Source organism: Leptosomus discolor, chromosome Z (assembly GCF_034619465.1).
Source record: "Leptosomus discolor isolate bLepDis1 chromosome Z, bLepDis1.hap2, whole genome shotgun sequence".
Lineage (NCBI taxonomy): Eukaryota > Metazoa > Chordata > Aves > Leptosomiformes > Leptosomidae > Leptosomus > Leptosomus discolor.
Genome location: NC_141419.1, coordinates 39,186,148 through 39,474,505, shown reverse-complemented (window position 1 = coordinate 39,474,505; position 288,358 = coordinate 39,186,148). Strand labels below are relative to the sequence as shown.

The following is a 288,358-nucleotide window of genomic DNA, read 5'->3' as shown; positions in this document are numbered from 1 at the left end:
CTACCTGCATCTTGGTCACCTACAGATGATTCTCTTTATAACACCACAGAATTGAATCCTTCTTCCTTTCTCCCAGTGCATCTGACTGATACACCCACATTTTAAGTCTGATATTTCTGGCAGGTTTTGAAAGAAGGGCTGGCTTCTGTCCACCTCAAGAGCTAACCTCTCTCCCTGTTCACCTGTCCTCTCAGGCAAGGAAAGGGTTCAGCCCTCCATTTAGGAGTGAAAGATCTGTGTCCCCATAACTCTGAGAACTGGACTTCATAAAACATAGCTTTTTGAAAATATTGGCATGCATGGCACTGACCTTAGCAAGAAATATCTCAAACCTCCCCCTTTTTGAAATAGATTTTCCCCCTTCTTTTATCATAAAAATCACAGCATAGAGATGCCATGCTGCAAAATATTTTAGTTACAGGTTTATGCTAGCATGACTGTGAAATGCACAGCATTTATATATACACATTCAGCTGTGCCTGGGACTACCAATATAGAGGGTGCACAGCACACCACCAGTGGACCTTAGCTATAATGTTTTCCCACATGGATTCAGGCAGTGTTTCTAAACCTAAGTGCACGACTTTTTTTTGGTGCATGTACGCAAGTTTATGCATAGCAGTTGTGGTTACAGTAGCACAGACTACAAATTCTGCTCCTGAAGTAGCAAAATGAAGTCTGCCCAAAGTCTTCTTTACTAGTCTGTCACAGAAGTAGCAATCTGGTCTTTACAGGGTTCAGTTAAGAGTCTGCCCATTTATTTCAACTCTGATCAAATGGTTTTCTCGGTGTCCTGTCTATCAAGACGTTTTCATTGCTTTGATTAACCAGTATATACATTACTTTTGTTCTGCTGCTGCTTACATGTGACTGTGGTGCGCACCTGCTAAAATGACAGAATAATGTTCTTACTGTAAAACATATAAATTGGGACTTATTTTTAATCTGCTACACACTGACCTGGGGACTGTTTGTAGAACCTGTTTACGGGATTTTGAAGGGTTTAGGTCTTACCTAAGAAAATTACTGGAAGTTGGAAACTTCTGAAAAGGCAGCCTGAGGATAAATGTGTATTTTTTCATTTATAAATTAGATATTTCCAAAACTCAAAATCTGAAGATACCTTGTACACCCAGGCTCGGCTGTGTGTACATCTCTCTACAGACCAGAAGCAAAGGAACAGCAAGAACTCAAAAAAAAATTAGGATAAAAGTGGAGGAACAGAGTTTTGGGTTTGAGTGTATTCTGTAAAGCACAAGAATGAAATTGGCTGGTCTCAGCTGTTTCAACATACCTATTTCCATATGTTAAAAAAAATACATTGCAGAAACCTTATGACTTCTTCAACTGACTCATCTCTGCATTTACCCAAAAAGCAATTTCCTACTTTAATGGAAGAATTGTACCGCAGCTTTTGCTGGTTAGGAACAGTAACAAATGTTGTCCCTTAGTTTCCTGGGGGGGGGGGGGGGGGGGGGGGCCAGAGGGGAAGAGAGGATTTTATTTTTTTGAGAGCTTTATCTACTTCACCGTGAGGAAATTACAGTTCTGTAATTTTCACACTAATGCAGCAGAAGCCCCGATCCCAACTCTGCCTAGCTGAGGTTTAGAGGCTACTGGTACAAATTTTAAAGAAAGACACAGAGGAGCCCTTACCTGGGAGCAGTCATTTAATGTACAGACAGTTATAAAGACAAGATTTACTCTAGGTATTAGTTCTTCCTTCACCTATAAGAAAAAAAGCTTTTATTTTCCAATTTCCAGATCTCAAGAGCTAGAAGAGGAGAGTCAGGAGACACTAGGAACAAACAATTCATTCTCTTCTCATTCACACTGGGGTAATGCAGCTTTATTGACTGGCAGGCCCTCCTCACTTGCAACCTAACTCTCCTACTTGTTACAGAATTGCATAGATTAGACCCCCAGATAGTGCAAATCACAGTGATCTGATGGCTTTGTTGGAGATACATCAATTTGCACTCTTTAAAAGTCAAACTATTCTATTTTCTAAATGGTAAAATTGCAAGCCAGTGAAATCCCTGTTTACCATTGACCGTACTAGGGCCACACTGTTCCCATGCTTGAGAAACTGAGAGTTGGAGCTAAACCCTATCCAATAGACAAACAATTTTAGAGCATGTGAGATTACATTCAAAAATAACCTCCATGTATTAGATGTTATTCTGCTTTTATGGCAAAATAATGACTCTGCAAGAGATACTAATGTCTCTTTTCAGTATTATTCAGAGTTTTTCTTCACCGGTAGATAATTTCTTCTCAATGATTATGTGCTGAATACATGTAGATTACTTTACAAATTAAGACTGTGCCAAAATAATTCTTCACTCAAAATAATAACTTTCCATGTTTTCTTTAAAATGTTTCACTATCCTACCATTATTCTTATTGATTCAAAGGTAGTAAAAATTAAATATAGCATTACTTTTACTGGTGTATGAAGTTCAGTTTCTAACATTGTTATTAAGGAAATGCTTTGTTAAAGAGCTTGCATTATTTGTCTGAAAGAATAATGAAATCATAATTAATGTACACTTGCAGTCCCAGATGAATTTCAAACTGAGAAATCCTCTTATTCCTCCCTGAGATACAGGGGCATTTCAGGATCAGTGAACTAAGTGACCAGAAATATTGCATTAGTAAATTACCCTCTAGTTAATGAAACTGGGTACAGATAAAATTTCAGCAAATTATCACTGCGTTGCACAAAATATATCTGCAAAGTTTATTGCCTTTCACTCACGCCTAGAATTTCAGCCATTCCAGTCTGAGCATAAGTGAGTTCACATGTTGCATGTTCCCACTCAGTGCAACTCCTGAAGATCCTAATGTCTGAAGCTCACCTGCCTGAAGCCAATCAGAGGCAATACAATACAACATTAAGACTACTATCTTAAAAGCTTCTGAAATCTAGGTATGAAATCTTTGCCAGAGGAGAGGGAAGTAGATTATTTAGCAAGAGCATTATCCTCAGAGAACATTAAGGACATTAATGAGTTTAATTTCTCATTTGATCAACATGCACTTAGCTCACTACTTGACCTGAAGCTCAGTTCTGTTTGAAATTAATCTTGCTGCTGATGGTGATTCTAGCTAAATGTTCTCTGAATGGATATACAAAGATGCCATAGATTAAAGTTGCCTTTTCAGGAGATATTCTGATGCTGACAAAAGGTGAAGAGATCAGAATCACTTCTTATTTAATTACTTTTCAGATTAAATCTCCTGCCTTCCACTCCTTTCTTGTGATTTACAGTGCTACAGTAGGGAAAGACAGCTCAAGACTTGGCACTGCAAGTCCAAGAAACAGCAAAACAGCATATCATTGCAAAGCCTAAGGAGCTTTTACAGCTCAGTTTCAGGGGCTGGAAAAGCCCATGTTGTGACATCTCAGAAGCTTCCTACATTCCACCCTTACTGTAGGGATGATCGCAGCTTCTTATTGAGTAGCAACTAACTCACTGAAAATTTCAGTCTGCATAACAAAAAAATGAAGCAGCAGTAGTTTCCTTTATGGTACTGGACTCCAAACTGTAAAGGTTCAGCGTTAGCAACCACTGCAATTGTCTTAACCCACCCTACTCAAACACTGGACCCTTTACCTAGTACAATTTTGAAGTATTGTTTTTCTTTGGTTTATTGCAGTAGATTAAAATCAGGCAAGGTGCATTACTTTATTCTGAGTGCTTATGTACGAGTCTCTATGTACTCTTTGTTTAGTGAAGGTGTAACAGGGATCTCCCTTTCTAAATCAGGATATTTTGGTCCTGATTCAGCCAAGCCCTCATTAAAAATACATCAATTTCAATGTCATAATTGTTGAAAATACTTTACAGAATTAAGGCTTGGGTGAGATCTACATGCCAAATCTAGAAACTTGTTCTTTCTAAAAAGGACAAGGAGATTTTTACACAGATGTTCAATACAAAATAAGTTTATAACGAAGGAAAATGATGACTGCTGGAACATCTTGTGTAAACATAAGCTATAATTTTTGAGCCCTTCCTGTCTTCTTTCAATTAATTTCATTCTCATGATTCATAATGCAAGGTGTAACAAAATTTTCAACTCCTTTAACATATGAAATTCTACAGTTTCACACATTCTACTCCAGGCATTTCTAAGAAGACAGCTACTCCTATCCATATTTTGTATTAAACTCCTAAAGAAAGAGTGTTTTATTATACATGATTTCTAAAGCATTCTGTTAAGCTCTTGCTTTACAGGTTACAGGCTATTCACATACTGTTAGCTTTCTTAGATCAAGTTAAACTGATATTTTGGAATGTAATGTGATATCTGCAAAGATACAAGTATAATTTATCTCCACCTTGTGACAGCAGACTGTTGGGATTTCTATGCAAACAGAGGCTTGATACTCCTCTCATATAAGTTCTACTTTGCTAAAATTCCTCCAGTTTCAATTGTTTCTCCTAGTGTTCATTCACTGAAGTAACGTGACAGTGAGGAATATTTTCCCTCTTCGATGCGTAAGAAACTGGTCCCTAGCATACAGTTTCCAAGAGGGTGTCATTATGACTGCCAAAATTAGAAATGCCTGAAATTTCTTTTAAAGATTAAATGATTGCTCATACCTCTTTCACTTTTGAACCCGCACAGTTGGAGCTGAACGGGGAAAAAAATCCGCAGAAAATATGATAATCTGATAACATTTTCCTTCTTTCTAAAATTTTGCGTCCTCCTAAAACTAACATTATTGCCATCCATGGCTATATTAGTGGTGTTCAGCATCAAGAAACCTTCACTATGCCCCATGTCCCATTATAATATCTCTCCCACTTTAGCCAGCACAGGCTGGTTCTGCTTTCTTACGAAACAAGCAATTCTTCACACATCATGTTCCACACGGTGAGTATTTGGTCCCCTGTGCTATGCAAGTGATATACAGTACTTGATCTGGATTAGTTTGCTTCTAATATTTTCTGAGGTCCAAAGTAAGCCAAATGGACCTAACAGCGGTTGGTTGGTTTGTTTGTTTGTTTCAGCACTTAGCTAACTAAGCACTACTAATAACTACTAATGTTAATAAACTCAGGATTATATTTGCTTCTGCATGACTTCAGTAAATACCAACATTCCCATTAACTTCCATGGTATGCTATCACTTTGATTGAATGTAGAAATCAGAATTGTAAGCTTTTATTAAGATTATTTTGGAGAAATTCTTTAGTCTCAAATAGGCACTCAATTTGTGAACACAGTTTAGTGCTGAAAGTATACGTTGGGATCAATAAGCAGTGAGATACCTTAAAAAACATTCAGAACAGTAGTCCTACATGGCATTAACACATTCCATGGATTTATCTGAGACAGATAAAAGCCACTGTAAGTTCCTGAAGGAATCCAGCATCAACAAACTTTTACCACAGCTGAGATATGATTCAGAGGTTAAATGGTCAATTATGTGTCTGCAACAGTCCACTGGGCAATTTTCCAGTCACATACATCTACAGTCACCACTGCCCAAGCTCAGTAGTATCTGAAATTTACACCATGTTCACAGAATATAAAATGACTGCAAGAAATCTCATAGCTCAAGGAAACAAAAACAGACTGCCTGACCAGGATTGCCCATAGCTTTTTTTTTTTTTTTTGCAGAGACATATGCCATTTACGTTTTCCAAACTTGCAGCTGAATTATATCATTTGCTCAATATAAACCTGACATAAACAGTTGTTTAAGAAATTAGTGAATGGGACCCCCTAGGAAACTGCCCTCAGGGACATAGGAGCTGAACAGAGCTGGCAGCACTTTAAGGACTTTTTTCTTAGAGCACAAGAGCTCTTGTTTCCCACATGTAAGAAATCAGGCAAGGGGGGTAGGAGACCAGCATGGGTCAGTAAGGACCTCCTGCTCAAACTAAAGTGTAAGACGGAAATGCAAAGGCAGCGGAAGCAGAGACAGGTATTCTGGGAAGAGTATAGGGATGCTGCCTGGGTGTGTAGCAATGGGATCAGAAATGCACAGCTGGAGCTTGATTTGGCAGGGGATGCGAAGAATATTAAGAGCTTCTACAGGTACATTAGCCAGAAAAGGAAGATAAAGAAAATGTACCCTCCCTGACAAATAAAACAGGAGAGCTGGTGACAGCTGATGTGAAGAAGGCTGAGGTACTCAACAATGTTTTTTCATCAGTTTTCAATGGTAATTTCTCTTCGCACATCTCTCAAGCCCCTGAACCTCAAGGCAGAGACTGAGAAAATGAAGTTCCTCCCATTGCAGGAGAAGATCAGGTTTGAGACTACCTGAGGAACCTGAACACACATAAGTCCATGGGACCCAATGAGATGCAACCCAGGCTCCTGAGGTAATTGCCTGTTGTAGTTGCTAAGCCACCCTTCACCATAATTGAAAAGTCATGGCAGTCAGGCGAAGTCCACAGTGACTGGAAAAAGGGAGACGTTGCATTCATTTTTAAAAACGGTAGAAAGGAGGACCCTGGGAACTACCAACTGGTCAGCCTCATCTCTGTGCCTGTTAAGACCATGAAACAGGTCCTCCTGGAAGACGTGTTGAAACATATGGAATACAGGAAGGTGATTAGAGATAGCCAACATAGCTTCCCCAAGGGCAAATCATGCCTGGCTAATCTCATGGCCTTCTACGATGGAGTAACTTCACCGGTGGACAAGGAAAGAGCTACAGTTGTCATCTACCCAGACTTCTGTAAGGCCTTTAGTATGTTCCCCCACAACATTCTTGTGTCTAAATTGGAGACGTATGGGTTTGGTGGATGAACTGTTAGATAGACAAGGAACTGGCTGGACAGCTATGTCCAAAGTGTTACAGTCAGCAGCTTGATGTCCCTATGGAAACCAGTAATGAGTAGTGTCCCTCAAGGGTCCCTACTGGGACCAATACTGTTTAATAACTTCATCAATGACATAGTGGGATTGAGTGCACCATCAGCAAGTTTGCAGATGACACCAAACTGACCGGTGCAGTGGATTTGCTATAGGAAACAGATGCCATCCAGAGGGATCTTGACACGCTTGAAAACAGGGCTCATGTGACCCTCATGAAGTTCAACAAGGACAAATGCAAGGTCCTGCACCTGGGTTGGGGCAATCCATGGTATCAAGACAGATTGTAGAATGGACAGATTGAGAACAGCTCTGCAGAAAACGGCTTGGAGATACTGGTGGATGAAAAATTGGACGTTAGCTGGCAATGTGCTCTTGCAGCCCAGAAATCCAACTGTATTCTGGGCTGCAAAAAGGCAGCATGGCCAGCAGCTTGACTGAGGAGATCCTCCCTCTCAACTCTGCTCTCATGAGAACCTATCTGGAGTACTGCATCCAGCTCTGGGGTCCCCAGCACAAGAAAGGCACGGACCTGTTATTGCAGGTCCAGAGGAGGCCCACAAAAATGGTCAGAGGTCTGGAACGGCACTCCTCTTTCCTATGAAGAAAGGCTGAAAGAGTTGGGGTTGTTTGGCCTGGAGAAAACTCCAGGGAGACCTTATTGTGGCCTTTCAATAAGAGGGCTTATAGGAAAGATGGAAAGACGTTTTACCAAGGCCTGTAGTGACAGAAGAAGGGACAATGCTTTTAATCTGAAGAGAGTAGTTTTGGATTGGATTTAAAGAAGAAATTCTTTACTGTGAGGGTGGGGACTCACTGCAACGTGTTGCCCAGAGAAGTTGTGGATGCCATCATTGAAAGTGCTCAAGGTCAAGTCGGATAGGACTTTGAGCAACCTGATCTAGTGAAAGATGTTGTGGCTAGCCTAGATGATCTTTAAAGGTCTTTTTCAACCCAAACCATTCTATGATTCTATGACACTGCGAATTTTGAATTTTATTCCTTATGACAGCATTGTATTTTGTGTATGGTTAACATGACACAAAGGGCCTAGCAATATCCCATTTAGGGTCATTACAAAATTATCAGAGGAGCAAATGGGGTATTAGCTCCCTCCCTCATAGCTCTGCCTGGCATTGTGACAACAACACAGGCAGTTAGTTGTGTTCTTATGTACTCTCCCAGCTTTTAGATCAGGATTATATATTCAGCTGAAGTGGGTAAACTAGCTTAGCTGGTTGCTTTCCTCCGTTTTCCCTACTCCAGACAGCTGTCTTCTCAGTTTTGTCCCAACACTACCTCATGTGCATTTCCAGCGCAAGCAACTGTGCAGAAAAACAGATTAGGCAGTGAACCTGGTAGAATAATAACCTTATTTTTACAGTTATTTTTTGGTTCTTCACACAGCCAAGCACAACACAGAAACGGAAAAAATGGCCAGGGAAACATGTAGCTACATAGGCTGTCAGAAAGTTCCCAAGAAACTGCTGCAGGCCTTTCAGTGGGATTCTTACATTAGACCATCTCCTAGCTGGAAATTCTGATGTTACTGCCTTGGGAAGCAAAATACTTCATTTAATATTCACATACTAGTAAGGAAGTACATCATTAGTATGTATTTCTTATCTATTACATGTGAAAACAATCAAAGAAAGACTGTATTTTATAGACATATAATGAAGGGGCCTCTTTAGAAAATCCACTGTGTTTTGCGTAAGTACCCAAGTTCTGCACAACTTCCCAGCTCCCATCTTTGTGTCATGGGTAACATACATCTTTCGGTTATGTTTACACCAGCAGTTGCATAATCTCTACTATTATCACGCTACACACACCAAGCATTTACAGTGGTAATACAGCCTCATGCCAACTCGGCTGTCAATTTATGGTCTGGTCATAAGGTGAAATCTATGTCATCTTCATTTGGCCCTTCTATGTCAGCTATCAGTATAAAGCAAAATAACACCACAGGAAAAGGGAAACTTAATTTGAGGTGATTTGGGATTTAGGTCACATTTCTACATCTTCCCCTTTTTTTGGGGTAAAGCTTCTGAGATAGTCAGGATTCTCTCAGAGACCACTGAGCCACGTGAATCCAGAAACTCAGTCAGTTTCTCAATTCAGTTAGAAGAATATGGTGCTGTGATCTCTGAGCTTGCAAGCATTTTCACTTTCATGTTTTATGTTTTGCTCTCCTGAGCCTTCATAAATAAGATTCTAGAAGCCCATTTGCTTCATTTGAGACATTTTAACAGAATATTGAACAAAGCATTAGCTCCTCAAAGAGAAATACTACATAATATATTTATGTATTTAAAAACTGGTATATGCTCAGATTGTATGGATTTATGTGCTTGAGGAAAGAAAGACCTAATGGATGTAATTTATAGTAGGTATGTGAGATTGATACCCTTGTTTATTGATGGCAATAATCTATTAATAATTGAAATACAGTTCCATCCCTATTATTTATACATACTCTACAACATTATTCATATTTATTCTGTGATGGTTTATCAGTATCATCTGCACATTTCTACTAATCATGTTTTTACAATGATATATTTTTAGGGCTATATTGAATTTGCCTCCAACTTTGAAATCCATGGGCAACCATAAATTCAGAAGTTTAATGCAGTGTTTTAGTTCTTGAGAGAGCAGAGCGGGTGTAGGTATTGAAAAACTCCCATTTCTAAAAAGCAAGTAAATGTGAATTGAGAAATCAAAGCACTACAAATCACAACAGACAGTCCACGCTCCCGTGGAAAGGGTGCCCCTCCCGGGGGCAGGAAAAAGAGGAAAATACATATATTCTAGCAGCAAATATGTCTTTGGGACAAGATACCTACACTACTTTGCTTGTGTTGCTCAGCTCAGACTGCATAAAACTAGTATAAAATCACATCAAAAGCCTTGCTGGGGTATCTGTCTTAAGAATATTCTTAAGCAGGATTTATACCCAGGATCTGGAGTGAATGTATTCACATCTGAATTTCCATTCAGATGGAAAAATGAGGCAGGGAAAGGTTTATTAACCATCACACCCTGTTTGACATGAGAGTTTGCAAGACATCAGCAGTTCTGTTTCAAAACTTGACCAGAACTACTTTAGACTGAATAGCTAGATGTCTAACTGCCATAAAAGCATACAAGAAAAAGTGAAGGAATTTTTGAGTTGTTTGATAAGCCCCATCCAGCTGGAAGCTGTGAGTACATTTTTTACACACAGACTCTGACCAAAGTTAGCGGCAACCAAAAGCAGCTCCCTCATTTTATGTAACAACCCAGAAAACAAAGCAGCCACACAGTTGATACAGAACGAGTTTCTGGCCCTCCTCTGACAAGGTTCAAGCCATTAAGGTAAACTAACCACCAGGTTATATGTCAACAGAAAACCTATGGAAGAAAGCAAGGAACATGGACTGGCATCCCTTTCTCCTACCAACTTAAGCAGTAAACTACCTCTTTCTGGCCCAAGAAATTTTATACTCTTCTACTTAACTATAAAATGTGCACAGGAGACAAGAGCTCATTTTAGACAAGCATAAAGTTGAGGAGCACATGTTGAGGACCTGTACAATCCAAACTTTCTATGTTGAAGGGTCCTTTAACAGCACTGAGGAAACTCAAACATATTAAGATGGCCCCTACCCCCTCAACCCCCCCACAAAGCGATAAGATTTCACTGCACCCCTGCTTTCAGGTATTTGCTATTGACTTGTTCAGGACACAAGCTTTCTGGAGCACTGCTCTGAAATACACACTGTACTTACAGACTATAGAAGGAGAAAAGAGGCCTTCAGCTCTGGTGTTTATATTCTGGTTCTGCACCACAACTCTGACTTACAGGTGTTCATGTTTATTGGTTTGAATTCTCAATCTTAGTGTCATCAGGTCAGCTCTTCAACATTCTCCCATAGAATATGCCAGAAGAACACTAAAAAACTTACCCTTCAACAACAATCTGATATGAACACTGCAGTAACTACTTTGCTACCTCATTTCATACTGATTCGGTTTTTAGCTCACTTACAACTTGCCTTTAATGAGGTGCAAAGTCTTTCAATTAAAGATAAAAGCTGTGGAGAGACCTTTGCTCTTCACAGCTGTGCTACTTAAAAGATTTCCCCTTCTCCACTCCCCAGCTGTTAGTGACTGCTTGCCTACTAGAGGCTGCCACCCTTGCAGAACAGTGTATGTGAATGGTGCCTAATCCACTGCGGGCAAACCAGCTACATTAATTCAAACAGTTCATATAATGGTTTGAATTAACTTGGTTTATTTTGCCTGATCTGGATTCAGGAGTATTCCAGGATCACTTTAATGAGGCACATCTGCGGGTGGTCGAAATTTCAAATGAGCCAAGAAAGACATCCAGAGGGAGTGGGCAATAAAGTCTTCAGCTGATGCTGATGCACTCAAAAGAGAACATCTGTCCATAAAATAAAATTCAGTTTCAGAGTCAGTAATACTGGAGCTTTTCACTACTGAATTACCAGATATTATGAATTTGATCCAAATCAGGTGTGAACACATAATTGCATTTTTATCAAATTAGCCATAGTGCGTAATCTCTGATCGAATAGAAAGTTAGAGAAGTATGACAAATCATGTTTGATCCAAAATAAAATTGGCCTGAAAAACCTCAGACAAAATACATTAAAAATACTTTGGGCAGGGAAAGTTAATTTATATTGCTTTGGTGGTGTGTATCATAGCAATGCAGCTTTTTTGATCCGTATACAGGTACCCCAAATTAAATTTACCATTTTAAGGAACTACAGCTTGACAGAATCTTATTCTGAGGCAGTTTGTGTGGGTTTTTTCCATTTGTTTTTTAAGGTTTATTGTAAAAGAATTCATGTTTCCTATGTTTTTGAAGGGTTCAGGGATCCCCTTCTATATGAACAAGGGCAACTCCATAGAACAAACGGGAGAGGTGGCCCCCATTTGTTGATGAAGCTATGAAGTCTATTGGTCAGATTAGGATCCTATTTGTAGGAAAATCTACAGCCTTGTTCATATGCACGTTGTCTTCATAAGTAAACCGTTGATAATTAAAGACATCGAGATCACTGGGACCACCATGAGTAAGGATCATCTCATAACAGGCAAAAGGACTACAACCTGACACAACATTTGTACCTCAATGCAGCTATTGACTTACTCTGTATGGAAATCTTTGCACACTGCTTTTACTGTTATATTCTTTTGAAATATATTGACTTAATATCCTCAGAGCCCCCCGTCTAAAGTCCAGGCCAAGAGCAAACACTTCCATTGTTGATGCCTTTGTGAGCTTCGTTGTTGACCATATGTGTAAGCCAGCCAGTGGATTGAGCACTGATTCAAGAACCTGTTTTTGAAATTTCATCCTGAAGATTAAACATTTCAAAACTTCTGCTATCAAAAACAATAATGCTGCTTGGGGCAGATGATTGCGGGAAAGACTTAAATTTCCCTTAAGTATTGCTTGCCTTAAATATTTTGCCTTAACCGTTATGATTAGACTAAAGTATACAATGGAAGGATGAGACAAAACCAAAGTGGCTGAGTGAATCATTCTTTCTGTAGAATGGAAATTATTAGAATCCATATTAAAATCCATATTAGAATTTGGTTATCTGCTCAAGGGTAGGAAGGCTCTGCAGAGGGATCTGGACAGGCTGGATCGATGGGACAAGGTCAATTGTACAAGGTTCAACAAGGCCAAGTGCCGGGCTCTGCACTTGGGTCACAACAACCCCATGCAGCGCTACAGGCTTGGGGGTGAGTGGCTGGAAAGCTGCCCAGCAGAAAAGGCCCTGGGGGTGCTGGTCGACAGCCGCCTGAACATGAGCCAGCAGTGTGCCCAGGTGGCCAAGAAGGCCAACAGCATCCTGGCCTGTATCAGAAATGGTGTGGTCAGCAGGAGTAGGGAAGTGATCTTGCCCCTGTACTTGGCACTGGTGAGGCTGCAACTCGAATACTGTGTGCGATTTTGGGCCCCTCACTGCAAGAAAGACATTGAGGTGCTGGAGTGTGTCCAGAGAAGGGCAGTGAAGCTGGTGAAGGGTCTGGAGAACAGGCCTTGTGAGGAGCAGCTGAGGGAACTGGGGTTGTTTAGTCTGGAGAAGAGGAGGCTGAGGGGAGACCTTATTTTATAGGAAATCTATAAAATTCAATTAACCAGAGTTCTAAGGATGCCTTTAGACAAGGAAAGCCTGTGTATGGAGAAAAGCCCTGCCTTGCAAGTTGTATAAATGTGCTGAGGAATAGTTGGGGGTTGTTGCAAGAATACAACTCCTCTCTGGTGATTCAAAACAGTTTTCAAGAGACAGACAGAACTTTCTACTTCCTGGATGCTGGTTTATTGTCCTCTCTGTGCAAATTCTAAAGATGGGGGGGGGGGGGGGGGGGGGAAGTCAGAATTTTAAACCATAAATCTGTAGATTACTTTCTGTTTGTGAAAAGCAGAAAACCAAAGAAAAGTTCAGGACTGACATTTGCGTTGCAAATACTCTAGCCTCCGCTCTCTCAGCTGTTTGGTTTTGTCTGTTTTTTGTTGTTGTTGTTCTTGGGGTTTTTTGTGTTCTTTAAATTTATTTCTACTATTATTTCTATATTTCCTAGGGGCACTAAAGAGAACCTGGGCTTGAGTAAATCAAGTTATCCAAATACACAAGAAAACACTGCCCCATCCCAGAAGATGTTCGAAAACTTGCAGCCACTTTTTATGACTGAGGTTTATGCCTTTAGATTTAATTACTGGGAGCTATGTATCGTAAGCATTTTTGCAAATCAAGTCATAATCATTTTTACACTCAAGGACATACTGTGACACTCCTTCCAAGAATCCTTTCCTATGATAAAAAAGAACAGATTTTTCTGCTCCAGTAAAGCAGAAAATAACTTTACATACTCTGGAGCACCATCTGCTGGTATCCAACCAATTCTTTAGCAACTAGAGTATTGGATTAATTTTTTGCTTCGTGAGCACCTTTGTATTTCTGTGATTTAAAGCCGGGGGGGGGGGGAGGCAGGGGGGAGCAGAGTTGGGGAGGTGTTGATGTTTTAACAGAAAGCGGAGAAGTTGACTAAATCAAGAAAAAGTGCTGCAATTCATAAAAAGATTCCTAGAATTTCCAGCCACCCTCAGCATACGCATTACACATATTATCTCTTTTTTTACAGCTCACCCTTACAATGCACCTGTATCTCAGAATGCCAGGAACAGCTCAGAAGGTGTAATAACTAAGTTTTAAAGGCAGTCCAGGACAACGTGAACTTGGCTATGTAGACTCACTTGGGAGGACAGCAAGAAAAGATTAAATGAGATACCAGAGAATAAATGTGGAATGGAGTCTTAATAAACTATTTGTCTCACAATGGCCATTGTCATTATAGCTCCAATATGGAGCAGCAGAAGTGGTGCCTCAGGAAACAATGGGGGCCACTGTGACTATGCTATTCTTCCAGTGTCAGCAGTATTTGACCTGGCTATTGAAAACAGTTGCTTAGAAGTTTCTGTTTGAAAGGTTTTCATAAAATATTTTAAAATGTAGCCTGTGAAAACTGAAATATTGCATGATCATAATCCAACAAAACAGACACAGTTGTGTTCTCTCTGGGCTCTTCCAGCTAGCTGAGGGGTCTGCATAAGGCACTGGAGCCACCATGGGTGTCAGATCTGTGGTGGTACCATTATAACTCTAGGTAGCTGGGGCTGGAAAGATCCTTAACTGCAGGTTTCTCCCTGTGAGAGACATAGCCAAGTCAAGAAGCTCAGAACGTGGATTCCCGAAGGAAATAATAAATTAAAAAACCCAGAACTATACACTAAATAAATTACTTTAATGACTACTAAATAAAAGTCCTCAAATTCTTCATCCCACTGGAAATGCTGGAAAATCTGTTTAACTTTTCCAATCACAGACCACATTTTTAGAAATTTCCATGGAGGGGAATTTCGGTTTCTGAAGTGTTCTGGTGCTGAGCAAGATTGCTCAGTGCATTGCTGTCTTCCTAAATCCTGCCATTGTTAGTCATTCCTTTGGGAAAGTAAAAGGGGCCAGAGCTCTTCTCTCTCTCTCCCCGAACATACACGCATGCATCTTAATATCTCCTGGAGCCATAGAGATTTCAGCAAATGTTTTCAATGGGCCTGCAACTTCTGAATTCTGATTAGTTCAACTCCCAACTCCCAGCAGTATTGCTTTACTTAACATAAATTATTAATTTATTACAGAGCATTTCAAGGGGACAGAGGAATAATTCAACTGGATAAAGACATCAACTGCAACCAGGAGAGTGAACCTCCTGTGTAGTAAGAGGGGAAAATTTCTGTTTGCAGCTTTTCAAATTAAAGCGGGTGGAAAGGTGGCTCAACTGGACATGAAAACTCCCCAACTTCATCCCTAAATTAATTACTCGGTGGATCAGATCCACAGCTGGTAAAAACAAGCAACATTAAATTTATACTACTTTACACGAGCTGAGGACCTCTCAGGATTTCAGGGGACTGAGTTGTTTTCTAGTGTGATTTTCTTTTACTTCCTGACATTATTTTTTAGAACACAAATCTGGAGTTGTGAGCCTCATGAGGAAAGCCATACTACAGCATGATTTTATTCCACGCCCAAAGCCGTGAACAACATGAGAGCAACAGATGCTTTTCTCTGAAACAAGCAGGAAAAGGAGAAGCAAAATTTGGGGGGTGGGGAGGACACCCTAAAACATTTTTCTTCTTCTAATCCGCTGCAAAATTTTGATTGCATTAAGGAAACAAAATATCTACCCAGAATAAATGCCTGGCATTCCACAGTTTTACCAGAGCACCAGAATGTAGCTTTTACTATTTGCACCACAAACGCTTGCATCTGCTGTTCACATAAGCAAATCTTATCTGATAATAGGGTAGGATTGAAAATATGCCACAGCTTACAAGTTTCAGAATGTAGAATGGATTAAATTTAGATATTGGAATACACATGCCAAAGTTCTTTATGCATTCTTCTTGGCCACAGTCCTTGTATTGAGCCAGAGTGCCCTTGCCAACCCCCCAAAAATGGCTTGTTGCCACCTTTATGCCTCTGCTATTTGTGTGCAGCATTAGGGGAGGGATTGCTTCAGTCATCTGTACAGGCTAGGCAGTCTCAGATAACCATTTCCAAAGGCATCACCAGTAAGCAGTAAGCTGTGAGGGAGGCTACCCCTCCCCTCATTGCTTTTGAGGACTGCTACTATCACCTACTCGCCTGTTTAGAGATATTTTGCAACATCAGCAAGGTGCCAAGTGCTTCAGCTGCTGCTGAAGCATTGTCCCCCCTTGAAGGTAATAATTATTGGAGGCTAATGCTGTCACAACAATCCTACCTTTGTGCTTAATCAATACAACCCAGATCAATGTTATCAGCTGCACTGTGATAGATTTCAAATAACTGTTCACTTTACTTTTGTCTTGGTTGAGCAGATAGGGTCAGTGAGAGCTCCTGAAGGAGAAAGTCAACAATAACCAGGAAAATGAAATATTTAAAACAAAATTGTGTCTGACAACTGTGGCAGTAGGACAGAAAAGAATAAATCATATTTACTGTCCTTCTACTCCTCCTCCTCTGTGATTTTTTTCTTTCCCTTCTCTCCCTGCTCCCCAGTCCTGAGGCAGCCAAAAATGCCCATAGCTCTCAGGAGGCTGCACTGGAAACTACAGAGCTCATGGAGTTACCGGTGCAAGAACCCAGTGCAGATACTGCCATCAAGTGCCTGACAGACCTGTTCGCAGTGCAGAGTATTCCGTCTACAGCTACATACGGAGATGTGGATGTTAATATACAACATACGTCAGTCATGGATGCTTGTATACAAGTCTCTCCGGTACACTGTCAAACAGTTAACAAATCTGAACATACAGGCAAATGTAACCATCCTTCTGGAGACAGCAGAGCTGCATTAGAGTTTTAAAAGTGTAGCCAGGATGGGAAATCACTCTCTCCATGGCCTGACTTCTGTGACTGTAAGGCCTGTTCCACAGTCTTTCTGTGACTGTAAGCATTGGACTAGATGATCTTTCGAGGTCCCTTCCAACCCCTAACATTCTGTGATTCTGTGATTTTCTGGCATGCCCGAAAATTAAATTTAAACCCCATCTCTTGATTCAGCACTGAGGTGTGCAGGCAAGAGCTTCAAGAGAAAGTGCACTTAAACATGTGGCATCGTTGCCAGCGCCCACACAGGCTGGAATTAATGTGGGCATCTCAGTCAATGCCCTGACCACAGCACAACACGGCCCTATAATGCCACATGGAGGAGCATCCAGCCCGCTGGTGACCCCCAGGGTACAGCCGACCAGAAGGCAGGGACCAGCTCCTGGGCCTTATCACTTCTTCGCACAGTGTTTGCCATGGGATGTGAGACCCTGTTGCCTGCCTGGCCCTCTGGCACCGAACACCTTTCCCCTCCTTAAGAGTTTACAGGTCAATTTCAACTAAATCTAACTGAATGTACATGCTTTTTGAAAATTAGTGATTTCCAGTGAAAAAGAGAAGCCCTAGCTGAGCTTTTTTTCTTATTATTCTTGTGAGCTAGCTGATCCATAATGAGGATTAGGATCAGATATCTTCTCATTATCAGTAATTATGCTTGCATTTTTCACTCTGATTTATTTTAAGCAGTTAATGTACAAATAGTGCTTTGCAATTATCAAAAAAATGTGTCCTCTGGCCATGTTAATTGTAACACTGTAAATGACTGTATCAGCAATGAGAATCAAAGTGTTGAGGGAACTGAGTGCAAACAACAATCATCAGTAAGAAAAGCGTGAGCAGGAAATATTTCTGGCTAAACAGTCTTTACAGAGACTTCGAGGGAACTGCATGTGGACAGAAATTTTAGAAGCTTAGGAAGTTCCAGGCCAGCAGATAGGAAGCCGAGAGGCAGAGAAAGCAATTAAAGAAAGGGTGAAATTAAAAGATTAGGAAAACTAAAGGAATTTAGGAGGAAATTACAATAAGTAAAGATGGAGATTAAAGTAGAAGCATGCCTGTATGGGATACTTGAGGTAAAAAACTAGGAGAGATGAGACAGAACAAATAGCTTCAATATTCCAAAAGACTTAAAGGTGAAGACTAAAAATCTGAATAGGATGTAGGAAGATAATCAGGTAATCAATGTGGTGTTTCTAAATGTCATCCAAGACACTGAACAAGAAGATAATTTTATAGACAGGAGTGGATGATATTATTCTCTGTGTGTAAAATATTAATATTACTAATTAATTAGTATTACTGGCCATAGTTGAACTTAGGAATCCTTACACTGACAAAGAGAGAAAATGCTTACTCAGAAAGACTAGACATATAAACAAGCTAAGGACCGATTTAATGTAAGTGCTAGAAAAGGAAGATTACCATTAACCCAAGTAGGAGATGCCAAGGCAAAACAGAAGAGGGGATTTCGACGCCAGCAGAGGAGAAGGTGGACAGGAAGTTGGCTGCTGCTGTGCCTTGGCATAGGATCTAGGACCAGGGATGACCTCTCCACCTGGGTGTCTTCATAGGCAGCAGGGGAAGCCAGCACCATCTTTCAAGTCAAACTTCGACTCTTGGCAGGAAGACGGATACAATGTACACTAAATGATGCATCCATCCATATGCATAGACCAGATATTTTTGTTCAGTTATTTTGTCAGGGAATGAGGGGATATGTATGAATAATCACATACAAGTAGTAGGAAGAATGGTGCTTATACTCACTTTTCAGAGCTCAAAGACAGCTTAAAAGACCAGTGCTTACTAATAGTGTCACTTTAGGATAAATACAGGCTTCCTGCTCTCTGGTGCATGGTCTATCTGGAGAACACCACACGTGTACTGAATTTCTGCTGACAACAACTGTTACTCCTCTGCTTAGAATGAGATAATTTATTGGAGCTTGTTCCCCCTCCCAAGAAAGAAAGGGGGCAGGGAGTGCACCTGACCTTTCATAGTTCTCCACATCAATCACTGCTAGGACTGTAATAGGATTCCCACACCCTGTGGTGTGGTGCTGCCTAACAATCAATCTGATGTACATCTGGTGCAGGGCAGCTCTGCAAGGTAATTTGCTTCCAGTGGAATTTTCAAATATGCTTTAAAGTACCTAAGTATAAAGCTTTGTAAAATGAATAATCCACCACAAACAATTAAAGCTGCTCCTAGAGGAGTTGGATAGTCAGTCAGAAACAGATGTGTCATGCATTTAACGTACAGGTTATGCATGGCCTGAAGAGTCGGCCTTTCTGATATAGGCTTCACTTAGATGGCAATTAGGAACTCCAGAGGGTGTAAATGGGCAATTTGGCCATGTGAGAAAGGATAATAAGAAGGGAAAAGGAATTAACAAGTACTTTTACAGTGGTTATAGGGAGATGTGCCATTCTGTTCACTTAGGTTGTTGCGTTTTTTTCATGTGGCATTCACTATTCAGCTGGCATTTGCTAGTTTTCTGGTACACGAGATATTTATCTCCTTATGTTCTGCACCCGATTCCGTAATTAACTAGAACATCTTGCTCAGCTGTATGGTTACAATTCCCTTCCTGCTTTTAAATTAGCCCTTTACTTTTTAGTCCAATGGTAAATAATTCCGTTTCTCCCCCCCACCCCCCCCCCACCCCCACACCCCCCCACACCCCCCCCACACCCCCCCACATCCCCCGCTTCTTTTAAGCAACGTGCTAATTCTCATACTTACCTAATATGCCCCTGTCCAACCCCACTGTGATGTGTTTGGATACAGGGGTCAGGTTTGGAAACGGAGCCTGAAAGGATTTGACTTTTGTCTTTCTTTTCTGAACTCTCCTTCCTCTCCTAATTCTTCAAAAGGTCTTATTTATTCATCAGTAACCCTCAAGGATCTCATAGACCTAAACCATACGAAATTTAAAGACATGCAAAGAAATTGCAACTTGTAATTGATACTGCAAGTCCGTAAATCGAAGAACTCTCTAAGACTCAGTTTGGAGTTTTAGAAAGCAGGCATTCTTTACTGCGGCACTGGATGCACAGGAGAGATTTCCACCTAGTGTGCATGCCACATGTATCAACTAGTGGAATTCGTATTATTCAATAATATACCTATGTATAGTTTTTCCCTGAATTTTCATACATATTCATATTGTTTCCAAGAAATTATTTACATACAGTCCACATTTCTCCAGATTCTGCAGTGAGGAGTATTCCAGGTGGTGTACCTCCTTGTCTTGGTTGGCTGGTCTTATCCAGCACCAAGGATATTTCTCAGTTTCTTATCTGTTCACACACATTAAAGTATCGAAACTACTACTACAACAAATATGCATCAAGGATGGGAATTTTGTGCTAAAAAGTTTTGAGGCTACATGTACCAAGGACAAAGTGGTTACCAAAAAGATAGTGATTATGCATCAAACACAAAATAATTATTTTCTTGGCTAGCACATTCTATCAGCACATCCTATTCTATGTCTAAACTAAATGTTATTGATATCTTTTCTTTAATCAAAACAAGACATTCTTTACAGTAAATTCCCATTCCCGTATCATAAAGAGATATGCCAAAATTGAAAAGAAATACTTGAGTCTAAGGGATCAGAAGACTAAAGCAAACGGAAGACTTCCCTACCTAGAACTTCTGTGTAACATCTATTGGCATACTACAAAAGCACTCCCAGTGTAAGCTAGCTCAACACAGAGTAGCTAATTCTTCTCCAGTAACATTGCTCTGTATCACCAATCCTTGGATCTAGGTGGCATAAATCAGCTAGAGGGAGCTCTGTTGTTAAAAAAGCTGGGAGAAAAATTACACTTGTAATATGGGGGAGCAGAATAGACGAGGGTTGTGTCTGTTAGAAAAGTGAAGGAAGAATTTTCTTCAGGTTATGTTGTGTCAGTTTTATGATTAGGTTGCTTTGTCTAGAAGTACATTTAAGAAATCCAAAAACGCCACTATGTCAGCAAATATTTAGCTGAAACTGTACTAACATACCATCAGTACATACACCCTGCAGTGTGGAAACAAAATAAACATGGAAGGCAGCAGCTCTGGATCTTTTTGAAGTGTAATAAAACAAGATCTGCAAAAAAGACCGCAAACACAAACTTCCCACTATATGATCAGTTGTGTGAACATGGAATCTGCTGGCCAAAGGAGGAATCCTTTGGGTGATTACGGTACTTGTTGTCCAAATCCACTTACATCCTGTTAAATCCTTTGCCTTGACAGACAAGCTGTAGTTTTGTGTCTCTTGGTCCCTAAAGATGTATATCCTGAATTCCTTAGTAGAGAGGTGGGGTTGCAACCCATTATACTAAACCTTGGAACACATATTTTTAAGTCTTAGGCATAATTCCAGGCTTGGTGTCTTGCAAGATGGGTTTAACTGTTTCTCAGACAAAGAAAATTTAGTTCAGGGAATGGGTAAAATGGTCCTGCAGAGATGACACAGGGCACAAACATCTCCAGGCTCCAACATAGGGTTCATTTCAGATGGGAAAACTGGTCTGGGCAACACTGCTGTGATGCTGAGGCAACTTAGAGCTGTCCCAAACTGTGGTCTAGGCCAAGCCCTCCCTGAAACGCTATCAGGATAACAGCTTTAGCTGTTAACAGCGGTATGTTAAGTGGTGTTTAGCCACTGTTGACCTCTTTGTCTCCTCAGCTACAGCAAAGCTCTGAACTTCTAAATACCCATTAAAAATTCAAAAGAGCATTTTAAATGGTGCCTCTCCCTCACCAGGTGGCAGCACTTTAAAAATAAGCCCTAGAGTTCAAACTCAGTGAACCTGTTGTCCTTGGCTGGTATAGTATTTCACAACCCAAGGAGTTATTTTCTCTTCTGAAGCATATTTTACTTCAACTTCTGCATCTGGTCAATAAATGTAAAATACATAGATATGGAAAACACTAATGCTTAATCATGTTTTATTTTAATGATTTGACTTCCCAATATTCAAAGGGGATGGTTCGCTCTGTCTTTTAAAAGGTTTTGTTGTTCTTATTTAAGTTGCATTCAGCACTCTAGAGATGACCTTTAATAGAATCACACTGAGTGATCCTATTGCATCAAGCAGAGACATGCTATATCATCTCTAGTACACCTAGGGAACCAGCATGAGGGAGAGATTTAGCACAGTCATTTCAAGTCAATGGGTTATATTCAACCTCATTTGTCTTCAAGACTTTATCTTCCATACTGGGCACATTTTGAAGTTTTGTTCTTGCTGTAGACCTATTGAATATTTATTCAAAACCACAGTATGTGCTTACCCTCCTTCAAAGTCACGCATTCCACCAAACTTGATATATGTAATTGAAGTAGGATTCTTTTATGAAGGCATATGAGTAGTGTATTTTCCATCCCCTCATAGGAAGTTTCAGACTCTAAAAAATCAGCCAAGCAAAAAAAAAAAAACCCAGAAAACAACAAACCGAGGACAAGACCCCAAGACAAAGTTAACAGGTAGGAAACACTCTTTAGCTCTGTCATTTTGAAAATATAAGCCTGATGAATTGACAGGAAGCAAAAATACATGGACCCATAGATGGATAAAAAAAGGAATGATAGGACCTTTTGTTGGCAGTTAAGACAGTCTTACAAAGAGGTCAGGGTTAAATGTCTCACCGATGCTGTTGGTTTTCAAATCCAGGTAACCTGGACTACAGGTAAATTTACAGTTCTGCATGGAAATTTTTTTAACTTCACTGTGATGGTGCCAGCACAGGGACTACATTCAGCAGAGCACTATAAGTAGCATAAGCAGGTTGTGATTTTTACAGCTCTGAAGCTTTGTTGCCTGTGTAATGAGTGTCTCCACAGGGAAACACACTGAGCACTGTATATTCACACTGTTTCTAAATTACCTTGGATCCAAATAATATCAAAGAGTGATTTACCATTAAATGTGAGGAGTGTAACTTGTGATGTCTTCTTCATTCCCCGGTAAGTGAGGATTCCCACTGGCTGGTTTAAGTTCCTGCTTTTCAATGTCCTCCTGCAGTTCCAAGCTTCAGAAACACTGTTAAGTAGACCAAGGAAGCAATAATAATCACAGAAGTGTTGTGTTATGTGTATGGCTTTTCCTTGTAGACAGACATCTAAATACTTTCAAGACTTTTGGTCAGGTTCTTCAGATTTCTGACTGCCCTCTTTTTGGTCCTTTTGAGAAACATTTATTTGTGCTGCTAGAGCTTAAAAATCAGTACCATACCCAAGCTTATATTGCACTGGTAATTCAGAGCAGGACAATTCTATTTACTTACGTAAAAAGCACTTCAGGAAGTAGGTAAGTATTATTGTTTGGGTTGTAACTGGAACAAGCAATCATATAATAAACACTGAAATATTCAAAACTTCTCAGATTCTGACCTCACTTTTAAACAAGTAGAAATAATTGACACTGTTTCATAGCAGAAGATTTTGTTTGAGAAGAAAGACTCCCTGAGCTGTACAGACATTCACAGAAGGAGTGCTAGTCGCAAAAATAATTTATTGTGATCTTTTTGCATAGGTAGGGTACTGCTTACATGGAGAACTGAATCTCTCAACCAGGGCTGTCAGTTACTACACAAATGGTGCGGGACTCCCCTTTGCAAGTGTTGCAATGGCGTCTTTGCTGGATCAGATGAGATTCCCTGAACTGTAGTTGAGGTGGAGTCTTATGACCATAGTGATCCTACTATGATTATAAGTGTCCTGCTTAGTCCTAATAGCAAGACAACTACTCCACCAAGTGTATGATCCATTGCTATGGGCTATTTTTAAGTACCTGCAAAATGTATTCTATCTGAGCTGTGCACAAAGGGCTATCCTACCTTACCACTCCTACGTATGCAGGAACTGTTTCTACTGACTATTCAAATTCTCTTGCCTATGCGCATTTTGGTCAGCACCTTTCTCTGCAGTAGGAATTGCCCTGGGAAGCCCCCAGGATTAGTCAGTTTCTCCATTCAGGATGTTAATTGACACATCTCATCATGCTCATACCCACTGTTCTCAGCCCAGGTGCCACTGGGAATCCAGCACATGGACATGTCCAGTACCAATACCAATCATGCAGTTGCTTTGAGACAAAGCAACCTAGGAATTCAGTCAAGTAATTTGTCACAAATGAATCCACTCTCTCCCCTATATAGAGACAAGCTGGGGAGTTCCCTGACTAAGCACTCTGGGTACCCATAGGGGCACCACCTTTTTATACACAGCTCTTGCACACGCCAGCCACACCACAACTATAACTACATAAGAACTTGAATTTCCTCCTTATATAACAATTACAAATTAATCTGTATGGGTTTTGCTATACCCGCCTTCATAGAAAGTGCAACATGCACGCATTACTTACCTCTAATTTACTTTCCTCTAATTTACTTTCTAACTCAGAGGTCTAATTTTCACAACAACGATTAGCTATCTTGTCAACTCTCTGTAGCTTTTCATCCCACTGAACAGAAAGACAAAATTATTACAAAGTAAAAATCAATTAGTGAGTCTGCACACACGCCCAAAGCTAAACTGCACCCTGCATGAAGCATTTTGTCACAATTGTCCCATCAAAATTGTATTTACACCATCTATAGGCTCTATTCATGACCAGAAGTGCTACTGGAAAAATTTCAAGCATACAAAAGGTACAATTTACCTAGGTAAGATTTCTACTTTAATAAAGTAATTTCTCTATTAACATTCTTTGAATTAATCCTTCCTATCACTTTTAAGTGTGTATCTTCTTTTATTTGGGTTTTGTTTGTTTGTTTTCCTTCTGTATTCACACGAATGTGCTATGGAAGCATCTATGTAGTGTTATTTTCTTGTACTTAGCCTGTGTCTCATGATTAAGATATCACATAAAATCCTTTTCATTTGTTTCTTGGAAAGTTTGTTCCCTTTGGGGTGGTATCTTTGAACTCTCCTAAAGTTGCTGCTGGTGTCTGAGAACCAAGAGCTGTAGGATTCCTGCTGTTTAGCCTTACAGGGGTATTTGTCACAAGGTAAAACACAATAGCCCTCAAAGGCCCTTGACTTTCCTCCAAGAAGTCTTTCTTCCCTAATTCGTCATTTGTTAAACATGAAGTTCTTTTACATTAATATTTCCCTCCTGTCAAGGAGTAACTTTAGGACAACTGGGAAGCATGAAAAAATTTCATTTCTACTGCCACAGAAAACCGAGGAAGTGAATAATCTTCTCAGCAGTTATTCTGCTCAAATATTCACAAAGATTTCAAGAGTATCTCAGAGGGACAGCTGGGAGCCAGAGCAGAAGCTGGAGATTTACTGGGCAAGAGGCTGTGACTAGTGCAGACCAAAGACTTGAACTCACAGCAGAACTCACAGCAGAACCTGGGAGAGAAGAAGGCAGCACCTGACCACTCAGCCACCTCATAATTGTGGGAGTAGTACATTTTCATAACGTACACCTTGCAAAACATTAAAATTATTCTGAAAATGCTGGTGGTTTTCCCTCACCATTTATCTATGTAGAAAACAAATACTTCATGCTTTATGAAAGAATTCAAAGTTTTCTAGACAGACTAGATGTCATGTCTCAAAGGTTAGATGCTCTGGGCTGTCCACCCTTTATTCTTACACACCTCCCCTTAGTTTTCTTAATTTTCCAGAAACTTTAATAATTTATTTTCTTTCTTTGCAAAAGGCTTCAGATGAAGGAACAAAATGGTTTGATCAGTAACAATGCTCTATAAGGTGTGCAAAATACATGTTCGGAAAAAAATGGCTGCAAAAACATATGTTTGTTTAATAGCATTTGCTTACGTTACTTTATACAGATGTAAAAGATTTTAAAAAATGGAGATTCAGGGGGTTTTGTTCACATTTCATCAAACTTGATACTATTCTGATGTTTTGAAATCATTTTTATCTTGGTAAGATCTTTCTACTTCCCGCTTTTCCCTGAAGAATGCAGGACCAGTAGCTGGGAATTGAGGAAAACAAAACAAAAACAAAACAAAGCTCTCCTTTGGTAAAAATGAGTACCAAAGTCAAATTTACCAAGAAAAGTGTGCATTGAGGGATGACTTTACACATGTAAAATTGTGTTTCTTTCCCAGAGGACAGTAATTTCTTCACTTTATTCTTTCTTCTCATGATACTGTCTAGTTTTAGAGTTTTTCTTTTACATTGGCAACTTAATGAAAACGTTTCTAAAAACTGAATAGGCTATAGTGCAAAGACCTGCAAGCTTGGAGGTTATAGATACTAACAAAGAATGACTTTTTAGTCCAAGTTTTTTCAAATATGGGAAGGACCTTTCTCACTCAGAGAAGTCAGTAGAGGGATAAGAAGGACTAGCTAAATAAACGTTAGGCTATATAGCAAAAAATAAAACAACTAATCTTCTACTTACCATCCAGTTGTGAATGATAACCATGCTTTTCTTTCACTCACCTTTCTTTGAGGAGCAAAATCTAAGAAGTAATATGGAACAATCACAAAAATACTTGTCCGTAATACAGTTTCACTCTGACTCTTCCCACAACTCTCTTGTTGGCTTTTTTTTTTTTTGGCTTTCATCATGGAGATCTCAGCAGCTTTGGCAAAAATTTGCATAGAAAAACACTGTCACTGATTGCCACAATAACAGCATATCTGGAAAATCCACCTGTGTTTTGTCATTAGGTCGGGATTGGAGCTGCTCTGTCCACCTCATGGACTAGCCCTTTTTTTTTGTTTGAAGTCATAGTTTACTAAGGGCATGTAAGAGAGACTGTTTGAGATTTTATTATCTCAAAGCTTTTGAAATTTTTACCAAAATGTTCTAGAAACCACAGCTGTGTAAAATTAGCACAACTGTAAATACTGAATATGATCGATTAAGCATGTAAAAAATTTGAATTTTTGAGCAACTGTACAAGTCCTAACTATGAAGTTGCTTCCCGCAGTTCAGCAGTGAAAACACAGAATGACCTTGCTCAGTTTAGATACCTCAGCTGTTTCTTTATACTCCTGCTCATCTCTATATACCTAGCAAATTATTAAGAGCCGTATTGCTATGGATTTGCCTTCTGTGCATACAGTAAGCAGGGCTGTTGGTTAACATTTTTTTAGTGCCCAAAAACCTTTCTGGCCTAGCTAGGCTACATCATAATTTCAGAGCAGATTGAGAATTGCTGTGTTACTTTAAGCACAAAAAGGCTCTGAATGCTATTCCTTGTGACTAGGATTTCATGGTAAAGTTACTCAGCACTGGTGTGGGAAGGTTTTCTTTTGTTAACAAAAATTTTTATTTATTTGCCATCTTTTTACTACAGAAGCCTCTATGTATATTCCATGGGAAATACTGATGTCTGCTGTCAGCACAAAACTACCACTGCCTGGAAGACACTCATACCAACTTGTACTACTTTTTGCTACAGGTAGGAACATTTTTCTATATCGCAGCACATAAAGCTCAGCTGAAAGTCTCTCCTAGCAACACCTCTGGTTTACTTTACTTGCATTAGAATCCAAGGGAAACACTTTGAGGGGGCGATGTTCAAGCTTTCTGCTTCCTTAATACATTTCTGCGGAATGACTGAAAACATCTCATGTGTTTTGAGGAAAGGATCCAAGAAAATAACTGTTATATACAAAACTTTAAAAAAAAAAATGTTAATTTCTCAAGTTTATTCATTTTCTATGTTTCTTATATGTGTGATAAAATAACAGTGGTCTATTGTGTCAGATGCCTGCGAAGTTGTAAAGATACACAATACATTGAAATTAAATTTTCCTTTGTCCATGTCAAAATAGTTGTTTCACGTACTTATTGTGCTACTGAGCTCCTTTTCCAGATTGCTGTTTTAATACAATAAAAAGCTTTCCTTTCCTAGTTTCTCAGGCCTGCTATCCAAATCAGCAGCATTCTTTCTATAAATTTGTAATCTTCTACCATTAAAAAAGGAAGTAAGAAGCACCTAGGAAAATTATATTTATGTCTTCAAATGAGAATTAACTTCCTCCGTGTATTGTTCACAGTAGAAAAACTATAAATCTCATTTACATGTGAAACTCAGTAAAAGAAATAGGCTTTTTGATGGGTTTTCCTCTAGAGAAGGAGTCCAGAATTCATGTAGAAATACTGGAATGGAACATAAAGTTTCTTAGTGCTATTCTTAGGAAGCAATTCTGCAGTCATTGTAAATTTTTCTCTGTTATTAGTAGAATTTTGGCAACATATTTGGTTGAGGCTAGCACTGAAAGTCTAATGTAAAAACACTGTAAAATTTAAAGGTGTGAGTCTTTAATGCCTTCTTGTAGCTGGAGGAATCACTTAAGTGGAAAACAGATGTCCAGGATTGTTAAGTGACAGGATGTGATATCCTTCAGGCACATAATGTTTTGTGAAAGTCCATGTCTTCATTAACCAGAAAGGAGAAGAGTTTTGCTGTAAATCAAACATTAAGTAGATTGCTAGCTGATCAGTGAGTTCCCACCTTTTGTTTAGCTACACGGTCCTTTGTCCACAGCGAAATGGCATATTTAATGTTTTCTATAGTGGGTTCAGGCTTTGCCTTGGACATGTGGGGTTTTTTTTGTTTTCAGTATCCTGTGAGTTTACTAACATAAATTCAGAGGAGGAAACTTTGCACTGAAATGATCAAGTCAGTGTTACTCTGACATTTTTCAACGAGTAAAACATTTTTAAAAAAGATCTAACAAGTTATCAGAAGAAGAGGAACAACAGCAGAAAATACTTGTGTCTTGATGTAGTCACCAGGATAGAGCTTTCTTCTAAACATGCAAGGGCAGACTAGCTTTTAGGATTGCAAGGTCTGGACTTGAAATTATTCACTGCCTTGTTTCCTGTGCCCTCTTCCCTCTCATTGTAAAAGCATGTCCAAAACTGGCAGGAGGAGAGAAGGAAGAAAGGAAGAGAGAAACAGCTGAAGTATGCAGTAATTAGCAGGCAATTTTATCAAACTTGTTAAAAATATTTGCAGATATTTTTGCTGGTAAGTACTGTGCAGAAGAGAAGCAATTAGTCACAGAAATTGCTTTACTCACAGGGTAAATACAAATAGCAACAAACATACTGATTTCAAAACCTGGGGCGTGAGAAAAGATTCTGAACACTGAAAAACAGAAGATATAAGTCATGCACTCCTCGCTGAAAAAAAGGAAAAAACCAACTAGTCCCCCTTTTTAAGCAATAGTTACAAGATTCAGAGAGCATCTATTTCTAATATAATTTATAATTTAATGTATATTTTAGTTAAAACAATTGGAAGATTTGTCAGAAAGATACATCATCTTATTTTTCATATAAGTGTTCTCTGTTTCCAATATATTCCATCATGTTAGTCCACTCTGTCTTTATTGCTAGAACAGGACATAATTTTTTGCTCTTTCACAAGACGCCACAAAACTCATGACATTTTCAATCCCTGTGTAGAAACTTACAAATTTAGGCACCTAATGAGTACACTGTTGCATTTCAAAGAAACGGAACACTCCCTCATTTTTGTCGTCCTTAAAGACAAAAATTACATGTATTCAAATCCTGTCTGACAATAGTGTCTGTAATAGTGCAACTATTTTCACTGAACATAAAACAAGCGGTGAACACAAAGTCCATAGGCAACAAAAAACATGGGTAAGAAACCTGACTGATAGTTCTAATAATACAACTTTGCTATACTGCAAATAGCAAGCCTGAAAAGTATTATAAAAGTCTTCAGTTAGAGGTGAGTAATCTGAGGAGAGATAACCAAATGACCCTGTGCCATAAGATTTGGCATAGCAACTGAAGATGCATAACTGATATTCGTTGGGGGGTTGGAAGTTGTTTGTTTTCCCTTGTTTTCTCTTGCTAGATGAAATCCCTAACCACTATGAAAATAGAGCCATGATAACATGGCAGGAATAGTGACTTGAAGATAGCTGTAAAAAAAAAAAAAAGACAAAACCTGTGTTGACCTCTCAAAGATCTGGGTGGGGAAGATTTTCCCCCAGGCAAGTCAGGAAAGCCAGAAGTCATATAAGTACACATATTTGCCTTCGGGATCACCCAGAGATACGTCAGCCTCTTCGTGCCCGCAGGAATCCTCTCCTCTCTAAAAAACATTGAAGGCCGTTTCCCACGCTGCCCAAAAAGGGCTGTGCCAGAGGAGTGAGAAGGTGGAGCTATGAGTGAGCAAGAGTAACCTGAGAGTGCCTCTAGCTAACGAGGCTTCAAGTGATACTCACCGACCCTGTGGATGGATTAACGAGGTCCTGCTGTTGCCCTGTGCTGCAAGTAGCTCTCAACATTCATCCAAAAATCTCCTGCCCATGTTAGGCACATGGAGCTGAAGGAGACCACCCATGATCACTCAGGAGAGCACAATTTGGCTTTCCAGGTAAGTGTTGTTTCCTTTGCTTTGTGGGGAAGAGGAAGGACTTAAAAACAATCAACAGTGCTTACTTCAGTCCCTAAAGAAGAAAAAGCAATTTCTGCTCTCCTCCTGCAGACATTTTACAACACTCCACATGCTTTGCACTGATACCTGCCAAAGTATAAGGCTTTTGTATAGAAAGCTGGAGCACAATCGAAAGATTCAGGAGCAGGGTCTGGTTATTGACCTCATCTGCTGCCCGGTATACTGGTATCTTTGAAACGTCTCATAACTCACTAATATTTAATGGGCTGACGGATCTTACATCTAGATCATCAACCTCTCCTATCTACTGTATTAGTTGCTGCTTTTTTCCTGAGTATAAGTAACTCACAGTTCTGTTGAAGAGGAGGTCATCATTATGCAAAAGATATATATGTCATCAAAGCAATGTGTATTAATAGTATGAGAAAAATAATCATGTAATCACAGTGGGGCATATCTTCTTTCTTCCACACTATATAAGTGCAATTGTCTTGTTCTGCTCCTAAGAAGAGCACAGAGAGAAGGTAGGGAGCCAACCCAGAATTTTCTGTGTATTATGCACATAAAATAATGTTAACAGCCATTTAAAAAAAAATGCAGATTTCAAAAGCGGAAGCACAAAACCCCCTGTTAACCCGTTAGTTATTGTTTCTCAGTGCCCATCATCCCTGCAGTTTCACAGGAATTAGCGCAGGTACAAACAGAAATTTGCGAACGCGCAGCCAGGCCGGTTACTGTGCTTGTTACTGAAGGTTGAACAGGTCGGGGAGACGGGAGCTCCAAAGAGCGCTGCATTAGCAAACTACCCCTTGGTCTCCTCTGCAGCCTCTGATCCTTACGCTGCCCCTGAGCTCAGCTATCAGGAAGGGTAGCACGTCGTGGGTGTAAATATCAGCTAACGCTATTCAAATAACACAGATAGGTCTTTGTAGATGCTAAGCATGTGGAATGTTATGTAACACCAGTGATATCCAACAGCTTGGTATATTTATTCATCGGGCTATAGACACAGACAGGCAATAGATTGATTTGATAATCTGCCGCTCAGGGAATATTTTTGGAATGTAAGGGAGTTAGGGTCAAGTCCCTACTCCAGTCAACAGTTAATAATTCACGCTAAGTGGGACTGCTTCAAGAGGAGACAGAGAGTTAACTGTCTTAAAACATGATAGCCCAGTGGCTAGGACATTCTCCTGGGTAATCAGAGAACCCTCAACGGCATCCGTGATTCAGAGCAGATAGACAAGCAATTTGAACTTGGGTCTCCCTCAGTTCAAGTGAATGAGATAAAGAGAGGGCTTCATCCTGGCTGCAGTTTCACACAAAATGTGTGCCTAAGATAGTGCGTTCCAAAGTCTGTGTCAACAAACCCATGAAGGAGACAGGGCCAAGCTGCAGAAGCTCGGTGCCAAACACTTGAATGACCTAAGCTGAAAATTGGCTCTTTCCTCAGCAGTCTCTGTGGATCACAGTACAGTGATGCTGGTTAATCCTTTGCCTTACACAGCTAGCTCACCTGGGCAGAGTGCAAGGAACCCAGGTGCTTCCTTTCCTGTCCATTGCAGAGGTTTGCAAGAGCCTGCAAATCTTCTGTGATTTAAATAACTCAAATGCCAAACCACAGAGTCTGTCCAACAGTGAAACCTGCGGCCTAAGTAAGGTTTTCTCGTTACCTTTTTTTTTTATTTCCTGGAACACTGGAAGGTGTTCATATTTGTGATTCTCTGATATTTGCATTTACACTGTCTGTGTCTGACTTAACGTATAAGCCCTGCTCCCTAGAGAAACTAAGACACAGAAGGAAGCAGATAAACTTAAGTGATGAGTGTGCTCCCCAAACTACAAAATATAAAAGTGTTCTGGAAAGGGATTAATTTAAGCCATTTTAAGTATCAGTATGGAATTGCACTCCATCGGTACCATCAGATGTACTTGAGCCATTTAATGGTTAATGCACAAAGGGACAGAAAATAATAAGACAGGGACAAAGTAAATCAAGGTTAGGTAGTTTGTTTCATAAAGTAAATAAGTGCAATACAATGGATGATGGATTGTATCAGAGCTTTATTATGTCAAGAATAGAGGCATTGTGCCTTCTGATGTGGAGGGACTCTTAACGGCATGAAGAGGTTGTAATATAGAGTAATCTGCCTTTCAACTAGTCATACAAATGGTCAGAGGAGGGTAACTAAACACACACATGCTTCTGTGCTATGATAGGATTTTCACTGCATCACAGAAGCATAGAAGTTTTTCAACCATGCTTTGGAAGACCCTCAGAAATTAGTTAACCAATGTTAACTTTCAGGGAGGGCAGGCATCCATGTAGCCTTAAGTTCTATTAACACTCTCAATTACATTTAATAAAAATGCAGGATCCTGCAAAGTATCAGCTACTTCTTTTGTAAATTACACTCGTTTATGGGCAGAGCATCAAAAACTGCAGGTCCTGCTTTATTGCCTTGTGATAATGTCCGTACCTGGGAGAAGCAACTTTTTACCTCGTTAACAGCTCAAAATGGTCTCAAAAGAAAACAGACAAAAAACTCCAAATGTACAGCTCTGCCCTAGCTCTCGTTCTCTCTCTCTTTGGTAGTAGGGACATCTGTTACTAACAGCTGTTTAGGTGTATTATAATGGGTAAACATCTTGTATTGGTTTCAAGATACGTAGTTCTACCCACACTGCTAGTCTTCCCAAGCACATCTCTATCCTTCAGTGCAATGTAACTTTAGTAAAACCCCAACGCAATTCTTAATACTTACATGCTAGTTAACCTGCTTTGGATGCTACCTCGTAGCTAGAATCAACAGATTGCCGCACTGTTTATACCAAGACATTCAGGTTTTTAATCTTTTTTTCCCCTTAAATATGTAATGAAATTTAAGGAATCTAACTCATTATCCTCGTAGTCTCATCGCTATTCAGAAGATTGTCCATGTCAAGTGTCAATATGACAATGTAATATGTTCTGTATCTATATCTCCAGTAATTTCATACATAAAATATAGAAACTGCAGTATCTCTTGCATTAAATGTGGTTCAGTTAACATCTCTCTTGACAGTACTGGCTGGAGAATCACTACGTTTGTCCACAGAATTTCCTGCTCAGAAACCCTGCAACACAAAACAGTAACCCTAAAACTGAGACGGGTTTTACCTAGCTTGTGTTTAGCCCTCATTTAAGAGCCAGAGGTTTTACTTAATCGGTTCTGGTGATTCAGATCTCTGATGATGGTGACATTAAACAACAAGTCACACTTATTCCTCAAGGAGTGATAAGAGCTGGCTCATAAAAAGGAATGGTAGGTGGCATGGAAAAAACTCCCTGACTTTTAAAAGGAATGCGGAGATAAACATAAAACAACTACAATGCAAAGGGAAGATAACAGCTAGTAAATATTTATTGTATTTATTGTTCACTGGCCTCCTATTGTCAGTGTTATGATGCATTAAGCAGTTGGTACCTGTTTCTCTAGCAGACCACGCTGTGCTTTTAAGCTGACATGAGGAAGGATCCCCTTTAAAATTCAGCCTTTTACTTATGTTATATAAGGACATCGGTACTACTATAACGCGTGCAGCTTTCGTACACGTGCAGCATTTCATTCAAACAAGCTTATGATATATCCTAAGAAATGCCATTTATTTCTGTGTTTATTGCCATTCTCCACAGCTTCGTAGATACTCTTGCTTAAATAAGACTGTAGGCCCTATTGAGAATTTACATTTCATGGGTATCATTGTTGTAGTTTCCCTTGGAAATTATGAAGGCATTGCACAGCATAACTCTATCGGATCCAGCCAGGAAATTATCGAGTGTTTTTCCACATTTTCAAAACTTGCTTTTCGAAGCCATGCTTGTTTAAAAATAAAAATTAAAAAAAAAAAAAAAAATATCTCTGACATACTACCCCCATCTCTTACAGGAAATAGTGCAAGTTAGTTATGCCTTTACATTATTATCTTCTCAGGCTAAGTAAATATTTGCGAAAACCATTTTTAGGTTTTTTTGTTCTTGTCATCGTCATTGTGTTCCTGCTTGCCATCGATAGATGTTTTGAATGTGGTAATTGTAGGGGTCATATGCACCTTGTTACGTTCTCAGGAATGTGAAGATCTTTTTTTCCTATTTCGTTTTTTCTGCATTTTGCTTTCTGCCTCTCACATTTGACTTGCTCTGAGAGCAAATGGATTTCCTATTTCTTCTTTTGATGGCCAGCTTGAGCCAGTCTATCATTTAAACTTGTTTATCCTGCATTTCAGGATACTATCGAACTATCCTACTCAAGCTGACAACTTAAGCTTTTAAAGAAAACACTAATGTACTCAAGAGGTGGGTGAACCTAATTTGCAGCCCGTTTCAAAACACCTCATGAAGGTTTAGCCAGCTGACTTTAAATCTGGCAGTACATTTTTCTTAGCTCTGTCTCTACAGCTCATTTACTGTAGTTTTACACATGGATAATGAACATTCAACCCTCCTGTCCTGTACATTGAATTTTATAATTTGACAGGAACTAATTAATGCTATGATTATTGATGTAAAAAAAATGATTCCTTAATATCTAAAATGCATTTTAACTCCTTCAGAATCGTGACACTGCTAGCAAAGTGTAGTACATGGAGGGAAACTTAGATGAATGGTCTTCAGTTATACTAATATTAAAAGAATAGCAAAGTTTTGAACTGTAAATCAGATGGCTTAATTTCAGCTGACTGAATGCAATCTGAGACCAAATGAAATCCAATGTGGTAGCTTAAGACATTTCTTCTGAAGCATCTTTTTTCCACGGAATTCCTGAAGTACCCAGATTCCAATCTCCAAAGCTAATGTAATGACCCACTCTTAAACCATAAACAGTTTAAGCAGCTGCCTGGATGCTCTGATGGCCAATCTGTTTTCATCACTATCTGGCAAGGGTGGAAAACCGTCTACTCTAGACTGTGTGCTGTTGTTAAAAGCACAACCCATAGAAGTTATGCATTCTTTGCAAAACCTATCCTCCCTTGAAAGGCAGGGAGGAGGTAGGAGGGAAGGTCAAAGAACAGATACGCAAAAAGACTTGGCAAATAAACTGCTCATCTAGAGGGAACATTGAAAGAGGACTTACAAGATAGTTCCATGCCATATTTAATAAAATATTTCAGAAGGAAATTCCAGTCAGTAAAGGTACAGCAGAGCATGAAAGCAGAAGCACAACTGTGTAACACTTTTCATATTGTCAGCATTTAAAGTAGATGGAGCAATTCTGTAATCCTTCAGGTGTGGCCTAAAGGGAAGAGAATTTTCCCATCCAAGCCTCTCTTATTTTAACTTCCTACTTCCTTATGTCACTACAGATTGAGTAGGTTCAGAAGTGACTCAGCATATTGCTTATGAGCTGGCCCGTGCTCATAACAGGGCTGTGCTAGCTATGATCCATAAGGCTTGAACTCCTGTGCTAGCTGTGGTCCATAAGGCTTGAACTCCTGTTTTCTGTTGCAATGTTTTGTTCTTCAGACACTTAAAGGGACGTGGAAAAGGATATTGAGCAAATGAAGTAGAAGCTCTTCTGCCCGTGCTGGGTGCTCAGGTAGCAACCTGCAACAGCAGGTGATAAACACAGATTGACATTCTGGTGAGGAGTTCCTTCGGCAAACTCAGAAAGACTCTTAAGCAAGCAGGAAAAAGGAATAGGCAGTTTTATTTGTCACTTCAATGTCGCTATTCTTATGAGAAATTAAAAAGAATTATTTTTCTTCAAGGAGTAGGGTTAAATAACATGCATTTTCACCAAACAAAATATAAAAAATTGTATAAAGGGAAGGATTAAGAGATGGTACTTGAAGAATCAGCTGTGAAATATAAGAAAATTATTCATCTTCATGGCACTCGTTCAGAGTCTGGTTTAGTCAACAGAAACAGTCTCTTACTGAAGCAAACTTTATCAATAGTAATTAAGCAGTTTCTACTGAATTTGGAATATGCCAGAAATGTGATACGATCAGTTGAAATGAGTGCTTTTTATGCTTACAGAAAATAAGACAAATCTATCATTCTGCAGTGCAGGCTATTTTGAGTTCCAGCAATCATGAGATGCTCTTACTAGTTTTCTGTTACACTACTCATACATTCATATATTTTAATTACTCTATAAATGAAACTCTTAGGTAATTATAGCAGTTGAGCAGTGTGTTGGACAAAGTGACTTCTGGAAGTTTCTTCCCATACAGATTATTCTGTACCTCTGCTGCTTGTAGACAGTAACTTGCATGCTTACTTTTTTTCACATGTTCACAGACAGAAGTCCTAAAAAATCCATGCTTTTTCTTGCTCAGCAGTAAGTGGAGAAATTTTCAAAGACGCTACCCCCAGGGGTCTCTGTGTGTGTGTGTCAGCTACAGAACTGTACCACTTCGACTTCACTATGCTGTCCTGTATAGTATTTTCAACATATTGTATGTCAATGCTACAGTTAAGCACTGCTTCTTGTTATAAATTTTTTTTTACTCTGTATGGAGCATTCAATGGAGGCTTTCATTGTCAACTGCAGGGGCAGCTACAGCGAACTCCTGAGACAGCATGGTTAGAAGGCAAACAAGTAACAGGGTGCTTTTTGAAAAAAAAAAATACCTGCCTCGTAAGGGAATGCAAAGATACTCTTCTCTTAGAAGGAAGCTAACTGATATGTCAGCATCTGGTTTATTAGGGCCACAGCAGGTGAATCAACAGCTTCTTGCGACTCCCTCCACTTCCCCAAGACACAAAATTAATAGAAACACTTTTACTGAAACAGATTTTTTGTGAAGTTTAGAGGCTGAGCATCTTTAAGGAAAATATGTTACTGAAAAGTATTCTGGTTACTTCTAACATCATGTTTCTGCTAAAATGCAAAATTCAATTTTTGTCTGATTGTGCTGCTTATTCCTACCTTTATCATAATTTACTGTGATAAGCTTATTTTGTATTGTTCATTTGGAAATTATTGTTTTCTTAGAAGGCTAGATGTAGATACTAATTTACTGGTTTTATTACCATGTAATTAATGGATACTTCATGCAATAAAACACAGCAACATGACCATACTGTAACTGATGCCATAAGAAACCACTGAAATACAAAACATTTGTATCAAGTGGATGTAAGTTATCTGGCATTTTGTTTAAGCAGCTTTCTTACAAAACTGAAATAAGAACCAGCCCTTCAAGGATCATTAAAAAGAAATAATGCACCCTTCAAAACATTAAGGAACAAGAAACTCAGATTCAGAGTAATAATAATAATAATAAAGTAGAAATAGCAGATCTGGTTATGTCTGCCTTCAAATTTCAGTACACTTTGATAAAGATGTACACCACAGAAAATTAATGTAGTGAAGCTAACTGCTCTCTTTAAAGATACTCTGAATATTTTATTCCAAGAGCAATAGAAGTATGTATTTTAAAAAGATATTAATTTACTGCATATGCATAAGGAGCATATATACAAGGTATAAACAATCCAGGGAGGGCCCAAATAGAGGTCTTTTTGGAAGGGAGAAGGCTTGGATCTTTTTAAACTTTTTGAACCACTCCTGAGGCAAAGGGCAGCACAGGAGGACAAATGAGTTTGGGTCAAGTAAACAGCAGATTCACACTAGTCATGCACCATCCATGACTGACGCAGCTTTGTGTAACAGTGCAGGGAGTTGAACACCTGAGCTCTGTACACTGAGTTTTGGCCTCCATATACTAGTGAATTAAAACATGGAAGCACAGGCACCAGAGTATAAAACAGTTCTTACTGCACATGAGAAAGGCTTTCAGCTTTTGGGTTGAACCGATACAATTTCCAGTCTTGTTGTGCCCCAGAAGAATGGAGAAGGTGTGGATGTTACAAATCTGGAAAGTTTTGGAGACAATTCAGAGAATCAAAAATTCACAAAATAAGAATACTAATCAGGTATGTGTTTTTTTTCCTTTTTTTTCTTTTGAATAGCCTTGTGTAAATTCACAAACCTCAAATTGAATGTCAGTAATTGTCTGTGATAGTACATCCAAGACAGATGCTTTAACAAAACCTGAATTTGACTTAAAATGCATAAACTGACAGGGAAGTGAGTTCTGTTCTCAGAAATACGTTAAAGAAAAAAACAGAAAATTGACAGAACAGGTAGGATTCAGAAAAATATTTTATGATGTCATAATGGCTTCATATAAGATACAAAAGAGGCATCAGAAACAGTGAACAGAGGGAATACTATGGACAGGAAGTTGATGTAGAAGCATTTTCTGCCAAGAAGTTGCAAAAAAGAGAACCTGGAAACATTTGGTTTAGTGACACAATCTTTCAGTTAGACAGGGCATACGTATCATTAAACAGTTACTCATCCAAACCAGGTGACATTTCAGACAAACACAAGTTGCAGGCAGCAGCTCTGATGTACAACTGACCAGAGAAAGAACAGGAGCATAAAATACAGATGACTTCACAGTAAACACATCCATTTTGCCTTCTTTTGACTGTACGTTTGTCTAAGCCCACAGAGTGAGCAGCTCATTATGAAGACACGAAAGTCAGGTGAAAGAAAAAACACAGACATTTTATTAGTGTCATGTATTAAATGTTTTCACATCCGCGCTCCAGAAATAATCTGCTAGTCTAACAGTTCCATTTAAAACTTCTAGTACTTTCCTATGTTGTAATCATACCTTGCCAAATTGTGTGGTGGTACTTGAAGTAGCACGGAAGAAATAGAGGTTTCCTGATACTGTGGATATTCTTTTCTGTCTTCCAATGTTTTTTGGATATGATCAGATGCAACAAAGGCATGCTGCCAAAGAAATGCCTCTGCTCTCAAAGTTGAAGTGATATCAGATTTACAGTGATGGAAAGGATCGCTTGGACTGTTCTGATCTGCACTCCTTGGAAGTAGACCATGATCTGAGATTGCAAGAGAGGAAGGTGGTAGACAGTGTCTATACCTTCCTCTTCAAAAAAGCCAGCAAAAAGGAAATGTCAAAACAAAAAGAGTAAAAGGACTTTCAGAACTGATTGAAACTATCGAAAAATGGGGAAAAGAAGTGGCAGTCAATGAAAGCTTGATTTTAATCAGAGAAAACTATTTCCCACTGAAAAGGTTAAGCAGAAAGTATTCAGCCATTACTTTGTGCAAGTGTAGAAGATGCATATCCACACCGACACTTTCTCTGGCACAATGTGACTGAGGCAGAAGAGTTTATTTTGAGGCTCTGCAGAGTATGGACCTTTCTGTGCCCCTGCTGGCAGATGTCCACGCACTCCATGCAACCCTTGGGTTAGCCTCGGCAAGTCCCCAAGAGCCAGATCTGATACCGTGTTTAGCCATGAAAAAAGAAGAAAAGGGGTTTAGATCTGTTCTCCCTTTTCCTTCTGTGTCTGCACGGAGTTAGCTAGAAAGTGATCTTTGATTTCAGATTTTCTTAACACCTTTTAATGTAGATGTAGGAAAGCATTTGGGACAGTAAAGTAATGCCATAATAATATTCCGAGCTTATTTAAATACATTGTGGACACTGTGAAAAGATGTGGATTGGTGATTTTTATATTGAAAAATTCAAAAGAAAATATAGGTTACGTGTGTCCAAGACAAACAGTATATTTCACAAATTTGAAGAGCCAGAGACCAAGCTGTGGGTGATCCAGGGGAGCTGCTGGCCTGGGGAGGATGCTGTGGCATGGGGGAAAGCAATGGGGAGCACAGTCTGGCCTGGGCAGCCTGGGAAGCAGGGGCACGGGAGATGGTAGTGGGTATGGAGGCAGGAGGTGTGGGACATGGGCTTTGAGCTGTGACCAGGAGAGAGAACGTAGTGCCCCAGGGAGCACAGCCTCCTGCAAACATGAAAGCATGGCTCTTTTACACAAAGGGCAGACTCTCCCAGTTTACAAGTTAGGTTCAAAAATCTGTGAGAATCACTGACATGTACTATACCTCAAATTTAACCCCCGAAATAAACGGTATTTCAATACTATCAGCACTCAGTGTCCCTCAGGTGAGAAGTGCACCCCTACAGCTGCTGAGAACAGTGTTCCCAGTTACCAAAAATAAAAGCAACTTAGGAGGTGGCAGCATCTGCCTTTTTCAGGTTTGCTTTATTTCACAGTTAAGACCAAATGGAGAAAGAAATTGAGTTTAGGAAAAACATGTGCTTAAGTTATAGTGCAGCTCCACAGAGCCACACAACACCCACGACACCCCGCCTCCAAAAACTGTAATCAAGAGGAATCAAACTGTAATCAAGAGGAATCTCAAGAGAGATTCCTAACCATGTCATGCTGAGCTTTCTCCTAGGGGAACGAGTAATGGCTTCTACATACATACTCCTTTGCACCATTTTAATTGCTGGCCATGTGTTAATTTTGCCTTGGAGCTGGTTCAGTTCTCTTGCTAGGAATTAACTGAGAGCTTTTGAGGGCTTTTGGTGGTGCATGCAGCAGGAAAGCCAGACAGAAGGCAGGGGCCAAGGCAGGGTCCGTGGTGGGCCTTGCTTCACACAGCAGTTTGGGGAATGCTGTCAGCACAAATAATAGTGACACAAAAAGAAAAGGTAAACTCACCTGCAGCCTGCCACCACTCCAAATGTCTGGGCAGAGCAGGCCAGCTCTCTCAAGAAGACAGGATATGACCATCAGCTCAGGAAAACACTGTCTGCCCTCACCATGGTCCTGGCCGGATACCCAAGGGCAGGTCACGCCGCCCTGGCACGGTGTTAAAATGAGGAGGCACATACACGGCGCAAGGGCATGTGTTATGCTGCTGCTCTTGAACACAACAGCTGCCTGCTCCAGGTCACTGGCCCCTCTGTGGGCCCCGTCATGACCATGGAGGTACGTGCCCAATGGACAGGCGTTTTCTTTCTGCCCCTCCAGACAGGGACAGGGGGAATAATGCGGGGTGGGCATGGCAGGCCCCATGGGTGCGCCAAGCAGCTTCAGTAAGTCAGGAACAGTCCACAAACATGGGAGGTCAGACTGTAGTTATTCAACAGCTTTAATGCAGCCAGGCTAATGTGGATTCAGGTAGCAAAAAGGTGTGTTCCTGATGAAAATGTGCTATCTGGGTAGAAAAATGGCTGGAAGGCCATCCCCAAAGACTTGTGGTGAATGGAGTTAAATCCAGCTGGTGACCAGTCACAAGTGGTGTTCCCCAGGGCTCAGTTTTGGGGTTGATCTTTTTTAACATCTTTATTGATGATCTGGGTGAGGGGACTGAGTGCTCCCTCAGTTGGTTTGCAGATGACAGTAAATTGGGTGGGAGTGTTGATCTGCTCGAGGGCAGGAAGGCTCTGCAGAGGGACCTGCACAGGCTGGATCGATGGGACAAGGCCAATTGTATGAGGTTCAACAAGGCCAAGTGCCAGGTCCTGCACTTGGGTCACAACAACCCCATGCAGCGCTACAGGCTTGGGGGTGAGTGGATGGAAAGCTGCCCGGTGGAAAAGGCCCTGGGGGTGACAGCCGCCTGAACATGAGCCAGCAGTGTGCCCAGGTGGCCAAGAAGGCCAACAGCATCCTGGCCTGTATCAGAAACAGTGTGGCCAGCAGGAGTAGGGAGGTGATCGTGCCCCTGCACTCAGCACTGGTGAGGCTGCACCTCAAATGCTGTGTGCAGTTTTGGGCCCCTCACTACAAGAAAGACACCGAGGTGCTGGAGCGTGTCCAGAGAAAGGCAATGAAGCTGGTGAAGGGTCTGGAGGACAAGTCTTGTGAGGAGCAGCTGAGGGAACTTGGGTTGTTTAGCCTGGAGAAGAGGAGGCTGAGGGGGAGACCTTATTGCTCTTTACAACTACCTGAAAGGAGGCTGTAGTGAGGTGGGAGTTGGTCTCTTCTCCCAAGTAACAAGTGATGGGATAAGAGGAAACAGTCTCAAGTTGTGCCAGGGGAGGTTTAGACTGGATACCAGGAAAAATTTCTCTACTGAAAGGCACAGACTGCCCAGGGAAGCGGTGGACTCACTGTCCCTGGAGATGAAGATGTGGCACTTAGTGATAGGGTTAGTGGTCGACTTGGCAGTGCTGGGTTAACAGCTGGACTCGATGATCTTAAAGGTCTTTTCCAACCTAAACAACTCTGTGACTATGATATTATGATGTGGCCAAATTTCAAGTTTCTGATACAAAGCCCATGCATGCCTGCTGTCTTTAAAGGATTGTTACCCATTGCCTTTTCTTAGCAGCTTTTCTTAACAATAAATTTATTGTCTTAGTTAAATTTTTAAAACAATAACGACCCAGCCATCCCCAATTTAGCCATTCTCCATACATGAAAATTCCACCACATTAAAGTCCTGCAAGGACAGAAGCAACAAAAACGGGGTCATCAACAGGAGGTGCTGGCTAATTAGCAGTTCTATCATCCCTACCTGCAGCTTTCACTTTTCATTGTATATTCAGTGGTACTCTATATGGGGCCTTCTTCAGCTCTGAGTAACACTGGTTCCCCCCCACCCCTGCTCTATTTCCCCTTTCAAAATGGTGTGGATGGCTTGGGAAAGTTCACAGCCACAGTCTAACCACTGGGTTTGCCTAATACTGATCACACTGATCACTGTATTGGTGGCAGACAGAAGAGCTGGAGCCCCGCTTTCAGTGCAGGCAGGAAAGTCTTGAGGCTGCTTCAGCCATCTGCTAGCAGGTATCTGTTTTTTTGCATCTCACTTAACAAGCGTGTACCCCTCTCACAGCCTCGGCACTGATCTTTTTTTCCAGGAGGATGAATACATCAATATTGAGAGTGATCTGCATGAAAACAAACGTGACTCAGTACCTGATGAGCAACCACGCTTGAAAGGGTAATGTCTTTTGAATGAGTAAGTTTTCCACTCCACTTTCCAGACTCCTGGTCTAAGTGATTAGCTGCTAGTCTTTCTGCTTCTGGAGCAACAGCTCTAAATTTCATTGCCATACTCCTATGCTACACAGACCTTTGTATTGCCCAGCAATTTGTGTAATACAAAACCACATCGTATTTAAAATCACTACACCTTTCAACTGACATGTGTGATTGTGTAACTATTCTTCTAATGCCTTGGAAATTAAAGGAGCGATATTTTTTCTTTTTGTATATTAACTACTTTTCCAATATTTCCATAAAAACCTTTTTTAAAGAGAGGTCTTAAAGAGTGAACTCTTTCAGGAAGTTAAAGATTCACTATTGTCCTTGAGTTTGCATTACTATTTACTCCAGTGCAAAATAAGTGTAGAATAGCTGCAAAAAAAGCCATTTTGATGGAGTGGAATTTTTACATTTCATTAGCACTTGTGCCAAGTGATCACATAGTGAAAGCACACATCTACATTTTACTTGAGGATTAGGTTGTTTGTTTGTTTGTTTTTTTTTTGAAAACTGCAAATCCTGTATAAGATACTAAAAAATTAAGATACAATACTTAAAATTATTTTAATGTCTTAGTATTTTTCTGTCATATTAAATCTTCACATAAACCTTCATAGAAATCATACTGTATTTTTCCCCTGATTTCTACGACTGCATTCTTATGCAGCACACCGTTTCAGCTTTGAACCTGTCTTTCTATCAGCAGATACTAGCAACTCACTTAATGGATACCTCAAATAGGAATTTACCTTACTCAAACTGGACTACTTGGAAAGATCTCATGCCTGTACAAATAATACACGTATATAGAGAAGCAGTTGTGAAGATTTTAATTGTGCTTTCAAGTTGTACATACAGAACTTAAAGACTTGTTAATATGATCAGGTTTACTGGTGCCATCATATTAAAAAACTGCTTCAAAAATCTAGCAAAAGTATTTACAGGTTGCTTAAACTTTCTCTCCTTTCTCCTCTCTGTTCTTTGGAGCTCTGTCATTCCTTTAGCAGTACATAACATGAAACACTTTCTTGTTTAAAACATTTAGGATCTTGTCTAGCAAAACCAAAAGCTGAGATCTGATAGGTCAAACATCCAAGTCTGATAAGCCTCTCCAGTGGCAGGTATCCAGTGCCTCCCCAGGAGTAAGCTAATTGCACAGGCAAGTGTTGGCACGCAAATGGCTGTTCAACGTTAGCAGGGTCTCTCCACCTCAAATCTGGACCCACAGTAGTCACTTGACAAGAGGCACCTCTGCACAGAGGTGGGCTGGGTTGTGCCAGAGATGAAGCCTGGATGGTTTTATTCATTCTTGTTTATTTGTACACCCATGGAGAGCTGAGGTATAAATAAGGTTTAATTCACAGGGCTGCTGTTACGAAGGTCCCTGGGTTCTTCCATCAGCAGCAGGTACCATTGCTCACGCAGTGAAAGCTCCTCAGACTCTGGAAGCTGAAGAGCAGTTTGCTCTGTTCTGCTTACATTCAGGCTATGGCTTCTTCTGTGCTCTCTGGTTTTGTGCATGGTTTTGTACTTTGTCTACGTTTATTTTTAAGTTGAGCACCTGACAAGGGCAATGGTATCTCTACCAAGTTATTTTTTGTAAATTAGCTCCTAAAAGCAGGCACTAACGTGATCTAATGCCTTCTTTGTATCTGCTCAAAAGGGGCATTCACAAAGCATGTCTCGATTTTGAACATGTCATCGATTTCTTTCAACAGATAATACTGAACAGGCTGTGTTTGAGACACAAACCCTTTGAAAGATCAGTCTTTTAATAACATGGATTCACTACATGTGCAAGGTGTTAATATTCACTTATAGAGTACATACAAACCAGAAGAATGATTTCTGAGTTGCAAAATGCAAGCAAGAATAGTTTTGGCATATACAAATATTTCACATTAAAGTTCTCCTTTAAATGTGCTTAAGAGGTATCTGTTTTTTCAACATCTTTGGTTAAGTAAAAGCCCTCAACAACGTGCTGCACTTTAAGCCTATAGGATCAGCTTTTAGAAAATAATGTTTCTTTAGTAAATTGAGTTAATAAGGAAGAGGTTTTTTCTGCCACCTTTCAGAATAGAGCTGCATGTTTATCACATATATGCCTAAACATTTAGGATATCCTGGTACCAAAGTGATAATCACCTAAATTAATAAAATAACAAGGGAGAGAGACATGTGAGAGCAAAGAAGAGGTTTCAAGGAATTGTAGTCTTAAAATAGTAGTTTTAAATCTCAAAGGACTCATAAGTAGCAGTAACAGATATTAGATACTATTTTTTCCTTGGTTTTGGTTGATGGATGAACCATAAATTTGATAAAGTAACTCTGGCTTATTCATGCATCTGTCTCTCATTTCTCATTTTCTTTCTTGTCCTATTGTATCTAATCTCTCTGCTGAGATCGGGTAGATTACCTAATGTTCTTACAAGTAAAAGAAAAAGAGCTAGGATTTGTGAGGCAACAGGAATTCCATAACTAAAACCGAAACATCAAAAGCAACCACAATTTCTCAGAGACCCTGTTACTCTTTGTACTGGTGAAAGATTGTGATCCTGCTCTGTTGTTCTGAGTGCTGATATGAATGAAGTTAATATTCCCTGTCTCTCCAATTTCTTTTAAATTAATTGGGTTGTTGGTTTTTTTTTTTTAGTGCAGAAAAGAAGGGTATTCATGCTGAATTTCAGTGTGCATCTGACTCCAGCTGCATCTAGTTTCCAGACAAGTACAGTCTGGGCGATTAGCATTTCTAAATACAATGTTGCTTTTATAGACTGGAGGGTGTGAGGCGCTGCTTTAGAGAGAGACAAAGCTATAGTTGTGATTTCTTTTTCAGCTTGCACAATACAAGGGTGTTAATTTAGCTACAGCTTTTGTAGCTGAAATATGTCTGCATCATCAGCATACTTAACATTGGAAATCTGTGTTGAATTAACTCCCTTAACTGCTATTTCCCTAAATTTCAGTCTCCCTCATGAAATCACTCTGTGTTACGTTTAGTGAAATGAGAAAAGAATGAAAGTGAAGTATGTAGTAATTGGAAGAACAGATGCTAGAATAGGACATTCAAATATAACAAACCATTTTAGCTTCCACGAACCGACGCGTCTTAGATGAAAAGTTAATGTAATTAAGAACCAAATTTTCAAATATCTAGAAACAACTACGCATACTGTAATGAGGTTTTAGACCGATATTTGTTATTTTGCACACTCAAATGCAACCTTAGGCCTTCACAACTATAACAGCACTACTGCTCCACATAGCAATGCTGGGCTGGCTATATTAACAGTCTTTGTTGGTCTGGTAATGGGCACTGAATCTTTAACTACCTACCCAGTTTGCACTAACCCTGTTAACAGACCTTCTCATAGAAGAGTGGTACTTCAGAGGCTAGCAGAACTGGCCTGCTGACTTTGGCATGTTAGATAATTGACTGATTGGCCCACTATATATCTGCAACATTTTCTTTTTTGCTTTTCCAATGACAAACCAAAGAAGTCCCCCCTAAAATCTCTGCAGATGTTGGTATGATTTTCTTTGGTGCTTTCGGATCCCAATTTAGCCCTTGCCAAGTGCAGCGTACCCCAGTAGAGAAATTTCAATCAATTTAACCTGAGCTTCCTGTGCAAATTACTCTTCTTTTTTATCTACAGCTTAAGTTTCTGTTCCATTTGTTTTTGGTTTTTTTTTTTTTGCATTTTCCTAGGTATTTAGAAAAGAAATACGATAAAGCCTGTGAATTTTGCAAGAAACATAAAACAAGAATTCACTATGTGATCTATGGAATTTTAATAACAGGTACAGTATATTACACCCAGGGTTGCTGAAGCCCTGTTTATTTACCTGTATGAGATTATAGACTGTGCTTTTATTCTCTCTGACACAAAAACTCTTGACTGTCTTAAAGAATGAATTTGAAAGGAGGTAAATGTGAATCTAGTCCCAGAGAAAGCTCCAGACCGCAAAGCCTCTACTCATTCCCAAGCTTAACAAAAGCACAGATCTTTCTATGCTGCTCCTCCAGCGTATTTCAACTCGTGACTAGCAATTACATTTGGGATAAAAGGGTAGTTATGTCTTTGTGTCTACTCTGTTACCAGCATCCTCCAAGAGGCCCATTAAATTACAGTTTTAGAAACTTGCCCAAAACAATGAAATCACATTAAAAATCTGGCATCAACTTGGAGTGAACTTGAGTCCGCAGTCTAGAAATGAAAATTTTCTGTTCTGACCCGTATCACTTGATATCCACAGCAAATGTTTGCTAGAGAAATGTGTTTTATGTCAGCATGCACGGCAAAGTCACTCAGATATTCTTTTCTGTCCCTTTCCTAATTAACCAGTAGGTTAGTTTGTTTCCTTCCACCAAGTTTCTTTTTGAGATCTTCAAATGCTGAGAACATGCAGACCTAAAATTTGTGATAGGCATCAGCATACCATAAAGTGGTTATAAAAGGGCTGATTGCATGCTGATTATCCTGCCCTCCTAGCATCAGCTTGTCTTGCTTTGTCGTAGAACAGATATATGCTGGCTCAAGAAAGCAAGTGAGTTCTAAGGACATCTCAGGGTTTCATACATTAATTCCATATAATACAACTTGCCTTACAAAAATCATTAGTTCTTCTTCCTTATTTGCCACAAACAAAATCAATTATAGACAAAATCAGGTTATTTACAAGAACTGAATATTTCATTGACCAGCAAGTATTAGCAATGAACCTGACAAATGGCAAATCATTTCACAGCTACTTTGTGATGTAAACTGTCTGTAAGCTTCAGAAGTACTTGAGAGGGCCATCAAATCAGGTAATTGACAAATGTTTGTGTTTCTTCTAGTTTTATTGGATGAAGTCATCCTCTTGTCAAAAAAGGACAAGACCCATTGTGTTAATTCACAGTTTTTACACAGGAAAAAGCAGTTCTGCAAACATGTTTTATTTTCCCAAGTGATTAACCTGTTTGATTGAACTTGGCTTGGCCAAAGCGTGTAACCTGCTTTGACAGGATGAGAGCCACCTTTCGTATCAGTGAGCACATTGTAAGTAACAACATTACCTATGAAAGCAAAATTTTTCCGTATATAGGATGAGAGTCAGAGAGGCACTTAAGAGATAAACATGGACCTGACTTCAAACACATCCTTTAAATTTAAGATTTGATTTTTTTTTAAAGGAGATCAGCCTAACTGCCACTTACATTTTTGTTTCTGTGACAGCATACTTGGCAGCAGTTATTGCAGCCTGCAACTTGAATTTTCAGAGAGCCCTGCCACTCCTTATCATCACTGTCCTAGCCATCTTCTTCATCTGCTGGGATTTTTTAATAGCTAAGTATGAAGACAGAATTGCTGCATTCTTTGCCCCTGGAGAAAGACATCTGGAGAAACAGTGGCTTTGGCTGAAATGGTAAATACTAATTACTTCCTCTTTACGCAGAAGAACAAGGTATTAATCCATTTACTTCTATAGTTCGATTTCAGCTTACATTCCCATAAGCATAGAGAGGTGGATCAATGGCACAAATTGCGATAAGATCAAAGAATACATACATAATAATTCAATATTTTCCAGTTTAAGGATGTCAGGAACACCTTTAAGATTGCAATACAGTTGCTAGGTATCAAAAATCTTGACAGTGTGAAAAAGGTCCTCAGATTGAGACAGGACGAGTTTGTGGTGGCAAGAGAACATATTTAGAGAAGTTCAGGTGTGTTTTAGCCTTCTGCATTCATTCTGGAAGTCAGAAAGCGCCTCAGCATCACTTGTTGAGAGCTGTGAGATTTGTAAAAACCTTATCTCTAACATATGTGAACTGCTAAATACTGAAGTGTGTTATCTAGACACTAGTTTTTCACCTGTCTTGGTAGCAATTTTTACTTGACCTTCAGGAATCAAAACATGCCAGCCACATTTAGTTTCATAATAAGGTCATAGAACCTTATTTGGGGTGGTAGACATGCATCTGGTAGATAGATGCATCCTGGGAAAATGGGGAGCCGCAGAAGTCTTGTAGACCAAAGAAAAGACCAAATGAAATCTCATTTAAAAGGTAAATGAAATTGGCTGGCTGCCTTCTATCTCAGCTAGGTCATCTTCTCTCTCAGAGAGAAAGAGCTTTCAGGAGTAGTCATTCTGGATGTCCCAATTTATTCTGAATTCTGAATATTTTGAAATGATTTTGCCACAGAGGCAAGAATTTCTATCTAAGAAAGATGCTATAAAGATTGTGCTGCTTCTGCTCAGGAGCCATGTTGGAGAGCAGTAACACACAGGCATCTCCATTAGGTGATCTGGCAGCCTCTTTGGGGAAAGGAGCAAACAGAACAGGAAAGCCCTGATAAGCAGATGGAATAAGCCAGGGGCAGTATGTGCTGTATTACCCGGGCTGCAATCCTTAAATTGTACGTATCACAGATTAAGTGCTTAACTGTAGGTCACAGATTCCTCCAAGAGACAGAAAGTCTCTCAGATATAGAAGGTGGTTTTTTGCATTGCAATGACCAAGCCATCTTGTGGAGTTGGCCTGCAATATTTTTGATCTGGGTCTAAAAATGGAATTTAGGTATCTGTGTATCACCGAAATCAGTGGAAGCTGAACGACTGTTAGACACAAGTAACATTAAAGAACTGGAACTATGTTTAGTTTTCCCCTCTGTAAATGGCATGATGTATTTCCTTGCCTCTCAGGCCGTTGTTGTGATAATTGCCTTCAATATACAAGTGGAATGGGGGCCATGGAAACACTGAACACAGATGTACACACGGCCGTTGTTTGTAACATAGATAAAATTGTTGCAATTAAAAGCTATTTCTCTAAACAGACTGCAGCCAGTTACAAGGAAATAAACAGTTTATGACCTGCTCCTTAAGAGTGTATGTTTCATAGGCCCATCAGTCAAACAGCACAGTGCAATTCATAAAACCACAGCCTGTCTGGCCCAGAGCTGAGAAAAGATTCAATAAAGAGCAAAGGAAAAGAAAAGGAGGGTGGAGTGAGAAAGGAGAATATCTTCTCACACTTCATTTGAGCGAAATAACACCCAGACAAGAGTCACTTGTGCTTTGTTGGGTTTCCCCATGTTCTGACTTTGGGAACAGGGTTGGAGGACATTTCTTCTGGATGCTACCAAGGGTTGTTGTCAGAGTTGCATCAGCAAAGGCAAGTACTTGCTTCTACACGTTTCAGCTTAGTACATTGCTCAGAGAGTTCGTTCACAGACAGAGATGTAAATGTTGTGGGGAGGTGAAGGTGAAGGAATATCTGGTCTTCTTCAGGATGACATGTCTGACACTTTTTTTTTTCCCTAGGTTGTTGTGTGCAGCTTTAATTATAACTATCATCTGCTGGCTCATCTTTGACACAGCAAAACAGGGATCCCGCCAGCTGATTTCCTTTGGTGGTCTTGTGTTGTATGTTCTTTTGATGTTTATCTTTTCCAAATATCCAACCAGAGTGAGTATTTAGTCCATGTTGGATCTTTGGGGGTTTTTTTGTTCAACGTCTTAAAAGCTACTCCCCTACCCTAGCACCGAGTTTAGTAAGACTAGCAGAAAACCGATGAACATCAAAGTTTAGGCTTGCCAAAACCCGGTGATGTATTTCATTTCTGAGGAAGGTCATCTTGCTCTGACATCTTGGGGAGCGTGTGTGGGGCTGTACCAGCATCTGGCTTTCACTATTTTGGGAGGCCGCTGCCCATCCTTTGTTCTAACCGTGATGCAGATTGGAACACATTTGCTCTTGGAGCATCAGTGCAAGCCGAGGCAAGCCTGCTTCATGCTTTCTACCCACAGCAGGCTTGCTACAGTCCTCAGGACATCACAAGCACTTATTTGAGGGCACTGTCATCACATCAACACGAACCGCGTAGAACTGGAGGCATGCTCTGCTCATGCAGCTCTTAATCCATCACAAGTTTGATTCCCACTGCAAATGCAGCAGCTGAGGCCAAGCTGAGGTCCTCACTTTTCACTAACCCACTCCCATAGGTTTGTCAATGCCACTTATTTTAATTTTCCAGCTGAGATGGCCACTCTGTACTGCTGTGGTTTTACAAGAGGGCTACTTCAGCCACCACAGCACCCACCTCAGTTTTTACCCCTGTGTGAATGCCTAGCATACAGCTCATGCTTTCATCAGTCATATAGTAATCCATTGTCCAGGTCAGCAAACTTCACCGACACTTTTTTGACACTCATGCAACAGTGCTGAGACTTTCTCAACAGAAAAAATCCCTTCATCAGGGACTAATGGACCTGCCACTCCCCATCCTTTGCAACTGCTGCTGTCTCCAACTGAGGTGAAAACTTGCACACTCCAAATGCTTTGTGCTTTCCCATGAGTCCTCATTACACCTAATTGGCTTGTGTTATTCAAATATCATTCGAATATATTAGAGAGTGCCATCTCAACTCTTTGCTTTGTAAATAATCAGATTCAATTTTCACATACGAAGATGTTTTCTGAGGCAGCAGAGCAGAAATCTTCAGTGTGGTGAAAAGGGACTGGTCACAGGCCATCACAGTTGTTCCTACAACTGCCTTTATGTCATATGAATTGCAGTATCTAACTGTGAGTAGTTCTCAAGTAAAGAAGTCTGCTACCCTCGTGTATGTCTATTTCATCTATAAAGTGTAGCACCGGAAGAACTATTTCTCCTTCTCCTACTACTTGATTACTTGTGGTCTGTGATGGTGAAATGGGCATGTCCATATTTACCTAGCCACGCTTTCAGCGGGTAGCTCAAATAGAGACATCCACATTGCAGAGCTCTCAAATTAGAAGTGATTCATGCTCCAAGTCCCTTACAACCTGTTTTGGCAGCTCCTCCTATCCTGCAATATAGTCAGAAAATCCCCTTATGTTATTTTAACAAACATCTAAAGTAAAGTATTATATGTTTAAATAAAAAGTATTTTTTTAATTTTTATTTTTCTGTCCGTCTAGGTTGCTTGGAGACCAGTATTTTCAGGAATAGGAATGCAGTTTATTCTTGGGCTTCTTATTCTGAGGACCAAAGTGGGCTTTGATGTATTTACGTGGCTAGGTATTCAGGTCCAGGTAAGCTACCGAACAAAATAATCTTTATATCATTTTCTGTCTTGAGACTCTTACATAATAGTCAGGCAGTTCAAGGGTCCATTTGACCCTGGATGTTTTCCCTTCTTGAGAAGAACTGGGTTCTCAGAAAGGTAATTGACTACCTGAATTCAACCTTCCCATTTCTTTTTTGTCTGGTTTGTACAAGACCATGTGGGACAGGCTGATGAGCAATGGCCAGAGCGACCATGGCTTTACCACCTTTGGGCTGAAATTAGAACTTGCATCCTCCAAACCCAAAACCGCTATTGTGCCAGGACACTCACAGAAATTCTTATACCTGGCCCAACTCCAAAGCATCCTTGCAATAAACCTGATATGCTGAAAAGCCTTGGGATTTAGCAAGGCAGAACCACTGTTGTCTTCAGAGTAGCCACAGTCCTGGCCTCAGGGGCATTTCATAATTCTCACAACATATAAGACAATTAATTCAACTACAGGTGGTAAAATCCACAGCTGCAAGCAGCAAAGGATCTGTAGAGAGCGGACAGGATCTATCTGTAGGTGCCCCTGCAGGCAGTCTGCAGGCACAAAGTTTTTTAAAAAGTCCATTATTGTGAAGTAATAAATAAGAGAAATCCAAACCGTAGGTCAGAAAGTACCCACTGAAGGACATTCATCAGACTTATCACCCCAGGGGTACTATTCATGCAGATGTTCTTCACAATAAAGATAATTAAGAACATTTAAAACAAGACAGTGCAGAATGTACTGTCTCTGTGCGGGAGTGAAGGCACATGTCTGACGTCTCTCTAGCTGCTAATCTGCAACCTGCGGGAGTCATCTGGGTTTTGTCACCAGGTTCTCAGCCTCCCCTTTTGTCTCCGACTGAAGCAGGTCTGTGCCCCCTTTTGTTAGCTCCATGTGGCTTACTGTCACTCCTGTCATAACTCGTTACTTTAGCTATTACATCTCCATTTTAAACTGCATCATCAATTGCATATGTTTGCAACAGGAATATAAAAATGTACCACCATATCAGAATTAAAAAGTAGAAGATTTTTTAGACTAGCTTTTGGCTACTCCTTTAAAACTGATTACTTCAGCTGTTAAATGTCCGTTTTAGCGTATCATTTATTGCACTTATTTACATGAGAGGGAGTGTAGAAATGCACGACAGTATCAGGATTAAAAAATAAATTCTTCTTTCAGTGTATCTTATGGCCTTTAGCATGTTGGGTACTGCAAGAAAATGTGCCCTATGCCTTTGCTGTTTATCTACATACTCTGAAGCAGCCTGCACTCTTAGCAGAGCAGAGCAGAGACCCTTGGTTCAGCCAGTCAGTAATGCCTGGACCCACACAAGCACAAGCTCCTTGGGCCTCACCAGATCTCTGCAAGAAGACTAGCAATATTTGCTCAGTTTTTGGCAGGGACCCAGAGCTTATGGCTAACTTTCTTTGCTTTCTGTTCCTAGACTTTTCTGGAGTACTCTGACACAGGTGCTAAGTTTGTGTTTGGTGAGAAATATACAGATCATTTCTTCGCTTTTAAGGTAAGTCAGGTTTTATTTATACTGTGTGGCAGATAGACAACAGAAGGAAGAGTATGGCTGGGAAATGAATTCATTGTATGTCTTCTGACACCAGTGCAGTCACCAGAGAAATCAGCTAAGAGGTAAACTATTCCCTACTGTGTGACACTCAGAATAGAAAATTTGGGAACACCGCATACAGCCCTTCATTTACTGCCATACACTGAGTTAAGTTCCACTTATTTACTCTAATTGCAACGACTTATATTACAAGTAGACGGAACTTTGGGACATGTTTCTACAATAAATAGTTTAAAAGGCTCCCACCTGGTCACTGAAAGAAATATTACCTCCAGGCCTATCTTCCCTGCCTCTCCACAAGTAAAGGTGCTATACCATGCTATGCTCTTCTATCCTAAACTGCTGCACAGACCACTGCCTCACAGACATTGTCCCTATAGAAGTAGAAAGCCTAGATGTTCACTTACACCAGGCAGAAGAGGTAGAAGCTTCCCATACACGAGCAGGAAGAATTATATTACATTATTATTACATTAATATGATCCCAAGAAGATTTCCTAGCTCTCCCTTGGGAGACCTTGTTGAGAGACTGCTGGAATACAGATTATGTGCTATGTGGTCTCTAATCTGCACCAGCATCCTGACTGATTTTGCTCCCACATGTAACCTATTCTGTATTACCTGCTTAGGTTGGAATCAAGAATGTCTAAAGTAGAGGAAGAAAAAAAAAAGTCATGAGGAATGTATCAGGACTTTCTCAGACACCATTCTTCTGTCTGGTGTTTCAGACACCTGACCATGGGCTTACACACCTTTTATCTTCTTTTTTTCTGGGCAGGATATTCCAAACTCGACATTGTTCACACTTAGCTCTTTCACTATTTAAGAAAGAAGATGCTACCTATAAAATATGCTGCTACTAAGAATAGTGAGGAGATCTTAGAGAGGAAAAAAAATTAAGCACTTCAGAAAGAAATAGAAATTACGTTCTAATTGCAGTATTTTTGTACCTTTCTCTTGACTTTCCAGTCTCCTCTCCTTTACTATACCAAGCACTCAAATGACAATTTGCATTCACAATTACGTATTTTGGGAGGTGAAATGGTTTCATTCCCACCACAATGCTATTTTCCCTGTGTTTTTCCACAATGCTTTACGAATATGATTTTTTCAAGGTGATTTTCTAATGTCTCAGTGGTGACGCAAAATACTTTGCTGACTAAAACCCTAACTAGGGACCAGACAGCCAAAAGTTTTCTTCTGTGTATGTATATATCCCTCAGTCTTATCCCATGGGATAAGCCAGAAAAAGGCATGTGGAATTTCTAGAAGAGGATATCAGAGACAGGTAGGTTATTTTCACACTGAAAACCAAACTGAAAGCAAGACCCCCATGAGCTGATTTTCAGAGCTGCATATATCTTTATATAAGAATATATATATGGTAAACAGAGTGGCAGACAAATGCACAGCAACAACAAAACATGCTTCATTTGCTCCTCCTGTGGAAAGAGACTTCTCTCTTCCAATGTCAGCGAGTGGCAGCCAGCCTGCTGGTCAAAAGTGCTTTTTTGTATCTTTCAGACAGTTTAAGAGGCTTGTGTGTAGCGCTGAGCTGTCCAAAACTTGCCTCAAGATATTTCAAAGTGCCCTCTGAAAGAGGAACATCTCAATTTCATCTTAGCTCTTGAGAGCAGACAAGTGATAAGAGTATGTCTTTGCAGCAAACTGTTAGAGCTCAATTGTATCCATACTGCGTCCACAGCAGTATGTAGGGACACCTCAGTTTTCTCCTGACTTAGATGGACACAGTTATCCAAGCAGGCATATCTCCTGCATGCACCCACTGGGCATTCTGACCAGTCCCACTACAGTTTTTGAGCATATAGTCTTGGAAACACTAATTAGTCATAAATACATGAATTTGCATGCATAAACTGGGTTATTTTAAATGTGTATTTTTATATGCATATCCAGAGTTTCAGTGTACCGGAAAAAAAACATGTGCCCACATAAGCAAGCACACCCAAATACTTAAGTAGTTGGAAAAAAACCCTTAGTACTAAGTCATTTGTCCTGTTGATTACAAAAGGCAATGTTTGCTTCAAGCAAGCAGGAAATTAGACTTTTGTTGTATCAGTAGTTTCCTTTCTCTGTCAGGAGGATTATGGCTCCCTGAGAAAAGCTTTGCTTTGAAGGTCAGGCTTTAGGAGTGCCTGAAACCATGATGTTCCTTAAACGTCAGTAGCAACTTCTCCTTTAAAGAAATATAAGGAAAAAGCTGAACATCAAGACATAAATGGGAGAGGAGTTGTGAGCAGTCAACAAATTCAACTCCCTGCCCTGCATGTAGCATAGGGAATAATCATGATCCAGAAAGTAGCTCTTTACTAAAGTCAAACCATATTGCAGAACTGATAATAAATATGAAATAACCCAGTTTATAAAAAATACTAATTAAAGAATTCATTTTCTTAGAGATTGCATTAAGGGAAGCAACTTAACTGTAACATTTATAGGCCATATAAATTTACTACTACTACCCCATAAATTTATTCAAGAGTTAAAACTTGTTTGTTTAAAGGTGTATCGTGGGTATCAGGAGCTATACATATAGGAGTCTAAACTTCCACACAAGTTTGTCCACAGAGAGAAATATAGTTCTAATAGCTTAATCATGTAGGTACAATTACACTGCAGGAGCCATCTGCTGCTCTTGCATGGAAACATGCTGACCCTTTTTGAGGTACAGGCTCCTGCTACAGCTGAGGTCCATCTGACTTCCTTGTCATATTTCCTTTTGCCATTCTGTCCCTGCTTTTCTTGGAGTTATCAACTGTCTCCACCTACAAGCTGTAATGGTGTGTATATCCAAATTAAACTGGTGATTTTTTTAATGGCAGAAGCAAGCTGGAGACAATCTCTTTGTCACTCCCTGTTCAGAGTACTCACATCTTTGAGGTAGACTCTGGCACTGAGAGAATAAGGGTGCTACTGCAGAAAGAGAGAACTGGGAGTCCATGAGACAGAAGAATGAGTTTTAAGAGCTTTTCTTTCCTTAAAAGCAATTTCATGCAATCAGTGCCTGTTTTTTGAAAACAAACAAACAAAAACACCCCAAAGGGAACTCTTGACCTTTTCTTTCCAAATACGTTTCACATTTAACTAACAAAGGAAATGCTGCCAGTTAAGGCTGATGTTCCACCATGACCTCCCCCTGCTGTGCAAATATTCCTACACACAGGGTGATTGCCACAGCCCCATAGTTACAGAAGGAAGCTGTTCTCAGACTCCTTGGATCATTCCTGTGCCTCGTTTTTACCTGACAGTCCTGCCTCCATGTCCCCCCTGATCCCCTAGCCCTCCAGACCCCTCTTCAAATACAAAGGGTTGCATGGTCTATTCCTCACCTATACAAGCAGCTCCAGAAAGGCTGGGTTCCTTCCCCTCTCGCCATACCCACTCCTAGCCTGGGCTTCCTTTGCCTTCTGGTGGCTTCACCAGATGCCTGATCCTGGAGGACCACCAGAGCTTTCCCCTCCCTCTCCCATGCCCCTGCACAGCTCTTTGCCATCAAGCTATTGCCTGGATACACATACCTTGCTGCCCAAGCCCTAAGACCCTCAGAGAGAGCCCTCTGATATTATTGACTCCCTGCCACCTACTCACCTGGTTTTGACACCACAAGGAGGGGGAAGGAGAGGACAGGGAACAGGAGAAGATGGTCCTGCATCAGTTTTCCCACTCTTGCCCACTTGCAACATACAACCTCACATGGGCTCACTGCGAAGGCGAACCTCCTCTGAGGGCTGACGGAGGAAACGTGGTTGCTCCATATAGACTTGGGACAGAAGGAGCTTTCCTGAGGCTGTTCTCTCCTCTCTCCCAAGTTTCAAAACCACTGACTTAACAGTCAATGTGTTAACATTGTAGGAAGCCTTTCCGTAAGAGTTCTGTTTTTTTCAGTTGAACCAGTTGTTTCGCATTAAGTGTTTTTTGTTGCGTCTATCTCTGCAGACAGTGCAATTGAGAACCCGCTGCAATGTGATGTGTTGCAAGTAGCATGTTCACATCCTGCTTATTTTAGAGTAATAATTTGCTAGTGTTTTCCACGTGATTTTGTTACACCTTAGATAAAAGCTAGCCTGGACATGACAAACCATAACAAATACTTACCCGTTAAATGGTTGCTGCACTTTTCTGGTTAAGACATAACATAATAGGTACCACATTAAGTTACTGGGGATTTAGGCAGGAGGGTTTAGTCATAAAATAGTCCCCAACTTCTTTATGCAGTAGAGGCACAAATGATCACAACTGGAAAACAAATTACCTGTTTTGTAAGGATGAATGTTTCATCCAGAAATGCCTGCAACCGCAAAACCAGAAAAAAGTTATCTAAGATATCTTCAGAGGAGTGGGCATGAGAAACAGGCAGAAGGGTGCCAGCTGTCAGTCACCATAGGCAGAACATTGGTTTCTCACTTGTTCAGCTAAAACCAAGCCATAACTCTCAAACCTGAGAGCTCTTCTCATCCATTTGGAGTGAAAGATGGGAGGGCACTTGTTTACAGTTTTTACTATCCAGTAGAGACAGTCGGCCTTTGCCTGTCTGCCCGCCACCTCTCCAGACCCATTTCTCTACTGGCATTGTGACGGTCCCTACTCGTGCTAAGGTACGGAGACAGCTGGGAGCCAGATGCCTCTTCAGCTAGCACATGTTTAAGAACAGGGAGGGGAAACGGCAGGAGGGAAAAGGCAAGGGAGAAAGTTGTTCCTTTTACTGCACTAAGCTTTCTGCTATCACTGCACGGCAGACCACACCTAGAGGATTGCTGAAAGGGTAAGAGAATCAAACTAGAGAAAGCTGTCTCGTATTAACTTCTTGAAGAGTACAATGATAACTGCAAATTGCACTCTTCTTTCAGCAAAAGGTTCTGATCATCTAAATTGAGTTTTCAAATCTTTATCGAAATTGCTGATAGTATTAACTCTCCTCTAGAAAGGCACAGCTTCTGTTTACTGGAAAGGTCTGAACTAACAAAGTATTTTGTTCTTTTTAATTCTATTCCTTGGTTTTATTTTTAATGCATTATGCCCTCAGTTGAACACACATAAAAGCTTCCTAGTGTTAGTGGTACTGTTTTTACTGTAACACATCTGTCTGCCTAATTTTGGACCTTTTGGGGGATTTTTCTTCTTGTTGTATACTAACACAGAACAACACATTTAATAATCCATCAGACAGTGGGTTAGGCATTCATGCAATTCTTTTAAATTATATGGTTATGGAAAAAACATTTTTCCTTCATTCTCCACTAGAAGGAGATTTATATTCACTTCTTGTGTTTAATAAGTATACACCTGTTAAGTGTGCCTTGTATTTAATAAGTATACACCCCCAACCTCGGCCCCCCATCTCACCACGGGCCACAGGGGCATCTCTGCTCCACCACACCTCCCCTCTCCTTCCTCACTGACCTGGGTGTCTGCATGGTTGTTTCTCTCACATCCCCCTCCTCTCCTCCATTACCAAAGGCAGACTTTCCCAGCAGGTTTTTCCCCTCTTAAATATGTTATTGCAGAGGTGGTCATTGGCTCGACCTTGGCCAGAGGCAGGTCCAACTTGGCACTGGTGGCTCCTTCTGGAAGCTTCTTAAAGGAGCCACCCCTGTAGCCCCTCCCCTGCTACCAAAACCCTGCCAGGCACAAACCCAACACAATGCCATTGCCCAGTAAGTGTTTGAGCTGACTTAAACATGGCTATAAATTAATGCATATCATATTAAACCAGACAGTTTCAAGACTATTCCAGTCCTGTTAGAAAATTATGTAGATACATGAAAAATAGTTCATTCCAGCAGAAAGATAAACAATGAACTCTAGAAAGTTAAAAATTTTACAGTCTAAGTGTAAACTCAATGATGAATTTTCAGTACCTTGAAATGTATTTCCAGAAACATGAGCCTCTTTTTAAAAAAATTAAATGGCTTACAGAATCAAGGACAGGAAAACCACTCCAGAAGAGAGCTAATGATTTTGTGTGTCCAAATCAGGTCCTGCCAATTGTGGTTTTCTTCAGCACAGTAATGTCTATGCTTTACCATGTTGGATTCATGCAGTGGCTCACTGGAAAGGTATGAATTTTTGCCGGTAGGTACTCATTTGCCTAGTATGGGACACTCCTGAACACATGCATCCGAACTGTAGCATTGGCCCTGACCAAGCTGCTCAGGGGTAGACATATGAAAAATAGTTGGTTATTTTTAACCTGGAAATAGTTCCAAATGTTACCACTGCAAAATCTTAATTGGCCTCATATAGCACATTTTCCTACCCCAACCTGTTTTTATTGCTGATGTCATAGTAATTGCTAGATTTGCCTGGCTAGCTTTAGCATTCCCCAGATGCCATACCTGTTTAAATCTTCCTTTCTGCCTGTCCGTCTCCCAGCCCCCAAAGTGCAGGATGGAGGTTATGTAACAGATAGTGGATTTCTGCTTTCTGCAAAGCATTGCAGTAGCAATTGCATATACTTTCCTACCACAGATCACTAGAATAAGATCAGAGGCTGGTTCCTCACCTTGTGCTCCAAGTCTTCATTTCTGTCAGGTCCTATGCCCAGTGTCAGTGTCTGCTGAGATAGGAGAAAGTTCACAGAAAGTCCACTTCCTGCCCCATCTGCCCAATGAACTTACATGAGAGAAAAGAGCTTCCTACATGGTGGTAGTTAAACCTTAGTTGAAGATACTCTTTCAAAGTCCTTTGTCCTTCTCATTCACAGGATTGTTATACAAGCACCACAAACCCCACTTAGCTGAAATAGTGTGCTAAAATATCTACGAGACATTTTTGGTCTTAATCTAAATTTCACATTTTTTTCCCTTCATATGATCCAAGTCCCTTTAGACAGGTACATAAGTAATAAATACACATCAAAATATCTGCTTTGATTAATTTAGTTTAATATTTTAGTGCCCAGGAGGAGCCTAGAGCATTCTCACATCAGTTAAATGAATCCTGCTCTGTCTTATTTCAACATGCTACTACTAATTGAACATGCCATGTCTTGAAGGTAAAATTAATTCAGGAAATATTTAAGGTGTTTCAGAACTTTTACATTGATGTGATTAATTGAAGATGTGCATGGAATAGGCAGACCAATGTGGGGTTTTTTTCTTTTTTAATCATTTTAGGTTGGTTGGGTAATGCAAATTTTCATGGGAACAACTCCTGTTGAATCTCTGGTAGCTGCGGGTAACATATTTGTGGGACAGGTGAGTTGAAGCACAGAAAACATGCTAGCACAGGATAACTGAATATTGTGAATTATTGCTGTTCAGCAGGCTTCTGTGTATAAAAAAAAATGATAATTTCGTACGAGGCTCCAGCAGGACTGGTGATTGATTTCCAGAATTCCAGTATGTTCATATGTCGGCAGTGAATGCACAATGGTGTGGGTTTGGGGAACTATGTTTTCCCAACAGAGTGTCAAGCATAATAGAGGTGATAGATCCCCCTTAAAATGACTACCAGACTACTCCAAGGCTATGAAGAAACAACAATTTCAAGATTTTTTCAACTGAAAAGGCAAATGGGATGAAAAGAGGGCACATGAGGCAGGCGAGGGCAGGAGAGACAGACAATGCTGAAAACTAAGATCCAGCGCTGGCTGTGCCAAGGCCTTAGCCACAAAAGCAGACAGACTCTTAACAGTCCGCTTTAGTGGGAAATCCATTAAACCCACACTAGAGCAGTGTCTGTCCCAGGCTTCAGAGCAATGTGGAAAAATGAACAAGTAACATCTTTGCCTGCGGCTCAGACCTGTGGCTGTCCCTAACTCACTCAGAACTGGGTTAGGATTTCTTGGCAATTTTATTAGGCCTTTGTGTGAGACAGCAAACCAGCAAGAATTGTCTTCAGATAAGATGGATGTTGGTACAATTTTTCTTCTTGGGGTAAAAACCCCCAACCTATTAATATTCAGAACACTCATTAGCACTAAGATTAACTAATCAAAGACACTTAGGAATGTGTGATGCAGACACTCATTTTTCTGCCCTGTTAATAGAATAAACCTCTGAGGGTTTATTAGGAAGTTCTTAATTTGGAGGTTGTTTTTCACTTCCAGACAGAGTCTCCTCTCCTGGTACGGCCCTACTTACCATACATCACCAAAGCCGAACTCCATGCGGTCATGACAGCAGGATTCTCAACTATTGCTGGAAGTGTCTTAGGAGCATATATTTCTTTTGGGGTAAGATGGGGAAAGAGAAATGGAAAATATATTATTTATCTGAAATCACGTAAGTATAGAGGCCTAGCTGAAATGCTTTGGAAGTATACCTGAATCATTCCCGTCTTCTTTTTTTTTTTTTTTTTTTTTTCCTGAAGGAATTAACCACAAAAATCTACTGTCTTCTGGCAGTAAAATCGTGCCAAGGTCTGACCTTGAAGACACTGTCAAGTAGTACAAATATCTGCCTAAGTAATACAGGGAGACTTCCTGCCATAGCTGCAAGGAAATGACTGATTTGTATACTTTCCTACAGATGAACTGACATGTGGAATATCCTAACTAACAGATCAATGTTCCCACTTCCGTGGCAGTGATATAGATAGAGTCATTCAGGAACTGTTGCTAGCCATCTGAGCCTAAGGAGTTGACTTGTGACTGAGATTCTGGTGATGCTGAACAAACATGGGTAGTAAATGTCTCGCCTGCTAAGGGGCTGGCAGCACAAAGACAGAAGGGTTCAAGCAGGGTTGAAGGTGTGATTTATGATCAGAGTCACCGTGGAGTGGTTGATAAATACATTAGTTCCGTATTTGAATAAAACACGTTGGAGAGGCAGAGGCAAGAAGGGAGTATTGGCTAAAAAGACCAAGAGCATAAGAGAAGAAAAGGAGAGATGGAAATACTGCAGAAGTTAGCAAAGAAGTTGTGTAGAAATTTGTGGAACAAGAGGTGAAAGGTGAATGAAAGAATTTATGTTAGGCCATGTAAATTTATTGGTTTTAAACACAACTTCAAGGCACAAACTCAATTTTATGCCACTGCAAGGCCTACAGGGAGTGTTAAGGAAGGCTAGCTCTCACTTACCTGCTCTGCTCTTGCCACACCCAGCCGCACTCAATGGACTTGGCTTTTTTTTGTTTCTTTTGCCTTTTGGCTTGCCACTAGAGAGGAGTGAAGCAGTTTGTCTCTTGGAAAGATTGCTCCATACTTTTCCTGTCTCAAATTAGCTTTCTTCTGTATTGTGCATTATCTTCTTTTCCTCATGAGTAATGTGAACTTTTTAATGACCTCCTGCAGAAAAATCATCCAAGCATCTAATAATTTTAATTGCTTTCCTCCATGTTTGTGCATGGTATGGTTAACACAGCATATTTTCTGTCACCTGGAATTCTAGGTTTCTGCCTCCCACCTGCTGACGGCTTCTGTCATGTCAGCACCAGCATCATTAGCTGCCTCCAAACTGTTCTGGCCTGAAACTGAAAAGCCTACAGTAACTCTGAGGAGTGGCCTACAAATGGCAAAAGGGTAAGCTGATCTAGGCTTATGGAAAAATGAGATTTGGAAAAACAATTCCTCACACGTAAGCTTTAGGGGCAGAATGTGGTAGGTATGCAAGGAACAAATTGCCCCATTACAACATATGGAGGTATCACTGCCCATTGGGAGAGGCACAGAGATGCCAAGGGCCTGGGCCAGACAGTAAACTCTCCAAAGAAAGAGGAACTGCCTACCTGGTATGAGTCACCAAGAGGTTTTCCCATTTCCTCTGTTGCTGTCTTTGCTTTGTAACAAATCTGTAAATACAGACATAGAAAAGCAAAAGTGCAGCAATCCTTTCAACGAGAGCAGCAAACTTGTTGCCCATCTGCAGGGAGACTCACTTCATTTCAGAACAAGCAAAGCAAAAAGGTTTGTATGGAGCTGTGTCCGATCAGCCCAGGCATCTCTGCAGGAAGATGCAGATGCTCTGGAAGAAGAGCCGTGCCCACTCCCTCCTCCAGTGGTGCCACAAGCAGTCACAGTACAGAAACATGGTCCAGATCTTTCCCTACCCCAAATGTGCCAGAATTTATCCTCAAGGCACCAAATGCATACCCTCCCAGTGGCTCCCATGAGGATCGAGAGCTAAAGCTTACTCCACCTCATCATTATTTTTCCTACGAGTGAACAGATAGCTTCAGTAGTAGATTTCTAATCAAGTCCATGTAACTTTTTAGTCCTATGATTTGTTCTTGAATTTAAAAATGTTAACACTTTGGTTTTCTTTTCGTTGATAAAGTGAATCAAAGAACCTACTGGAAGCAGCCAGTCAAGGTGCCTCTACCTCCATCCTGCTGATAGCAAACATCGCTGTGAATCTGATCTCCTTCCTTGCCCTGCTGGCTTTCCTTGACTCAGCTCTTTCTTGGGTGGGCAATCTGTTTGACTATCCACAACTGAACTTTGAGGTATGGTCTCCAGACCCTTCATGCAGCTTATTTACATGCATAATTTGTCTTTCTCAAATTAGGTGCCTGTGTGGTTTTGTTGTGTGGTTTTTTGTTGTTATTTTTAATACAATCTAAACCCATGTATTTTTATGTGCATTGTGCATGTTCTTGAAAAATGTCTTTACAGCTGAAGTAATACTGTTGCCATGTAAATATTTCTGTATCCATTAGTCCATGTATAGCTTCCCTCTGGTTTTGTTGCTAACCAGCAGAGTATGTTTACAGAGTGTTGTGTACCAATACCTGCCTCTTCTGACTTGGCAGCGCAGCATATCTGTCAGTTACACACTTGGCAAGCCATTAACATCTCCTTCAGCTAAACATTAAAATGGCTTTAGCTTCAGAGAGCCCTATCAAGGCCTTAATGGTCACTAGCTTCATTTAGATAAGGACACTGGGGCAAGGCCAGACTAGTCTGAACCCACGCTTACTCAATACCACTTAGTTCTTCACACAATTAAATTGTAAAACTGCACCCAAATCACTCAGTAATGCTCACAGGTTTTAAACAGGACTTCTTTTTTAACCTAGGTCAATACATCATTTTTGACCCAATGCAATAATCAGTGGTTTGGGGCTTTTTGTTTTGCTACCTCCTAATAAAATCCCATGTGAAACACAGATATAATGTTATGATAAAGATGCTGCAGAAGTGAATTGACACTTACAGCAGATGTGGCTTCAGCAATGTTAAGATGTTACCCTGCACAGCTTCCACAGATTATCCCACTGCAGAGACACAAGCAGCAGAGGAAAGGCACAAGTATGCATACCTCAGCCACATTCATGCAAGAGCTGGTATTTTAATAACTGCTGGATGGGGTAAGATTTGAACAAACGGATAACCCACAAGGAGCTGAAACCTACAGACATGTTGCATTCAGCCATACATCCATTTTGGGAGACACTAAACTCTAGCCTTTTGCAGGCAGAGAAACCAACCAGGAATTGTAACTGCTCAGACACCTCAGTTACATTCACTAAGGACAATCTGACCAAACCCTTTTACAGCTGGACCTATTTTCTCTCTTGTATAAAAATAAGCTATACTCTTGTATGGGAAATTTTTTTAAATTTGCATAAAACTTCTAATGCTAGGAAAAAAGGCGCAGCTTTAATTATGTCAGATGCACAGCTTTTATGCAGAGACAAGTCTTTTTGTACTAGGTGGACTCCAATAACCTAGTAATTAATCATGTTCATTAACACACTTGATTTAATCATCGGAAGAACTAGACTTCTCAATTCTTTTATCAGCTCTTTTAATTCAACACTCCTTCTTTGCTTCAAACACTATGCCTAATCTGAAGCCATTGTCAGGGAGAAAAGGCACAGAAAGTTTTGGTTTACTCCAGGTGCAAAATTAGGGACATACCTAATTACTTGGTTATACATAGATTTTGTGTTAGTCTTTTAAAAATTAGTCAAGCATACCTTAGTATTAAAAGCCCTCAAATCTCCCAGATGTGTTGGCAAGTCAGAATTCAACTCTGCTGAAATGAAATCATCCTCATTTTATGTTTAGAGAATTTATCGCACGTTATCGTTCTTTGACCAGCCATATATTTTGACCTGCTTTGTCTTATACATTTTGCAGAACATTTGTGCTTACGTCTTCATGCCATTCTCTTTCATGATGGGGGTAGACTGGGAAGACAGTTTTATTGTCGGTGGACTACTAGGTTACAAAACTTTCTTCAATGAATTTGTGGCTTATGAGCGCCTCTCAAAACTGATTCACAACCGAAAACAGGGTGGGAGCATGTACATTAATGGTGTGAAACAGTACATGACTGTAAGTAACATTTTCTATTCTACAGATTGATTGGATACTTTTGTGCTGATACTCAACTTTTTTTTCAATATGGGCATAAAGGGAAAATGGTTGCATATTACTCTAAAGTGTGTCTTTCAGTGACAGAGTTAAATTACAAAAACTTAGCATTGCTTTGTGAGGCTGCCAGGGCTGTCATCACAGTAGTTGTCTCAAACAACTATAGCAAAAGGAAGGCACAGTTTTGGGGAACATGCAGTGTCCCACAGGTCACTGCGTTTAAGACGAAGGCTGTCTTCAAGGTGAGTTTCTTCTTACCTCATTCTTAGCTAGCACTTCCCTATGACATACACTCCCAATAAAATTCTGGGCAAGAACTGGAGGATCCTCCTGCCTGCAGAGGTTTAGCCAAACATTAAGCTTCAAGAGAGGCATCCAGCAATCTTTAGCTGATGGCATTTAAGGTATTACTGGCACACCTCTGCTGGCCGTTATTGCCCCCTGTGTGGAGGGCAGTAACACAAGACGTGTCTACAGGGCATACACCTCCCTTGCCACACTGAGTCCAACCAGTTTGTTTCAATTGCCAATGAAAGTTAGTTTGCATGAGGACGTCCAGCCAAAGCCTGGGATGACCTCTTATTCACATGTCCACTCAGATTCACCCAACAGGATACATAATTCCTACTACAAGGCACTGAGGAAGAAACCTAGAGGATGGTAATACAAAAGGCATCCTAGATGTGTGCACAGGGACAAAGAGCATGCAGTGATCAAGGCTGAACTTTGCAGCCATGACTGCTCCCCCATCTGGCATCCACATGCACAGTCTGTGCTGAATTTGTCCTCATTCTGAGCTCAGTCAACAAAAACTATAATATCTGGCTTTAAGTCTGCACCAGCCTTTCCTCAAGACAAATCAAGACAAATTGTTACTGTAGAGCACCCTTAATTAGGAAGCATCCTTTTGTACAGATTTTAATCTTCATTTAATCTGGTGTGATGCTGTGCATGCCTGACTTATATACAAAACCAAAAACATGTTCCTGACCACTTGCATTCCGTATTACCAGAACATATTTTTGTAAGTGGAGGTAGAGAGTCTGGTCTGATCAAATGCTCACACATTTCCCTGAGCATCCATTACCAGCATTCCTGGTATTCCTGGAAATAGGATGCTAGGCTAAATGGACCTTTGATCTGCCCTGCTATAGTCATGCTACATTCTACAAGGCGAATATGGCTCTGGACTCCTGAATGAGTAAACGGGTGTTTTTTTAATCCAGAAGTCAGCCTTAAAATGCAGATTCCATCAACTGTGTTTCACCATTTTTTCTTTCCTTTTTTTTTTTTTTTTTTGTCATATAGAACTTCCATGTTCACTTCTAATAACTGTAAAGAGCTGTATTATCTTCCATGGTAAAAACTCTGAGATATAAAAATAATTTAGATTCATAACTCTAGTAAAAATTGCTCAGTAACCATTTAATCATGGCACAACTGTTCAGGTGAGAGTGCGCTTCACTTCCACTCTTGATTTCTCTTTGGCTTCAGAACTCTCTAATACATACAGGCAGAGATACTCAGTCAGAGTGAGCAAAAAAGCAGTCTTCTGAACTCCCTCACCTGAGTCAGTGATAACAAGGCTTCCTGTTTTCAGAGCTAGGAAAGTACAAGTGAAAGCAGGGAAATCACAGTACACTGAGCCTTTTCTAGGAAAAACAGGTAGAGTGGGTACTTGAAAAGCATTTTGCTGCATATGTGCAGAGTGATTGAAAATATCTACAAATTGGTTTTCATAAAAGAGGAATGGAAACAGAGAAACTTCTAATAAACCGGAAACCTACTAGAACACTCACTCAAGTGTCTTCAGCTCAGGTCTAAAACACAGTGAATAGGAGTTCAAAGCTGCCAAGGGAACAAAAATCCATTTGCTGAGATATGTTGCCTTCTTTCCCAAAAATTTTAAACTACATCTGTGTGAAGGTTTGCAAGGTTTGCAGACCTTGCAAAACACCAACCCAACCTTGTCTCTGCTGTGAGGTCCAAACTGAGCTGGTGTTGCCCAAGGGGAGTAACGTGGCTGAAGTCAGGAAGGAAGTAAGATGCTAATGGGGATTCCAAAATCATGATGTCCCTCTGCCTGTTATCACATCAAAGCACCCACTCTCTAGGAGACCCATTTCCCTTTTCTTCTGTGCACAGGGCGGAGCACACACAGAGCAGTTTTGTACATGGAGCCCTCTGTTCAGGGACAAAGAAGTCAGGGACACATACCAAACATTTGAGGTTTCAACAGTGTTGCAGAGGCAGTCCAACTATGAACAACAAGCTGAGTTAAGTCTCTCTGACTCATACCATCAGAAAACAGCAGCTAACTTGACACTAGTAAGATAATTATTTTTTTGTCTTTAATTACTAGTACTCAATTCAACAAGGCACAGCAATACACATGAAAAATAAAACTATGACATGCTTTATGAGTCCTACATAGGCAATGGGCATGAAAGCCTGCACCTTTTAGCAAAACAAAGCCTACCTTGCTGAAAGCTGCACACTGGGACAGCAATCAAGCAAACCGGAGTGATTTCAGTACTCAGAGCCCTGGGCCACAATACTGTGTTTTCAGACCTCTTAAGTCAGCATGAACTGTCTCGAAAAACTCATCAGGATGTGTGTTTGTTTTCCAGGTTCGCTCTGAAGTCATTGCCACCTATGCTCTTTGTGGGTTTGCCAACTTCGGCTCCCTTGGACTAGTAATAGGAGGCCTGAGTAAGAATACCTCTCATGTACAGTTTATTTGTCAAGCAGATCCCAAAGAAAACACCCAAAGGAGCAGACTGTGGGTGAAGCTTAGCAGCATTAGGAGCTAAGCACTTGCTTTGTCAAGACCCAGCACCCAACTGTGCATGGAAGGGCTCCCACAGGGTGCAAGATTTGGCATGGTGGTGCTGGGAGAAGGGCTGAAGGTGAGGGGACAAAGCCCAGTCGATAGGTCTTCCTGTCCAGCCCTCAAACCTCAAGCCTGAACTACTACAGCACTTGGGCAAAGTTGGTTGTTTCCTGTAAAAATGTCACATATATGCAGGAGGCTTGTAGAGAAAGGGGAAAAAAAAAAGGCTTTTCAGATCTTGAGGGAGAAAGAAAAATTGAAAAACCACCTGGGTTCCTCACCATGCAGCTGGAATTGCTGGTGGTCTTTACCCTGGTGCCCAGATGAGCTCTGCAGTGCCAGCAGGGGAGGAGCAGGACCCAGCCACGGGACAGGATCCTGGTGCCGTACTCAGGGTTTGCTCCTGAAAGCCGCCGTTGGCCAGCACGGATGTGCAAACTGCCAAAGCAAACAGAACCTGCCATTTTGTACAGAAGCCACCTTCTTAACAAAAAGAGCCAACATTGGCAGGAGGCCTAAAATGGTGTGCTAGAAACGTCTCTCCCTTGTTTCTCCTTGTTCAAACTGCAGGGTGGGAATTTCCTCTTGTGGTGGGACAGGTGGCAAGATCATCTTCTTTATATTTGTATGAATTTATGTTTGACACACACTTTTCATTTTCTTCCAGCAAGTATTGCTCCCTCAAAAAAAAAGGAAATAGCCGGTGGTGCTTTCAGAGCAATGATTGCAGGAACTGTCGCTTGTTTCATGACAGCCTGCGTTGCAGGTACCGTGTCCAAACTTGCTCTCTCTTATAGTCAGGGACCACCGGGTGGCAGTGCGTCGGTACGAGAGGCACAGCTAGGCGACTCCGGACACTGGAATGCTAGTATTTTCGGATTTGGCAGGATTAAAAGTCAGTATGGAAAATGAAAAATTTATTTTATTTCTCCCATTATGTCTGGAGCAGAAATGGACAAAATAAATAAAAGAAGGGTGTAACAGAGAAGGAGCAAGGGTGAATCTGGATAACTTTTTGACTTAATGTTAGACTGATATTTTGGGCTAATAGTACTCCCACAGAGCATTTGAATTAATGAAATTGTGCTAAGGTGGGACTCAACAGCAGACCCTTATTTTCAAGGTCTCACCTTAAAGCTGAGTAAAAAGTCACAAAGTAACACCCATTTTAGGGAGGAAATTAAAAAGAATATAGTATTAATTATTCAAAAGATTAATTAATTGACCAGATATGATTTAGCTGATAAATTTTATCTCCAATAGTTACCAATCACTTTCCCAGATTTCTTTTCTGAACATGTGATATGCGGACTTGCATGATGAAGGTTAAAGCACCCAAATCCCTCCAGTGAAGAAAGATCTTGGTGCTTTATCACAGCACATCTGTTTCTGCCACAGCTTCCCTATCCCTTTGTGTTCGTTGCAGCAATGAATTTTAAGGATGAGCCCACACTATTTTCTGAAGGTTATAGAATGAGTCATGCTAGACACTTGATATGTCATTAGTCTCACAGCCCTCCATAATGTTTTAATACATGACACTATTCTGTATAACTGAGGAATCAAGAAGTCTCATCAAATATGTCATTTCACAGTCCTGGCTTTAAAAATAAAATTGTGAACTGCCACTGGGAAATCTTTCCAAAACAATAAAATCTGCTTTGGAAAGAAAATTACATTCTACCCACTCCTGCCATGACAAATGCCTTCCTTATGCCCAGAAGAAGGTAAAAGGGCCAAGCAATTTCTACTACCCCAGTTAAGATAAGAACATATTAAAAATGTGTCTGGATTCCACAACACTACTTACTAGAAGGAGCTGTCACTTTCATATTTTTGTTTCTCCATTACTGCAATGACTGCTGACATTCCTATTTATTTATAGAGAACATCTAGCAATGCAAAGCGAAGTGAACCATAACTATCTCCATATAAAATGAAAGAAAAGCTCCTGTATTTACTTGCATTGCTATAAATGCAGCATAGCTCCATTTCAGTTAATGAAAGCACACTTGCCCAGCAGTGAGAAAGCCACTAGCATCACCTTTTTAGTAGCATTAGAAGGGGCAAAACCCCAAAGTAATCTAACTGTAACAGGTTACCACAGTTTAATTTCTACATATAAAAAATTTGTGGTCACTCCTTCATCCAGTTCTGTAAAATGATTTGGATTTTTGAAAAAATCCACAGTTCAAGGTTTTAATCTGGCACCTTTACAGAAGTATCTCAGAGGGTGATTTCATATCAGCCTCATTCAGAATGCTTTGTCTGACCATGCCCCAGTGACTGACGATCCCAAGTCTTACCTTCCTCTACATTACTCATTAAGAAATTCATTACTTAACTTCACAGGAATGCTGGCTGTCCCTCATCCGGAAGCTCCTTGCCACATCTTACTAGGAAATGCCTTCAACTCCACAGATTTCCCTGCCAACCGCACAGAGCTAGTTGAATGTTGCCAGCGACTCTTCACCAGGTATGGAGGAAGTTTTTGTGCTTCTGTCAGCATAATTTAGGGAGATCACATGTTCTCTGAAAGCCTAATTTTATTTTCTGGATTTAGCTTTTCTACTTAGGTACCTGTTTTCCATGAACTTGCATCTTTTAAAGAAATTAATATTTTAAAGCTGCTGAATTATTTTCCTTTTCTTGGGCATTTCTCTATTACGTGCTGAATACAAACAGAACCAACAGAGAACTCAAAACATCTTTGTCCAAACCTGAGCTTCCCAAAAGGTTAAAGATAGATTATCATGTAAAGATTCATTGGTCTAGCACAGGTTCATCTCAAATATTAACAAAAAATAAATAATTGAACTAACATAATGTTAACATGGCATCTGAGGATAACTCTAGCTGAAAAAAGCCAGGAGATTTTCCTTCTGCTGTCTATGAATCTGGATGAAGATAATAGTAATCATGCCTGTTTATACAGAAAACTTTACACATATTTGAAATAGAAAATTTTTCTGAGGTAAATTGTATTTGATAATTTTCTATCCAAGACAGAGAAGAAATAAATTATGGTACTAAATAAGGAATATATTCAGACATATTTAACACTATCTCACAAAGAACTGTCTTGGTCTGAAAAGACAGGTGTCTGCGGAGGAAGGCAGGAGCCTCCCTTGAAATGGAAAGTGCAACCCCCTTCCCTCCAAATTATTATAATTTTGAAATTAACGGGCCTTCAGGCAAAGATATGGGGAATAGGAATAACAGTTCTTTACTAATATATATATACACATATATAACACAAGGCAAGGAAAAAACAAACAACCTACTGGTTTACACTGACAGAGTCAGAAATACAACCTGACACCCTGTTAGGGTGGCAGTAGCAGTCCGATAAGATGGTGGCTGCAGTCCTCCTGAAGCGATGGATGTAGTTCTGTTGAAGCAGCGATCAGGTAAAAGAGTCTGGTCTTCCTCCGAAGGTCCAGTGGTAGGTAGGTAGCTCTTGTCCTCTGGAACTCCAGTGGGGGGAAAAAGCTCCTCTGGGAATCCGGTGGAAGAAGGCTGCTAGGGTGTTTGAGATTTCAGGTTTTATTTAGCATGGACTGCTTGGCTCCTTCCCCCCGGGCGGAGCATCTCACAATGGGATGGGGAGTCGTGAGGCAGTTCCTTGATGGGCCGTTAACAGGAGATAGTCCAGGAGCAAGTTATCTATGGGTCAGGCGATAAGGCATTGATGTGCCCATTAACAGAAGATAGTCCAGAGGGGGGAGGCAGGGAGCACCGCCCCACCTGGTCTCAACAGCTCCTGAAGATGGTAATAGAATTTTTTTTTTTTTTTTTTTTCCTTTTGGCACATTTTGCACTGTAACCTAGGACAAGAACCTAAGGTCTATGTATTCAGACTACAGCAAGAAGCTTTAAAATTTGTCCTAACGTCCTGCCTTTTTTTTCCATTTTCACGACTAATTACTTCAGAAATAAATACTCTAATTCGTCTTTTTCCCGTGCTATTGAAAATAGAGCTTGATCCTTCTTTTAATATCTCTTTTAGCAAAGACAATGCTCTAAGATTGAGCATTTCTCTACAACAAAAACATACAATATAAATGTAATAATGTTGCTGTAACCTAACCTGCAAAAATTCTCCTGACAAAGTCCTCAAATGGGGAAATTTTTCAGAATTGTTTTGACTTCACTGGATCTGCCTTCACAACCCTCACTTTAACTAAAATAGATTTTTTTGTGTGTGTAGTAGAGAGGTATCTTGTTACATCTTCTTGGTATCAAGACTTGTAGCAACTTAAAATTTCTTATGATGTTTAACTCCTCATGTTAGGAATCAAAATTCCAATTCTAACTTCAGGTGATTCTTTTTCTATGTAGTATTCTTTTGACACATCTATTTCTTGCATGTCTTGGCATAAAATGTAGCTTTGAATACAGGTATATACAATATGTAAGATGGCCTTATTTTTATGGTAATATTTTTAGATCTCAACTATTCAGAAAAAAAATTAAAAATCATTTATGTTGGTATCAAGATCACCAGCTTCTGCCTGAACATCAGTGCCTGCATATCGCTGCAAGGAATTTCTGTTCTTGCAACCTCATGTTCCAAATCAGACAGGATTCACCTTTCTCAAAGAGGGAAGAAGGTCTTGGCTCAGAAGTTTGCGGAGGTCATTGACGGAGCATTAAACTAGACTCTAAGGGGGAAGGGGATAACATCAGGCTTGCCTGTGACAAGCTGTGGGATGACACACCATGGTTAGAGGGACAGGGTGCTAGCGAGGACCCTCAGCCTGTTGCCCCGAGGTATGCTGGGTACACTGCAGCACCATTGAAGTCTTATGGGTTTCTGAGGTAATAGGAGACAACAGGGAAACACTGGTGAAAGACCTCAAAGGAATTAAGGTGTGTTCTTCTAAGAAGTTGACAAGGCCGACAGCCCTGCTGAAGTGCGTCTACATCAATGCACGCAGCATGGGTAACAAACAGGAGGAGCTGGAAGAGCAAAGCCAGGACCCTGAATTTTAGGAAAGCAAAATTCCAGCTGTTCAAGGCCTTAGTCAATAGGACCCCCAGGGAAACTTCCCTCAGGGACAAGGGTGCAGAACAGAGCCGGCAGAGCTTTAAGGACACTTTCCATGTGCAAGAGCTCTCAAACCCCAGGTGTAAGAAATCACGAAAGGACAGCAAGACACTGGCATGGCTGAGTCAAGACATGCTGGCCAAAGTAAAGGACAAGAAGGAAATGCACAGGCAGTGGAAGCAGGGATGGGTATCCTGGGAAGAGTATAGGGACACTGCCTGGTTGTGTAGGGATGGGGTCACGAAGGCCAAGGCGCAGCTGGAGCTGAACTTGGCAAGGGACACAAAAAACAGTAAGAAGGGCTTCTACAGGTACATCAACCAGAAAAGGAAGGTTAAAGAAAGCATACACCCCCCAATAAGCAAGGCTGGCAAGCTGGTAACAAAGGGCGAAGAGAAGGCTGCGGTACTTAACAACTTTTTTGCCTCAGGCTTCACAGGCAATCTCTCTTCCCACACCACTTGAGTGTATGGACCACAAAATGGGGACTGGGAGAGCAAAGTCCCTCCCACTATAAGAGAAGATCAGGTTCATGACGACCTGAGGAACCTGAACATGCACAAGTCTATGGGACTTGACGAGATGCATCCCACAGTCCTCAGAAAACTGGCTGATGTAGTTGCCAAGCCACTTTCCATGATATTTGAAAAGTCATGGCAGGCAGGTGAAGTCCCCAGTGACCAGAGAAAAGGAAACATTGCACCCATTTTTAAAAGGGGTAGAAGGAGGACTTGGGGACTGTCAACCTGTCATCCTCACCTCTGTGCCTGGGAAGATCATGGAGCAGATCCTCCTAGAAGCTGTGCTAAGGCACATGGAGGACAGGGAGGTGATTTGGGATGGCCAGCATGGCTTCACCAAGGGCAAGTCCTGCCTGACCAACCTAGTAGCCGTCTATGATGGAGTGACTACATCAGTGGACAGAGGAAGAGCTACAGATGTCGACTATCTGAACTTCCATAAGGTCTTTGACAAGGTCCCCCACAACAACCTTCTCTCTAGGTTGGAGAGATACGGATTTGATGGGTGGACTGTTCGGTGGATGAGGAATTCTTTGGATGGTCACATCCAGAGGGTAGTGGTCAACAGCCTGATGTCCAGATAGAGATCGGTGACAAGTGGTGTCCCTCAGAAGTCCATACTGGGACCAGTGCTGTTTGATATCTTCATCAATGACAAGTGGGATCAAGTGCACCCCCAGCAAGTTTGCAGATGACACCAAGCTGAGTGGTGCAGTTGTCATGCCTGAGGGATGGGAAGCCATCCAGGGGGACCTGGATAAGCTGGAGTGGTGGGCCTGTGTGAACCCCATGAAGTCCAACAAGGTCAAGCACAAGGTCCTGCACCTGGGTTGGGGCAACCCCTGGTATCAATACAGACTGTGGGATGAAGGGATAGAGAGCATCCCTGCCGAGAAGGACTTGGGTGTGCTGGTGGATGAAAAGCTGGACATGACGCAGAAATGTGTGCTCGCAGCCCAGAAAGCCAACCGCATCCTGGGCTGCATCAAGAGAAATGCGGCCAGCAGGTCAAGGGAGGTGAGATCCCACTACTCCACTCTGGTGAGACCCCACCTGGAGCGCTGCATTCAGCTCTGGAGTCCTCAGTACAGGAAAGACACGGACTTGTTGGAGTGGGTCCAGAGGAGGGCTACAAAAATGGTCAGAGGACTGAAACATCTCTCCGATGAGGACAGGCTGAGAGAGTTGGGGTTGTTCAGCCTGGAGAAGAGAAGGCTCTGGGGAGACCATATAGCAGCCTTCCAGTATCTAAAGGGGGCCTATAAGAAAGGCGGAGGCAACCTTCTTATGAGGGCCTGCTGTGATAGGACAAGGACTAATGGTTTTAAACTAAAAGAGGGCAGATTTAAGCTAGATATAAGGAAGAAATTTTTTACAATGAGGGTGGTGAAACACTGGAACATGCTGCCCAGAGAGGCGGTAGAAGCCCCACCCCTGGAAAACAGTCAAGGTCAAGTTGGACACAGTCTGAGCAACCTGATCTAGTTGAATACGTCCCTGTTCAGAGGGGTTGGGCTTTAAATGTCCCTTCCAATCCAAACTATTCTATGATTCTATGAAAAGAGTTTAGCGTAACATTGAACCAGGTTTTTTGCACAGTAAAAATCATCTATGATATTTGGTACATTCCTTCATTCATATTTCTTCATCACTCCAACTTTTCCTCGTTACATAATTTTAACTACTAGATCGCTACAAAGACAAGAACTTGCTCTATTTTCACCAGAAGCAATGTTAAGCAAATGCTTCGAATATGCAAAAACCTTGAACAGTGAACTGACAATCATGTCAGTTATCTTGGAAGATAAACGCAAGGCACAAGGACTTCATACAGAAAACCAGGCATCACCCCAATAAAAAAGGAGAACATCTGATCATCACACATGGCTGGTGTTTGGAAAGCCTCCACTCTGTTTCACTTCTCATGAAAATTTTAACATATTTAAAGTTGCTTTGGAGAAAGTTGTGTGTGTGCATGTGTGTGTGTGTCTATGTGTGTGTGCATATACAGGGTGGAGGAAGAGAGGGGGAGAGATTACCATAAGAGAAAAAGAGTATATCGTGACTTTGCTTTTCTCTCCTTCCCCAGTGTCAATCATTCGCAGGAGTTCCCTACAGAGGATTTTTCCTTCCTTTCCAGAGGAAACTACAGCCTGAGTTCCTGGAAAGGATGTTGCCAAATACTGCATCGACCTGCTTTTTATTGCGCTTGGATTAAGCCCTAATTTTTTTTTAATTTTTTTTTTTTGGGGGGGTGGGGGTGGGGAATAGAACATAAATAAGAGCTGTGTTCCTTGGTAGAAAGGTAATAAAAATCTTCCTTTTCCACAACATCCCCACCCCCCCCCAACCCCACCCCTTTTTTTTCCATCTTCAACTTGCTTGGAATTACTCATAAATTAAACTGAGATAAGTGCAAAATACCTCTTGCTGCAGTTCTCTCCTGCCAGTATTGATCAGAAGAGAAGGAGAACATTTCTGATCCCGATTCTTCAGATTTAATTTCTACCCTGAAACTGATGAATCTGCAGAATTAAACTGCTGTAGGCAAGAAGAAAATCAGATTCAGAGGATCTGACTGATACTTACAGACAGCTGTGAACTAGGAATAGTATTCAGAATTGCCGTCCAGTCCTAATAGTATTTCTTCACATTTTGCTACCAAGGAAGTTTTTTTATTGTATGAAGATAAATGACTACTCTCCGAAGTCTCTGCACATTTCTTCTGGTAACTATAACTGCATGTGACCTGAGCTGCTAACATGTGGTGCACCTCACCATCTTGGTTACTGGAGCAACCAAACCAGGGACTAGTCACTGTGTGCCTCAGTCCCCCTCCTTCTGCCTGCAGAGGTATCCAGGCCACATCATGATCCAGGAGGCTGGTCCCTGTTTAGAGGTAACTTTTATGGATGGAAATGTCCACACTTCAAGGAAAGTTTTCTATATCAATTCTTCTCAATCTTTGTTGTTAACAATTGTGAAAATTAATCCTGGAACCAGGAACTCAGAGTAGTATTCCTACCAGAAACAACAGAGCTGTGCTGCAAACCAAGTGTGGGTAAAATAAGGTTACAATCTGACTACTGCCTGTGAAAGCAACATTAATGGATCTTTAAGACCTCTAGAAGATCATTTTGAAGAGGAAAGTCTGTTATGCTTTTAAGCTTCTGACATTTCATGGACTTCAAAACTGAAAAGTGCTTTGCATATTGTTTTGCAAAAGATTGCAATATATGTATATGTATCCCTATCCTATGACATATTAATGCCAAAGACTTGGAAAAAAAGCAATGAGCTGAACTACAGGAACGTCAGAAAGTCCTGACATACCCTCCAAATAAAACTTGTGCAGATGGAAATGAACCACTTTATTCTGATAAGCAATAACTAACTTTTCAATCTTCCATTAGTTATTTCAGAATTTGTTCTGAGAAATCCAAATTCATAAACTTAGACAGCTGCCAGCACAGCTATTTTCAGGGAGCATTTATTTGGACTTACTGTAAAAGATGCGAGTTTCCTGTAAAACTCAATTTATTAACTTAATCCTCTGAAAAATTATAAATGCCAGTATTACTACTACTTGTGATTTTTATCATGGTTTTAATATTGTTAGGTGTTCTTCTTTGGCCTCATCCACCTAGATTTAGAAGACTGCATCTCATCCTCAGTTTTCAATGCTTTTAAAGAAATGTTGCTAATCCTGATTATGACAGATATATGCTCAAACATTTTATGCAAACCTGTCTTAAAGAAAATGCATGGGTTTTGTCCACTATTTTTAGCCCACATCCTGGTTATAACAGGGTTTAGCTTTCAAATAAGTTTACAGTCTGAAATAGAGAAATATATATTTTCAAGGAAAATTAATCAGAAACACTAACTCACTGTCAGGCAGAACACACACCACACCCCACATTCTTAAGTCAGCACTGGCACTCTCCCTCCTTGTTGCTCCCTAGCATGCTCTATTTAACATTAGCCTTTTGAAATGGCTGCTCTTCCCATCCCTGCAATTGTAAGCTGATTAAAAGGGTTACTCCAGCTATTAAAAATGACCATGCATGAACTTCTAAAAAAGCCTCTCATATAGCTTGAGGCAGCAGCCTTCCTTCCACAGAAGAGATGTGGTGCATTTCTTGCAGCTTGGGCCTTGAACTATCAGTGCCCAGGAACACCTTTCCAACAATATGATTGCCAGTGACAATGAACCTGCCACACAGATCTGAGAAGAAAAATCTGATTTCATCAAATGCTTGTTAGTCCTTGTGGTGAGTTGACCCCGGCTGGATGCCAGGTGGCCACTGAAGCCACTCTGTCACTCCCCGTCCTCAGCTGGACAGGGGAGAGAAAATATAATGACAAGTTCGTGGGTCAAGATAAGGACAGGGAGATCACTCAGCATTTACTGTCATAGGCAAAACAGACTTGACTTCAGGAAAATTAATTTAATTTATTACCAATCATATTAGAGTAGGATAATGAGAAATAAAAACCAAATCTTAAAACACCTTCCCCTCACCCTTCTCTTCTTCCCAGGCTTAACATTATTCTGATTTCCCTACCTCCTCCCCCTCAGGAGCACAGGGGGACGGGGAATGAGGGTTGCCGTCAGTTCATCACTCTGTTGTTTCTGCCCCTCCTTCCTCTTCTGTGGGGAGGACTCCTCACACTCTTCCCCTGCTCCAGAGTGGGGTCCCTCCCATAGCAGACAGTCCTCCATGAACTTCTCCAATGTGAGATCTTCCCATGGGCTGCAGTTCTTCATGAACTGCTCCAGCGTGGGTCCCTTCCAGGAGCTGCAGTCCTTCAGGAAGAGACTGCTTCTTCGTGGTTTCCCCATGAGGTCACAAATCCTACTGGCAAACCTGCTCCAGTGTGGGCTCCTCTTTCCATGGGTCCACAGGTCCTGCCAGGAGCCTGCTGCAGTGTGGGCTTCCCATGGGATCTCTGCCTCCTTTGGGTGCATCCACCTACTCTGGAATGGGGTCCTCCACAGACTGCAGGTGGCTATCTTCTCCACCGCGGATGTCCATGGGCTGCAGGGGGACAGCCTGCCTCACCATGGTCTTCACCACAGGCTGCAGGGGAACAGCTTCTCCAGCGCCTGGAGCATCTCCTCCCCCCCTTTCTTCACTGACCTTGGTGTCTGCAGAGTTGTTTCTCTCACATATTCTCACTCCCTTCTCCAGCTGTGATTGTGCAGGTGTTTTTTGCCCCTTCTTAATTATGTTGTCACAGAGGCGCTACCACCATTGCTGATGGGCTCAGCCTTGGCCAGCAGCGGGTCTGTCTTGGAGCCAGCTGGCATTTGCCCCATTGGGCACGGGGGAAACCTCTAGCAGCTTCTCACAGAAGCCACCCCTGTAGCTCCCCTGCTACCAAAGCCTTGCACGTAAACCCAATACACACTGTATACTTGTGTAGATTCAAAGATCTGCATGAACATTTTGGAAGTAATGATTAAATAACGGATCAAGCCTACATGGAGGTATCCCTGTTTCAAAGATCTTGCAAAAAAGGGAGAGCTTACCTGCTTTCAGGTTACTGGCATGGCAGTGCACAATGGCTTGTAACTAATGCAGATGACGAGTTAAGGAAGCACAGGTGGCATGACTCAATCTGACACCCTCAGAAGCTACCCGCTGGATGTCAGTATGTACCTAATAGCCTTGTGGAGCTTTGTACTGTAGCATTCATAGTGTGTTAGTTAGTCACTAAAAAGCACCAGTAATAATTCCAGGAAATGTTTTACACAGTTCAGTGTACAACAGTTCCAGGAAACATACTGTGTAGCCTTTATCATGCTCAGAGCATATACAATCAAAGAAAACTATCCTTAATGTAAGACAAGTTCTCGCTGGCCCCAATCTAGGAAAGCACTGAAATATGTAAATGAGGCAAGGCTGGTAGGTAACAGGAGTATTTCTATTTTAATTGTCTGAGAGGTGGTTGGAAAAACAAGTGCACTTTTGAAATAAACTCTTTCCAGTTCTACATACCACAGCAGCTCTTGCAACCTATATATCTTTAGGAACATGTAAATAATTAACTATGTCAAAGGAACAAGTCATATACAGTGAGTTATGGAGCCAAGTAAATATTCTGTAAACCAGCTATCACCTCTTTCTCACAAAAGACATGAGTAGAAAGAGGCAAGATGCTAAAGATACAGAATATGAATACAAATTCTGCTTCAGACTGAAATAGTTTTTGCTGCACAGTGGTCAGACTGCCACCCGCTATGCAGTGCCATAAATCCATGGTTCCCAAATTTTGTGAGTCTGTGGATCACTAACAGACCTCAAAATTTCAAGTAAATACAGGTAGCTTTAAAGTCGCATAAGCATGTTGCTCAGCAGTGGTGAATAGGTGGGAAGGTGGCTCTGAACTTCAGTCCCACCAGCAGTGGTAGGAGACAGATCTACGTCTAGGGCACTGGTGCAGGGCAAGGGAATCTGTCTGCTCTTGTGAGGTACATGTCACAGGGAGCACAGAGCCCTGCTTGGCAGCTGGCAGCACAGGTGGACGTGCCCTGGGGCAGCTGGTGTGAGGCCCCAAGTTTGGGGCACAGTTCACCCCTGTGGCATCATCCTGACTGCAGGCAGGCCCACAGAATAAGGAGGCTTGCTGCTATCCCAAGCTGTTATCTGATATCAAACATAATATGTTTTTATCAGAATGTTACAAGATGTTCATGTTCGAGAGGCTGAATCAAATTCCCCTCTTATTTACATCAGAAAAACTTGAGGGATCTTCACTGAAGCTGGAGTTACCATATACTTATACAAGCATAAATCAGATGAGAATTTGTTTCCTTGGATTTGATTCTCATTTCAAGATGGGTTTAATGTCTATCAGTCCATAGGAGCAATGGAAGTGCTTCAATTAATACATTACTGTATAATGATCACTGCAACTGTACACATAGAATCATAGAACAGTTTCTGTTGGAAGAGACCTTCAAGATCGTAGAGTCCAACCTTTGTCTTAGCTCTGTCAACACCATGCTTCTGTTTTGCCTTGTGGAGCTCTGAATTTGAAAACTGAGAGTTTTCAGAAAAACAGACTAGTGGAAACCAGTTTACTCTTTAGCTCAGAACTACTTCATGATGGTTTTACAGAGGAAGAAAAAAAAAAAAAAAACAAAACAAAAACAAAACCCCAAAGCATTTCCTTGTTGTTACGGCATTCTGCAGCATAGGGAGTCACTATAGCAACCAGTGCACTACCTCAAAAGGTATTGGTCAGAATGCACGGGTCGCCATGGCTCCCATAGTGAAAACAGGTATTTTCGTTATATTGATTGGTGCCTTTGGTGTCAGGTGACTAGAAATGTTAGGCAGATGGGACCACACTACGCGAGATGGTGTTCTGTGGCGGCAAGTATAGATGGCAGTTCCAGGTTTGTCTAGAAGAAACAAGAAAAATCTTGAGTTTTTACATGTAAAATCCTGTATATTACCAGGATTAAATATTTGTAAGAAATATTATACTTGGCTCTGGTTGCTTACTTGTTTTCCACATGCTAGGGAAGTGTACCTACCTCAGCAGCAATTGCATCACAACATTTGGAGTCCTCATGTTAGGGAGAATGGCCCTGTACATAGGATAATAAACTTGGATTTGTGCCTAGTTGTGTATTTTGCCACAGTCCCCATGTGTACTTGGGCAAGTTTTTCAGCTCTGTGATGGCTCTGTTCCTAGCCTGTAAAATGAAGCAATAGCCTGGGGGTGATGTTTGTTTTTCTTGAAGCACAGCAAAAATTGTTAGCAAAAATGGGAGAGCAGGACTTTTGCAGTTGTGGTATTATACGCCCAAGAGCTCCCTCCAGCCTGATCCTGTACTGAAAGTAATGAGGAACTATTCATTACACACCTAGTTTTTGTCAGAGGCTTTTCCACATGTGGCAGGTGCTCCCGCCCCTCCCCCCCCCCCACCCCCACACCCCCCCACACCCCCCCACCCCGGACCTGAAAACGACCAGGGGTTCCTAAAGACCCTAAAACGAGCAGGTCTTTCAGGAGATTAGGCAAAACACCTGGCTCCTGCTGGCGCCAACTTAATTAAAAATGACCACAGGCCAGACTCGACTTGGGTATAAATGGGGTCCCAACAGAGAGCTGATTTGAGTCGGTCCTCCTTGGAGCAGCGGGTCTGCAGTTGGGGACTCTCCACGTGAGGAAACTCCCTGGGGTTGAGTGCTTCACCCCCCATCTTGGGTGAGTGATTTCTTCTGGATATATCCTTGAGTGAGCCCTCGCCCCTTTGGGTGAGTAATTATACCCTCTGGGTACTTTACCCCCTTTCGTGGGTGAACAAGTGCACATTTTGGATTGTTTTCCTAACAGGCCAGTTTGAATAATTTAGGAATTCTTAAGACAGCTGTGTAGTAATATATTCCCGACTGACATCCAAACCTTATTTTTATCTGCAGGAGTGCTATCTAAATTTAGTTGGACTAAATCCCCATTTTTGGAGTAGTTGCTGTTTCTTTTTTGTGAGTGCCTCTGCCTGGCATCTACACTTGTGGTTTGCTCAGGTCTGTAGGGGTGTTCGAGTGACTGTTCTGCCTGTTGTGTGGGTGCCTCTGTGACACCACATGGTTCGAAACAGATGTAACTCCACTGATATGTCACTTTGCCTAAACTAACAGCTCCGGTTCAAGTAAAGGAAGATGACCATGAGTAGGTTCATGCCAATGTTATTTCCCCTTCTAAAGAAACCCTATTGCACTGCTGTACCATCTGAGCTCAAATAACAGCAGGGACACACAAAAATTGGTGCCATACCAGATGACTGCTGCTACATTGCACCATCCTAGCTACCTTCCGTAGATGCTTTATAATCTCTATGATCCCAAATATTCCAAATATCCTTAATTGCTAACTGAACTTGTCCTGCAAAACTCTCATTTGACTCTTGTGGGCTATTTGACCATATAACACCAATTATTACACAGGGAAAGACTCCAAAGTCTGTTACATGTTTATCTCAAATAATTTCTCTGTTACAGGTACTTCTCCAAGAAGATACTGAAAAAAGCTTTCATCTATTTTCAGTTCACAAGTACTACGTAAAAGATACCCAGCCCCCACAGTTTTTTGAATAATCGTGTCTAGGCGTTTCAAAAAAAAGGAATTTGTCCTTGCAGTTGCACACTATTCTTGCAAACAGCTCAGCTGAAGCCAATCGATGTACTTTCTGTACTATACATGTACCTTACATAAGAGATCACAGTATCTGGCTTGACCTGAAACCAACTAGGAAAACTTGCAGAACTCTCTCAGAGCTATCAGTTCTCTCTTTGTGCTACCTTGACTGCCGTAATAAAACCACGGCAGAGCTTAGACTGAGATTTCAGGTCAGGCTTCATCTACCAGGTAACTGCTGTATTCCCAAGCCTCTGGCTTCTCTCCTCTGATCCTCTCTTCTTCTGACCAATCCACGGCTTTACAGTAGCACTGTTGACATCTTGCTTTCTGCATCTGCTGCTTTTATTCTTGATCACCTTTGTTTTGATTTCACATACCGCAGATATGCTGGAATTTTTCCTTTCTCGGATCACTAGGTGGCAGAACACAATCAGCTAAAAGCTCTTCCCAAGAAAACACATAGGATTACAAGTATCTAGCCTTTTTATTTGTACATGTGTATGGCCTACTTGGGATTTTTATTGCTCAAAACTTCAGATTAAATACTTCTACTTGAGTAGAAGGCCCAGGCCCGCCCCCCCCCCCCCCCCCCCCCCATTTTCAGGTATTATAAAAATATCATATGCTTTGGCCAAGGTAGTTTGTTTTTAAGGGGCCACTGTGGGCACTTTAAATAGCTCCACTTTTCAGGGTGCCACACAGCCACCCCTGAAAATCATCCTTTCCTAAAATGCGGCCTACTGATCCCCCCAGATTTCTGATTACATTTGTACATTGCGGTGAAGGGTGTTAATGCCTGTCTGTAGTAACCTTACTGAAAATAGTAGAAGTAATTATGGAACAAATAAAGGCTTAGATACTGCAGAAACTTGCAACAGATGGTGGTGTGGGGAAGTTGTGCAGCCTGCTACAATATCCCCATTCTACTTAGCTGCAGACAATATAGGGCTAAAGGTTTCTAAAACCCATGCATGGCCCAGAATACCAACACCAGTAACAGTATTGAAGTCAGTTTTACTGTAATTTCCACCACGAGCCCAGCTCTCAGAATGTCCTCTGCCTTGGGACTTGCTGAACACAATAAAGCCTTTCACACATTGGTATAGTTTTCCTTAGTTGCCTTGTAGAGGTAAGGGGAAGCAGGAGGAATCAGCTCACTGTGGAAAAGAAGTTTAAGAAAAAACATACTAAGGATGATAGACTCCATGAGTAGTAGCCCTAGAAAATGGTACCTTTGGAAAAGAGAGAGAAATGAGGTATTGTAGAGAAAGTAATGACAAGACATCTTTATGTCACATACTATGTGACTCAAGTAAATGGCTTGTTTCTGGAGTATCAATTGTTGCAGCATGTGGCAAACTCTATTTCAGGCAAGAGGGAAGCACAAAGAGCCTCCCTTGGCTTCCAGAGCTACTACAAACACTATTCAAGAGCTTAAATACTTACTGCTAAATGTGGCAAAGTAATCCACTTCATAGAACAGCAACCTGCTCACAGTAAGTTGCGAGATCTTGTACAGAATTTAAAAGGCTCTTTAAAAGACACTGGATGGATGTAGTCTTCTCAAAATCTAAATAAGGAGGGTATTTCCATTACTTTCACTCTGACTGAGAAATGTTTTATCAAATTCTATGAGGCAGCAGAACACTTGCTGCCTACTTTGGGGTATTATTCATCTCTCAGATCTGTGATTGTGTTAATGGGAACATTCAGGAAAGGCATATACAAAATCAAGAGGATGTGAGCCCCCACATCCCTCAGGAACCTGAACTGGAACCATCCACAGAACTCTCTCGAAAAACCCAAAGTGCTCAAAGCCAGAGGCAGTGTGTCGTTGAGACAGATTCAGACAGATTTGGCTTTCTTACATCATGTTTTCTTCATATTTCCTAATGTCATTCTATAAAGGCTGTTGTGTATGCTTGTCACAATAGTCAACTATAGCCCTTGTGGGCATTAGAGGGGTGGATGGTGGTGTTACTCCTAATAGCAATGCCCAGCTTTGAAAAAGCTCTCTCTTCTGGAACATTGCTCATAAAAGTATTTTCACTTCGACATGAAAGGGAGCATATTCTCCAAAGATACTTTCAGCTAGTTCCAAAAGGTACATTTCTGTCCTGCAGACTTTAACTTGACTGCTTCCAGTGAAGAATTTGCCAAATAATGGCCAAAATGAAAAGATTAAAGTGTTGGTCTGATTCACTGTAGTGTTTTCTCTACATCCTTTTTCTTTCCAGGGAAATGCAAGACTTTAAATAATGATAACTTTCCATTCTATGAAGCTTGCTGCCTAAAGTTCCTTCAAATATTAGTGCCAGCTGGAAGGACTTTCTTCTCCATGTGTGTGTATATTGCAATAACAAGAAAAACATAATTCTTGATCTAATCATTGCTATTCTGATCTATAGATACGTTGTCCTTTGCAGTTCTTTGACAATTGTGTAGGATGCTAAAATTGTGCAGAACTTGTTCCTTCGTTAGAAGTCACCCTCACCACCATCTTACTCTTTAAACAGTCCCTAAAATAGCAATGGGAAGGTAATTTCAGTTACATCTAGATTTATTTCTTCTCTGAGGCAAGGTCTTTGGTCTGTGTAAACATCTCCCAAAATCCTTCAACACAAATACCACACAAAAATGGCTTCTGCACTATATATATGTTCATTTACATGTGCTTAGTTACGTTGCAAAAAATATTTTTCAATGTATTTGACTCCCATTAAAACTAAATGAGGCAGTGCCAGATAGTGAACTGGATTCCTTTCATGCTTTACACTAACTACCTTAGATACAGCTGTTATAGTTAACTTCCGTGAAAATCCAGTCAGGTAACTACTTATTAGCCATCAAAGAGAGAAAGTAGCTTGATTTCTAAGAACCATTTGACTTTGCAGCACTAGTAGTCAAGCAAAAACTTTTTATCTGACAAGCTTGGATCTACCAAAGAAAGTTCCAGTTGAACCAAACCTGATAGTGCTGGCGAAAGCAGAGGAGAATGGCAATTCTTCCCCTCTTTATTTTGAGAGGGGACATTGAGAAAAGCAGTTTTCAAAAGACAAAATTCTTCCACTCGCAGATTATCTTTGCCAATACAGACATTTAAGAGAGATATTGCCGATACAGACATCAAGAGATCTTGAGGTCTTGGTACAAATGACCCAGGAACTATTCTGGTGTCATTGTGAACTATTACTGTTGTTTCCTTAAAAATTATTTAAGATTCTTGGAAGAGCCTCTTATATGCCCCAGAACAAACTGCTGCTAGGTGTCTTTCTCCTGATTGTGGCAAAATAAGAGTGTGTTGATGATGGCTGTCTTGTTTAATGGCACTATTTCTAACAAAACATGTTCTAAACCACAGTGAGTGTAATTCTGAGTGTATTACTTTCACAGGGACCATGAACAGACACTAATCTCCATTTTACTTTGCATGGTACAAACAAATACACCAAGCATCAGAGAGCTTTTAATCCAATCTTATGGAATAAACAGAAAAACCATGTATGGAGATCAAGGTGACAACAGAGACAGGTGCATAGAATAGTAATCACAGTAGCGCTAGCAAAGATAAATTAAAGGCAATACAAATTAAGCAGCCATTAATGATACAACATAGATCACTACGCAAATATAATCAGGCCTCTTTTCCTAAGTGACAGTATGAATATGTTACACGTTTATTCTACTTGTGTGGTGTAGTCCTCAACTGCTGATAAAAAAATGCACTGCAATCAGATCTCTTCCTTTCAGTGCTGTGCCTCACATTTAATGGTCAATGGCAAGATCTGTGTTGGTCAGCTGCACTGCTGGCAATGGATAAGAGCCAAAGCTCTCATTTGTTATCAAAGATGGGCCTGTGGGGCTTTGTTTCCACCACAGACAAACAACTGCCTTTCAGTGAGTTGATGCTTGAATTTTATATACATACATCTTCTGAAAAGACACCCTCACAAGGGCCTGGTGCACCAACAACAGAAGTGACTGAGCGTGGTGCTGCCATGCTCCTGCAAATGTGTCAGATGAGCAGGATTTTGGAGACAGTTTTTCAAGCATATCACACTTACAGCTTTCTTGGGCTCAGCATCAAACTCTTTGCATCCTGGCACTTGTGGCCAAAGTATCCAGAGAAGTCAGAGTCCAGAGTCTTATACATCTTAAGAATTTGCTTCTTTTCTGATGCTGAAATGGGATCTGAATCCCTACAAAACTGTCTGTGTACCAACTATGTCCCCTGGGTTAGCTCTTCAGAACAAACTCTCCATAGTATTTAGGCTTGTGAGCTATGGTGGGCTCTGCAGTCAGTCAAGGCCTCTTTCAAATGTACCTTCCTCTCCAGCATTCTTCAGCTTAAAAACGCCTTAAAAGTTGCTTCAGTTTACCAGTGCATTGGAATCCTATGCTTCTTCCACAAAAGTATCTTAGGAAAGAAAATAGTTTTAAAGAACAACAAACAAACCACCAAGGATAGCATGGGCATACAGGATCGAACGAGGCACATTCCCTGGGGTCGAAGGTCCATGTGACTGTTTCCTGCCTTTCATCCATCAGTAATGGAGGATCCCCCCCAAAAATACTGCCTACTCCTTTGGATTTTGGGTCTAGCCAAGGACAAACCAGCAATTCACAGGAGTTCTGAAGGGAATCTAGAGCTTCCCTATATTATACAATTTATTATGATGGGAGACTCTCTGGAGACAACTGCTACAAATGAAAAAAAATGTGTGAAATCTCCAGATTGAAGGATCCTAACAACTAGCACCTCATATGTATGTTTTTAAGCTATTTCTAGTCATTTACTACAAAGATCTGAAAAATCTCCCCCATGCTGTTTGCACTGTGACATCGTAATTATCCATATGGCACTGCTGACATACTGACATATGTTGAGGTATATGTTGTGAAAACCTATGAGCCCCAGTTCTTCTCTAAAGAGTAAGAGAATGGAGAGGCATGGAAGAACACGCATCTCCAGGCACGATAGATGCCTTCTCGTACTTGAGTGTTTGTGTTTCTGGCAGATGTCTCTACAAGGCTGTGGCATCTTTTTTTAGATTTTCCAAACTCTTTTCTGCCCTTCCCCTCTGCTCTGATCCTTTTCTGAAGGAGCTTGCCAAGGAGGTTACTGTGGCTCCCCACGCATGTGCCGGTGGGCTCGCTCCTCTCCCAGGGGATGGGGACTCCCCTCTTCTCTGCGCTGTTCTCCCTCTGATACTTTTCTGTTTCTTTTCTATTCTCTCCACTGTCCTTTCGTGTGGCTCCCTGTCCCTCTTTTCGGCGGCCAGTGTGTTGCTGCCTTCCAGGTATCCGCTTTCCCTTTAGGGGACAGGAAGGGGGGAGAGGGGTGCAGCAAGGAGGGAAGGGGTGACAGCAAAGGAGCCGCAGGACACAAGGCATCAGGCGGGATGGAGTGAGGGCTTTGTCCACACATGGAGCACCAGAATTCGAAGTTGTCTTTGCCAAAGAAGGTCCTAAACTTCACCTGCAAGCTGTGGACTGTCATATCCCAGACAATTTTCGGTACCGTGTCCTCTAGGCGTATGCGGAAGTATCTACAATTTCTCACCAACCCAAAGGTAAAAGATGAAAACATTTAAGAAAGCCTGGAAAGTGGAGCTGAAATACAAAATGCAAAACAGTGGGAAATTAAAACCTTCAAGTACTGCTTATATAATTTCCATGCGACTATTATTTTCTGAAACAGGCTTTTCGGAACATAATTTGTTTTTCTGTATGGGCTGAGACTGTGATTCTTATTTTTGTCGGTGTTCTGTCTTTGGACTTCCTAACATTAAGAAACATATGTATGTCACACATCTGGCATCTAATAGGTTCATTGGTGTTAATTGGCAAATTCAACTTGTTTAAAGCTGTATTTTTTAATGAGGCAAAAGGAAGCAAAGTTTGCATTTTAGAATTACCTTTTGGACAACGTTTTGACAATATGCATGTCCAGAAAATGGACAATAATTCGCATAAAAGTTGAAAACTTGGCTGCGCCACCTCTCATTTGAATCTCTCATAGATGTAGTGATGTAGATGATTTAATAGATGTAGATAGATAGTTGTAGATGATTTAATTTTGTTGCCTGATGTTTTCCCCAGCTCTAGTGTCTGGTTTCCAAAACATCATTTTTTACACGAATACCAGAGAGATGCTCAATTGGGAATATATTTCAGAGGTGGAATTAATTTTTCCTCTGTCAACTTTTTAACTTCACAGGTTTATTTCTTTCTTGGTCTGCCACCAGATCTCTTCCCGCAGCTAGGGTTTACATACTGTGATGAGGAACACCCTAGAAAAGCCTCAGACCGGTTTGTATCCATAGAGCAACCACTCTGTGGGAGTGATCTCGCTCTGCCCTTACTGTTATTTCATTGTCAGTTTTCCAAGCTCAGGTTTTCAAACATCAGAGAATTGATAAACACAACATTTGAGAGAAGTTGATAGAATACTGAGTGTGCTCACTTTTCATTAAGTAGATTTCCTGCAGTAATCATTCTTGAACACAAAGAGGCCTATTACTGAAAACACACATCACTAGAAAACCCTCATCTTCCATATGACAACTAAATACTCTTTCCAACTTTTGTCTAGACTTTCACAGAGGCATGCTTGCTCTATTGTTACCTCATCATTTCTGGCTGATTGAAAACTCACCTCCAGCCTCTTCACTCTCAGAGAATGATGGGAAATTAATCTACTTTAGAAACTCCTGCCACTTTCTCAAACTCCCCCTTCTATTTTACCTATTGCCTCCTCACCCCTCTTCCAGGGTTTTAAGCTATTGTTTTTCCACTCATGTCCTACTGACTCAGCTGTGTGTTGTTTCTCTGGTTCCCTGCTTTTAAAATCATTTCTCTGAGCCCATCAGCTACACTGTCTTCTATTTTCTAGTCCCTTCTCACAAACCCGTTTGACAGTTCAATCTTTCAGAGAACTAAGCACACATTAGGGCAGTCCAGATGCTCTCATCCCTTCTGGGCTTTCCTGGGCTTTCCTCAGCTCACTGCTGAATTTCTTCCTCCTGTTTTTCTGATCTGAAACCTAGAGCTCCTTTAAATAAGGACTACCTGTAATTGTATGATAAAATGTCCATGTAAGTAATACCTACCAATAAAAGGGGGACCGGATCATGCAAGCATTAGGAAGTGTTTCAGTTTACTGCCCTGTCAGAGTCACAGCAATGTAGGGCCTGTTTCAAAAGCAAGCATAGTCAGGAAGTCACATCAATTTCTGAGAGCTTTTGTGTTAGATGGTACCTGAGGTGCATTGTGTCATTGTAGGACAATGAAGTAATAGATCTGTATACGTAAAACATTGATTAATTGTTATTTTATAACTCTGCAAGCACATGAATGGAAAAAGCATAAACTACATGGCTTCTCGAGATGTCACTGTCAGGAAAAATTGGAAGCAAAAGTTTTACCTGTAGCAGGTACAGTGCAGGTTTAGGTGTTTGACACAGTCTTTCCAAAGTGACTCTGAAGTGTAATTTGAAATACCAGCAGTCGATATGATTTTACACAGGAATAAGCAACAAACATTCTGGTAATTGAGCTACATCTAAATTAGTGAATAAAAACTTTGGTTTTCCTCTTTTCCTGAAGAAACTGAGAGAAGGACATCAAGATTTGAATAATTAAACTTTCAGGGCTTAAAGAGCCCTCTCTCTTAGGTTTTTTTAATGTAACTTTTCAGGAGCTGATTATATTTTATTGAAAGAGAAAAATCACTACTGGGAGCTGTAGCAGTACAAAAGCATATTGAGGAGTTGATGACATGGTAACCACAAGAATGACTCTCAAGTGGCTCACCACACTGTGAAATCCTGAGGCTGAATGTCGGTACCTTCATTGGCAGTGCAGTTCATGGATTGGTGGCTTTTGTCATGCTTTAAGAAGAAATACTTGTCCGTCTTCCCTCTAATGTGAGCTGTAGATATAATTCCCACAGGCTAATTAAGTCTTGTTACTGTAGTTTGGTTTTGCCATTTCTGCTTTCATTTTTAATTCTGTTTGCCAAGGAACGTGAGCAACCTGATCTCATTTAGGCAAGGATCAGAAAACTACCATATGTGACATATGTGGTGCTTTTGACTGTAGAAAAAAAATGTCAGCTGAATGTTCCTTCCAGAATTACCAGTAAAAAACAAGCTAATAATATTGATATAAATAGTTTCCTTCAGGCATCAGACTGCCTAAATGCAGTAGCACACATAGTGTCTGTTTCATGATATCTGCTGGTGCAGGTTGACCTCGCTGCACTGGCCACATTCAGTAGCTATTTGCAAGGCTTTCATCATAATCACAAGCATTACACAAGTCTTCTGCAAGCTCTGGGTTAAGTTGCCACCTACCAGACAGTCTCAAATATACAGAAAGGTAGGAAACAGCTATGGGTAATATTAAAAGAAAAACAGTATGAAAAGCATGTGAAACATACAGGTACATGTCACTTGGACAGCTTAATTTTGTTCCTCTTGTGATACACAGATAATTGGAGGGGGGAAGGGTGCAGAAGGGGGGTGGTGGTGGCAACAAATGAGATAACTGCCGTTCAGCTTCACGTCTTGCCATGGATAAGATAAATAGGAGGCTGCAGGGAGAGGGGAAATCCATGTGAGTTGGAGCATAAGGAAAGGAGTACAGTTAGAACCAGCGAACAGGGAAAGAAATACAAACAGAAGAGAGAGGTGGGGAGTCAAGAAAGAGAGAATAATGAGAGGGAGAAACAGAAGGGGATAAAAGAAATGAGGGGAGAGAAAATAAGGAGTGAGTGGGAATGGAGAAAGAAAGAGGTGAGTGAAAGAAACAAAGTGGTTGGTGACAGAAGGTTAAAGAATAAGAGCATTAAATTGGTAGGACAAGGTTGAAGTGGAAACAAAAATCAGAGAAGAAACTATAAGGACAGTAAATAATTCAAAGCCCCAAATGCAAGCTCCAATTACACAAATGGATTTTTTTCCTATGCGTTAATCCTCTTGTTTTGATTATATTTCCTTGTGAGGAAAAAAAAAAAAAAATTACAAAAGGGTAGCAGATGGCCCAGATTAATAAAACCTTGGGCCAATCCTGGCCTACACAAAGTGAGAGGAAAATCTTCGCTCTCTTGCTAATGACAATCCACAGATCTAGTACTGAGTCCCTGTGAGAAGGCCAGAAGGAGCTGCTTGTCTTAGGGTATAAATGGCATCTTTCTAAATGGCTATCTGTGAAATACAGTGAAAGCATTCAGTCTGGATGCCCTGCCCTTCAGCTGGGGGAGAATTTGGTTCAGGTGGGTTAAAGCATATCTTTGGCATACTTCAACAATCTATTAAAACTGCCACTATAACTATCTTCTATTTTGCACATCAGTGACAAAGACTAGATCTCACATTTTTGAACAAGTTATTTCAATAATTTTGAAACTTTTCCAAAGATTTTTCAAGCTCAGGAATTTGCTGAAAGGAATGCTTTCCTAGCAACAATTTTTGTTTTGAGAAATGCATTTCATGGGAGAAAAAGGGTGCTTTAATAAATTCCTGGCTCTCTGTTCTGAAGGAACGGTATTTCTTTTTAAAAAAATCTAATGTTATTTGCTGATATAGATGTAGAAGCCTATTATCACTGTTTAAAAGCTAAGGCATTGCAACCAAATCCTTTCTGCACTTCATGAGCAATGAAGCTTACTCTCGCTAATACAAGAAAGCCATAAAAAAGTTTATTAATAGTCAAATAATCTCTGATAACAAAGTTTAATCAATTGTGATTTTCAGTTATGGGAAATACAGATTTAAGCCCTTCAAAAAATGCATTTGCAGATGGATGAAAGGGTGATGAATATGTGCAGTCTTAACCACGATCGTGCCAAATGTTTTGGCTCATCACCGCGTTCAACGGCCATGCTGAATGTTGCACAGAAAATAGACCTCAGAGCTTCTTTAAAGACTTTATAGAGTTTATATGGGAAAGCATCCAAGTCAGCTGTTTTCCCATTATTTGGTGAATTAATGGTGTCTTCAACTAATGCTTTTTCTAAGACATCCCTTTGTGTATGTAGGCATGTATGGTATTTGGAGGCTGTTAAGGAGTCCACTAATCTTTTTTTATGTGCATCAGAGTAGTCATTTTCTGAGTATATGTCATCACAGACCTGCTTACAGGCTTTATCTTTGTTTGCCAAAAGTTATTTCACTTTATCTTGAATTTAAATGGAACTTAGTTTATTATTGTTGCTTCATTTTCTAAGTGTACATTTCAGATATTTTTCCTTGCCTGTTCTTAATTTTCCAGTGCTGTGCCCTTAAATGGTAATGTACAGCATACTCTGCATTGGGGCTGGAGATAGTTTTTATCTGTGTAAGCTATAAAATGGAAGATTCATCCCTCCACCACAATTATGTGTCCTGAGGTTTGACTTTTCACAAATCACAATTTGAGATGGATCAATAACAGTTGGCATTTCTGTAACAATTTGCATTTCAGGAACAAAAGGCACTTAAAAAAAACATTACCAGAGCCTGAGAATGTCCTGTAAAGATTTAGCAATTCTATGAAGTGTTATTTCTCCCACTTGCTGGGCTACACAAGCATAATACTTTGGAACAGAAAGTACCACTGACAGCTCCTCATACTTTGGCTGTGGTACTTGGACTGAAGAAGAAGACGCTGCCATGGTTGTCCATAGTCCACGCACAGCACCTAAGAAGGGAACTGAAGACGTTTGTTTGTGGGACTTATGGGGAGAAGGGGTTGCTAGGATCAGACACAGGACCTAAGGCATTTGGATCAGGGTTGTTATACAACAGTAGCAGAGTAAGGGAAAGCAGTTGTAGAAAAAAAATCCTCCCATTTATTAGAATGATATTATTTCAGCAAAATCCTTTAATTAAACCTCCCTCGTTATGTCTTTAGTATACAATGCAGTATCTATGTTGTTTACTGATGCCCAGCTCCTTTTGCTTATTTTCTTTAGCTGGAACTTTTTGTTATTTAATACTTCTAATTGGCTACTTGAGCTCCAAAGATTATTTTGACTTATTTTGTTATGTGTCATTGAAGAAGATTTCATTGAGATCTTTCAAATGAGAGCTAATTCACTGATTTAAAAAAAAAAAAAAAAGAGACATGTTTTTTTAAAAAAAAAAGTGTGGAGATAAAACCCCACATTTTTTTCTGCTTTTTAGCCTAACAATTCCTTGATTTGAAAACAGCTGTTGAAAATATGAGTAACAGGGCCCTCAGACCTCCAAAAACAAAGGTGCTTTTTTGAGGGGCTGAAAGGCTTGGGAGATCCAGCTTAAGTAATTTATTTTTTCACAGTCATATTTCTTTACCCTGGATAATTTCATAGATCTGGAATAGAAACCAGTTGAAGAGCAATGTCAGCCCTCTGTATAGGAAATTAAAGGAAAGAAATGGCCTTGAGAATGGGAGTATTACATCTTGAAATAGGTCTACTGGTGACAGTTTACTTCATTTGTGTTGCTTTTGAACACTCGTGTTGGCTGAACTGAACTTGGTGATTAGTTTCAGAAAATCCACACTTTTGCACCCAAACATCTTTTGCTTCACCCTAACACAAACTATCCAAAATCTTCTGTAGCTGAGATTTCTTGGGCATTAATTCCTGCAGCCTTTATGTTGAACCCATTTTTTCCTGGCAAGCTTATTTGCTTTTGGTACTCATGTGCTCCTGCAGCAAGGCTGCAGGATGCCCCTCACACAGATCAAAGAGCAAATCTCCAATTATTTCCTGAGGGTTCAGTGTTTACACACTCACTCGTTTTCTACTCTTTCACATACTACTTTAAACAGCCTCCAGTAGCAACACTGACCTTGTTCACACTGTGTTGTGAGAACTGTAAGACTGACAGCTTGTCCTTTGTGTATGTGTTCATTTGTCAAACAGGGGGAGCATTCTGGCTGCAGTATAAACATTCTGAAGGAATCATGGTGCAGGGGGCAGATCTAAAACTACAGACTGAGAAATAAAGGGGTTATTAAAAAAACAGCATCCCCTCCCGAAACAAAGGGGAAGTTACCTCTAAAATACTCCACTGCCCAGGAAAATTCCAGCTTTTGATCACTCTTTGTCCAGTGAAATCCATTTAATAACAAGCCAGGGAAGCCTCTCTTTGCATGTTGTGGCTGTCTATTCCAAATGGTCAGCTGCCAGCAGTTTTGTTGAGAATGGGGACCATCTAATATTCCATCACAGAGAAAGAGAGCGAAAGCATCAGCAGGACACAGGGGATCAGAGAACTGAATGGCATTCAGAATACAGCCTGTGTTTTCTGTGCTGTTTGAAAGATAGCACAAGCTGTACAAAAACCATGATCTGGTTGGTAACCAGCTTTTGTCCAACAGGGTCTTTAAACTTTTAAAATTCGAGATATGCTTATTATTTACAGCTTGTTAAAAAAGGGCTGCCTGTAGTCATTACTTGAAAATTATTGTAATCTACAGCACTGAAGTCTTTAAAAACAACATGTCACTTTTGTACACTGATATTGTAAATATTTAAGAACAAAACAACGATTTTTTTTTATAATTAACAGTAAAAAGATTTAAATACAAACACTCAAGGTGAGTAATGCCAGACAGTTAAAAGTTTATAGTTCTCATAATTTACACTGTTAGTAGTACACTCAGCTCAGTAATAACAGAGAAATTTCAGCCCTCTAATATCCTATGTTAACATGTTTCACTGAATTATTGTCATGGGGGTTAACCCTGGTAGGCAGCTAAGTATCACACAGCTGCTCACTCTCTTCCCCTCCCCTCCCCCGCAGTGGGATGGGGGAGGAAAAGGGAAGAGTAAAAGCAAAAAAAAAGACTCAGGGGTCCAGATAAAAATTGTTCAATAAGTGAAGAAGTGGAAGAAGAAAGAAAGAAGACAAAACAAGTGATACAAAAGCAATCACTCACCACCTCCCATGGGTAGACTGATGTCCAGCCAGTTCCTAAGCAAAACATGGCTAACCTCCCTAAACACTTTCCTTTTTGTTTCATTGCTAAGCATTACATTACATGATGTGGAATATAACTTTGGTTAGTTCAACTTATCTGCCTGGTTGTGTTCCCTCCCAGCCACCTGCCCACCCCCAGCCTCTGCACTGGAGTGGCAGAGGGAGAAACAGAGGAGGCCTGGATGTTACACAAACACTGTTCAGCAAGACCTAAAACACTGGTGTGTTATCAGCATTGTTTTAGCCACAACTGCAAAACACAGCACCATACAAGCTGCTATAAGAAAATTAACTCCATCCCAGCCAAATCTAGTACTGCTTGTTTTGTCGATAATCTTCAGCCTATATTTCCTTGACTGAGTTTCCATAGCTGGAGCCACAGTCCATATTTGAAAGGCAAACACCATCACCCTTTCCACAACTAAGAGGAATAGAGAGCAGCATAAACCTGCTTTGGTCCCTCCAGAAGTCATGGCCCAAGTCCTACTTCAGTAGCCACAAGACGGAGCCCTTGCACAGTAAAAATCCATACCATGCTTGCTTAGAGCTATTAACAGGACTACATAGGGTGAGGGGTAGGAGTCCACAGAATGAACACTCAGCTGGTCCTGCTCAGCTCAAAAAAAAAGAAAAAAAAAAAAAGAAAAAAAGAAATGTGCTTTCTCCTGATAATGGTTGTTTTCATTTAGCCTGTACCTGAGACTAAACTATAGCAGTTATTCTATTACCTGATGACCCCTTCCCAGATGAGAAGGGAAATTAGGAAAAGGGCAGCAGATCCAAGGTCGAAGCAAAGACACATTTAATGAAACAGCAAAACAAATGAAATATAGAAAGTTATACTCTGCCCAGAATGTCTGGCCATCACAGTCCTCACGAGCAGGAGGAGAAGGAAAGAGAAGGAGCAGCACAAACCCCAGCCAGAACTCCCCCTTCCTCACCAAGCCTTCCCCCATTATAATGACCATGAGATCATGGTATGGGCTACATCTGTAGCTAACTCAGGTCAGCTGCCCTGGCTGACTAAAACCTGCTAACCGCCTGCCTAGCACAGCTGGACTATGATTCTATTCCAGGTAACTAGGACAGCATTCCAAATCTTAGTCCATATCATTTACATCATGCCCAAGCCACTACTATTCTTTCTTGTTTCTCAATACATATATACATACAGGTACTAGTTCCCTGGTTCATGAGTTATTTCTCCAAAAGGTTCGTTGAAGTAATACAATTCAGAACCGTGGATTCCATCTATCGTAGCAGTCCCTCAGGGCAGGAAAGACAATATGAAATTCATCACAGTTCATGCCCATGGGTTGCGAGTCCATGGAAGTTGTGGGGTGTCAGTCAATGAGGCCAGCTGCAGCCATCACCACGATGTTATCCCAAAAGACGCTTACTGAACACTGTTGGTGTTACATAACAACTGTCATCATAGAGCTCAGAACTGAGTATTCTCACCCAGAGTTAAATTCCCTTGAGGTATACATTGGATTTCACCATCTTTCATCGCTGCCCACCAAGTATATCCAGGTCCCTGAGTGAAAGCAACCCCACAAATAGGTTTGCCTTTGCCTGAAGCAGGAAATACCCACACAGTTTTCCCCAACAAATTCCTTTCACACACCAGAGGGACTTTATCCCCTTCTACTGTATGTAAAAGGTCAGACTGGGCAGGACCAAATTGATCAATAGATCCCCTGGTGTTAACTGACCAGCTAGCTTGTGCTAAATGCTTGTCCCAATCTTTAAAACTTCCACCACCCATTGCTTTCAGAGTAGCTTTCAATAGCCCTTTGATTCGTTCAGCTTTTCCAGAGGCTGATGCATGATAGGGAATATGATATACCCACTCAATATCATGTTCCGTAGCCCAGTTGTCTATAAGATTGTTTTTGAAATGAGTCCCATTGTCTGAATCAATTATCTCTGGAGTACCGTGTCACCACAAAATCTGTTTTTCAAGGCCCTGGATAGTGTTCTGGGCAGTGGCATGAGGTACTGGATATGTTTCCAGCCACCTGGTGGGTGGTTGCTTCCACCATTGTGAGCACATAATGCTTACTCAGGCAGGTTCGAGGGAGTGTCATATAATCAATCTGCCAGGCCTCTCCAATTCATACGTCGACCATCATCCTCCGTTCCACAAAGGTTTCAACCATTTAGCTTGGTTGATTACAGCACATGTTCCACAGTCATCAATAACCTGCGCAACAGTGTCCATAGTTAAACTCACCCCTCATTCACAAGCCCACTTGTATGTTGCATCTCTTCCTTGATGACATGAGGTGTCAGGAGCCCACTGAGCAAAAAGTAGTTCCCAGTCTAGGTCTATTTGGAACACGTTTGCAGCCTCATCCACTTGCTGATGTTACGATGTTCCTCAGTGGCCCAGCTTTCAGGTACATGAACATCTATCTGTGATGTGGAGAAATGCCAGGCCTGTAAGGTTTGACATAAGCAAAGTAAAGCAATGTGTTTATCATGCCCTGGATAGAGCAAGGACAAGATCTGAATAGCTCACTCATCTGGCAAAAAACAGCAAAACATTAAGAATGCTGGTATCTGCTTCTCCCTTCTACAAACCTTGCAAGGTGAAAGAACAGCTGAAACAGGGAGCCTTGTGGCAGCAAGATGGCTCTGTTTTGGCTAAAGAGTGAGGAACCAAGCAGAAAAACACTTTCAGCACAAAACTCTGAAGGCTACAATGCCCTGGAGTGAAACTTTTGCTTGTTTATCTAGAAAATTCATATTACAGTTAACACCCCTGCTTACGTTAGTGAGAATTATAGAGATCATGCTATACATATATGACTATATTACTCAACTCTCCACCTAAATCTTGCTATATGTAACCTGTGACAGGGGAAACAGAATAAAAAGAGGATAATAAGGGGTAAAAATTGAGAGAAACAGACTGAAGATCTAGAAGAGACGGTCGATGGGCTGTGCTCCTCCTCCTCCACCCAAGACAGGGATGGCTTCTTAGTAAGAATTGCGCCTTCATCCCTGGTGAAGAATACCCGGGAAAACTCAGCCAGCATTATTATATTAGTGATACTGCAGTAAGTGTATTTATCAATGGCAATTTCGTACTTCTGTTATTTGCCGCCTTAATTAACCACCTATATTTGAAACTTTGCGAAACTATTTCAGTGAGAGCCCCTGGGAGGGCTCTGACAGGCAAACGTCACATCCTTACTCTTAAGAAATTTGAAAATTATTGTAATCTACAGCACTGAAGTCTTTAAAAACAACATGTCACTCTTGTACCCTTATATTGTAAGTATTTAAGAACAAAACGATTTTTTTTTTCTTAAGGTGACATGACGTACCTTTACAACTAGTTTCTCTAGCCAGTCAGCAATGCCTTCCCACAATGCAGCAGTCCAATTAAGTTTACCTCTGTGCTGCCAGTTATTTTGCTTCCACTGTTTTAACCATCCCCACAAGGCATTCACCACAGCGTAGGAGACAGCATAGAGGTAGAGCACTGGCCACTTTTCTCCTTCAGCAATCCCTAGGCTAGTTGGATGGCTTTAACCTCAGCAAATTCACTTGATTCATCTTCTCCCTCGGCTGCTTCTGTGACTTGTCCACACTGCAGCACTCCACATAGCAGCCTTCCACTTCCAATGATTTCCTACAAGGCAGCGCGAACCATCAGTAAATGGGTCATACTGCTTTTCATTATCTGGTAGTTGGTTATATAGTGGGGCTTCTGCAGCACTGTTACCACTTCTTCTGGTGGCATTATAAAGACTTCACCTTCTGGCCAGTCAGTGATGACTTCTAAGATTCCTGGACAATTGGGATTTCCTATTTGGGCCCGCTATGTGATTAATACGGCCCATTTACTCCGTGTAGCATCAGCGGCATGGTGAGCAGAAGGAACCCCTTGAACATCCAGCCCAGAACTGATAATCATGGTGCCAGGAGGAGCTGTGGCTCAGTACCAATCACTTCCGAAGCAGCTCTAACTCCTTCATATGCTGCCAGTATTTCTTTTTCAGTTAGAGTATAGTTGACCTTGGAGCCTTGGCATCCTCAACTCCAAAATCCAACAGGTAGACCTCAGGTCTCCCCTGGTGCTTTCTGCCACAAACTGCAGGTAGGACCACTATCCCCAGCTGCAGTATAGAGTATAGTTTTAATGCCCTGTCCTGTTCGGACTGGCACAGGGGCTACCGCATGTACAATCTCTTGTTTCATTTGTTCAAAAGACTGCTGTTTTTCAGGGCCTCAATTAAAACTGTTCTTCTTTCAGGCCACTTCATATAATGGTTTCACAATCTGGCTGTAAACGGGAATATGATTTGCCAGCAATCCACAACACCTAGGAAAACTCATGTCTTCTTGTTATTTGGTGGGGACATAGCTGTTACTTTGTTAATTATGTCCATCGGCATCTGGCAACACCCATCTTACCATCTAATTCCTAGAAACCGAATTTCTTGTGCAGATCCCTTGACCTTGCCTTTTTTGATGGCAAAACCAGCTTCCAGAATAATGTGAATTACTTTCTCCTCTTTCTCAAAAACCCCTGCTGTATTACCCCATACAATGATGTCATCAATATATTGCAAACATTCAGGAGTTCCACCCTTTTCTAGTGCAGACAGAATCCATCCATGGCAAATGATTGTGACTGTGTTTCCACCACTGGGGCAGTGGATTTCAGGTGCACTGGAAACCTCTCCAGGTGAAAGCAAACTTTGGCCTGTACTCCAGTGCCACAGGAAGAGAGAAAAATGCATTAGCAATATCAGTAGTAGTGTACCACCTGGCTGCCTTTGACTCAGTTCATACTGAAGTCCTAACATGTCTGGCACAGCAGCACTCAGCGGAGACGTCACTTCATTCAGGCCACAGTAGTCCACTGTCAGTCCCCACTCTCCATCGGACTACTACACTGGCCACACGGGACTGCTAAAGGGTGAGTATGCCTTGCTGATCACTCCTTGGTTCTGCAGTTGACAGATGAGCTCATGAATGGGCATCAGTGAGTCTCTATTACTGCGACATTCTTGCCGGAGCACTGTTGTAGTAGCATAGGCACCTTTTGTTCTTCAGCCCTCAGCACTCCCACAACAGAAGGGTCCTCCGTTAAACTGGGCAGGATAGAGAGCAGTTTAATTTCTTTTGTCTCCACCGCCACTACACCAAACATCCATCAGTACCTTCTCGGGTCCTTGAAATACCCTCTTTTGAGATAATCTACATCGAGAATACATGGGGCACCTGCGCCAGTCACAGTAGGGTGCCTCTTCCACTCATGTCCAGGCTCATTTCTGCTTCCACTACTGCCAGTTCCTACAATCCTCCCGTCACTTCAGAAATACAAATGAAGTCTGATCCTTTGTAATTTGATGGCATTAAGGTGCAATTTGCACCAGTGTAAACCAAAGCCTTGTATTTCTGTGGTTCTAACACGTCAGGCCATCAAACCCACACAGTCCAATACACACTGTTGTCCCTTTCTTCCCTCTGGCTGGAGGCAGGGCCCCTCTAATTTTGAACAGAATGTCCGTCATCAACATTCGTGTCCGAGCAGCTCGAGTGGGCTACACCCTCATCACTGTTACTTACATTTCCTGAATCAGGATCTAAAGCCCATCTATGATGTCTGGGGGGCTGGACTCTGGAAACTGGAGCAGCACTTCTCCTGGAAGGGCTCCTTTTTGTGGTTATTCTACCTTGCAATTCATTCCCATGCGCCTGTAAGACTGACGTAGGTTTTTCATCCCATCTTCTCATGTCTTCCCCATGACTCTGCAGGAAAACCCACAGGGTACCTCATGAAGTGTGTGGTTTCTCTTGAGCAGGCCTTACAGGAAAATGCTTCCTCCTGACAGCCGAGACACACATTTATACGTATAGAGATTGGAACCTCTCCTGCAATGGGACAATACTTCCAACGCTTTACCAAGCAATTCTATGGATTTATCAGATGTCTGTTCTGCAGTAGAGACGCCAGCCCATTAGAAGGCAGAGAGATTATCTGCATATTGCTGCAGCCGGTCATCCATTTCACCCACTGTTGGTGCCTCATCATCCTTCCAACTAAATAATGCCAATGTGTTGACATATGAGAGTGGCACGCTTAGCACTCACTTGTGCCACATGGGTCTGGTGAGCCTGTTGCGTGGATGTACCAGTGTCTGTGTGTCATCCAAGTCAGCAAAAATCAACTCCTGCACAGCTGTTTCTCTCAGATAATTCATACCTCTCTTGAAGGTTGTTCACTTGCATGGGTAGTACATGACATCATCTATAAAGGGATACCTGTTCCTTACACTCAACAGGAGTCACCTCCAAAGAGAGAGGATCTGCCTGTTTTCCAAGACCTCTGTCAATACCTGTTTCTCTTGCAATTGGTCACAGCTGTTTGGCTTCTCTACCACTTAAGTCAACAAATTCTATTCAAATTGTAGTATTTGTGTACATGTGTTGTGGTAAAAGAGGCAGAGGTCAACAAAGAAAAAAAAATATGGCCCGGCTTAAATATCACTTCCAGATCCACTCAGATAAATCCTGGGCTTTAATTACTTAATCTGACTGCCAGGTAGCTGCTTACAGGCACTTTCAAGTTTTGGTTTCTCTTCTTAATTAATGAACAAACATGTTAAGGCAGAAGGGAGAGAATAATTTCAATGTTTTTGTTGATTTAAAAAGCTAACAGTGGATTCCAGGGAAAAAAAGGGAGTCTGATTTCTCGAGTACATCTAAATGAACACAAATCTCTTAAACTCAGGCCATCAAATGCCATATAAAACACCTGTACTTTATACTTATGAACATCATTCATTGTTAGTATGATGTAAGGCATGTTTTCTAAAAGCAAGTATTAGGGTAATAAGGGTGTTCAATTTTGCAAAACAAGTTGCTAACATTAACCATGCCAAATGTACAAGTGATTTCAGGTGTTGGAAATTACAAAGGGATTTGGGGCTTCAAAATGGCAGAGGGATTTAGCCACACAACTTCGATTACTCTCAAAGATAGTTGAATGGCTAGGTGCCTTGCTTAACTTTATAAAACTTTTTGTCTTTTAAAATCAAAGCCTAATACTAACTAGTATTTGATCTCAGCTTAGTTTTTCTTCCAGATGTTTCAAATCGGCAAGGAAAGAGATTAGTGCCTAACCTTCTGTTCAGTTACTTTGCTTCTTCCCAGTTGCCTTTTCCTATTTATGCTAATAAAAAAATACTAATAATAGCCTTTAAGCATTATTATGTTCCTAAGAACCAAAGCGAAGCCTGCTTGAGTTTACTTAGCAAGACCCTTTTTATTTGGGAACACATGTACATGCTGCTTAATTGTGAAACAAAAGTACTGAAAGAAAGATCCAGCAACCAAACAAGCGGCTGAAATGGTCCATAAACTCTGCTTATTCCAAATTAGCATTGTGGGTAACAATAGTGTGCTGTGTTTTCATCTTCAATTGCGTATATTAACAACTACACATGCAAAACAAATTCCCCTTTGTGGAGAATGAATTATGTAAATGTAATTTATAGCATTCATTTGGACTTGTAAATTTAATCCACTCAAACATAAAAAGGTTTTCGTGCACTGAATATTCCTGAGGTTGTTTAATATGCTTAAAATAAATATTGAGCAGCTGACAGAAAAACATGCCTTCCATATCACAAAAGCTGTTTTAAAACAATAATTTAAGTGCCTAATTAATATTTACTACCTAGGGATGAAACTCCTAAGTAAATTTTCTTTCTAAAATATAAATTGTGCAATATATACAGGTGGCAGTGAATAGATTGCAAATGCGCAAGGTAAAGGCACATTATAAATGCTGCTATATTCAAAAATACTTGCCATGAAATAAGAGTAGTTGATACAAAAGAGACTTCAAGTTTCAGGTCCTCGGCATACGAAGACCTTCAGCATTTTCCACCAGCTCCCAAGTTTCATGAAAGTAAAGGTAGTATATTTTTCCAAAACAACTTCTCTTTAAAAGGATTTATTTCAGTAATGCACCATCAAATGCTTGTTCACCAAAAAAGAAACACAGTGAGGCTCAGCCCCAAACACAACAGTGAGGTTGCTGCATTGTAGCAGTTGGGCTCCCCTGTACTTGTGTCTTTCTTTCACGAGCAACTGCTTCAGCTTCTGCTCTGATCCGTACTTCAAAACTTGTTAAACTGTACAAGATGGAACTAGCTTGTCTTTCCTTTTGGTTCTAAAATTCAAAAAAGAAATTTGCCTGTGTGAAATAAGGTAAATTTCCCAAATGAAAATAGTACCAATTTGTTTCCTTTGCTTTTCAGAGTGGAGAGAAGAAAGAAAAACATCCTTATAAGTGTGAGTTCTCTATGATTTCTCTTTTTAAAGTGCTTCTCCAAGTATCTGTCTCAGGGGCTATAACATGCTCTTTTACAATCAGTCGTCTTGCCCTGCTTTGGCCAAATCCTCCTTATCCTCAGTAATGGATTAGTTTGCACTTAGACTAGAAACAAAAAACTTGTGTTATTTTTCTGAGCACTATCTTTATTAAAAAAAATGTGTTTTGTAACTTCATCTTCATGCAGAACTAGCGACTGAATAATATTAAACCTTGCTTTGTGTCCAGCCAATTGTAAACAAGTCTGAGGAAATCAAGCCTCCCACCAGAAACATGAGATCCAGGCTTGACGGAATTAAACAAAGCTGCTTGTGGGGAGGACTTTTGTAATCTGATGACGGGTTTTTTTAAGGTTGAAGGGTGATGGGTCTGCTCATAATGGAAATTAATTTATATAAAGCCAGGGTTCTATCATGACCACTGAAAGAACTAAAATATAAAGCATCAGGATGTTGCAGAGGTAGAGGATCTGTCAGGTGCTTGACTGATGGCCATTAGTGTACACCGATGCCAGGGCTTGAAGAGGGTGAAGCGATGCTTTGGAAACCCCACCTGACCTGAAGGAGCAGTGATCATGGACAGTGGTGTAGCAGCATTGGTTTGTCTGAAATCTGATGAAGGCAATATATGAAAATCCAAGTAGTAACCTATATACAATATCCACCTAAATGTGAATCAATTTAAATTCTATATTACACATGCAAATAAAGGCAGTTGCATACAATAAGTTCATCTGAAGGTGCAATCATTCATAGGGTCTCAAATTCTCTTCTTTATAAAGAAAGGCAAAAATTACCTGCAGATGATCATAGTACATTGGAGGCATATTCGTATCATCTGCATGCACTGATGCCAGGAGGCACAGAGTTGCTGCTTTTCTATTATGAAGTTTAGACACATTTCACTTTTTTGTAAGCATTGAAGTTTAAGTAAACTGTCATGACAAATTGCCTTATTGCTGTTTAGTTTCTAATACATACAAATCCAATCCTGGAACTTCCGTAGTCTGTGAAAAAGAAAGACAAGAAAAAAATGTTTTAATTCAAGGCTACTTCTCATGGCTCACTGAAATTAGTTAAGGCTTACTAAATTACTCTTCTGCTAAAATTAAAACAGAACTTTGTGATTTCCCAAATCACGTGAACAGTTTGGACAAGAGCTATAACAGCTTTTGGAAGAGTCTTTAAGTACTCCAGCAGATATTTAATTCAGAAATAATTTTGGAATAGGGATCTGCACCACGCTCCTGAATTTTTTCTGAATCACTGTTGGCCATCTTTTAAGTGGGGTTCATACAAACTTGTTGTATAGCTCACTTAATATTCAGGAAAGCTTTGAGAATTCTAGCAAAGAGCATTTTCAAACAATTCATAGACTTTATAAGTTTAATATCTCTAAACTTTTTTTTCCAACTACTGTTATGTTATGATAGTTGTATACCTCCTCTGCACAATCTGTAGCAGGACTGCAGCATGAGAAAAATGAGGGAAATTAATTCTAGCAAAGTAGTTCTGTTTAGAGTACGCAGCACATCTTATCGCACTGATGCAAAAAGAAATTATAATATTACAGTTGCAACCAAGTGTATTGAAGCACAACACAGCAAAATGTTGGCAGCTGGCTCTTGCAAGAGTTCCTAGAACATACATTTCCCTATGTCTTTCCCTGCTATGACCTCCCAGCCAATTTTTAACAAAAAGGTATATGGTGCAGCTCAGAAACATTTGACAGCTCAGCTCCTTTCCTCTCTAATGAGCTTATAAAAGCTTTTGGCTGGTAATCAAGAGGACATTGATATCTCTTTGTGGATCTTTCAATTGAACATGGGGATAACAGAGAGAGACCTTAAAGATGCCTGGGTCCTATCCTTTTAAGATAATTAATAGATATGAAGAGATGACATCCATGTGACTCTGCTATGAAAATGATCCAGGGGGACTCAACAGCCACCACAGAAGGCATCACATGGAGAGAAACTTGGAGCATTAGCTGTCCTCAGTAACTGACACCTGAACCTGCTGGACCATTTCTTTTGGTGTGAGACACAGGAGGACAGAGATCACGCAAGTCCGTGGCAAGCAGGGATCATCATCATCAGGAGTCCCTGGTGGCAGGAGAACAGGATGCAATGGTGGATACCAAAGAGCAAGAGCTCATCTAGCTGCAACCTGTCATGGGAGAAGGGACAGTCAAGGGTAGGACTGAGGATGAAGACCAGCTCATGTACAGGGACGAACTGCGGATCGGGAGACTTGTCAAGGCTGAGGGCCTGCGCTATGTCTTCAGGAGAGGGGCATACTCACAGAAGGAGAGTATGAAGAGAAAGGAGTTCTTACTACATTTCCTTTAGCTATTACAAAACTTAGAATTTTACTCGTGCAAGAAAGAAAGAGATTCTTCACAGAATGTGACACCTAAGAATTAAAAGGTGTAATCAAGAAAATCTTTGATGCAGCAGTTCTGCCACAGGTCTCATATTTCTTGCCTAAAGCCTGGCAGGAAATCTAGTATTGTCTTGGTAAACTATCCCAATCCACTCTTCTGTGGCATGAGTGACCTAGTAATTTGCTGTGCCCAGCAGTTAGTGGCATAATGGCACTTTAATATGTATGCTCCTGTGAAGCTGCTGAAAAAAAGGCCATGCAGTACCTTGCAAGACCAGCTCTGTGCAACTCACATGCTTCCTCTCCTCCTTACTCTCCACAAGCACCCTTGAGTCTCCTTGTCCGTAGACTGCAGCCAGCCTTCTCCATTCCTGCCTTCATTCACAGGACACGCCTATGATGTCGCTGTAAATCATCCCATGCATAAGTACTGTCAGGCCTGACCATACAATGCAGCAGGGATACAGCTCCACCTCTAAAAAAAAGGAAAAAATATACCACAAAACCTTCACAGACCCAAAGCTGCCATTTTGACATTGACTACCCCCAATTATTTTTTTATATAACAGATTGTTTTGGAAAGTGAATAATACCACCACTTCTTTCCTTAAGTAAGGCCTTTAAATATAGGATTTGTAACTTAATTACAGCATTCTCACTTTATTACCACTAGTGGGCCTGCCAGAATTAAAAAGTCTGCTATGTCTTTTACCTAATATGTAAATTGTTCCTGGAACATAATAAGAATTCCATTTTACTATTACAAATTCAAGCACAAGATACCCAACCAGCTTGGGTTTTATTTCTTTTAGCTAACAAAAATATATGTTACCTCTAAGAGAGGTGGAAATTTGAAAGTCAACACAGTGGTCTTCCAGTATGAACCATAAATAGAAATGAATTAGTTTTATTTGAAATAAAAAAAGCTCATGGTTATTGCTGACAATATTTAACAGCTTCGCCTTTGTTAATTGCAACAGTAACAAAACCCCTTTTTTCTGCTTCAGAACGTGTCTTTGTGTTTCAGAGTGTCTAACAGTGTTGTGGTATAGCTTTGGAATAAAAAATTAAGAATGGTTCTGTCATATCAATAATCATGTACTTGTCAGGGAAGGCTTGATAACAGCAGGAAGGACAGGATCCACAATGTACCTAAGTAATGTTATTCCCAGAACTTCGAAGTTCTAATACTGAAATACAGAGCCACTAACTCTGGCAATTATCAAAACCTGTTTCCAGATAAATTACCTACTAAAATAAGTGTGCATTAAAGGTTGTCTTTAAAAAACAAGTAGAATTGAAGTCAAATCAAATCATAAGCAAAGCCCCCTCCACCCCCAAATTTAAACAGCTATTTTTAGTTTTGTTTCAAGCTCTGAGTTCCTGGGGAGAAGATTTGCCCAGGGAAACAAAAAACACACAGCTTTTCTGTATCATTATCAGAAGAGCTTTCACAGAGTAAACTGTTTTATTTATAGTAGATGTTGTGCTTTGAAACATATCAGACTGTCAGATTTCAGGGCCACAAAGGAAGCAGAAAAGGAGCATGCAATGAAGCCAGTGCATCTTTGCAGGGGAGGGTTCATGCTTGTGCTGCTAGCTCTTTGGGCTCTTGCACTGACCCTGAACAGGACTCTGTTGCACGGGAGCCAGTGACCCACAGCACGTCTAACCCAGGCAAGCACTGCTCAGCCAGCATGTCCTCTCAGCTGGGCTGTGCCGTGCTGTTCCGTGCAGCACGCCTCCCTTGGCCGCAGGACAGACCCAGCCCACGCACAGTGCTGGAGGAGCCTGTGGCAGCTCCTGCTCAACACCACAATGACACCTCCTGTGTGGCCTTGCCCTTATTTGACAGTGAGGCAAGGAGTTCTCATGGGAACATCCTTTAGACACAGAATTGTTTTCTTGTAAGGAAATTATACATGACTTCAAGTGACCGAAAGGGAGAGTCTCTCCCCAGGGACAAGATCAGCTCAGCGCAGTGTGCCATAGGAAAGTCCATCGGGGTTCCATCCAATGCTGCATGAACACGGGGTGCCCAGCACCTGAGGGGACACAAGATACTACTCACTACCTATAGTCCTCTTTTTATTCTGTCCTATTAAAGCAGTTACCTTATTAAAAAAATTTGTTGTTGGGCCTTTCTCACTAAGATTCAGAAAGATCCCTGCACCGGCTTGCTCTCACCTCCTGCCACCTCCCACCTCAATGCAGAACAACTCTTATCTCAGCCAGCAACAGCTCTGGAGATGGTGGCCAATTACTTCTAAAAGGGGAATTTGTTATTAGAAATTGAAAACTCTCTAGGGAGCCTATTCCAATGTTTGACCACTCTCGCAGTAAAGAAACGCTTCCTAATGCCAAGGCTGAACCTCCCCTGGTGCAGGTTTGAATCATCCCCGCACGCCCTGGCACTGGATCCCAGGGAGAAGAGCTCAGCAACTCTCTCTCCCCTTCCCCTCCTCAGGCAGCTGTAGAGAGCAATGAGGTCACCCCTCAGCCTCCTTCTCTCCAAACTAAACAAACCCAGAGTCCTCAGCCCCTCCTCACAGGACATGCCTTCCAGCCCTTCCACCAGCTCTGTTGCCCTCCTCTGGACACGTTCAAGGACCTTCACATCCGTCCTAAATTGTGGGGCCCAGAACTGCACACAGTGCTCGAGGTGAGGCCGCACCAACACTGAACACAGCGGGATTATCACCTCTCTTGACCGGCTGGTTGTGTTGTGTTTGGTGCATCCCAGGATGAGGTTTGCCCTCCTGGCTACCAGGGCACGCTGCTGACTCCTATTGAGCCTGCTGTCCACCGGCACCCCCAGATCCCTTTCTGCAGGGCTGCTCTCCAGCCACTCCTCTCCCATTTATACTTGTGTCCAGCATTACTCCATCATCCCAGGTGCAGAACCAGCATTTGAACTTGTTAAAATTCATGCCATTGATAACTGCCCAATGCTTCAATCTATCTAGATCCCTCTGCATGATATCTTGTCTCTTGAGAGAGTCAACAGCACCTCCCTTTGTATCAATAGCAAACTTGCTAAAAGTACATTCAACTCCTGCATCCGGACCACTGATAGAGACATTGAACAGAACTGATCCTAGAATTGAGCCCTGAGGAACACCACTGGTGACCGCTCAGCAGCCAGATGTAGCCTCATTCTGTACAACCCCTTGAGCTCTGCCACTCAGCCAGTTCTTCATTCAGTGCACCATCAACCTGCTCATCCCACAGCTGGACAACTTGTTCAGAAGGATTCTGTGAGGGACAATATCAAAAGCCTTACTAAAATCCAGGAAAACTACATCTACTGCCTTCCCTTTATCCATTGGGTGGGTGACCTTATCATAGAAGGATATCAAAGTAGTTAAACAGGACTCTCCCTTCGTGAACTCATGTTAACTGTGCCTGATGATTGCATTGTTCTTGAAATACCTTACAATAGTACCCAGTATAATCTTCTCCATAATTTTCCTAGGTACTGAGGTTAGAAAAACAGGTCTGTAGTTCCCTGGGACTTCCCTCATGCCTTTTTTGTAGATTGGAATAATATTGGTTAGCTTCCAGCCAGCAGGGACCTCCTCAGACCCCAAGGACCTCTGGTAGATGATTGAGAGGGGTCCTGCCATAACATCCGTTAGGTCCTTCACAACTCTGGGTTGAATCCCATCAGGCCCCATGGACTTGCGAACATTCAGCTCATACAGCTGGTACCTTACAGTTACAGAGTCCACAAGTGGAAAGTCACTGTTGCCACACTCATGGTTCTCCAAATCAGGGGACCGGGCAGAACAAAGTCTATCAGTATTGTTAAAGACAGAGCCAAAAAAAGCACTGAATGTCTCCATTTTTTCTTCATCCCTATTAGTTAGATGATCATCTTCAACAAGTATCAGTCCAATGTTTTCTTTAGACCTCCTCTTGCTATTAATGTACTTTAAAAAGCCCTTCTTGTTATTTGACCCAATATCGACCAGTTTCAACTCTAACTGAGCTTTGGCCCTTCGTGCCTTCTCCCTGCGTGTATGAACCACATCCCTGTGACCTTCCTGTGATTGTACAATTTTGTTCTCCTCTTGAGCTCCACGAGGCTCTCAATCACATCATCACTGACTGTAAGGTCTGTATAATCAAACCTCTCCCTTACACATAGTGCGACACCTCCACCTCTCCTGCCCTGCCTCTCCCTCCCGAACAGCCTGTAGCCCTCCATCCCAGTACTCCACATGTGGCATCATTCTATCCTGAAGCCAGATATCGATATCCTCAGCTCACCTGTTTCTTCCAAAGTCTTCCCCCATTATCGGGAGAATAGTGAAAAACACTACTTGTGCTCCCAAATTTTTAAGCATTCTTCCCAGCACTCTGAAATCTCTTTTGATTGACCTCAGACTTTTTGTTGCACTACCATTTGCACCCATGTGAAAGAGCAGGAGTGGATAGTAGTCTGAAGGTTGTACTAGGCTCTTCAGTCCTGTGGTGATGTCCCTAATTTGGGGCCCAGAGGGGCAGCAAACTTCCCTGAAAAGAGGCACTGGTCTGCAAATGGGTGCTTCCATTCCACACAGGAAGGACTCACCAATGACCATTACTCACTGTCGTTTCTTCTTGGTTGGTCTTAATGCAGATTTTGTTGCGAGGGGTATGTAGCTTTAATGATCACAGAATCACAGCATAGTTGAGGCTGGCAGGCACCTCTGGAGATTGTCCAGTCCAACTCCCTGCTCAAAGGGTCACCTAGGGCAGGTTGCCCAGTACTTCAGTCCAGGTGGGTTTTGATTTTCCTAACCCTGTTCCTGCACATTCACATAGTGTGTCTATGTCCATTCTGAATTACCCAATGCCGCTTTCACCTCTTGAATGCACCTTTATGTGAGTTTTGTTACGAGCTCTTTATAAATAAAGAAAACAAGAGAAAATGGTCATGGTGTTTGAACACCAGCATCGTTAAAATACGTATTTCTATTAAAATAATAATGGTTTCAGACTGTATTTAGAAAATGTATTACCAAGGGAGCATCCTTCATTTTTTTAAAAGCATTAGGAGAACAACTTTGTAGTGAAGGAAAGGAGTGACTAGGATATTTTGTGCACAAAATTGATTCCACAGGATGAGAAGAAAGGTGGATGTAACCCTAAGACAGTGGAAGGAAAATGACTTGTCTGCGGGCTGAGTTACTTAAGAATCAAGCAAAATTTTCAGAAGTACTAAAGACACCAAGGACCTCTTTCATCTGTCGCTGCCTTTGCATATAGTGAAATTATAATTGTTGCTCTCCCTTTTCCAGATCTTGTATCATCTAGCCCCTAGATTTGTGTTGGCAAGGAATCCTATTTGGTACACAAGGAAAAGTGTCCATAAGTGGTCATTTGCAGAACTGGGGCCCAAGACTATTAGATGCTTATAAAGAGAACCTGTCTCTCTCTGTTTAAAAAGTGCTTAACAAAGTAACTCCATAACTCAATAAATGCTAGTAAAATTCAAACATTAAATTATAATAATGCTATAGTAATTTCAGTGATCTAGTCTGTGTTTCTTTTTTTTTTTTTTTTTTTACATGCTGCAGTCTTGATAGTTCTTAGCTTAACATTTTTATACTTTTTAAAATTTAAAGATTGGGACATTAAAATTTTTAAGTTTGTGCAACATTTTTACCTTTGTAAAGTCACCATTTACCAATAAAATGTATCCATAAATAAATAAGATGTTTTCTTCATGATGCAGTATCAAACAAAAGGACAAGAAATGGAAAGTTAGGTCACATATTATGTGACTCTTAAGAGAACCGATTTTAAATGCTCACTAGGACACTGTGACATTGAAAAATGAGAATCAAGGGAAAATAATATGCAGAGGTTTCAGTTTAAACCAATGTTTACTGATATAACTCCACTTGTGGATACGGCTTTAAGTATCAATCAACATCTTAACATGCAGGCCTTAAGTACAAGCTGTTATGTTGAATGGATATTATTGCCTTTGGAAGTTTTATTCTCTGACTATCTGAAGACCAACAACCTCTTTAAGAGAAGCCTACATTTTACATAAAAACTCATTATTTAGCAGTTAAATAACATCAGACCTCACTAACCTCTACACTTCCATGAGATCAGAAACACCATGGCAAAATCTGCTGTTGCATAAGGTTATTACTCATTCTGACCACCTGCTTTCAAGATCCTTTGCCAAATCTCTTCTTGGTCAGTTTTCATCCCTGAAAAAATCAAGAGCTAGGAAGTACCACGTCTTCAAAGAGTTTTCGTTACAAAGGTGGGGAAAAGAGTGTTTACTGCCCCGTGTCTTGATTTTCTCTGTTTAATAACGTTTAGTACTTGCAGCTCCCTTTCAGTTCACTGATACAACACCTGTGCACACTTGGGACTTCTTAAATCCAGGCCATCTTTATTTAGATTCTTTTTTTTTAAAAAAAAGGATTTAAGCACTGTCCAGACACTCAGGTTTGAAGTTATTGACCACACTAAGTAGATTATTTTAATAGCAGGATTGAAAACCCACCAGTTTAGAAATTTGCAGCATTTATTTTTAAAATGACCTAAAACTGTTTCATTCCGTAATGGCAATACCTAGCCCAAATTATTTATTTGCAGGTATTTACAGATCTAAAAAACTTTGGTAAAGAAAAAAAATGTGTGTTTACTCACTTATAACTCACCCCTATGTATATGAGAGCAAGACAAATTTTCAAGGCTTGCATATTACCTTTAATAAGCTGCTATCTACAGGGTTACTGCTCCTATGACAAGGAGAGAAGTATGACAGAGTTACAATCTACTATGCTGCTCAGCAAAAGAAACATTAGTGCTACAAATGCCTCTTCTCATTGAAGTCAATATTATTTTGTCATGAACTGCAGTGACAGCATTCTTTTGCCCCTAGCAAATAAAAATGCTCAAAGTAAGGAAGAAATCTAATCATGGGAGAGAGACAACGCATAATGATCAAATCTTCAATTACTCAATCAGCTATACAACATAATCATATAAGGCTTTTCCTGCCCTTTCCAGTAAGGTACATTAATAAATAGCCTCCTTTAAACAAATACAGCTAAGATGTACTCTAAGACTAACTGGATCTAGTTAATGAATGTATTATAACATATGCATGAGGAGGTGCTTTTTGCATCTTAACAGTGATTTGAAATTGTCTGGGTCACCTGGACATGTGTATTTTTTAAATGTCATTGGTGAAAGAAAATCGATTAAATTTAATGTTATAGTAAACAGGAGGCTGCTGTGGATGAGTCTATAGTTTAACAACAGATGGTACAAGTTAAATCTATTTATTAGCAGTCACTTGGCAGGGAGACTGAAAAAGAGAAAGAAAAGAGACAAACAGATGCCAGGTGTAACATAGCACTCAATATAATAGTTCCACAGCTTAAAACTAAAATACATTTAATTTTCCTGTCGCTCTCACACAAATTTCCCTTAGACTTCCATTAGAAATTTTAAAAATATACTGTTTCCAATTACAAATTTTAAAAACCTGCACAACACTTACTTCAGGATATTAGTTTTCCACTGCTGAAAACCAGGAAAATTATGATTACTCCAGTGGAAAATCAAGGACCAGAAGTAAGGCAAAGTCATCAAACAGTGATGGACAGCTAGTTTGTCATGGCAAAGATGACTAGCTTAACTGCCCGTCAAGTGCTTTTACACTAAACTCACTCCCCTCTTTGTTTATTGTTCCACTGCACTGTAGTTCTTTAAGAATTAGGACCCCATTTTTCACAGACATTACTCTTGATTTCCCTGTGAAGTTTCTGAAGGGATGAAAAAAAACATTATTTCTTTTTTTAACTTTGTTTGTAGCCTCAAAACCTAGTGGGCAACACAGTGGTCTGTGTGTTCAGAAGATAACTATCCTACTATTGTTCCCTTAGAGCTCGTGAAAATGGCAATGCGTTTCTTTTAAAGGGGACAAGGCTGCTAACTCTAGTGCTAATAATATGGTGACCATCTCTCTGATTTTTTCTGCCTCTTCTTTCACATGGAGTTCATGGGAAAAAGGGTATCTTGGTCATCATTAAATCAATCTCACTCATATCCTTTCATAAGTGAGAAATTAATTCTGATTGACACTGATGATAGGAACTGTATCCTGGCCTTGGTCAAACCTAATTACTATTTCATGTGGTGTCGCACTCCATTATTGTTCCCAGGTAATGTGGCCTCCTTTTTGCTCAGCAACCTTTATAGGCAGCTCCTCGTTAATGAATAGTAAGAGCTGAAAAAACCTACAACGAGTCTCAAATGACCTCTTTTGCATTGTAAAAAGACACGTGGATTGATAAATACACTAGGACGTGTTATTATCCATTATTCAGTTCTACAATTAGTGAACACCTGGCATGGAGAAGGTGAGATGGCTGTTTACTTCCCATCAGTATTAATGTTGATTTCCAACATACAAGAGAGAGCACACTAGTTTCACCCTTTTAGAGACAAAAATGTGAAACAAAAATTATTTTACCTAGTATTAAGAGTTAAATATTTAAATATCGACTTTAAAGGTTATGGCTTACATGTCTTTTCTTAAAGTATCATTTATATGAGGCTCCCTTATGGAGCTGACATAAGACTAACAAGGATTGTGAAAGGTCAGTCTATTGCAAATCTACAAAATAACAAGGAGATAGGTCAAGGAGGTATAACACTGCAGTTGGGTATAGCCAGACAAAGAACATTTTGTTTTGTCTAAATGATATTATCCAGTAAACCTGAAAAAAATGAAGGCTTATTAAAGACTTAAGAGGAAGAAAAAAGAAAGAAGTGTTAAGGATTATGTTATAGATACCAAAAAAGCCTCACTCATTTATAGTGCCACTCCACATAAAGCCCAAACTGGCCGATGTGTTAGTAAACAAGGGATAGTCAACCACAAAACTCTAAGGCACAAAATGTTTTGCATAATAAGCACCTCTTAAAATGACAGTGTGAGAAGATAGGCTGGAGTCTGTCAGTGCAACCTGCAGCCTTTTTCACATCTGAGGATATTTCAGCTGACTTCAGTGGACTGCTGAGGTTCGCTGTTCTCAGTTTGTGGTTAAAAGGCACTGATCATTAGAATTGGGACAGGGTGACAGAGGCATTGATGTTATTCCAGCTCACAAAATGTGGTGTCTAAAGCCCAACAACACAGCACTGCTTTTGTACCACCCTCTCATAAGAGAAAGCATGTTTTGGTTTTCCTTTCCTGTTCTTGCTTCCCATCCTACCTTATCTATAAGATGCACAGAGCCTGGCAGCCAGACACAACAATGCTGTTAGGAAGGGCAGGATCAATGTCAGTGCCTCTGGCTGGCCAGACTGCAGGAGCCCACAACTCAACACAAGCAGGTCTTCCTTTTTTCACCAGGTAAAATGTTTTTCAGACCAGGCTTTGAAAAAATCGATGCTGTCTTTTGAAGAACAAGTAGCGATAGCTGCTGTCTTCAGACACACAGTTGTATTTCACATGTACAGATGATTTTGTCTCTGCTTTAATGCTAGGATAAAATAAGTAATACAAATATGTGAAGTTTTATTAGTCATGAAAGTCACATCTCCCACTGACACCTCAAATGCATATGCATTATCATCTTTATGGCTTTGGTATCAATGCAAGTTCAAAAGACAGTAAGTTTTTAATAAACCCTTTTTATTAATATCTGTACTACCAATCAGCACGTTTATCAATGCTTCAGTATTTAAATGGCACCAAAAGTCTTATAGACTGTTACACCCTGACTGAAACCAGTTCTTTCGCAAGTACTGCCCCAGCTGTTCTTTGTGGACGCTTGTGTCAATGGAAGAAGTGCGTTGCTGCATCTGAAGACAGCATTAGAACTGGGGAAAATGCTGCCACTTTTACAGAGGAAGCGTATCTCTAGAGGTGAAAAATACTACAGGACACACAAATGAACAGAGTGAGAGGCTGTTCAGGTGGCCCAAGGAGGCAAAACAAGACTGGTGAAGATAAGTTCTGTGAAATACCTCTTCAGTGTACAGACATTAAAAATAAATGTAGTCTCCAGGCACTTGAAAACTTAATATAGTAATAAATTTGCTATAGACTGACATGCAATGTTGCAGGCACTGTTCTCCTAACCCTAAACTTGCTTGCTGGGTGCTCAGTCTCAAATTCACCTGAGGAAAGGCGTATGAGTGCATTTTCTTTGGATTGGTCAATTAATAAGCATAATGCTTTAGATTTGGCTAAGTGTACCAAATTATGCCCTTGGATAAATGGATGTGATTGTCCTGAAAGTCCTCACAAGCGAAAATCCTGTGCAAGTCAATAGACACCCATTTACTGTCTGTTCTGACAATCCTACAAGTGCCAGGAGGCAAACAGAGAAACTTCTTTTCCAGCCTCTTCAAAGTTAAATAATGCTGCCTTTTAACTGCTCTTTAAACTCATCAGATCTGTTTGTGGTCATCTGTCATGTGTATTACTTTAGTGTCTGGGCATTTAGGTCAAGACTGGGTATGCATCTGCTAGGGCCATACAAAAGCAAGATGAGAAGCTGCAGGCAGGAAGTGCATCTATTTGCTGAAGTACATTCCACTTTAAAAGAAGGCTGGTATAAGGTCTCCCCAGAGCCTTCTCTTCTCCACTCTGAACAACCTCAACTCTGTCAGCCTGTCTTCATAGGAGAGGTGCTTCAGTCCTCTGATCCTCTTCATGGTGTTCCTCTGGACCTGCTCCAACAGGTCCATATCTTTCTCATATTGGCAGCCCCTGAGCTGGATGCAGTACTGCAGGTGGGGTCTCATGAGACCGGAGTAGAGGGGGAGAATCATCTCCCTCAACCTGCTGGTTATGCTTCATTTGATGCATCCCAGGATATGGCTCGCTTTCTGGGCTGCAAATGCACATTGCTAGGTCATGTTGAGCTTCTACTCAGGGCTAGTCTCAATTCATTCTCTGTCCAGCCTGTATTTGTGTTTGGGCTTGTGCCAACCCAGGTGCAGGACCTTGCACTTGGCCTTGTTGAACCTCAAGAGGTTTGCACGGGCCCACCTCTCCAGCCTGTCCAGGTCCCTCTGGATGGCCTCCCTTCCCTCCAGCATGCTGACGGCACCACACAACTCAACTGTTGCTGAGGGTGCACTCAATCTCACTGTCCATGTTGCCAACAAAGATGTTAAACAGCACCGGTCCCAATACCATCCCCTGAGGAACACCATTCATCATTGGTCTCCACTTGGCCATCAAGCTGTTGACCACAACCCTTTGAGTGCAACCTTCTAGCCAATTCCTTATCCACCAAGTGGTCATTCTGTCAAATCCATATCTCTCCAATTTAGAGACAAGGATGTTGCGCAGGACAGTATCAAATGCTTTGCACAAGTCCAGGTACATGACATCAGTTGTTCTCCCCTACCCACCAACGCTGTAATGCTGTCATAGAAGGCCACCAAATTTGTCAGACAAGATTTGCGCCTGGTGAAGCCATGTTGGCTGTCACCAATCACCTCCTTATTTTCCATGTGCCCTAGCAGAGTTTCCACAATGATCCACTCCATGGTCTTCCTGAGCACAGAGGCAAGAGTGGCTGGCCTATAGTTTCCCAGATCTTCCTTTTTTTCCCATTTTAAAAATCGGGGTTGTATTTCCCGTTTTCCAGTCAGCAGGAACTTCACCAGACTGCCACGACTTCTCAAATATGGTGGATAGTGGCTTAGCAACTTCATTGACCAGTTCCCTCATCAGGTCCCATGGACTTGTGCATCTTCAGTTTCCTTAGATGGTTTCAAACCTGATCCTCTCCTACAGTAGGTGGTTCTTCATTCTGCCACTTCCTGCCTTTGCCTTCTGTGAGTTGGACAGTGTGGCTGGAGCACTTGCTGGTGAAGACTGAGGCAAAAAAGTTGTTGAGTACCTCAGCCTTACCCATATCCCAGCTATTCAGGTCCTCTGTTTCCTTCCAGAGAGAGCCCATGTTTTCTCTCATCTTCCTTTTATCACTAGTGTACCTACAGAAACTTTTCTTGTTGCCCTTGATGTCCCTGGACAGATTTAATTCTATCAGGACTTTAGCCTTCCTAACCTGATCCCTGGCTGCTTGGAGAATTTCTTTATTCTTCTCGGGCTACCTGTTCTTGCTTCCACCCTCTGTAGGCTTCGTTTTTGTGCCTGAGTTTGTCCAGGAGCTCATTGTTCATCCATGCAGGTCTCCTGGCATTTTTGCCTGACTTCCCCTTTGTTGGAAGCTTCTGAGCTTGGAGGAAGTGATCCTTGAATACTGACCATCTCATTAAACCTGCTGTAAAGGTTTACTGTAGCATAGTACTTTGAAGTACAGTCCAAAATAAGTTTTCTCTTTTGGGACAATAAGAAAAATAGTAATCCATCTTTTTAAAGTAGTTACAGAATTCACTTTGACACACTAGTCACTTTTTCAAACTTGTTAATGTTATCTTGCCTTACTTCATTAATATGTATAAGCGTCCATTGCTTGCTAAGCACCATGTCAATATTTTACAAAGAGCTTTTAATCTTCTAGTGTCACTTAGTTGGATAGAAGTTCGATGTTAAGATAACATCACATTCCATAACTTAAAAAAAAAAAAAAAGTGGGGCTAATAAGGTTTAAGATGTTCTCAGGTTAATTATATTTGGCATTAATTCAAGAGCAGGTGTCTCCTTTCCTAATAGTGCTAATATTATAGGGAATCTCAATAATAGGGTCAGAGAAAAATGTGGTAGCTTCTTTTCTCTTTGACTTGGTGAAAAGCCATCAGTATTAGAGGCTAAAAATCAGCATTTAAACCAGTGTAGGTGCATGTAGAATCAGCTAGGAATTTACTGGGGTATACAGATTGCTTAAGCAGAGGAGAAAAGGACTAAAACACACTAGAATAGAACAGACTATCTCAATTGGAAGGGACCTACAATGATCATCTAGTCCAACTGCGTAACAGGGCTGAATTACAGAATCACAGAATGGTTTGGGTTGGAAGTGACCTTGAAGATCACCTAGTTCCAATCCCCCCTGCCATGGGCAGGGACACCTCTCACTAGACCAGGTTGCTCAAGGCTCCTTCCAAGGCTCCATCTAAGAGGGAACAAGAAGGGAACAGTAGGCTACCCAGCACTGTTTTCTAGTAAAAGATGGAGAGAAGGGTCTGAGTCAGACTTGTACCAATAGGTAACTAGAAATCATATATGACTTGACTTCTGTAAAATAAAATTCTCAGAGTTTACTGAATGGGTTTTATGTGGGAGACTTGGGCCTGGCAAATAGGAGTTTCATTCTTACTAGTTCTGCTGATTACAGTCTGGGCACCAGTGAGTTTAAGGAGTCCTAGGAAAAGATGGCTCTTAGAAATAACGTTTGCAGTTTGCCTGGTTATTCTTCTAAGGGGACGGAGAGAGTGACGGAGTGAAGGAGGGAGGAAGGGAGATCCAACTGAGTAACTGGTGCCACATGGTCCCAAAGCTCTCCATCAGCTACTAAAGCAATTTGGTCACCAACTAGGTGGCTTCACAACATTGTGAGAATACTGTGAAGCCAAAGTATTCATCAGGAAAGTAGATTTTGAAGGTGCTGGTGAAGCTGCACATGAAAAAAAATACACCCAGCGGAAAAAAAACAGAGTGGGTTTCTGCTACCTACAAAGGTGAAGAGGAGACCAGCCTCTTCTGCCATGCTGCTAATCACCTACAGTGACTCTTTTACTTTGGCACCCTTATTTTACGCATGTCTTTTCAAAGCAGGTGTTCCCATTTACATAATTCCTCCCCTTGAGAGGTCTTTACTTTTCCACCTGCAATTAGCATTGCTAGTGTTGTTTTGCTAGGCTCTTCCATTCTAATTTTCTTTTGGTCCTTATATTACATTGTGTGACTTTTCTTCTGAGTCTCAATGCTTTCCACCTTTTTATCTTGGATTAAGAACTTCTTTACGATGTTGCCAATATTGTCTTGCTTTTTTTCCATCTGAGGTGTGGCCTCTGGGTGTATCCTGTTCTAAAAGAAATCTTACACACCCAATGTCTTACACAAATGTACTTCCTATTCCATTCTTTTTTTTTCCAATTCTCCTTCTCATGAGGCTTGAAATATTGTCACTCTGTTTATTATCAGGCCTGCTGTGTAGTGAGCATTGCCTACTTCCACTAAAGGAAGTTAAGGATACTCCACTCATTTAAGAAGGTTTTTAGAACTATATGTGCTCCACAAGACCATATTAAGCTGTACTCTAGCAGACAGACTAGATGTGTAAACTGGTATAACTACATGGTAGCACATCTGTCTGTCAGAGTCCAGGGCATTTATAACACAATACAAGTTTAGTTGTACAACTGTTACAGTGCCACAAATAAAGCAATTTGATTTTCAGTGATTTATTTCTAATCTGATACTAACATGCACAGAAGAATAAAATTTTGCAACTGTGTCAGACAAAAAGCTTAGAGGAGGAAACTGAAAGCAGAGCATCAAATTAGTAACAAAACTGGGAACAGAACAGAGGTCTTTCTGTTCCCAGTCTCAAGACTTATGCCCTTACTCAGGATATAAGACAGTGAAATAAAAAGTGTTTGTGGTCTAGAATAGAATCCCTGGCTTGCTTACATTAGTAGGCAAAAAAAGAGATAAATTGAGCTTATCCACCTCTACTTTGAGCAACAAAAATTGTTGAATACTACTTACAACTTAAAGATTAAATTGTGTTTTTACCACTAAGATGGTGACTTGGCATGTTTTGATATGTGACACCTTTAGCAGTGGAAAATCCAGGTTTGGAAAGGCTCTGAGATTTACAAGCCGTTGTCATGAGTCCCACTGGTACCTCTTTGCACTTAAGAAACATTTTAGTCATGGTAAGAAAGTTTAGCCACTGATATAGGAAGAGATGAGACTACATAGACTGACTGCTCTGGAGATAACACAAACTCTTCATTGTAGCAGGAAGGGTGGGTGGGGATGTGTTGGGATGGGGTAGTTTGATGTGATTATCCTTAAAAAGCATTTTGCTGAAACGCTGTTCTTCTACTTACTTCCATTGCCTATCATACAGTATGAAACAATTAAGAAACGTCTCATTAAAATGTTTGCTATAATTTAAAGCTAGTTCAATTTGGAAAAGATTTGACTCTTTGTCTTGTATATGTTATGATTCATCTGTTTGCAATTCCTTCTTGTTTGTTTCAGTGTTGCCAAGCAGTTCTTGCCTTTCAAGTACCAAGTAAATAGCTGAAAAGTACATCTTTTCTTGATTATGTAAACAGCATGCTCCTATAGAAGAAAATATTTTACTATCATGTGCACTAACATTTCATCTATTGTAGCTACAGTCCTTCTTTTCAACAGAAGTATATCCACTAAGGTCTTATCTTTAAATTCTTTTTTTTATCATGACTTTAAAAGACTGTCCCCTCACAATGACATTCAGAAGATTTTCTCCTCAAATGAGCATGGTGATCAAATTATAAATGTTACCATATTTCCTTTTGCATAATGCTTTGTAGTAACCTTGTGCAAGCCAAGCACTTAACAATAAAAATCTGTGACACATATGGCAGAATTCCACTCTAGTATCTCTCTGTAAATGGAATTACTTTCAGGCATCTGAGCAACCCCCAAAACAAAAAGAAATGCATTAGAAGTTACAAAGCGTACATATGATTTGGTATTTTCCTGCATATAAAAGTCACATCTTGTCAGAACTGCAAATAAATGTAAAAGGAAAAGGAGAATGGGTTTTGCACAAAGTGATGTCATTAGTTCTTTGGGAATGGGGGTTGGCAAGTTTTTGGTTTTTCAAGATCATAGGATAATCTAGGTTGGAAGTGACTGAGCCCAAAGTGGAGTCAGCTTTGACATCATACAGGACTATCCAGGAAAAACTTCAAGGCTAGAGACAGCACAGTCTCTTCAGGCCCCTGCTCCACTGCTTGACTATCCTCAAGCGGAAAATATTTCTCCTCATATTCAGTCTGAATCTCTCTTGTTTCAACTTATGCTTGTTGAGTTTGTCCCTCAATTTCCTGCCATTGACCGCTGTGAAGAACCTGGCTGCATTTTCTCAATGAACTCCCCACAGGTATTGGAGAGCTGCTGTTACGTGCTACCCAAGCCATTTTTCTTTCAGGCTGAACTAACGCCAGCCCTGCAGCCTCTCATCACAGGGTCTGCGCTCCAGCCTACAACTGTCTTGGTGGCGCTCAGCTGAACTCCCTTCAGTTTATCAATATCTTTTCTGTATAGGGGACCCCAAACTCACTGCAGCATCTTGATATGGCCTAATAAATGCCGAGTAGTGAGGGATAATCAACCCCCTCAAATTCCTGGCCATGGCCACATCCCAGAAGGCTGCTGGCCTTTGCTGCTGCCCAGGCACACATCCAGTGCCTGCTCAACTCACTACCCATGAGATGCCCCCAGGTCTCCTACACAGTACTTCTCCCCAGCTGGTCCATTCCCAGCCTGTGCCATTGCCAGGGTCTGTCATTTCCATGGTCTCAGTCTTCCCAGGACTCAGAACTTGTCCCTGTTGAATTTCATCAAGTTCCTGTTGATGGGTTCCTGCAGCCTACCTAGATCCCTCTGGATTGCAGCTCTTTTCTTGAATGCATCACCTAGTTCCCCCTAGTTTTATTGTCATACATTAAATGAAGAAAAGTGATGACGGACAAAAGTGTCCATCATCCCCTCCCCCGCATCACTGATAGAGATATAAAACAGGACAGGTCCCAGGACAGACCCCTGTCATATGCAACTTGTTACCAGCCTCTGGGCAAGGTAAGATTCTTTAACTACTACCACCAATCATTCGACCAATTTTTATCCGTCTGATTGTTCACCATAATGTTCTAACTTGGACACAGCAATATTGTAAGAGACAGTGTTAAGGGCCTTGTTACAGATAAGTGACATCCACTGCTCTTCCCCTGCACATAAATGCAATCCTTTTATTACCAAAGGAAGTCAGGTTGATCAGGCATGATATATGCTTGGAAAAATCCATGCTGACTGTTCACAGCTTCGTTCTTCCCCTTCACCTGCTTGGAAATGGGCTGTAAGAAGAATCTGTGACTTTTCCAGGGACCAAACTGAGGATAACCACCTTATAGTTCCCTGGACTGACTTTTGGCCTTTTTTGAATATTCTGACAGTTTACCTTTTTTTTTCAGCATTTACATTTCTTTCTTTGTCAGAAACCTTTCGCAATCTCTGTGACCTTTCAAAGGTGACAGAGAGCAGTCTTTCAAGGAACTTGGACATCTCCCTCAGTATCCTTCTGTGCAGTATGTTGGGTCCCAGGGACTTGTGTGGATTGATGTCTTGCAAGCAATTCCTGACGCAACCCTCATCCCCAGCTAGTAGACCCTCTCCGCCTTGAGCCCTGTCACTAAACATAGAGGTCTGGCAGACCTGGCTGGTGAGACAAAGAAGGTCACAGGTACTTCAGGCTTACCTGTGTGCACTGTCACTAAATCACTCCCAACCCATCTGTCAGCAGCAGTCTCACATTCTCCTTGTTCAGTCCTTCACTGCCAATGTCATGATAGAAGCTCTTCCTGGCAACCTTGACATCCCTTCCAAGTCTCAACTCTAGCTGAGTTTTGGCTTTTCTGCTAACATCCCTCCTGCACAGGCAACATTTCTTAAATTCTTCCTTTGTAGCCTTGCTCCTCCCCTCTCCTGTACACTGGCTTTCTGAAATAAGCTGTGCCGTGAGCTCCTCATTTATCCAAGCTGACATCCCAATATATTTACTTGATATTCTGAGTTTAGGGATGGTCTGCTCTGTGTTTCTGAATAAGCAAAATCTGTTCTCCTGAAGTCCAGGATCCATGCTTTGCTGCTTTCCTTCCTCACTCCCCTCAGGATCTTGAAGATGATTATTTCACGGTCACTGTTTCTGGGGCTGCATTGATTACCACATGCCCAAACAGCACCTCCTTGTTAGTGAACATCAGACCCAGCTGTGTGTTGCCTCGGCTTGGCCCATCCAGTAACTGTATCAAGCAGTTACTCCTGATACTCTCCAGAAATCTTGATTGTTTATGTCCTGACAAACTGTCCTTCTGGGAGTTGTCATGATTCTGTGACACAGAGACCTCCCCAGACAGTTTAAAGAAGCCTTCATCCACTTCCTCACTCGGACTGGCTGGTCTGTAACTCATTCCCACTATGCTGTCAGCTTTACAGGTCTTTCCTCAAACCCTGGCCCACAAGCTTTCACCTGCCTGCCATCTGTCCTTCACACAGACAGCAACCACCTCCGCTCTTCCCTGTGTGTGCTTCCTGAAGAGCTTGTGTCTGTCCACCACAGCAGTCCAGTTGTGTGAGCTGTCCCACCTCCTCTGAGCAATCCCAGTAATGTCACTGCTGTGTGACTACATACGGTGTGCTAGTCCCTCCTGCTTGTCTCTCAGGCTGTGTGTGTATGTGCTTACACACTTCAAATGCCTGTCCTTTCACTCCATTTTACCATTTCTGAGGTTTTTCTTGCTCCTGATCCAGCATCTTTCCACTTAACTGTGGGTCACCACCTCTTTTTCCATCATTCCTAGTTTGAAACTCTCCTAAACAGTTCGGCCACTGTGTTGACAAAGAGGCTTTTGCCCTGTTTTGCTGAGTGGATCCCACCTCTTCCTAGCAGTCCTCAATTCACAAAGTGGATCCTGTGAGGATAAAAGGCAAATTCCTGTCCGTGACACCCACTGTGGAATGCTTTGTGGATTGACGTTGATCTGTAGAATCCATCAGCTCCCGTGCAAGCCTTTCCCCTGATTCTTCAGGGCAGATGAGACCCAACCTGGGCTATCATGCCCTTGACCCTCACCTCCAGATCCCTGCCATCACTCTTGGTATGTCTTGGCCATATCACTGGAGCCCACAGGGCTCAACAACAGGGAGGAATAGTCCATGGCTGGGTAAGCCACAGATTCCCAAATCTGACCTCCTCCCAAGCGGCCAACCTCCCTCAACAGTAAGTCAGGTTAGCAGATGTGGGCTGCTAGATTCACCCACTATTAATTGCTGATTCCTCCTGGTGCTCCTACAGGATACAGGCTCTGAGGCTTTTCCAGATAGGGCCTTCTGCCCCTCACCTGTTATCAGAGCCCCACGCCTACTTTGCAGCTGCAGATCTGCAGGTGAAGCAGCAGCTGTCTTCCTGTTGCCAGAAGTCACAAGCTTCCAGTACTACCCCTCACAGGAGTGTCTGCACGCCCTACAGTCAGTCACAGTCTCTTCTTGTCTCTCCTTGTGACCAGTTGGCATTCAGGCTCTGCTCTCTGCAGAGTCTCTGTGAAGATCTTGTCAGCACAATGCCTCCAACCACACCAGCCCTGGGACTGCCTGCAGTACCAGGCACAGGGACCTGCCTCCTCCCTCTGGAACTCTGTCTGAGTCCAGGCCTTTGGTGGGGTTTACCCTCTATAGCTCAAGTAAACTGTCAGAATATCAAAGCAGTGAACAGTCAGTTCCAAACCCCAAAATATTTCACAAAAACTCAGCTGCTTCTCTGTGAGTGAAACGTGTTGAAGGTAAAAGCCTTTCTGCTTGTTTTCCCATGAAGGCAATATCCAATATTTTCCAATACTATCTGCCACCAGGTGGCTTGGGCAGAATAGCCTTTTCCTGTAAGGCATCATGGTGCCAACCATTACAGTGGCTTCTCACAGCAGCCATTCGATCTGGCATTATCTCTGGTACACATGTCCTGCACCTACAACCTACATACCTAGCCCCACACTGAGGATTGCCCCACAGAGGAAGACCTTGATGCCATATTAGACCAATTTGCATGGAGAAATCACACAGTTACCTTCTGATCATCGTAGTTTTCCACTCCTGTTAGCAAAACCTCTAGTGTTTACAAGCGGTTCCAACACACAGTCCAAAGCCCAATGCCTCGTGCTATGTTGTCCCCCCTTTGTTTTCATCCCTTCCACAAGGAAATGGCAGCTGTGATTAGTCAGTTAATTTCTACTGGGCCTATATTGGTAAAGAAAGCATAGCGAGATCTTGAAGGACTAATACATTTAATCAGAATCTGAATTCTTTGTCACAGACCTGCCAGAAACTTCTGCTGCCTGACCATCAGCTGAATTATTTATCTTCTCTTGGGTATAAGAGTAGTTTACAGGAAATTCCAGTCCTTTTGTCAGAAAAGTCTGTTGACTGAATTATTTGGAGAATTAATTTCCTAATGGTCAATTCACCAAGGTGCTCCTCCTCTTCTCTGCATGAGAGAGAGAGAGACTGGAAAATATGATCATTTCTGCTTCCCACTTTTTCAAGGACTCCTAAGGAAGATGTAGATCAGACAAGCTCTCCTACACTTCCGCCTGCGAGACCGGTGCAGAAGACTGGAAGAGCGTGGCTGCTGTTCAACTGCCAGCCACTGTAAGCTTGAGCCCTAATTAGTTTTGGGGCTTGGGAAGCAGATAGTCACAGACACAGAATCACATCTGCAGTCACTTCTGAGTGAAAGCTATGTGGGACATAGCTTGGTTTCAGGCACAGTATATTGAAGTGCATGGAAAAAAAGCTGTTGATTTTCTTTACAAGGCAATATTAACCTAGGATTGTGGCCAAGGCCCCTAAGAAACAAAACATGTCACAATTCCCATAGGCTGATAGTCATATACCAACAAACAGGTAAATAATTCAGTTCCCTAAATTTCCTGGTTTTCTGGAGCAAATGGAAAATGTACACGCTTTATTATATCAAGATGTACACGTCCATATACTTGCATGTTTTTAGGTACAGAAATCCACACTTTCATGCTGATAAATGTGGTGGCAGTTAAGCTCAGTCTACATCCCTATTTAACGTGAGTTCCAAAAGATGTAGTAATATTCTTCAAAGCTCCGATAATGCTGGTACTAAGTCCTATTTTCTTCTGTCTACCTACTTGATTTTCTTGAGTTAGCTTATAATAAGCAGGTCCAATATAATGTAGACCTTCAGTCTTCCACCCTGGTGCAAGTAATGCTAATATCACCTTATTCTTTACGTTCCAAATTCTGTTTCAGCTCCAGCCAACCCCTTATCTGTGCTCATAAACACCAACCTTTTCTAAATATTTCTGAAAAATCCCTTCCCACCCTCATAAGCAACAGAGTATTGTACATGGAGCTGCAAGTGTGCTCATTAAAGGACAACAAATAGCATTTCTCATCTTACGTTTGAGACTCAGATTGGGAGGCTGCGTGATACAACCAGCAATCACCATGAGAATTTTTTTGTAACATGATTGACTGCTCAGCCCACATCCTTTCTCCTGATGTTCTGGAGAACCAGACAGACACATTCTTTGACCACAGCCAATCTTTGGGAATCCTGTAGAGCACTGATGGCAACTTTCATCGATATCGGGTGTGAGGTCTCCACAGATTAGAATCTGTTTTTTTCTAAGCCAGCTTTCATTGGCTGTGAAGATAAGTTTGGAAGAGTATAGAAATCCTTGTTGTAGTTCTGATTCACCTTCACCTAAATATACTAACTCACCATAAAGTTGCACTCTAATCAGAAATTCGCCCTATAAAAATTCCAGCATGAACTTTCTTTTTGTTTGGGTCCAAGAGACTTCCAGTCTATATATTTTAGCCTTAAAAATTCAACCTGGAAGTTATGAATTTGGATTTTTTTTCCCTTTAGTTGCGTGCTGTTGGTCAAGCAAACCCTGCAACTGAAATGTGAATTTTGGTTGCCCATATCCATCCAGGAGTCAGAATGGAACCCATTCATTTGCTCGCTGGTCAGTTGTCTGGTGCCAGGAGTAATAACCTACTGCAGACACTGAAGTCCACGCAAGCAATTTTCACATGTGCTGTACAGAATGATTGCACTAACTTACTTCTTAAACTTCTTAAACTTACAGAAGACATCTACCCATCTTAATGGAATTTCAGCTTTCAAAAATTATTACTGTATAGCAGTAGGAGCTTTATGACATTCTGCATATGATCTATTGTCAGTGTCATTGCTTTCAGCAAAATTAAAAACGAGTACGGAAGCCACAGTCGAACAACCTTAGATCATAACTTCTTTGGGAATGTGTGCAGGTATATCACAATAGGATATATTGGATCAGTAAATATTTAAATCAGTAAATGTGGTTGCAACATTTTCAAAAGACATTTTTGTGGAAATATTCTGACTGTCCAAGCTGAAACATATGAAAGACACTAACTTAGCTCTATGGAGGGTTTTGTTGGGAAAGTCTTATAGAATCCAAAGTCAGACAGTTATTTCAAATGAGAGAGGATGAAATTGAAAATCCAAATATTTTATCCAGAAATTGATATTTCAATGCAATTTTACTTGTGAAAATGTTTTAAAAGTTTTGGTTTTACTCCAGTGCAGAACAGAAACAAACTTAAAAAGCTTGAATGCTATAATGAAATTGAATTCTCATCTTTCACCAATTCTAATAATTTTATTATTTTCCAGAGGATTACAAAACCAGACTCAAAATATTCATTCAGACAACAGTACTTTTTAGAGCCTCTTTCATCACAGGATCTCAGCTGTAATTAATTAAGCCTCCCAATACTGCAGCCATGAACATCGTGCCTACATACTACAGAAAATACAGCACAGAGAATAAATAATTTCCTGCTGTCAAGCTGGCAGCCTGCCATGGCAATCAGTCGTATCTCCTAACTCCCAGTCCTTTTACCTGAACACAATGATTCCATCAAGTTGTGGTAACTAATTACTACCATTAAACCAATCCAAAATATCAATGTCCACAAAAGCAAAATTCACACTGTAGGTCTCAGAGGAGACAAAATCTAAAAAGACTCTGTATTTAGGAAGTGACTTGCTATCTGTCAACAAGGAAAGTTCAAAGTAATTTATTTTCTTTTTTTAAAAAATGAAAATTTCGGTATTACTGTCATCAAGTGACGCATTGTTTATTTATTAAATAAGAGACCACTATTACATCTGAAATGTGGACTAATTATTCCAAAAGCATTAATCAATTTGTTAAGAACTCTTCGGTAATAATGTAGACTCTTTGTTGTTACCACGGTAAGATTACCTCACATAACCATAATCTGCTTACTGACACAAATACCACCTCCTTTTAGTTAATTTCAGGAAAACATTTTAGAAGTGCTCTAGGCTGAAAGGGATGATAAATAATTTTTAGACTGAAAGTTGAAGTGGATTGATTAGGAGCAATTTTTTATGTTTTACACAATAAAAAGATGAACTACATGGTTCACGGAGCCAATTTGCAGAGCAACCTCTTCTCTCTAATTGCTGCTAGACTAATGTAGAAGCATGGTCCTAGAAAGTAGAGAAATCCATTTACCCAATCATATTATTTAAGTAGAGAACACAAGTAGTGGATTTTTCCATTACCTTTCATATTAGCCTTGCTACATTCCACCTGTGACCCTCATTTTGAGAGTGCAATGCTCTTTCATACAATTTTGTAACCATAATAAAGGTCCACTTCAAAATTTTTCAAAGTAGACTAAGGACATTTTAAAAAAAACATAATTAGGGACATAACCAATCTCACTAATTCCTGGTAATGTATTGTAAAACCAAATTATTTGCTAAGAGGTCTAATAAACTTCCATCTTCAGGAGCAAAAAAGAACATTTCCTCTATTTCCTCTGGCACAAGAATCTAGTGACTATTCTTTTCCGACTGCTTACTCTGTGGTTGTCCCAGCTACTGCAAAATTTATTTTAAGAATTGCTCGGGGAGGGGTGGGGGCAGGATTTAACAGGAAATTGACAAAACCTCCTATTTAAATCAAGATAGGGTTGGGTTTTTTTTAGTACTGTTCACATGAAAACAGATAAGATATTGTTGCTGGAAAGAAAAAGGCACAACCTTAGCTCTGCCCATTATAGCAAGCCAGACTACACAGAATAATTACCATTATGTTGCAGGTGTCTCCGCTAAGGACCATCTATATGAACTGCTGGAACTGCATTAAAAAGACAACATAAGTAAAAACAAACCCAGGAGCAGAAGCCGGCTCTGTGCAATGCTTCTATGTTTCTTTAGTGAAATAAGAACATGTTTTAAAAGTTATTTTCATAGATACCTAGAAAGAAAATGCAAACATGTTTGAAGAAAGTATTCTTCATTATTTCAGAATAAAAGCAAACAACATCATTGACAGTGTCAGGTTATAGAGAGTTTCCTAATAGACTGAAATACTTTTATACAGTGTTTTCTGATCTTCAGATGAAATGTGCAAGACGTTGTGACACTGTTACTGCAAAATATTTTCTATGTTACACCAAGACTAAATTAAAGGAATTATTCAGGAATAATTGCTCTAATTCTGCATTACACACAGAGAGGCCCCCAAAATCTGAAAAACTGTTACAGCTTTTACTGCAGGATACCGAAGATCTGTACAGAGAAAACAGAAAAACTGGAAATGCCAGCTTGTGGGGTTTTTAATGACAGTAGAACTACTTGTAACAGGTCAATACAGTTAACAACATTCTTACTGCTTAACACTTTGCTTTAAAACATAATTAGAGAAACCTGCCACTTCCTGAAATCTGTGTTAACAACATCAACTCCAGTAATTCAAAACAAATGTTAAATATCTGCTGCTTGTCTAAATACTGATTTGAATGTATTATTTAGATTCCACAACAGCAAGGTTAGCATGGATACATTTGTGTTATAGTATTTACTGGTTTTCAGCAGTACCTGGGGTTTTAAAACAGGTCTCACAATGACCTGGTTGGGATGTTTGGGAAAAATAAATGAGTTAGTAAATGTATTTTTTAAAAAGGCACAGTTTAATGAACATATTGCACACACTGATAAAGACAGGGCATAATGCTTTTAAAATAATTAGCATCTTGAAAAAGGGTCAGTAATCATGGTCTGCCTGCTGTGTGCGCTGGTAATCCCACTACAGATATCCCAGGGATTTACTGAAGAATTAGATAAAATGAGCTAAGTAACTCAATCTTCGAAAGAATATGACTTCTCCAATCCATACAGAGCTCACGACCTATTCCAGTGAAACCAAGGAACAAATGAAAAATGGCCTATGATGTACTATTTGAAAAGCAGGAACTGAATTAGCAAAGACTGTTACAGCCAACATCTACAAGCTACCCAGAAGCACAGTTGCATGCTAAGCTCCACCATGTAATAGTGAAGCGGAATCTGGACAAGATGTGCATAATTTTCCATCTGTGAATACCTTCTACACGCCCTTCTCTTTTGCTCTTTCCAGAGATCCTTCTAGAAAATGTTTGATATTGAATAGGGAAAGTTGTGTCCTAAAACATTTCCTGATTTTTTTTTTAACTCTTTTGAAGCAGCAAAATTTCACTGTCTTCTTTAGATTTAAAACTGATCTATATCAGTAAAACTGGGAAGTGAAGCAGCCAAGCATATTTACTTAGCATTAATGTAAAAATCTTAAGCAAGAACAAACTTTGCTTTTAAGGTGCAAAAGGAATTCTGATAAGCAAGGTTTCAGACTTGCACAGTGTGGATAATATAAGCATTTTACCCAATGATTTTTTAAAACACTCTATTAAATAAGCAACTTTTGCAAAGTAAGATATGTAATGTTTAAAAATCAGATTGTGATTCTGAAAACTGGAAAACCTTCAGTTTTCTGGTACTAGAGGTAGTAATCAGCATTAGCTTCTTTGTGGATTCAGTTCTAGAAATCACAAAAGTTTCCCTTTCTGCTACAGTGACCATATCTTCTTCACCATTTCCTGCTAATGTATTGCACAGGCTGCAAACCTAAAGTTAAAACTACCCAAATAATCCCAGTTTACATTGAGATGCCTGCTATATGTGAAGTGGTATGATTGCTGGGTGACAGGAATGGTGCCAGCAGAAGTTCTTAGCATGAGTAAGACCCCACTGGCAAAACTGCATTGATGATTCTAAGTGGTTGATGCAGAAAGTATAAAGCTGTGGATAAGCAAAGATGGCACATTTGTAAACCACAGTCCGCTTTTGTTAGGATAAAAAGAAGCCCTTTAGGTAAGCCCACTTTTTCTAGTTGTAACTGCATCCACCCCTGGGACAGCTTTAGGAATATCACAAGTGTTTCCTTTTTACCCTTCAATCCTCTCCCCTATCCCACTGGTGGGGAGGGAGCAAGCAGTTGCGTGGAGCTCAGCTGCCCACCAGTGTTAGCCTATCACATGTGTCTTTCAGGTTTTGTCCTTTTTCATATTTCCCTGTACAACACCTTCGTTTTCACAGTCACAAGAGGCTGAGGCTCACCTGCTTTGCGATCCACTGCACCCCATAACTGCCTTCCTGAAGAGCTGATGCCTAACCAGCTAATGCCCCTGCTTAATTTGAGCAGTCTGTTGCTCCTCCTTAAGTGTAATACCTTGTATTCATTCTGACTGAATTTCATTGTTGGTTCTTTTTTTAAACTATATATCCAATTTGTCGAGGTCGTTTTGAATCATACTTAAAACATCCAAGTGTCATCTAGATTCCTGCCCCAGGGTACACTCAGAGAAATTTTGGCAGAAATGGTTAAGGGATTTTTGAGAAGAGGATGACAGAAAACACATACTACTTTGGCAGTGACTTGACAGATGTTTTAGAAAGACTAGTGCATAAGATCCCACCTCTCTTATCTCTATGCTCACAGGCACTATACCCCTAATTTGGCTGCCTGTCCCTCTCTGCCATACTATCAAGCCTCTTTTTTTTCCAGCTCTGAAAGTTTCCAGTGTCCCAGCTTTCATCTTCTGCCCATCTACCACCATCTTACAGTTCATGCTCAGACGCCTTCCCACATCTATTCAAGTTTCTCACTTTAGCCATCCTGTCATTTTTGCCTCTGCATGCCTCCACATATCCCAATTTCCTTTTTCACTATCTACCTGACCCTTGCCTTCCTCTTACATGTATCTTCAGTCTTTGCTTCCTGTTCTTCTGTGCAGGTACTCAGAAACTCAGGACTGTCCTCTGCCCCTGGACAACCCTTTGTAAAAACATGATTTGCTGCATCTTTCACGCTTTCGCTTCCTCTAGCCTCTGCCTTTACTTTCTGTCTTCTGAAAACTCAGTCCTCTCCACTGCATTTGCCACTTCCTCTCTTACAGACATTGAGGTCTGCAGAGCAAGAAAAACTCCTCTCCTCTTAGCTGGTGTGCTAAGTTCCAGAGTGCTGCTGGCAGCCAGTGACTGCAATTATAGGGAAAGTCCTTGTCAGTCATGTCAGTTTTGAGAGGCAGCACACAATGAGTGGTACAGTTAAAACAGAAGGCCTCTAAAGGGAGGAGCTGTGTGTGTAAAGTGGTTTCCATCACAGACACGACTTTTAATAGCACATCTACAAATATAGGGGGTATACCAGAGGGAGATGGCAGTGCTGCCTCCATTCCAGCTGTTATGTGGTTACCTGAAATCATATAAAAACCAGAACCCTTGATTTTGGGGAAAAGTGAGTGTGGAGAAATGTCTGAAAGTATGCATCCTCAGGCTCAAATCAAGTATCAGAAAGTAAACAAAAAAAGTCTTAATATTTTTGAGATGTAAAATAAAAAAACAAAACCAGTTAGGCCAGGCTCATGCTTCTTGGAGCAGAAATCCCTATTCTACTTCCACTATTGTTTTCCCATTGTCTTCTTATTCATCACTCAAAAGCCCAGAGCGAGGACAGAACATGATGGAAAAGTGCTGCATTCTGGTAAACTCCATCTTATGAAATTAGCAGCCTCAATTATCTTCAGGATTGGAAACCGAAGGGCAGAACACCAGCTTTTTCTGATCAAACAATCTATTTTACCTGATTTTCTGTATCTGCAAGGGCAAACTTTGGAGGCAACAATAAGTTGCCTGGGGTACCCAGCCCGCTGAGTTGGAAGACAGAAATGGGGAGCAGAATGAAGCCCCCATAATACAAGGGGAAATGGTTATCAACCTTCTACACCCACTTAGACACACACAAGTCTATGGGGACAGATGGGATCCACCCAAGGGTACTGAAGGAGCTGGCAGGAGTGCTCATCAAGCCACTTTCCATCATTTCTCATCTGTCCTCGCTAACCGGGGGAGGTCCCAGTTGACTGGAGGTTAGCAAATGTAGCAAATCTACAAGAAGGGCCAGAAGGAGGATCCAGGGAACTACAGGCCTGTCAGCCTGACCTCAGTGCCAGGGAAGGTTACAGAGCACGTCATCTTGAGTGCCATCACGCGACACATACAGGACAACCAGGTGATTAGGCCCAGTCAGCATGGGCTTATGAAAGGCAGGTCCTGCTTGACTAACAGCTCCTTCTACAAGAAGGTGACCTGCTTAGTGAATGAGGGAAAGGCTGTGGATGTTGTCTACCTAGACATTAGTAAAGCCTTTGACACCATTTCCCACAGCATTCTTCTGGAGAAACTGGCTGCTCATGGCTTGGACAGACATATTCTTCACTGGTTTAAACACTGGTTGCATGGCTGTGCCCAAAGAGAGGTGGTGGATGGAGTTCAACCCAGTTGGCGGACGGTCACAAGCGGTGTTCCCCAGGGCTCAGTACTGGGGCCAGTTCTGTCTAATATCTTTATCAGTGATTTGGACAAGGGGATCGAGTGTACCTTCAGTAAGTTTGCAGATGACACCAAGTTGGGAGGGAGTGCTGATCTGCTTGAGGGTAGGAAGGCAGCATGTCCAAACAAGGACAGTGAAGTTGGCGAAGGGCCTGGAGAACAGGTCTTACAAGGAACAGCTGAGGGAACTGGGGTTGTTTAGCCTGGAGAAAAGGAGGCTGAGGGGAGACCTTATCACTCTCTACAACTACCTGAAAGGAGGTTGTAGCCAGGTGGGTGTTGGTCTCTTCTCCCAAGTAACAAGCAATAGGACAAGAGGAAATGGCCTCAAGTTGCACCAGGGGAGGTTTAGATTGGGCATTAGGAAGACTTTCTTCACCGAAAGGGTTGTCAAGCATTGTCATAGACTGCCCAGAGAAGTGGTTGAGTCACCATCCCTGGAGGTATTTAAAAGACATGTAGATGTGGCACTTACGGACATGGTTAGTGGTGGACTTGCCAGTGTTAGGTTAATGGTTGGACTTGATGATCTTAAAGATCTTTCACAACCGAAATGATTCTATGAGAAATGTTGTTTTATGGTTTGTACTATGATATACTTAGAGGGTCCAAATGAGAGCAGGACAAACAACATTACACACTTTAGTTAATAAATATGTAACTAAAAAATAGTACAAATCCTAAACTTGAACTTATAGTTCAAGAAAACAAAACGTAATGAATAGCAGGGGAAAAAAAAGTATAAGCAGTATACACAATAGGAAAGTGAGAAACTAGACGACAGCATTAAATTATTGGCAAGGCTTCTGTGTGATTGTGGTATTGTTCCTAGCAATGTAACTAGTTCTGTGTATTTATTTCTCTAACCACTCTCACTGAAGTTAACAGTTCTCAAAAAGATCTTTCAAAATAACACTATCGTTACATTTCATGTAGCACTGCTATGAAGTCCAAATAATTATTAATTGATATCATGATGATTAATCTAATGCTACTTACAAATGTTCAGTTGGTGTTTTAAACTAGTTGGTTTTCATGCTTAGATATATTCACTTGTGCGGAGGTTTTTGGTTCTTGGGGGAGTTTTCACAGTTTAAGAAATACTACTGGTAGGGGGATTATGGCATTAACTGTACTTCTATTAGTGACTATGAGCATATCAGATTTTTTTAAAAACAGATTATCCTGAACAAGGCCTGTATTGTAAAATAGCAACGGACAGCAATGCCAACAAACTAGCAATACAACTTATATTGACAAAATATTTGTTCTTTGAATATAAGTTTTGCGGTCCCTGAATCAGAGACTTCAGTACACAAGACATATTTTCAGCCAATATTTCACAGTCACCAAACCTTCTGGTGTAGGTGTAGTCCAATTACTGCATTTTCTTGATTTCCACTAGGAACTATTAAATGCAAAGGTACCACCTCTGGCTGAGGGGGTCAACAAACCCGAGACTACTGAAAGAATCAGGGAGGTAGCACTGTATGCTTGCCATACTACCCAAGGCACCCAGTACTAGACATTTTCAGGGACAAAATACTGAATTACATGGGTTGTTGATGTCAACCTTTACAGGCTTCCTTTATTTTTGCTTATAGAAAAAAATTTTCACGTAGTTGCCCTACTATTTCAACCCAAGTTAATATTTGAATTCTTATGTATGAATTTGTCTTGTTTACAAATGGTTTTCTACACAATGGAGGTGTGTAAAATCACATTTTGTGTTTACCATATCATTTATATTTTTTTAGTAATGTATTCTGAGAATTTATTAGGACACATGAGTGGAAAATTCTCATTTGAAATATAATAGTTGTTAAGCAACTTTAAAATGTAATTAGACCCCTTTGATGCATTTCATTATGAGGTTATTTCATAATTACTCAGCAGGTCCTAGGTATTCACTAATGCAGAAGTGACAGTACATGATACCAAAGAATTATAGCTGCACAGCTGGAGAAGATACTTAGAGAAATAAAGAACAGATAAATGCATCGTTTAAAAAGCATCAGGGGAAAACTCACCATTGAGCATCCTTCCCCTGACCTTCACAGTTGTAAATAATGCTACAAAATTCAGCACAGTTGTCTGTCTTCCAATGACTTAAGGAGACGACTAAACAGAACCAGTTATTTACTTATGCAACTTATAGGGATTGGGATACTAGTACCTACAAGAAAGCTATGCTCATAACCAAGAGATAGATGGGCAAACTGCTACAGTTGGCCATGAACTCACCATGTTGAATTTAGCACGGTGAGGATGGGGTAGAATTGCGTACAAAATACATTGAGACACATTACTTTTTTTCCTTGGGAAAAAAAACCCTAAACCTACAACTTCTTTTGCTTGAGTTAATACCTGCACTGCGCACCGTCCCAAATTCTGCCATGAAACATGAAGTTACCACCATCATTCAAGACTGCTTAAAGAATACGGTAATATGTTGCTACTGCTCACAGAGATAAAGACACTATTATTATACAGACATTATTTGTGTACTCATTCACAGAAGTACAGCTTATATTTTAACACTTACAGACAAAAGAAATTAAAGTTCAGCGGAATGTTTATGCGAAAATACTGATTCGCTGTGACTTTTTTTCTCTTTTGGCTAGGAAACACAGTGTAGACAGCAAAGCCCCTCAAATTAAGCAATTTCTTCCAACTATTTTGCGTATCTTCACTGGTATCTTTAATCAATATAAATATGTATGGTTTTCATTATTAGCTTCTCCTGTAGTTGAATTTGGCTTCCTGCAATCACTCTTTTTCAATGTCCCAGACAGCTTTGAACGTTCCTTTTTTCCCCTTTTCCTTCGTTTATTATTATTTACTGCTTCTAACAAAGCCATTGTTTGATTCGTGGAAGAAAACAGAGGATACAGTAAGCTTTTTCTTATTGTGAAATTCAGAACTCAACTCCTTAGCTTCCTTCCCTTCTGTTCTTTACTTGGCCTTTTCCTATATTTTCATCCTATTTTCCTCCTGGTGGTTCCAAAGGACGCCTGTTGCTATCCATCAGCAGAACTGTGGCTGTGGCTGGGGTTTCACATGCATTAAGCCATCATATGCAGCTCTCCATGACCCTCCCCCTGCTTCTTTCCACCCCTGCACCATTTTCTCCTTTGTATCTCAGGGAACTGATTCAAGCTAAAATTCAACTCAGCAACTAAAGAGAATTTTTAACCCAGCAGCATTATGGCGATGTTTTTGATTGTTTTTAACCCAGCACAAAGAAGATGCTGTGTAAGCGTGAAAACAAGAGCAGGAAAGGTCTAATAGCTTCTTTTAATGGCCAAGCTGATTCACAGAGATGTAAAGCAAATGCAGAAATACGACACGAAGTGATCGGGTCCTTAATTTTTTTTTCAGTCAGCCTAATTCCACCTATATCTTAAGGCACAATACGGGCACTATTTTATTAACAGGAGTTGTTACACAGCTTCTGCAAACTGGTGCAAATCATACCAGTTTAAGCATCTTTATACCAGTAACATAATATCCAACAACTGTCAGTCTGTGTCATTTGTATCAAAAGTAATGTAGTTGCACTGAACCTGTCCCCCATAAAAACCACACAAATTCACTTTCTGTGCCTGAAAGGCATCAGGTTACCCCAGACATCTGAATGGTTTGCAGGCTTCTTCCAGAGAACAAACACATAAGTTTTTGCTCCCAACAATGTGCTGGATGAGACAGTACTGTCAAAAAACCACAGCAGCCTTAAATTTTGACAGACAAAGTCTGTAAGTACTATGGGAGATATTAAGGAGTACTTCAGATGACTTCTGCTATGAGATGGTCCAACAAAAATTTTGCTGCTCATTGCTCGGTGCACACCACTAGAGCAACATCAAATACACCATATGTGTAATGAACATTGCTTCCTTGCCTAGAACAGCAACCTTAGTTCAAATACATTTTTCTAATGAAACCAAATTAAATTAAAATTATCAAATTATGCTTGTTTTTTAAATGTTGTTTTATTTAATCTTTTGCCTTTTTTCTCTGCCTACTTGCTAAAACAAACTTCCTTTAAGACACCTGACTTTCTCTTCAACCATACTTTTGGGTTTTTCTACAAAGCTAATATTACAAAATAAAGTCATAAATAAAAGCTAACGTAGTTATTGAAGAAATCATGTAGCATCATCCTCATGTCCTTTCATGAAGAGCGACAGACCCTATAGGTAAGACATCTGCTATTCTCCTACTTTGGCTTTGCCTGCATTATCAAATGTGATCATATATAGTATTTAACAGCTGATGCCTGTTAGCTTTGCATCTCACCACTTGTGAAACAAAAGCTAAAACTTATTTCAATGTTCTTACATTTATTTTATATAGGCCCTTGCTGCACATATGCTTGGCAGCATAGTCTTGGCAGCCCAAGGTTATTTTTCATCACTATTTGCATTCGAGTAACCAATCTGTAAGTAAAACGTTCCCGGCAATACACATGTTTTCACAAAAATGTATCTAATGAATGATTACTTGAGTGTTTTAAATTACAAGTAGATCCTTATTTACAGTTTCTATTTAATAGCACTTTCTAGTTTGGACAAACTGTATGAGGGCAATTACACTAATAGCTGGTACCAGGGGGTAAATTACCTAAGCATGTGCTGAGGTAGCCAGCAGCACTGGGGCTGCTAAATCTGTTTTTCTTTACAATAAATGCCAGATTTGTGGTTTAATAGCAATAATGCTTGCCCATATCTTATATATAGTACACATCTGTTAAATGATGATTGTATTATAATTGTAAATATTAAAAGAAATTGTCCTAAACGCAGAAAAGTCAGTTGTGAATATTTAGCTTGTAATTACACTTATTTCCTAAATGCTGTTGGTGGAATAAAACATTTCCTCTTAATTATCGTAAATCACACTCTTCTCCATCACAGATTCTTTGAACAAATGCATCTTTTCATCTTAATATTTTAAGATTATTTTTTAATCCAAAAGAATGCTTTGTGAAGGTTGTGATTCTGCCAGTACTTTAAAAGTGAGATCAGATCATTATCTGCTGCCATTAATGCTACCGTTGCTTCATACTTGTCCTATAATTATCAGCATCATTAAAGAAAGCTCTTGACCAATTATGCAGAAATAATAATCTGATGGTTTTCCCTCTATAGTAAAGGCTGTTCTCATCCAAGGACAAAATTCAAAACTACTAACGATGCAAAACAAAGGAGTTGCTTGACATGTCAGAGTGGTCTTTACCAGCCAAGTTAACTGTATAAGCTGTCTGTGCAGCCTGTGCAAGCCTACAAAAAGGCTAAATCTCTGGGCAAGGAGATGCTCTTGGGAAGTAAGAAGCATTAAGTACTGAATGTCTCCCAGGTCCCACCTCCACCTACGGATAAGGTGCTTAACAGAACTGAAAATTAGATGCTTTCAGCCACTTGGATTGAAATTCCTACTGGTTTTTGAGTAGCCACAGAATTGAGGCAAATTTCTTTTTCTTTGCCGCAGTGACCTCAAGAGCTCCCTCAGCAAATAGGGAAATACCCTTGTCCTGAAAGGCCTCTAATCTGTAACTCTTTCTATGAATGTCTCTCTCAGCTCATTCAACTCGGCTCACCTTTGGTTCATGCTGTATTACAGATACAGACAGTATTTGGGAAGCCTGTATTTTGTTCTTTTTCATATTAATGGAATTCTGCTGAAACCAATGATGGCTTTGTCCTCAAATATAGTGTAAAAGTTAGATTTTCTGGTATTCATCTGCACGAAACAATAGGCTGTATATTGCCATTGCTTTTTATGTAGTATTGTCCAGGCAAACTAGGTATGTTCTTCAACCATCCACACTGCCAATATAGAAGAAGGTATTGAAGTATTTTGAAGTCAGCATTAACTGTGACTTGTATTACAATACAAAACCTACTATACAGTCTTTCTCCTAAATAACTTACAGCTTCTCCTAAATAACTTACAGCTTACACAGGCAATACAGATACCAAAAGAGTCAGGTGATCCATGAACAGATGACAGGAAAAGTTCTGTGGGACCTGCCACTCGTAAACAAGAAAGACCTAAAAATGGACAGGTTGAGGTCAGTCCTGGCTGCAGTAAACCTGACACTGTGTTGTATTAAATTCTCAGAGAAGGAAGCACGTTAAATAACACGTCTGTGAGCTTCAGATCTGACTGCACCTTAAATAAGCTTGAATCCAACGGGAGACTGCCCAAGAAGGCAGAAAGGCCCAGGGCAGCAGGTTGCTTTCCAGGATAACCTCTCTGAAGCACACAAACACTGGACAGTGTGGAAAACCACGCTGGTGCAGCAGGATGCCAGCTTGGCCAGGCAGGCAACCCGGCTGAGCTCAGATGCGAAAAATGAAGCGCACAGAGGGAACTTCAGGAAGAGTATAGGGACACTGGTCAAGCACGCAGGGGTGAGAAGAGCAACGAACAGGGCTTCTGTTAAGTGCATCAGGAGCAGAAGGAAAATTGGGGGAAATGGGGCTCACTGTCCAGTCAGAGAGGGGACCCGCTGACAATGGACGTGGGAAAGACTGAAGTACTCGGCGCTTTTTTCCTGCCTCGGCTTTCACTGCTTGAGGCCTGGCTTCCACCCTCCCACCACCCTGAGCCTACCGACGGGGCCGGCGGAGGGGCAGCACCACCCGCCACAGGGGATGGGACTGGGAGTGCAGCAACGCTCCCCAGCACACCGTCATGCCCCGAGGGGACGGGGACCCCCAGCACGCCTGGCCCGAGCAAGCGCAGGCCCCCGCCCCGCAGGCCGCGCAGATCCGGCGGCCGCAGGAGGAGCTCCAGCTGCGCAGGGTGGCAGAGGAGCGGGCGGGCAGTGCCTGCTCAGAAGCAGTGGTTCGGGCACCTTCGCGGCTTTGCCTTTCGCCGAAGGCGCTAGACCTGGTAACTAGCACCTGAAATAGTGCATCACAGGGTCTGCCCGCCTGACGTACGGAGATCATATGTGCCAGCACCTCCTGGTGAGAACAGAGTACGTTACCCTGCAGACCATACAACTCTCCACGGGACCAGACAGGGTGCTGCTGAGGGTGCTGGCTCATGTCACCACAAGGCCGCTCTCTGTGACCCTGCAAAGGGTTTGCACAGCAATCAGGAGGTTCCAGACATCGCAAGGAGGGGCAAGGGGAAGCAAAGGATAGAAAGCAGCCAGTGCTGGAGGGCCAGTGCCACATGGGCTGGACACATGGGCTGATGGAAACCTCCTGCAGTTCAAGAAAGGCAAATGCAAAGTCATAGAATCACAGAATCATTTTGGTTGGAAAAGTCCTTTAAGATCATCAGGTCCAACCATTAACCTAACGCTACCAAGCCCACCACAAACCCATGTCCCTAAGCACCACATCTATAAGTCTTTTGAACACCTCCAAGGATGGTGACTCCACCACCTCCCTGGGCAGCCTGTTCCGATATCTAACCACTCTTTCAGTCCTTCATCTTGGCAGAAATAACCCCATGTAACACTACAGGCTGGGAGCCAACCAGTTAGAAAGCTCTACAAAGTAAAGCCCTGGTGACAGGTTGAACCCAAGTCAGCAGTGTGACCTTGCAGTGGCCACTAAGAGCTGCACACCACACTCTACCAGAGCAGCAAGCAGGTCCAAGAAAGTGAGCCGCCTTCTGCTTTCAGCACTTGTAAGACTGCATGTGGAGTACCGTCTCCTATTTAAAGTTCCCTAGTACAAGAAAGCCACTGACATAATGGAACAGGTGACCAGCAGACGACTGCCAAGGTGGCCAGGGAGCTGGACCACATGCTGCTCCCTGGAGAGGATGAGAGAACTGGGTTCGCTCAGCCTTAAAAGAAGGCTAAGAATCAGAAGCAGGACAAATCTCGCCCTCTTAGAAAACCCAGTGTAAATAGGAAAAAAAAAAAATCCTCAAGGAAAAAAAGGATTAAGAAGTGACTGATACAAAAGTATGCTACACACACATTCAGACGAGAAGCTGATTCATGGGGAACTTCTACCTCTTCTGTTGAATTAAAGAGAGCTGCAATGTCAGGGTGCCCTTAACCTGTAATTCGCTGTCATTACTGTTGGCACTCTGTTCCTTCTAGGACCATAACGCAGAGAATTGGATCTGAAATGAGAGGTACTATTTACATTTTAAAGTCGTTTTTGCCCTTTCCTCCCTGGTAAATATGTTTAAGTTTGCTTGCCACTGGATAACTCAGAAGTACTGTACTATAAATCACTGTTCCCTCCCTATAACAAAAAGCTTAAAATTATTACCTTTTTATTATAAACAGAAATGCTTGACATTATTCTGGGAAGACATTAAGAAATAGGTCTTTATATTTAGAATGAAATGTTATGTTTACTGTTCTATCTAATCATGTTCCATACTCAGCTACTGTGTAAATTTCTTCTACTGATATGACCTGAAATATATAATTATTTTAGTGTGAAGTCACAGTACTGGAGCAGTACAGCACACCCTCTAAGAATTTTTTTCACATTCCCAACTGGTACTTTAAAATTACATCAACTCAAGCAGCTGTTGCTTCCTCCAAACATTGCCTTCATTCAGCAAGAAGGAAGTTGCTGGGTTATAATGATATGCATCGTTGTGGCCAAACTAGTATTCAGTAGGGTCAGGCTAGTCCCCAAGCTGTTCTTGCCAGCCTAGTTTATTTGAAAGCCTGCCACGTTCTTTGCTCTAGCCACTGCCTTGTTGTACAGTTTGAGAGTGAATACCTTTAAAGGAAGTAGGGCACAGCAAAGTTTCTGAGAACTTCCTTTTTTCTACTACCTTGCCTTAGTGACAGACCTTTTAAATGGGGTACTCCGATGCAGCTACCTGGCACTGCCACAGCCAATTTATTGTTTTCATTTTCTTTAATAACTATAAGAAAGGCAGGAAGAGTAAACTTTCATCATTAATATAATAACCACCAAGTCATTGTGTGAGAACATTGTAGATTTTGTACTTTAAAACTGAATTAGTTGGAAGTTTCCACTGTAATCAGCAAGGAAAAAATGCAGTTTATTTTTTCCATTAATATGAAAACATTCCTTTGCAACTGCGCAGTCAGATACATTGCAGGTGCAGAAGTCTACTTAGCAGATGAAACAATGTTAGCAAGAAAAAGTGACTTTGTAAAATAGCACGGAAAAGAGATGACAGAAAGAGCAAAAACTGCTTTCTGCTAGGCTACACGTAACTTGTGAGAGCAGCTGCCAAGACAATGGACTACAGCAGCTCCTACAGGAATTGTCTTGCACTCCCTAGAAGGAGTGTAGCCATACCTCTGCTCCAGACCACCACCACGGTCCGTTGGGGTTGCAGCATGTTCTCTGAATTCAGCCTGTAAGAACTCTGACTACCTGAAGGACTGCGACATGCACCACTGCTTGTTGGCACACTGAAGCAATACACACACACAGTATCTACACAGAGCACAAAAGCGTTAAGGCGGGCAGAAGAGAAGTTGGTTCTGAGAGCCAAGAAAGCGGATAAGGCGTGAACCAAAGACTTGTACACACAGCCACATATGCCATTTTCTGTTTGACATATTGCTCTTAACTAAGCATGCTTTCTCAAAATCACTTTATTTCATTCCTTTTCTTGTCTGAAAAAATATGCAGTACTTTTCATTAATTATAAAAGCTCAAACACAGATTTGGAATCATTATACGCCAGAAAATGGCACTGAAATACCTGCAGAGCAGTCAAGCTCTAAGCAGCTAGCAGTACTGAGATTTACTTTCTTGCTTATACTGGAGAACAGGCACACAAGTAGCCTTCCAGGAAGAACATCCTAAAAACGAAGACAAGGAGGGTTGGGGGGAGAAGGAAAAGTCAGTCGTATAACACTGCCTTTAAGGTGGGGAGGTGGGTGTGGAAGATGCATGAACTTCTTGTAGCAGAGGTGACCAAACCATAACACAAATGCAGAGAGAGGCAGGTGTGACTTCCATCAGCTGAAATAAAGACAACACTTCATTTGTTTCTGCACTTTGAACGACATTCCTCTTGCTTTGCACAAGTAGAATAAAATCTGTGGATTGTTTGTTTAGCTTAAACTTTAAGGATTCCTATCCTTTTATATGGTAAGGCCAAAACTTCAAAGGAAGTTTTCATAACTCATCATAAAAGAAACATTTCCATAAAACTGCACTGAAAGTTTACAGTCAGCTGTATCACCTTTTACGGGGATTACATGTGATGAAGTTTGATCAGTTTCCTGCTAACAAGCAATTTTTTTCTGAAACTGTAAGTAAAGATCCAGCAATATAGGTTCCACACAGGCAAAAGTTTTTGCTGTTACAGTTCTAAATGATGCACAATTCCCAACATCCTCAGAAAATAAACCCAAAGATGACTCACGGGTTTATGGTTGCTCAGGTTCTCTTCAGAGTAGGGAGGGAAAGGGGAGGAGTGGAAGGAAAAGGACACAGGAATTTAAGAATTTCTAAATTGTGTAAAATAAACCCTAAAAAAGCTCCTGCCTTGACCCCGAAAAAAGCTCAAGATTCCCCCTCCTCCACCTTCCTCCACTTTTACCTTACTTAGCAAATTACGTCCAGTTTTCCTGAGGTCACTTTGAGTCTCAAAGGATGGGGACGGGGCGGTAGGGCAATACTGACAGTCTCTCACAGCAATTCCCTACTGCTAACAGGCAGTGTTCAGGGAAAAAAAAAAAAAAAAAAAAAGTTCTGAAAAAAGACACTGACAGTCCAACTGAAAAATCCGTTTCCTGGCTATCCTTTTCACATTCTTTGCAAACACTCTCAACACTGCACAGATATCTCCTGTCGTTGGTCCCCCACTCCTGGCAGAATTTTAATTCTTCTAATTTCAAAGAAAAAAAAAATTAAAAAAAAAAAATCAAGAGACGGTAAAAGGATGGGAAGGAAGAAAAGGAAGACTAAAAAACCAAATCAAACCATTTCTGATACTCTATACACTCAACAAGGTGTATATTTTTCTTTTAAAGTGACTAAACAGCTTCCACCAAAGTTTAAATGAAAACTTTAATATATTTATTTTTATACATTCTAAAAGCAGAAATTTAAAAAAATCTATCAAAATTAAAACCAACATTAAACATACATATACAACAGATTCGTAGCACAAGTATTTGACTACATTAGGCAAGTCATCATAAGAGCTAATAAGAGCTATTAGCAATAATTAACATTAACGTAACAAAACCAGATTCCCCATATGTTATAATCACTCTTTTCTGTTAATAAAAGATTTTAAAATATTTGACTTTGTTTTGTTGTTGTTATATTTTAAAATATACAGCATTTTATCACATTTATGTATAGGGTTGGTTTCCCCCTGCCCCTTCACCTGAACATTTAGAAGAAAATCTTTCATATCTCTACACTTCAGGTCCTGGCACACTGAACAAGTATTCGAGTTTTCAGGCTAGCATACTCAGAAGTGACCACATGTAAACAACAATTCTTCCTTTAAATTTACATAACTGCTTTCCTCCAAGAAAAGACTGATAATCTCCTATAGCTACCTTTTAAAAATCAGGTAACTAATATCCTTGAAAAAGTATAATGAGATGGTTTGTTTGTTATTATCCATTTCCTGACAAACTCTGCTAGTCCAGATCATTGGCCAAGGACACAGAGAATTTTGCAGAATGAAAATGATACGTAAGTATTTTAAATCAAGACAGAAATGTTTGAAAGCTTATTTCAATACTATCGCCATAAGAAACAAACAGCTAAATTTCACTCCAACAAGTCATCTCCTCCTCTCACTTTTCCATTATTTCTCCTGATAAGAGAAAAGACATACTACTTAATTTTAAAAGTTAAGTTTCAACAGCCCTTCAGGGGAAATCTGGCTTAAATGTTTCCTAATATACAGCCTGAAAGTTTGCACACATTATTTATTCAAACGTTTCTTCAATTGTTCTAAATGCCTCACATCAGCATCTTGGAGAATTAATACAGTGGCTTTAGACTTAAGTGGATTAAACTCTATAGTCATCAAACAACAGAGATCTATCAGTTGTTTTTGACATTTCTCTAAACCATCCTTAAGCTTCAGATGCAAAGCTGGATCCTTTTTCAGCCTATTCATTTCAGGCACTGAAAAGCCAATCAAACTTGTTAGAATATCATCAGCAAAATCTACTTCAAGATAAGCTGAACCATCAGAAATTCTTGCCTTTATACCCCAGGACCCATTGTTGCTTGTGAGGTTTCCAGTGAGAGTAACAATAAAACACTTAACTTTCAGAATTGTAACAGTTTCTGGTTTTTTTGCAAGGAGAAGGGAAATATATGTGAAAGGTGGACAATCTAAATCTAAATGTGCCTCTACTGCTCTGCAAGGAAAGGTCTGTGAATCGTGCTTCTGCTGATCTGCTTCTGGGTCCATTTTTGAGAAAAATACAGGACTTTCATCATTTAACAGCCTGCTGTCAGAAGTGTGCTGGGACTTACATCTGCTCTCATCTAGGTCTGTATCATTCTCCTTTTCTTCAGGAGGATTTTCCAAAGAAGTATCTGCAGAACTGCAGGTCTGATGTACACTCTTATGCTGTGAAAAGCTACTCAAACTATTTCCGTCTCCATCAAATACTGTTCTTCCAAAAGTCTTTTGCTTGCTGGTAGCTTCTACAGGCTTATCTCTTTCAGTCACATAATCTTTTTCACAAGTGCCATTTAAAGATGAATTGCAGGAGCTTCTAGATGTATGTGGAAGTCTCTCGGTAATTAAACCTATGTTTCTTTTCATGACCACTGGCGGCACTTCTTCCAGCTCTCTTTGCATCTCTTCTTCTAGAAGAAAGTCATCTTCTAAAGGAAAGTCATTTAAAAAGCTGTCAACATATTCTGTGGGAGATGAAACTTGTTCATCTGAATGAGGCAAAGGACTTCCAGATTCCTGTAGCAAAACATTTCCATTGTGTACAGTCAGCGAACCTGAGGCTGTACTAAAATTGTTGCTTCTGCTGCAGTATCCGCTTTCTAAAGAAGCTTCATTGTTTAAAGGAAATTCGTTATTTTCATCAAGACTGGCTAAAAGCTCTTCATCCGAAGGGCCTGGAGTTTGTTCTAATTCATCCACAGGCCTTGAAACAATTTGGCCATGACCAGCTTGTCCAACAGCATTAAGGTTTTCAGTTTCTCCAATTAATCTAGCAAGAACCCTTTCCTGAGAATACTCCTCCAGAAGAGCATCCACTTCACCCCCCAACAGCTTCACATTTTCAGGTTTAAGCAGAAGGACTCCAAGACGATATGCAATATTACCCTGTACAGTGATTTTTGTTCCAGGAGGAAGATTACTGCGGAGGACAGGCACTGGTTGATACTCCACGCCCTGAATTTGATGTATCCCATCAGTTAGTTGCAGCATCAGCATTCGAGTAGGCTTTGCTTCCCAGGGCTTCTGGAATGCCTGAGTACTGGCTGTTACTTCTTCATTTACAGTATTTTTCCCTCTTAGCTTCTGCAACTGGGAATATGCTGGCTGGCTAACATCAACCAGTGAATCAATCTGTATGGAGTAGAAGCCTGACAACTCTCCTTTGGGAGCATCTAAGATGCAGTCAGGCAAAATGGGATATTCCAAATCTCTTAGATCAGTAAGAAGCCATTGCTCAAATACCTGCCTGTTAATCTGAGCTTGACTTAAGTTACTACCAGTATTTTCTTCCTGGATCCAACTAATACATGCTTCCAGCCATGTCAAAGGAACTTTAACATGCCACGTGGATGAAAGCCAAGTTTCCACTCTTGCTGCAATGTTAGATGTAGACATTTTCTTTTACATTAAGAGAATGAACTCCCTAGAACAAAACCCAAAAAGACAAATTTACTCTTCTGACAACAGCTGAAGTTACAAGTCTCTCACTCATATTATACAGAAATTTGCTCTCAATTCAAAGTTCTGCTACTTTAAGTGTAACAATATAGAAGCAATTTAAATTAAAAACAGTTCTACAGATACTAAAAACAAGCATGCATTTCCAATATGTAAAATTTCAATCAGCATAAAAAGCATGTGCAGTTTACTCCCCACGGAGTATCAGGAAAGTATGGAGACTTCTACAAGCAACGTGGGTGCTGCTGTTAACACCCAGTTTACTTTAGAAATTGACCTGAGAAGTTATTCTTGCATTTCACGACCACTGTTATGAGCAGAAGTAAGAGACACAATGTATATCAGAACCAAGCTGTGACCTGTCAGCACTTATATCACAGGGGTGACTTTTATACAGTAACTGGATGAAAGCTTTGTACCCGACAAGAGAAAGCTAGCTTGAAACACCATTGTCATCTGGAGACCCAGTCCAGGGTTTGGCTGCAATAGCACCAAGTCTTAGCAGTCTTCATCTCAGGAATATCAGTGGCTAATAAGCTCTAGCTTCTTGTTAGTTTAGGAAGTAGCTATGGATGGGGAGCAGAGGGGGGAACATCTCACTTGGAAGGGACCTACAACAATCATCTAGTCCAACTGCTTCACCACTTCAGGGCTGACTAAAAGTTAAAGCATGTTATGAAGGGCACTGTCCAAATGCTTCTTAAACACCAACAAGCTTGGGGCAGCGACCACCACTCTAGAAAGCCTGTTCCGGTGTTTGACCACGCTTGCAATAAAGAAATGCTTCGTAATGTCAAGTCTGAACTTCCCCTAGTGCAGATTTGAACCATTCCCACGCGCCCTGGCACTGGATCCCAGGGAGAAGAGCTCAGCAACTCTCTCCCTCCTTCCCCTCCTCAGCAAGTCACCCCTCAACCTCCTTCTCTCCAAACTAAACAAACCCAGAGTCCTCAGCCCCTCCTCACAGGACATGCCTTCCAGCCCTTCCACCAGCTCTGTTGCCCTCCTCAGGACACATTCAAGGACTTTCCGTCCTAAATTGTGGGGTCCAGAACTGCACACAGTGCTCGAGGTGAGGCCGCACCAACACAGAACACAGCGGGATAATCAGCTCTCTCGACCGGCTGGTTGTGTTGTGTTTGGTGCACCCCAGGATGCGGTTTGCCCTCCTGGCTTCCAGGGCACACTGCTGACTCCTATTGAGCCTGCTGTCTACCAGCACCCCCAGATCCCTTTCTGCAGGGCTGCTCTCCAGCCACTCCTCTCCCATTTATACTTGTGTCCAGCATTACTCCATCATCCCAGGTGCAGAATCCAGCATTTAGACTTGTTCATGCCATTGATAACTGCCTAATGCTCTAATCTATCTAGATCCCTCTGCATGATATCTTGTCTCTTGAGAGAGTCAACAGCACCTCCCAGTTTGGTATCAACAGCAAACTTGCTAAAGGTGCATTCAACTCCTGCATCCGGATCATTGATACAGACATTGAAGAGATGTTAGGCTGCCTAACTGTGTCTGGATCATGTTTAACCCCTTAGGATGACCAAGGAGCTCAACCTCCCTACAGAGCACACCAAAACCCAAAATTACTGTAAGAATATTTAAGAAACACCAGGTTTGGGGGGTTTTTTGCCTCTATAACCTGCAGCAAAGAAAAAACACCCTTTCTCCAAGTTCCCCCCAAAGCTCCAGCACTCAGAAGACACCTAACCAAGGCAAAGGGCCAGTCTGCCACCCGCGTCGCGCTGCCTACGCGGACTGCGGCTCCGACGGACGCCGAAGGGAGGGAGGTGAGGTGAGGTGAGGTGAGACGGGGCGGGGGGGAGGGGTCGTGTCGCAGCCCGCAGCCCCTCGAAGGGGCCCAGTCCCTTCCCTCAGCTCCACCTGCAGCTGAGCCACCCACACTTACCGGGGCAAGCAGGCGGCACCGGCGGGGCAGCCCCCGCTGCGACCACCGCGGTCGCGGGGCAGAGGGCGCGGCCGCTCTGCAGCGCAGCTCCCCAAAAATCCCGCGCGCCCCCAGCAGCCAATAGGCGTCGTGTGACGCGCCCCTTTAAGCATCGCGAGAGCCCCACCCCCCCACCCCCCCCCCCCCCCGCCAGGGCCGGGCAGTGAGCGCAAGGCGGGGTTTTCGCAGACGCCATTTTATCTTCTCACGACCGAGGTCGCTCTCCCTCTCCTTTGCCGTCCCCCGCTGCCTGTACCGCTTCCATCGCGGCTCCAGCCGGGCAGGTAAGAAGACCAACCGGCCGCCACGGGGCGGGGCGGGGTGGGCGGCGCGGCGGTGCGGGGCTGATGGCTCTGCCTTCCTCACGGCAGCGGGGCCTTTCTCGCTCTGGCCCTCACGGAGGGCGGGGCTGGGCGGGGGCCGCCCCCCACTTTGACGAGCAGCGGCCTTATCCAATAGGGCGGCGGCGGGCCCGCGCAGGACGGAGGTGGTGGGGCCAATCGCCGGGTGGCGCTGGTGGATGTGCGCGTTGGCGGTGGGGGCTGCTCCTCTTTCTTTCCCGTACGCTGTGGGGCCGGCGGCGGGCCCAGGTACGCGCAGCCCGCGGGGAGATGTAGCCGTAGCCGAGAGGAGGGGGTGCTGCGCGCTAGCAGAGGGAGGGGGGGACACCGGCCAGGTCGGGCCGTGCTGGGGCCATCAGAGCTGCCGTCGTGCCCCTCTCGGTGCCGCTGGGTGACACAGCGATGCGGGGGGCCCGCGCTTCCCCTGGCCGGGGCCTGAAGCCCCGGGAGCTGCCGCGCCCGGGGACTTCTGGTGGGCTCCCGCAGGGATGGCAGTGGAATGGGGTGAGCGCTGTGTGGAGAAAGAGATCGGTGTTGCCGCCTCGTCTGATGCTAGCCCCTCAGGTGGCTGAGAGCATTCTGCGGGCCCATGGGGCCCCTCCTCCACCGAGGGCAATGCCAGAAGGGTGGCTACTGTCCCGCCGGGCGGCCCTGGGCCCGGTGACCCAGCCAGCGTGGCTCCCCCAGAGGCGGTGCGGTGGAGGCCGGCATCGCTAGCGGGTGCTTTATAAGGGCGGGGGAGCGGCCGCCGCCGCCTTCCTGCGCCCGCCCTTCGTAACTCTGTGCCCCGGGCGAGTTGCCGGGAATTATGGCGGGCGGAGGGGAGGGCGCTCTCGGTCGCGGCCTGCGCGGAGGCGGCCGCGGGAGGCTGATTGGGGAGCTCCGCGCGTCGCGGCCCGCCGCTTTCGGGTGCGGTCGCGGCGGCGGAGCATCCTTGGCGGCGAGGCTGTCCCGCTCTGCCCGCCGCGCTGGGGATCGGGCCGCCGGGCGCCTCCTTTGTGTCTCCCTGGGCAGAGGGGGTTAAATCTCCCTGCGACCGCGTGGTGGTGGTGGCTTTTCCGCTCCCGGCTCCGCCTAGCAGCGGGCAGGCGCCATTACAGCGGCCGCCATTTCTGCTGGTCGCCGCCGGCGGGGAGGTGAGGCCGGGGCTGCGGGAGTTATGTAACGCGGCCGCTCCCCCTCCCGGCAGCCAGCCGGGCCCGCCGCAGCGGGCGGACAGCGGAGGCCGTGCCGGCGGCTGGAGGCGCGGCGGGTGCCGGGACTGCAGGGAGAGAGAGGCGGGGGGCGGGCGGAAAGAGCCGCTGAACCCCAAAGGGAGCGGGGCTCAAAGCGCGCCGGCGTTTCCCAGCTGTTATGTCTGGTAGCTAGTGCAGCCTCCCGCTTTTCGTCGCCGCTTTATCCTTTCGGTATTTATAAAAACATGGCGGTAGTCGGTTTAATCCCGCCAACTCGATTTACCCAGCAGAGAGCCGTAACAGAGAGCGCCTTGCCTACAGGCGGCTAGGGGAGATTTGGCCAGGCAGGTGAACAGACGCGTCCAGGGGAGACTGAGCTCTGAACAGTGTATTACAGTTGGTTCTCCGCAGCGCTGACGTTCTTGTGATGGTTGGAAATCTGCCGCGCTAAAATTCTTGGGATGGTCGGAACTATAATAACAGGGGTCCGAAAGGGCTATTTAAACCGTGTAAAAATCTGCCCGGCCCCTCCCTAGTCTCCCACCCGCATAACAGCCTTTTAGCAACGTATGGCTGAGATTTCACTATCATTAAATCTGTGTACGTCCGTTAGCTCAATTTCAGTGCCTGGAAAGACCAGCGTGTGCTGGGAAGGCAGTGCCGGGTGTTAAACTCTACAAGCAGGGCAACAGTTACAAGTGAACAGCTGGCTGAGTATGTTTAAGAAGTTAGATGCATCTCTTTTTTTTTTTTTTTTTTTTTTTTTTTTTTTCTTCCTTTTGTGGATACTAGAACGAGTGGCTAACATTTGTTGAGGCAATGGAAATTAATAAAATACAAGAGGGAAGTACATGGTTTTTTGTCTCTGTTATCCGTAGAAACACATTTTTTAAGAGAGTAAGTTAGAAAATTACTTCTTTTTTCTAGACTTCTCTCTAAGGTGACATACTAGTATTCTGAAACGAACTTAACAAAAACAGGTTGCAAAGAAGATACTGTTTAAGAAAATCATGGTGAAGTTCAGCTGCTTTTGAGGTTCTTGGTTGTGTGTCTACAGAGGATTATATGTAACGATGCAGAATGGTGTTTTAAAAAGTTTTTTTTTTCCCACTGTGGCTAGAAGTTGTAATGTGACTTTTGTTCAGCTGTTATACTTGAGTGGGAGGCATCCTAAAATGCCTGCTAGTAACGTTGATAGAGAATTTATAAATCTATATAGATTTTATATATATATATATAATGCTGACAGTCGCCCTAGTAGGCCTTTTTTTAATTTAAGTTGTTTAAACTAAGCAGCAGGAGCAGGTTATTATGTAGTGCCCTTCAAAAAGTAAATCCAAGGCATGTATTGTATAACATGTTGAAAATGGGAGCTGGATGCATGTTCACTTTCAGTATTTGAAAATAGTTTTTGGTGAATGCGATTACCTGAAAATAGTTTTTGGTAAATGCAATTGCCTAAAACTAGTATGTATCCAAAAATTATCATTCAGACAGTAATTGTTCATCTGTAAGTTTACAGACTTGTCTTTTAACTCCTCTTAGTGGTGTGTTTGGCCTGGATGTACTTTCTCTTTTATAAAGAAAAACTTTGCAGCAAAACCTCAGGTCAAACCTCTGTTTTTTGGCTGTAGTGAGAATCAGAGCTGTGAGTGAGCAGAGGCACAACTGATATATGCTGTTTTCGTAGGCTCTTGAAGCAATAGGCTGTTGGATTTTGATCCCGCCCAGAATACTTGAGTTTTTCTCTGCAAGGATATATAATAGTGGTAAGTTCTAGAAGCAGGCATTTCTTTTTGCTTTTTGCCTTTAGCACGATATACAGTTTGCCTTTTCGTAGAATAGATGTACCAGCTTTTTTGTTCTTCAACAGGTTTTGCCTGCCCACCTAAGAAGAAAAGGCAATGGAGACTGAACAACAGGAAGAGACCTTTACCAACACAGAGACAAATGGTAAATTTTTTAAAGGACTATTTCTTTCTAGAAAGAACCTCTTTAGATTTCAGTGTTTCTAAATATTTTGTAATGCCTTAACTGTATCAGGTGTTTGTATCAGCAGTAGTTTTGCATTCTGCATTAAATACTTTCATTTTTAATTAGACTGTATCATTACAGATGCTTTTGAAGCATAAATGCATAATTTTTCTGTTGGCATGTTTTAGACATGGGATAAGTAGCTGAAAGTTATGACTATGGATTTGAAAATATTTCATAGTTAAATATTCAGTACTTCTGTGGAGAGTGTGACTACGTAAGAATACTATCAGGCATATTAAGTAATTGCATTTTTATTGCAGTTTGTATATACAGGAGTATAAATATGTGAAATACCTCTAAAGAGCTTCATTCTTGGGCATAATTGGTGAGGGAGTTAGGGCATTAGTGTCATTGGTTCGTGCCAGTTTTTTCCAAACAGTATTTGAAGTGCTACTTAACTATTACTCCATCAGTATTTCCGTGTAGGACAAACTACCTTGAGCTTTTTGCCTGAAAGGTTCTTTTCCAGTTACAAATAAATACTAAGTGGGTGATGCTGCACTGCTTTAAACAGGGTGTCATTAATTTCTCAGTGTGTGCAACATTCTCATTTAAATCACAGTTCATAGATTTTAAATGGATTTTCAGTAGTTGTTTCTGTGCTAATAGCTGCTCAGAGTAGGTGTCAGTAATTACTGTTGGGCTAGTAGGAAAGTGTGTGTTAAGAATACAGAGCATAAATTTGACATGTGTCCCGTTTTACTACAACTTAGAAAGTTAAATAATTGTTTGTGTTTCCCCACTATGGACCTCTCTACAGGCAAACGTCCTGCAGAAGATATGGAAGAAGAGCAGGCCTTCAAAAGATCTCGGAACACAGATGAGATGGTTGAATTACGCATCCTGCTTCAGAGCAAGGTATGCTTTTTGTTTTTACTGGTTTTGCGTATAACATTGCTCAAGACAGTGGTGACAAAATGTACATTGGGATATGTGTTTAGAAAGAATATGTACTTTATTTAATATGAGATAACTTAGTAGAAATAATTTTAATTAGACTGAATGGTAGTAAAAATGTATCAAGATGGAATTCTCTTCAGTGGTTCTTTTAAAGGGTAAGTCCCTAAGGATCAATACAGTTATTTTTAAAAGATGTAATTGCTGAAAAAATTAGAGCAATAGAAATTATAAGGTGTTTCTACATTCAAGAGGAAGGTTGTTACTTTGAGGGGAGTGACTGTATATTAATCTTTGGAAAGGAAGCAGTTTAAAGGATGATCAGCTAGTGATTGTAGATTAAATATGAGAGGTAAGACAAGAACTTCCTGAGGATTTCAGTAACTCTCCCAAACAGATCTACTAAACTTGTTCAACTGCATCAACAGGAAGAAACGTGGGAGTAATGCTTCAGGGATTGCAATGGTTTTGTTGACAAGTGTAAATAGTTAAGTAAAGTTGCTATGTATGAATTTCCTCTGGTGTTTCCAGTTGTTACAGATGGTTTGTACTTTCTGAAGTATGTCAGTCTTTTGTGTTGGCATGGGGGAACAGTACCTTAACTCTGCGTGGTGTTTCTGACCAATAGTCAAGTTATGTGGGGTGCCACAGAATGTTTTGCATGCTATTAGTATAATGTATGATATGTGTAATAAAAATAATACTTTTGCATGTAATCCTGGTAAAAATACAGTTTTGCAATTATTCTTTACTATCTGCCAGTTCATTTCTGTTGATGTTAGAAACTTGAAGTTAGTGGCTGTTAACATTTCCTTTAACCTTTTCCAGAATATACTGCTCTGAGGAGTCAGTTAAGTTAGAGGTGTAAACCAAAATTAGCACTCGAAATTATCAAGAAATGTTTGGAGTGCAGAAGTAGAATTTGGAAACATACTCCTTAAAAAAAGAAAAAATAAAAAATGAGTCAGTAAATTAGGGAAATCATTGACCTACATTACATTCATACAGTATATTTTTTTGAGAGCTATAATCTGAGGTTGCTTTAACACAGGCAGAGTTGCCTAGAAACTTCCATTCGGGATTGAAATGTTAGTTGCAAAACTTTATTTAATATCCTTCTCTTGCCTAAGTTCAGTGATAGTAGCTGCTGATAATTTTTTTTCCGTGGACAAACTGTATCAGTTTGTTTCAATTTTATTGGAATGTTTTAAAAGCAGTACCCGCCTGCCTGGGCCAGTAGTGTAATGCAAAAATAGATTTACCATTCTTAGCCTTGAGTTTAAAAACATGGTCTGTGCTGTGTTGGCATAACGTAACTTCTGAAAACTGTTTTCCAGAACGCTGGAGCAGTGATTGGAAAAGGTGGCAAAAATATTAAGGCACTTCGTACAGACGTGAGTATATATGAGTTTGAACTAATTTAACGCCAATTCTTTCAGAGCACTACATCGAAAGCTTGATTTCGTGCGTTTCTAGACATGGGAGCAATTCAACTCTATACATCAATAGTCTAGTTAAAAGCCATTTGTATTGATGTTAGAGCAGATAACTTCTTCAGTTTCTATTGTAATTAAAACCCAGCTTGATTCATGTGGGAGAAGAGGTTTATATTAAATCTCTTCGCTTTTGAATAGGATTCCACTCAATTACACACTTCAACTGAGTTAACATCCTAATTAGGAATACTGACAAAGCTTAAAACCCTTAATTGTACCATTTCCCTTATGTGTGAATCAATTATAGTACTACTGAAACCATTGCAGGTGGCTGGCTTAACCCAGTGATAGAGGAATTCTTCAACTTCCTTTAAAAAAGCAAACAAACAAAGCAGTCCATCTGTTCTTTAACAGCTTGCACACAAATCACAAAAGCATTAATGTTAAGGTTGCTTTATTTAAATATGGGTATAGAACAGTAAAGTAACATTCTGTTCTGTTACTTGGAAGCATTTTTTGAATGGTCATGACTTACTTGCCTGTTCGCATTTTACAGTGGGTTGACTCTTGTGATTAGACACATGCTCAGCGTTAATGTTGTGTATTTATAAAACTTGGCAACGCTTCTTAAATTCCGTTTGTTTACACTTCTGTACTTAACATCAGCTACAATTTCAACAGTTTTCCGATCAAGACTCTCTTCAACACGGGATTTGGCAATATATCATTACAAATCAGTTCCAACTAAGTTCATAAACTACCACAACTAGAATTGAGGTTTGAGTTGAAATGGTCAGGAATCGTACATACGCTCACTAACTTCGGCAGCTAGTTGATCTTTTCAGGGTGTTTTCCTTTTTTGTTCCTTTTTTTTTTAAGAAAATCAATACGTCACCTAGGTCCGGATAATTTAGATTGGTCTGGAGAACTAACTTTCCCGATTTGCCCACGGTTCTAGTAATACTGATCTTGACAGGTTTTGTGTCTACCCTCATGAGCCAGCCTGCTACTGAAACATCACATATTAAAAAGTAGTTTAGTCAGATCAAGTGACTCATTTTTAAGGTCCATACTGTTCAGCCACAGATGGTGTAGCAATCCGTTATTGTGTTAGCCTTCAGAACAACTTAAGCTTGTTTCATTAATTGAGAGTAATGAGTATAGTTTGTATTAAATTAAAATTTATTGCTTTTCCCCCTTTTCCCTCTCCTTGTTTTTTTGGCCATATATCTCCGTTGCCCATGTACTGGATCGACTTGCCCCTGCGTTGCCCACCATGACGTTGGCCCATCCGCCCCTGAACGCCCATGTGAAAACCCTGGTTGGCTATGCCCAAAAATGTGCTCGTTGCCAAACGGGTACCATACTTGACAACTTCCGATTGAATACCCATGCCCAATGCCAACATCCACGAACGCCAATGACCAATGCAGTACAATGCCAGTGTTTCAGTCCCAGACAGCAGTGGCCCCGAGCGGTATGTCCCAACAGTTTATGCCTCACTGCCTGATTAGAAAGAGAGAAATGTATTTTATTACCTGCCTTTGATATAATTAAATAGTATCCCCTTATAGACGGTGTATTGTTTTTTTTTTCAAGTTTTCTGTCTTATTTTCCCCATTAAGTCTTTTTGTCACTGAACTTTTACGTGAGTTGCCCACCCAAACAATCCACTAATTTTATTTCAATGGAAGGAGCACAGCTTCAAGTGTTGCATATTTGCTGCATTGTAAATCAAATTGTTTCAAAATAGTCTCTCGCTCTGTCTTTGTGGCCCACCTTGCTCCCCTCAACATTGCCTGTTCATAATTATTTCTGATGAAATGCTAACTCTGGTTCACTTTCCTTCACTTCTCATTTGTTTTGTCTTTTTTTTTGTCTTGCATTTGTATTTGTTTTCTTGGAGAGCCCATTAGTAATCTGATTTCTAACTGGTCTCATAGCCTTACTGCAGATACAATGTTCACCACTTGCATATCCCCACTTTTTCTATGAGAAGGTGTGCCAGTTTTACCGATGTGGTAGCGAGGGTATCCTAAATTAGTGGTGGCGGGGAACATGAATACTCACTTCTGCTTTCAGTTCTGCTTCAATTTCTTGCCCACTTAATCTGAGCCCTTCCAAAAGCCCATTCTGTCTTTCTTTCTCTCTCTCTGCAAGACCTACCTAATCTTAAATTTATCATGCATATGTATTGGGCATAAACAAAGATGCATGTGTTGTAAATTGAGCAAACAGGTTTACTTTAAATGGGGAATATTAACTGTAAGCTCTTCTGTGTAGTAAATCTTGTAAAAATTTTGTGTATGATGGAAAAAATTTAATTCTACTTCTTCTTTTCCACCTTCTCCATATTGTGTGGCATTATGGCTTCCAACAGCATCTTGAGTATCAGTGCAGATATAGAGACAATTGGAGAAATCTTGAAGAAGATTATCCCTACTTTAGAAGAGGTATGTCTCTTAATGTTTGTTTCTTTTTAAAGGTTAACGATTAGCTTTTGAAACAAGATGGTTCTGGATGATTTGTTGCTTTTTAAACACAGGCAATTAGAAAATTTAAAAAAAAAAAAAAAAACCAAAAAACCAACAAAAGCCTGTTAGAGTAGTGTTACGGCTCTCAAACTACATGTTGACATTTTTTTGGTAGATGATGGGCTTTATTAAATTAATGTTTCAAACGGCCACCCCCGTTTCAAAATACTTGCCTCCTGACTTGTCCCCGTTTTGAAGTAGTTGTAACTCGTATACTGCATTGACTCTTTAAATGAGTGTTGCTCTGTTTGATGCCTTCTTAAACCTTCGTAGAAAGTTGTGCTGTGTAATAAATAAGGAAAACTAATTTGTCATCCATTTACGTTGAGGTGAGGTGCTTAAGTAGTTGTGATCCTAGGCAGTACAGGATTACAATTCAACAATAAATCAAGGCATACCATGTGTTTGGAGAAAAAAAAAACACCAAATACTCTAAATCTTTATGTGACTAATATTTTATTCTTTTCCTTGTATCCATCTTTCTTACAGTATCAACACTACAAAGGCAGCGACTTTGACTGCGAATTAAGACTTCTCATTCACCAGAGTTTGGCAGGAGGAATTATTGGTGTCAAGGGTGCTAAAATTAAAGAACTCAGAGAGGTACTTGTGGTTCTGAGATTTTTTGTTGTTGTTCTATAAACAACTTAGTGTTTCATGTTCATAAGGGGCAGGTGTAAGTATCTTCTGTGCAGTAATTTCTTCAGAACATACTGCATATGTGATTTCGATGTTCTGAGATGGAGCTGTGAGTTTCAACTTTCTTGCAGACCCTCAGAAGTAAAGTCATTGGTGATAGAACCTAGCTTGTCTAGCTTCTCAGCAATATTTATGGTAATGTTTTTAAAGAAAGGATTTTTTTTTTATTAAAATGACATTCATCGCTCCTAGAGTGAACTGCTGCATCTTCAGGTGGTTGGACGTGCAAACTGGTTTACAGTGAATGTATTTCCACGAACTCTTAGGATGATAATTCAACAGATGTCTAAAAATTACTGTAAAAGGGCTTTATTTTTAGAATTTTTTTCTTTATTTAGCCTCCTAGAACACCATTGTTTTATTTCAGTGAAGGAATGAGATTTTTAAAAGATAATGGCCTCTGAGAACTTAAAATATGTCTGTGTTTTGTCCTTTCTGGGCATTGTGTCAGAGGCAATTTCAGATTGTGTCAGGTATAAGCTGGTACCTGTTCGCATGTAGCAACATTGCTGTCTTGCATCCAAAGTGTGTTTTCTTGACCTGTGAATGTTAATACAGCCTGTAAGTTCACAATGGATGTGTGGACCTTTTACTAGTATTTTATTAAATGATGATGTAGATGAGCCATAACTGAAAGAGGACAAAACAGAGCTTTTTTCCTCTGTGTACAAGAGTGTCAGGATAGATCTTAAAAAAAAAAAAAAACCAAACCCTGTAGTCTTCAAACTAAATTTGTTGTGAGAACTCAGAAGGAAGCATGCACTTAAAATGGCTGGGAATTTAATTGTCTTTGGGCTTGTTGCTTAAAAATGTTTTAATGGATTTATAAATTTGTTTAAAATACTTATGTTAGACAATCCTGGATTTTTTTTTTTCTTCAACAGAACACTCAGACCACCATTAAGCTTTTCCAAGAGTGTTGTCCTCATTCTACTGACAGAGTGGTACTTATTGGTGGAAAACCTGATAGAGTTGTTGAATGTATCAAGATTATCTTGGATCTTATCTCTGAGGTAGTGTTTATTAAACTCATTTTCATTGGCATTCATGAATGTTAGGGATCATTTGGATGAAAAACAGTATTTTTCCATTTCTATTTTGAATTTAGTACCTTCCACTTTCCCAGTAGCAAAGTGATTGGCTGTTACTACTTTTTGAAACTATTTTTCCGTTTTCTAGAATTGGGGTGCACCTTATGGGGGAGGGAAGCAATTTTTGTTACTAGTGAGCCGTTATTCATGCTTCGCATATCATTAAGATGCAAAAATTGAAGAGGGAGACAAAATTTATTTGCTGCTGACAAGTAACAGCGATTTGTTATAGTTAAGTTCACAGGAAACACATCATCATCTCCTTTCTTACCAGCATTGTGAAATCAAAAATGTGTTCCAAATGCATAAATTTGTATTTATACATTTAATATATTTAATTTAATGAAATATGCCAATTGTAATAGCCTAATTGGGTTGGGGGGGATTGTTCTTTTTGTTTCCTTTAGTCTCCAATTAAAGGACGGGCCCAGCCTTACGATCCCAATTTCTATGATGAAACATATGACTATGGCGGCTTCACAATGATGTTTGATGATAGAAGGGGACGTCCAGTAGGCTTTCCGATGCGTGGAAGAGGAGGTTTTGATCGAATGCCTCCTGGCCGTGGCGGACGACCCATGCCTCCATCGAGAAGAGATTATGATGATATGAGCCCTCGCAGAGGACCTCCACCACCTCCACCAGGTCGTGGTGGTAGAGGTGGCAGCAGAGCTCGTAATCTTCCTCTTCCTCCACCACCACCTCCTCGTGGCGGGTGAGTTGTTGCATAAATGCGTTACACAGAACTCACATCACGTACAATTGCCTGAATCATGTTCATCTTCCCAGTGTTTTTTCCACGCTTCCATGTTGGTAGTGCTTATGCAGGATTGAGTGTGTATCAGACCAGAGTATTTTGAAAAGTACTGGAATTTAATTATTTGCTGCACTGTAGTAGTCTACCAGGACTACAGCGAGTAGTTCTGAAACTTTTGTGTCATTCCGTACTTGGCTAGAGTAGTTTGAAATGAAGTTGTTTGAACCATGAATGTGAAAATTTAAATTAGAGTAGATAAACTAGTTTATAACGCAATTCACGTGCTGCTGCTTTTTTCATTTTAGAGATCTTATGTCCTATGACCGAAGGGGCAGACCGGGAGACCGTTATGATGGCATGGTAAGAGTTTAAAATTTGCCTTGTTCTGTTTCGTAAGCCCAGTCAGCTTGCTGACTGTCTGAAGATACAGTTGCTGAACATGTGCACATAAGTGTGGGACATGCGTGGTACTGATAATAAACCCAAAATATTTTGTCCATACAAAGGGTCCCTCCTGAGGAGGAAGGTTTGGGGTGTAAGTGGTATCTGACACATGGTCTGTTTTCTTTCTTTCCTCCCTGCCATCAAAACGATAACGGGAAGTTTGATTGTGCTCTATCCTGCAGGTTTTCTTGCGCTGACCATCTTTTAGATTTTTTTTTTTTTTTAAGCAGGATGATGTTAATGGGAATTGGTAGGCTTGATAAAGAAAATATGTCAAAAAAATATTCTCTGAAATTCTTTGATTCATACAAGCATTCTTAACACTAATGTTGGAAAACAGTATAGATAGAATAATATAGATTATAGAATAGTATCTGTGAAGAGCTCTAGTTGATCTGGAAGGTGATTGCTCTTTTGAATCAATTCTTGCCTATTTGCTGGTTTCTCTGTCGGCAAAAAAGCCACTGTAATTCCAAATGTTTTGCAGCTAGGGCCACTGCTAAGTTGAATCCTAAATTAAATTAGGTACAGTCAACCTTATTAATGCTCATACTCGCTGAGCAATCACCTTCCAGATCAACTAGAGCTTAAAAGAAGGCTTAAAGATACTCTTCCTTGTAATCCGGAGAGAGACTTCTCAGCAGTTATCTGCTGTTGTACTAGATTCCTCTTTCTGGAAAGAGAAATCATACCTGGGAGGTAAATCTCTATAGTTAGAATCTTCTTTTCTCCTCTGACTTTGGTTGGCACTGTCTTTAAGATGACACCTGCGAGATTTTTTTATTTTGTTTTCTTTTAAATGAACAGAAGAGAAAGGAGCAGGAAGGAGCTATGAAATGGGCAACTTAAATGGGCTTTACACATTTCCTCCTTCTTGGGAGTTAGAGTTACTGGAAGTATGTATTGTAAGAATGTCACATGCTTACTGGAAGTATTAAAAGGAAAGATTTGCACACATGTTAAGAAACCTGAAGAATTGAGAAGTACACTTCCAAGATTCCTTATTTGTATTTACATGTTCTCAAAGCTCAGTTTTTGTTACATTTGCTACTAATAAAGCCAGTACTAGAGCATATAAACTGAGCAGCCTGCCTTTCTTTGAGTATCTGGTTGAGCACAGTCTTACTTAGCTTCGTTTTTGGGCAGTACTGTGTTCTATTTTTATTCCATTCCAGCTACAATAGAAAATCCATTTTGACTTCTGTTTAGACTGACTTTTGTCAGGTTGACCTTTGCTTTCTTGACATGAGTTTCTACAAGTGGAATCATGTCTGTTCGTTTTTTTCATTCCAAAAAACAACTTTTATTTCCTCTTCACAGTGAGCTTTGGCTCCTTTATGACCAAGTATCCTAGCTTGCTTAGTGTGCACTGCTTACCAACAAAGACTCTATTTAATTTCTAGTTTTAGTTAACCATGATCCTATCATCCTAAATTGTGTAAGGTGATAGGAAGTCTTCACATGGATTATGGTGCTGGAGCTGGAAATGTCGTGCAAGAAATGTAAGGTCTTCCTATGCTACACTTGGTTTCATATAGAAGCCATTTGTTAGCAAAATATATAGAGTAAACCAACGTTGTTGTGGTTTGTGAACTAAGTAATACATGGGAAAGGCTGCTTTCAGAGAGCAGAAGTGCTCTTTAACATAGATTCTATTTTATATAGATGCAATAAAAGGCAAGGATAGATTCTTTTCTCAGGTGAACATCTGAGTAGTTCAGGACTTTTAAAACTGGATGCTGAACGGAGTTTTCTGGAATTCCAGAGATGTGACAGAACCAACAGCCTTGTAAATGCTGACAATCGGAAAAACCTGTTTTGATTTGAAAAGATTACGCTTGCCCATGCGGTCACTCACTCAATGTGATGTGTGATACTTGGAAGATACTTGTCTGTTAGCCTGGCTTACAGTTATAGTTTAGTTATTCACTGCTGTTGAAAGAGGTCATTTGGTTTGTAATCTGTTCGAAGCTTTTTCCTGAAGGACGTACTTGTGGTTTTTCTGTTAACAGAGCTATGTATTTCAGTGTAACTACTCCAGATCAAATCCCTATGAACTGTAAGGGCTGTTCTGACAGTTGAAAAAACCTGAATTTATTTCCAGTATTTCTTTTTTAACATCTTCATCCTCAGGGATCTTTTAGATACATAAATGCAGATACCAGTGGGAGGGGTGGAAAATAAAGTGGACAAGCATATAATTTTATCCCCTCACATTTAAAAACATTTTTTTAATTAACTAATCAGGTGCTAAAATTTTCAAAGTACTAAAAATTTTACAATATGAGACTTGAATTAGAATGTCTCATGTTAAGTGGACCATTTCTTCTGACTTCTGTGAGTGTCTTCAGACATCTAATGTGTCTTTGCTCCTTCAAATACCTTTATAATTCTTGATAATTTTTTAAACTTGCATATGTATGTGTACTTACATGTGTCTTTGGTGTATAAACACTTGAATAAAGGCACATAACACTTGAAAAAGTACAAAACATTCTTCATGTTTAAGAGATGTGACATTAACAAGCATGTAAAAAAAAAAAAACAGTAAAGGAAGAATGTATGACAGTTCTTCTGTTTATCCATGCAGATGCTAAAAAAAAGTCACAAAACTTCATTCTCCTAGTTCACACTGTTAAAAACCAGAGAAAATTATGATTAAAGAATTTTACATCAGTTAGGACTGCATGCATTTTCTTTCACTAGACATAAAAGTTAAGCTCCTTGCCTTAACCAGGCAGCGTGTTTCTATTCTAGTGCCAGTAGTCACTAGCACAAATGAGTCTGTAGTGTAGAATATTCTGTTACATATGTTAAGATATCCTGTTCAAGAAGCTGGTTGTATAATGCACAAATGAAAATCAGTTGCTGGAATTGTAGAATTCTGAAAGAAAGAAATGCTGTATATCACATGTTTTAAAAACATAATTAAATTTCTAATACAGTTAAGCCGCAGTAAGTTGTTAATCTAGTTATTGGCTATATAGAATGATAGAATCATTCAGGTTGGAAAAGACCGTTGAGATCATCAAGTCCAACCATCAACCCTACTCTACCACGTATGCCCCTAAACCGTATCTCCAAGCACCACATCTAAACGGACTTTAAACACATTGAGGGATGGTGACTCAACCACCTCCCTGGGCAGCCTATTCCAGTACCTGACAACCCTTTCAGTGAAAATATTTTTCCTGATGTCTAGCCTAAACCTACCCTGGTGCAGATTGAGTCCGTTCCATCTTGTTTCATCATTAATTACCTGTGAGAAGAGACCAGCACCTGCCTCTCTACTGTGTCCTATCAGGTGGTTGTAGAGAGTGGTAAGGTCTCCCCTCAGCCTCCTTTTCTTGAGACTAAACAGCCCCAGTTCCTTCAGCCGCTCTTCATGAGGCCTGTTCTCCAGGCCCTTCACCATCTTTGTTGCCCTTCTCTGGACACGCTCCAGGACCTCAATGTCTTTCCTGTACTGTGCCGCCCAAAATTGGACAAGTACTCAAGGTGCGGCCTCACCAATGCCGAGTACAGGGGGACAATCACCTCCCTACCATATGTGAGGTATATGGAAATGAACTGGTGGAACACAAGAAGCAGTGTACTTGCTGCTTGACCAGCAGTTGGCATAATCACTGGCAGTTACTTGTTTCAGTCTTATTAAACCTTCAGTTTCTAATGCATGGCAAAAGTAAAAGTTTCTGATATATATTAGTACTTGAAGGTTTTCTAAAAGGAAAAATAAAAGCTTCTTCAAGCTTTGCTCTGCAATTAGCTGTTCGACCTTCTTCATTAGAGGAAAAATCTGTTTACAGGAAGAGGGGGGAAAAAGTGAGAGTGACTCCACTTACAGTTCCCTCAAAATGAAATAAAAGGGAGCAAGTTTTTAAGGTGATCTAAATCTTACTTTTAAGTCTGTTGTAGTATAAATGTTTCTCTGTACCAGTATGTATGGTATTTGCTTGCCAAGTTACCTGTAAGTCTGCATGGCATGGACTTAATTTAGATTTCTTTCCTCTTTTCTTCCTGTTAATGTTGCATCTGGAAGATGATGCAGTGTCATGTGGATGCCTGTGATGACATGCAGCCACCAGAGCTGGTGAGTGTGCTCAACCTTTTTTTGAAAACTGCTTTATTGAACAGGTTAAGTGATGACAGGAGTTTCTTGATCTTGAGTGTAATCAGTGGCAACTTGCACCTATTGAAAATCATAAAGCTGTCCTTCTGACTTAGAATTTATGGCAGTTTGTCTTCCCAGTGTGTCCTGTGCGGGCAGGTAATGTCGATAGAAATGTGAAAGTATGCAGCAGCACAGCCAAAAGAGAGGAGATTTCCTGTACCTATTCTTGCCTCTTACACCCCATTTTCATGTTGTAAATAGTAACTTTGTCCATTACTGATGCACTGTAGATGCGTGCATTTCGGATATATATTTTTGTATTAACTTCATAATGTGTTTTCTCACATTTCAAACACCAGATACTGAAAGTATGTTCTTACTTACATTTGTGGATAAAATACTATGCTTTACTTATCAATCTATTTGAAAATACACCATTTGATCATATAGGTTTGGGGAAGGGAAGTTAAAGGGTTCATCAGGTCTTCATGCGGTCTAGAAGATGGCAAAGTTATGCCAAATACTAGATGTCAATTCCTGGCTTACGTAGACACAGCAAATGTGATTGCTTAACTCGTCTGCTGTGAAGTTCATTTGCTGTCCTGTAGTCTGGGGAAGCAGAATTGATTAAGGAAAAGATTGTTCTTTTACACAAATTAGCCCAAAAAGTGATCCTGGGGCAAATACCAACAGGAATATGCCTGTGTGTATGCAGTATGCTTCTCTGATCACCCTCTGAATGAAGTCTTAAGCAGAGTCTTTCATTCTCTTGTATTTTGGACTTCACTACAAGCTCTATTACGTTGTATTACAGTCTGTGTTACTAAGTAACGTGATTACGTGATGTAGGTTGCTTAGGGAATAAGCTCAACTCTCTGGTCTGAGTAGCTTCCATTTTGATCTTCTAAAAACATAGCAGGTAAATAGTATTTTGGGGAAAGTTGTGTTACAGCTTCGTGCAAACAAGTAGTTCTGGTTGTTTGAACTTGGTGGGTTGCCAGGTAACCACCCAGCTGCTCTCTTTCCCCCTTCTGAGCAGGGTGAGGGTATAAAAGTAAGATGGAAAAGCTTGTGGCTCAAGATGAAGACGGGGAGATCACTTACTAGTTACTGTGATGGGCAAAACTGGGTCTACTTTGCGAAGATTAATTTATTGCCACTTAAAGATGGAGTAGCATGGTGAGAAACAAAGAGGAAGACTTAGAAACACATTTCCCCCACCCTTCACTTCTTCATTCCCTAGGCTTCTGCTTCCTTTGGCATGAGTGCTGCAGGGGGGGTGGGGAATGGTAGGTTGTAGTCAGTTCATCAAGCTTTGTCTCTATTCCTTCCTCCTCACACTGTTCTCCTGCTCCAGTGTGGCTCCCTCCTGTGGGACGCAGTCGTTTACAAACTGCTCAAATGTGGGTGTTTGCAGTGGACTGCAGTTCTTTGCTCCACCCGGGGTCCTCTTCATGGGGTACAGCTTCTCAGGAACAGACTGCTCCAGTATGGGTTCGCTACAGGTCCTACCAGATGCCTGCACCCATGTGGGCTCTCCCAGCAGGCTGCAGCTTCCCTCAGGGCATATCTACCTGCTCCCAGCATGGGATCCTCCCTGGGCTGCCGTGTGGCTATCTGCTCCAGTGTGATTCTCTCCATGTACTGCAGGAGGATCTGTTTCAGCACCTGGAGCACCTCTTCCCCCTCCTTCACTGTGGTGTCTGGAGGGTTGTGTCTCTCACTTTCTTGCCCCTTGCTCACCTCTTGCAACCAGTGTACACAGTTGTGGGGCTTTTTTTTACCCTTTTGTAAGTGTTATCTCAAAAATGCCACTAGCCTTGCCAATGGTCTCAGCTTTAGGCAGCGTTGTGGTTTGAGCCCACTCGCCTGGTCACAAAAGCACACTGCTACCTGAAGGATGGGGAGAAGAAAATAAAACCCGAAGGGCTTGAGGAGCGAGACACAGGCCAGGGAGGGCTCACTCACCAGTTACAGTCAACAACCACCCCCATCAAGGAGAATGAGAGATACAACCAGGTCTGAAATACAACACACCTTCCCCCCTCCAACCCCCCCGGTCTCCCCGGGCTCAGCTCTGCTCCCTTTTCCCCCCCAGCAGCGCAGGGGGCAGGGAATGGGGATCACAGTCCGTCCAGCACAAGGTATCCCCTCTGCTCCTTCCCCCTCAGGGAGAGGGGCCCTCGCAGCCCTCCCCTGCCCCACCGCGGGGTCCCTCTCCCGGCAGACAGCCCTCCAGGAACTGCCCCAACGCGAGTCCTTCCCGCGGGGCCGCAGCTCCCCAGAACCCCCCAGCGCGGGGCCCTCCCGGGGCTGCCGCCCTCCCACCGACGGGCGGCTCCAGCGCGGCCACAGCCATGCTCTGCTCCGGGCCCGGTCCCTGCTCCTCCGGCCTGGGGCCCTCCGCGGGCTGCAGGGCGACCTCTGGGCCACCGCTGGGCTCCAGGGGCTGCAGGGGCTCAGCCGCCACCCCACCGCGGGCCGCAGGGGAACCTCTGCTCCAGCACAGCTCCCCCTCTCCTGCCTCACTGACCGGGGGTCCGCAGGGCTGTCTCTCTTCCATCCCCCTTTGCTCACCAACACAAACGGAAAAAAGAGACACGATCAACACTTTCTTTCACTCTTAAACAGTTATTCAAGAGATGCCATTGGCCTGGCCTTGGCCAGAGGTGGGTCCGAAATGGGAGCCGAGGGAGCTTCTCGAAGTCTCTTAGAGGAGCCACCTCTGTATCCCCTTCCCCCACTGCCAAAGCTGTGCCAGACACCAAAACACCATAGTCAGCAGTGGGTTGATTTTGGTGTTCGCTGTGGCTGACTGACGGGCTTTGTTTGGTACAGGGGCAGCCCAGCAGTCTCCTAGAAACTGAATTCTGGAGAACTGTGCATATTTATTCTCTGCTTCTGCAGGAAACTGTAAAAATGGGATTTTGCACACGTAGAAGGTGTTAGATGAAATGAAGCACTTGCTGTCAAATACTGTCTGGAAATACTGAAAACAAAGAGGCTAGGAGTACTTGTTGCAGTGATTTAGATTTGTTAATATAGTGGTTTTAGCAGAACCAAAGTAACTCATGTCATGTCTGTTCTAAGATATAAAGGATTGTACCATAGTCTGAATGAAGAAACAAGTTGCAGAGCTGTTCATCTAGGAAAAAACCCAAAGCTCTTAAGAAGTAGGAGGATTGACAGTCACTGGGTAAACTTCTTGTCCCAAAACTGGAGACTTGAGTCTTGCCGGAGCTGTCTGATCTTTTCATTTGAATGTTAGTTTAGTCCAAGGGTCAGCAGTAGGTCAGCATCAAGAGCTGTCTACGAACAGCTGAATTAAAACTAGTGTAGCTGGATCCTTTATGTCACTTTACGCTTTCACACCTAGAGGTTTTGACAGGGCAGGATAAGAGATTAATGAGGTTTCCCACAGCCACCCCTCCTTTTGTTTCTGTTCACCCCTCTTTGCCTCAGTCTGCCTTTGATGGCACAACACTGTTGTGTTTATAGTAAGGTTGGGGGTTGAGATTTTTGCATGAAATAGGCTCAGAGTTAACAATACAATATTTAAGATTAAGGTAAGTTAATAAAGCATGGCTGTTCACTATTTAAGGGTTTTTTTCTCTTTCTCTTGCAGTTTGAGGGTGGCTCTGGATATGGTAAGTGTTTATATAGAACCTTTACAATGTATTTCATTATGTAGTTATTAAAGGACTTGATGCATACGTTTAAATCAGATTATTCTTATGCAGGGGGGCGCGGTTCATATGGAGATCTTGGTGGACCCATCATCACCACACAAGTAACGATTCCCAAAGATGTAAGTAAAGTTGGCTTGCTTTCAACTTGTGTTTTGTCTTAATTAAAAAGAAAAAGAAGTCACAGCCTTTTCTTAGGCTATGTAAGTAAACTGGAAGTATTTAGGGAGCTTGATAAGTACTTCTAATATAAAGCAAGTATTCCTAAATCACCAAAAGTCTGTTCTTTAAGTGTTTGTTTCGTGTCTTCGCTTTAGCGACACACAACAACTTTAATAATTGTTAATATTCAGTAGTAGAAGTGGTCTGTGTAACTTGTTTTTTCCATATGAGCAACTTTTAGTTTTATCCCACGTGTGTTTGTACAGTTGATATTGCAGGGGATGTTTTGAGGTGGTAAGCTTCCGTTGCAGCTCTTCAAACTAAGCTTACGGAAGCTGCTCAAACACTGCTGTGATTTTTGTAACTTTTTTAGAGAGAAAGCTGTGTCAGGAAATGAGTGCTTTTCTTTCTCCCCTAGTTGGCAGGATCTATCATTGGAAAGGGAGGCCAGAGAATCAAACAAATACGTCATGAGTCAGGAGCTTCGATCAAAATTGATGAACCATTAGAAGGCTCAGAAGATCGGATAATAACTATTACAGGAACACAGGACCAGATACAAAATGCACAGTATTTACTGCAGAACAGGCAAGTTAAAGTTTCATGTTGTCCCTGCTGTCAGTTTTAAACTGAGTGACGTGTACATTCTAAAGCCGCTCTTATCTGTGATACAGTTTTTAGAAGGCAGGTTTTAAGTAACTATTTGAAACTAACTTCTCCAGTGGTAGTTCTGCCTTGATTCTCTTCTGTTCTCCATTCTAATTAAAATGAAGACACCCTCAAAACTAATCTTGCCGGAAGACGCCTTAACCAAGCAGTCCTCTCATTTCTCTGGTGGAAACTGCTGCAAAAAAGCTACTTGTAATAAATTACATAGAGCCTGTAGAAAATATAGAAGATTTCAGTGGATGTTGGCCTAGTTCTGTGTGGAAGACTAGTGATTTTGTTGTTTTTAGATAACTAAATTGACAACAAATCACAGTCTGCCATATGGCACAGACCATGCCTCTACAGGACAAGTTGAAATCGATTTGATGCTGTTATGCAGCATTTCACACCTTGCTGGCATTACTTTGTCTTTTCTGCCAAGTATTTACAGCTTCAGATTTAATTTGCTTAGTTTTGTTTTATTAATATGTTGGCTGTGATAGCAGACTTCAATGTTTTAACTTGAATGTTTGGCTTTAGATTCATAATATTTAATAATTTATTCTAAAATATCTTAATATACCTATAATTATTAGCCATTAATCTTTTAAAATTATTTAAATGTATTAGATATTTGTAATTTAATCTGCTCTAAGAATGTCATTGTGAATGTTGATGCAAGATGTGTGGTCCATCATTCTAATACATGCTTTTTTCTTTTTCTTTTATAGTGTGAAGCAGTATGCAGATGTTGAAGGATTCTAATGCAAGATTATTTTTTCTTTTTTATAGTGTGAAGCAGTATTCTGGAAAGTTTTTCTAAGACTAGTGAAGAACTGAAGGAGTCCTGCACCCTTTTTTTTTTTATCTGCTTCTGTTTAAAAAGCCAACATTCCTCTGCTTCATAGGTGTTCTGCATTTGAGGTGTAGTGGAATCTTTGCTGTCCACCAGATGTAATGTTTTAGTACCTTACAAGTACCAGGGTGGGGGGAAGGGCGCACAAGACTAACATTGAGATTTTAAAGCAGCAGCAGAGAGAATGAATTTATTTTTGTTCATTGTTGGTGGTAAATTGTAATGTTTTTCTGTAATTGTTGTGAACACCCTGCTTAATGTACACTGTATCTTTTTTGAAGGGGGGGGTGGGATACTGGTACTCTGCCTGTCCCTGGCATCCTTTGAGAGCAGTGTGCAGAATGTAATGCTCTTTTCTAAAAACAATTTTATGATTTTTAAATAAATTTAGTGAACCTGTTCTTGGTGGTCATTTTTCTTCAGATAAATAGAAGGTAATATTTAAAATGGACACACCCTTTCTGCCCCCTCCTCCCCCCACATAAATTAAAGTTGCTGTTAAGCTTGCTTTTCTGTTCCCTTGATACAGATGGAGTGATATGGGGGTTTCTAACAAATTAAAGAGATTATGTGAAAACAATGACTCTGCTTTGCTGTTAAGAAAAGAAAATGCAAAAATATTCATGCAAACGTTGTTGTAAAACTTGACATTTTTGCAAGTGTTTGGCCCTCTTTGCAGTACATACATATATTGGTGACAGTATATAAATAAAATATTTTAAAACTTTGTGATGTCACTGCGTAAACAGTGGTAAAGTACACCTGGTTATTGACAGCTTGCTTAATGCAGATAACACTGTTAGAAATGACAGTTGCTGTACCATTACTGATAGTTGTTTTCTGAGCTTTTATTTGTATGAGGTAGAAATTCTTATAAATCAGTAAAGTGACGGCATCTAACTCTGTAACTTCTTTTTCATTGTATGCAAAACTTAAAACTTTTGTTTGATTTCCCTGTTGTATGTTGAATTCCATTAGGAGTTATTTGTGAGAAATTAAAAAACATAAACCCTCTGGGTATCATGTAATACCTTGGCATTTGTATTTATAGTTTACAGGTTTTGACTTCACTTCCTGAATAAAAACAAAGGCGCAAAACTGCGTTGCACATGTGCATGCGCCCGGCCCGGCCGGAAGCGTGGATTCTTTAGCGAAAGGGTTTTTTTTTTTTTGGGGGGGGGGGGGGGGCTGTTTCTCGGACTTCCGCATGCGTCGCGGGTCTGGGGCCAGTGCCTGCCTCTCCCGCTGCCTCTAAAACCGCCCGCCCCCGGGTTGAGCTGCGAGGGGGTGCCGGTAGCGCCCCCCGCCCTTGCCGTCCCCGCGCCTTGCGGGCTGAACCGGGCAGTCCCGCGCGGGGCTCCCCGTTAAGGGCGGCCTCCCCGCGCGGCAGCAGCTGCGTGGGAGGCCCCGGCCCCGAGGTGGCCGTCCGTCTCCGCGCCCTGCCCTGCGTCCGGTAGGAAGTGGGCGGCGGGGGCCTGGCCCGCGCTTCCAACCGCTCCGTGCGGGCCGCGGCGAAGGACTCCTGTCCCGCCCCGCCTGCCCCGCGCGCCTGCGCACTGGGCGGTGGCAGCACCGCCGCCCAGTGCGCAGGCGCGCGGGGTAGGGTGTCCGCGACGGCGGGGAGCGGGGAGGGCCGGTGGCGGGAGCGGGTCTGTGGCCGGGGGAGCTTCGCGCCGGTGCTCCGCGGGCTGACCGGGCGGGGGCACGACGGAGTGGCCGGCCTTGAAAGCGTGCGTGTTTCCTGCCCGCCGAGTAGGTGGCTGAGCATGGAGGTATTCCCATCCCCCTTGGAGTCCGCCAGGTTCATCGCCGGCAATAGCAGAGATGTTTCCGTGGACGAGGAGGGTGCGCGGCGGGTGGCGGAGAGTTTGTTTGACAAAGCCTCGGCGGCGGAGTTTGGGCTGGCGGGGTGGAAGAGCCTCCACGAACTCAACCCGCGGGCCGCCAGCGAGGAGGCGGTGGGCTGGGTGTTCCTGGTGGACACCCTCAACTTCTCCTTCTGGTCCGAGCGGGAGGAGCAGAAGTACCTGGTGAAGTACAAGGGTAAAACCTACAGCGGCTACTGGTCCCTCTGTGCCGCCGTCAACAGGGCCCTGGACGACGGTTAGTGGGCGGTGGGGGCCGCGCCTCGCCCGACGGCCTGCGGGCCCCGCTGAGCGGCGGGGCGAGGGGCGGGGGTGGGGGGCGTTAGGGACCGAGCGGTGAGTGTCAAACAGAGGCACTGCCGCGGAAACGGGCACCGTTTCTGCAAACTGTTGCCTATTTGATAAATTTGCATGTGCAGGCCGCCCCGCAGAGCTTGGGGGAGGCAACTGGAAGTACTTTAACAATACCACGTGCTGAAGCCACCCACCCTGTGGCTCTAATTGGGTGGCCTTTTTTCCATTAAAAAGACTTCAAGGAGCGTTCGTAGCCAGTTCTTCGGGGCTTCTGTTGTTTCACGCGTGTTCTTAAAATGAATTGTGTTTCCACGACGAATGAGAAAATGAGGCTTAAACTGAGAATCCTCTGGACTGATCTAGTATCAAAGCAGCTCCAGTAAATCTGAAAAACGCGTACGCCTCCAAAACCAAGCAAAAGTACTGTAATGCTTACTCCTGTTGCTGTCGTCAGAAAAAAAAAACCAAAAACAAAACCACAACTGTTGGAGGTATAGATGGAAGTTTTAATTAATTTCCTATGTATTTGTAAATTAAGCGGAGGTTTGCGTTAAGATACTTTTTGTAAATGCACAGCGTGATTAGGAGCTAAGGGAAAACAGGCGTGTGCTGGCTATACTAACTATACACTTAACTATAGTTGCCAGTGTGCGGCGTAAACACCACGCTCAAAGTTGAAGACTAATCGGTTGGGAGAAATTGCATATAAAAAGCAAGAAAGGTTCCACGGCTGCATGTTGGAAATTGTTATCTGTAGAAGGAAGCACCATCTGCAAACAAAGGTTTTGTTTTAAGCAGCTATGGAGTGCAGTTATTGCTGAACACTCATTTTAAGAGTTGACTCTTTAGATCTTACTGTATAAATGCACTCATCTGTAGCACACTGCTGCATTACATCTTAGGATACGTTATGATAGCCTGAACATCTTATTTTTACTTTTCTGAAGGAATACCCATTACCAGTGCATCATATTTTGCCACCATGACGCTTGACCAAGTTAGGCATGTATTTCGCTCTGACACGGAAGTGCCCATACCTTTGATCGAAGAAAGACATCGGGTGTTGAATGAAAGTGGAACGGTTCTGTTAGAGAAGTTTGGAGGCTCTTTCCTCACCTGTGTTAAAATGAGTGGGAAAAGTGCTCAGAAACTACTACGTCTAGTCCTGGAAAATTTTCCTTCTTACAGAGATGAAGCTGTATTTGAGGTAAGCTAGTTCTTAAATTTAATTTGTTGTGATAAGAATTTACTCCATACTGATTGTGACTTTGAAAGATAGCTCTTAGGTTGTCTATGCAGATTTTTTTTTTGAGAGGATAGTCAGCTCAGAATTGATCTAATATTTGTGAACTGTTGGGGTTTTTAATCCAGGAAATGGAAGGGGAACAGAAACATTTCTTGGAGCTCAGTGTATTCAAAAGTAAAATTCAAGGGAAATAAGAAGGAAGGTTACTATTATTTTAATGGTTTTGCTTCAACTCAGTAAAGATAATGGTCTGTATAATGAAAGGAAGATCAGACTATGAAGCAGTTGATCTTACTATGTAAATTACTATGGGTCATACAGGTAGGGAAGAAAGTTTTTAAATAGTACTCTTGGACCACAGTATACTTTTTTTGTTAAGCTGTGGTAAAATTATTGATATTTCACTTCTCTCTGTCTAAACCTCTGAAAGAAAAATCACATGATTTATTAGCAGTAAAAGAATCTTGATTGTCTGAAGTCCCTAACTATTTAGGAATGTATTTCTAATGTCAGGAGTTACTTTTTTTCCCCAGAGGAGAGCCATTTTTTTCATATGCTGTCTCTGTCTTCATCACTTTGTTGTAATTTGTTTTGATATACTTCAGGTTCACAGTTAGATCATGGCTCTTTTCTCCTTACAAATGCATAATATTTGACAAAATTTCTGCCTGAAAAATCAGAATCTTTTTTTCCTTTTTTTTTTTTTAATCTTGAATTGCTACCAATCCCCCTCCACCCATCTCTTTCTTCTTTTACTATGAGGATATCTGCAACTAATGAAGGAAATGAAACTCCAGTAGAATTGTGAAAATGTACAGCTACTGGAAATCTGCTCTATAACTGTTGTTGATTCAGCAGGCGTTGCACAACTGACTACAGGCCAGAAGTAACCCATACTTTTGTCAGGGCTGACAATATACTGAAGTTTTTCAGAGCTGTTTTCCCAAAAGAAACTGTTGGGAAGTAAACAGAGACTATCTGGTGTTTTCTGTGTCTCTAGTTTTGCCTATACGGGCATGATCTTTATTTAGTGTCAGTGACATATGTAGCTGTTCCTGTGCTCAGTTCCATCTGCAGTATTACTCAGCTGTTAAATCATTATGTCCAAAAGACTTTTTTTTTTCCTAGGGACAATGTAGCCTATACTAATAGCCTGTGCAGTCTTTTCAAGGTAACTCCCCGGAATACCGTCACTGGAGCTTTGAACCTATTGCATTTATCACTTAAATCTGCCCTTGAGTAGGTGGCATGATTTTATTTTGCGTTATTTCCTGATATGAACTAAGATAAGTGTACATGAAAAAAATCAGAGGTTCTTTCTAACTAGTCTCTGAAGCTATTGGTTTAATTTATTTGGACTTTTTTTACATATAAAGTAATTTTTTGACAATTGTCATGATCAAAAAGGGAATATTTTCAAAGTAAAGTGATAGAGTATTTTCTTATCTTTATAGTGACTGTACATTGACGTAATGTCTTTCATGAGATGATGCTGAGTGCTTTATAAAGCAAGCCTCCCTAAAAGCAGCAGCAGACTACAGAATGAAAAGATGTTCCAAAAATGATCCCAGACCGTAATCCCTGGCATAGTAGAAAAGCCTATTGCATGAATATGGAAGCTGGTTTTCTGCTTTCACTAAGCAGGATGTGTATTTTGAAGGTGGGTGAAATAACGTAGACCAAGTTTACACCCTGCTTTTTAACAAGCAAACAAGCACAACAAAACAAAAGCAACAAACCAGTGTTAGCAGCTAATATGAGGTGACATGGATCGCATTATCGACGTAATTTCTGTGGCAGCAGGTTGAGCTGTTGCACATAAGTCTTTGCTTTCAATAAAAGTTTTGGAGGAAACTGAAAAGATGGTGAGATAGCCAATAGCAAACCACTATTTTTCAGTAACTCTCCATAGTAGAAATATATATATGGAGAGATTATAAAAGCAATTCTACAGTAGAATCATACTATCGCAGACTACTACAGCTCTGCTACGTTATGACCTTCTAGAGGAACTTCTAAAATTAACACAGTTCTTTGGCTATATGTTTTTCCAAACACATACACAAAATGTGTCTCATAATTGCACATTACTGAACGTAATTGTAGAAATTGCAAATATTCTTTTGCTTCTGAAAAGTGAATTTCAAACCAAAACCAAAATCCCTGAAACCTTTTTGTCCTTTGACGGATAGTTCACATTTAGATGCTGTGCTGTATTTGAATCATGACAGAAGTTTAAATACTGGACTGTTACACTTGCATATCAGGTTTTCATGTTCTGACATAAACACAGAGGAGCCCTTCCTAAGCTTCCAGTCATTGATGTTGCATGTGTTTATCTTTTATTTCACATCACCTTATGCCGAGGTTGTAAAATTCTCATGATCCTCCTATTCTTTGCCTTTTTTACTAGCTGTGCTATCAGATTTTGCTTTTTGCCAACACAATAATCCTTTCTTTTAATATCGCTAGGTCATAATAAGTTATGTTTCTTGATAGTGTCTCATTGTAGTGGAGAGGAGACACACGGGTCCCCGTATGTGGTAGCTTTTCCTGGAAAGTGAGGGTGTTGCAGTAAAAAAAAAAAAAAAAAACAAATTTAGTGGTATTGCCATCTGGTAAAATGTTCCGTTTTTAGACAAATGATACTATCTGTGAGACATAGTATCATCTACCTAATGCTTTCTTTGCTTTCTATTGAAAAGAATGGTGGGAAAATTTGTAAGAAATGCTTAATAGTCTTTTTCATATTGAGAGTTTTGCATAAACTTCAGAAGCTTTGTGCAGCTTAAAATTTAACAATAATTGAAACAATTAAATTATAAATTCATCCTCTCAGTGACAAGTCCCAGACAGTGTTTTTCTTCCAAATGAAATTGCAGCATGAGTTACAAGGTTCCATTTGAATTCTCCTGTCCTCTGCTCTTGCAAAATGGTGTTGTGCTGGAGGCGATCAGTTCTTTACTATATTGGAAAAATCTTAATGCTATAAAAGAGCGGTGTGCTTGGTTACCATTAGCTTTGGGGCAGCAGGAGCTGTGATGGGATTTGGTCTATTAGTTATTTACTTCTTGTTGTGATGTTTCAAGTGGTGTTTTATTATATAACATACAAAATTGAGTATGTTGTTTAGAAGTAAGTTTGTGCATCTATATCAAGTATAGAATGAAGCACGTGAAGTATTCAAGTATAGAATGAAACAAAGCAGTTTTGGGGATGTTTGTGGATGTTCTGTGAAACGTGGTTGGACATCTTGTTCTCTGTTTTTGGAGAAGAGCATTTAATGACCAAAAATATGCATGGCTCTCAGGAATAGTTGTAGCGTCTTGGCAATAGAGTAAAATTAAATTAGCTTAAAAAATACTACTTGTAAATTGTGGTGATGTGAAGAGTGGCAGAATAAAATTGGAAATAAGTCGAATCCCCACCTACTTGCGTTTCAGATTAGCCATTCCAGTTACATATTGTTGTTTAGCACACGTTGTCAAAAGTCAAAGATCTTGTCTAGCTATAAAGGAAAGGACCTTATCAATGCTTGTAAAATGGACATCTTATCAGCGCTTATAAATACCTAAAGGGTGGGTGTCAAGAGGATGGGACCAGGCTCTTTTCAGTGGTGCCCAGGGACAGGACAAGGGGCAATGGGGACAAACTGGAGCACAGGGAGTTCCACCTCAACATGAGGAAAAACTTCTTTACTCTGAGAGTGACGGAGCACTGGAACAGGCTGCACAGGGAGGCTGTGGAGTCTCCTTCTCTGGAGATATTCAAAACTCCCCCAGGCATGATCCTGTGCGACCTGCTGTAGGTGAACTTGCTTGAGCAGGGGGGTTGGACTAGATGATCTCCAGAGAAAGTCCCTTCCAACCCATACCAGTCTGTGAAAAAAACCCACAACCCACCAATAACTTTGTTTTTCAAGATGCGGATTCACGTTCACATGTTATGTTCATCATAGAATTAAAACTTCAACAGCATGTCTTGAGGGTTTTTTTGCTTGTGAGTAGTCGCAAAAACATGTAAATCTTTACAGGTTTAGCACCAGAAAAAAGTTTGTGACGAAAGTGGAACCATGCATAGAATCTAAGAAAATCTCGTATTTGTGAATACAGCTTCTACTGAAATTATTTTCCTCTGTTCTCTCTAACTACACATCTACTAATTACACTGTTGTGTACTGTAATAAGATACACTACACAATACAGAGGAGCATTCATTAAAGTTTTCACTAGAATTTTATTTCCTTAACATTATGGATAAATTGATTAATGAAATGTTTTAATTGCCTAATCCAATACATGCCTTTTATGCCTCTTAAACTAAAATCTTGGATGAACTCTAGGGTTTCTGAAAGAATTAAATGTTTGTTGGACTTGAACTACAGTGTTTGCCAGGTGAAGTAAACCAACATTAATGTGTTCTGAGATCCAGGCAGAATCTATCAATTTTTATTCCACTTCTATTATGTTTTTCTTTTATTTCAGTTTATTTATGAGTGTTCCACGATACTTGTTTGTGGTTCGATATTGCTTAGGTTTTAAGGTGCTTAAGAGTGCTGCACTTTGGTTCTTTTGTAGTTATTATGTTTGCTTAATCGAATGTTAGTGTATGTTTCATAGAACAATGTAACTCTTACCTGTCACTCTCTGTACGTGTCACTTGCTGGTTTTATTGATGTTTCAGGCACTTAAATAATTTGTAATTTTCTTTCTAATTCATTAGAGGAAAAAGGTGTCTTTCTACAAACGGGCACAAATACTTGTGGCAGATACATGGAGTGTATTAGATGGCAAAGGAGATGGCTTTTTTGATGACATTTCTAGTCTGACCATATTTGCTGACTACAGAATTCCTCAAGTTCTTGTTCACTTAAAAGCAATGAAATATTCTGAAGAACTAATGAAGAAACTGCGTGAAGGTTGGTTCCTCTCTTAATAGTATCAAGTAATCGTACCTCGACATTGTAGACTAAAGCCACTTTTAAAATGTAATGTTTTGTCCATGTAAGGGTTATGTGTGGGGTTTTTTACTCCAGAGAACAAGGACATTTTACATAGTGATGAGGTAACAGGAAGGAACTTGCTCTATAACAGTAATGTTGAATGAGATCTTAAGGTTATGGGTTTTTATAAAGCTCTGACTGTTCCTTGGATTAAATGTTGATAAGAGAAGGGTTAAAGAGACTCGAAGCCAGTTGATCTCTGAGTTTCTGAAGGACTGCTGTTGACAGAACTACTTTTCAGCATGAGTATAGTTGTGTTTTTTGAGATATAGATTAAAGAAGCAGCGATTTCTTCGTAAGTTCAAAGACGATGGAAAAGCATGGGGATTCCTCTTTATCTGTACTGAACTGCTAGTGACAAGCAAGGTAATATTATAAGCATCCATTAAAAAAAAGGTTTTAATTGAAGTTAATTGCATAAGGCTAGAGTCTCATTTTGAAGCATGGTTCCATCTTCTAGTATCTATTAACTGTGAACTTCAGTGAGCAAAATCATAAACCAATCCCTTTTCCACTGTAAAATGACTGTATTGAGAGTTAGGACTGCAGTTATGTGATTTTTAAAATTATACAGCAAGATAAAGCATGTGCTTTATCAACAGTGTCTATTAACAATGCAGTTGTCCATGGATCTTAATAGAATGGCCTTATATAGATAGATAGATAGATGCTTATATATATGTTAAATAGATCGTGTAGACCATTTATCTTTCCATAAATCCTAATAAGAGTGTTCCCATCCAAATAATTCAAACAAATGGGTCCCTTTGTATTTTTAGAGAGAGAGAGTTTGGGGTTTTGGTTTGGGTTTTGGTTTGGTTTTTTTTTTGTTGTGTGAGTTTTTTTCTTTTCATTTTGAAATCTTAAATGTAGAGTTATCCTAGAAGAAAATATACCCTCTCAGAATTACATCTGACTGTCCTTTTTGTCTCCACAAGCAAAGAAGTAGTCCTATAATCTGCAGTATGGCCTAAACACCTGTCCTTTTCTTAGACCACTTTCTTAGAATACAGGATGTTGAATGGGAGGTAAACTTGTAAGTGCCTATGGCAAAATGAATCATTAGAAAATGCATAGCAATGTTGTTACGAGTTGTAGCGTAAGTCATGAAAACTGCAGTCCCAGAATAGAATAAATGTGGAGAGGATTAAAAAAAAAAAAAAAAAAAAAAAAGGAAAAAGCAAATTCAGGCCACCCTGGGGCTTCTGTCTCCTGAATGTAATTGGATTGCTGCCTCTTGTGTCCTGCAGGAATGATGTTCCAGTCTGGAGATAGAGAGGAGGTGGAGATCCGCGGCTGTACTATTTGGTGCTGCGCCTTGATTTGTAAGCACCTGCTGGAGCTGTATGAGAAGAAGGGCCAGGACATGTGTGAGAAGATCAATGCGGTTTTACTTGATTATCACCTGTGGGACTATGCCCAGAGCCATAGGGAAGAGATGAAAGATACTCCGTTTCACCGAGTGCGGTGTATATATTACTGAGTCCGCTCCGACAGCTGCTGTGCTGACGTGTTGTCTTTTAGATGGCGGTTGCCCTTTTCATACGGTTGTTTGTCATTTACTAATTCGGAAGTAGCTGCATCAAATGCTCATTTTCTGATGATGTATTAACAACGTCCTTGTTGGGTTTTTTACCCTGAATTTTCCAACTCTCCGTGACCGGACTTACTCGGGTGCCCTTGGCTGGAAGCCCGCAGGGTAGCTGGCTCTGCCGCGGGCGCCCTGTGCGCGCGCACCGGCCAGCGCGCCCGCCCGCCCCTGCGGCGTGAAGCGCGCAGTGACATCGCGTGTGCATTTCCTTTGGCGTCTGCAGAGCGTCAGCCCCGGCGGGGGGGGAGGGGCTGATCGTCCGTTCGTCCATCCATCGTGTCCGCGGCTGCCGCCCCGCCCCTTCCCGCCCTCCTCCGGCCGCCGGGGGGCGTTGTGGATGGCGGGGCGCGCGGCGGCGCCGCTCTGGCGCGGGTGCTGCCGACGGACGTTGCCGCCGTTGCCTAGCGAGGGGCCCCAAACAGCGGGGAGGGGCCGGGCTGTGCCGCGGCCTGCCGCTACCGACGGGACGGGACGGGACGGGACGGCGGGCCGCGCCGGAACCGCAGCGAGGCTCCGCGGCCCCGCCAGCCCCGGGCGGCTCCCGAGACCGAGGAGGGGGGGATCCCGTTCCCGGCTCCTCTCAGGTTTGGAGAAAAAGGTGTGCTTCGAGGCGCGACACACGTAGACAGGGTCCTGGCCCGCTCGCGGAACACCGCTGCCGGCAAAAAGCCTGCCCCTGCGGCCTGCCCCTGCTCGCCGGCAGCCGCCCGCGTAGCGCTGACCGGCACCGGGGCGCTCCTGCCCCTCCGGCGGGCGCCCGCTTCCTCCGTGGGACAGCGAGTGGGCGTTCCCTCTCTCTCCCCCCCCCCCCCCCCCCTTTTCCCCCGTGACTTGGTTTAACTTCATTAATTTTGGTTTTAAATATGGTTTTAAAAGGGAGGGGGGAATGTCAGCTCTTTGAAGCAGTACCTGCTAGGTGGTAAAAATAACGCACCTGGCTAAATAAAACCAGAAATCGATCAAAATGTGTTTTGAATCTGTAGTTAGTAAGTTTATATAGCCCCATCCTGTATGATGTGGGTTCAGTTTCAGTCTTATGTTTGCTGATTTGTTTTATTTCTGCTCAGTTAATAAAACGGGGCTTTTCTTCTTTCAACTTCAGAGAATTTCTCAGCTCTGGATTGCCAAGTTCTCAAACTAAATGGAATAAAACGAAATGCAAAAACTCTTCTCTTTGCAACCACAAGACAGCTGTTTAAACCTGCTTGTTTTCAACGAATTTTGCAGGCTTAGCTGATGGGTTCTGCGAGTTTGGTAATACCACTTTATTAAAGGCAATATGTGGGAGTTTAGCAAGCAGGAAGTTAAGCACTTTTCCTTTGCACTGCAAAGATTCTTAGAATTAGCAAAAAAAAAAAAAAAAAAAAAAAAAAAAAAGCCTTTGGGATCCAGCAATACCTGTGGGGGGTTTTGAATGTTCGTGAACGACAGCTGTAAAGAAAGACTCTTCTGTGATATTTACGGTTGTGCCACTGTACAGTGCTTATGTTGTAAGAATGAATTAGAGAGCAGTATAAGGAACCATGGTTGCTAAAATATATAATTAATAAAAAATAATTACGTATGTGCTTAAAGATGCAGAATAAAATCAGAGGAGTGCTTTATGTGGAGTAATTAGATACGCTTAAAATTGCACGTCCTTCGCAGGCAACACAACTGCTTTCTCTCTGCTTGTTGAGTTACAGATGCTTGGTGCTTTCTAAGTGGAAGAATGTTTTAAAACACAGATGTGTATATACATATAACCTTTGGAGAAGAAGGTTTTGTTTGGCTGATTTATGTTGCCTATGCGGCATGACTGCATGAATGGGAAAATTTGTTGTAAGCATGTGCTTTATCAACAGTGTCTATTAACAAGCTTTTACGATATTGTGCTTCATATGGCTGTGTTATGTTCAGATAGAAAATCAGGCAACTTTCAGTCTTAAGGTTAATAGAGTCAAAATTAAGTTATGAACGTATTTAACAGTTATTAATCTAGCTGCTTTTATATCAGGTGCTGCTTTTATGTCAGGTGCTGCTTTTCAAGAGTGTAACAGTGCTTATGTATTCTTTAGGAAATACCAACTTTCTACTTCAGCAGGAAATTAATTCTTATTTATTATATAACATGAAAAACTTTCTTTCTTAGTTGCAGACAGCTGTGAATGAGGTGAACTCAGGAATGATAACAGATTTCTTGTTGACTGTGTGAATACGGAGTGGGGAGCACAGGGATGGAGTCTGTCATGGAGGAGATCCCGGTTAAAGTTGCGGTTCGAATCAGACCTCTGCTTTCCAGAGAAGTGCTTCATAACCACCAAGTGTGCGTGAGATTAGTCCCAAATACACAACAAATTATCATTGGGAAAGATCGTGTCTTCACTTTTGATTTTGTATTTGGCAAAAACTCAACCCAAGAAGAAATTTATACAGTTTGCATTAAGCCTCTTCTAGTGTCTTTGACTGAGGGATACAATGCTACAGTGTTTGCATATGGACAGACAGGTTCTGGGAAGACTTACACCATTGGAGGTGGCCACATTGGTAGGTTGTAGAAAGTCTGTGTTTTTTTTTAAACTGGTGGACAGTGTATTTGTGCAAGTTACATATATAATACATAGTGGATGCTGCTGCTGAATTTTTAAGGGCTACTGAAAAAAGATATGGTAAAAAAAAATGCATCCAAAGTTTATGTGAAAATTAAACTGTCCTAAAACAAAATTCTCCATGAATTAGGCTCTACTGAAACTATCTCAGAAAAAAACTATTTGTAAAGTGCTTTTGCTCATTCCCCATTTTAACATGCAACTTAACCTAGAATTTCTTCCTGAAATGCAGTGTTTTGGGGATTCTTGCTACATTTATGTTACCTTGAAAATGTCTGCTTTAGGTAATTAATTGTTTGTTTGCTCACTCTTTGGGTTTTTTTTGAGGGATAGGTTTCTATGACATCATAGAAATTTATGATTTAAGTCTTCCAAATGGATATAGGTAGATTATTATAATTCTTTTGGTAGGTATTAAAATCTTCTTTTTCTTTAGAATCATAGAATCACAGAATCATTTAGGTTGGAAAAGACCCTTAAGATCATTGAGACTAAATGTTAACCCAGCACTGCCAAGCCCACCATTAAACCATGTCCCTAGGCGCCACATGTACACGGCTTTTAAATACCTCCAGGGATGGTGACTCCACCACTTCCTTGGGGCAGCCTATGCCAATGGCTGACAACCCTTTCAGTGAAGAAATTCTTTCTAATATCCAATCTAAACCTCCCCTGGTGCAACTTGAAGCCATTTCCCCTTGTTCTAGAGCTTGTTACTTGGGAGTAGAGACCAACTCTCACCTCGCTACAACCTCCTCTCAGGTAGTTGTACAGAGCAGTAAGGCCTCCCCTCAGCCTCCTCTTTTCCAGACTCAACAACCCCAGTTCCCTCCACCGCTCCTCACAAGACTTGTTCTCCAGACCCTTCACCAGCTTTGTTGCCCTTCTCTGCACTCTCTCCAGCCCCTCAATGTCTTACTTGTAGTGAGGGGCCCAAAATTGCACCCAGTATTCGAGGTGCAGCCTCACCAGTGCCGTGTACAGGGGCACGATCACCTCCCTGCTCCTGCTGGCCACACTATTTCTAATACAGGCCAGGATGCCTTTCTGCCACCCACTCGTCCCCAAGCCTGTAGCACTGCATGGGGTTGTAGCTCAGCAATTTTAATTTCGTATGTATATTTCCTAAATTCATAGTTAGATATGAGCAACCTTTTATTTTCTTTGGTATCCTCTCATAAACAAACACTTTCCATATTCTTGAATAAGGAACACAAGTTACTTATGGAAACATTGTCCTGTGGTGAATATTAAAAAAAAACAAAAAACAAAAAACAAACCAACCAAACAAACAAAACAAAACAAAAAACAAACAAACAAAAAAACACGGAGTTTGGCATTAGTGTTCTATATCTGCTTTGAAAAAATAGGAACTGACTGTAAATTTTGGTCACAAATCTTGTCTCACCAAGTTACTACTGGTCTTTGCCGTATTTAAGTGGAATTTATAGTTTCTCAAACCCTTGCGATGATGTTGCCAATCATAATAAGTAGCAATAAAGAAGAAATCTCCTTAGAGTATAGATTTAAAATAGACTATATTTTTTCCTATCTTTCATGAGTATAACATTATGTAGTTTAGAACTTAACTTTGAATCCTATTAATGGATGCAAAGAAATATTCTGACCCCAGAAAAACAAATATTGATGAAAATCCTTGGGAATACTAAGCACTTCAGATTCCTTAGTATATTGAGTAGCAAATCTCACAGACTTCTCTGTCTTCAATCTTTGTAATTTATGTGGCAGAATGACTGCAAGCTTCTGTGACACTTTTGCTTATATTGTAGCATCTGTTGCAGAGGATGAAAAGGGCATAATCCCACGGGCTATTCAGGAATTATTTCAGCATATTTCTGAAAACAATAAGATTGACTTCCATGTGAAAGTATCTTATATAGAGGTTTACAAGGAAGAACTTCGAGATTTATTGGAGTTGGAGACCTCTGTGAAAGAACTACATATTCGAGAAGATGAAAAAGGAAACACAGGTAGAATTTCAGCTCTAAAATTTGCTGTGTTGAGTTTCAATTGTGTGCCAAGTTATTCTTGCCTTCTCTTGAAAGAGCTTATTCATTACCAATACTAGAAAAAAGTTAAATTTTCAGAATATAAACTCAGTTTAACTGATTTGAAGCAATTTTGGGTTTAGAGGCCTGTGAACGATATAGATGTTCCATCAGAAATGACAATAAACTATGAAGTAGAAATATAGTTATTGCTTTACAAATTTTGTTTAGAAACACAGCAGTGTGTCATTATTGACTTGAATAAGTAGTTTAAGGTTAAACCTTTGCTTCTCCTGTAAAAATTGTAATTGTTAAGCCACTTATATTGTAAGTATCTGCCCCCCTTTCACTATGAAATGAATGAAAGAGAACATTTCATTAACAGTAGCATCTGATATTTTTGGAGGCTTTGAGATTAGCCCTTATCCTATAGTTCTCCTGTCCACTACATGAAAATGCTAGAAAAATCCACAGCTGAGATAATTTATTCTGAAACTATAATCTGTTTGGGTTTTGTGGTTTTTTTGTTGTTGTTGTTTATTCTTTATATTCTAATTGTTGTATTTGCTCTAATATTAATAGACTGTTGAGCTGGCATGGTTTTCTTGTCTGTTGCTGGAAGAAGGCTCTAATTTAGCACAAATCTTCGGGACAATATCATTGCTTCATAAGGATCCCACAATATATTTTAAACTACTTCTCCTCTTCAATACAGTCTGAGTCAGCTTTGGTGGATTGTGCTAGGACACTTTCCATCCTTCATTAAAACAAAGGACAAAAAAATGTGTTTGGTAGGACTACTTCGTAGAAGTACACTTCCACATTATTAGATTACTGATAGATACCTGTCCAAAAGGCCCAACTACCTGAGCTATATAGAATAGAAATTCTGTTCTTAGCATAGACTAGGGATATCACTTCTACATTTTTTTTTAGTCTTTTTTTCTTAAACTGGCAAAATATCATTTGAGCTTACTTTGCTCATACTTTCTAGATAGCACTAGATTGCAAATTGCATATGGCAAGGTGTAAATGAGTAACACTGTGTGTTTTAGGATACTGTTTCAAATGCTGTGACACAATACACTCATATTAAATATCTGCAGGTTTCAGATGTGTTGTACTTCACGCTTTTCATGTGTTGATGTCTTATTTTTCTGTAGCTATAGGCTATGACCTCTTTATAATGCAGGCTTGTATGTTTCTTTAATATGTGTTTAAAGTTTGACTATTCCTAATTGCTGTAAACTTTTGCTGAAGAGTTTAGAAATAATTGAATTATTCTTACTTTCTTTGATTTGGTGTTTGAAGTCATTGTCGGTGCTAAGGAATTCCAAGTAGAATGTGCAGATGAAGTGATAAGCCTGTTGGAAAGTGGCAATGCAGCTCGTCACACAGGCACAACACAAATGAATGTGCACTCTAGTCGATCTCACGCCATTTTTACCATCAATATTTGTCAGAAACAGTGTGCGGAGTCTCAAAAAAATACTGATGCTGCACAGGAGTCATCTTGGAAATCAGTCCAGATGATTGCTTCAAAGTTTCATTTTGTGGATTTGGCTGGATCAGAGAGGGTGACAAAGACTGGAAATACTGGTGAACGCTTCAAAGAATCAATTCAGATCAATAGTGGTCTGTTGGCTTTGGGAAATGTCATCAGTGCCCTCGGAGACCCAAAAAGGAAAAGTGTTCATATTCCATACAGGGATGCTAAAATCACTCGTATTCTGAAAGACTCCCTTGGTGGAAATGCAAAGACTGTCATGATAACATGTATAAGTCCATCCTCATCAGACTTTGATGAATCTTTAAATTCCCTCAAATATGCCAACAGAGCCAAAAATATTAGAAATAAACCAGTTGTAAATTACAACCCCAATCAAGACCGGATTGATGAAATGGAACTTGAAATCAGATTGCTTCGAGAAGCTTTGCAGAACCAGCAGGTCAGTAGTCAGTGTTCACATGACTTAAATCAAGAAAGAACTCGTATCAGTTCACTTGAGGAGCAGCTCACCCGGCTTCAGGTTCAATGTTTCAGTTATAGAAATTGTGTAGATGAAGCTTTCCCATTTCTGGTTGATTTGAATGATGATGTTAACTTAAAAAGAAGTCAGCGGGACAGGTTGCAGAGCTGGATCAGTATGGTACAGGAAGTAAGGAAGGAAGCTCTCACCATGCAAGAGATTGACACACGGACTGGGACCAGCCAAGAGCCACATCACATCACAATTCTTCAGCTAAAGAGGGAACTACGGAAATGCCAGGTATTTAATTATCAGTTGATTATTTACATGACTGTGTGAAAGAGCAGTCTGCTAAAACTTGAATTCAGTTTTGAAAAATGTAAAACTGTTACACTTACCTGTACTTAATTTGAATTTAAATCACAATCTTGTATAATTTTGTTTGTCTAATCCCTGGGACATAGCTTTATTTTAATGGATGATTGAAAAGACAGTCATCTTAATCATGATAGAGGTAAGTAAAGTAATGTTATGTTTTGGCTAGTCAGCTTCGAGATGATTCTATGAGGCTGAGATGTTTTATCTGTTAGAATTTTGTTTCTAGCTATGCTAGTGTGCTAGGTCTGGCTGGGATGGAGTTAATTTTCTTCATAGCAGCTCATAGCGTGCTGTGTGTTAGATCTGTGACCACTACAATGCTGATAACACACTTAACGTTTTAGGCCTTGCTGAACAATATTTGCACAGCATCAGACCTTCTCTGTTTCTGCCTCTGCTCCCCAGTGAACAGACTGAGGGGTGCACAAAAGGTTCAGGACGAACACACACAACCAAGCAGATGACCCAATCTAACCAAAGAGATATTTTATGCCAAATGACATCATGCTCAGCAATAAAAAGGAAGAGGAGGAGGTTTAGGGAGGTTAGCTGTATTTTGCCTGGAAACTGGCTGGGCGTCAGTCAGCCTTGGGAGGGGGTGAGTGATTGCCTTTTCATCATTTATTTTGTTTTCTTTTCTTTCTGTCTTCTTCCACTTCACCTTCACTTACTGAACAATTTCTGTCTTGACCCACAAGTTTTCTTGCTTTTATTCTTCCTTTGCTCTTTCCCCATCCACTGGGTTGTGTGTGCTTAGCTGTGTACTGGGGTTAACCCATAACAGTACTTTTTGGCACCCAACGTGCGGCTTTAGGCCTTCAAGATAATGACAGATTTTATTAGAGTGTGCTAGATTAAACTTCTAGCTGTTATACCTGTTTAGTTGTTATTTGCGTGGCTGTTGCAGGTCATGATGCTGGCATATTTACTTAGGGTGCTGATTTATGTGTTTCCTCGAATATTCCAATACATGATTCCTTTCTAGCTATACAACAGACTCCAAGAATCATTAATGAATGTTTTCAGAATTTGCTGTCTAGTGTGTTGTTTATCACTTTGTTTTCCTTTGCTTGGGAGAGCTATGATAAAAACACTAGCCTTCATCCTAATCTGGTATTTGGGTCTTACATCGCTGGTGCCCCAGTAGTCGAAGAACCATCTCATGGACAAAAGCAGCAACTATACATTTCCCCTTTTCTCCTCTGAGAGACATTTTGTGGAGAGAGGAAAGAATGGTGCCTATCTCTTCCTGTCCTCTAGAATATGTTTTTATAACCTTGATGTAATGGCCTCTCAGTTCCTCCAATATCCTTATGTAATTAGACTGTTCATACTGGTGTGTGTTGTCATCCTCATTTTGATTATTGTTCATAAGGTTGAACAGCTAATTGGGGATGCCACACAGGAACGTGCTCTAAGGCAATTGATCGCTGGGGTGGCAGGGTGTGTGGGAAGAGTTGGGCAGGTGTGTAGGTCTGTTGTTGCTTCCGATAGCTTGGGATTTCATGCCTGAACAGGCTTGTAAACCCATCAAACTAATATACCATCTGAAGGAGGGGAGGTGAAACACAGTAACTTCTAAAGCTGTGTTGGGACCTGGGCCAAGCCTATCAAGCCACTGTCTAGCACCCTGAGAGGTGCAAGAGGGTCTCTCAATCTAAGAGCCCACAAACAGGCACTGAGAAGATTTGCTCTGAGGCCACACAAGTGGACACTAAACCAGAGGCCAAACCCGCAACTGTAATACTTGCCCCTAGTCAAGAAGAAACAGTGGAAGCAGAGGTCAACTTAGTTAGCAAGAGAAGAAGCAGCTCCTCTTGAGAGGAGGAGAGAGGAAGAAATCAGAAGAGGCAGCCAGTTATGCAGCAGGACAGAGGAGGAAAGAGAGAGAAATCATAAGAGGAGGAAACTACCTGGATCCTATCCGTGATGAAGCTGCAAGACAGGCAGAAAGATTCTGTCCATCAGCAAGATGAGCGAATTGCTACCTCGTTGCTCCAGTGCTGGGATAGTGGGACTAACAGTCTGGAACTAGGACATAGGGAAGCACAGCAGTTGGGATCCATTGCTAGGGACTGTGGGATTGACAGAGGGATTGGAAGAGGCGCAGCCACCTGCAGCCTCCAGAGGTGGCCCTTATCGAGCAAGAAGACAAGGTACCCTCTTAAAGAAGATACTGTAACCCAGTGAGGCAGGTGGACTACCACAGAGGAAGATATCCAGTGTTTGAGGGAATTAGCGGTGATGGAGGTGGTCTGCAGTGACATGGACAATTATCAGTCTCCCAAAGATCCAAATGACATACAGTGCACATGGTCTGTGTGGCAGAAGTCTATGCAGAGCACATCAACATCATGCACCAGCGACCTAGCAATGATGGATTGGGCTGACATCGAGGCACCAGCTTTGTACAGACTGGTCTGCCAGCTCTGGCGATTCAAAGAGAATCTCAGTTCACCCTCCCTGCTATGGGCTTGCATCTCAGCTGTGGAAAGACTTCCACAAGGTCCAGCAACTCAAAGAGAATGCGGATAATCTCTCTCTCTCTCGTTGACCCTGCAGGCCAGCTTATCAGCTACCATGAGTCAGCCTTTCTGTGCTCAGAGGAAAGGAAACCATGGGCACATGCCACTTGCCACACTGTGGTTCTATCTGTGTAACTGTGGGGAGGGTATGTGGAAGTGGGACGGTGCACCTACCTTGATCCTGGAAATCTGTGTACATGAATTGTGGGAAAAAGCAATGGTTAAAAAGGGTCCTTCCACGAAGATTACTGCTCCAGTTGCTGAGGAGCAGTTCCTGAGATGCAGTACATGGGCTGAGGACCCCTCTCCTCTTTCTGATACTGATCCAATGGACTTATGTCCATGTGGGTTTGAACACCATGCCTTCTACCATAGAAGGACCATGCTGGTCTGTAGTCCTTGTAGCATAGCCTGTGCAACAGAGAGAGAGATGGGCTGCTTTCATTTACAGGAGTTAGGTAAAGGATGCTGTAATTTGGAATAGGGATGCCCTCCCTCCAGCCAAGTGGAGGAAAGGGACAATTTGGTTTACTTTAGTCTTGAGGGGACACTAGTGCACAATGTACCCTAATGCCATCAGGATGCAAGGGGGCAAAATACACCTGGATTTCTGGAGTGACAGGGGGTTCCCAGTTGTCTATGTTAGAAGCTGAGGTGAGCCTAACAGGAAAGAAGTGGCAGAAGCATCCTATTGTCACCAGTCCAGAGGCCCCATATGTCATTGCCCATTGGCTCTCTCAAAGGAGGGTATTTCAGGGATCCGAAGAGGTACCGTTGGGCCTTTGATGTAGCCACTGCTGGTTCAGTGAAGATTAAACAGATTAAACAGCTGTCTATCTTGCCTGGCCTCTTGGATGATCCTTATGTTGTGGGCTTGCTGTGTGTTGAAGAACAGCAAGTGCCAGTTGCTACCATGATGGTGCACTGACATCAATATTGTCCCAACTGAGACTCCCTCATTGTCATCCAGGAGCTGATTCATTGACTCAAGAGCCAACTCACTTGCCCTTTGGTAGTCCCATATGGCCAATGTGAAAGTCTGATAGAGGGCGGAGGTCTACAGTGGACTATAATGGCCTGAATGAAGTCAGGCTACTGTTTAAGTGCAGCTGTACCGGACATGCTAGAACTCCAGCATGAACTGGAGTAGAAGCCAGCCAAGCAATATGCCATAACTGATAGTGCCAATGCGTTTTTCTCAATCCCTTTGTCAGCAAAGTGCAGGCCACAGTTAGCTTTGGTGTGGAAGGGTGTCCAGTCTGGAGTTGACTCCTACAGAGGGGTGGAAGCACAGCCCTACCATTTGCCATGGACTGATCCAGACTGCGCTGGAACAGGGCAAGGCCCTGGAAAGCTTGCAATGCATTGATGACATCACTGCATGGGGCAACACAGATGAGGAAGTGTTTGAGAATGGAAAAAGAGAGTCCAGATTCTTCTGAAAGCTGGTTTTGCCATAAAACAAAACAAGATCAGAGGACTTTTATGGGAAATGTAGTTTTTGGGAATAGAATGACAAGATGGATGACATCACATCATAGCAGATGTGATCAATAACGTAACAGAGGCATTCCTTGGCATTGTGGGATTCTGGAGAATGCATACTCCAGGTTATAGTCAACTTGTAAGTCCTCTCTGTTGAGTGACCTGAAAGAAGAACTATTTCAACTGAGTCTCCAACCAGCAACAAGCATTTGAACGGATCAGTCAGGAAACTGTTCATGCGGCAGTCCTTGGGCCAGACCAGACAGGACCAAGTGTGAGAAATGTGCTTTACACTGTCACGAGGGAGCATGGCCTCAGGTGGAGCCTCTGGCAGAAACCACCTGGAGGCATCCAAGGTCGATCTCAAGAGCAGTAAGTATAGAAGATCTGGAAATGAGATACTACCTGCATTGTACTGGGTCTCGCTGGGATGGAGTTAATTTTCTTCATAGCAGCTCACAGGATGCTGTGTTTTAGATCTGTGACCACTACAGTGCTGATAACGCACCAATGTCTTGCTGAACAATGTTTGCACAGTGTCAAGGCTGTCTCTGTTTCTCCCTCTGCCACCCCAGTGAATAGATTGGGGGGTGCACCTGGGGGCTGGGGGGGGCAGGGGGCTGGGGGGGCAGGGGGAGGTGTGCAAGCAGGCAGACAACCCAAACCAAGAGATATTTCATGCCATATGACATGCTCAGCAATAAAAAGGAAGAGGAGGAGAGCTTAGGTGTGTTAGCTGTCTTCTGCTCAGGAGCTGGCTGGGCATCAGTCTACCTGTGGGAGCCAGTGAGTAGTTGGTTTTGCATTAATTGCCTTTGCATTACTTGTCTTGTTTTCTTTCTCTCTTTTTCCCCTTCAGCTTCACTTACTGAACTATTTCTAATCAAGTGAATAATTCTTTTGGGGACTTTTTTAGGAAGTGCAAATTTTGGATGTATTGAGTTAAAATGTTGACTATGAATAACAAAACATCCAAAATAGTGCTGATTAGGGTACAATAAACAGACCCTCTAATTAAAATTAATTTTGTAATTTAAAATACCTGGACACTAGTTTGAAACTGAGTGAAGTTCTGACATAAGATGAACATCTCAGAAAAACTAATCTGAGTCTGTCTTGTAGTAGAAGGAATCAGTGCTCCAACAAGTTAGAATTTTATAACATCAACCCGTTTTCAGTTTGCACACCAAACTGTGATAAGCCTGTAAATTGTTATCAGGCAACTGCATGTATAAAATCTGTCTTCTTGTTCTCCATCAATCTAAATCACAGCTTTTTTTCTTACTTCTTGATCTTCTGCTGTAGCTTATTTTAAACCTCTGTCTCCCAGGTTCAAAACAGTATAAGAGCTGAGTTTAAACTTAATTTTCCCCAGGTAAGTATGCCGTCCATAGCCAGGAGGAGATGGTTAGGGAGAGGCTAAAATAAACAACAGTACAGACCCAAGCAGGGCTTGCATATGGACAGATTTAATAGTTAATAGTGGACCTGTTCTTGTGTGTACACACATATTTCTTTGCTAACAGCTATGACTGCCTGGATAATGCTGTTTTACACAAAATAAAAATACTGGTGTAATGGGTTAGCCATAGCTAACAGTCAAACTCTTACCTAGCCACTCATTCATCCCTTCAGCAGTGGGACTCAGGGAGAGAAAACAGGAAGAACAGGAATGAGAAGGCTTGAGGTAAAGACTGGGAGATTGCTTATCAATTAAAAAAATAGTGTCAAATTGGAGAAAAATTATTTATTGCCAATTAAAAAATATTAAATACTCATTTGGGTAGCGAGGAACAAAAATACAAACACTAAAAGAACACCTCTCCTTCCTCCCTTTTCCAGGCTTATCTTCACTCCTTCACTCCATACTCCTCTTCCTCACTGCTGAGTGGTGCAGTGCGAATGAGGAGTCATTTATGATCAGTGCATAGTGGTTTCTCACTGCTGCTCTTTCCTCCTCATGCTTTTCCTCTTATTCAGCATAGGGTCTGCATATGCAGCAGTTCCTTCAGGAATATCCATCTGCTTCAGTGTGGGTCCTCCCTAGACTGCAGTGTGGGTATCTACTGCTCCATCATGGAGCACCTCCTCCTTCTCTTCCTCCTGGTGTTCCCTCTGCTCTTTCTCACTTTTGATTCCCTCTTCTGCCTGTCTGGCATTTTGTGCCCTTTCTTAAATGGATTATGACAGAAGTGTCACCATCTTGGCTGAGGAGCTCACCTGTTTCCTGCGGTGGGTCCACTGGAGTCACCTGGAACCAGCTGAGTCCAGCATGGGGAAACCCTGGTCTCATCACAGACACCACTCCTGCAGTCACCCCCACCAAATCCTTGACACCTACACCCAATACAACTAAACAAATACATTCTGATTTTAGTTATGTATGTCTAATACAATATGGACAATATGCCACTTAGTTTTCTATCACTTCATGCTGCCTCACTGTGTCACCATGCTAACATCTTTGCAAGCTGCTTTTTTTTTTTTTTCTGTAGTTGGCTCAACTCTGCCTAAAGATACAGCACCAGTGAGGGACAGAGTCACAGAATGTTAGGGGTTGGAAGGGACCTTGAAAGATCATCTAGTCCAACCCCTCCCTGCCAGAGCCGGACCACATCTGATCACATCTTTCAACAACAAATGAGGGTTTTGGTTGGGTTTTTTTTTTTTTTCATTTTCCAACAGTAAAGAATAATAATGTCCCCTTTTCCCCAGCTGAACTTTTCTTTTATTACCTAGCAGGCTCTAGTTATGGATGAAGAGGTATTCAGCCAGAAGGATCGTGAACTGCAGATGTTGCAGAATCAGATAAAGACATTACTACAGGAAAATGAAGAACAACTGGAATCTTTAAAGGAGGCTCAAGAAACACATAGATTACAGGTATTTTTCCTCTGCTACACATTACCTATATCTGTGTTGAACCATCCTTCCACTGTATGAACACATTCATTATTTCAAGACAGGTCCCTCAGGATTTTTTGGACGTAACTACCTATCAGTCTTATGGGCATTTTTTTAAATTAGAGCTGTATCACTTAATGCATTGAATTCATCTAGTGGATGAGGCACAATAGTGCAATTACTGAAGTCTGTATATCAGCCTAGCTGTGCCATAGCCTTCCTGTATAACACAAGGTGAATCATTTACCCTTTCCATGCTACCTAAAGCATAACATACATCCCTATCCCCAGATGTGTATTATTGCCAAATAGTTTCAGGACAATTAATGAATTGGGATTTGAAAGACCTTTAAAGATTCTTTAGAATCTAAAAAAGACTGTAAAGATCCTATAGAATGCTTTAATTGAAAAGTTGTATGGAAACGTATTTTGTTATAGCTTTATTAAGAATTAGAGTATTGTTCTCTTTTGACTTTAGAAGTCAGAATTTCATCCTAATTTTCTGAGCATTTACTATTAAAGAAAACTGAGTGACATAGTGAAAACACCGCTTGCCTCTTTTCTTCTGTAGGTTTTGTGCTTGCTAATTAAATTATGATGGGTAGTAAGTGTATAACATTTCAAGATCCAGGAGACCATGAAGGGAATAGTTAATATTCTGGTGATGTTGCCTGTCACATGGATCATAGATAAATTATTATCTGACTTTTTAAAAGAGAAAAGCATAAGCATGGCTAGCTAGTACTCTTCTCCTTATTCTACTTTTTCTTCTTTTTCCTGTTCTTTGCTGATGGCTTGGCGAAAGTCAATGAATGAAAGGTAAGTGTACTACTCATCATCTTTTTCTTCCCTCTGTCACTTTCTTTCTTTTCTGTCACCTCTAGCTAGATTGATTTTTTTTTTTTTAAATTTTATTTTTAATTTTAATTCATACAGCACAGTATCACTTATTACACTGAGATAATGCTTATATAAATTCTGGAGGATACAAGGTAGAGGTAATGAACAGAAGCAGCCACAGTGTAGGTAAAAGATCATGATTGTTTCAGTATCAGAGAAAGGAGAGAAACTTGAGAGTTCTCATGCACTACATTGGTACTTAGTCCACTAAACTGCAAGTTTTATTTAAAAAACATGTGAAATAGGTAGAGTAATGAAAAACAAATGCTTCTGTCAAATATTTTAAGTGGTATTCACAGGAATATGTAATTTAGTGATACATGATACAATAAGAACTTTAAAAGTAGCAGGTGCTAGATATATATTAAATGTTTATAGACATATGTATTTATGTAACAGGTGTTGCACTGTGGAGTTGTATGTACAAGGGTATCAGGGACAAAGTCTTAAAAGGGTTAAATAATAGTTTCAAGGCAGCTCTGTTGGCCTTCACTGCTTCCAAAATCATAACAAACACAGTACTCATATATATATATATATATATATATATATATATATATATATGTATTCTATTTCCTATGACACAGGAATGTTATATATTGTGTTCCAACAAAATGACAATTTGCAAGGCATTGTCTGTGTGTGTTTGGAAGGAACTTGCAGTCTAAGAAAGCAAGATATAAAGAATGAATAAAAATGTATTATCCAAAGTAGGAGAGTGCAAAATATCTTTTACTGAATACTTTCAGTTGACTATCACTAGCTATTCGACTTTCCTGTTGTTACTAGGCCAGATTTTAAAGGCACTCTGAAAATAATTGAAAGGAATAGAGGGAGTTGAAAATGGATATAATCTTGGCCTTATGGATGAATCAGTTTAGGTAGGGTAAGTAGCTTTGAACAATGTACAGAGACTGCTGTAGGAGAAGCAAATGAGTAAGTTCCCCAAATTTGCATTACCAACAAAGTTGAGGCTGGGTAGAAGAAAAATAAATAGCAGCCTGTAAAAGGGGTCCTGGGATCATGTACATGTTTATGTTTATTAATATAAGTAATCTTTAAAGTGGAACTGCTCAAAGTGGAAGAGGAAGGCTGTTAAGACAGGTTTTATTAATTAGACTCAGCCCATGTGTTTCATTTGAACATTTTTATTGAATTCCTGTTTTATTTCTCCATAAATACACATATAAAGCAAGGATAGGCTGATAAGTATGTAATCTACTTCTCACAGAGACCTAGATAAGCTAGTGTAACTTACCTGAGATAGGTCTTTCTGGACAAAAATGTGTCTAAAATTTATTGGGGTTCGTGTGTGTGTGTTTGATACATCATAGAATTGCAAGTTTGTTGCAGAATTTGCCTGTGCGCTGCAGAATTTAGGGTCAGTGAGTGATTTGCAAGATTCATGACCTTTGCAAGGAGTTTAGAAATGGTGAACATGATACAGAGCTCATAATCAGCAACAGTTTTGCTTTGTTTGTTTTCCCCATAAGAATGAGAAGATGGTGGAACAACAAATGCTTATTGATCAGCTAAAAGAAAAAGTAGAGATGCTTACAAATGTGAAAACTTTGGACTTCTCAAGTGCGTGTGGAGATGGGCCAGCCGTTGTGGTGTCTGCAAGGAGGCCATACAGCGTCCCACTCACAAAGAGTCTGCTACGCTCCCCACCTTCAGGGACAGACACCCGAAAGGTAAGGTCTACCCAAATGTTATGTTTTTCTTCCTTTACTTTGTAATGGTTATAATTCAATAATCAGACTTGACATGACAGATTATGGTGGCTTTCTCAGATGCTGTTTAGCTTCCCACTGAAGACTGAAAAATTACTTTTTAATCTCTTGCAACATATGCTATGCCACAACTGTTCAGCTTAAAATTATCACTTCGAAGTGCTAAAGCTGTAGTCTTTTCTGGTGCTTTGCTGGGGGTTTTGAGGATTCAGATATGAAGCATTATCAAAAATGAATGATTATTCATACTGATATATTGAATACATTGGATAATGAGTTGCTAACAGTGCCTTTTTTTCACATCTGGAACAAGTGCTCTAAGCTCTTGCAAAACCTTTTGTTACAAAGGTATTGAGAGTTATGGAAAACCTCTGTAGTTTTGCTTACAAGCTCAAGTGATGACAGACTTTTAAACTGAAGTATTTTAAAAATATCAGCAAAGAATTGCTGAATTGTGGCAAGTGTTTTTACCTATCACTTTTTTGTGTGCATTTTGACAGGTGTATACTAGTCCCCCTGCCTTCTCCTTGGCCCGGGTAATGGCAGAATTCTGTGCTCGCAGCCAGATGATACTGAGCAACATAGAAGCTCAGGATAAAGTCCTTCACTGCCTTCTCTCTGATCAGAGTGATGAAGAGGAAGAAAATACAGGCAGCAAAAAGAAAACCTCATTGAAGTAATTTTTTTGTTACTCTCTACTTTTTGTTACAGACAAATGTATAGCAAAGTATTACTGCCTGATCCTGCCATGATATGAGACCGTTTCTGATGTTACTTATGGTGAACTTATGGGACCAGCTGGGCATACTACAAAATAAGTTTAATAAACACAGGTTTTTTATTTAATAAAGATTGCATAATCCTTGTTTTGGGGCCAGAATCTACCATGAAGATCAGCCCAGGTGTGTGGGCAGGGAGGTGGAGAGTAGATGGGAAGGAAGGGACTCAGAAGTGAGTTCGGGATTTGTCTCTGTAAGATCATGTACTTTGCATGAAACTTAAAGAAAAAAAAACAACCCTATGTTTGGAAGGTAGCATGTTTTTCATTCTTCCTTAGGCACTCCATAAACCGAACATGGACACGAAAACAGGCTTCTCTGTGCTTTCTTCCTGATCTATGTGACATGAAGTGTGAAGTAGACAAGTCTGGTTTATCCAACAAATCTGTGCTACAGATTGACACAACCACAGGTAAAATGGAAGTCATGAAAGCAAACCTTATTACCGTATGAGAATATGCAAGGATGTCTTTAGCACATGTAATTATTTTTCCTAGCAAAATATGTGTATTTGAAACAAATATTTTTTTTGGTTATACTTCACCATAGGCTTTCAAGATTCTCTTCTTCTTCCCCTTTCTAAAACTGATGTCAGTGACCTTAATGTTTAAGTAATAGTTGTTAGCCAGAAAGCACTTCACACATCAAAAAGCTGTTTAGATATAGATCTTTAGTACTGCTTCAGTGAAAGAAAAAAGATGCTCTTAGCTTACCAGAGACGCACTGAAATGGTTTCAGGCATATTTTTCCTCCCACTTAGGGTCTTGAAATGCTAGTGCATACAATCCTTTCTTTTCCTGTTTAGACACATGGCAGGGAAAAGACTTTTTGTGCTATTCTCTCTTTTTGAACTTTTTACTTCAGATGGAAGAACTCCACATATAAAGTGTTCCAATCTTTTGGATACAAAGTGTATTCCAGAATTTTTATCTCCATATTGCTTTGTTTTCTTTCAAGGTGAAGATATTGACAGCCTCCAGAAAAGTCATGTTTTTAACATGCAGAAGTTAAAGAACTCAGAGTTGAGACTCACTGAGGCCGAGCAAAAAATGAGAGAACTTGCACTTAATATTAAAATGAAAGAGGAGCTTATTAAGGAATTAGTACGAACAGGTAACTGGCTACTGTAGGGAAAATGTATGTTCATGTATGCTCAGTGCTACTGATCTGTTTGTGGAAATGTCTTTGTCACATGGTGTCTGGGATAGGAGAGAAGATAAATCACTATGCTGGGAATGTAAGCATTCCCAGCACTGCAGTAGAGAAGCAGAAGTCAGAAGTGGATGGGGGTAAAGGTCCGTGTCCCTCTTAGCCTACATCCCTTACATATCTATCCTGGTATATATATGCCTGCCAGAAACTAGCCTTAGGATGACTGTAAGGTTCTCTTTGCTCAGTCCCTTCAATCACACTCTTCTCTTGCACATACTTTCTCTTGGAGGTTGTCTTTTGGCACTGAGAAAGGTTCTGTCCCCTCTAAATAGTAATTTGGGAAAGATTGCCCAAACAGGGCAAGTCAGAGAGTAGAAACACAATCCAAAGTTGTTTACTGACTGCTAATCTGCAAGTTGAGTAATAAATAAAAAGCATATCCTTCTGGAAAAAGGAAAATTTGTGAAATACAGGAGAGACATTTCGTCAAAAACTAAAGTAGGCAGAACAATTTCACTTTATTTGGCACTCAGATGGCACTTTAGTTGGTGACATCAGGTAACATGAAGAATTCAGATTTAAGACTCCTTCCTTTATCTCTATTTCAGAGTTAGAAAGGAACTGTATGTTCCTTTAGGGTTGGAAAATGTGTCAGAAATTACTGGTTTAGCCAGAATGAAGTAGGTAATGATTCAACTACAGAATGAAGTTATTACATTTCAACTGATTATCCTGCTGTTTTAAAACTATTTGGATATGGTATCTCTTTAAGGTAAGGATGCTCAGTCTGTAAGCAGGCAATATTCTTTGAAGATAACTAAACTGGAGCAAGAATCTGAGCAGGCCAAAATGGAACTGGCTGAAACACAAAAGCGGCTTCAGGAGCTGGAGAGTAAGGAGCTGAGAGACATTCCTGAAAAAGCAAAGTTACAAAAAGAGTTCTGGAGGAAGATGGATGCAGCTAAGTTGAAAGTGCAGGTATTTCCGATCTGACTGTTAAGATTTGCAAATCTCAGTCTCACTATCACCTTTGAACCTTAACGCTCTGCTTGTAAAACTCTCACCAGTTTTACACATTGGAAGGCGGTTGGATTGAAGTAGCTAACTAAAAACAGAATACTGTTACACTCAGAATGCTATTTAATATGCATGTGGTTAGATACATACAGTATTTTCTTGGTAGATAAGAAACCAAGAAAGAAGTGGGTGATACAGCATACTCATACACCATTGTGTGCAGTGACATAGAAGAACCTATGCAATTAGACTTGCAACAAGTTTATTACCTGCCATAAATAAGATCAATGGTTTATGAAAATACTATATAAATTCCAGCTGTAAGGAAATCACTGCAATGGTTTGCAAGACCAGGCCAAATACAGTCATATTTGTTTGGCATGGACCTTCTACTTTTAAGTTCTGCTATACCTAAGTTTAAATTCTGTGTAGAGACAGCTTAGGTGCTCTGTGCCTCTCGGTCCTAGAATGGTGGGTGAGACCAGCCCCATACAGAAAGAGGTAGCTGGCTTATTGACTTGAGCTCAGGACCCGCATTCTGGGACCATTATGTCTCTGCACATTTTCCAGAGCTGTGATTCCTATTAGATTTTACTACTTTCGTTGTGTTGCCAGGCATGAACTATATCTTTACCTGGTCATGTTGCTTGAGATTAATTCTGCCTGTGCCAACTTTACCGCATAGCTCAGAAACCACAGAAATAACAAGTGATTGTTTGGGCAGAAGTTAGTAAATCTTGCTGACTCTAAGAATTCAGTGAAATAAAGAATGAAGTTGAGTCATATTTTAGTTTTAAGTTTTCCTGCTATTAAGCTGAAATTTGCCATGAACATTCAGGCCTTACAGAAGAAGCAGCAAGACACTAAGAATCTGGCTTCATTATCTAACCAAAGTGAGAGACAAGCAACAGAACTTGAGCAGAATGTGGCTCAGATGAAGCATCAGCAGACCCAGCTACAGAAGAGACTGTGTGAGGAGAGAGAAAAAAAGAAGCAACTAGAAGCAGAGATTCAGCGGGACCAGCAACAAATTAAAGTAGGATTCTTCCTATTTGTTTATGACAAAGAATGAGATGAGACGAGTTTGCCTCTGCTTCCCCAAAGACAATAAACTATACTGCCAGGCTTTCCATAGTTTTAAGTAATGACTTTCTTGACAAATGCACTGAAGAAATTGTCTATAAGCATTTTCACAGAAATCTTCAGTGTGCCTTTCTCTTCAGCTTTTTTGGGGTTTGTTTTTGTTTTGTTTTGTTTTTTATTATGTGATGTCTAGCTCTGAATTGCAATTTTATATGTAAATGTAGGCGCAGTATTTCAGATTGTATAATTGTGTAGTCTCTTGACATTAAACACATTTTAAAAACAGACTGAGGCAGGAAGAATGGGGCTTTTTGTTTGTTCATAGGAACTTCAACTGAAGATGGAGCAACAACAGAAGATCCTTAAACTTAAGGATAAGGAGATTGCTGCATTTAAAAAGAAGAAAAATAACTCAGTGGGAACTTCACAGAAGCTACAGGTAGCTAATCTATTTTCAATCTCTGTGCACCCTGAAAAAAAATTTCTTTCTTCATCGCTAGTCATCTTTGTAAAGTGTTTGGAAGAAGAGTATTCCATCATAATTTTGTCTTCTTTTTTGCGGTAGCAAAAATTGGGAGTGTAGGCTAGCAGCTCTTGTACTCCTTTTCAAAGTAGGAAAGTAGAGGCTCTAATGTCTTTTCTTTCTATGATTTGTCAAAGACGCTGGTTCAGAGACCTGAGAATTCAACAGGTTTGGTTGTTTGGTGGGTTTGAGGGTGATCCTGATGAGATGTTACAAACGTCCCATGTTTTGTTTGGGTTTTTTGTTTTCTCCTCTGACATAAATGACAGAGGTTTATGGTTTTGGTTGTTCTTAACAGGGTTAGAAAAGTAGGTGACACCTACATTATTTCAGATGTGGGCATTGGAACCTGAGAGTTTCACAAGTTACGCAAAGTCTTTAAAGGTGAAAAGAAATTTTAAAACTTAAATAAAGGCAACTTTTTAGCTTTACCAGGAGTAGATCCACTGATAAACTGCGGCTTCAGCATGAGTCTATAATGGACTGTGTTAGCAGGATCAGAGCTCTCATTTACTGTCTTTATTTCTTTCAACATAATAATTTCTTGCCACTTAATGTTTTTCCACAAATAGGTGGTCTTGGGCAACTATAATGCAATGAGGATGGGCTAGCTGAATTCTTACGGTACCTTCCAAATCTAATTGCTGTGATTATATAGAAGACATCTATTTATATATAACTGTTATTAGAAAAAGAATAAATTTCATTAAAGGCATCTGATACCATTTTTTTGTACAAGATGTAGCAATGTAGCATTGCTGAGCCTTTTTTTAAGTCGGTCCAATTTCTGTATTATTCTAAGTCAAGATTCTGTCACAGAATTAATGTTGACATAAGAAATGTCAATTTCTTCTACAGTTTTATCAGTTATTCTTAAAAAAGCAAAACATAATGATAAAATTCTCACCCAAAAAGTCCTGGTTAATGCACTCTGGATCTCTGTTTAAACTTTAGAAATTAGAAGAGCAAAAGAAATGGCTGGATGAAGAAATGGAAAGAATTCTCCAACAGCACCAACAGTTAGCAGAACTAGAAGAAGACTTAAAGAAAAGAGAAGCCATTGTAGCCAAAAAAGAAGCATTATTGCAAGAGAAAAGCCAGCTTGAAATCAAGAAACTGAGATCCAGCCAGGTGAAAAAGACATGAAACTCACCACAGGTTTAGTGTTGACTGAAAGACTGGGTGGGGAGGGAAGGCAGATAGCAGAAGAGGCTCAAGCCATACCCTTTAATTTTTAGTATGTAGAAAACTGTACATTGAGATTTTTGTTTTCTTTCATCTTTTGATTAAATAGTAAATTTTATGGTAGCTGTCTAGTCAAAATAAATGGGGTCCCATTGCAAGAAGCAGGCAAGTCTTTCACTGCAGAATGTGATGGTCTCACCTACATTTTTCTTACTGGAAGGAGTATCTCAGTTTTATATACATGGTTGCTGTGGTTTTTTTTAGGCTTTAAACAAAGATAGTATGAAATTGTCTACTTGCTTAAGTATGGTGGATCAGGAACTGTGTGATAAAGGTATGCAGCTTCAGGGCAGCACCACAGAAGATAAGACAGACATTTTGGAAAAAATTCAGGTTCTCCAGATGGAAAGGGATCAGCTGCTCAGAAGAAGAAATAGTGTGGATGAGAAGCTGAAAGATGGTAAAGTGTTGTCAACTGAAGTAAGTAAGCACCTCTGAGATAAATACAAGTTTTAGGTAGTGTTGTGTAATAGAGCATTCCAATCAGAACCTCAAAAGTCTCCAAATATTAGCTAAGCTAGAACTAAGGAACTGAGGTTGGGTACTTTTGTAAACAGCAACATCAAAATACTGCTATGATAGCACTACTTATGTATCAGTGAACAAATTTGTGTTCAGAGGGACTTAATTCAGCCTAGTGCCCTGACAAACTCCACTGGCCTAAGGATCATATAGTCAGAAATAAGGGAACTAGAAGTTCATCTGTTTATCATAGGCAGATATTTCAATGTCAGGACATAGAACAAGGCAATGTACTTGCATAGTGATGCCCCTTGATATTTTTCATAGGATTCTTGTGGAAAAGCAAACTTGACCTGAAGGCCTCCATATTTTTACAGCAAAAGGAAGTCATATTACCGGGACAATCCACACTTGAGTTGATCAGTATAATTACATTGAAGATATAATAAATTAATGTAAAATTCTCAGATTATTTTTAGGTCTTGAGAAGCAATGTGGGCATGTGCCAGAAAGAACCCTACTTGCCTCTCTTCTTAAAGTCTTCTGCAGTGCTTCAGGCCATGCATTTCTGCTTCTTCCCTACACAAGTTATGGTCACCAAACTCCTTACTGACCTGATTCATTCATTAATCCAACAGAAAACTAGCACAACCAAAAAATAATAGCAGAAGTCAAAGTGTGGTGAGGATGAGCGAAGGATAAAAATGGAAACATGACTTCTGTTCTTGTGATGAACCGTTTGATCAACTTCTGTATCATGGAAAGGGAACTATGGCAGAAAAAGACAAGTGTTCTAGATTTGTACTCTACCTTTCATTTTTCCCATTCCATTCTCTGTACTACTACTGAGTCATCTTGTCCTTAAGTTTAGTTTCACTCTTGAGAATGAAGTTAAAGCTGTGTTATGTATAGAAAGATTAATTCTACACTTTTTTTTTTTTAAGGGTCTCACTCATTTGTTTCTCTGTAGGAAGAACACGTCCTTTTCCAGCTGGAAGAAGGAATTGAAGCCCTGGAGGCTGCTATTGATTACAAGAATGAAAATATTCAGAATCGTCAACACTTGCTTAGGTCATCTTCTCAGATTCTTTCACAGAGTGAGAATAATGTAATAGGAAAACTAGTTTCCCTGTCTGCTGCTGATCTCAGAGCAATCCTCTTCAAATATTTCAAAAAGGTTTGTTTTGGCTAATGAATAATATTTTGTCCTGTTTACTATTACCATTCTAGATAATGAAGCGAAATGGTGTCAAGAAATAAAAATAAATTTAAGAAGCTTTTGGTGAAAGTCTGTTCAGGTCACATAGATCTGCTGTTAATTCAGATATTTTTAATTTTTACATTAACCTGAATAGGATACTTGTGTGTTAACTTTGTATATCTTGTTTTGGGCTTATTAGCTTAGAAGGTGCTGCAAATCTGTAAATTTCCTTCCTCCTTTCCAGTGCTCTGTGTTGCTAAATTTTGGAGGAGCAACTTATTTATTTAAATAGTGGTGTCATACAATTCTTCCCAACTGTGCACTTCATAAAGCTCAGGCTAGTAATCTTTTTTTTTTTTTCTAAATTCAGTATAAACTATTTTTGCATACACTGCCTGCAGTGTGTACTGTTAGATACTGAAGGATCATACTGACATCTGGAAACATAAAACTGAAATGTTTAATCTGTTAAGCAGAATGGTAAAAGCTTTTATTGAAATAGTTTGATAAATCAAATGAGTGTATTTCTTTTTTAGATTGTTGGCCTACGTGAGTCCGAACGTAAATTACAACTGCAGATTGAAGAACAGGAAATGAAGGTCATAGACCACGAAAACATAATTCGTGAATTAGAATCTGCACTTGAACACGTCAAGCTGCAGTGTGACAGGCAGCTGACCCTTCAGCACAAAGAACATGAGAAAAAACTACAGTTAATACTGCATCATTTCAAAGGTATTTGCTTTGGGGGTGGGGGGGAGTGGATTGTACAGCAAGTATTATCTTCAGTCACTACTGAGAAATACTATATGCCAACTGAAAAAATAAAAAAAGAATAAGGTTCAGTGACATGTTTTGGCTGTCACTAGTTCTGATGTTGTGTAGGATGCTGCGGAACAGACACATGTCTATATGAACAGAAACTGATTTTTTTTTTTTAAAGCAGTACCAGAATTGTTTTATTTTCACATTGAATTTGCCGATATTGGAAAATTGAAAGATACCAGTTCTGCTGATCTTCATCTGCTTAATACTCCTGTTAAGACTGACTGATGGGGTTGGCATGGCCTTTTTGATCCTGTGTCATACTTGTTAAAGTGTACAGACTGCAAGCATATTCTGTCTAGTGGGGCATCTTGATTTCTGGCACAGAGATATGTGGTTCTTAAACTAGTTTTACTTGTCCTAGAACAAGATAGTGAAGGTATTGCAGAAACCTTGAAAGCGTATGAAGTAAAAGTCCAGCAACTTGAAAAAGACTTATTTTTCTATAAGAAAACCAGCAGAGAGCTGAAGAAGAAATTGAAGGGCCTCTTTGGAGAGTCATGCCATCAATTATTGGCATCCAGTAAATGTAAGTGTATTTTATTAAAATATTTATGCAATTATCAGTAGACCATTTGAAAGGTGGTGAACACACAGAAGTATATCAGATAGACATAAAAATGGTATTTTTACTGAACTAACTGTTCTCCAGGAATATAATACACCTCTCCCCCAGTTTCAAAGGAGAGACAACATTGATTTGTAGCTGTAGCAGTGGTGTATCAATGGTTTACGTTCTTGTTCTGTGTTCTCTGGATTCTAACATAATTTCAACATCTACAACCTCCAACTGTTGTGGTTAAAAAAAAAAGTAATTTTACTATCTAAAAGGGTTTGAATTATGTTGAAACTAACAGCTTTGTCATATGCCATGCTTTTAGACAGGCTGCTCTGAGCACTTGATTTCATAAAAGTTACTTACTGGGAGATTGTCAGTGAAAAATTCCGTATTTTCAATTACTGACTCACTTCAGTTACTTACTAAGGCTAAAAAAGAGTATTTATACACTTGTAGGGGAAAAAAAGAAAGAGCTTTCTAACATGATTTGTACTTTGACACACAACCACCCCCCAAAAAAACCCCCACAAAAACCAAACCAACAACCAACTGCTACTGTAAGTTTTCAATTGTTCCATGCCCTACTTGCCAGAGTCAAAACCTACAGTAGAGCTATTCAGGAGGGGGAGAAAAGAAGGATAAATTTCTGTCACTATTTTGGTTGTCTCACATCTCTCGATGCCACCGCCACTACTTCACATGCACAATACAGCCTTCTTGGCCCTGTGTTTCTTCTTAAGTCTCAGCATGACTGGTTGTTCCTCCCAATGAATGCTTCTGTTTCTTTCCACTTGGGCAGTGCCATGTCTTCCCTACACATGGATACTGATCACGTACCTGCGGCTCCCTGAGTGAATTAAGGCTCAGCCCTTGCCCTCTAGGCAGGATAATGAGGCAACACATTCATTACTATAAAGTACACTGTCAAACCATGAACATGAACATGAATATTCTAGAGGTTGGATTATAAATGAGTGTTGGAAGGACTATTTTGTGTCTAGTATACAAAGAAGCATGTACTTCAGGACATGTATCCATGTGGGGCAACACCCTTCCTAGCCAAACCTGTAGCAAGAAGTAGGGAGATCCAACTTTTTCAAATACATATGTTTGTAAGCTTTGTAAGAAATACTCTGTATTTAATTATTTTTTTCCGAATACATGCTGCAATACAATATAATAAAAACACTTTAAATTTGTTGCTGAGCTTTAAAAATAATAAAAGCCTTGTGTGTACATTACAGACAACATTTGTAGAAGGTGTTTCGTGTGTTGTGACACTTTAATTGCTGATTTTTTTTTTTTCAATATATGAATAATTTCATATTTGACTGTCACAGTTCAGTTGTTTTAAGACTGCCTGCTAGGATATATTACAAGTTAGAATTGTGAGGCTTTTATTACCAGCACCTTGTCAGGGGAAAGTAACAGCTAATACCTCTGATGGTTTTGTACATGAGAAACTTTTTAACAGAAAGGACAAAATGTGAGATGCTGATAATTTTTTACCACATTCACACTACAAGTTACTGATGCTGTAAAACCGTATTGATTAACTAATACTTCTTGATGGCAACATTCAGAAAAGTTGTAACTTTTAGCTATTTATCTCCTGAAAAATTTCATTTTAGGTAACATTGCTGGCGACACAGCATCCAGTCAAGATGAAGCAGAAGTTGCTTCTGAAGAATTCAAGTTGACACTTAATCCTGAAACCAACAGTCGACCAAGGAAAAGAAAAGAAACAGACAGAACAACTATTTCAAGAGTACAGCAGAATTCAAACAAGCTTGGAGAAGATGTTTCAGACTTTGGGTGCAACAAAGAATGTTTGTTGAGCACCAGTGATGACAAAACAGGAACAGATGAAGCTCAGCCTTCAAAATCTCATCCTCAGCTACCTTCTGTCATCCAGAGAAGAGAGACCGTAACACAGTTTCAAGGAGTAACTCCAGTAAAACTCTCTCACCGAGAGCTACGTCGTATTCCTCCCCCTGAATTGTCTTTGAGACGCTCAAACCTTGCCGTTGGTGCCAGTTTTATTGCTCCAGATTCCATCGAAATGGATAAAAAGTCTAGTGTCACTAAGACATAGTTACTCTTCATTCCATTTTTGATAGATGTTGCTACTGAAGCAACTGCATGATTTAGATTTCTTTGTTCATGGTCTTATAAAGTATCAGCCATGGATAAATGAGTAATTCTTTAGTTCTCATTGCTCACTATCAAGCCGTTAGGTGTTATGCTCACACAGTTTCAGTGAATCTGAGACGGATTTTAATTAACGCAGTATCTAACAACTTTCATTCAAAAGTCTTTTAACGTTGAAGAAATTATTTATATTGCTTTGGGTTTTTTGTAGTAACTTCAAAAAATATGTTTTTCAAAAATTGCACCATGAAGTGCAACTGCACTTGTGTAGTCTAGTTTCCTAGAACAATATTGTACTTCACTCTCTTGGGTCAGAAACAGTAACAAACTATTCAATTTATTTGGATATGTTGCTAGAAAATTTAGTTGCCGGACTGTCACCTAACATTGGTAATGACTGGCTGCTGTACACTTTTTATCTAAAAACATTTTATATGAGCCATGCTTGAGATCAAAATTGGTACCTAAATATATTTCTCAAAAGGAACATAAAAGTATTTACTCTTCTTTTTTTCTTCTTTACAGCTTATTTATGAACTTAAGAGAATTACTTATTTCACTTTCTGTTTTTGTTTGTTGGACATTTAAAGAATTGCACTTGGCAACTCAAAGCGTGGTATTTATTTCTGTACTACTAAAATGGAAAAAAAAATTAGAGGACCAAATTAAGCATCCTCTAGGTAAGCCAGATGGACTAATGTGTTATTTTATTTTTACTAATTAGTCATGTCCTCTCACAAATTATTCTTCTGGATTCCATATCTGCTTCACAGCAAGGAGTACACATATCCTTCGGTTTACTGATACACTGTTGTTAGTAATGCACTCGCGCTGAAAAGCACATCTTTTTTTTTTAAGAGGACAGTGGTCACTGAGAACCATAGACTTAACAACAGCTGCACAGACCTGAAGACAGAGACCAGAATGTCCGCATTTAAATGAGATTAACTCTTCTAGCCCTAACTCTCTCCTACATAAAAAGTGGCAGCACTGGGAGTTAAGGTTGGTTTTATTTTAGTGGTGGACTTCAGCTAGTCCTGTTGAAAATGTTGTCTTAGGTTATTAGATGTACTTAGGAATTTTTGCTTTCTGCTGTCGTTTTGGCAAGGTCTTGTGTATAGCGTGTGTGGCTGTAGGGACAACAGAACCGTGTTTTTCTACGCTGCAAGCGCAGTTCCAATCTGTCCGCGTTATGAAGATGCTATTACAGCATGGTGAATGGACCTGTTGTCTTGTGGCACATTTTAAAATTTTCTGAATAGACTGCAAAATACTTCATTCTAATCAGATAGATAAACCACTTAACAGGTCAAATGATTGTATCTTTCACAATTGTACCTAATTATTACCTATTGTTTAGCTGAATTGTGAGATAAGGATTGGGGTCTTTCTTGATTGTTTTTCCTTTGGGCTTGATTGTTTTTACTGTCATGGAAGTACTGAGCCTTAACTAATGTTAAGTTTAATATCAGTGTATATATTGTTCACTTAATGTTTCTAGTCAAAAAGCAATAAACAGAAATAAGTAAATACAGTTTCAAATGTGTAGTTACTTACTATTTCTCCATGTTAAGTGAAGGAATCGTTGAAGGGATTTCTTCTCAAGATAATACTGTACATTATCATACATCTCATACTAATCTATAAATAAACATGAATTCTCTTCTTTTGCAGTTTCCACAAATGAAAAACCTATTCTTTATGGATGCAAAATAAGCAATGGAAAATGCAGGAAAGTACAGCTCAGTCACTAGTAGATGTCAGCTGGTGCTCTGGAGGTTTCTGTAGCTGTGACACTGCAGAATAAGTAGTTGTTCAAACACTAGATTCTGTATGCCATACACACCCATTTAAAGACATAACTACAGTGTCACCTAATGCCAAGGTAGATAAATACATCAGATGCATTTGTGAACTTGGGAGAAGTGGAAAAATTGTTGACCATGACAGGGACCTGACATAGGCAAAGCAATGAGAGGGGCCAGTAAGGCAGTCATATAGGAGAGAAGATCAAGCAGTGATTTATGTTCTCATTTATGTAACTCTAATATAGCTAACAAATAAAAGAGTTTTACATCTTTCAGGCAATATGAAGCTTCTCTTATTCCCGCTAATTAAAACCAAGGCTTTTGTTACTGCTGTCTTAGTTATACTTCCTCGATGTTATTCACTGGCTTTTACAGCCGCCTTTGGCATTTAGGTGATGTGCAATAGCAGGGTAAAAACAATATGGAGCTAATTTGCAGTGATCCACTCTGCCATTATTTCACTTATTAACAGCTGTTTCTCCTGCTATGTCCTGCTAAAACTAACTACAAAAAAGGCCATGCATATAGTCTGTTCAGTTGTCTAGCTGGCAGCTGTGAATATAAACTAATTTTACTGATGATCTGGGTTCTCTGCTATGATCATCTCAACACTGTGACAGCTCATCTCTGAAACAGACTCCTGCCCTTTCCATTACAGACTCTTTGCTCAGTACCACACATTAACAGAGGAGTTAGCCCACGCAAGCAGTTTGCACAAGTTCTCTCATTTGTCTAAACATTAATTGCACCAGCTTTGAGAAGCAAACCTGGCTTTTAGTTAATGGAAGTTTTACTCCGTCTGTACCAAAGCAGTTTCGTTCTTAGTAACTTAAGGATTTAGCAGGTATTGAAACTCCAACTATGTGTGTGTGGTGAGGGATCTTTTATCCCGGCAAAGCAATTTTCAATCGAACTGATTTGAAGGTTCCAGCTTGAATGCGTTTTTATTGCATGGTCTAGAAACAGCATGTCAGTTCTGATTTTTGGCATCAGTCTGCTGATTGAGCGGGTTATTCCATCCAGCTCTTCCAAAGAATCTGAAAATATTTTGTAAGGAAAGCTATTTGCAGACTATCACTTCAACAAGCGCACGTTTTATGCATTTCTAATATTGCGTAACTTTTACTGTACAGTGAACACAATACAGCAAACTTTGTCATGCTGCCAACGGTGACCTCGTTAACCTGGGTCGTTTACGCTACGATGGGTATCGTACAGCACGCGGACGGCCCACCAGCGGAAAGAAACAACGCAAACGGCCGGACAACTGTTCCGCCAGGCTGGCCGGACGTTGCGGCTGCAACGCACGGAGCCGCCACCCGCCGCCGGCTGGAAGCCTCCGGCCGCGCAAGCGACCAGGGGCGCTGCTCTGACGGGGCCGCCCTCCCGCGGGCGAGCCGCCGGCCGGGACTGCGAGGGCGGCTCTCCGAGGACCAGAGGGGAACTGAGGCACGTACCAACCCCGCGGCCCCCGGCCCCCCGCTCTGCGGGCCCCCCGCTCTGCGAGCCCCCCCGGCGGGGGCCGGGCGCTGCCCACCTCCCGCACCCGCGGCCCGGCACCACCCGCCTCCTCCGCCCACCGTCAGGGGCCGGGCGGGGGGGGGGGGGGGAGGGGCGCACCGGCAGCCCCCGCGCAGCTCCGCAGCCGGGGAGGCCGATGCTTCGCGCAGCTCCCCCGAGCGCCGCGGCGCGCCCCAGCCCGCCTCGACCCCCGCCGCGGTGCATGCCGCGCGGCGCCGGTCGCCGCGGGGGGCTGCGGCCCGACCCCGGCCGCGCGGCCGCCCCGCGCCCCGACGTTATTTTGATCCCGGCAGGAGCCCGTACCGGCCGCCGGCGGCGGGGCTACGGCCGTAACGCCGCGGTGACGCAGCGCCAGGGGCGCAGCGCGCGCCCCGGTGCCCAGCGCCCAGCCAACCAGCGGGCGAGGGACACCCGCCGGCCAGCGCCGCGCGCGACGGCCGCAGCGCCCGCCCCGCCCCCGCCGCCCGCTGTAAGCGCCCGCCGCGGGGCAGCGGTGCGGCCGCCCTCGTCGCTCTGTCGCTGCCGCCGCCGGAGTGAGTGTCCCTTTGGGGCGCCCGCCCCACTCTCCGCGCCTGCCCTGCCCTGCCCGCCGTGGGAAGCCGGAGGCCGCGGGCCTGTGGCGGCCGGGAAGGAGGGTGTCTGCTGGAGGCCGCGCCTCCGAGCGGCTCCTTCCGCCTGGGCCCCGGCGGGACAGCGGCGCCCCCGGCCCAGGGGGGCTGGCAGGTGCCGGCGGGGCCGCCGCGTTGGGACGGATTGAAGCGCCCCGGCAGCCGTGAGCGCCGGCCGGGCTCGGCGCCGCGGCCGCCGAGCCGCCCCGGTGTAACCTCCTCGCCTCCTGCCGTGCGCTGCCCCTGCTTGACGCGGCCCCACGGAGCCGCCGTTCTCTCCGGTCTCCTGCGCGCCCCCGCGTGCGGCGCAGACAAACCCACGCCGTACTCGGAACCCGGGGGGGGGGCGGTGTCCCCAAAAGTGAGTCTGCCTGCTTGTTGTCTTCAGCGGCACGGAAAGGGCCCGCTGCTTCTGGCTGTGCGTTTTGAAGGGAGGTGCATCAATTAAAAAAAAATTCAGCTACAGCAAAAATGCTGATCGTAATTCCGAGCCCAGACGTCATCAGGACATAGGGGTTTTTTGTTGCGGTAGTCATGCACAGTAAATTGAGCATGAAGTTTCAAAATTTGTTAGGTAACAGTTCCTAATGTTAAAGCTTAGCTAACTTCCTTTAACTTTTTTGAAGGGGTAGGGAGGGGATGGGAATCACGGGAAGAAAAGCAAGGGAGGTTACATTGTCAGTCAGCATCCAGCGCTCAAACTAGAGTCAGACTTGCTTGGTTGCTTTTACGTTTTAATCCTGAGTTTAAAAAATGTTCTAAAAACGTTCCTCCTCAAAACCATTATTTTTTCCAAAGCACAGCAGTAAATTCACCGTATTCCCCCTGTCAAACCGTGCAAGGCCCGTTACCTGCTGTGGTTTTACTGCTGCCGTGTGCGCCAGTGCTGCAGCTCTCAAGGAGATTTCTGAACCAGTTTGCATTTTGTTGAGGGGGCTGTAAGGATACTTGTGAAACTCATTGACAAGGTGATGACTTGGCTTTAAGTAATTTTAAGGATTTCGAGCACTTTAATGCAGCTTTTGATCTGATCAGATGGCATAAATGGAGAGGGCTTGTCCAGCCAGGAGGACCTCCTGAGCAGAACCTCCTGTGGGTGCACCCATACAGGAAAGCAGACGGGGCCTGCTGGGGTGGGTGCACAAACGGGCAGAGATCATCAGTCTGTGCCAGTCGGTGCCAGCAGGGACGTGTTCCTTCATTTACAAATGTGTGTTGTGCATTTTAGTGTTATTTCAGTTTTACAAGCAAGTACTGAAGTCCATCAATACTTCAGGCGTTTGCCAAGAACGTTAAATGATTGTAGATTATCATAAATACGTATTTTAGTGGTGGAAACAAGTAGATGGCATGTGGGAAGAAGCTTTAGCATGGCAATACCCTATTTTCAAAGTTTTCTAAAATCTACATCTTTATTAGTGGTTTATTTGATGATGAAAGTGGTTAAATGGGAAATGGGTTATATTTGGGGGCTTTTCAGCATGTTTTCCTTGAAATAGTAAAGCCCCACATTTAAATCTGTCTGATTGTTTCACAGATGGTTACAGATGTGCTACTGGTGTCAGACTAGAGGTGCCTAAATTGCATTGTGGTAACACCAGATGAGTGTGGTACTTCAGTTACTTTGTTACACCATGTCTAAAACGAGACTGAAGCTTTTCAGGGCATTGATGGATCTTACGTTTCTGAATGTGCTTAGTACATGTCAGGGAACTGAAATTAAAAAGATACCTTTTCAGTCGTCTCACAATCTGACTTTCCAGATATGTCTCCTTGTTTACCAAGAACTTAAGCTAGAGTAAGCACTTTGTGCTTACGAATCATGGTATTAGTCATGCTAAAGTAAAACATTATACGTTTCATAAATGGGACCAACTCGGTATAATCTGTTGATTTAGTTTCAAATTCCAGAATAATCTGTACATGTAGGCTGATGTGATTTGTAGAAGAATATGACCTAGGAATGAGTACAGCACCAAAAAATTACTACTTACTACCATTTGTTAATGCTTTTATGTTGCCTTGAAATTATATGGTCTATAATGCTTGTCTTACATTGTTGATGCATCAGTCGGGATAATACGTCATTTAGGTTGTAGGAACTCTTCTCACAAAATTTAGTTTGAAGCAGATTGCAGAGACAGTTGAACTAATAGTCTGCTGGTGATTTGCAAAGCAGAAAGTTTTGAAACTGGGTTATTTGGTGCCATAGTGATGTTGCAACTTTGAAATCCATTATCAGTGATCTTTTCATTAACATAAAAATGGAGGGTTAATAACTTTTTGGTACATTACAGAAAGTCTTCTCAGAAGTGTATGACTAGTGCGCATGCATGATGCACATGGAAACAACTCAGAGTATTGATGTTCCTTTGTTGGGCTTTTTTTAACTTGTGGTCTCACTTGAGGTATTAATGAGCTATGTAGATGGCACAAGCACACTTTGCTTCCTTTTACTCCTCTTGGAGATGTCTGCTGTACTCCATATTGTAAGGAAAGGAATTGTCTTGTCTTTAGATAGGCTTTGGCCAACTGACTGTTATGAATACATAACATTTCTCAGACTGCTAAACTCTTGAAACCACTGTAAAGGCTGAAATGATTTTTCAGATCCAAGTTTCATCTGTGGAATTACAAAACACTCTGGTATCTGAATGCTTTTTTTTTTGTGTGTGTGTAATCAAAAAGCCTCTTTTGGCACAGCCTCAAGCTTAAGAATGTCAATGCTTTAATTTTGTAAGACTATTCATATCTATAACAGTAAAGAACAACACAAATTATAATTATCTGTTAAAAGAAAAAAAAAAAACCAGAAACGTGTAAAAGTGGTGGCAAGCATCTGTGCTTAGCTGAAGGCTTTTGAGATCGGTCCATTGGTTTCCTATGGGGAGAGGAGTCAAATCTTGAAACTGAAATATTAGGTACTTGGTAAAGTTTGGCTGTCAGAATTGTAGGTGTGGTATTAAAATGTGAAGCATGGCATGGTGGTAGGCTTCAGTGAATCACTGGATCCGTCTGTAAGTGTTGCAGAAGTGGGACGATTAGATCATGGTGTGATACTAATAGCTGTACTGAAATGTCCTGCTAACCGAGTTAGCAATGTTAGTGGCTGTTCCAGACCTAACTGAAAAATGATCTAAAATCTCATGTATTTGCAGTTTCCTCTGCAAGCTCATTACTAACAATTTTTTCTGTTCTGTGGAAATGAATGTGATTCAGGAGTAAACTTCCATGAATGAATTTCATGTTGTTACTGAAGTATTTCAGTGAGTTATAACAGCAGAATCCTGTGGGTAGTGCTTGCTTAATATGCTTGTCAGCTGGGCACTTAATGGCATGCCAACTACAGTCAGACAGCAAGAGTATACCTGCTGTATTTTTGTTGTATTTGTTGAAAAGGGAGAGAGGACTTTGCAGCCATATTTTGTAGTGATGTGTGGAGCTTCAGCTGCTATGGCTGACTGACTCCAACTGCTTTTCATCTTCCTTTATCTCTTGTTCTAGAGTGGTAATAATGATGTCTTGGTGATGTCTGCTCTTAAAGTATATTTCCACAGGCTCTAGCTGCTATCACTGCAGCTTGAAAATATGAAGTGTTTTCAAATTGTATGGGCAAAAAGAAGTATTTGGCACCATTAGCAGCTGACAACTTCAATAAAGACTGTGTTGTGCTGTTTATCTGTTTATATGAAACCCCAAATATAGCACAGTAAGTAGGTAGAGACTACAAATGCCAAGCTTTTGACCGACTAGAGTCATCCTGTAGTGCACTATTTTATTTTTTTAAGCCAACTACGGTAGGGAGTTCACAGACTTCGAGTGTTAGGGCTGTTGTAGTCTCCTGTTGTGCCAAGAGCACCATCCAGTATTGTAGGTTCGTGTTACAGCGTAACTGAGCACTTGCCTCTGGCGCTGTTTCCCTGTGAGGTACCTTTCATCTCTTCTCTGAGTTTCAGGTTTCAGCTTACTGTTCAAGCAGCAGGAGCACCTCATCTCTGCTCTAAGCTCCTAAGCAGGGTAACTAGAGTACCGAGTATTAACATTCATTTGAAAACCTACGGGCAAACCCAGGAAAACCCCAACGTGCCCCGTTATTTCATCATTTAAAGTGAGTAACGAGTATGAGTAACGAGTACCGGCTACTTACAGAGCTTTGGACGTGACCGGTATGGGTTTTGGCCCGTGTGTCACGGGTGTTTTCGGTCGGAGCCGCTCTGAGCCGAGCGAGCCGAGGTTTGAGCTACTCGCGTAACCCGCCGGGGCCCGGCCCAGCCCAGCCCCCGCCGGGCGCCTGCCCCGGGCTGGGGCCGGCGGCCACCAGCCACCGGGCGGCGGGCGCGGGCTGTGGAGCCCCGTCCCCTCCTGCGGGGGGCACCGCGGAAGGAGGCCGAAACGGCTTTAGCGGAACCGTAACGGCAAAAGACAAGATAATAATGTTAATGAGAAAATTATGACGTATGTACAGATGTACACGAAACCAACTTCCGCCCCCCATGACGGTACGTCACCAGTGGCGCTGCAGGGCGGGCAGCGGGGCAGTCCCAGGCTGGATCCCGCAGCAGGCGGGAACCGGGTGCCGGTGGTGGATTCAGGCACTGGATTCGGGAGCACACGGGTCGGGATCGAAGGCAGAAGGACAGGCGGAGCCTCCTCGGGCGCCGGCCAGCGAAGAAGGGAGCTTAACCCTTGGGACCCCTCAGCTTTACGCTGAACATGACGTGTATGGGATGGAGCACTGAGTTGGCCAGGTCCGGGTCACCTGTCCGGCTCGCTCCTCCCCGCAGGTCCGACCTTTTCGTGTGCTTGAGACCCTTTCACTTGGGGCACAAGATTTAGCAGTGACCCTGGTTGCTACAGGAGCAAGTAAAAGCAAGAGCCTTTCTGCACACCGCTCGGTGGTGGTAGCTATAAACCAAGGGCTGTCACTGCTAGAACTCGACACTGTCTGGAAATGCTGTTGATTTCAGAAAGTGCAGTTTCTTAGAAGAGACTTAATTGAAAAATAAAATCCCTGAACAGAGAATTGGTTCTGTTCTAGCTCAAACCAGGACATGGTGGTTGTGTCTGATCAGAGAGTCTGAACTTCAGCATCAGGCAGATTCACAATTTGATGTCAAGTTTGTTTTATTCTTGGGATACAATGGACTTCATATGATCAGCTTCATTTTCCTTTTTTTGGGAGAGAGTAGGGTAGCTTTTGTATGAGAAGAATGCTGGTCACTGTAACCTTTGTCTTCAGTAAACTTGTAAGCTAATACTGTCTCTATTCTTGCTCATTCTCTTTCACCTCTGAGAAATAAAATGCAATACTCCTCTTTAATAATTCTTTTGGCTAATGGTCACAATGATGACCATTTACCATAGCATTGGTAACATAGCATTGCTTTGTGTTGATACATCCGAGCATCTTTAGAGCACCTTTTCAAGTTTGTCCTTGAGATTGTTTTTTATCACTAAATTCCAGGCTGTCTCTTGACATGTCTGTGGAGTCTCATGTTCTTCTGTAGTAGTAGTTAACAGGCAGCCTGTTTGTAGACCATCTATGCAGACATGCAACTTCTTATAGTCACAGGTGCCAAACTGTGAGGATTCCTTTCAAACAGTGCTTTCAAAAAGTATATATTACTTCACTAAACCTCTCTATCATAGTAAATCAACATAGCTAGATTATGAAATTTCTATGAAGTGTATAATCACCGATGAAGTAACATTGTTTTCAGTCTTCTCCTAATTCACTAAACTTTGCATGGAAAAATTGCAATTAGCCAAATATGACAAAAATTTAACTTTTACACTAGGTAAATGATTTGTACTTTGGAATGGTGTCGTGGGGATATACGCATTGGTTATAGCTACAGGGGGCAGCAGAAGGCGAAAGTGTGTTTCTCAGTTCTGCCTCCCCAACACATCCTCTGTGGTGTGCTGTAAGAACAGGTGTGCCTAATGTTTGAGAATAGTACCAGCCTCAATGTGGGGCTTGCCTTCCTGTGAGGAAAACTACTTGTTGAAGCTCTAGTGGCTTGGGAACAAAATGATACTACTTGTAAAATAAGAAATAGGGCTGCTTACCCAAAACTGGAGCCTGCACATGTGTAATATTTACTTGCTTTCTTTCTGAAACTACATTTGTCAGGCTCCAGGGATGGCATCTGAAACAGTTTTGGAACACTACACTATTCCTGCTTTTTTTTTTTTTTTGCCCACCAGATTATGAAGCCCAGCTTCTTTCAGAGCCACCTACTTGTTTTTTCCATCAAACATAATCTCTCAGGAACAAATGTATTAGCCTAAAATAGCTACAAAAAATTGTAGTTCTTGTTCGAATACTTAAAATAATCCAACTTAGCACAAATATAAAGAAATAGGACGGATTTTTTTTTTTTTATATATACTAATCCTGCAGCTAAGAGAGATGAATTATTGATTGGTCAAACACTGTTTTCATTCTCGTTTCTGTGCTACTTTCCTAGGGGAGCTTAATAATTCCCGAAAGAAAGACAGCTTCGTAGAATTTCAGATTTCAGATGTGGCGATGGAACCTACCATAATCAGTTCAGTTCCTACTACTGCATCTCGTTTTGCTTTACTACAAGTTGAAAGTGATACTGATTCGAAGCCTGGGAAAGGAAAAAGTGGCCGTGGTGCCAATAAATCTCAAACTTCAGGAGGAAGATCATCTACAAATGAGAAAAAAAGAAATAAAAGGAGAAAAAAGAAAGAACAGCAGCAGAGTGAGGCCAATGAGGTAAAGGGATTATATTTTCAGTAGCGGGTGAGGTTGTCATCTAAGAAATAATTTTTGCTGTCCCTTACAAGTCATTGTTTTTTTTTTTACGAAACATGCTACTTACAAAGACTGCTTTTTTCTTTTGCTTTATTAAAAATTAGTTCTATAAAAGTAGAATACTCCCTACTATTCAAGTTGAAAATTTTTAATAAGAATAAATTGCTAGGTTTTACTTTTTTGACAACACCACTTGAATAATTAATTTCTGATGAAGGGCATGACCTTTCTAAAAGCTGATTGGTAGGAAACAACTTGTTTTCAGAGGTTTGTAGGTAGTCAGTTCCAGCTGCCTGCTTGGAGAGCCAGCATGTTAAAATTACAAGGTGCTTTCGAGTTGTTTTTTTTTGTTTTTCTTTTGATGAGATAGTGAGACCTTCCTACTCTGTCTGAAAAGCTTTAAAACCTGGTTTCCTAAATTGTAATTTTCAGATTTATCCATTGCTCCAGCCCCTTAATCTATTAAATCCAGAGCCCTTGGTTTTTTTTTTTTGGTGTTTGTTTGGGTTTTTCTTCTGTGAATTGGGGGCAGAGTGAAGAAAAGTTGTGCTTTTCAGACATTGGGATTCTTAAGCCTCTGATGAAACGGAAATTAAGAATTAAGACTGAAAGAATTGTTCCAAGATTCTGGGAACTGGAATTCTAGATTGCTGTGTCTATTAACTGATCTGAGATAATCTCTCTGCCTAAAACTGTACACATCTCTTATCCACTTTAGTATGAAAAACAAACAAAACCTCTAAACCTGTATTTTTTTCTTTTAGTATCTATTAAACTTAAAATCTTTGAAATTTTAGTAGTTGCAGTAACGCTAAGTAAAATGATTTTTTTCAGCTTTAATGCTATTCTTTTTATATTGAAGATTAAGTTTCCATAATAATGGAAATAAGCATACCCTGACGTTTCTTTATGTCTGTCTTAGCACCATCAAAACTTTTGATGTCATCAGAATAATTGTGTGTATGCATATGCATTACATGTATCTACAGAAATTCATATGCATGCAAATGATATTTATTCTTGTGATGGCAGAGAGGCAAGTAAGGGCTGACTCATCTTCTTCACCCCAGCCTGTACTATGTCTATGGCTATATTCTAGTGAAATTGTAAGTCAGAATAGTCTGCACCAGTATTCTTGCCAGCGCTGTAATCTGAAGAAGGAAGCAGGGGTTGTAGTGCTGGTGCAGGCAGCAAGAGAGACGATGGTGAAGAAAAAGGCAGTATGACAAGGGACTGTTTGGAGGGGAAGGAAAAAACGAATTCTGAAGCATCTGCATTATTACTCGATTTTAAGTAACTTTAAGTTAAGGTGAACGGCCATTTTAAGAAGAAGTCATGACACTTGATAAACGCACATTAAGGAGTACACTGTTGCTGTGCTTTGTCTCTGTTTCATCTTTCGTGTGATAATATCTTCTTTCTCCCTTCCAGAAGCCTTTATGTTAAGGAAATCCCTGTCTCTAAATTGATAGTAGATTGTATTGGCGGCTTTTATTTTCTCTCCAAGTAAGGACCGGAGTGTGAGTTAGTGTTTAAGCTTGAGCAGTAAATGTCTTTGAGCTGCTAAATTTGCAGATTATTTGTTCAGTATCAAATTTTGTATTTATGTAACGTATTTTTAAGATGGCAGTGTTGTAGCCGTACGGTGCAGTGATTAAAAGTAATTCTTATTGCAGGTTCTTAAAATGTGACCAACTTTAGATTGTTGGCAAACTGTATGAGGACTGTCTACATTGTTCTTTTTCTGCTTGAACCTCTAGTTCCTCTGTTTGCCAGTGCCAAATCTGTGTAATCCACCTCTTCTTTGGCACTGTATTTAATTTGGGTCAGGTGTGAGCACACTGTAATACCTGATCCAGCATGATATCTGGTGGACACAGTTATCCCTTCAGGATTCTTAAAAGTACTTTCAGATGGCAAAATACATTTACTTTTTAATTGTTTAAAGTTATGTGGCTGTGGAGTTTCTGACCTACAGCTTTCCATAATTTTACACTATGATATGTACCATACATGATTAAACACAAATGTGTCTGAAACTACAGAGTAAAGTAAAGCACATGCATGTCTATTTGCATGTCTCTGAATGCCTTTGTTAGTTAATTAAGACTGTTACTGTATACTTGTCAACATTTTAATTAATGTTAAAAATAACTGTTTTTCAGCTCAGAAACCTTGCTTTTAAAAAGATTCCCCAGAAATCCTCACATGGAGGCTGTCTATCTCAGCATGAACAAAAACTGCACGCTGCAGTGCAGAAGGACTCTCAGGAAGAAAATTGGCAGGAGTGGAGACAAAGAGATGAGCAGGTGCAGCTTACTGTATTTAGCTATCTTTGGCTTTTCTGAAATATGTTACTCCTTGAAGTTTAGTCTCATGGATAAAGAGAGATGGTTGGAAAGGAAGCAACAAAATACTGCCACATAGAAGGAAAGATTTCAGTGGAAATTCAGGCCACATCTTCTATCAAATATACTTTAGAGCCAGCACATACTGCTGTTGCACACCGTATGGTTGGACTGTGAATACTGGAGTACGCTAAGAGGAATTTATATTCAGCATTGGAAAATGCTGAAGAATTTAGTTTAATTGCAGTATATGCATTTTTAGGCTCTTAAGGAGAATTACTAAAAGCCTGTGAGTTCCCGCTGATTTTTTGCAGTAGCTTACTAACAAGGCACTAACAGACTTGTGACCTTGAAATAAAATTAGGAAGTAAAGCCAGTGTCACACAAAGAACCATAGGCCTTCAATATGCACAACTATGCTTTATTATTTCTATTCAATATTATCACCAACACTTTCAGTAATAACTTGTTCTATTGTCTGTAATCTTGTTGCCCAAATTGTCATAACAGTTCCATTTCAGGTTATGCATTCAATGTTACTTTTTAAAGTAATGAGTTACAGCATGTCTGTTTCACTCCTGTTAAATTATTATTTGTTATGATCTATAATACTATAATTTGAAGAATCAGTGGGTAACTGGTTAAAGAATTGTGGTCTTAAGGTAAATTTGGTTACAGACACAAGGTACAAGTGTTAGAGGCTCAATGCTTTGAGCATAGTAATAAATGAAGAAAAGTTTGCTTTGGAGTAGGTGTGAAAAGGCAAATCTGCTAAGCAATGATCTGTCTAGTTGACCCAAGCACAGGGACTCAGAGCTGATACATTACCGAGGGCCACAGGTCGCTTTTCTCATGCTTGTTCAAAACATGGCCCATTCAGTTGTATTCTCTAAACAACCCAAGAGGAGGTGGGGCAGGCACTTTTCTGACTTCTGTGTAGTTTAACTGTTAAATCACTTGAAATAAAATTTGGGATGTTAGTGCTCCAAGCTCTTTTCTTCCCCTTCCTATGACTGTGCCAAAAGCATGTCTCCAGCCTGATTTATGTCTGCACCGTTCCATCCCACTGAAGCTGCCTTACTTTTCTGGGGGATGTTGCATGGTACATGTGTGCATGCAGGTCAAGAGTCTTAGCCATTTAGCAGCAAGCTCCAGCTCCTCTCAGCCCATAGAATCTTGAATTCTGATGGAAAATGAAGCCTGACAGAGGGTGCATGCTAAAGTCCTCATCAGCTGTTGCTCATGTACTGGCTTATTGTATCATTGCCACCAGTTCAGGAATATAAATTTGATATGGTCTCTGTATAACCTTTTAAGAACAAGTTGTTATATTAAAGGCAGTTACACGGAAGAAAGGTAAAGGAAAAGCACTAACATGCTTATGTTAGTGTGGTACGTGTTAAAGGAAGAATCAGTTAAACTATCCTGAAGCCTGCAATAGCACTACTCTTGAAATTAGCAAGAGATGGTAGTTAAAACTTACAGGAGGTCCCTGTAGTAGGAAGAGGTAAGGTATTCTTTTATGATGAAGAGGAGAAGTGTTGGAAGCTTATGAAAAGTCTGATTTTTTTGTTACAGGAAAGACAGGAGGCCAGCTGCAAAGTGGGTTCAGCAGACGTTAGAATGCAGAATTCCCAAACAAAATGGCGTTATTCCACATCTATGACATTTTTTTTGAAAGTTTTGTGTGACAGAATACCTTGTTTAGTCAAGCTTGCATCAAATGTCAGTTGGTACTTTTTAGTTCTGCTGTTCCTGTATTGTGTTTTCATTAAGTCATGCTGACGGTATCTTAAGGTTTAATAAAAACATCTCCTCTGAGTTGGAGAAATTGACTGGCACGAAGATTCAAGCTGCAACTGGCACATGCTTATCTGAGAGGAGAGACGTGAGTCTGAATTCTTGAGATGCAGAAGGCATGAAAGCCTAGCCTCTCAGTTCCATAGTTTCCATTGTCTAGTTATACAATATTGATAATGAAGAGGTAAATTTTAAATTATATACTGCAAGGGACAGTGATATTCATCACTGTGTGAGAAGCAGTTTCTCCCTGCTTCCACAGAGGTCAGCTCCACAAAGAGCATCTCCCAGTTCATGAAGCCTTCCTCTTTTTGTCTTTACCCTCCAAATTACCATACTGCCAGGCACTTTCCTTTTAAAGGACTGTCAACATTTGTCTTAACTCTGGAGCTACTATGTAAATAGCATGGTCTTTCTTCAGTATGGTCTTTTTTTCAGCAAAGCTTTTAAGAGAGTCACTGTAAGAGCTTTGCACAGGGATCTCAGTTTCTTACAACTATTAGGTGTACTCCAGAGCTTGCCTATTGGTTGTACCTACGCAAGGGAGCCTGTGGCTCCTAGATTTTTGGATAGGTTTAAGTGGTAGTGAGTCTATAGCTATCTCTCCTGAGACAGCTGGGAGGGAGATGACTGGCTTTGAGAATATTCAGGTCTAAAGCTCTCCACTCCACTGCTGCTTAGAAGTAGCAACCTCTGTATAGCCACCTTCAAATACCTAGTCTTGCCCTGCATCGAATGACTGCTAGGTAAGTAAGTTTTGATATGGTTATTGTTGTACTAGAGATCACAAAATGCAATTTTTGTACTGTTGTTTAATAGTTATTATAACTCTGTGTTAGTATTAATTCTTGTAATTACTTAAGAGCTTGTGTGCTAAACTAGCACTTTCAGACACACAAAGGTAAAAATCATAAGTTCATCTTTCTTGTGAGTTTATTTTTGTGTGTTAATTGTTCTCTTTCTGGTAGTTTGCTTTTTTTAATCCCCTTTCTCTCCTTTTTCATCATGCTCGTGTTGAGTTTTTCAGTGTAGTAGACAACAAGGCCTAATCTTTGATAGATAACTCTCATTCTCAGATTGAATTCAACAGTTGTGGGCAAAACCAGTTCATTGATTTTTGCGGGTATTTCAGTCAATTTAATTTATTGTCAGTTATCAAACCTCTACTGAAACGGAAAGAAAACAAACACTTAAGAAAAAAACCCATGTCTGGCTGCTGCAGAACCTTTCCTTCCCCTCTGTTCTCCAGTCCCCTCGTTGCAGGTCACAGGCAGTGCAGGAGATGGGAGTCCCTTTGCAGGGGCCCCACCACTGGCAGCGCTCTGGTGAATGCCATCCCTGTCAGCTGCTGCTTGGGTGGCTGCCCCACTCCTGCCCTGCCGCTGGCCACCCATGCCTGCAGCCCTTTGGGCTTCCGGGGTGCCTTCAGCCTGGCTGCCACAGGGGTCCGTGGCTCTTCCTCACCTCCCCTGCTACAAAAACCTTGCCAGTGAGGCCCAGTGCTATCAGTTGATGCTAAGCTTGAATCACAAACCTAAGGCAAAACTAGGAAGGACAGCACCCCAAAGTGTATGTGAAATCCTGTAGCAATTTGTGCTGAGAGCACTATTTTACTGTGTTTCAAATAACTGCTCAAAAAGGGCTGGTTTACTGTGGTAAAAACTAGAAGCCACTTTTTGGTTTTCTTTTAAGCGAGACTGATCATACGAATTGTTGAACAAACAATTAGGAAGAATGTGTGTGCTTTTACAGCATGTAATAGATCAATTTTAAGTGTATGTAAAGCATATGAGAACTCGTAAGGCTTTTTTCAGAACATGGTCCTATAGACAAAAAAGCTAGTGTACGTCACACAGCCCAGTTGGAGCAAAGTACATTAAGACCACACAAGTAATTTATTTACTCTAACAGCTATTGTAGTTTATTCTGGAATGAATGAAAAGGACCTCAATTTGAAATTCAAAGAACAAGAAAATGACGGTTGGAGTAATTATTTTTACAAATTAGTATTTCAGTTAAGGGCATGAGAAGGAGAGAGCTATGATGAATAAGGCTTCCATTTGGGAGCATATCACACAGGGGATTGTAGTGATTCCTTAAGACAGCAGACCTCAAAGAAATAGAGTTTTGCATTCAGAACAACTTAATCTTGGTTAACTTTGCTGTAAACAGGAACATAGGTTATTAGCTTTACATTTAGGTTATCCACTATCTACCTGGATTATAGCGTCTAGGTAAATATCTTATTTTGGCTCCATTGAACTGTTGCTGGTACTGGTCTTCTCAGTTCAATCCTTCAGCCTCCTGTGCACCAGCAGCTGGACTTCCTGAAATGTTCTATTTTCCTATAAAACAAGAAAAAAGAGATTTTTTCCTTCATTCCTGTTGTGTTGCTCCTAGTTCTTTTTGTTAATAGCTGACACCTAGAAAGCTTCAAGTTTTCTTTGCATATCTCAAGAAGACTTACATACTTCCTTTTCTCAGAAATGGAAGAGAAAACATCTTGAAATAATTCAGGTTTTCTTAGTTCTGCTCTACTTCTAAGGAAAAAATAAAGTGCATTTAACCTAATCTTTTCTATGCAATGGATAAGCACTTAGACTTTCTGGTAGTCTACACTGACCGTTTTCATACTGTAACATCCTCTGGTTTTCATGTTTCAAACTAAAAGTAAAAAATCTAATGTAACCAAATCGTCAAGATGGTAAGTGTATTACATAAAGATTTGCACAGCTTTTTGTACGCTTACACCCATCCAAAGTTTCCAGAAGCAAAATACTTTATTACTTATGGTACAAAAGGTATATTAGCAGTTAATAATGCCGTATGTCACATGAGTGAAGCTTAGCTTTTTGGCAATTGAAGTCATACATGTATTGAAACTGAAATTTTAGTGTGGTCTTAGTGGTTTTATGTGCTTTTTTTTTAACAACCTAGTCACATTAAATATATTAATTTTGTTTCTTCAGCTGACATCTGAAATGTTTGAAGCTGATCTTGAAAAAGCATTGCTGCTAAGCAAACTGGAATATGAAGAGCACAAAAAGGTATTTGTAGGATTTATCCTACTGTAAAAGCTGTAGAAGTTTGAGGCTTGAGTTTTAAAAATAAAGAAAAAACCTCCTTAAACTACTGTTTTCATAATGTCAATTGTTTGCTTACACTTTTCAGATGATTAAGAGTTCAGAGAAATACTGGATTTGAAAGAAAGCATATATAATGGTATTGGTTGGTTGGTTTTAAGTTGGCGTGTAAAGGTGAAAAATTAGTTTTACTTTTTCAATATTCTGCCATATAAATGTGCTGAATTTTTTTTAAAGAGTACAAGAGGTCCTGACCTTTCTCAGGAAAAATCCAGCACACTTGAAGAGTAAGAGAATCAAAGCACTGACTTCTCCTTAGGCCTTAAAATGTTAGTTATGGTTGAATCATTTGCATTTTTGCTAACACCGTTTCTCTGTTTCGAGTGTTAAAATTTAGTTCTAATAAGCTGTATACATTTTCTTAGCTGGTCAGGATGCTTTTTTTCTGAGCAGTTCTTATGGAATACTGAAGAATTGTTCTGAAAAGTATGCTTAGATTATTTTTTTTTTCTAACAGGAAGTTGCTTCTTATTTGCAATAAATCAGGACCCATGAAATGTTATGAAAATATGTAAATTTAAATATCATCTTACATTATGAAGAAATAAAAATTGCATATGCACTTTTGTGCAAGTATCTCTATACAATCCTTTATTTTTTTGAGGGGGAGAGTACCATAGTTCTTGAAAACCAAGGATAAATTTTTAATATATATTATAAAGTTCTTTTAAAGTGAAGACATTCTTCAGGCATAGTAGCATAGCATCATTTGTAGACTTTTTAAGAATTACCTCTGAATAATTTAAAAGATATACTATATACTCAAAATATACGGTACATGAGTACACTGAACAAATCTTGTTTCTATGGAAAGAAAATCACTCCATTTCCATCTTTGCTTTCTATATGACAATTTTTTTTTCTTAAGATTATTTAACGTTTAAGATTATTTTTAACAACAGACACTGATAATTTGCTAAGAATGTTAATGTAGATATGTGGTGAGGTGGGACTCTCGTTCAAATGGCTATCATGTGCCAGGCTGGCTGATTTCAACAGGAGTAAAGGTCAATTGGTAGAGCATTGCTGCACACTAATAGCTCTCTAGACTACTACTGAATAAGCATATTTTGAGAATAAAAAGAAGGTAGACCTCTGTTTTTTAAAGAAAGTACTAACCTGCATTTTGTAGCACTCTGCCTTCCTCTATTTGAGTACCGTATATTCTCAGTTTTGGTTTCTGGATAAAATTTGATGTAGGTGATTGAGGAAGTATTAGGCTGATAGTTCATTTGCTATTCAGTGAAAAGCAATGCTTTACTTCAGAGAACAGAATCAATGCTTAAATGCTGATATGTCTTGCACTCTTTAAACCAATCTGAAGCCTGCAAATTACTTTTCAGGCTAAAATCTCCTTTAGTACATTATCACTATTTTTTTTTCCTTTAAAAAGCTTCAGGAAAAACTAATTGGGTATTGAAGAAAGTTATACCAGTGGGACTTTATTCTTCTAGGAATATGAAAACGTTGAAAATACTTCACCTCAGTCAAAGTCTGTGAATAAGAAAGAGAAAAAGAACCAGCAAGGAAAAGACAAACCTCTCACTGTGTCTCTGAAAGACTTTCAGTCAGACAGTAATATAGGTATGCCTTATCATACCATATGAGCTGTTCAACTTGGAATTTTCATAGTGTGTGTGCGCTAACAGCAAAATGCCCTTCTGTCTCTGTTTATTAGTACTGTGTTTAAACAAACACTATTTGAGTTGCAGTTAGCGTGTCCTACCGAGTCTAAAAGCTAAGTGTTCATTACATAGTAATGGGCTAGTTAGATTAGCAGGGGAAAAAGAAGAGGTTAAGGAAAACCCCATTTCATGTAGTATCCCTGGGGTGGGTGGTGGACTCAAACACTCTTAATGTGACCTTTTTTTAAAATCTAAGTGGGTTTTTTTGTTTTACTATGTTTGCAGTCCTCAGGTGACTGTGTTTCTCTTGTTTTCCTGAGTAATAGTAAATCATTGCCTTTCTTCATGATACTGGCTTTTATTAAGATGATTAAATATTGAAATAACTTTTAATGCTCATTATATGCATTATTTGTATGTTTAAAATTCCTTCATCTGTGTCTATAGAGCAGAGATTCTGAATTTTGGTGAAGAAATAAAGGTAGATGCTAGAAAAGGAAGAAAGTAATTTGGTTTCTAAGGTTTTTCTTTTAAGGATATTTTTATCTAAATCTACAATATTTATTAAAGATATTATTTCCAAAGAATCTGAATACAGGAAAAAGATTGAAAGCACAGCAATCTGGAAGGCATGGAAGGCATTCAGGTATACAGTGAGATACGTGCCATAAAAGCCTAAATACACTTGAAACAAACGGACAAATTGCATATGTGTCTGTACCAAAGACATTGCCTTCCACTTCAACTGAAACAAATAAATATGGTACGCTGCTTCTGATTAAGCAGTCTGAAAGATCTGGGAGAAGATGCAAATACAGGGATTGCTGTAAAACATAGTTTATAATCTTCTAGTGCTTCAGTAATGACTTTATTTTATTGTGACTTTGAGATGAGAGTTAATGTTGGAGAACTCCAATAGATGGGTTTCCCCCTGCCACTTTTCAAGTGTCTTGATTCAATAGCCAGCTGTACAAGATTTAAGTAACTTGATGTCATTTTTTTCTATTCTTTTCAGATAACGTTGCTAAAAAACATGAGGTAAGTCTTATTCGACCTAGTTTAATAAAAAAACCCCTTTTATGTTTAGAAGGTAATTATTTTGGCACCTTCTGTAATTACAATCAATTATACATTCTGAAACTGACTGATTTTCATTTGGAAAATTTTTACAGGTGCAGATTTAATAGAGAAGTTTGTCTGCAGTTCTTGTGTCTTGAGAACTTAGTATTGGCTTTCTTAGAACTACTTCTTGCTTCTTTATTTTTCAGATAATCTTTGATGCAACTTGCAGATTTAAAAACATGTTAAGAATACAAATTGTAGTACAAAAAAGAGAAGTGAATTAGATGAAGTACTGTGATGCTACTATGTTGTGGTTCAGTCCACAAATATTAGAACTCTTAGAAGGAAGAATAGTTAATAGTGAAATAAAACATAAGTTAGTGTAGTCACAGTGCAAAATTATTAAATTCCAACCTCATGCTTTTGTGTAGCCTCATCATCAGCTAAATGTTAATTGTTAATTAATTCCTAGACTCTTCAGTTGATATCATGTTGTCTAGGTGGAAGTAACAGTATTCTCAGGGTGTACAACATAAAACAATATCTAGATGTAATGCTTTTCCATGACTTAAGCTAGTTTTTAAACACATTGATTTCTAGCTCAATATTAACTTATATGTAAAGGAAGATATATTATAGTACTTATTTTTGACAGGATCTGAGCTCTTCCCAGTCTTCGTTGCATGACGGAGGATTTTTCAACAGGCTGGAAGATGATGTTCACAGAATACTTGAAAGAGAGAGAAGGAGAGTCCAGCTCACTGATCACGGTGAAACAGATAACTGCACATCTCATGAACACAACCAGGCATGTAAAAGAGCAGTCATTCTGAAGTGAAGAAGTTTGCCTAATGAAGTTTATTAAATGATCAGAAGGGAGCACCCAAGTAGAAGAAAACACAAATCAAAAAGCATGAGAATCTTAAAGAATTAAAAAACCCACAACACTGTAATATTTTTATCTATCTGAAGAGGTATTTAAATTACTTATTTTTTCTTCACATGAAACACTTGTGATTGAAATTGGTTTTGCTCCACAGAAAATGCCAATATATATTACTGTGTTTCTTATCCTTTTGGTATCTACTCACGTATACCTCTTTAGTTTTGATCAAAAATTCTCTTCTCTAACAAACAAATAACTTGCCTTTCCCAAGAATCGAATTCATGTAACTAAACTATTAAGAAGTGATGTTTTCTTGCTTATAGGAGAGTGTTTTGAAAGATGGAAAAACAGAACGACTAAAGCTTGAGCTTGAAAAGAAAGATGCAGAAATTGAGAAACTGAAAAATATAATAACTCAGTGGGAGGTATGTAGCTGATAATACCTTCAAACAGTAGACAAAATTTAACATTATTATACATTTGAAACAAAGCATTTATTGAAATGTGACCAATCTGTAGAGGTGCTTTAGACTGGCCATAGATTACGTATTTACAGAGCAAACCATTCCTTCAGTACCACATGAAGCGGTCTTTCTTGGTAAGTAAGTTAAATATCTAAAAATAATCAAAAGAACAACAGAATCACAGAATCAAGACAAACCATCTAGAAACAGACTTTGTATCTGGCATATCGGTCACTACTTGTTTTCTAGTATTGCTGTTTTCATGGTGAAAAAAAAAATAAAATGTAATCTAAGACTAGGCAATATCTTGAGCAATCTGATCTGCCTTGGAAATTAGCTCTGCTTTGAGGAGGAAATTGGACTTTCTTGGGTCTTTTCAAACCTATATATTTTTTAAATTATACTCAGCTTTTCTTGCGTTTAAGAATATTGGACTGCATCTACAAAAAGTCCCAACAATACTTGAAGTGGTTAAAGAAATCAAAGAATATTTTGTCAGGTTTAAGAGAAGTTCCTTTAAAGCTGCAGTGTAACAAGAATGGAGTGCTGTATTTTGTTGTAGCTTTTCCTATTACATAAAAGTGAAACTGGAAAACAGATTTGCCATGTGCCAAAACACACCAGGAAAAAAAGATTTGCTCATTAATAATTACATGGTATCGCTGTATACCAGAGTAGCTAGGGAAAATGTCTCTGTCTCCCTCTTTTCAGTCCATGTTAGCATTGCCTGGATCGTATCTAGAGCAAAAAGGGCAAAATTCGCATGAGGAACTGGCGTTGTAACAAAATACAGTAAAGCAGCATAGAATTATATTAAATGATTGCTTCAGGTAGACTGAGCAGGTTGACAGAGTGGGAGTTTTCTGATGCTTCAAATTTCTTATAGTAATAAAGACATGAACTTTGTTAACAGCTGTTTTCACTGTGCACTAAAGTTGGAATCCCCAGGTGAAATTTTACAGTATAAAACCATTCATATTTACCACCATCCGCACTTGATCACATGTAACAGAACAAACATGATGCATAAGGATACCGGTGAGGTGGTGGACGATGATACAGCTGTTTAATTTTATGAACTTGTCCAGAGACCTTAATACAGTCTTAGGCGGCCGTGAAAGGTCTGGCTTAAATGTAGGTAAATTATCCTCACAGAATGGTGTGATAGTGGAAGTGGAAGATAGCAGCTGCTTTGTTACAAAAAAAGTGTGTCTGAAATTAAACTTTTTTCAAGCTTACAAGAACAAACTGTATGAAGAGACTTGTGACAGGAAAAAGAAGTTTACAGCTAAGATACATGGCTAGAACTGACATTGATGGCAAATTAAGGAGAAGACTGACTTATGAAGAAGTGTGGTGATATTGGATAGATTGGAAAAAACAGTAAAAATGGGTTCTTGAGTAGTAAACTGTAAAGAGTTGAAAGGAAACTGTAACATAATAACTGCTGAATAAAACAATTTGTAGAGCAGTGGGGTCTTGTCATACTTCCCAAGTAATATGGTGATACTATTTATATTTTCTTGGTATCTAGACAAGGCATTATAATGGTAATTTTTCAAGGCAGAAACCACAGCAGGCTTATATAAGTCATACAGATGTGAACAGTGGTTCCTGCACTATCAATACATTGACATAACTTTCTTATTTTAACTTGCTCTAAGCCTTGTGCTTGCCTTTTTTTTCTTGACTCTTGGTTATTAATCCACTTCTCCTGTTGTTTATTCCTTATTTTGGCTGTGGCTTAATTAAGACATAGATGATCTTAAAGGTCTTTTCCAACCTAAATGATGCTATGATTAGATTCTCTGCAGAAGTCATCATTTTAAACTTGTAAGTCACGCTTAGTTTCTAGAATACTTTTTTTAGCAGAGTATACACGTAATAATTCAATCTCTTTAACACAGGCAAAGTACAAAGAAGTAAAAGCAAGAAATGCACAGCTTTTGAAGATGATGCAAGAAGGTGAAAGTAAGTAAGAGTTTTATCAGGAAACTTAAATGTTCTTTTTAAAACATGGAAGGAACTTTCAAAGCAGCTTTTTAAAAATAACGTGACTCAGTGACAGCTATGAAGAACTAAGAACCTTTTAATTTGCAGCAACTCCAGTGAACTACAGAATTTGGTGGACTACACAGTGCTTCATTTCTGTTATTATTTAACGGAATAATCAGCTTTTGATGAGATGTTGAGATCATTCTTTGAAATATAAACTGTTCAGTCATGGTTTAGGTACAATGATTCTTCGAGTTTGTCGTTCTTTTGCTAGTGAGAGCTATCTGTTCTGCACTGATCTCATCATAGCATCTGTTTACTTCAGGAAACTGTTCAATTCTTATATCTTTGAACTGTTGGAAACATTGTTCTACACTTAAGGAAGTCTTCTGCCGCACAATGAATAGGCATAGCTAAACCACAGGATTATATATGCAACTTTGTGATAATTTTATTCTGCTATAATATTATTCAGAGTTTTTATGATTCAGAGTTTGTTGTCAAAGTTTGGGGAAAAAAATTAGATATACACTCATATATATGTAAATATCCTAGTATCTTTATAATTGTTATGCATAGTTATCCTTTCCTATTCTTAATCTTGCTTGATGAAGTTGTTTGAGTCTATGATGCTAGCCGCATGGATTTTGTTGCAAAGTTACCTTTGCTTTTCAATTTCTTAATTTGGCTCTTGAATGTAGTTTCTTTGACCTAAATTTTCAACTGAAAAAGAGCTCAATTTTTTTCTTCAAAGTATGTTTACAAAAGCTATGTCTAAGATAGTTCAAACATTCATAATCTGATTGTTCATTGCAAATTTTAACTTAGAACTTTATTACTTCAGGTCAGTGTCTGAACCAAGATGAAATATTTTCATCTTGAGAGGAAAGAGGTGAAGTTCTAAAGGTTTTTTCCTTTGTTTGTGGAGTAGTAACATACTAAAAAAAAAAAAGCAATTTTGTGTTTTCCTACAGACTGAATATTCTGTGTTTTGGGGAGGAGAAAGTTCATGGTAGAATTGAGCCTTGAGAAAAACTTCATTTCTTCATTTTGAGAATTTTAAGTTATCCACAGATATTTCAGAAACTAGCTGAAGAGTTTAAGGATCTCTGTATTTACGTAAATAAAAGTTTCCATAGCTATGACTGAGCTTGTATGTGAAGTTTATGATCCCCAAATCTTGAGCCAATATTTCAGCCAATACTCAGTTTCCTGATGGACTTTGTTCACAATGCGTATCTCTGAAATCCATGCTGCTTACAGGGTTAAGTGCGGGATAAGTAGTGCAAGGGTGGGCTTTAATCTCCAGAACTTTTCAAGCTGCTGCTAGTGGCACTGGTAGCTAATGGTTGGGTTTGATTTACAACATCTACTGTTCTTTTAGTGAAGACAACATTATTTAGAGGTAACGAAGTAGTGAAATAAAGCGATGTCATAGTGCTATTGCAGATGAAGACCTGTAAATCTAGAAAGATCCTCATGCTGTATCTTTCTTTCTCTGTAGTGAAAGACAAAGCAGAAATACTCCTACAGGTTGATGAATCTCAAACTATCAAAAATGAATTGACTGTACAGGTAAGCAAGGATTTCTAAATGTAAAATTTCATGGGTATTTCGAAGATGCTATTTATTTAAGGCAGTGATAGAGGCAGTGGAGGGAAGAAGCTGAAATAAAAACTTGTTTGAAGCAAAAAGTCACATTTCATCCACAGCCCTGCACTATATATGTCAATGGACATGTATTATGTAAATCTAAATCTCCAGTATGACTCAGTCAGACCTGTTTCTGGAAAGACAGCAGACCGCAGCATGCCTGAAATAATTTTGCCTGGAACAGCACCTTAGGAATATCATCCTCTGATAACCCAAGCTAGGAAGCTCAGAAAGGTGGTTCAGAAGATGCTTCTTTCCTGGGTGGTTTGGGTTTTTTTGTTGGTTTGTTGTTTGGTGGTTTTTTTGTTGGTTTGGTTTGGTTTGGCTGGTTGGTTGGTTGTTTTATTTTATTTCTAGTCTCAAGTTTATGAACACACATGAGCTACAAATTACTTAAGACATGTCAGTGGCAAGTCACTGTAGTAGAGAGCATGCAAGACTCTTATGCTGTTTTTGGTCTGCAGCAACAATTAGTTCTAAGACCTTGACTTGTCCAAAGGTCTTACATATAACACAGTACTATTTTTTGAGGGTGATGTAATAAGCTTATCTGTGTTGCATAATACTATATCAGTTCAGTGTTTTATGGAATAAACTGATGCAGAGTCCAGAATTTGGAAGAGTTTCTAACTTTATAGCTTTTCTGTGTCATTATACAGGTAAATCAGTAAATGTTGCTTGGGAAATAAAAGTCATTAAAGAATATTTTGCTTGTATGTTAAGTTTATGCACAATGATAGTGGTAGTCACTCTTGAACTCAGCATGTATTATCTGTTCGTCCAACACGATACTAAAGGAGAACAACATTGACTTGATAAACTCACAGATGTTAAGGTTATTTTATAAATTCATATTCTGTATGTTTTTAGGTAACTATACTTCATGCTGCATTAGAGCAAGAAAGATCCAAAGTGAAACTACTGCAGGCAGAATTAAAAAAATATCAGGTAGTTATTTTCTGAGTTTGTAAGTTTACCTGATTTTGACATAGCTGAGACGATCATGAGGTAATGTGCTCTGAACTGACCTATTAACTATAATATTTCCAGTTTAAAAAAAAAAAGAAGTGGTTCATATTGTAGGAAAAAAAAAAAACAGCAGCAAAACTAAAGCACAGTTTTGGCAAATTGAGGTCTACCACCTATTTTGTACTTCAAGACTTCTTGAAGTATGCTAGTCACTAAACATGCTTCAGGCAACAAGTTGATTTCTAACTGTGTAACTGGACTAACTGTAGACTTCATGGCTTTTTTTGCCACATTCCTTCTTTGGTTCTGTCTGTAGCCAAACCTTTGTAGGAGATTCACATCAAGTTGTGTCGAAATGTGAGTGATAAGATTGGTGTCTTGCTGACTGTGCATACGCTGGTTTGTTCAACTTGGCTGATAATGCCACTCATGTTAGTGAATTCTAGTTAACTTTTTCATAAATAGTATGCTGCTTAACATTCTGACTTTTTTTAAAGAGTGACAGTATTCTCAAATAAGGATTTGTACTTGTGCGTGACTTGATGCATTTTGTTGGTGTTTTTTTGTTTGTTCTTGAGTTTTTTGTTTGTCTGTCAAAAGGCTGTGACTTTTGCATAGGTTACAAGGAGAACCTGTAGTATATAATGGAAACTTCTAAGGTACCCACGTAGTCTTCGGCAAGCTATCCTACTCCAAGTTGCAACACACTGTTTGTGTTGGAAAACTATAATTTTGTGAAAACTGGCTCATTAAGCCACAATTACTCTTTCTGAAGCAACAGATCTTTTCTGATTGCATCAAATTCTTTGGCTAGCATTACATGGGTTCTGTACGTAATCTCCCCTTGTCACTTTACCACAAGTAAGCAAGTTCCTTTTTAAAATTGTCTTGCAGCAGTTGACAAGTATCCTTGGCTTGTTCAGTCCCTTACAGACAAGCTGAGGGCTTATACCAGTAATTGAAACTAAAGTACCTCTCTTGTGAAATTCAGTCATTCAGATCACTGTTCTGACTTACAACTTCAGTCTTTCTGTTTGTTTTCCCCTGCCATCCATGCCTGTGCTAATGTTAAGTATTCTTCTCTGTAAAGAGAAATTTTTGAATAAGGTAAATTCATATTGTGGTTAATTGTAATAAACAGGATTAAAATAATAACAGTAAAAAAATTACAAAAAATGATTGTTGTTATATATAGGAATTACTGCAGAATCACCTATTCTGTTGCTTTTTATCTTTCCACATCTTGCTGTATTTCTTGCTTAATTCATAACCCTGGGCCTTTTTTGTTTGGCTGGTTGGGTTTTTACTTTTTGTTAACTGTCTCAGGAAAACTGTCAGGAAAACTGTCTCATCTGCCTTGCAGGGGTTGTTTCTGCTTTTATTATTCACTCCTGTAATCTTGCAGGCTGACCAGGACAACCTTTCTTATATTATTACTTTTTGTGGTGTTGTCTTTGATAACATGAGGCCCACTTTTTTATGGAATACGTCTTTGAAACAGTAAGGATGCCTTTCAAAAAAAAAAAAAACCCAAAATCTGTGGATTAGAAACAAAGAAAAAAGCAATAAACCAGTGTGTGTTTATCCCTGGATGTTAACATCTCAGTTATATATCCTATAAGTGCCTTGACTGTTTTAATTTATATAACAGTATTTTGTGTTCAGACAAGTTTGTGTCCCATAACAGTTATATAATTTAAAAGAAATATAGAATCTAACTCCTGACTTTTTTTTCTTGTTAATTTATACTACTTTATAACTGCAGATATAAAGTGCCATGTCTAGTTTATTAATTAAACATTTCTTTTAATTCTTTCTTACAGAGTGGGAAAAAAGGGAAAAAGCACTCAGAATCTGACCAGTGCAGGTGATTTCCTTGCCACCAGATTCAAAGCAAAAAAAGTCAAATCTATCTTCAGGGTTTTGCAGAAATTTATATATTTGTTGAACAACTGCTCAACTATGCAGTTTTTGAAGAAAAATTAACAGTTACTAGTTTGTTTAACAGTCTGAAAAATTGAGTTGTTTTTCTTTCTGCTACAGAAAAAGTTATAAAATCAGTATTCCAGCAGAGCTGAAACTAACTGTAATGCCATTAGTTTTTCGTCACTCAATAAAATTTACTCTTCCATTTCTATGTTTGAATTCTTGCTTTCACAGAATTTCTCAATTAAGAAGACTTCAGTTAATGACTATCAAGATCCAAATGCATTAGTATGCAAATGTCAAAGTTTCACCAAGTCAAAACTGAAAACGAGACAGCTCATGCAAAAGCATCTTGCTGTTGCTGAATCCAGATCTTGGTTTGTTTGTTTTTTTTTTTTTTAAAAAAAAGTCAACAGTCATTATTTCCTCTCCCTATATGGGAGGATATCATGAGGTTCAATAAGGCCAATTGCAAAGTCCTGCACCTGGGTTGGGGCAACCCCATGTATGAATACAGGCTGGGCAATGAGTGGCTTGAGAGCAGCCCTGCTGAGAAGGACTCGGGGGTGCTGGTGGATGAAAATCTGGACATGACCCAGCAGTGTGCGCTCGCAGCCCAGAAAGCCAACCGCACCCTGGGCTGCACCAAAAGCAGTGTGGGCAGCAGGTCGAGGGAGGTGATTCTGCCCCTCTGCTCTGCTCTGGTGAGACCCCACCTGCAGTGCTGCGTCCAGCTCTGGGGCCCCCAGCACAAGACAGACATGGAGCTGCTTGAGTGGGTCCAGAGGAGGGCCATGAAGATGATGAGGGAGCTGGAGCAGCTCCCTGGTGAGGACAGGCTGAGAGAGTTGGGGTTGTTCAGCCTGGAGAAGAGGAGGCTCCGCGGAGACCTTACAGCCGCCTTCCAGTACCTGAAGGGGGCCCATAAGAGAGACTTTTTACTAAGGCCTGTAGTGACAGAACAAGGGGCAACGGTTTTAAACTGAAAAGAGGGCAGATTTAGATTGGACATAAGGAATAATTTTTTTTACAATGAGGGTGGTGAGGCACTGGAACAGGTTGCCTGCAGAAGCTGTGGCTGCCCCCTCCCTGGCGGTGTTCAAGGCCAGGTTGGATGGGGCTTTGAGCAACCTGGTCTAGTGGGAGGTGTCCCTGCCCATGGCAGGGGGCATGGACTTAGATGATCTTTGAAAGGTCCCTTCCAACCCGAACAAGTCCGTGATTCTATGACTATGATATGTATCCTTTTCATACCTACATGGGTTTCATCTGAAAAATGTAGAAGCTGACTGTCACGGGTTGAGGCTGGGCCGGCCACTAACGAATGACAGACGCTCTCTACTAACCCCTCTTCGCTCCCAAAAGGGAAAAGGAGAGAGAACAAGGGAGAGAGACTTTACAGTTTAGAAAAGAAAACTAAAACAGCTTTATACTGAATATGACCTATATGGGATGGAAAACTCTGTTGGTCAGTTTGGGTCACCTCCTCCCTGCAGGTGTGACCTTTTATGGGCCTGTGACCCTTTTCACTCCCGGCACCCCAACACGGAGTACAAGATTTAGCAGTGACCTTGGTCGCTATAAGAACAAGTATAAGCAAGGGCCTCTCTGCACACCGTTCCTCAGTACGAACTATAAACACCAGGCCTTATCACTGCTAGAAGCAGTCACTGTCTGGAAAAACAGCCTGCTGTTTCAGAAAGTGCTGTTAGTTAGAGGAGACTTGACTGAAAAGTTAAAGCACTAGAACAGGATTAGTTCTGGTTTAGCCCAAACCAGGACACTGACATGTACAACTGCCATGTAAAAGAGGTTTTCTATCTGTTAGCTTTGAGAAGTGCCCTCTGTCATTCTTCAGGGCTTGCCTAGTAATGAACAATTCCTCTTGTGCTAAGAGACAAAGCTCGAACATTATTTTTTTCATCCTATGTTAACATGTCAGTGAATGCGATATGGCTACAAAAATGCAGAATTGTTTGTGCAGCACTGAATGTAGTTCTAAATCCTGGGATCTTACTTATTTTGGGATGGTTGTTGAAGTGGAATATTAAAGAAGTACTAGTAGGAGCTGGCTGACTAGAAATAGATTAGAAAATCTCTGTCAGTTTCCTAGAAAATCTCTGTCAGTTACCTAGAAATCAGCAGAGAACACAGAAGTTGCAGGGAAAGAACCAGAGAAGAGACTAAGGAGGAGACAAAGCAAAATACCTGTAGATCTAAAAATAGAAGACTTTTAGCTGAGTCTTTTTTGGAACACATTGTAGCACTAAGCAATTTCCAAAGTAAAGTATGTGTGAAGACAGCACTTCACTGGGAGGCAGGAGAGGAAAGCGGGACAAAAGCCTTTATCAATAAAGGTACTATGAATCTGTAAAACTAATACCTTGAAGATGCTAATGCTGGAATAAGAGTTTTCTAAGAAATTAGACATTGTAGATAGTAGTCCATAATTATTCAAATGGAAGAATAACAATGGAACTCTTTTTGTAGCTTCACTGATTTGTTTGTCTTACCTTTTCTTTGTGGGGGGGGGTGGGGGTGGTGGTGGTGTTCCAGCCAACTGTACTCTGAAAAAAATTTCCAGATACTACATCTTCAGGGTGGAACTGATACCACTTTTTCAGAACTGGGAACCCTGTGACCACACATAACTGCAGCATCTTATCCTAACAAATAAAACACTACTGAGTGGAACAAAGTAATCTGTCTTTTTATTTGTCTGATTCAGACTAAAACCCCTTTATGGAGATGGTATGTTTCTTCGTTACCTGCTGCCCCACAGGAAATATGTACCACAACAAGACCAAGACTTTTTTTTTAATAATCAAATCAATGGTGCCTGTAACTTTAAGATGTGACTTATTTTCCAGCTTGTTTGTATTTGTAAGCAATTTGGAATTAGGAAATCCAGAATATATATCTTTTCCCAAAACCTAATCAGTCTATTTCAAGGTGTCATTAAATTGCTACATTATATTTAGAGAGAATAATTCAAAGTTCTATTGCTTCAGCTGTGTAGAAGCCAAAATCCAAAAGACTGGCTACCTGCTGTCCAATAAATTTGTCTTCTTCTAAGTTTTAATTTGCCCACCTGTTCTTATTTGACATAGGGGTTGTTGTGTTTTTTTTCAGGACTTCCCTCTACTGCCCCCAAACACCGTAGAATTAATCTTTGTTGTTTCATGTGCTATTGAGTTTGAAATAAATGAAAATTATTTTGTATAATGCTCGCTGATTAGCAGCAGAAGGAATTCTACTAAAATGAAACAGAAGTTGTATTCTAAAAGTGCGTGTTCATGTCCTTGTAAAAAGCTCATGAAGTTTAGCTCTGTTTTTAAGTGCTAAAGAAATAGGCACACATTTCTAATTTGGGCAATACTGAATACAGTTCTTGTTACTCAATATAACTCCTTTCCCTATTCACCACTTGGTGAACTGTCCAGTATAAATTACACAGAAATTCTTCCATCAGCTGATTTGTTCTCCACTATATGCTCTTGCTTGTAAATTTTTTTATGACTTCTGGAAAAAAAATAAATACATTGTATTTTCTCATATCTTGTTCCTTTTACATTTGTAGCAACTCAATGCTCATAAAGACAAAGCTTTTTCTGTAGCTGTTGCAACCCGTTTCAGGAGGGATACTCCAAGTATGCTTTCTTCTGAAAATTCAGCAATTGTCTTGCTATTACTTTCCCACAGTGAGTAATTTTAGACTGTGAGTGTATATAACTCGGCAATAGCCAGTTTCATCATTCTTTTGATTTCCTGTACAAATCTTCAACAGTATTCTGTATCTGTCCTACCTGCTTTGAAATAAGCTGTAAATTGTGTATGTAGCAACAACACAATAAACTTTTTTTTAAAACAAAATATTTATGTAAAAAAACAAACCCAAAACATCAGAAGCTTATAATAAAGGTGAGGTAAGACAGCCAGAATAAAGTAAAAGAAGAGAAAAAGCCTCCTTTTTACTGAATGTTAGGAAAAGTTTAGACTGCATAAGTTCTTTAAAGTAAATGGTTAAAGCAATACTACAGACACAAGTTTCCCATGAAATTAGGAATACTAATGAATTTTGGGAGAAAAAAAATCTGAAATGAGGGGAACTGCGGCATCTTTGCCCACAGAAATTTAAAAGCTCCACCCAACAGCGGTTAGGGAGATGAAGAGGCTGTTGGAAAGACCAACATGGTCATGCAGAGCGGAGGTGGAGAAGTAAGTTGCTGGGATGGATACGACTAAATACCACCACAAAACTTTAAATACAATTTTTGTGAATCAAACCAACAAAAATAAGTAGGTATAGGGCTTAGGTACTAGAGTATAACTGGACAATACCTGTTAACAGATCAGGACAATAAAAGTGATGACATTTTCTTCTAGGCTTCTGAGTGTGTGATTCTAGCTAAGAACTAGCAGTCACAGTTCAGAAGCTCAGTGCTCTGTTCCTCTCTGGCACTACTTTTGTGAAGACCTTTAGTATCTTCCAAAGAGTAAAAGAAACCCCACTGAAAGTGAGACAGCAGCATTTAATTTGTTAGAATTACTGATGAGCTGACAAGAATGTTGCCCTCTGGTTGAGATCTATCAAGGCATTCTGCCTGTGGTTTGCTACACTCAGGGCAGAGCATCCACACACAGTGAGCCCCCCATCCTCAGCAGACTGTAACTGCTGCCTATCCAGCTACACTTCACCATGCAGCTTTTTTAATTTAGCCCCAACTGTGTCTAAAACAAGACTCCCAACCTTTATTCTGGCAAATCAGGAATGGGAAACTAAATATATAGTATATCTTTTTAAGGTCACATGAAAGTAGAAATCTATACTCTTCCCTTATATATTAAGAATAAATCACGGGTGTTTGTGTCATATTTTGGTATTAATATTCAGAAATATATGGAATGTTGTGTGTAGCTTATAGCAAAACTTTGGAGAACTTGCATGTAAGTTTTACTGTCACTAGATCTCCTGAGACCTTGTCTAAATTCAAAATTGCATCACTAACTTCAGGTAAAACATTAACCCGAGTTTAGCCAAACTGGTTTAAAACCTTTTACTGACATTCTGAATTTGGCTCAACTCGGTGTGAGACAGTATTTTCATTTTAATGCAAAATACTCTCCACTCACTGCAAGCTCATTTTCAGTTTGTTTGTTTGTTTGTTTCAAGCCAACTTAGGTGACTATGTATTAGTTTAAATCAACTACTTATGGAAAATGTACCAAATTCAAGATGTATAGTCAGAGTGGGGAATTAAGCTTAACTTATGCAGTAAATACCACAACCATGGGTGAAGAAAACGGAGTGGCATAAAAATTAAGCTGCTTTCTCTGATAAACATTCTGAATTATATTCTTTAGGATCAGAAATTGATGAAGAAAAGTTGCACAGATGGTTATAGAAAATGGAAATAAAAGCATAGGTGGAAGGAAGCGGGAAAAAAAAAACAAAAAGCAAGAGGAAAGAAAGAATTGTTCAAAAACCCGTCGGCCTAAGTAGGATTAAGAACAAATTCTTTGCTGTATCATTTTCATTTTCCATGCATTGTGTATAAGCTGTGTTCTCAACTAAGTGATTGTGAACAAACATGCATGTTGTTGTGGTTTAGGGTATTTTCCATCTGGACTTTTCCACTACTGGGAAACGAACTCCCACATCCCTGTTATCTGTACCAAAATGAAGAAATAACCATTCTTTGCTAAAATTTCCTCTTTGCTTAATTAAAAACTTTGAATAGCTTCTAAGTTATTTCCTGTGAATTTTTAGTGTCCTTGTCCCTTATAATAAATATACATCAGTAAATAACACTAGTGATTATTCCCCTAACTTGTAAATCTCTGCTAACCCTAACCAGGTAGCAGTTGTGCTACTCCAGTACAAACTCTGCTCAAGTAACGATACAGTCAGCATGAGCTGCATCTATAAACTAAGAACAGGCTGGGATGAGGAACATCATCTCCTTGCACTTTGATCCGATTGATTTCTGCTTGAAATTTGCACTGCTTGATTGCAGCGCAAAACGTTACCTCATAATGTCCCTCACTCTGCCAGTTGATAGGACATGTTTCAAAGTGCCCTGCTGCAGCAGAATTCAATGCCTTATAGAGTGGTGACTAACATGGAAAAGGCACGAGCATGACCAAGGAAAGGCTTAGTGGTTAAATATGCCTGAAACTATTTTTATCTGCAAAAACCAAAGCTCTAGGACAGGCAAAACCTGGAATTGACTTCAGCCGGTCTTTGGTATTCCTATTTTAAAAACTCTTAGCAGGTCTTAAATTCCTTTAGTAAAAATTTTAAAGGGTTGGAGCCTACCATGTTGTATTATGGTTTTTTTTAGTATCCGGTGAATCTGTTTACACAGAGCTCCTCAGAGATTATCCCAACTGCAGACCAAACCAGCAAATCATCCGGTGAGTCAGGCCACTGTGGGAAATGCCAGTTCCTATTTACGGATAACGAATAAAGGGCATTTGAGTCTCGAATTCAACGCCACACATGTACTTTACGCTAAAACAAGAATAGGCATCTTGAATTTCCTGAGACAGGAAAGTCACTTTTATTTTGCAAAAATGCCCGATTTGGTGATACCAGGTTTAATTAGTGATTATGTTTTTGTTTGGTCTGAGGAAAATCTGATTCCCAGCTATAGAATGCTTCCATAGCAATACTACTTTTAAAGTAGCAAATGTTTAGTATTTACTAACCCTTTAGCTGGTGCCGAGTAACTTAAATGCAACAGGCATGATTTATTTCCTTGATGTACATTTGTAACCTCAGGACCTAAGCCTGTAGCAAAAGGCCTGCTTATATGTAATTTCTTTTTGCTCCACAACTACTTGAGAAAAAGATTTGTGTATCTGTTGTTTATTTTAGGAAATAGAATAAGACATTTAATTCTTAAACATGTGTTGTGAATCATGACAAACAAAGTAACAGTTTTTCATTTCAAGGTCTTTATGCTGTGGGTGAAGGACAAAAATTGCCTTCAGGAACATCCTTATCTTCCTTTGGAATTTGGCACCTTGGTCAACAAACTTAAGTGTCCCAAGATGACTCAATACCTTAAAAGGGTAATATGAGGAGGGATACTTCATTGCCCATGACCACCAAAGACCCCCAAGCATGTGTAGAAGGAACTGCTGACCTTGGAAGACAAACTGTGGATGACTGACTTTTAAAAGACGTTAGGTCATAGTAATGAGTATATGATTAGTCAGGTGGAACCCGTGCACCTTTGCGTCTAAGTAAGTGGCAACAAGGCCTTTCGGTGTGCTAGATTTGTGGACTGCCACCCAGCGCCGAACAGAGCAGTACCTCCTCTCTAAACTTTTAATAGCATCAGGAGCCTTTACTTCAGGTAACACATTCACAAGCCATCCCGACTCAGTTTTCTTGCTTTTTCCAATGCCAACGACCTTTCGGGCCGCAACAGGGCTCCGCCCCACGACCCAATCACTGCCTGAGGGATTACAGCTCCTGTGAACCGTACGCGCACGCCCAACGCTGTGAAACTCCTGCTGACCTTCTTGACGGAACTCCAACGAACAGAGCTCCCTTCTACCTGTAAATGAATTTTAAGCGTCCCCGTAGCGGTTTAAGCAAGGGGAAGCGTCGCCTTGGGGGGCCGTGGCGGGGGGGTGGTGGGGGGGAGAAGAGTTGCGGAGGGCGAGGGGATGTCTAACGGCCTCACACGACAGGTGAAAGGCCTGCGGCGCATGCGCAGCCTCCACGCCGCGCCCTGGCTCCTCCAGTGCGCATGCGCCACCCAGGCCCGGCCCGGTCGGACAGGTTCTAGTAACTTCCCCAACGTAGGGCGTCATCAGCGCGCGCCGCGCCCGAGTCGGGCTGCTTCCGCCCGCCGTTGCGGGAGCGGGTGTCGCGGACGCTGAGCGGCGCGGAGGGCCCGCCCGTAGCCGGTGGGAGCGGCGCGCCCCCCCGCAGCCGGCCGGACCTCCCCCGACCCTCGCCATGTCGGAGAGCGCGGAGGGTCCCGCGGGGGGTCGCAGCCCCCCGGATTCCCCCAGTCGGGGCTCCGCCGCCGAGCCGCGGATCATCAAAGTCACGGTGAAGACTCCCAAAGAGAAAGAGGAGTTCGCCGTGTCTGAAACAAGCAGCATCCGGCAGGTGAGGGGCAGCGGGGCCGGCTGAAGGGGCTGGCGGGCAGCGGGCGCCTGGCGGGAGTAGCCAAGCCGGGGTTAGGGCCCGGGGCCGGGTGGAGCGCGGCCCGACAGAAGAGCCTGGGCCCGCGGTTCCCGCCTCCAGCTTTGCAGGGTGAGGGCCCTTCGCGGTGACAAAGCAGCTGCTGGTCGCCCGGACTGGTCTGGGCGCTTTTGGGTGGATACCAGGGCTGATCCCGACCCAGGAGGGGGCTGCTGCTGTCTGAAGCTAGTAGGGGTTCTGAAGAAACCTCCCGCTTCATCACCTCCTCCCCAGCTTCTCTCCTCCCTGTTGCAGTGCTGAGAATCGTTTCGGGAGGTGGATGTAGCTCGTTTTCTAACTGCGAGTCGCCCTGGCGAGCTGACTCGGTCTGCAAGTAGGAGGCTGGCGGGCTAGCTAGTATGACTATAGAAAACCTATGCAGTCACCTGCGTCGTAGCGCTGTATTGCCAATGATTATCGTGATATAAAACTGTCTTTAAAAAAACTTAGTAGGTTATACAAAGATGTCTTCGTTTTAGAGAAGGCATAACTTTACACTGTGTTTGTAAAACTTGCATTACAAATAAAGTGCACCTTTTGCTGCAAAATGGCCTAGTCATTGATATGGTACCTAGCATGGCGGTACTGCTGGGTAATTCTGAATTATTAGGGTCTTTTATGCGTTTTTGTGAAAGTCTGTGCCCCATGGTGCCTTTGGCTCAACAGAAACAGTGACACCCACTGAATCATCAATGCTATTTCGTGCAACTCTTTTATTTTTCTTGGATGTTTTCCATGCAAGTATTGACTAAAACGTAATTTATTTAAATTAGGAAGCTACAAACTGTAGAAAAGATGTAATCAACCTGTAAGGTAGAGTCTTTATAAAACTAGAGTCTCCTGCTTGTGAAGGATGTAGACGTTACAGTGCTAAAATACTTCAGAAAGTGAAGTTCCCTGAAGGCGATTCGGAGCTTACTTCATTTTCTATAGAATTTCTCTGAAATTCTCGCTGAAATGTCTCTGAATGAGGCAGCTCAGTTCAATGCCAGGGTTTTTTTGGTGTGGTCACAATTGCAAACCTCACCAAAAAACGGTTATATGTATGTCAGTGCCACTGATGTCTAGACACAGAGCTTGAAATCTTTCTGTATGGCTGAGCTGAAAGACACTGCGATTATCAGAGGAGGGTACAATAAAGTGAACTAAAGGCTCCCAGGTGGGAAATGTAGTGCCAGCACCTTGGCTAGAACATCAGACTCTTGCTCTACCTAGTTGCTGTGAAGAGACAAAACGCTGATATTTCTTTCAAGTTTTTACCTTTGGATCTCTTTTAGATTCAGGTGTTCTTATGTCAGCATTTGGCTTATAAGTATCCCAAACGTAAGTTTCATTGAGGTCTTCTCTCCAGCTGGCAGAGGAGAGAGGCTACTCGCTTGTCTCCACTAGTCTTTTGCAGCTGTGGCATTGTATGCTATCAGCTACTCTCTCTGCAAGCTTAATCGGCAATTCTCCCAAAGGTAAAATGACTGTGTTTGCTTTTTAATGTTGTTCACTGCTTTCCCAGCAATCTCGGCCTGAAAGGGGTGCTTTTCACGTCTCTGTTCTCTATAGATTTGTGGGCAGCATCAATGCAGTTTTTGTAAAAGTCTTTGCAGGTTTTGGGGTTTTGTTTTCTTTTGTTTTTTAAAAGAGCTTCATACACTGGATGTAACCTGAGGATTGCATTTGTCCTGAAAAGCAGTCTGCCATTACTTTGGGTCTTTCAGGAATTATAAACAGATCTCCTTAAGGTGTGAAAATTTCATACATTTGACTTTAACAAGATTGTTTCAAATGTGAATGCCAATAGGGCTGCCAGGTTTTCAAAGAAGCAGTTGTGTTAAACTGAAATAGTTATACAACCTAGCAAGAATGTGAATTTTTACTGAAAGCAGCCTTGCAAGTTTAAGTAATTAATAGAACACGCTGCTTGAAATGTCTTTGTTTTCCACAAATTTCTTGAATTTTGAATGTTGTTTCTTTTGGAGCTGCTGTTAAGAGATTAGATCTGCAGTGATATCTTGATTCCTGTGAAGTAAAGTTGCCTCTGTGGGTCAACCATTTGCTTGGAGTCCCAGATAATGTAATAGCTAGTGCTAAAAAAGTGCACTGTCCCTTTAGTTAGTGTGGCTAGTATTGGCTGTTTCTCTTAAACTGTGACAATGAGCTGTTGTTAATAATAAGCATCAACAGTAGATGTGATGTTTTGTATTTGAGATTAACCTATTTTCAAGACTCACTCTAGAAACAAGTTGAACATCTGTTCAAAGGCATCTGGGATCGGCAAGTGGTTTGTTCTGGTGGCGTGGGATGTGCCAGCAATGCCTGCCATATTTGCAGATTGAAAAAAGTACCCAACAGCCCTAAACTCATGCAGCAAAATAAAACCTATTTCAGTTGTAGCTAATACTATGACTTGGTGAGTTGTGTTTATTGCAGTCACTTCAGAATACTGCCAGAACAAAAATCTAGATTTTTTAGGTAAATATTTTGGATCATCAGGGCCAAATTTGGGGCTACACAAAGCATGTTTTATGTTGCTCTGTTAGTGTAAATCAGGCTTGCAACCTCTCTAAGCCAAGGAAGATATTTCCCTATGTTGAAGGACTTCAGCAATGTAGGATTTGTTATTGCTGATCCTATGTTGTGCAGCTAGAACAGCAAGTATGCAGGTTGGAATGGAAAATACCCTTCAAGTAGAGACAAGTGCCACTCATTTGTCTTTTTTTCCTGTGGAACCTATTTGGTTGTACTGAGTGCAGTTTGCCTCAGTATTAGGACAAGGACCAAATACTTGCTTTCTTGACTGGGTGTCATACTGATCTTGCTCTGTGCAAGGGCTTCACGAATATGTGGTGGGTAAAGATGAATAACTGTAAGCCTGCTGACTTCAGCTGACCCTGATGGTGCTGACACTTGAGCTCAGTAAAACTGTTTTGTCTTTACTGCCCCTCCCCCGCACCTCTTTGGCTTACTTTCTGAGTTCATGGCAATGCAATCTTTGCCATTCCTTGCTTAGCAAAGTTGATTTAACAATGTGTTTTGGTAAAGCCTGTGTACAAAGAGAAAGTGCACTTGTGTTGGGGGCAACTCATGTCTTAGTGAATTACTTGAATTCTTTGAGTGATGAGCTGTTGGAACCAGTTACATGGAAAAACAGTTTTGCTTTCATCGTTTAGACTGTTCATGCCATAAAGGCATTTATAGAAGAGTTAAAGCTTGCTGAGACTTCATGGTGTGCTTCTTGTAATACCCAGTGTTTAAGAGTTTATTGTAACTGGTTCAGAGTTACTGTCCACCAGTGTGTATGCAGACTGCAAGGTACCAAGTTGTGCGTTCTGTGAACATTACAGAATAATGTGCCTTGCTCTATATTTTTAACTGTTAGGCAAACAAGGAGTGGGAATAGCAAATCTGCATGAAGAATTTCAGAAGCTTACAGGTCTTCCAGAGAATTATTGTCAATCTCCTGATTATCTGAAGGTTTCAGAGTATTGTCCATCTGGAAAATTTAGTGAAGAGGGAGTTTAGTTCCACAGAAAACAGATTTGGTTCTTTTGCATTTTTTTCTCATGTTTATTTAACTTCAGCCTTTTAATGGAATTTCTCTTCAGTGTGGAATACAGTTTTCAGTACTAGCACATTTAACAGCTTTTAGTATGTTTTTTAGTATGTTTTTTATGAGTTAAAGTGAACTCATAAATATTTCTGTACTACACTAAATTATGGATAAAAAACCCTGACCTACTGAATTACATGTTTAAATGTGTACGTTGTATTGAGGCTCATTTTTATCAAGTGGAGATACTGTGAAGTTGTATTCTCTGATTACAGCTTGAATACAGGAACTTCAAATCAACAAGTCCAGGGTTTGAGATTTGTGCCTGGTTCTCACTATCCCAGGTTGGTAATGTTCTGCTTACCAAGATCACAGATGTTAAGGGGAGCACTGGGTGGTTTGGTAGTGGAGCATCTTTCCTGACTTGCATATGTTTTTAATATTTTATGTAATGTTTTACTTCATGAAACCAGTTTCACTTCAATTATTTTAACTCAGTTCAGCTCTGTCTCAGTGTTTTTCTGTGCTCCAGGGATTACTGAATAGTACCACCAAAAGAGGTTGAAACTATATAATGGAGTTTGTTCTTTTCCAGGATTATGGTTTAGCTTTCGGTTGGCAGTCAAGGCACTTGAGTATGTGAATTGTTTAGCATTAGGTTTTCTGTCGTCGATGTCTCAGTGCATTGGAACACATCTGTATAACTCTTTATGGAGCCTGCCTTGCAATAAAGTCTGCTTATTCATGTTCCTTAAGCTATTTTTTCATCACTTTGGAAACTTGGTTAAAATTGTTTTAGAGCAATATTAGGTAACTATTTGGTAGAATAAAAGTCTTTAGAAGAAGGTATATTGACTTTCCTGACAGTTGGCTTAGATGTAAGATGAAAGTATCAGTTGTCTAACCATAGTACATGGCAAGTGTTTTCTGATACATGACTGGCAGATAGAGTAAAATAAGTACACCTATGTAAATAATGCTGTGAAATGTGCAGATACTTTTCTGCAGAGTAACAGATTTATTTTCAATTTTTTTTTTTATCCTTTTAAAACTTTGTCCATGTCAAACAGGGCCTGCCTTCCTCCTGTGACTTCCCGTGGCTTTGTTTTGCTAGCATCCCTCACCCTCAGTCAGGGGCCAGGGGTGTCACAGAATTTTTAGGTATCATCCTGTGTACTGTTCAAAACTGCCAACAGCAGAGAAAATTCAAATGAATGAACAGCTGTGGTACCAGTGTCATGGTAAGGTAGTCTATATATTTATTTTACAGCCCAGTCAGCATCTCAATCTAGTGACAGTAAACGTTGGCTGTGTGAGAAGGGTCACTATCTGGGAGTAAGGTTGGGTCAAAACCTTAAGAACTGGGAACACATAGTGACATGGAGAAAAAAGCTTTTATTTAGACTTCTTGTTGTTGATGGGGCTAATTGTTCTCTACCACTGACAGGCTAAAAGAATGTTAGCCATTATGTCTGTGGTCCGCTCATGGTTATGTTCTGTATCACGTTAAATTTCAAACTTGCCAAAATTAAACTATTTAAAGACGCTTACCTAGAAGGTTAGGTGAGAAGGAATTCTTCTGTCGGCAGTAACTCACATCTCTGTGTTTCCTCAAGAAAAATGGCTGTTGCCCAAGCTCCTCCCGCTTAGCTTGAAGGATAAAATGTCTTATGCTGTCCCATGAAAAAGAAAGTACAGGGTAGGTTCTCAAAAAGGAGCTGTATTGCAAGAATCCCATTTTACACATGATCATTTTATGCCCTTTTCCAGTCTCAGTGACTTGCTAGAGAACAGACTAGTTCTGTTGCAAATACAACACTTTCCACCAGTACATTGCGAAGTGCTTTTATGGAGAAGGGAAGAATTGCTAACCATTTCTTCTGAGTCAAAGCATGGAGGAGTGGAGTGGCTTGCTGAAGGATGCATGGAATGGATAGAGCTGGCTAGAACACGAGTCCTGAGCCCTTTCCACTAAATTGCACTGCCACAGTTTTCCTTTTTGGGCTGCTAGCCTTGTAAGGTCATCAAGAATATGAATTTGTTTCTTGAGAGGAGTTTTTTGTGAGCTTGGTTTGTTTGCAGAGATTTGATGAAATAATTTGATTGTGAAACTAGCACGGGTCATTGGCAACGGCGCAGGAAGATAGTAACTCCATCGAGCCATGAGAAACAGAGTACACCTATATAGAAGCCTAATTTTGGGTGCACTTTCTAGCTACACTTTATCTGCTACAAACTATGGGCTGCGAGCCAAAAGTGCTTTCCTGCTTGAAATCAAAGTCTTGTACCCCTTCCTGTATAGTATCCAAGAATTGTGCAATGAAACCCTGTTTTCACTGACTCACTGTAATTCATAGTCGTAAGATTACCAGGTATGATTCATCAGGAAAGGAGAGCACAGCTATAAGCGTTTGTATTGCCATGAGCGTGTTTTGTTCCTTGCTTCTTGGGTCAAGAAGACCTGTAGCCATTAATTCTCTTGTGTAAGAGAAAGCTGGAGCTCATCAAAGTTAGCCTCTGTTGAAACTGCTGCGTGTGGGTGTAAGAAAAGCTAGAGTCTGGCTAATACGCTTAACAGTGTGTTACAGGAATGGCAGTGGAAAGCGTAAACGATCATGGGTGTGGTTTGAAAGAGCAATCCTCAACAAGGTAATGTGATTCAAAAATCATTTTGTAGTAGAACTGTTTGAGGGCCTGCTGGGCATGATACAAGCCTTTGCTTCCATGTCGTTCACTACTGTGTTCAAAATAGTTTGGTGTGGGAAGAGTCAGCAACTTTTTTTTTATTGTTGTCCAGATAAAATTGTAGCTTAGTGTTTTCAAAGCAGTTGCAGTGTTTAGTGGCCCGTTTTCTGTTACTTTTCGGTGGGAATTGGATGATAATTCCCTGAGGCCTCTTTTTTAAATATGTCTTATTAAGCCAAGGTTGAGAGGATTTAGGGGAGTATTTTTCATCTCTTGGTTTTCTTCTTTTTATTCCTCTTTCACAGCACTTTGTCATGTGAATGGATAGTAAAGTTATTAACAGTTACTGGTTTTGATGTCATAGAGTGACTCAGCAAAAGCTTTTGAATCATTATATGATGGTAACGTACCAAAGGACAGTTTGCAGGTTAAGATTTTTTTACTTGGCCTGGGATAACTTTTTACCAGACCCTTCCTAGGCCAGCTTGTCAGATGTTAATAGGTTAATGTTTAAAGTATGGATCTGCCCTGCAAAGTGGCAGTGCAAAACAGTCTCAGTTTTAGTCAGCCGTTGTACTCACGTGTGCTCAGATATTTGCTTTGTTCAGTGACAAAGTGTTTACTTTGTCTAGCTCAGGTACGAGTATGCATTTGTTCAGCGCTGAGCATCAACACCTCTACTTTGCAAAAACATTCAGAGCCAATCAAGTTGTGCAGGTGTAATAGAAATCCTAACTTGCTTCATGGAGCCTTTTTTTTTGGTGTTAATATGGAACAAAAAAGCTGGGTTTTGTTAGCCAAGTGTTTTAAAGTTGTGTGAAGATGAGGATATTTGACATGGAAATTGAGAGTGTAAACAAGAAGTGCTGGTGTGCTGCTAAAAAAATGTGAATGTTCCTCAATGTGAGAAATTATGCTGTTCCTGTCCTTTAAAAACAACAAAAAAAGTTAATAGAAACAAGTAAGTGGTAATGTGGGCAAGGCTTTTCAATGACACTAGCTTTAGATTTGCTCTAATTTGTATCAACTCTGTAAGATGGCATGATTTGAGGAGGCTGTGACCTTGAATTAATTTGCTCTGGTTAAGAATGCTTTCTCCTTTTCTCCCTGGGGAGACCAGGCCTCTGTCTAGATGTTAGTCTTGTGTTTCAGTCTGATTCACATTGTGTTCCTCTCCACTGATTTGTCTAATAATCGTGTCTAAAATTGACATCATTTTACGTTTCTTTTATTGTATTCAGTTACTAGAGTAGTACAATGAACTAGTTTCCGTGAATGTGGTAGGTGTTGGGTATGGTGAAACATTCTTTATTTTTACAACTTAAAGTCCATTTCTGTGCTTGGGTATAACTGAACACCTTTGTAATACCACAATACCTAATATTACTACAATGAAGTAAAACTTCTATTTTACAACAGTAAAGCAAATCAGCTGAAACAATTGCTTCAAATGTTGCTTCTTCATAAAAAGGAAGAGTCAGTGCGATAGGAGAATTGGACAGGAATTCTTGTAGTTTCTAGCCAGTGATGCTTTGAACTCTTTCTGCTTTTGGTTTTCCCAGGTCACAAAGTATTTTAACTGTAATTTACGGATAGGGTTATTTAGTTCACTCGTACAAACTTAAGATTTAAACAATACTGTTTGGTTTTTTTCTTAAAACTGCCTATATATGTATTAATTCCCATCATCAAAATCTCATTTCCTTTATTCCCTTTGCTATTGATTGTGTGTGTTTAATTTGAGGCTCTGAGGCAATACATACTAGATTAATGTTTACAGTTCTGTTGGAGAAAAGAAAACTGAGATAGTTGTCTTCACTGTTTATGCTGTCTTTCGTTAGTGTAGTGCTATAGCACCTTATGCCCCAAATTATTTGATGCCAGTAAAGAGTGGTGGAGTCCTATAAAAACTACATGGATAAGGTCTGTGGGAGTAAGAATGTAATTGCCAGTCATTTCTCTTGTCTTTTCACTGTCTGAATTTAAAGAAACTTCTGGATTTTCCCCTTTACTATGGGGGAATGGTCTTGCAGTTCAGTTAACATTAAAAGTGAGAGACTGAGAATACTGAAGGTAGGTGTTAACCCCCAGAGGGTGGTGAAGAGTCTTTTCTTCCACCATCCTTGAATTTATTTCAGAGTGCAAACAGTAGTGACTTGTGCCAAACTCTGACCTAAGGCTAATCACCTTCCAGTATTGGTAGAGATCAGGTGATGCTGAAGACTGACTTATTTGTGTTGTGATTTTTAAGGTTTGTTTCTCCCCCCCGCCCCCCTGAAGCAACATATTAGATGCTGACAATTAAAAAAACCTCACACTCACATGTATTGAAAATGCTTTTGGGATTCTGTTTTACAAATGTGTAGAAGATTCTTTTCCTGTCTCAGCAAAAAAATAAAGTGTGTGGACCTAATCTGTTATTAATGGTGTCTTTAACTGTTAACACTGATCAGCAGACTCTATTGGAAAGTATCTTGCGTGGTAACTTATGTTTCGCGTGGTAATCTTCTGTGAATGAAGTGTCAAACAGAGGGCTTGGTCCTGCTTATACCTTATCACTTCAGAAGTCCCAAGGTTGTCCTGAATGCAAGTGAAGCTGATGAAGAGAGCCAACTCTTTTTGCATCTCACTTGGGCTTGTTATGTAAATATGCCTCAGCCAAAATGGGCTCAATATTCTTGACAGTGTTATTATTGTGACTGGAAAGAAATATATTGTGCATCTGCATCATGGATGTATGTTACTGTAGGGTTGTTTTGGGGGTCCTGGTACATTGGCTGTTACATTCATGTCTTACTGTGGTGTTTTTGCAGATCATCTAAATAGCATTACATGCAAGCAGGGAAAAAGAAGTGTATAGCCTTCAATGCCTGTATACTAGTAATATTAGATACTGTTTGGTTGTGTTCTATAAATGGGATTTTGTTTCCCTGACTTTGATTTAAGAGAAAGTAATTTGAAGAAGGACATCAGACTATTAGAGTATGTCCAGAGGAGGACCACTAAGGTGTTGAAAGGCCTTGAGGGCAAGATTTACAAGGAGCGGCTGAGGTCTCTTGTCTTGTTCAGTTTGGAGAAGAGAAGGCTGAGGGGTGACCTCACTGCAGTCTACAACCCCCTCAAGTTGGGCAGCGGAGGGGAAGGTGCTGATCTCTCTCTGGTGACCAGTGATAGGACATGAGGAAATGGAATGAAGCTGCATCAGGAGAAGCTCAGGTTGGGCATTAGGAAAAGGTTCTTCACTGAGAGGGTGGTCAGTCACTGGAACAGATTCCCTAGGGAAGTGGTCGCAGCACCAAGTCTGTCAGAGTTCAAGGAGCATCTGGACGATGCTTAGTCATATGATTTAGTTGTAGGGAGTCCTGCGAGGAGCAGGGAGTCAGACTCAATGATCCTTATGGGTCTCTTCCAACTTGAGATATTCTTGTGATTCTATGAATATTGTTTATACTACAGCATCATCCTTCTGATGACAGGTAAGTTGTGGATCTCGCTGTTACAACATATTGTGGAAAATACAATAATAAATGAGTCTGGGTGAATGACATTACTCTTTGGTTTGGCACAGTATGGTAGTCCTTTATTCTTATGCCTTAGTTTTGTAGCAAATTCTGAGTAGTTGTGCTGTTTTTATGTTACTTTGGAATGCCTATTAAGAATAATTAACCAGAAGAATGTAGAATAGGAAGCAACTGCCTGAACAGTTGCTCTGCAGGAAAAGGTCTAGAGTTTATAGCTGTTAAAATAAGTCAGCACTGTTACATTAACATTTTCCCACATGGATTTCTCACGTTTTCTTATAAATAGGAATACAACTTGCAGGATGTGGGGTTTGTCCTGTTGTTTCGCTAAGTATGGATAAGAACTAGTGTGGAATATTTTGGCCAGTTTTGAGCTCCACATTATGGAATGGTGTAATTGTATTTGAAAATCCAAAGAGTGGTGGGAATGATTGGATTAGAGAACAACCCTCAAGGAAAGATTAGCCTTACTGCAACCCTTTATTCTAAGGAGAACAACAATCTGTTTGCATTGTCCACTGTGGGCAGCACAACGAAGAAATCGGATAGTGAAACACTGGCATAGGTTTTTTGGGGAAAAAAGTCACTGGGGACCTCAGAACAGACTAGATAAACATGTCAGATCAGCAGTAATTCAGGTAAGTAACCCACTTTGGGGAGGGGTGACTTTCTGGAATACTTGCAAGTCTAAATATTGCTGATGTAAAGGCTGACTTAAAAGTTTTTTCCCCAAGAACTGGAACTACCTCTGCGTGAGTAGCCTTTTAACTAATCAAGGACAACTTCCTACCCAAACACACAGAGAGTTTTTACCTCTGTTGTCTCTGAGACTCTCTTATTTTTTTAACCATGTTTTTTTCTCTTCCTGTACTATAAGCACTTTCAAATAGAGACTCACCTTCAAAGCTTAATACAGTGGGATTTTACCTTTTTTAGTCCTGCCTGTTATAAAATGTAGTTATGAATAAATAATTGCATGATTTAATATTTTATTTTCCTATATGGAGTGAAAATTCCCTAGGATGTGTGGGATGTTTTTTAAAGTAGTACGGTCAACTTAATTTTAAAATGTTAAATAGTGTGAACTTCTGAAGGACTTAAGAACTGTCTGGGATAGTTTTAAAAATAGACTACTGACTAGTATTGTTGAATAAATGTGTCTGGCTTTCTTATAATCAAGTCATTCCTTAGATTTTTTTTTTTCTTGGATATCTTCCTTTTTAAGTTTTGTGCATTTTTTGCTTTTGGTGAGAGCATTGTTCTAAATAATAAATCTCAGTCAAAGCACAACCTGGTTATTATTGGCTAGGAAGGCAAGAAGTAGGCTTCCATGTTCAGTTATGTTAATGAGGATATGATTTCCTGGTCAGCTGAAGGATGTGGCTGTTCGCCATACCCTAGGCTGCAACCACATTTCAGTTAGCTATGTCATATGTTGAATGAAAAAGCAGAGCCACCTGAGAGGTAACTTTTGCCTGTGTAGAAAGGTTTGCTAGTTTTGACACATGGAAAACAGCAAAAATATGGCTGACAGGAGAGGATACTTCTCTGTTCAGTTCCAGTAAAAGCGTAGACAGATTCATCGTACTTGTGACATTGCATCTTCAGTCCTTCAGCAATTGATGGCTTCAGTAGCACGCGTGTGCATATATATATATGTGAATGTATACTTACTAGTATATAATCGTATGGATGCTTTACAGTATGTATGTATCTGGTATGTATACTAGTATATATTTATTGTCATGGATGCATGCCTGATTGAAGCCACAGTAGTCTTTAAGTGGAATCAGATTGTTATTGCTAGTTATATAACATGAGATCTTGCTGTATCTTATCTTCCATCCCCAGTTCATACTCTTCTGATTTTTATTGTACAAAAAAGAAATAACTATTTCCCATCTTCCTATGGACAAAAACTTGAGAAATAAAATATTTCTAGATTGTGTAAAACAGAATGTGCAGTGCAAGTGGAGTAATACATTAAATGTGGTCAAAATAACTTGTCCTTAAATGATTAAAAAGTTGCAGTTCAGTATTCAAGTACATAAATGTATGATATTAACTTTTTTGTTTAGTTCAAGGAAGAAATCTCTAAGCGTTTCAAGTCCCACACTGATCAGCTTGTGTTGATATTTGCTGGGAAAATTCTGAAAGATCAAGATACTTTGACTCAGCATGGAATTCATGATGGACTCACTGTTCACCTGGTTATCAAAACACAAAACAGGTAACCTTACTGACGACGTATCGTCTGTTTACCTCTAAGAAGTAAAAATACTCTGAATTCTTAACAGCTTTCTGTTGGGCAAACCTAGATTTGACTAAATCACTTTAATCAGCTCCATAGTCATGGTTGATGTAGAGTAACAGTCTGAAATTAGTGCTCTTTTCTTTGTATTTTGTATTTTAATTGCATTACTGTTTCTAAATGCAAGTCTCTTGCTTTTTTATTGTTTAACTTCTTGGTTTTCGTGCTGAGTGCTGGCTCTGTTTTGGCTCCGCAGTTCTTAGATGTCAGCTCTTACTATCCATAAAGATACATTGTGCAGCTTTGGTTTTCATGCATGAAAACTTGCAATGAATCCTTACTCACTGTGCAGGTAAAACAAGAAAAAAAAAATTTTATGGGAGGACTGCTTTAGTGCAACTAATTTATCTGGCTGAACAGAAAGATTTGGATTTTAAGGTCTTTTTGTTTGTTTGTTTTATTTTGGTGAGGCAACTTCAAAATGATGATGAGAAAGTTGCATCAGTTGAGCTGTGTCATCTGGAAATTACATCATGTGAAGTGCCCAGAGGGAAAAGGCTCAGCTAAAAAAATCCTTTCAGCAAGTAGTAATACATACTCACATGAATCTAGTTTGCTTAGTCATTAACACAAAGTGTTCTTGCTCCTGTTGTACTTAAGTCTTTGCTGTTTGTAGTGAGGATCTCCTCCTGTGGGAAGATGTCAGGTGATGAAGGAAAGAGCATGGAGCTTAGGAGAGAAAGGAAATATGTTTTCTGTTTCCAGGCCTCCCGAAGTCACAAAGGCCTACTAGCAGCATTATCATTAAATGTACTGGGCATCTGTTGAAATTGATGTCTTCAGTTCCATGCTCACATCCTGGTGGGACTGTCTTCTCTGTCCTGGAGTCATGTCTCTATCAAACCACTTTTGTTTGCACTGGCAGAGGTCTCCCTTCACTGCCCTATGCCTCTCCAGCCTGAAATTTAGGCCTGATAGCCATCCCAATCTTGTAAGCAGCATTATCTAATACTGCAGTTTTGTGCTTCATGCATCTAAAGTAGAATTCTGCTGTTATTGTGACTAATGCTTTTTTTTTTTTGCTTGTGGTCTTGAGTGTGGCAGAGAGGCTTCATGAGTGGTGATAGCAGGATGCTTTTGACTTGCACAGCCTTCAGAGGGTTCATAGGCTAGACCCACAGTAGCTATACGTACTGAAATAGCAGTACCAGTCTCTCGTACCTTCTTGAACTTTGCCTCTAGGCAAAGGATCACCCGTGCACAATGCCACATTTATGGCTTTGGGGCAATTTTTGGTGTCTGCCTTGGTCCTGTCAGCATTGTACTCCACGTCTCCCCTCACTCCCACTTTTTTGAATAATTGTAGAACAGTGTATTACTATTATCTTCAGAATGTCTTAATCATGTCTCAGACAAGGAAGTACAAACAAAACTACAGACCCTATGCACGTGTCTACCCTATCTTCAAATGAGGCAGTAATGTTTTCAGAATAAACTGAAAATATTCTCCTAAGACCTGAAGAGAATTGCCAGCACAATGAAAATCACCTTTGAGAAAGTATAACATTGTCCTGAACCATCTCAGTATTTTTATTAAAATACCTGGATTTTATGCTTGACCTAGCAGGCACAACTTGGACCCTGCCAGGGTGGCCTGGCAAGTGCTGATTTTTGGCTATGAATATCAAGATTGCATTGTACCCAACTACTTTGCACTATGCCATTACTTTTCTGTTGGCCGTTGTTGCTACTGTAGCTGCCATATATCTGAATAAATAAAAGTTCTTTTCCAAAACTAGATCTGATGGTAATCTTTTGCCTTCTAAACTATTAGATGTGTAACTTTCAAATAGGAATCCTCATATATCCCACGCAATCCTTGCTGAAAAAAGATGGGTTTATTAATGTGCTAGATTTTCCAGAATGATACAGGCTTCCAGTGTAATCTTGTAACCTGGCCTATACAGTGTCAGAGTAGCAGCGAGTGGTTAGCAATGGGCAGTGAAGATGCTCTCAATTTCTGAATACAGAGTTCCAAGTCAACATGTATAATTTGTTCACATGCAACAGGAGGAAACGCAATGGCACAGTGGATATAAAAGATGATGTGCACTTCACAAGAATTTCACTCAAAGACTTGAGGCTGACAGACTTCACAGTCAAACGATTATCTTGACGGTGTATACCTCCGGTTTCCATAGAAGCACTATGAACTGCAAATTTTGAGTCTCGTCTGCTTTTCTGTCCTGCTTTGAGAACCTTTCTTGTCTGTTACATGAAGACGTAGAGTTGCCTCTTGAAATAGTTTTTCGGTTGAAAAACCAAATAGGGTTTTATGCTTATTATTTTCCTTTTGCTTATGGAGGAAAGATGTATGTGTTTTATAAACCAAAGGAAACCAAGTATCTCTAGCAGAATATCCATGGTTGATTTACAGTCTACAGTGTTCCTCATTGAAGTTACAGCTGCCTGTCTAATGGTAGTCATCTTGTGTTCGAAGTTTGCAGCTGCTGTTAATGTTACAGAGTATTAATGCTTGTTTTACTCAGAAGCCCAGAGTTTCACCTGATGCCTTATGTCAGGACAGCTTATGTCAAAGCCAAGTATCCAGGTATTCCCTTTCTGGATTGTTAGTCTCTGCCTGAAAGGTTTCCTTTAAAACAGATTTTCATCCAACAGAATCTGTGTGTCTTTTGGTAGACCTAAACAAAGGAATACAAAATAAAATAAGCAAAAAAATTAATTCATAGGAATCAATATGGACTTGAGTTTTAGAAGAACTGTTAGATCTTCTGGACTCAAATTTGTTTCTGCTTCTTCACACCTGGAACATCAGTAAGAACTTGAATGAGATGATTTGGTCCCATGGCATCCTATACCTTCATGACTTGGCATGCCACATTTTATTTACCTATTTATAAGAATGCTGGTCAGATCAGCAGGGTATACCAGGAGATGGGCTACTTATAAGCTGGTTTGAAAGAACTTGCAAAGTGTGTGAAGTATTTCATTGTTCCTTTGGTTTCTGTCTGTGGTTTTGGTGGCTGATGTTTAGCTTGGAATCAGAGAACTCTTAGAAACTTCAGAGAAGCTTCTGGGCCTGAGACATTGTTCAGGCTTGGGTTTTTTGGTTAGTTTGTTCAGAGTTTTTTGATTGTGTTTCCCCCTCCCACCCCAGCCTTTGCTTTAGCAAAACAAGCACAGAATTTTATTACAGTAGAAGGTTACTCTGAGATGAACTGAGGTATGAAATCTAATGTACTGTCGAATCCTCAAATCTTTGTATTGTGTGAGGTCTGAATTCGTAGTTTCTACAAGTTATTTTACACTGTAGTTCTGCAAATGCAGGCTTTTATGAGATTGATTGTTGAACCAGACTGGAGAACTGATTTGGGTTTCAAACTAGCCTCTTTTCTTTTGAGGAGAGGTCAGGTTAGCTTTACACAAGCTCGGTTCCTTGATCTCTCTGACTACATGGCAGCATCCATGTTTATGCCTCTGCAGTAGGAAGGTGTGGTGAGTACAGGACTTGGGCAGAATTAGTGCCTGTGCTAAATTATGCTGGCTTTAACTTTGTGTAACTACGTTTTTACCCTGTTCTTTAAGTCTTAAAGGTTATTGAGATTCTGATTTTGTCTTCTAATGAAATAAAACGTTAACTGAATTTCACATTTAGTAAAGCACCCTATTAAAGATGTGGCATGAAATAAATCTGACATTAAATCTTGCTTGGCTGTATTTCTTTAAGCCCCAGGCATGTAATCAGTAGTATTTGAGTATAGTGGAATAAGGCAAGGATCCTTAAATCAAGGTAAGGACAGAGGAAACAATTTGTTGGCGAGCATCCTGGAGATAGGTTGAGAAGGTGGTAATGGCTGCATCCATTTTTGTAATGTCTCAAACTACTGTTCTGAAAAACTGATGACATTACAGATGTCTGAGAAAGATTTGTTACAGGAAGCCATCTGGAGATCTAGTGTGATTTTTGAGAAAGAATCAAAATATAAATTAAGATTTTCAAGTATGATAGGATTCCTGTATTTAATGGTATTATTTAAATTAACTTGTTAAATTTGCAACTTTTAAACTTGCTTTTTTAGATCACAAGACCACCCCGCTCAACAAACAAACACCACTGGGAGTACTGCTACCACATCAACATCAAGCAGTAGTACCTCAACACCACCTTCCACAAATAGTAACCCTTTTGGCTTGGGTAAGAATATTTGTTAGGTAGCATGGTGGGTATCTTCTTTTGGATTCAGGTAATTGTTCCTGGAGCGTTATTCTTTACAAACTTCAAAAAAACCCACAAACACACGTATCACCCAAAAAACTGATTACAGATATCTGTGGTAGTGGTTGTAGAAGGTTTCTGATCAGTAAGTTATTGGAGGAAAGCGGTTTCCTTAATTTTAGGTACAGAACTTCAGACTTGTGCTGTTTCACCTTCACTAGTAAGGCGCCACTGATGTTATATTCTGGCACTATGGGTAATGAAACTCCTTCTGTGTCCTTGTGCTCCTTAGAAGTGCTTCTGAATTGCTGTGAGGAGCGTGTTGATGAATTTGGACCTGTAACATGAAGGCAACACCTGGAACAAAAGTAACAAAATTGCTGCTAAACTTACAATTCAGTATTTCTCAGGTTCCAATTCTGATAGCATCATCAGTCTTCTCTCTCATGAATAAAGAGGCTACAGTCTGACTTAAAAATACTATTTCCATAATCACAGTGAAGGTTTTTGGTTCATTCTTTTTCATCTCTAATTTGCTTTTGGAGGTTGGGGAAGAGGTGGAATTGGAAGAGCTAACTGCAGTAAGCAATTGCTTTCTTAGGTGTACACGGTTCTTCAGACTGACTAGTACCTTCTGAAACTTTTTGTTTGGACGCAGCAAAGGAGGGGAATTCAAAGCATAATTAGTTCTTGGTGCATTAGTAAGAAGAGGAGCTCTGCTTGTAATTACAGTAGGGAATATGAGTCAAACTGTGAGATCTCTCTTGGTTGTAGTCTAACCAAGAAGAGACAGACAAACAATTATTATAAATGCATTGGAAAGTGTTGCTGGGGGTGGTGGTGGGAACCTAAGACCCCAAAAGTCAAACGTCGCTTGCATCTTAGCTATGGAAAATGAGAAGAGCTGTTAGAATTGTAACAAGTCATACTTCTGATGCAGTTTGTTGGATTTTTAGTTGTCATGCTATTTAAAGAAGCAAACTCATTGGATAACACTTGAACAGCCTTGCAAAGATGGACTTACCATTCATTTTCATTTGAAGTGTGGGATATGTTAAAGTATTTTGTATTGAGAAAGAACCTGGATGTGTTTAGAAGTATACTAGAAGCTGAAAGTTCAATTATATTTTTTTCATCCTCTTAAAGGTGGCCTCGGAGGTTTGGCGGGTCTGAGTAGCCTGGGCTTAAATACATCAAACTTTTCAGAGTTGCAAAGTCAGATGCAACGGCAACTTATGTCCAACCCAGAAATGATGGTTCAGATAATGGAAAATCCATTTGTTCAGAGCATGCTTTCAAATCCTGACCTGATGAGGCAGTTAATTATGGCTAACCCTCAAATGCAACAACTGATACAGAGAAATCCAGAAATCAGTCACATGCTGAATAATCCAGATATAATGAGACAGGTATGTAGAAGGATCTCATCTTAAGTTCATGACCTTTGATTATACTGTAACTATGAACAGCAGAGCAGGAATTGGACATGCTTAGTTGAGTGCTTAAACATTCTTGAAGTATTTAGTCTTGTTAGAAAATCCATAAAAGGTCACTGTAGGCAACTTATGTTTATATTTCTAGTTGTTAATGTCTGAAATAGGCTGATAATTCAGAAAATATGCAGCATAGTTTTGAAAGACATTGAAGACTGTGCATCAGTAATCAAGTCTTCTGAGAGCAGAGCTGGATGTCTCTGTGTACGCTTGAAACCTTCTGTTCTGTAGCCAACAATAAGTTTACCAAAAGTAGTAATTCCCCAAAATACTACGTATTTTAATTCTATCTAGCTGTGGGCTCTTCTGATCTTTTAAAATTAGATGGTACGTAAGATATGCTGTGTGGCAGAAGGTATCAAAAAACAAATAGATGCTTTTGAAAAGGTAGGTATTTATTTTAAAGTTAATATTATAGGCTGTCTGTTGAAAAGAAAAGAATAGTTCATGCAAGGCTTTTCTTCTGTTTGGCCAGTGCTTACTGACCCAACCAGCATAGTGGCAATTGTGGTATAATACTGACTAAATAACAAATTCGGTTTACTTCCGCTAAACTGACATCTTGACTTGGCTTTAATTGTAATTTCAAACTGGATTAGACAGTGGGAAGTGAGATATTTCCAAATGCTGACGTTTTCACTTTAGAATGGATTTCTTATTAATACAGATTAAACGTTCCACTTCCCTAGACACTAGAACTTGCTAGAAACCCTGCAATGATGCAGGAAATGATGCGAAACCAAGACCGAGCCCTGAGCAACCTTGAAAGTATACCAGGTGGCTACAATGCCTTGAGACGTATGTACACAGATATTCAGGAGCCAATGTTGAATGCAGCACAGGAACAGGTGAGAAAACATTGCAAATGCCACTGAAAGTAAATATTTTTTAAAAATAAAAACATGTAAGTAATGTAAATTTCTAAATATGTACTTGACAAAACATTTCTTGAAGCTTGAAGTCACTACATGGCCTCTTATTATTGAAAGCTCTTTAAAAATTCTGTGCTCTTCTAAACTTGAAGTGCAGCTACTGCTTTTTGTGTTTGAGAAGCTATTTTAAAGTTAATGAATTTCTGTGTTACTTAAATTTGAATTCTTTGCCTTAAAAGTCTGAGGTCCAGAAATTTTTTTAAGGGTGTGTTTGCTAACTTGGAACCTAAGATGGAAAGAAAAAAAAAAGTTTGAAGTTGGAAACCAGTATGCAAGTTATAATCTTACTGTGGTCAAAATACCAGTGTAGTAGCAACACTGCTTTCAAAAAGAAATTATTTTTTTTTTTTTGGAGATGCTAGTATCTCAATATTGACGTCTTTTCAGATTATTTACAATGAATTACTGTAGAATGCTGAATATAACTCACCAAGAACCATCGACATTTATCTTCATATGTAATTTTGGAAAGGTAACTTACCGTTTACAGAGACATAAAAATGGTTGGCTTTAGTAGATGATACATGTTTGCTTTCCTTCCTCTGCAGTTTGGAGGCAACCCATTTGCTTCTTTAGTAAGCAATGCATCAGTAGGAGGGGACAGTCAGCCATCTCGTACAGAAAATAGAGATCCTCTACCAAATCCCTGGGCTCCTCAGTCCAGTTCGCAGACTTCCACGACAAGTACCAGCACTGGTGGTGAGAGCTGTGACAGTAGTAGTGCTGGAAATAGCACCTCTGGCAGTACAGGGCAGAGCTCAACTGTACCAAATTTGGGACCTGGACTAGGAGGTGTGTTATTGCAGTTGTGTATATTTTTACATACTTGGGAGCTTGAAATGTTTCTTTCATTAGAAAGAGTTTTTGATTTGGAATTTTTATTGGTATTTACTTTTGTAGAACATTTGACTAGTATCAAAATCCCCTGTAGAAAAGCAAACGTGGAAAGTAAACTGAGAGTGATAATAATACTTGTGCATTGCCTTAAAATAACAAAGATAGGGAACTGCTAGATGAATGATAATATTTTTCATGTTTGGAGGCAAATGTGAAAACAGCTAATAATGCAGATACTTAGTGGGGCTGCTTGTTGGGTACAGCCTCTGTCTTAACTTCTAAGGTAGATGCATCTGTGTAAGCACAACCATGTTGAGGTGTATTTCAGGAACTAAAACTCTTAGAAACTAAGCGGTTATATCTTGGTTCTAGGTGTAGTCTAATTCATCTGATAATAGTCAGGATGTTTACTAAAGTGACCTTTACTTTTTTTAAGCTGGTATGTTCAACACACCAGGAATGCAGAGCTTATTACAGCAGATAACAGAAAACCCACAGCTTATGCAGAATATGTTGTCTGCACCCTATATGAGAAGCATGATGCAGTCATTAAGCCAGAATCCTGATCTTGCAGTACAGGTAAATGCATTTGGTGTGGTAATGTATTGTGTGTATTGAAGGTAAAAAAAGGGGCGAGGGGGGAATTATTTGAATCTGATACAGTGAAATTTTCATTTGTGATAACATCTCAACAGTTGTCTGTAGTGAATGGCCCAGTTTTTAATGTTGATCCCTGACTCACTGAAATTATTATCTACTTAATGTTTAACAATTAATATTAAACAGTTAAATTGAGTAAGCTTCTTCGTTTGTAGTTGCACATCACGCCAGGCATGCTTCTAAGATAACTTGGAAGTTTGTGTATGTTTTGTACAGCCCTGAACTTGTGACCCAGCATCAGAATGAGTTAGAGAAGACAAGTGCTTTGGTTGTAAATTAAGATAAATCTACCAGTAATAAATAGCCCCACTAGCCTGGGAGAAGTGAAGAGAGGAGAGATGGTGCCTTATCTAGGCATTATTCTGGTTTTAATTCCTCTTTTGTGACCTGTGCTCACTGTAAAAGTGCAGATGCTGTTTTGTCAATGGTATCATAGAAGTGCTTTCAAATTTTAATTAAAGCAGTAATATCTGAAGTCAAGTTCTGAACTGAGATTAAAAAAATGATATCTTTTCTGTATTAAATACTCACTTGGAAAATTTCCTTCACTTCAGGTGAAGCTGTCGCTTAGATCTGTAGTGAAGGTTCAGCAGAAAAGGATTTTCTTGTAATACAAGTGATGTTGTCTTGGCAAGTATCTGGCAATTCATTCACTTAAAAGATTAAAAAACCCCAACGAAACAAAATGAAAACAACAACAATAGAAAACAAACAACAAAAACCCAAAACAAAACAACCCCCCAAAAACCCACACACCAAAAATAACCCTGACCCAAACACCCAAACAAACAAACAAAGCACCCCCAAAAAACCTTCAGTGTGTTCAGGCTGGTGGTTCATAACAAGTTTTGGCCAAAGGAGTAGTAGTTCATTGTTATTCTGTGAGGTTATTTTTGTAGACTTTTATTGTGTAAGTAGCTGTCTTAAGACCCCCTGTGGTTTTTACTGCTTGATCTTTGAAGTTAAATATTTTTGTCCCATAGATGATGTTGAATAATCCTTTATTTGCTGGAAATCCCCAACTTCAGGAACAAATGAGACAACAACTTCCTACTTTCCTTCAGCAAGTAAGATGAGATACTAGCTGTTAATGTCTGCAAGTCAGTGAGCAATAATTTAAATAAACTGGTGTCTGTCTGATTTGGCTAAAAGCTAGATTCTGTAATATATTCTCATTGGTTTTAGAAATCAAATTAGACTGTGTCTTGATAATAAACTCTTGCTTAATGTCTCCATTCCTTTCAAAAGTTAAGCAAAAGTTTAATGGATTTTTTTGTCTGTGGCTAGGACAGCTACTTAGATTTGCTCTTGCTTCTTTGCTTAGAAGGAATAATTGTTACTGTACACCAGCCAGAGAACACCTGTTTGCAACATGATTTGTTTTGCAAATAAATAAGATTAGTGCTTTTCCCACTACTAGAAAAAAGTTTCACTTTTCTGGTACCTCTTCAAACCTGCCTTGAGTATTTGAGAAAGAGATCTTACAGCATGCCTTGAAAGACCCGAGTCAGTACCTAATTCAGAAGAAGTGGGTTCTGAAGTTTTTTGCCTGTAAAGACTGCACTAGCACAGCCTTCCCCTCTTAACAACATTGCGCTTGCAGCCAGGGTATCTGCTTGGTATTAGCTGCCACAGTATGCAGTGGTACTGTATTCCCGAAGTAGGAGCAAGTAAGATATTTTTTTTTAAGAGTTGGAAACTTAATCCAGTGCATGAGTTCCATCATTAGGCCGTCCTTGCAAATCAGAGTAAATTTATGTGTTGCCAAGATCTGGTTGCACATAGACAGTTTTATGAGTAAAATAATTAACACATACATAAATTAGTCACAAATTCAGTGTTCAGAAGAAACTGTTCAAAGTTTTTCAACCACATGAATGGCTGTAGTGTTTCATAATGCCACTGCTTTGTGATGACTCAGTAGCATCAGAGGAGCTGGTATCACATGTATGTTTTGAAATCTGAATAAATGGTAATGTATGATGCCATAGTAGGAATTATTTCTGTGTCCTTTGGGTATCTGCTTCTGTCTGTATCACCTTGGGGTTTATCTGCACAGCTAATTTTCTGTTGTGTTCACTATGTTAGGTCAGGTGATCAGCAGCATTAGCAGGTGAAGTAAAGTGGACAAATACGCTGGCTATTCTCAGAATGTTGCCCGTATTGCAGCTTGTACTTCCCTGCTTATCTACTGGTGTTTATATTATGGGATTGAGTGACAGAAACCATGGAATGTTCCTCTGCATAATGGAAGGCATCTTTTGCAATAAAGGGCAGTTGCCCAGCAGAACTAGGAAAGAATTGCTGCTGCTTAACAGCTGAGATTAATAATGTTCATAGAGACAAGATCCAGGTCACCGAAGTGCTCTGAGAATTATTGGACCACTGTTTCTGTAAAACAGGTCCAAATATCAATTTAAATATTTTCTTAAAGCAGTTGCAGCAGCTTTCTCTGGAGAACCCAAAAATGTTTTCTTTAAAATCCGAGAGAACTTTTCCAGCTATATCTTTAGTTATTCTCTGACTTGTAGCTATCAGGCAGATAAAAATCCAAGCGATGAATGGAGAATATTAACAACTTGCCATGCTTAAGTCTCATTAAGCACCAATATTCCAGGGCGGGGTTCTTCATGTCCTATTCTGCAATTCTGCTCTGCACCAGAGGGTGTGTGACCATAATCAGTGATTTCTGTGGGAATCAAAAACATTTTTGCAGAAGCAGCAATTTGGTCTAGAGAAGGGTGCTAATATTAATAAGCCCATCTGCTATTTGAAGTAGGTCTGGCTACCAAGACTGTGTAAGTTGTGACTGGAAACACATTATTTTTCACTTAACTTTGGCATCTCTAAGCAAAAGTTAGCATAAGCCATTAGTTCTGGTTTTGTAGCTGTTATGGTTTAACCCCAGTCAGCAACTAAGCACCATGCAGCTGCTCCACTCACTCCTCCTGCCTCCCAGTAGGATAGGAAGGAGAATCAGGGGGAAAAAAAAAGCAAAACTTGTGGGTTAAGATAAGAACAGTTTAATAACTAAAATAAAATAGTAATAGTAATAAAATATAATAATAATTGTAATAAAAATGAGTATAACAAGAAGAGAGAAATAAAAGCCAAGAAAGGCAAGTGATGCACAATGCAGTTGCTCGCCACCTGCTGACTGATGCCTGAGCAGTGATCGGCCCCTCCCAGCCAACTCCCCCCAGTTTATATACTGAGCGTGATGTTGTATGGTGTACAGTGTTCCTTTGGCTAGTTCAGGTCAGCTGTGCTGGCCGTGATCCCTCCCAGCTTCTTGTGCACTTGCTTGCTGGCAGAGCAAGAGAAACTGAAAAATTTAGGACACATGCACCTTGAATACTGTGCAGTTTTGGGTCCCTCACTACAAGAAAGACACCGAGGTGCTGGAGTGTGTCCAGAGAAGGGCAGCGAAGCTGGTGAAGGGTCTGGAGAACAGGTCTTGTGAGGAATAGCTGAGGGAACTGGGGTTGTTGAGTCTGGAATAGAGGAGGCTGAGGGGAGACCTTATCACTCTCTACAACTACCTGACAGGAGGTTGTAGTGAGGTGGGGGTTGGTTTCTTCTCCCAAGTAACAAATGATAGGACAAGAGGAAATGGCCTCAGGTTGTGCCAGAGGAGGTTTAGATTGGATATTAGGAAAAATTTCTTTACTGAAAGGGTTGTCGAACACTGGAACAGGCTGCCCAGGGAAGTGATGGAGTCACTGTCCCTGGAGGTGTTCAAAAAACATGTAGATGTGGCACTTCTGGAAATGGTTTAGTGGGCGTGGTGGGGTTGGTTTGACAGTTGGACTTAATGAACTTAGAGGTCTTTTCCAACCTTAATGATTCTACGATTAGTAACAACTTAAACATCAGTGTGTCATCAACATTATTGTCACACAGATCCAAAACACAGCACTGTACCAGGTACTAGGAAGAAAATTAACTCTATCCCAGCCAGAACCAGGATAGTATCTAAAATAGTCAGGTTTCTGGACATTTCAGAAAAGAAAGCCAGTTTTTAGTTGAAGTCTGTTGTGGTTTAACCCCAACCAGCAGTTAAGCCCCACACAGCTGCTCACTCATTCCCCCCATGCTGGGATGGTGGAGAGAATAAATAGGAAGAGTAAAAGTGAGAAAACCCGTGGGTTTGATAGGTAAAGCAAAGGTAAATTGATGCAAGCAAAACAAAAGAAGGAATTCATGCAGCGCTTCCCGTCGGCAGGCAGGAGTTCAGCCAGGACAGCAAGGCTCCATCATGCTTAACGGTGACCTGGGAAGACAAAATGCCCTAATTCCAAACGTCCCCCCCCCTTCGTCCTCCTTCCTCAACTCTTCATATGGGATGGGATATCCCTTTGGTGGGCTGGGGTCAGCTGTCCTGGCTGGGTCCCCTCCCAGCTCCTTGCCGACTCACTGGCTAGGCAATGTGAGAAGCGGAACAGCCCTTCACGCTGTGCAAGCACTGCCCAGCGGTGACGAAAACATCGCTGTGTTATCAACTCTGTTTCCAGCACAAATCCAAAACGTAGCCCCTTAGCAGCTGTTCTGGAGAAAATTAACTCTAGCCCCATCAAAACCAGTACAGAGTCACAGTGAGAGCCCTTGAATGTCACACGTTTGTTTGCTAGTATGTTTTTGCAGTGCATTTGTTTGCATTTATCTAGGCTGTGAGGTCACTACAGATACGAAGAGATGCACAAATAGTCATGATCAAACTGCTGCAGTCTGAATTTAGCTAGGAAAAAGAAACATTGTATAACTTTTTCTTAGGTATCTATAAGTCAAGTTTCATTGTGTTCAGCACTCTTGCTTATTACTAGTATGACATAGGAGACTAATTCTAGAAGGATGTTGGACTAATACCGTTCTGTGGCTTTGAAAGATGAAGTCTGCTAGGAGAGGTAATGAAAAATACTTTTCCTTGCATACTTCTCATTTGAAAGGCTTTGTCCACATCTAAAAAGTGAATTGATATGTCCTATGAAAGTTTTCTTAAAGAAAAAATACCTGAAGAAGTTCATGTAAATATTCAAATATAAAGTTGAAAAACAAGTTCTGAAATGATGTCAGATTCTATAAAATATCTGTTGATAAAGATTAACTTCGAACATTTGCATACAATTAAGAGTTTCTCTCCTTTTCTTAGATGCAGAATCCTGACACATTATCAGCTATGTCAAACCCTAGAGCAATGCAGGCTTTGCTACAAATTCAGCAGGGCTTGCAGACACTAGCAACAGAAGCACCGGGGCTTATACCAGGGTAAGAATCTGTCTTCCAAATTTAGGCAATAATTTTCTCTTTTGTTTTGTTGTTTATTCTTTTTACATCTAAAAACTTACCCAGTTTTTATTAAAAACTCCTCCTCCTGCCTTTTTTTAGTTTAACTAAACTTGTTTTAGAATCTGTCACATTTTTGCTTGCCACGCACTTCTAAACAGTGATGACTCTGGTCTTTGTGTTAGTACTTAAATTCTCATCCCGTCTTTGACAGGATTTTCACTCAGTAATTAAATAAATCAGAAGAGACAAGCTAGTATTTATTAAAGTGGTGTATTTCTTTTTCTGTCATTTATGCAGATTTAATCCTGGTTTAGGTGGACTGGGAAGTACTGGAGCTCCTACAGGGTCTGCTGTACCTAGTTCTGTTACCAGTGAAAATACAAGTCCAGCATCAGGAACTGCTGAAACTGGTCACCAGCAGTTTGTCCAGCAAATGTTGCAGGCACTTGCTGGTGCAAATGCTCAGGTAAAATACATCACTATAGTCTAGATGTTTTTTTTAATTCTTACTTTATTTCTTCATTGTAAACACACTCCCTGGATGCTTCTGGTCAAAGTTGAGCAGAGGAGGCATAAAAGTGGTGTTGCAGCTGTGCAAGTAAATGCTGGAAAAACATAAAATTTGAGTAAAAGTGTCCTCTGAACAATCGATTTTTATACACTCATCTTCATACCCTTGAATTTCTGAAATGCTTGGAAAGATTGAGGCAGATTGAGGTGATAAGGGTCTCTGGCAAGTGAAGTGTGGGCTCAGGGAAGAGAAAACCTTAAGCGTATTGCACACCAATACCTCTGTGCTTTTTGTCTGTATTGCTGGCTGTTACTCTTTTTTTCGTAACTAAGCCTTTGTCCCACACTTTGGAATAGCCACACTCTGTTTATTTGGAGCCTGAATTTGTTATGTGGCTTCACTGACATCCTGCAGGCCCATGCTGCAGTGCATTTTGTTAACATACTGAGTGGGATCAAGGGTTTCCAGAGAGCTCCAGAAGTCAAGCAATGGTGGCAGCTTTGCCAGTAGGTATAGGCTGGTGAGCAAGACTGGCTTTAAAGGACACATGCTGTTAACTCTCAAGAGTGCTGAAGTGGCACCCTTACACTGTGTAACGGCAGACTGCTGGCGGAAGGGGCAGTCCTGCTTTTTCCTCCTGTTGGCCACAGGGTGGGTGAGTTCAGCTTGCTGATCTGACAGGCTTTTTTCTCATGTTATCTAACCACAGGAATGTGTTGGTGGATGCCACTGTAGGAAGCCATATTCTCATACATTTTCACTTACGCTGTCAAATCTTACACTACTGAGTAAACATTCTGTTTGGTGTTGCTTGGGGGAAGCAGGTGGGGGGCAGGTCTTAAATTTCCAGTTATGTCTTTACATTGTATTAGTTTGGAACCGTATGCAGATTTGAATACTGGTAGTAATTTCTTGATGTGTGAAACTGTTGAATTAGAACGAAAGGAAAATGAGCAGTAGCTGCCCAGGTTTGGTGTTGGTATCTACATGGACTCATTGATTTCAAAAAGTGACTTCTCAATATTATTCCCACATACTATTGTCCTGTAATTGTTCCCATTCAAAAATGCCTCTGAACTGAAATTCATACCACTGGAATCATGGAGAATTTTGCCATGAGTTTTTGTGTGAGCAGCATCATCCCATAAAGCACAGCTGTCAGTCTGCCTTAGACTGAAGCTTTCTGAGAATTAGAATTTTGCTAATTTTAGTCAACACATACTTGGAGCATTAAAAAAGAAATTATTTTTATGTCCAGGAAAAAAAAAAGCCTGTGCTGTTCACCATTGCCGACAGTGACATCATAATTCTTGCTGTTCTGCATTACTAGGTTGAACTCTGTTTCAGTAAAAAAAAAACAAACCCAAAAAAACCCAACCTATATGCATATCTTTGAGAAACTATTCTTGGGACATCAATTTACCCAGTTTAATTTTAGTGCTTTTTTTATCAAACCAACATCTCTTCCCATAGTTCAAGAATGTCATGTAAGTATAGATGCTGTTAAAATTTGAAGCTGCTCTGACATACTAAAAAAGCGATTCAGTTGTGAATGGAATTTATGTTGTAGTATATTTTTAGGATCTTGGTGTAGTCAGAAATTAGTATAGAGTAGTGCAGAACCAATGGTGTTTAAATGATGTAGTTTGCTAAATGTGTTATGGTTTTATAGCTTGAAATTTTGTTCTTAGCAGTTACAAAATCCAGAAGTTCGATTTCAGCAACAACTGGAGCAGCTGAGTGCAATGGGCTTTCTGAACCGTGAAGCAAACTTACAAGCGCTAATAGCAACAGGAGGAGACATCAATGCAGCTATTGAAAGGCTGCTTGGCTCTCAGCCTTCATAGCAGTGTTTCTTTAACTTGAAAAAATGTAATTTATTTTTGATAACAGCTCCTAAATCTTTAAAATATTTGCTTTATTTCATTCTGACTCTTGGGATTGTCTTGTTTCAACTAAAATCAGTCTGATGCATTTAAGGTGGAGTGCAGTAGTTTTCTTCCAACAGTGGGAATCAATGCATTTTCACTTTGTTGCATGCATCACACTTCTTTTGTTCTGCATTATTTGTGATTTTTTGGAAACAGTATCAGCTTTCACAGTTGGTTGAACAGGTTTTGTCTGACCTACAACTGTCCAATTTATTTACTACTTAAACATTAGTCTTCAGTAGTAATTTATGTAGAATACAAATTAAAAAAGAAACAAATTAATTGAAGCTACGATTTGTGGGTACCAATACTGCTTATTGTGATTTTGGCATGGGTTTTTTTTGCTAGCAAAATGCTGTAAGATTTATACCACTTGTGTAATCTACCATTTTTTGCTTTAATTTGTATAAACACAGTATATACAATGGAGACAGCTCATTTCTAGTGATTTACACATTGCAATAGAATGAAATCTTTTTCCTGGATTTTTTGCGTTACTTATTTAAAAAAAAAAAAAGTCATGAGACTTGTTTTTGGGGTAGAATCTTCCAGCATCTTTGGTCACCATCTCAGCAAAAATGCTTAAGCAAGTTCAGTTAAAATATATTAGAATTCCTGTTCTGGTTATCTCTTTACATCTAACTGTACAGAAACTTGCATTGGTACATTGTCTCAACCAATATTCACAAAGATTAACTGTAAATTACCTTTATCATTGTGCAAATTAAAGGGGCACTTGCCTTATGCTCTGGAACAGCTTCTAAAGCTTTTTTGCTTGTTCCACTGAGATTCTAACATGTATTCTGTTTTGTAATAGAAACATTACTTTCATTCATGGTCACGTGATACTCTTAATTACTTTTAACCACCATGTAAAAAATACTGTATATCTTTTGAGTTTTTATTGGTAGTTACTTCTCTTGTGCACAGGTAATAAATGAATTAAAAAAATCTTTAAGCATCTTGTCTCAGTGTGTTTGCAATTGATGATTACCTAGAATTCAAGATGACTGACCAGCTTAAGAGTTGGCATTTGAGTGTAAGGTCTGGGAATATTCACTGGCTCTGGGCTAAGATGAGTAAACGACTCTCGTAAGTGTGAGGTGGAGGGAAGAGAGTAAGAGGTGTGTGATGTTGACGACTACTAGCTTAGATAAAGTGGGTGTAGCAGGTGCCATTTAAATGATGTAAAATATGTACATTCAAATCAAACGCTGTTACAGTACTATTTGGGATGTGACTGCAAGATGGCCAGTTTTGTAAAGGATGTTGTCTGTCTTAATTCTCTTCTTGGTTCAGTGCCTGCATAATAAAATAACCACTTTAATTTAGGGCTGAGCTGGCAGGCAGCTGGGTCTGTACCTTTGCCTGTATAGGTAACCTGTGCAGCTTAAGATGACTGTACCCTTCCTGTGTTTAATGTATGAATGGATACTGCTATCGGGATCTAACATTTCATTTCCTCATTATACCACTATAGTCTCCAGCGTGTTGACTGCACCGCACAGCTTGGTGTCGTCAGCAAACTTGCTGAGGGTGCACTCGATCCCACTGTCTGTATCGCTGACAAAGATGTTAAATAGTGCCAGTCCCAAGTGGCAAGTTAATTTCAATGGTTGCTTTGTGGTCCTTTCAGCATCATTTAAGCTGTGGAAATACTTTGTTTTGCTTTAAGTAAAAGCAAAAGGCAAATATATTAAAAGTTTAAGGGAAGAAAATATTCCTGTCCTGGGTGCTAAGAGTGAGAAATATCCTGACCTAATTTGAAGAAGCATGAACTGCATCTAAGTAAAACCATACTATTTTGTTTAAAAGACACTTCCAAAACCCAAGGTGCTTACATAGACTTCCCTAAGAGAGAACATTTTTTAAGTGTTGAGTAAAATTTTCAGTTAGTGCCAGCCACTTTGTGACAAGCAGCTCTGAAAATTAGAGTCTAGCCTTCTCAGAACTCCTACTTCCACTTGAAAATGTTGCCTAGTTCTGGGTTTTTTTTTGTTACTTGAAGGTCTGATCCTATCTGTTTGTGACAGGGTGCAACTGCTTTCCCATCACTGTACAGTGTCCTGTTCTAGTTCTATTGTGTCTGAAAAAAGTGTGCAGAAATCTGTGTTTAATAATGGATATATTAGAAAAGCTGTTTGTAAAATGGTATATCGGGAAAATAGTCTTCATTAAAAGCAGAGGTACCACAAGCGGGTGCTATTTCTTTGGTTTTCATAGCTACTAAACTTTTACAGTTCTGAGGAGTCACTTGGTCTGAAGAGGTGCCTCGTCTCTGAAATCTGAGGGTAAGAATCAGATAGACATGCCTGTCTCTTGCACTCAACTTTGCCTCTGAGTCTTAAGCTTGCACCTTGGGTCTCAGAATAAACAGGCTCTGAATTGAGAGCAAGTGTTCTTTCTAGTGCTGCTGTAGTGTACAGCAGGAGACTAAAACTGGTAACTGCCTGCTATTCTCCATCCAGGCCATGAACAAACAGGAAAAGACCACTTCTGGGTGGGTGTTGTTGATGCCTACACTCCCAAATTTGTATCTGAAAGTGCCTGCTTTCAGTCAGATAATGCCCATTCATTGCACTGATCTGAGCACAGTACTTTGACTAGTAAATGATAAAGCCCTTACTAATACAAAATGAGAACCAAGACAAATGTTTTTTTCATCCAGGCAAAAATTACACCAAAGACACTTTGAAACATTAGTTTTCCTTCTAAAGGAGTTCATCCATCAACCTAGAAATAAAAAAATTGCATGACAAACTAAAAATAATCCATGTTTGGAGGCATATGGGGATGACTCCAGATGTGACTCAAATCTTTTGTCTTACAGAAACTATCTGCAGTTTTCATTAAGTTAAGCTAAAAAGGCATCTCTTGTGTAACAAAGCGTAAATAACTTTTTAAAAATCACTCTGGCAATAAAAGAGGATTTTAACCTGAGTTAGGTAACTCATTGGATATTTGGAAATTTCCAATCACAAAAAAAAAGTTGTGAAAAATATGTATTAGAAACAGTTTGATCTTAAGCTTTAAAGCAGTTGTATGAACACCTATCCATATATTTGACTGGATATTGGTTGAGGTGGAAAACTAAAGCACACCAGAAAAGAGAAATAAAGGAGAAGGTCCAGCTTTTTTCTAAAAGAAGTAAACACCTGTCGATCTTGATTTCAGTATCTTAGATCACTGGTTGACTCTCCCCCGTGCACTTCATCAATTGGTACGCTTTGTACATAAAAGATGGGAGTTCAGAGCCAATATGATGCCATTTTTACTTTATTTCTGAAGCTTTCCGTACTATTATATTTTGTCTATTGCCTCACTACTACTACCTTTTTTCTCACATTTTTCAGCTTGGTGTTGAAGGCATACAGCAAGAGTTCACAAAAGCTCCTTTGAAGTCAGTAGTGCCCTGGTGAGGTTAGCAAGGACAACAAACTTTGTCGTGCATGTTCCTGCCTCTTCTAGAAAAATAAATCTATTGTTTCTAACAAAGCTGTAAATTATCACTTAATAGCAGATGTGCTCATCTCCATGTTTGACAGCGTAAAAATTCAAATGGAGGAAATAAATTATTGTGTGTGGCCCTTAGCAGGCTTTTCCTAAAATGGGAGTTTTAACTTCGTACGGTGATGGGTTTGAAAAGTTCTTGAAAATTTCATCTTACATGTTTTTTACAGAGCCATGATAAAAATACCAAGAGTAGTAAACCAGCTCTTACTATTGCAATCCATTTAAGTATCAGGAAAAATAAGTTGTTTTGATTTAATAATCAATTTAATAATTAAAATGCTGTTTCATACCCTTGATATCCTTAAGGGCATTTCTGTATGTGTAATTCAGAAACTTACTCCAGAAAAGCCTCACCCTGAAAAATGGTGCTCTCGATTTCCAGCACTATTTCAGGGAGAGATTTTTCTAGACTGACAGTAATAAAGTTTTCTGGTGCGCTAGGAGGCTCCAGAGTATCAAACTGAGACTTGAGAAGTTCAAGTGGCATAAAATGGCCTCTCCTCTTCTCCAGGCGGCCAGCAATGATGTCTATAGGCCCATCCAAATGAACAAAGAGGATCTGCAGTGCTGCGTTTTCTCCTGGTTGCTCTGGCTTGTGGCTTTCAATTGCAGATGCTCCACTAACTAATACACGCCTATACATCTTCTTCAGTGCAGAACAGGCCAGAATTGCATCTTGTCTAGATAAGTCTTCTCTATCGAAAGGAAAAAAAAAAATAACACAACAAAAACCCACAACAACCAAAAACCATCCACATGTGGTGTAACTAAATGGCTCATTGGTCCTGCTGAACAAGAAGACAAACCCTGGATCCTTGGGAGTAATGGCAAAATTTTGACAGGATTTTGAAACCAAGTTTCCAAAGCAGGTAAAGATGTGATTTGAAAGTGAGGTCAGGCTAGCCAGCCTCCTGTAAAATCTCAATCTTGGGGGCCTTCCTTATAGCCACCATTCTTTCCTAAACTAAATCAAATTCTAGAACAAGTGTCATGATTGTTTCCTTAATTGCTGAGAACAGCAGCAACTGAGTATCTCTACAAACTCCCATCCACTATCTATAAAATTACTGTACTGTACTAATCTGCCTGGAGGGTAAGTGGCTGCTGAACAGTACAGAGCTCTGTTCTTAAATACCTGTGCAGGTATACATCCTAACACCTGTCTACAGTTAAATTTGTAGATTTAACTGTAATGTTACATTTTATGTTTCCTGTAGCCATACTCATCAGCAGCACTGCATAGATCTCCTCTTCAAGTTAAACAACGGATCAAATGCAGGTAAATTAATACCTTGCACATGCATTTTTTTACTGGCAAGGTTTCTTAAAACAAAGCAAGCATTAAACCATGGGTGTTCCACTGAAAACCAAATCCGGAATTGGTTGTCTCGATGAAGAGTGACTGAAATGCCTGCCTAAGAAATTATGTTCCATAATCAAATTAAAATTTAAAAATCATGCTATGTTCATTAGATTTTGTTTCACATGGAAATAAGAACTTGTAATGCCTACTATTATCACCCAGCTAAGCCAATGCCAGCCTCAGCTACTTGTAAGTGCAAGTAATTAAACAGTGGAATTTGGCTCTTTTAAAGTACACTTGATTTTGTGAAGTTTCTGGAACTGGGTGGTGGCCGTGGGCTAGCATGTAACATAAAGCAATAGATCCAGCATAACAATGCAGCCAGCTTTCTCAGTGAATTAACACATGCCTCAATGAGGTACGCTCACCTGATGTGCACAAGCAAGCAACACCCACTGTGTAAAGCCAGGCTAGACAGTCCCTGTTCTCCCAGCCTTTCCTCATTTGGGAGATGCTCCAGTCCCTTCACCATCTCCATGGCCCTTTGTTGGATACTCTTCAGTATGCCCACATCTCCTCTCTTGTAACTGGGAGCCCAGAACTAGGCACAGCCCTCCAGCTGTGGCCTCACCCATGCTGAGGAGAAGAGTAGGATCACCTCCCTTGACCTGCTGGCAATCCTTTGTCTAAAGCAGCCCAGGATATCGCTGGCTCATGTTCAAACTTGGGTGTCCACCACAGTCCCCCCAGCTCCTTTTCTGCAAAGCTGCTTTCCAGCTGGGTGTGCCCCAGTGTCTGCACTGGTGTCTGGGGTTGTTCCTCACCAGGGGCTGCACTTCACGCTTCTTCTTAAACTGCATGAGGTTCCTGCCAGCCCATTTCTACAGCCTGTTAAGGTCCCTCTGGATCAGCCACTCTTCCCAGTTTGGTTCCCTCTGCAAACCTACTGAGGGCACGCTCTGCCCCATCATCCAGATCATTAATGTAGATGTTAAACAGGAAGGGACCCAGTACTGACCCCTGGGGTGCACTGCTAGTCACTGGCATGCAGCTAGACTTCATGCCACTGATCACCACCCTCTGCACCTGGCCGTTCAACTGGTTTTCAATCCACCTCGCTGTCTGCTCATCCAGCCCTTACTTCCATGAGCTTCTCATAGACCCTACGGCAGATGGTGTCAAGCACATGACACTATCTTATTCAAACTAACAACATTTTACAAAATTTTATCCTACTATCATAATCGGTGTATTTTGTGGTTATGTCCTTTGTAAGTAGCTAATGTCAGGATTATTACTGAACTAGATCCTTGAAATTATTTTGACACAGACAGCAGAAAACCAACCAACTATCATTGGCAAGAGTTTTCCCAACGCTGTTGTTCAGGGTTTAGCTCACCCTCAGCAATTATTATGACAGCTCAGATTAGCAAACACAGAGCAGCTTTACTACTTGCAGAATGTTTTTACACTACTACATACATTTCTGCTGTGGAACGCAATGAGGAAAAACACTTTTGGTCCTGTTTTTTGTCATTAGCCCAAACTCCTTAAAGCTAGGTGTTCTCTTACCTCCTTAGTATATCATGCAATGTACAAAGCCAGGGAATCCTGTCCTAGAAAGAAAATAAGTTAGTTCAAAGTTGCTTATGAAATTGTTTTGAAACAATTGCTTCTAACATCTAGAGCATTTGAGTAGAGATGAAACTTAGCACTAAACTGTACAGCAAGTTCAGTTTTGATTCTCTTTCTTCCTAATGTAGATTTGCTACCACTGCCTGCAGGCTAACAAGAAGTGCAAAGCATGTTATCAATATGATGTTTTTAGTGGAATAGTACTATTTACATCACTGAAACCTACAAGTATCTGAAGAAAGTAATACATATTTACGGGTAGCATGCACCTGCTAAACCTTTGAAGGACAGTCAGCTTCTCTTTTGCTTCTGTTACACAATTCAAATGTACAGCCTGAATTGTTACTGCTTTTTCCTTATATCTTGGCATACATTCACAATGCTTTGGATCAAAGTTGAGGTTTTCAGGAACAGACAAATCTAAATTTATTTATCTGCAATAACTTAATTATATAATTTTTGTAATGCCAGTAGCAATCACAAATAAATGTCATCATAGCCACAGTTTTGCAATGCTTTTGCTCAGTACTTAGGCAAACACGATGTGAGTGATTGATCACTTTCTGATTATAATCTTGTTTTAAATATTAAGCTCCCACAAAATTTTGTCATACCTACTGAGAACTCAACAATTGCTCCCAATTCATCATCTGCCGTTACTGCTAGGTGAGCACAACAAATGATAACATGGACAAATAAATGCAACAACTTTTTGTCATTGTCATTACAGAGTAACTTCCCACTGGCATTCAAGGCCGTTATGATTTTGCATCTGTGGTGTTTCAGGAGATGCTTTTCTCCTGCTGGGCACCTTACACCAATGGTTTAGTCATTCAATTGTGCAATGCTGCTCTAGATGACATACTGGATTATATGAACTTTCAACCACTAATGAAAGATTAGAGTTTTTAACAGGAATCTAGAACATTTTTTTCAGTCTATAGAGAGTGCTTTGAAGAACTCCCTAGTTCAGCTTTATGTGTCTAGAGATTTCCCAGAAAAAGTTCAAGAGCTGTCATCTTGTAACTTTTCTAATTCACTCCAGTCTCTGAATTTGTAAGTATTGTAAAACTAAACTTGATCATTTTTATCTGTTTAGGCTGAACAACAAGCTGAAGGGAAAGAAGCATGTGTTAAGTAGGAGTGTATAAATCAGAAGATCGTGGAATAATCACTGCAGTAACTGTAAGTGATGAAACGTACTTCAGTAGACACTTGTCTATCTTCATGTATTTAACTCAAAGAAGCAGCATGCAATCTAAAGCTGCAACTCTGTGTATTGATGTAGAGGGAGACATTTCCGACAAATCTTAAATCAGCACCAAACCTCTTGTGAGCTACCAAGCACACTTTGATAAACAACTTTTTTTTTTATCAGAATCCTGTGTAACACAGGAAGCCTCCCCCTCTTACCAACTGCAGACCTATAAATTCAGCTGATGCTTAGTCAGCCTAGTCTACATAAAGCACAATCTACTTCAGCACAGTGTGCCAGAGATTACAAAGACAAACATGTCGATGGCTGTTCTTTCAGGGTTTATACAAGGTACCTCGTCATCTAGTGGTATCCCTTCTGCCATCTTCTTCTTATTCTCCGGAGAATGATAATCGTCTGCATCGTAGAACTTCCATCCCAGCTAAGAAAAAAACCCCTAGAGTTATGGACCATTCTGCCAAACCAGGGGAGCTGACAGGGATCCCAGAATCTACAGAAACGACACCTAATAAATTACAGGCCTCTTACGCCGCGCTATGAACCACCGTCTGTGTCGCGATGGTTGGCAAAAACTACACAGTCAGCTCGGCGGCGGCAGCAGCTGACGCACCGCGGCACCAGGCCGAACTCGCCGTGGGCCACCCCGCGCTGGCGACAGCCCCGCACGGACCGCTCGGGGGGCGGGCTGACCCCGCTGCCGCACCGCGGTGGCTAGGCCGCGCCTCACCGCCGGGGGCAGCCGCGCCGCCGGGGTCGGCACTCCCGCCGCCCTGCACCGCCGTACCTTCGCTGCCAGCCGCGACCCGACCGTGGTCCTGCGGGGAAGCACAAAGAGCTGGTTACAACCCCCCGGCGCTTGCGCACGGCGCCGAGACCCCCGCACGGGAGGGCTCCAGCAACGCCGAGCCGGAGCCCCAGCCGCGCTCCCAGGAGGGCAGCCGCCGGAGTCCCGCCGCCGCTCCGCCCCGCCGCCATATGCGCCCGCTACCTACTTCCCCGAGCCGCTCACGCCCATCACCACCACCAGCACCATGGCGAGCCCGGCCACCCGCGCCGGGCCGCGCCGCTCCTCTTTCCCTCTCTCCTGCCGCCCCGGCCCGGCCCTCTGCGCGGCGAAGCGGGACGGCACCGCGCGGCCGCCCCGGACCGCCCTCGGCCGCGGGAGGCGTGTGCGGGCCCGCCCGCGGGCTGCGGGCGCGGAGCGCGGCGGGGCGGTCCGGCCCTGGGGCGGCCGCGAGGGGAGGAGGCGGGCCGGGCTGGGGCGGCACTGGGGGGCCGCGGAGGGAGGCGGCGGGAGCGCCTCCGTGTGCTCGGCGCCGCTGCCCGCGGGTTGCCCGGCAGCCGCTTCCCGCCCCCTCACCCCCCCCCCAGGAACCCGGTACAGGCGAGTGGTGTCCCCACTCCCTCTGCCCGCAGTTGCTCCTCGACCCGTTTTGCCCACGGCTTTTCGGCCCGGCCGGGCGCCCCTGTCCTGGCGATCGCGTTCACTGTCCACAGCCTCGGTAACACGCTCGGATTAACAGAAACGTCGATTTCTGCCGTGCGTGTCACAGCGCGCGTTAATGGCTGCCGGATGCTGTTTAACCCTCCGCTCACAGCGGCCTGCCTTTAAAGTTTAGTTAACCCCGCAGCCGCGCCGTGGCTCACTCCGGTTTAGCGTGTTTTTGAGGGCAGATCAAACCGTATTTTCACCGGCTGGCAGCGCCGGCGGCTGGCCGGACCCGCGCCCCACTGCCGCGGCGGCCGGAGGGAGGAGGGATGCTGCTGCCGGAGGCCTGTGGTTGGGAACACAACCGCGGAAGTCCGTGGCGTTCACGTTGTGTGTTTTGTTTGTTTTCGGCTTCCCCCCTTAAAATTAGTTTTTGCAGGATCACATCGTATCTTAGGCGGAGAAATCGCTGCCTACAGCTCATGCTGCAGAGGACTGCAGCGCGGTTTTAGCCGGGAATAGCAGAAATCCCCGCACGTACAAAGGAGTGGAGGGACAGCCTTTTCATGGGAAAGATTGCAGGCTAAATAGAGAATATGGATGGCAAGCGGAGCGACGTGAGGTTTTCTCTCTCTCTCTTTTTTTTTTTTTTTTTTTTTTTTTTTACTTTTTGCAGGTGTTGTAGTAGGTCTGTGTCTGGGGTGGGCGTGTGGAGGGAACAGTGCTTATTGAGAGAGATGAGAGATGAGGACGAGAGAGGCAGGGGGATAGGTACACCTGATGGGTGTGGGATGTCCCAAGCCTGCAGCTCACGCCCTTGACTGATGGTCCATGTGTACACAGCAAGTTAATGTACTGTAGACACTGTGTTTGTTACTCTTGCACAGACCATGTGTGCCATACGTGAGTGGCAAAGCTGCTTTGCCCATGCACAGTGGGCACGGCAGGGATTTATGGACTTCAGCTAAACAACCAAATGTCTGGAAATTCTAGTCCAAGGTCTATATATTCCACTTAGACACAATTTGCAGCCGTAAAAAGAGGTAATGGTCAATTGAGCTCAGACGTCTCATAATCCTACCAGAGGGAAGGTCTAGCAGGCAGCTGGAGTGGATGGCCTAGCGCTAGAGTGTTGGGAAGGGAAGAAGTATCCATGAAAAAATGGATACTTGGACACCAAGGATGATTACTTCGTATTGAATGTTTCACTGTGGCTGTGGGAGTTGGCTGCTAATGCCTTAGAGGCTCCAGTTATCAATGTGAAGTGGCGCATACTAAGTATGTTCTTAAGGTTAGAGGTACTTAAGAGTTGTTCCAGAATAGGCAGTGGTGCTACTTCTAAATATATTAATGTAATGTTTCTTGTATAGTCATGATTATTTGACATGATAGATTTATCCACGTTTAGAAGAACCCAGATTTTAAAAATCTTTTTTTTAATAGTATCTTCTCAAATACGCTGTCATATGGCTTTTGAAATGGTGTACCTTGCTTACTTATCCATGGCTTTGTGCTTCTGCATGAAAAATTGTGATTTGAAATAGTAAAAGGTCTTGAACATGTTATTAACAATACTGATCCATCCAGTTAGTTTTAACACTTTCCTTCTTCAATTAATCTTCTGGTTTCTCTGCTAGCATAGGGATTGAGAGAAGTGCTTTTATTTTTTCTCTAATAATAAAAAAAATAGCTTAATGGGCACTACCATAACAAACGTATCGAAATTTGAAAATTTGATTTTATGGGAGAATATCTCCCTATTTTCATTGTATACATTGGATTTCCTCCTGATATTCATTATATACATTGGATTTCCTCTCTGTTTTTTCCTGCAAAGAAAGGCTATCTAGGTGATTGCAAAATGAGTAAGTTCATTACACTGAACAGAAAAAAACCCACCCCCCAAACAAACCCAAAATTTTATTTAGATAAGAGATCTGATATTGGTAGTGATTCTTAATTAAAAAAAAAAATTAAATTTGCGTCTTCTTTACTAGTCCTTTAAGTTAGCTCCTCCTTTGAAGGAATAAACTTATTAAATAAATATCAGTTAAGCCAGTTATATCACTGGTTTCTCAAATAGAAGTCCTTCTCCAAATTGAAGAAGATTGAGTCAACCCTAGTTTCTGAAGCTAAAAGGGGTAACATGACCTTATATGAATCAAACCTTGGAAGAAATTCTCAGAAATTACATTAGGTCTTCCCGTCTGCATGAAATTTTATTTTCTTTACAGGGCACTTCAAATAACATTATGAATGATGGATGCCTTGCATTTTTCCTACTGTTGTCTGTCTCTGACCATTTAATTGAGGTTGGAACTCTGTGTATTTCATATACCTATTAAGAGGGTTTTTTTAACAAAGACCGGAACCTTCAAAGTTATTAGGCTACTACCCAAACAGCCCAGCCCTCAAATTACTAACAGACCACAGTGATTCCTTTAAGGCACCCGGTGACTGCCTTTTCTGTAATAGCAGCATGATTGTGCTAAAGTAATTTAGTTTGCCTGCATCTTTTCAATTTCTTGGCTGATTCATTGTGATGCAGGGGGAAATGTTTCATTCGGGTGAGAGTTCTTGGGATATTCAAGTGAACAAATGTGAAAATACGTGTGGTCGCTTCGACCCTGGAAGCATTATCACAATTGCTATTCCCATACCCGGAAGTAAAACCTTAATTGCTCTGTCACAACAACCCTTGGGATTTTGCTAGTACCAAGAGCAACTGACTGCCCCACCTACACTGCACACCCAACCGCTTTTGTAACCAGATTATCACAAAGTTATCCAGCCTGGTTACTATGAAGGAGAGAAAACATCTGTTTCTCCATTTGACAGCTATTTTTCATAATGCATCACTTTGTATTCTTATAAAAAGCTCCATGCCAGGCTGGTGTGATGCCATCTAACAGCTATTTTATATCAGTGTATTTGCAGGATGTCTTGCCAGGAGTTCTCTTTCACTCAGGACCGGGCTAACAAACCACGAGCATGCATTGACAGGGCTGTACAGGCAGCAGTGTGCTCTGCAGATGCTGCTGCAGGGAGGAGAAAAGGAGAGGGAGAAAACTAATCAAATTGTGTGAAGACAGGAGCCTATAGGCAACGTGGAGAAGGCAATTATAATTGGACTTCCTGCTGGTGTGGTTCGTCTGATTTGTGCAGATATAATTCATGTTAGTAGGCAGCTGGAGTGATGGCTGGATAACACTCAGCCAGGCAGTTGACTTAACAGGATCACATTACATATGCTTCAGTATCCACTTAAGAAGTGTTTAATTAAGTTGTAGATCCAGTAAGATATGTGGATCCTTTCGGTTTGAGTTGAATGAGGATTTCCCTTCCAGCCTGTCCTAGTCACAGACAAAATAAATATGTTTTTTCCACTTATTATTTCTTTAATAACATGGAGGACCTTCATGTTAGTCTTTGTCATTTAATGATATATGCACATCTTAGGAAATTTACTCTAATGTCGTTGTTCCATTGAAGATCATTTGCCATAGTTGGAAGGTGCCTTCTCTCCAGCATTTGAAATTCTTGTCATTATTGTCAAAATATGTAACTTGATTCTGAAGCTCTGATGTGGTTGTATAAAAAAGCTGTATGATTTCACGAGTTCCAGAGCACATTCATGTAGCTGAAACAGGAGATAATGGAATGTAAATGTCTTCTGATGTTTTATTTATTATGTTTAATAACAGGTGAAATTAAAATATAATGGTGAAGGATGAATGTTCAAGAATCAAAAGGCAAAACCCCTCAAGAATACCTAGCAGAAAACCCATCATGTACTTCTAGCCCCTAAGAATTTTCCAGATACTGCATTTTCAAATACTTTTTAAAATGGCATTTAGTGTATTTTGTGGCTTTTGGGAGTATTTTCAGTGTCTTCCTGAGCTTCTCCGGTCTGACTAGCTATCTAATACTGGATATGTGGAATTCAGTAAAGCTTTATCATCTACTTAAATTAGCTGCCTAATTTTAGAGAACAGTATAATGAAATGTGAATGAAAGAATTTTACTTTTCCAGAGTTGTTTCTATTTGCCTTTACTGTACCTGCCTCATTCCCAAAGTTACTAGGAAAGGTCTGTTGTATTCAGAATATTGCCAAATTCAAAGCAGAAAAAGAACATTCCCACCCTAATTCCTAATTGAAATTTATCACAGCATAATGGTGAACTACTATAAAAGTGCACAGACCTCCTAAAGCTTGCCAGCAACATCCAGCATCCTGGACATCTGTTTCTTATAAAAGTGAGGGCTCAGATATATTGCGTAATCTCAACATCCTGAATCTTAAGGGGACAAAGGCTGTATTTCAAGCAGCTAAGGTTCAAATTTGTGTAGAGCTTTAAGGGTTCAAATTAAATCCTGGATATACATTGACAGTAAATACAAGTTAGGGAGTCCAAATAAGAGGTGTTCACTGTGAGGAGAGCCACTGAAATAGCTTATAGTGTGGTGTTCTGTTAATCACAGTTGATCCTCATTATGAAGTAAATCAGCTTCAAATTATGGCTGTGTTAATCAAAACTGTACCAACAATTTTCAGGATTTGTTCTATGCAATGCACAGTCAATACACTGTCTGAATTCCTTTCCTTTTGATTGTACAGTAGATATCTGGGGTCTGAGGAGAGCTTAGTACAAACTGGCTCTCTGCACCCAGCAGGATTCCCCAGAACTTGGAAAAAAAACCCCAACAGTTTGATGAATC

At 40.7% G+C, this 288,358-nt stretch overlaps 8 protein-coding genes across 15 annotated transcripts; 6 read left to right on the top strand and 2 right to left on the bottom strand.

Moving 5' to 3' along the window:
* The first annotated feature begins 30,113 nt into the window (after nucleotides 1–30,113).
* On the top strand, nucleotides 30,114–76,596 carry SLC28A3 (solute carrier family 28 member 3). Its single transcript, XM_086480089.1, is given in 19 exon segments — nucleotides 30,114–30,170; nucleotides 38,025–38,074; nucleotides 38,076–38,115; nucleotides 42,900–42,982; nucleotides 46,736–46,827; nucleotides 48,246–48,435; nucleotides 50,338–50,482; nucleotides 51,977–52,090; nucleotides 53,547–53,624; nucleotides 59,681–59,761; nucleotides 60,821–60,901; nucleotides 61,756–61,881; nucleotides 63,038–63,168; nucleotides 63,923–64,091; nucleotides 65,731–65,928; nucleotides 68,598–68,679; nucleotides 69,468–69,566; nucleotides 71,153–71,276; nucleotides 76,461–76,596. Coding segments are annotated over 19 exon segments (2,076 nt in total).
* Nucleotides 76,597–147,202: 70,606 nt separating this feature from the next.
* On the bottom strand, nucleotides 147,203–149,493 carry RMI1 (RecQ mediated genome instability 1). Its single transcript, XM_009956659.2, has one exon. The coding sequence runs from the start codon at nucleotides 149,481–149,483 to the stop codon at nucleotides 147,597–147,599; it is 1,887 nt and encodes a 628-aa protein (XP_009954961.1). The 5' UTR covers nucleotides 149,484–149,493; the 3' UTR covers nucleotides 147,203–147,596.
* A 2,179-nt stretch (nucleotides 149,494–151,672) lies between these two features.
* Nucleotides 151,673–173,486, top strand: HNRNPK (heterogeneous nuclear ribonucleoprotein K). Of its 2 annotated transcripts, none has more exons than XM_086480537.1 (16): nucleotides 151,673–151,782; nucleotides 154,705–154,783; nucleotides 154,888–154,967; nucleotides 155,812–155,909; nucleotides 157,286–157,342; nucleotides 158,818–158,861; nucleotides 159,765–159,837; nucleotides 160,408–160,521; nucleotides 161,502–161,630; nucleotides 162,116–162,423; nucleotides 162,771–162,825; nucleotides 166,949–166,999; nucleotides 170,646–170,667; nucleotides 170,746–170,828; nucleotides 171,287–171,456; nucleotides 172,309–173,486. In XM_086480537.1, exons 3-16 carry the CDS (start codon nucleotides 154,919–154,921, stop codon nucleotides 172,337–172,339), a joined length of 1,284 nt encoding a protein of 427 aa, XP_086336663.1. In that variant the 5' UTR covers nucleotides 151,673–151,782; nucleotides 154,705–154,783; nucleotides 154,888–154,918; the 3' UTR covers nucleotides 172,340–173,486. The 2 variants fall into 2 exon arrangements, with proteins under 2 accessions (XP_086336663.1, XP_086336662.1); XM_086480536.1 differs by having other exon boundaries at nucleotides 172,248–173,486.
* Nucleotides 173,487–174,138: 652 nt separating this feature from the next.
* QNG1 (Q-nucleotide N-glycosylase 1) lies at nucleotides 174,139–182,262 on the top strand. Its single transcript, XM_086479159.1, has 4 exons — nucleotides 174,139–174,475; nucleotides 175,479–175,738; nucleotides 180,500–180,695; nucleotides 182,030–182,262. The coding sequence occupies exons 1-4, from the start codon at nucleotides 174,139–174,141 to the stop codon at nucleotides 182,260–182,262; spliced, it is 1,026 nt and encodes a 341-aa protein (XP_086335285.1).
* Nucleotides 182,263–184,577: 2,315 nt separating this feature from the next.
* Nucleotides 184,578–209,902, top strand: KIF27 (kinesin family member 27). 2 transcript variants are annotated; one of them, XM_086479158.1, is made up of 17 exons: nucleotides 184,578–184,896; nucleotides 186,749–186,949; nucleotides 188,279–189,237; nucleotides 196,065–196,208; nucleotides 198,623–198,823; nucleotides 199,363–199,538; nucleotides 199,920–200,053; nucleotides 200,599–200,754; nucleotides 201,566–201,771; nucleotides 202,649–202,846; nucleotides 203,219–203,332; nucleotides 204,371–204,547; nucleotides 204,866–205,081; nucleotides 206,094–206,300; nucleotides 206,861–207,059; nucleotides 207,514–207,678; nucleotides 209,340–209,902. In XM_086479158.1, the coding sequence occupies exons 1-17, from the start codon at nucleotides 184,587–184,589 to the stop codon at nucleotides 209,801–209,803; spliced, it is 4,227 nt and encodes a 1,408-aa protein (XP_086335284.1). In that variant the 5' UTR covers nucleotides 184,578–184,586; the 3' UTR covers nucleotides 209,804–209,902. The 2 variants fall into 2 exon arrangements, with proteins under 2 accessions (XP_086335284.1, XP_086335283.1); XM_086479157.1 differs by having other exon boundaries at nucleotides 184,587–184,896; nucleotides 207,499–207,678.
* Nucleotides 209,903–220,328: 10,426 nt separating this feature from the next.
* On the top strand, nucleotides 220,329–238,489 carry GKAP1 (G kinase anchoring protein 1). 3 transcript variants are annotated; one of them, XM_009961129.2, is made up of 11 exons: nucleotides 220,329–220,541; nucleotides 222,746–222,889; nucleotides 227,698–227,775; nucleotides 229,326–229,446; nucleotides 230,512–230,534; nucleotides 231,214–231,366; nucleotides 231,768–231,869; nucleotides 233,816–233,879; nucleotides 235,408–235,478; nucleotides 236,427–236,504; nucleotides 238,349–238,489. In XM_009961129.2, the coding sequence occupies exons 1-11, from the start codon at nucleotides 220,329–220,331 to the stop codon at nucleotides 238,394–238,396; spliced, it is 1,095 nt and encodes a 364-aa protein (XP_009959431.1). In that variant the 3' UTR covers nucleotides 238,397–238,489. The 3 variants fall into 3 exon arrangements, with proteins under 3 accessions (XP_009959431.1, XP_086336045.1, XP_009959432.1); XM_086479919.1 differs by having other exon boundaries at nucleotides 229,326–229,455; XM_009961130.2 differs by lacking the exon at nucleotides 231,214–231,366.
* A 7,937-nt stretch (nucleotides 238,490–246,426) lies between these two features.
* UBQLN1 (ubiquilin 1) lies at nucleotides 246,427–275,503 on the top strand. Of its 4 annotated transcripts, none has more exons than XM_086479257.1 (11): nucleotides 246,427–246,582; nucleotides 258,483–258,634; nucleotides 262,756–262,871; nucleotides 264,039–264,301; nucleotides 265,075–265,233; nucleotides 265,866–266,109; nucleotides 266,591–266,733; nucleotides 267,798–267,881; nucleotides 271,964–272,079; nucleotides 272,398–272,566; nucleotides 274,306–275,503. In XM_086479257.1, the coding sequence occupies exons 1-11, from the start codon at nucleotides 246,427–246,429 to the stop codon at nucleotides 274,456–274,458; spliced, it is 1,755 nt and encodes a 584-aa protein (XP_086335383.1). In that variant the 3' UTR covers nucleotides 274,459–275,503. The 4 variants fall into 4 exon arrangements, with proteins under 4 accessions (XP_086335383.1, XP_086335382.1, XP_086335385.1 ...); XM_086479256.1 differs by having other exon boundaries at nucleotides 274,303–275,503; XM_086479259.1 differs by lacking the exon at nucleotides 267,798–267,881.
* A 2,886-nt stretch (nucleotides 275,504–278,389) lies between these two features.
* Nucleotides 278,390–283,248, bottom strand: IDNK (IDNK gluconokinase). Its single transcript, XM_086480221.1, has 5 exons — nucleotides 283,202–283,248; nucleotides 282,994–283,024; nucleotides 282,544–282,630; nucleotides 280,931–280,974; nucleotides 278,390–278,750 (listed from the first exon to the last, which is right to left on the bottom strand). The coding sequence occupies exons 1-5, from the start codon at nucleotides 283,240–283,242 to the stop codon at nucleotides 278,390–278,392; spliced, it is 564 nt and encodes a 187-aa protein (XP_086336347.1). The 5' UTR covers nucleotides 283,243–283,248.
* Between the last annotated feature and the right edge of the window lie 5,110 nt (nucleotides 283,249–288,358).

Excerpts from the sequence above, each read along its gene's own strand:
- IDNK (XM_086480221.1), bottom strand. The coding sequence starts at position 283,242 with ATGGTGCTGGTGGTGGTGATGGGCGTGAGCGGCTCGGGGAA. Across the intron at positions 283,025-283,201 it reads GGCGTGAGCGGCTCGGGGAA|GACCACGGTCGGGTCGCGGC; the intron begins GTAGGTAGCGGG and ends GCTTCCCCGCAG. Across the intron at positions 278,751-280,930 it reads TTGCATGATATACTAAGGAG|AGAAGACTTATCTAGACAAG; the intron begins GTAAGAGAACAC and ends TCCTTTCGATAG.
- HNRNPK (XM_086480536.1), top strand. The coding sequence starts at position 154,919 with ATGGAGACTGAACAACAGGAAGAGACCTTTACCAACACAGAGACAAAT. Across the intron at positions 157,343-158,817 it reads TTAAGGCACTTCGTACAGAC|TACAATGCCAGTGTTTCAGT; the intron begins GTGAGTATATAT and ends TGACCAATGCAG. Across the intron at positions 162,424-162,770 it reads CCACCACCTCCTCGTGGCGG|AGATCTTATGTCCTATGACC; the intron begins GTGAGTTGTTGC and ends TTTTCATTTTAG.
- QNG1 (XM_086479159.1), top strand. The coding sequence starts at position 174,139 with ATGGAGGTATTCCCATCCCCCTTGGAGTCCGCCAGGTTCATCGCCGGC. Across the intron at positions 174,476-175,478 it reads CAACAGGGCCCTGGACGACG|GAATACCCATTACCAGTGCA; the intron begins GTTAGTGGGCGG and ends ACTTTTCTGAAG. Across the intron at positions 180,696-182,029 it reads AATGAAGAAACTGCGTGAAG|GAATGATGTTCCAGTCTGGA; the intron begins GTTGGTTCCTCT and ends TGTGTCCTGCAG.
- GKAP1 (XM_086479919.1), top strand. The coding sequence starts at position 220,329 with ATGGAACCTACCATAATCAGTTCAGTTCCTACTACTGCATCTCGTTTT. Across the intron at positions 230,535-231,213 it reads ACGTTGCTAAAAAACATGAG|GATCTGAGCTCTTCCCAGTC; the intron begins GTAAGTCTTATT and ends TATTTTTGACAG. Across the intron at positions 236,505-238,348 it reads CAGAATTAAAAAAATATCAG|AGTGGGAAAAAAGGGAAAAA; the intron begins GTAGTTATTTTC and ends TCTTTCTTACAG.
- KIF27 (XM_086479157.1), top strand. The coding sequence starts at position 184,587 with ATGGAGTCTGTCATGGAGGAGATCCCGGTTAAAGTTGCGGTTCGAATC. Across the intron at positions 189,238-196,064 it reads GGGAACTACGGAAATGCCAG|CAGGCTCTAGTTATGGATGA; the intron begins GTATTTAATTAT and ends TTTATTACCTAG. Across the intron at positions 202,847-203,218 it reads GGGACCAGCAACAAATTAAA|GAACTTCAACTGAAGATGGA; the intron begins GTAGGATTCTTC and ends GTTTGTTCATAG.
- UBQLN1 (XM_086479256.1), top strand. The coding sequence starts at position 246,427 with ATGTCGGAGAGCGCGGAGGGTCCCGCGGGGGGTCGCAGCCCCCCGGAT. Across the intron at positions 266,734-267,797 it reads ATCCTGATCTTGCAGTACAG|ATGATGTTGAATAATCCTTT; the intron begins GTAAATGCATTT and ends TTTGTCCCATAG. Across the intron at positions 267,882-271,963 it reads TTCCTACTTTCCTTCAGCAA|ATGCAGAATCCTGACACATT; the intron begins GTAAGATGAGAT and ends TCCTTTTCTTAG.
- RMI1 (XM_009956659.2), bottom strand. The coding sequence starts at position 149,483 with ATGTCTACATCTAACATTGCAGCAAGAGTGGAAACTTGGCTTTCATCC.